This window comes from Aphis gossypii, chromosome 1 (genome assembly GCF_020184175.1).
Source record: "Aphis gossypii isolate Hap1 chromosome 1, ASM2018417v2, whole genome shotgun sequence".
NCBI classification, from domain to species: domain Eukaryota; kingdom Metazoa; phylum Arthropoda; class Insecta; order Hemiptera; family Aphididae; genus Aphis; species Aphis gossypii.
In genome coordinates, this window is record NC_065530.1 from 74,200,117 (window position 1) to 74,475,076 (window position 274,960).

General features: G+C 26.8%; 18 protein-coding genes across 30 annotated transcripts; 9 read left to right on the plus strand and 9 right to left on the minus strand.

Moving 5' to 3' along the window:
• The first annotated feature begins 5,920 nt into the window (after positions 1 to 5,920).
• LOC114119928 (octopamine receptor beta-1R-like) lies at positions 5,921 to 114,726 on the plus strand. Its single transcript, XM_050206849.1, has 4 exons — positions 5,921 to 6,396; positions 60,622 to 61,643; positions 108,561 to 108,797; positions 114,254 to 114,726. The coding sequence occupies exons 2-4, from the start codon at positions 60,796 to 60,798 to the stop codon at positions 114,636 to 114,638; spliced, it is 1,470 nt and encodes a 489-aa protein (XP_050062806.1). The 5' UTR covers positions 5,921 to 6,396; positions 60,622 to 60,795; the 3' UTR covers positions 114,639 to 114,726.
• Positions 114,727 to 126,161: 11,435 nt separating this feature from the next.
• Positions 126,162 to 128,916, minus strand: LOC114119946 (myeloblastin-like). 2 transcript variants are annotated; one of them, XM_050209633.1, is made up of 5 exons: positions 128,567 to 128,916; positions 128,331 to 128,447; positions 126,792 to 126,988; positions 126,600 to 126,723; positions 126,162 to 126,533 (listed from the first exon to the last, which is right to left on the minus strand). In XM_050209633.1, the coding sequence occupies exons 1-5, from the start codon at positions 128,819 to 128,821 to the stop codon at positions 126,198 to 126,200; spliced, it is 1,029 nt and encodes a 342-aa protein (XP_050065590.1). In that variant the 5' UTR covers positions 128,822 to 128,916; the 3' UTR covers positions 126,162 to 126,197. The 2 variants fall into 2 exon arrangements, with proteins under 2 accessions (XP_050065590.1, XP_027837494.2); XM_027981693.2 differs by having other exon boundaries at positions 126,162 to 126,723.
• Positions 128,917 to 129,048: 132 nt separating this feature from the next.
• LOC114119944 (3-oxoacyl-[acyl-carrier-protein] synthase, mitochondrial) lies at positions 129,049 to 131,457 on the plus strand. Its single transcript, XM_027981691.2, has 2 exons — positions 129,049 to 129,161; positions 129,900 to 131,457. Exon 2 carries the CDS (start codon positions 129,928 to 129,930, stop codon positions 131,176 to 131,178), a length of 1,251 nt encoding a protein of 416 aa, XP_027837492.2. The 5' UTR covers positions 129,049 to 129,161; positions 129,900 to 129,927; the 3' UTR covers positions 131,179 to 131,457.
• Positions 131,114 to 133,507, minus strand: LOC114119945 (target of rapamycin complex subunit lst8). Its single transcript, XM_027981692.2, has 7 exons — positions 133,143 to 133,507; positions 132,818 to 132,869; positions 132,593 to 132,755; positions 132,380 to 132,530; positions 132,119 to 132,309; positions 131,911 to 132,053; positions 131,114 to 131,298 (listed from the first exon to the last, which is right to left on the minus strand). Exons 1-7 carry the CDS (start codon positions 133,260 to 133,262, stop codon positions 131,183 to 131,185), a joined length of 936 nt encoding a protein of 311 aa, XP_027837493.1. The 5' UTR covers positions 133,263 to 133,507; the 3' UTR covers positions 131,114 to 131,182.
• A 198-nt stretch (positions 133,508 to 133,705) lies between these two features.
• LOC114119960 (mediator of RNA polymerase II transcription subunit 31) lies at positions 133,706 to 136,448 on the plus strand. Its single transcript, XM_027981710.2, has 4 exons — positions 133,706 to 133,937; positions 134,301 to 134,390; positions 134,458 to 134,554; positions 135,804 to 136,448. Exons 1-4 carry the CDS (start codon positions 133,925 to 133,927, stop codon positions 136,078 to 136,080), a joined length of 477 nt encoding a protein of 158 aa, XP_027837511.2. The 5' UTR covers positions 133,706 to 133,924; the 3' UTR covers positions 136,081 to 136,448.
• Positions 136,449 to 141,825: 5,377 nt separating this feature from the next.
• On the plus strand, positions 141,826 to 153,061 carry LOC114119935 (uncharacterized). Of its 2 annotated transcripts, XM_050198275.1 has the most exons (6): positions 141,826 to 142,094; positions 144,152 to 144,477; positions 146,844 to 147,258; positions 149,190 to 149,258; positions 150,091 to 150,180; positions 152,743 to 153,061. In XM_050198275.1, the coding sequence occupies exons 1-6, from the start codon at positions 141,954 to 141,956 to the stop codon at positions 152,818 to 152,820; spliced, it is 1,119 nt and encodes a 372-aa protein (XP_050054232.1). In that variant the 5' UTR covers positions 141,826 to 141,953; the 3' UTR covers positions 152,821 to 153,061. The 2 variants fall into 2 exon arrangements, with proteins under 2 accessions (XP_050054232.1, XP_027837480.2); XM_027981679.2 differs by lacking the exon at positions 152,743 to 153,061 and having other exon boundaries at positions 150,091 to 150,285.
• Positions 153,062 to 153,209: 148 nt separating this feature from the next.
• LOC114119933 (N-terminal kinase-like protein) lies at positions 153,210 to 155,835 on the plus strand. Its single transcript, XM_027981677.2, has 3 exons — positions 153,210 to 153,375; positions 153,946 to 154,295; positions 155,272 to 155,835. Exons 1-3 carry the CDS (start codon positions 153,361 to 153,363, stop codon positions 155,693 to 155,695), a joined length of 789 nt encoding a protein of 262 aa, XP_027837478.1. The 5' UTR covers positions 153,210 to 153,360; the 3' UTR covers positions 155,696 to 155,835.
• LOC114119936 (uncharacterized) lies at positions 155,820 to 156,742 on the minus strand. Of its 2 annotated transcripts, none has more exons than XM_027981680.2 (2): positions 156,600 to 156,742; positions 155,820 to 156,455 (listed from the first exon to the last, which is right to left on the minus strand). In XM_027981680.2, the coding sequence occupies exons 1-2, from the start codon at positions 156,612 to 156,614 to the stop codon at positions 156,087 to 156,089; spliced, it is 384 nt and encodes a 127-aa protein (XP_027837481.2). In that variant the 5' UTR covers positions 156,615 to 156,742; the 3' UTR covers positions 155,820 to 156,086. The 2 variants fall into 2 exon arrangements, with proteins under 2 accessions (XP_027837481.2, XP_050054233.1); XM_050198276.1 differs by having other exon boundaries at positions 156,567 to 156,721.
• A 2,508-nt stretch (positions 156,743 to 159,250) lies between these two features.
• LOC114119939 (kinectin) lies at positions 159,251 to 167,269 on the plus strand. 4 transcript variants are annotated; one of them, XM_050198274.1, is made up of 5 exons: positions 163,004 to 163,021; positions 163,095 to 163,147; positions 164,208 to 164,303; positions 165,342 to 165,576; positions 166,083 to 167,269. In XM_050198274.1, the coding sequence occupies exons 3-5, from the start codon at positions 164,215 to 164,217 to the stop codon at positions 167,214 to 167,216; spliced, it is 1,458 nt and encodes a 485-aa protein (XP_050054231.1). In that variant the 5' UTR covers positions 163,004 to 163,021; positions 163,095 to 163,147; positions 164,208 to 164,214; the 3' UTR covers positions 167,217 to 167,269. The 4 variants fall into 4 exon arrangements, with proteins under 4 accessions (XP_027837484.2, XP_027837485.2, XP_027837486.2 ...); XM_027981683.2 differs by lacking the exons at positions 163,004 to 163,021; positions 163,095 to 163,147 and adding an exon at positions 159,251 to 159,306; XM_027981684.2 differs by lacking the exon at positions 163,095 to 163,147 and having other exon boundaries at positions 162,984 to 163,021.
• Positions 167,270 to 169,792: 2,523 nt separating this feature from the next.
• On the minus strand, positions 169,793 to 187,341 carry LOC114119938 (sialin-like). Of its 3 annotated transcripts, none has more exons than XM_050198271.1 (11): positions 186,531 to 187,341; positions 180,081 to 180,183; positions 179,822 to 179,997; positions 173,413 to 173,682; positions 172,605 to 172,689; positions 171,464 to 171,687; positions 170,935 to 171,084; positions 170,706 to 170,838; positions 170,470 to 170,625; positions 170,300 to 170,385; positions 169,793 to 170,211 (listed from the first exon to the last, which is right to left on the minus strand). In XM_050198271.1, the coding sequence occupies exons 2-11, from the start codon at positions 180,133 to 180,135 to the stop codon at positions 170,014 to 170,016; spliced, it is 1,533 nt and encodes a 510-aa protein (XP_050054228.1). In that variant the 5' UTR covers positions 180,136 to 180,183; positions 186,531 to 187,341; the 3' UTR covers positions 169,793 to 170,013. The 3 variants fall into 3 exon arrangements, with proteins under 3 accessions (XP_050054228.1, XP_050054229.1, XP_050054230.1); XM_050198272.1 differs by lacking the exon at positions 186,531 to 187,341 and adding an exon at positions 186,259 to 186,277; XM_050198273.1 differs by lacking the exon at positions 186,531 to 187,341 and adding an exon at positions 182,959 to 183,029.
• A 14,565-nt stretch (positions 187,342 to 201,906) lies between these two features.
• Positions 201,907 to 204,999, minus strand: LOC114119958 (probable rRNA-processing protein EBP2). The gene is made up of 5 exons (XM_027981707.2): positions 204,833 to 204,999; positions 204,072 to 204,155; positions 203,777 to 203,884; positions 202,608 to 203,071; positions 201,907 to 202,099 (listed from the first exon to the last, which is right to left on the minus strand). Exons 1-5 carry the CDS (start codon positions 204,872 to 204,874, stop codon positions 201,928 to 201,930), a joined length of 870 nt encoding a protein of 289 aa, XP_027837508.1. The 5' UTR covers positions 204,875 to 204,999; the 3' UTR covers positions 201,907 to 201,927.
• Positions 205,000 to 206,363: 1,364 nt separating this feature from the next.
• LOC114119954 (eukaryotic translation initiation factor 3 subunit G-like) lies at positions 206,364 to 208,365 on the minus strand. The gene is given in 4 exon segments (XM_050202594.1): positions 206,364 to 206,652; positions 206,655 to 206,758; positions 207,078 to 207,591; positions 208,251 to 208,365. Coding segments are annotated over 3 exon segments (849 nt in total). The 5' UTR covers positions 207,584 to 207,591; positions 208,251 to 208,365; the 3' UTR covers positions 206,364 to 206,413.
• A 2,797-nt stretch (positions 208,366 to 211,162) lies between these two features.
• LOC114119943 (protein spaetzle 4) lies at positions 211,163 to 221,428 on the minus strand. Its single transcript, XM_027981690.2, has 5 exons — positions 221,195 to 221,428; positions 217,624 to 217,769; positions 213,606 to 214,136; positions 212,555 to 212,677; positions 211,163 to 211,585 (listed from the first exon to the last, which is right to left on the minus strand). The coding sequence occupies exons 1-5, from the start codon at positions 221,222 to 221,224 to the stop codon at positions 211,318 to 211,320; spliced, it is 1,098 nt and encodes a 365-aa protein (XP_027837491.2). The 5' UTR covers positions 221,225 to 221,428; the 3' UTR covers positions 211,163 to 211,317.
• Positions 221,429 to 229,155: 7,727 nt separating this feature from the next.
• LOC114119930 (disks large homolog 5) lies at positions 229,156 to 242,601 on the minus strand. 5 transcript variants are annotated; one of them, XM_050198359.1, is made up of 21 exons: positions 242,189 to 242,601; positions 241,731 to 241,892; positions 241,527 to 241,659; positions 241,291 to 241,459; positions 237,488 to 238,596; positions 237,288 to 237,420; positions 237,093 to 237,223; positions 236,337 to 236,613; positions 235,864 to 236,264; positions 234,520 to 234,732; positions 234,196 to 234,451; positions 233,946 to 234,115; positions 232,236 to 232,433; positions 231,868 to 232,172; positions 231,485 to 231,797; positions 231,295 to 231,419; positions 230,976 to 231,210; positions 230,677 to 230,903; positions 230,375 to 230,607; positions 230,083 to 230,302; positions 229,156 to 230,009 (listed from the first exon to the last, which is right to left on the minus strand). In XM_050198359.1, the coding sequence occupies exons 2-21, from the start codon at positions 241,768 to 241,770 to the stop codon at positions 229,900 to 229,902; spliced, it is 4,998 nt and encodes a 1,665-aa protein (XP_050054316.1). In that variant the 5' UTR covers positions 241,771 to 241,892; positions 242,189 to 242,601; the 3' UTR covers positions 229,156 to 229,899. The 5 variants fall into 5 exon arrangements, with proteins under 5 accessions (XP_050054316.1, XP_050054315.1, XP_050054314.1 ...); XM_050198358.1 differs by having other exon boundaries at positions 241,731 to 241,935; XM_050198357.1 differs by having other exon boundaries at positions 241,731 to 241,935; positions 242,012 to 242,601.
• A 108-nt stretch (positions 242,602 to 242,709) lies between these two features.
• Positions 242,710 to 247,279, plus strand: LOC114119948 (tRNA N6-adenosine threonylcarbamoyltransferase). The gene is made up of 8 exons (XM_050198361.1): positions 242,710 to 243,228; positions 243,302 to 243,476; positions 243,561 to 243,782; positions 243,856 to 244,075; positions 244,155 to 244,333; positions 245,421 to 245,553; positions 246,940 to 247,038; positions 247,121 to 247,279. Exons 2-8 carry the CDS (start codon positions 243,362 to 243,364, stop codon positions 247,158 to 247,160), a joined length of 1,008 nt encoding a protein of 335 aa, XP_050054318.1. The 5' UTR covers positions 242,710 to 243,228; positions 243,302 to 243,361; the 3' UTR covers positions 247,161 to 247,279.
• Positions 246,673 to 250,029, minus strand: LOC114119929 (threonylcarbamoyladenosine tRNA methylthiotransferase). Its single transcript, XM_027981670.2, has 9 exons — positions 249,552 to 250,029; positions 249,121 to 249,459; positions 248,834 to 249,064; positions 248,589 to 248,777; positions 248,319 to 248,521; positions 248,115 to 248,260; positions 247,871 to 248,051; positions 247,669 to 247,815; positions 246,673 to 247,418 (listed from the first exon to the last, which is right to left on the minus strand). Exons 2-9 carry the CDS (start codon positions 249,374 to 249,376, stop codon positions 247,209 to 247,211), a joined length of 1,563 nt encoding a protein of 520 aa, XP_027837471.2. The 5' UTR covers positions 249,377 to 249,459; positions 249,552 to 250,029; the 3' UTR covers positions 246,673 to 247,208.
• A 3,527-nt stretch (positions 250,030 to 253,556) lies between these two features.
• Positions 253,557 to 255,491, plus strand: LOC114119957 (elongin-C). The gene is made up of 3 exons (XM_027981706.2): positions 253,557 to 253,855; positions 254,392 to 254,585; positions 255,319 to 255,491. Exons 1-3 carry the CDS (start codon positions 253,826 to 253,828, stop codon positions 255,458 to 255,460), a joined length of 366 nt encoding a protein of 121 aa, XP_027837507.1. The 5' UTR covers positions 253,557 to 253,825; the 3' UTR covers positions 255,461 to 255,491.
• A 6,075-nt stretch (positions 255,492 to 261,566) lies between these two features.
• On the plus strand, positions 261,567 to 269,505 carry LOC114119952 (uncharacterized). Its single transcript, XM_050210103.1, has 9 exons — positions 261,567 to 261,937; positions 262,054 to 262,170; positions 262,979 to 263,175; positions 263,245 to 263,734; positions 265,182 to 265,277; positions 267,433 to 267,738; positions 267,841 to 267,957; positions 268,838 to 269,031; positions 269,095 to 269,505. The coding sequence occupies exons 1-9, from the start codon at positions 261,683 to 261,685 to the stop codon at positions 269,480 to 269,482; spliced, it is 2,160 nt and encodes a 719-aa protein (XP_050066060.1). The 5' UTR covers positions 261,567 to 261,682; the 3' UTR covers positions 269,483 to 269,505.
• The last annotated feature ends 5,455 nt before the right edge of the window (positions 269,506 to 274,960 follow it).

The window sequence follows — 274,960 nt, forward strand, 5'->3', positions numbered from 1 at the left end:
GAAGGAGTTCATAATAAGTATGCTTTTATCTGCACCGTGTCAGGTGTATAATATTATAAGTACATTTTTTTTTTCAAATAATTCACCTAACGATTTAAATATTATCACAAATTAATGATACTGTTTGATGTTTAGTCGTATACAATTATCGAGACCGCTACGTTTGGCCGGCTATTCCTGAGGTCTTTTCGTAGTATTTACAAGTATTTATAAACTATTGTGATCACTGTTCTAATAATAATAATAACGATGATGATGGATGTTTAGCGGACGAACCGCGTCCCGGTGGACATAAGCTGCTGATTAAATCCCGCGAGTACACAATGTCGATAATATTTTCTGCGTTAATTATTATTATTATTGTTAGGTTATAAGGTCACGTTAATATTTTACTATTATATAACACCTCAATGTATAATATAATAATGCCAATATACCATAAAGAACACTGAATAGATACTATAGCCGTGCAATTTACAATAACTCCATAATGGCAAATCACGCCCATAATATAAAAATAATAATAATATTCTATCGGTTTACTTTTGTTTAAAAATAAACATATTATATAGGTAAAGATAATTTATTTTTTGTAATTATAATATTTAGAGTTTAAATATTATCTTCATCATTAATGTTATGTATTAATAATTTCAATATCGTTTTAACGTAATATTTTTATAAAGGACGTGATCGGGAATATAATGTAATAATAATAGCGGTACGATTATCGTAAAATCGCTACATAAATATAACTCAGATTTTTTCAACAACCAGTGCCGAAAAATGATTTTCGAAATTATATTACATTAATTTAATATTCAATATATTTTTTTAAAGTATGTGAGATATCTCCGAGGAATGTCAAAAGTTCAAATTAATTTAAAGTATTGAAGCATAAAATACTTTTTTGGCACATTATAATAATATTAAGTTCTGAAACAATAAAAATAAGTATATTATAATTTTATAAAGGTAATTGCTTACCTAAATTAATAAATTGTTACAATTAAGTAAGTGTGAGACTATTTTTTACAATAATGTGATACAATTTGTTGTACGAATATATTTCTTATTCATTTGAAACCAAAATGCACTTAAAATATACACATAAGTATTTTAGACAAAAACGCAGTGCAAACATGATTGATATTGATAACTTTAATTGCATATTTTAGCTTTGTTAAGAGTTGTTTGATACCCTCAACCTAATCTCTCTACCATTTCTATGCCTTTAAACACGACGCATCAAATCAGGTTGTATATCCTTGAATTAGGTTTGTATATCAATAAAGTACAACATAATAATATTTTAATGTCATATCTATAAAACATGATGTTGCTATTCAGTCTTAATTTGCTTAAATATTTTTTTTAATCATTCTAATTATATAGAATACTAAAACAATAGAACTATATCAATTTTATTAAAAATATTAAAAATGTTTTAACGAGCAAAAATTATTTTGTTTATTTTGACTAAAAATGTTATTAAAATATAACAAGTAAGAAATATTATTTAAATTACTTTTTTACAGTTCTTAAAATGCATAAGAAAAAATAGAAGCAATAAAATTTAATTATTTATTATTTTAGAACAATTTATATATAATTATTAATGTATACAAAAAATATTTAATTACTTTTATTAGGTCCTTATTTATTATTTACAAGTCAGATTATCTTCAGACAATGTATTAAGCTACGTCTTAAATAATTAAAATTAAACATTTTAATACAAATATTTATTTATTCGAAAGAGTAGCTTAGTCCACATCAAGAAGTTAAATATTAATTACAATTTACAATAATAAAATACTTTTTTATCGATATTTTATACTAAAAAATAGCTTATGAGCTTTTTAAAGTATATATAAAAAAAATCAATAATATATTGGTTATCTTTAAATTCAATTTTTAAAAATCTTTATTTATTTTTTTACCATGTTGCTTTAATGTGAAATTTTTAAAAATAACATTAGATTTGTTAATGCTTACGCTATTATTTCAGTTCACTATTTTTAACGATGGAATTAAAAAGGAGCTTTTTAATTTATCACCAAGAAGGACGAAAATATTTTTGACCAATGTAAATTGAAAAAATATGATAAAATAAATTTTAGTACCATGCATATAAATAAAAATAAAAAATACTATATAATATAAAAATTATACTTAGGACAACATATAATGTTGTTCAATAAATATGAACAAAGTATATATTTTTGTATGTGCAATAGCGTGCTTTTAATATAATAAATTCAGTAGCATAACTTTGATTATCCTAAGAATTATCCATTTTTTTCATTTTAGTCAACGCGTTTTATAGATAGTATGATAATTATTAAATAAATAAATGTATAAATTAACTTAAAAACATTTTTTATTCTAGATTTAGTATTTGTGTTTGATGCAATAATTTTTAATTTACAATCATGATGTTTAAAATAACAATTTTCATCATTTAAATAAATTAATACATACAATATTTCTTTCTAACAATATTATACGTACTTAATGCATGTACATTTATTGGAATGATAAAAAAATCAAGCACCAATAAATATTATAAACTATTGTTTAATTTTTCTTTAAAAAATGATTTAATATTGTGATTAGTGGCATAGTATGTAACTCTCATTCTTTAGATTATATACAATTAATGGTAATCGATTAAAGGTTTTAGATATTTACTGACATAGAAAATTTAAATTAAAAGAACTAGAGAAGTCTCCCGCAATATAGTATAATTTGAGCGTACTTTGTTGAGTAGGTCACTGTAATGGATGTGTTAAATTTAAATTTAGTGATAAACCATTGCATATTCATAACAATTTTACGAGGAGATCGCCATATCGGACTCTATTTCTAAGAATATTGTATAATAATTTATTTATATTAATTTTGGCAATTTATTTTTAGTTATCTATATAAGATATTCCGAGCTAAATTTTGTATTAACATCGTATACATTATATTATTTATTATTATAAAATGTATAATCACATCATATATTTTTGTTATTTAATAATTATAAGTTAATTTAAGTTAATACCAAATTTACTAGAGAAGGGCACGTGGATAGGGCTGTGATATATAATGCTTAAAAGAGTAAGTATTTTAAAAATTTAATTACGTATAGGAAATTATAATTTAATATTAATAATTAATTTTTCAAGTGTTTAGGATTAATATATTTTAATAATAAATCAATATTTAATACACGTTTGCATATCCAATATTGTCATAATGTTAACTTCAATTATTTATAAAAAAATACGAGGAAGAATATATTCAACTTTTAAGCCATGCGTGTTAAAATTAAAAATTATATGAGTCTTAACAACAAAATAATCTACATTCTTCCCTTATGTTAATGAATTTCATAAATATTTTAACTTTCAATACTTATACACATATTGAAAAATTAAAACTTATATAAATAATACAAAAAAGCCAACATAGTATGAAAATCAAATTTATATGTTAAGCAAATGCTTATAAATATAATTATTATTTTATACAATATGTTTCAAATCATTTATTTTTAAATAACATCATAAAAACTTAATCAATTATGTAGAAAATTTGTTTTGCTTAAATATTTTTGTTTTTCCTTAAATTATTTGTTTTTTTTTATTTCCTGATTATTTTGAAAACTACTTTACATGTTTTACATGTTTTACCTGACAAAATATAAACTAAATTCAAATTTTATCAAAAATCACTCTCAATTTTCAATATTAAAGCATTTTTGTTTTTTTCTAAATGTAATGTAGCGTCAAACACAAAAAAACTATAATATACAACCAATACATTCGTCACTTCTTTTAGAATCTTAAATATTCTACATTTACTTTTGTAACAATAAATTTAATACGATGTTTTATGTCTGAAAACTCCTAAAAATCATATATTATCTTGAAATATAGATATGTCATTTTATTTCAACAAATGTGTCGTTTCCGAATAAAAATATCGTCAAATATTAGAAGCGACATTTCATTATAATTGTTCGATTTATATATGCGAATTTATGTCTTTTGAATTTTTTACACTTAAAAACTGAGATGATTCAGCAAATGCTATATAATTTAGAGTCAGTAAAATTTCAGTGTATAGCTTATACTATTTACAAACAATAATTACAAAGTTGCGTTTGTTTATATACGAATATTTTAAATTAAAAAATGTTTTAAAATTAAAATCTCTAATTACTATTTCAGTGTTACACTGAAAATATCTACTATAGTAGGTAAGTAGTTTAACAGTTATCAAAGCTTATATTTCACAAACCAATCACTGGATAACATTAAAAATAAAAATACTTAAAACTTTAGGTGTAGTATTCTCTCACAAAATGCATAAGAAATCTCAAGCGAATCTCTATATTATGCAAATAGATACATAACAGAAGTTTTTTTCAAATTAAATATTAAAAACTTTAAATAAATATACCTTTATGCCAACGCGCAAATGATCATCTATCTTAAGTTGCATTTAGATCTTTAATTATAATTTCCATTTACGATCATATGATTTCATTTCTAACGTAGTTTGTTGGTTTACGTTTGATTTTAAATAAGGAACTAAACAATATATGAGAATATTATATAACAACCAAACCACAAATAGGTTACGTTGACATTTGATAAATTTTGCCAAATATTTAAAATCTTTGTTGTATTATTATTACGGTGATAATATGTGACAATTGTAGAAATTGAAAATTGTCTTGAGTTCAAATTTAATTGTGTGTATGAAATTTTGTTCAATGTTCCTACAAGATGAAACGCATACAAATTGTCATAATTTGAATTCCAATCTTTGCAAACACATGTTACGACTTACGACTCTAATCTTGTCCGGACTTATATCAATGGCACTATACGTACGAGTGTCATGGTACTAACCAGAAAAATACGTATCCGTTCGATTCTAAATTTTTTACAAGTTTACCAATAATTGTTTAACATAACAGTTATAAAATACATGTTGTTTTTAAATAAATTATCGTATAATAGGCCGACGAGTTATACTTACTGATAATTTAGAGTGGATTGAACATCAATTGTTACTGTTCCGAAAATTATATATATATATATTGTAGGCATATTGTCTAATTATACATTTTAATAAAATAAATAAATATTAAAAAATAAATTCTTTGGCACAAATAGTCAAAAAATTTATTTCGTATACTATATATTCACTATTATCACTAATTGTTTTTCTTTTTTATATCATATAGCAACAAAAAAATAATGAATAGAAAATATAATTACATTTTTAAAACAATACAAAACGTTTTATTTTTATCATTTTCCTGACTTGAAACAGTCTAAGTAGATGGTGAAAAAGCATAAAAATCAAATTCTTTGACTATTTGCTTGGACACGTAGTAAAATTACTGATTCGATTGCGCGCCTACGACATGTATGATATGGTTTTAACTGAGGTTTTTGTCTTTTCGAGATCTGTGTAACACAATATAAATGTACATAACCACAACGCGGTGACGCCGATTGAAAAAGTCGTACCAAAAGTCGAAAGGGCCTAAGCGATTTACCGTAATCTTTCACGACCCGTCATCGACTGTCCGAACGCAGCAGTGACGCAAAGGGCCGCTCATCGTGGGCTGTGTTTGGGGGGGGGGGTCGCGAAAATCGTGTTATATACCTGAATAGAACATTATCATAATATAACATATTATTATAACGTTATTGTATCGGAATAACGAAATCGCTCGCGAGGACGCGAAAACGACGCGAGAGAAAAACGAAAAACCGAGTTTCCCGCGAAAACGCTTCGGCGGGACATCGGACGGATATGTCGCTCGGCGGTAGCCCTGGGCGTGCGCACGAACACCGGAGAAACCATTTCGCCAGGGGCTCAGCACTACTCCAGTCGATCACTGAGGTGGCGCGTGTGATCGTCGTGCGTTGCCCAAGAGTCGTACACTGCATTCGTATGTGCGTGTACATAATATTATATATATATGTAGGCATAAGATATCGTTCACACATACGACAAATATAATATAAATATATTATAGCCGTCGAGAGGCGATGCAGTGGTAACGGCGTCGCGAAAAAAAAAAAACACCAAGCTCGACAATTCAAAAATCCGTTTTTACGTCACCATATAATATATAACAGTTAAAAAAAAAGTTTTTGAAAAGTCACTCTTAAAGCGCGTATCGCGGTCGCCGTCTTAACAGGTACATAGTATCTGGTACCTGCGCGTAATAACGTCGTCGAGATCGTCGTATCGTAATATCATTATATTATATGCGGTCACAGGAAGGATTTATTCCCGTACCTACACATTGATATAGTCGTTCGTAACGCGTTTATTTACACTCGCCGGTTCTGCGATCGAGCTGATTTTTAATCTGTAAGTATATAAACATAATATATTACGTATACGTCGTGCACGCACAATATTAATATTATAACGATATTAATATCGTAGACATTTCAAGATTAATAATATTTATCACAACGGCAAACTCGCAGAACACATATTATTATACGAGTACGTAAGTAAGTGTACTTTGCGTGTATAATACAATAATACGCGTTTTATATTGTATAATTTAATATATCGTTTCTGCGTGCTCTGTATTAGTGGATTAACATTGCTGCATCGAGGGCGATATTTTTGTTTATTTTACTTTAATTAAATATGTTTCACCACGCAAATTTGTTAAGAACACTTATGATAAGTATTTCAAACATTACAACCAGCGACTGCAGTTGGAATACGCTCATTTAAGTATTTTCTTTCTGACTGTATTTCGACTGTAAAAATCCTTTATTTTGAAAAATAGTTTGTAAAAAAAACTTTTTCTTCTATGACATTTATTATTTAGCAAATAAATATTTGTCTTCCCCATCTTTTTATAGAGGTTAAATAAATTGTTGGTTAACAACTGATATTTTGTACAGAAAATGATTTTATGTTCAGATAAATTTTAAAAAGTTATATATGTATGAAATAATTTTTTTTTTTACAAAAAAATCGTAAAAAATTATAATACCATCAGAAGTATTAAGCATTTTAAACAATAAAATCAATAGCACTGTAAATATAATTTCTTAAAAATAATAAATAATAGATTTCTTAGGAAGTTTTTTTGAGTAATAGACCAATTTTATACTGTCGTATTATTTACTTAAGTTATATATTATGTTCAAATATGTACTTTAATATATATATAATATATACATAAAAGAACTATCGTATAGCTACGTATTATAAGTTATACATTTTAAAGTTATATTTATGTTAAGAAGTTCCATCGCTGGATGGATTCTTCGCTCAAGTCATCAGTCCCTTTTATTTTATTTTATTTTATTCTTATTCTATCAACACTTATGCTCATTGTAAAAATAATATATTTACAGATTGTATAATAAAACAAATTAAAAACAATATTTATGTTAAATATCAGTTAAGAGTTAAATATTAAAATATTAAAAAAAAAATATATATTTTGCAGTTAAAAATTTCAGTGATATTATATAAATATTATCACCATTATTTAAAAAAAAATAAAATGCATATCAAAGTCTAAATCAATCTGAAATAATACTAAGATTTTTGTGTACAAACGCGCTATTAATACAAATAATAAATATATATTATACAATTAGTGAAACATAAATTAATTATGTACAAAAATATAAGGTCAATTTAAAAATTTAGTTGATAAAATATAATTTTTGAGATTGTCATTAAGGATTGCACATGTTTCAATGATCCTTAAGAAACTATTCAATTGTACATCGTCATCAAAATACACTCTTGTCTAGTACTCAACTGTCTCGTTGCCCTTTATTCTCAAACACACTTTGGACCATGTATAAAAATGTGCTCTGTTACTTAATTTTCATTAAACTAGATTTTTAGAATAATATACCTACCTATTATTAACAAAATAGAACTAGGTCTGTTAGGTAACAACATAGAAATAATTGTTTATAACATATGTATTTTAATACACAATCATAATGGAAAATAATTTAATAAAATAACTAAATAAATGTAAAATAATATCAAACAAAAATAAAAATATTAATTTATTCTTTAAATTATAAATTTAATTAGGAATATCAATGCAGTTGTTTAGAATAAGTAGTTGTTATGAACATTGTAAAACGATAATATTTAAAAATGAGTGAAAACTTGAATGTAATTTACGGCAAAGCCATTAGTTTTAACTAAATTTATTTTGGTTATTTCGTTGTAATTTGGGTATAAAAAATGCATGACACTTGACATTTTAACGAATTATTTAAATAAGTATGGTATTGACGTGATATAATTTTTAAACAAAATGTTCAATTATTAAAATGCCAAAATTGTTTTATTTTCTCAGTACTTATTTTATAAAATTTGCAATTTAAATTTTAAATAACATGATCTATAATGACTATAATGTGTCAGTATAAAAATATTTATTAAACAAATCATTATTCAACATTATTAAACGTACCTATCTAAAGTTTAAAAATGCCCTACTAAATGTATACAGTTCAAAGTATAAATAGAAGAAAAACTACAATAAAAATCGATAAGTTTTACACTGTATAATATATTATTATACATTGTAAAATAAACATCATTCGAAACCAAAATATTATTGCATTTATTATAGTGTCTATTTATTTTTTTGATGGAAATATTGAACAATTTGTCAATTATTTTCAAATTTGAATGTTGGTTTTATCAAAATAAATAATTTAGGCCTAAAATTCAATTGCATTTAAATAAAAAGTCAAAATTATAAATAAAACAATAATTAGTAAAACACAAAAAGAAGTAAATCTAAAGATATTTTAAACCAGAAAAAATTATTTATTTACGATTAAATACACTGATAAAAAAAACTACCGCAGATTTGGTCTACATCATAATATTAAGAAAAAAAGTAAAGTAACGCAATTTATTTTCACGGTAATAGAAAAATAACAAAATATTATTTTAGGATACCGATTTGTGATTTATATTATGACATTGTTTTATAACTGTATTATAACTTATTCTCTCCTTCAATAACTTACTACTTCCGTGTATTTATTAGAAATTTTTATTTATTTTTATACTTTGACATTATGATAATAATACGTTAGTGCGTTTTTCATTTTCTTAACTTGATTTATATTATATACACATATATTTGTATAATGTCTAAATTTTGACCAATTCATCAGCTAAATAGTAGCGCACCAAAATGTCATTTCAGCAAAACGTCCACGCTAAATCGTCCACCCTGAACGTTCTAGATACTTATGATACTATTGGTTATGACACAGTGAAGATTAAATATAAAATAATAATAAATCATTAGGGTTAAACGCAATCATTCCGGCGGTGACCGCCACCACGAAATATGTTAAAAGCTAGGTATTAAATTTTGTTTTAATACAAACCTACTATAAAAAAAAAAAAACATTTTAACGTTTTGCCTACCCCTATCGTTAGTATACATATAATACTATATATAATAAAATATTGATCGGGGCTACGTCATGGCATTGTATTATTAATTTTATTCCGGTAAATTAAATTCAATATTTTCAATTTTGGCGATTGGCAGCTAATATCCATCCAAATTTCAAATTCCATTCAAAAATAAAAAAGTAGAAATGTAAAATTATAGGTCAAGTTAATATTTTCAACAAATAACAAAAAGCCTATCTTTAACAGTTCTAGGAATGAATTACGTAGTAGGTGAATTCAATTATTAATTTTCATAATAGAATAGAATAATAATATAGTATATCAATAAACAAAATTGATTTGATTTAAAGCAAATACATATATTTATTTTTCAAAACTTCAAATGGTAAATTAATGTTTTTAGTAAAACATTTAAATATAAAAATGTATACTCAAAAGAAAATTAACTTAATCAAATTAAAGAAATATCAAAATAATCGACTGATTTTAAAATTTAATGAGTAAAACGTAAGAGTGTTGATGTAATAACTATATTATAAGTATAGTTCATTAAATATTAATTAAAAAAATATCATTTAGGTAAATGGCTGAGTGAGCTAGAATTTATATTTGAAGTAATTGGAGAGAGTACAATTGTAATTATTATCATCCGAAATTGACCATGCAATTATTGTTATAAATATATAACTATTAATAAATATAGTCACTGTTTTTTTTCTATTACTTTAGCTTTAATTACTTATAAATATTATAATAATACTAAATTGTATTTATTTTAATGAAGAAGAAATTAAGAAGTTTCTATAAATTCTATACAAATCTATTTAATAATATATTTTTTTTATTCTTAAGCAAGTGTCATCCGATGATCTAATTTTATATTTAATAATGCTTAGTATTTTAATATATAGGTAATACGTTATTTTGTAACTCTAAACGTAAAACAAAAAGAAAAAAAAATTATAAAGATTGGTATGTTCAAATAATGTCATTAAAATTTTTATTTTCAGTGATGAATAATTTTTTCATGTATTTAGAATTTTTATCCAATGATGTTTGAGTCGACGCAAAACTAAATCGTTTACAACACATTAATATTCGTTGTGGATACCTACTACACTGTATACGTTATAGATTATTATGGCGTACAACAGCTCGTACAAGTATAAACGTTTTTATAATAATTTATGTCTGCTTATTTTTTGGAAAAATAAAATGTCTTACTTGATGTATTAACGAACTGAGTAATAATATTTCCGTTTAGATCTCAGCGTTGCTAATATCAGTCATCACTATATTATGTGGGATGATCAATTTAAAAATAATTTCATAACATTGTTATGCGAATGAATAATAGATGACCATTTGCCGGAATATGTTTATGCTCTTACAAAAATCGCATCCAATTTGCAAGCGATTCGTACTGTATTATTGATATTCCGGCCGCGTTCGCCCGTAGCTATTTGTTTTCCATTTTCGGTTGATATCTTTCACTAAATCCTCTCTACGTGCAGGACAATATTCAAAACGGTCTCTGTCCGAGCTATTATTGCATTTAGAATATAATATAACATTATAGGCGTATTAAATTAATATGTGAATGGGTCTATTATAATACGACGTGAACTACCGATGTAATACTGTGTTAAAACAAAGCATGCCGAATGTGTTTTGTCCTAGTATTTTTCAACATCCTGCTGCTCCGAAATCTTTTCTTTTTAATAAACGGGATGATTCAGGTGAACATTATACCCCTTTATTTTTTTTCTTAAGATTATAGTTTTTGACTTTTTTAAATCTATACTTAAAATCTATGTTTTCAGTTATTTTGATTCTTAAGGATCCTTAAAGAATGTTTGATAGTGATACAAGCTTCTTTTTTACGATGATGACTTACAAATTTTACTGTAAGTTATTAAGTTCATGTTCTTATATAAAGTTATTTAAAAGTATATTTTATCGTTAAAAACGTTAATCAAGAAATCAATGTCAGCAGTCAATAACGATATTTCCGATCAAATTTGGCAGTATAAAATGTTGACTAGGAAATAAAATAATGAAATCTCAATGAAAAAAAATTTTGATGAATTTGCTTATTTAATTAGAAACCCAAACAGGGCTTATGCAGTAAAATCAGGTAATTGTAAATTTTCGTTCCATTTTAAATACTTAATTAGATTATGCAAATTATGAACTAAATATTATTTACTTATTCGTAAACTGTATCGTGGATTTTTTTTGAAAAATCAATAATTTACTTCCATTTTTCAGGCTTAAGAGTTAGGAATTAAAATATAATTATATTAATATTTATATGGTTAAAAATATTGATATTATTGTTTACAGTTAAGAAATGTATTATTAAAAATAAGTAATTAAGCATTATAGCTGGTAATAGTTTGAATAAATCTACGATAATTTCTTCACATTATCTAAACAAAAAAAAAAAAAACAAATTATAAACAAATTATATTATATTTAATATAATCGTTTTTGTTTAAAATTCGTTCATTTTTTTTTCTTTTCTGTAATAATATTTGTTACAGTTGTATTTGTCGTTTTTGAACGATATATATATATAGAATTAAATTCAATTTCTTGAATGAAGCACACAAGGTTGTAGGATTTTGACACTTTTGTACAAAATATTTATTTTTTTCTTATCTCGTTTTGACGCACATGTCTTCCACCGGAATACATCTCTATAGTCGCTACTAAATAACAATATAAATCATGATAACATACAGCGTATTTGTTATAACATTTTATATAAGCCTGCGTACTATCACATTACATAACATGTATTTATAGTTGACCGGTTTTTTTGTGAACCGTGAATTATTATAATATTCATCCAAATTGGAATATTTTTTTTAACAACATTGAAAATTGTCATCATTTTTATTAGTCATAATTTAAAAAATATATTAATAAAATTATGTTTGATTTTTAAAACATTGCCTATATTATCTGCTATAATATCTGAGCATTGAAAATATGATATAATGTTGGTCTTTAATGACATTGACTAAGCATTAAATATTTAACCTAAATAAACATAACTGACAGTACCCTATAAACTAAATGGTAATATTCCTTAAGAAAAAGGTTTACAAAATTATAATTATAGATATAATGTTTAATTTATCCTCAGTCATTTTAACAAATTTTAGAATGATGAATGATTAATAATTAATATTAATAAATATTGCTATTCTAGTTTTAGAACCCTCATAGCCACATATAATTTTCAAACGTATTATCTATAAACTTATATTATGCATAATGTTAAATAACTCCAAAACTACTTATTCAAATTTCAATTTAGATAAGTATATAAATATTTTTTAAAATATCAAATATTAGGTTGAAAAAAAGGTTTGTATCGGTATCATGCTCCTCGAACAGTAGAAAAATCCAAATATTACGAAATAATTAATATAAATACATTACTAAAAAAAAAAAAAAGGGATGAACATACTTGTTGATTTACTCTTTTTACGCGTAATATATATCCTAGGTAAAAATATATGAACATTTTACATAATATATGGATCGCAGTCCAACGCCACCGCGGCTTGGGCCACCCTGTAGTATTTGAGATTATCTTAGAACATTCCGAGTTTTTATAAAAGTAGCTAACGGGATATGTTACAAAAGGCAAAGAACGTTTTCATCGCAACATCCACAAGTGCAATATGTCAAGGGCGCACGTAATAAATGTAGTACAGCTTATTTCGTGAAAAATATCAAAACATATCTCACATATATGTGTACAATTTATATTTTATTTCTTCTTGTTTATTGCGCAAACTGTTATGTACAACAACGAATATAATAATATTATGTTGTTATACATGTGTTCTACATTCTATTTTCAACGAAACATTGAACGTATGCATGGCATAGGTGTTCATTAAATGGTTAAATTATAGGTTAAGCGCATGATAGTGACGGATAGTATATGGGGTAAAAAGGGGCGAGGGGTTGAGAAACAATAAATTTAATGATCAAAACTAATTAAATTTTGCGTATATTAAGTCTAGGGTGCATTATAACCATTTGTACATATTGATTTTTCATAAGTGCCGATGAAATCATTTAAAACACAGTATGGTTTCAGTATATGCGGATATAATTACTTGAAAACACTGACGACGAGATGGCCTTTCGCCGTGACTCTGAACCGAGATTAATCTAAAACCAATTAATATAGGTACGGCATAGTTTAATATAATCTTAAATATTAATTTTAGTGTTTACCGTTCTGTGTTTATACTCAAGCAAACATTGAGGACTTGAATTTAAAAAAAAAAAAAATAAGAAAAAAGAACATAGTTTTGAGATGTAATTCGTATAAAAACACTGTAAACTTTAGACATCCTATTAACACACGTGTCACCGCACTTTGTCTCATTTGTCAAGATTTTTTTTTTTTATCATCGCAAATATCTTCGATATTTTTCATCGCTTATCGACACATGTCTTAAATCCCACTGGAAAATAAAATAATAAATTGTCATACACATGAACAAAATATCATATTTTAAACATTAAAAAGGTCTAACTATTGCAAATTATGTTACAATCATTTACATGTCATAAGGTGATTCGCAATAATTATGTATTATATTAAATTGAAAATTTAATCTTTTCAAAAAATAAATATAATGTTTATATTATATACATAATATATACTATAAATATATATATATTATTTATGATATTCTGAGCTTTTAAAAATATGTTTAATTATTACTATTATGTTATTCTGTTGCATTCGCAAAATAAATGTCAATTGCATACAATGAAATTCGTAAAAACAATGTGATCTACCTATAACAGGTTGCGAATTAAGCCTTTATCACCGAAAACCCTTTTACATAGTTGTGTTTAAATAAATAACTGTTAAATGAAATTTATGAAAATATCCACAAGTTTGGTAGTTGAGCTTAAAATTTAAATTCTAAACTTTATGGAAAATAAGATTTAAACATTGATAAAACTGTTAAAACAATTAATACTATAAATATATTTTCATGAGTTTTAGATGATTTTATACATAGAATTAAATCAATCTAGTATAAAAAATATTTTTATGAAGTGATTAATTTTTAGAAAATTTGAAAAAGTTCAAAACTATTTAATTTTATTAAAATTCAAACTAGTTTATGTACATTTTTTTTTTTTTTTTTTTTGAATTAATATAATTGTTCATCATTAAATACCACTAAAGCATTCGAAAAATAATATTAATTAATAGCACACAATTACTAAGAGTGATGCAAATAATTTGTATCAATTATAATTATTATAATCGAATGCAATCATCATGGCGTTAACCGACTGCAATTTTATTACAAAATTTAAAACGGATATGTCCGTTAGCAAACAGGTCCATTGGCGAATCCTGTATGGTTGATGTAGTAAATAAAACAATATGAAGTAAAATGATAATTATTTGTATCAATGGAAAAGTAGACGCAACGATAGAATAACGATTAAAACATAACCGTTCGATTAAACACTTTTCGCGTTAGTATCGATCGGTCGACGGATACAGAAGGTTGAATACACGATAAAAACGCCTTACTAACAGACGTATAATATCGTATGATAATAATCGGGTACCATGCCTACCTCTTGGCAACGGTTATTAAAATGTAATCATCGACGAAAAGCTCGTCTGTTGCGATGGCGTGGCAATTTTGACCGCGTTGTGGTTTATAAATACGTCGGGCGGATATGTGTGCGCGACGATGGTGATTTATAGTTTGTCAGAGCTATTCGTGACTCCGAATTAAGAAGTGTATTGTCCACGGCAGAGGGAAATAAAAGATTAAAGAAAAAAGAGATACAAGATAAAAGATAAAAAAAAAATCAAAAAGAACGTCTAAAGGACAAAAAAAAAAAAAAAAATTAAAAAAAGACTGTATAGTCGGTAAAAAAATCCTATTGTTTCGCGCACGCAAACGATACACGAGAAATAGATTTATGTCGGTCGCCGTCGATTGGCGAGGCACATGAATAGATGGGTAGGTGGAGAAGGGTGAGTTTGAGATGCGAAAGACTCGAGAGCGGTCTTTTACGTCGGCACAATAGGAGTGCGGCGTGTAAATACTGCGTAAAACTTTTTCGTCACCTCTTTAAAAACGATCTCGACAGTATTACAAATATGTAATCCCTTTTGATTGCACCACAGGTACCTATATATTATACGAAGGAGAAAACAAACCGAATATAAAAGTGAAATTCGCACGGGGCTTACAGTGTGTGCTCGTATTTTATTGCGACACAATCGCTGTGCGTTGACTCAAATACACAGAAAAATAATTAAGGCTAAGAATATAATGCGCTAAAATATTCCATTAAAATGTTTTTATACCTTAGAAAAGTGCACGTATAAAGCGCACAAGCATTTTTTATTAAACAATTTTTGAATCAAAAAATGTTTTTTATCTAACTTGAAACGAGTTCTAAGTGATTATACGATGATTTCAAGTCTTATACGTGTACTTTTAATTTGAAAAAAAATATTTTCATTTAAATTGCTGTGTCCACTTGTTATCTCAGTTTTACGTCATTAAGATTGAAGAATTATGATTTATTTTATTCAAAAAGCTAAAAACCTTAATATAACTTTATACAATTTGTTTTAGTATATATTTTAGTGTGAATTACCTTAAAAAAACTAAAATAATCTAAAAAAAAAAAAATATTATCAAAAATACATACATTAGGTATATAATTATATGAGTATAGTGTAACTAGCTTTAGAAAACTGCAAAATGCGTCGAAATTCCAATTTTAGTAGTAATATTTTTAATGTCGTCTTGGAAATTTATAGTTTAATATACTAAATATACGTAAAATCTTGAAAAATAGTCAATACATTTATGTCATTTCATCACGTCATTGTATCTCCGATTTGGAATATAAATCCTTAATTCCAATAAATTATATGAAAATGAAAATTTAATTTCAATTTATTTTTTTACGAGTAATTTTAAGTATTAATATTTCAAAGAATAAACGTACTTGTATAAACAAAAAGGGCATAATCAAAAACAAAAAAGTAATGCTACAATCCAACTTGCATTCTTGATATAATTACGTATTTGAGGGGGCACAGTGAAGAATTTTTAAGAAATATTTAAAAACAAAGTAGAACGAGACGTTTCAAAATACGGGTTCAAACAAATGTACGTACCTGTAGAATTTAATATGTGATACCGAAGCTTTTATATTTCCAACAGCTTGACGATATAGATACGTGATTATATTTATATAGCTCATCCAAATACATATTTGAAAAACTTTGAATGCCAACGTGAGTTCCTTCGTTTTAATAATATTCGAATCGAATGTTTTATCAACGTTATTTAAATGAAAAAAAAATAGCGGATGATCCAAAATCTCAAAACACAGAAATAAAATTCTTAAGAAGTCCGAACCAACATATATTATTATATGAACAAGTTTTAGATTGAGTTTCAGTGAACTACGTATAGTGCATTTCTATACGACAATAATCGAGGCCAGCGAGGTGTATACATGAATATTATATTAAATTATCGTATCGGACGTTCGCGAACGACTTTATTTTCCGGGAGAATTTCGTTATATCGTTACGGCCTTTCAATATCCAACAATACAGCTGAAGTATTGATAGTTATGGGACTTTTTTTCTACAATACCAAATCAAATTACACCACTTCACGAACTGACCATTTACAATAATATTCTATCTTCATTTTTTTCCTACCATCATTTCATAATATTAAGATTAATAAACGTCAGTTACGTACGTATTATGCACTTATTGCAATGATAATATTACATGTGCATTCGTCAAAGGTACGGAGTTCATATCTAACAATAATAATTTAATACTACGTAGTGCACAATATAATGATGAGCATAAAAACTGATCTTAAATTCTATAACTTATACCTTATAAATCGGCACACGAGATAACCATAATATAATATGTTTTTATACCGTTTTTTAAAGGAATTCGGTACCAAATTGTTTTAAAGAGTTCAGTATAGACAATTTTTTAAGTTCTTTACAAAATTGTATGTGAACATGTGCTGAGTAACATCTAGTTATCTATTATTAGAGTGTGTGTAACTGTGTGTTAAATATGTACCGGGGTGCTGCCACATAAATGTCACCAATATGTGTCTACAAAATAATATTATTTAGGTACTAAAACCATGCAATTTTTGTCCATTTTGTCTACAAAATTATTAGAAATTTGGAAAAAAATATTTGGTATACAATTTATATGACATCGATCGTTCAAATTATTTGATTTTTTTTTCATAATAATGTTGTTTGTAATTTCTACATTTTAAAATCAAATAATTAATTAATTGAAAGATAAGAGTTTAAATCTAAAGAGAGTGGTATTTTCGATATCAATACCCTTCATTAGGATGTAATTTTTAAAATTTCTATCGCAGACAATTATTATAGTTTTTCGAAAACCGAACGATATCGAATATCTTTTAAAAAACATTTCAAACAGTAAAATATATTTACGGCTCGAAGGGTCTTATAGATTTACAAGACTGCAGAAAGTACCATATTGTGTTTCCTACGTCTCACAAGCTAGTCAATGGCACTTTGTCACTCGGCGTACGTTTTATGTAAGTGTTAAAAATATTTTGAATACGGTGTAGGTGACGTTTAATCACAGTCAATATTTCTTTTTATTTGTTACAGTTAATACAATAATATAGCTGTGCGATTCGAAAATAGTGGTGTTTTGGGGTTGAACTTAAAAGTACATTGTGACATTAATATTTTACTGTCCATCATTAATATCTATTTATACATAAATGACATGTAATTTAATAGATAATTTGGTTTATATTATACAAAACGGTAAATACTGTATCCATTATGCTGCGTTGGACGCTATATAGTCTCTGTTAAATAGTTATAATATTGTAATACATTATTATTATTATTATTATTATTATATAATACAGCCATTGCAGCGTAGTTTCCGAGAATGATAATATCGTAACCGACAGCCACTCTAAACCATACCGCATAATATTATACAAAACGATTCAGTCAGTGCGTATGACAATATTAAATATTTGGTTCCGGTGTTTTATGTCGTTTAAAACGGTTATTGTTTTTACGGCAAAATCATTTATTATATGATGCTAAAAAAATATAGCTTTTGTGTTTAGAATTGAATATAAATCATTTTGAAATATAACGTGTGCAAATGGTTCTAATTTGATTTATTTAATTTATTTATTTTTTTTTTTTTTGGTTAACAAATCATACTGACCAGATTGTGTGTGTAATAATTTAACAATTATAATATGTTAACGAAACTTTTTTTATCGTCAAACATCTGTAAAATGCATACAAAACAATAATTATCATGCATGTCTGTAATACGCATATGCCATACGATATATGCATATGCATATACGATGACTATTTTAAATGTAAGTAATTATTTCTTTAAAAAGTATTTATGTTTTGGAAACAATTATTTAATATAATTTGAAGTCATAATAAAACAACATTTTTTATAAAAACGAAAATGTTTATTTGGGATGACTTAAAATTTATACTTTTCGATAATATTAATGTATCTTTAAAATAATTATCTAGTATGATAATACAACCTACTTCATAGTTTATTGAGTTTATAGTGTATAAAGTCACATGAATGAAAATGTATTAAAATTAATTTACATGAATTCTACGAATAAAACATATACGGAAGTCAGTCAAATAACTTGATTGAATGTTTATTTATATTTTAAATTTTTGAGTTTAAAAGTATCTTACAATAAATTATTAGATAGACGCGCGAAGAAAAAACGATACCAACCGAAGGCTTACATTGCTCAATAGTTTTTTTTTTTTTTATCGCTATTTGTATACACTCTCATTGCTTGAAAATTAAAATTATGAGTTTGATACAACTTTTGAAGTACGATATGCGTACAGTTTCCAATCTAGTGAAGTGGGGCCGTATGGAACTTTTTGTACATTTTTTTTTTTATTATTGAAGTGTACAAAAAACGAAACGTATCATTGTAAAGCTGCAATATCAGCTATCCGGCACCACTCGGTATCTAAAATATAATATATTATACAATGGATTTTATTGAGAATTTGATCATACAATAAAATATTAAAATCAGCTGACTGAAAATATGATTGAATGTGATTGGATACAATAATATACGAATCGCAAACTGGAACGGATTCTATGAAATATTAAAATGGCGATGAGAGAGGGATATAGAGCATCTTTGGTGTGATATGAAACGGACAATCAATGAGAAGAAACGGAAAATGTCATAGATATTGACTTAGTGTAGCGTGGATGTAGAATAAATATAAGAATTGGCCGGTCATAATTTGAAAGAAAAAGAGGAAAGTAGAGTGTGCTATTGCACCGGGGACGTGAAGTTATTGTTTTCCTACAAAGTTTTATAACGTTGAACGAAGGTTAAGACGGTATGGATGGTGCACGCGATATACCTATCTCTATATAGCAGGTGACAGGTTCTTCCAATAATCGAATCACATTTTGCCAGCGGGGTAGAAATTGGATCGAGAAATGTATTAGATTAAAAGAGGTATAGCGCAAATAGAAATAATGGAGGCTAATAGCAGGTCCGATTCTAGGCGTTTGCGTAAGGCGGAATGATTTTATAGGCACGAAATAAGAAAGTGAAATGCATCAAGTAAAAGTGGAATAGTTATTGAAGATTGATGATACTCAAGACCATTCTTAGGGTGTCTGGTTAGTCTTAGCTACTCGTTATTTTTACATATATTTAAGTCCTCGTGTTAAACAAAAAAAAAAAAAAAAAACAGAAAAGAAAATTGGCAAAATAATATTATTTCACAGTATTCAAAATTGAAGGTATCATAGTATGGAAGTAACGAAGGAATTTCTTATGAATAAAGTAGCAATATATGTTTAAAATGTAGTGTAAGTAAATAATTTCGGTAGTCAAATATAATGATAAAATATGTTAAGACAAAAGTACAAAACTAAGTTGCGTATGTACAGTGTACACTAATACATTCAGAAGACCTAAATTGTTCCAAGTCCTGTTCATAGTCGTTATTTTATTATCCGTATCATAGTTGTTATGAAATGTTCGGTAAAATACAAAGGTAACACAATTTATTACATTTCCAAAATACTTATATCTATCATAATTATAGACAATATTCTTCTGAAATCAGCTGATTTTGAATAGAAAAAAAAAAGTAGGTGTTTCAATGACACTTGTGAGTAGACATTTATGTCAAGGTTCACAATAATGGCAAAGGCCAACTACTAAAATAATAACTATTTTCACACTCGGCCTCACAATTATTATTTTTGTCCTGGATATCGCAAATCTTAAGGACGGCCTTTTATATAATTCACGTAGAGATAACCACGGCGTGGTGTGTTGTGTACCGCGAGTTATGTTCTACAGAATTTATAGAACGCGTAAGATTGTTCAATGATTAAACGTTGGGCAATAATAAAAAGGAATGAACCTCATTAGTCATCGTCACAGATCATAATATTATTACTGTTATTTATGAAATACGTAAGACGCGGTTTTAGCGATACGTTTCCGACGGATTTGTTAAAACAGTGGCTGGCTGCAATTACAAAGTTATAATTAAAGTCGTTAGAAATTCGTGGAGACACAGTCGCGTATAACTGCGTACGTATATACACGCATATACGACCATAATTAAGCTTATCACTTAATTAAGTCCACATATTTTCTGGCTTGTGTTAAATAAATAAACGCATAACACACTTCTAAAACGTCTAAAAATGTTAATTAAACCACAGGCGTTGTTATTACTTGTACATTATTTTGGTTCCGAACGAAAATGCCCTTTCTGTGTAAGTACGTTACGTCGCTAAATGCAGAATGCTGTCCGCTACGGTACAGAGTTTATGTCCCCGGTGGCCTCACGGGTCTGATAATATTCGCGACCTGATAATATCGTTATGTTCACCGTACACCTGTGTCCCGCCACTTGCACGAAGAAAACGCCGCCCGCCGTTCTCGATTAAGTCTGCTCCGAACGGTTTACGAATCACGTAGCGTTCACATTATACACATACATATAATATATATATATATATATATATATATGATGTTATGCCTACGAAATGGAATGCGATCGTGCGCGTCATTATTATGTACAATATTAATTGTAAAATGACATGACCTATCAAATTAACTCTGTGGGGTGGGGGTTTTCCATTCTCCAAAAACCATCGCGTGTTTCGAGTCCTGTCGTTTTCAAAGGATATACTATTACGTTATACAGGGTCTTGCGAATTGACCAAATTGACTGTGAAAACAACAATCGCGGGGATCGCGTGAGAACTTAATATAACCCCCTCGCACCGTTCTTGTCATACCGAATTTTTGAAGACCCGGTAGATACCCTATACATGTATAACATTCTTGGGTACGTCAACTATATACATTTATACATAATATTATATTGTGATATGTTCGCATTTGTTTCATGTTTGTATAATATATATGTTTAGTGTGCGGGTGTATGTGACAAGGGTGAACGAAAAGCTTTCAGCCTATGTTACATCCTACGCTGAGTTTATTATGTGAGTGGTACAAGAAAAACACAAAAGTCGAGTACCAGAAAACGTAAGCTATATATAGCGTTATACACAATAGTCAAGATATTAATTGTAATAATACTGCACAGCGCTGTTCTGTATAATTAATTGTATTTTTTTTTTCGCATGTTTACTTAAAGTGTAGCCATAAATCCAGATGTCCATGTTTCGTGTAGTTATATTTGATATTACCATTGCTTTGTATCATGTATTCCTTACAGAGTAAAAAAAAATAATAATAATATATATTATAAAAGAAATTTTACTATAAAGGACCGAGTATAACTACAGTTATTTATTTATGTGGTTTTCATACCGTAAACGTGTACCTATTTGTATTAAACATAGTAAAATTACACCGTGTGTTTAACGTTGTTTTATAACTCGAGCTTGTCGTTTTCTACCTTTCGATATTTTATTATCGACTAATGATTAATATTATTATATATTAGGCATTAGTGACTATCGCTACTAAAAATAGTAAAAGTATTTTATTGGTTTTTATTCAAATACTCATACAAGTACACAATTATAGCTTGATCGTTTTTCCGAAGTAATGTACTTCCGTCTTTAATATATTTTTATAGTAAGTACTTATTGGTCAGATACGACAAACAAAATAAGTCGTAGGTTGAAGTCGGAAGGTTGTCGCTTCCGAAAACATAATCCGGAAAAAACAAACCTATTGACTTTACCACTGCAATATTTCAACACAAAGCGATTCGAATGATGCAGCTGCAGAAAATGCTTTTGTCCGATTTTGTGTAATTTACATGATTATATTCTATTTATTGTATGCAACAGAGTGACATCAGATCGGTACACGTGTGCGACTGCCCGTGGCTTGTAATATTATGTGTTTACGTCGTGTGTAAAAGGTCACGAGTATCAATTTTCGAAGTTTAAACTTTGAACGTTTCAATAAAACGATCAGTTGTGAAATATTTGTGTAAGGGGAAATACGTTTTATACTGTGCTTTGAATTTCTTCTCGCTGAATTAAAAATATTAAGCGTTACTGGAAAACGAAAAAAAATGTAAAATATTTGCGTCAGAAAAGACAAACATCCGAGTTCGAGCATATTTTGTGTGTTATAATTTATCATATTTCTGTAACCTGCCGTACTCGCCTTCGTACGATTTCCATATTTTTCTCGAGAAACACGTGCTGCTACATGCGTACACGGAATATTGTGCATTCCTATCTGATTTATGATATACCAAACAAACGAATAACCTACCAATAATTTAGTCAGTTGTGACTTGTGATGTTAGTAAACAATTTCTGAGGGTAAAAGATTTCTCAAAAATATTATACATTTTTTTGAAAATCTTTATTAAAAATATAATACGTTTGGATGGACTGGAAAACTTGTAATGTTAATAAATACGCTAGGCCATCGATATAAAATACATGCCCAATACATGGACATATTTGTAAATGTGTGTATTTCGTTCAGTAGTGATCAGAATTAGCGAACAAATACTGAAGATTAACGAGTTACGTGAATGAAGTTATGTTATATGTGTAGTTATACTTTAAGTATAATATTATGTTTAAAAACAAAAAAAAAACAATGAAAATAAAGGTTTTTTGCAAAAATGAACAATATTTTTAATGCAATCAAAAGAAATAATACAATTATTTACAAAAAGAATAATAACCCTTAGCAGTTAACATTAACAATAAGTATATAAAAACATAATACAAAACTTATTTTCTAGCTCATCGCCAATATAATAAAAAACAATAAGAAATAAAAATGTAATGTTGCATTCGAGATCCGTCAGCTAATAAGCTAAACTAATAACTAATAGTAATAAGTAATTATGAATATTTATTTTTACATAATTAATATTCAAACACTTGTTGAGACACTGATTTAATTTCTCATGCTTATTGTTTACAATATTAATTTTCATATAATATTCGTTTTATTGAAAATTGAAAAGGTTTTATTTTTAAAAGACTTTATGGAATAATTTAATATATATTATTATATCATTCATATTATGATATTTTCATTCATTTTTTTTTATTTTATCATTTTATTTATTTATTAAACCAGTAGTAAACAACTATGATAATTTATTTACCGGCCCACAAAAGTATTTAAATAAAAGTATAAAAAAAATAAAAATTACTTTAAACTTTAAAAATTGAAAAAACAATGAATTTAAATTTACTTAAAATATAACGTTTGTAAAATTTAATATAAATGAATATTTACCTAGCTTTTAATGTAAAAATGTTGGTAAATATTCGGTATTTTTCTAATATATTTAGGTACCTAACTGAGTGATGTATCGCCAATAAATTATATCGGGTCATCGGGATGTGAATAAATCAATAAACTATTAAAGCACTTAACAGACACTCAAGTTTTCAGCCATATGAACCTTAAGTACTGACCCAATTGCAGATCTACGTGCATAAAATAATTTTATTATGTAGGTGTTTATTACATAAAATAACATACTTTATGATATTGTATAACATAAGAATACATTTGATTCAAAATTGATTTTTGATGCAATGTTCACTTGTATCAAACAAGTTTTAAAATGCAATTGAAAAAAGGAATAAAAAGGAAAAAAGTTCTTGGGGGTCAAGAATTGGGTTACAAATTATTACGAATTAATTACTAATTTTTGAGTATGGTTTGACTTCAAAATTTTTAATTTGGGGTAGCCAGGTTGACAGACCTAGCTTATTGGGCTAATTTAGCAATAATTACTTATAATAATGGCACAGTTTATTTAAATTAATAACAATATAACAGCTCACAATAATAGTATGCCAGTGCGTAGATTGGCCAGTCTTATATTAGTTCATATTACAATAAAACTAATATTGTAAGCTATTGGAGCTAACACAATAAAATACTTAATTTTAATAGCGTCTAAGTAATAACCATAATATAACACATACATTTTGATTATTTTACAATAATAATATATTGAGGATCCTTAGAGACATAATTTAACAAAATTAAACAAATCTACGGTTCGGATTTCGTAACAATACTAAACAACGAATACAATTTAATCTTATTTGCCATTACGTTATCTTTATTATTTTTGACCTTAGTTACTTAAGTTAATCCTATACGTAAACAACGATGTTACTTTATAATATCTTGTATTTACACACTATGTATGATTTTGTAAAAAGCCGAATGGCATTAAATCTAATAAATAAATAAAATAATAATAATTACAATTCGTACCATGAAAGATCTAATAATAAAAAAAAAAACAAAACAAAAATATGAAAACTAGATAATGTTGAATAGACGTGTGTTCGTAATTCGTATGCAGATCGACAAATCGATAGCATTATAATATTATTATAAATCGATGATACGAAATAATTATGTGGACATGTAGTTCAAGGAACGTTATACATACAAATAAACGAGTATATATATATATATATATATATAAGCCATATATAGTAAGCTATTTTCAAGTTAAGACCAATAATACATAACAGTTTTTAAATTTTTTGGGGGGTATTTATATTGCTTTGGGTACGCGGGCGGAATAAAAACGTATTTAGACCCACGTACCCACGTACAACAACAGATACAAAATATACTTCGATCGATGTACTACTTTGCAGCAGGTAAAAACCTATAATACCGGTAATAGCAAACGGTTCATTAAGTACCTTAAATTATTGGATCGCCGCACAACTGCAAATTCGGCATTACAAAGGAATATATAATAACTGCGTTGTATTCGTAATAATAATTGTTTTGTGTACCGGCCAGACACGGTGTGTACCCACCTACGTACAATGATTTACAATGCACGCATAATATTATAATAGCTTACCGTAATGGTATAATACGCAGGTAAGCTTTCGGAACAAATTATATTTATTTTTATTTGAACAGCGTATTTTCCTCTTTTAAATTATACAATAATTACCGAATTGTATAATACCCACGCATTATAATAGAGAAATATAGAAAGGTACGCAAATAACTCGATTCGGCCTCATGCCCAGTAGTTAATATTACGAACGATGGTAGGCAATAACAATGCGTCCTATTAGTTATTAATAAAACTTACCGGAGAAAAAACGGCACCCGAAAAACTGTTAAATTCGACCTACCGTCTGACGATAACCTAATTTCGCGGTATAAATAAAAAGCACTTATTTGTGGGATGAGAAGTATTTAACCTTTGTACAGCGTACGTTTTATTCAAATTGATCCGCAGTATTAACTCCGAGACACGAACTAAATAGGAAAATGTCTTAAAATTTGAGGACACATACCCGTCGACATAACCACGTACGACATAATATCATCGCTATCATTACATCACCGAGTTTATTTTGGTCGATAGACGTTTCGAAAGTTTTTATTCCAAATATTTTATATAGGACTATGATCATGAACCACTTGTTTTCGAGGCCAAAATAGTATTTATAAGTATGTAAGTGTAAGTAATTTTGTTAACAAAATATTATAAATCTACGGTTTACGGTTGGATTTACTTAATGTTGATGAATTAACGATGAGAATAAATTAATGATGAAGCATTGATTATTTGGTTTAATTATTGAAAAGTCTTTAGTCGAAGGAAAAAATCTCTGACTAAATAAAACCGTAGAGCTACAAAAACAAACATGACTCATTTCGAGCACAGTGATAACGTTTTACTGCTTGCATAATTCCCATAGTATTCAGATATTAAATTTTATGACAAAAGCGCAGTGAGTGTAAAAGTTTTTCTGGAAATTATAAGCATATTAATTTCCATATTTTTACACCAATGTTATTATTATTTATTATTAAATTATAATATAATGTAATACCTTTTTACTTATATTTATGGAAAACTTGAACATTTTAATGAATCCTAGAACCTAAATCAAAAACTCGAAAGTTATTTAATAATGTGTACAGGCACTATTTAAATAATTAATTAAACGTAAAGATAAGATTTAAACAAAGATGCTAATAATAAAATAAAATAAACGAGTATATTCAATTTCGATCTAGTTCTGAACAAAATACAACTAATTCAAATAAAGAACTTAATACATTTGCGAATTCTCAAAAATATAATAATTTATGATGGTTTGTTCTTGCAACGATTTCTAAATAATCAAATTAAATTATATTAAAACATCGATTCGTATTTAATCCAATCACTTACTTATTAATTATACGAATTGTGGTGTAATCAATTTGACAGAATCTAATTTTTAAATTGTATAGCATGCAATGCTTAGAATTATATTAAAACTCGTCTCCTAATTCACATAAAAATATATGAATCTTAATTATACAGTTTTTTAAATATTTTAAAATTTTCTTTTTAATTATAAGCAATTTATTTTTTTTGTAATCTAATTGTATTTTAGTGTTTGACTAAGTCAGATACTACATTATTATTCTATATCAATGTAAAATACGCAATTATTGTTAAATTGTAAATTAGGATACTTAATAAAAATTAAAAACTAATATTTTCATAAGATCAATATTAAATGTAGACAATTTATTGAAATATCGTTTAAATTTAAATGATGTAAAATTATTTTTACTAACAATAAATTAAAAAGTTCTATGATAACTTATTTTATTTTTATTTTAACCAGTTAATGTTTCTGTATGTAGTTTTTTCTGATAGAAGGAGTGCTTCAAAAGTTTCATATAGACCTCTCTATAAATTATAAATTGGACATGAATGGTACTTTAAAACGTCAATTTTTCCAATTAGTTTTACAGAGTTGTCAAAAAAAGAAAAAAACATTGAAAAACCTCGACATAACTTAGAAATGTACAGTATGTTTTTACCTAACAAAATCGGTTTTTGACATTTTTCCTATGCAAATCAGAATAAATTTGTTTAATTTATAATTGTATTTTATAGATTTTGTAAATATAATTATTAAAATAACACATATTGAAGCTCCCATATAATGAACTTTTGTTTAACGAAGTTTTCTATATTATTTTTGAGAGCCATGACTTCCATTGTTAATTATGAATTAGTTCTATTTAACGAATTCCTCTATTATACGAAATTTATTTGTTCCCCGTGAGACTTCGTTAAATAGATGTTTTACTGTATTTATTAAATAAAAATTGTAATATTATTTATTATTTATAAGTAATTTTGTATTGTTTCGTGATATAAAATAAGTATTATAATAAAAAAATAATAATTTGTAATATGCTTTGAATTGCAATACACAAAGTAACAGCCGTACTAAAATGCAATTTATTAGTATTGAAAGAATACATACATTAACTTACGGTTAAAATGATAAATTAACTGACCAAAATTCTTTCCATTGATATATTAGTTTTACTTTTCAGATTCTATAATGGAAATATAATAAATGTATTCGTATTAGCTTTACCATGATGTGTATAATATGTGATTTTTCGATTTTTTAATGGATTTTTTCTCGAAATATTGTAGAGTGATGATCGATGAAAATTTTTATAATAATTTAATATTATATAGATGAGCAATTGAGAATAGTGGATATTTTGAATATGCCTTATAAAAAAAAATATAAATATATATACAAAGAAGTGTAGTGTTTTTCACGCTATATACACCTTGACTACGGTTGTGCAAATCGAGCTCCACTCAGAATCATTTTTCAAGCGCATCGACGTACCATCGCCTTTAAATAAAAAAGAACTTGCTCCGGTGACTCGTCCAATTCAAATATCAACACTTTAAGAAAAAATATATATTGAACTTCGTTAATGCCACTTTGATTATTATTGTGAGACTCTATAGAGCTATGGATAATTGAATGACTCGAAAACCCTGCAGCGCGCTTGTAGCCAATCGTTAATGGACACATCCAATCAATTGGTGTTGTATTATAATAGGATGAAACTAACCAATTTATCAGAGATATTATAATATAATATTAATACCTGAGGTCAAAATCTATAGAAATATGACAAAAGGCAGTTTAGTTAATTATCGAGCAGTGTCTAGATTGATTTATTACTTTAGTATATGCCGATTTTTTGTCACAATAACTAAAAATAATAACTATTGTTTATTCAAAAAAAAAACTAAAATTTAATGTACAATTATTAATTATATTTAATATATTAGGTTAAAAAATGAGTTAAATAAGTTGATTATGTTAACAAGTTAAAAATATATAAAAGAACTATTAAGAATCATAAGATAAATAACTAAAAACTAATTTAATTAAAATTATATAATATGCATTCAATCAAGTTGAATAAAATATATCTTTAAAAGTTTCATTTTGTTATAATTACGTCTTGTAATAAAAAAATTAAAAACTATAAGAAACAGAGTATAGTATATTATTGTTATAATGGCATTGGTATATCTTTAAAAGCTACAGGTATTATGAAAATAAAAATAAAATATAATTATTTGAGTATATAAAAATAATATTATCTAGATTTTAGATAAACAATTTTATTAATCATACTCGAATTATATACTCTATATAAGTGTGTTTACTGTCTGTAGAATTCTGAAATCTTCTTATTCTTAGAACACAGACATCAGCATAGTTTATATATTTACAATAAAAATACTTTATCACCTATAGTTTTATGAAAAAACAAATATACATATTTACAATGTAACTTACAAGTAACACAAACAATACACGTATACCATAATATAGGCTCATGTATGTAAAATATATTTAATTTAAAATTATTTTCATCAGAGTTTAAAAAATGTTTCAAATGTATGATGTACTGTAGAATATTTAAATTTTCACAACAAGTATTTAATTATTACTTGTAAATTATACAACAAAATAATTACTTGAAGTTAAAAGTACACTAAGCATTTATTATTATTATAACATTGTTAACATAAAAAAAAATGCATAATAAATGCAATATATTGCGTTGAGTCAGCGTAGTATTCAATATTATGGTTAATGGTTAAGTTAATAGTTTAATATTGTTATTTTTTTTTCAATAAATGTTTCTTAATTTATTTATAATATTGTTTAACATGACAGTTCAAATAATAAAATTTTAAATTGGAATTTTTTTATAGTGATAGGATAAATTATATGTATTCAATAGGAAAAATATTTTTTATATAAGAAAAAATCGGTCTTGATAACTTTTTGTTCATACTATTTTAATTCATGTTTTTATACAACAACTAAAAACATATTAAATTACATGACATCAAAAAAACAATGTTGTAAAATTTACTTAATCTATTTTAATTCATGAAGTTTTATGTAAACGTGGGTGGTTGATAAAAAAGTTTTATAGAAGTTACATTAATGTGGTACCTACGTTAGGTAAAAAAAATTAAATCGTTCAATGACATTATTTTTTAGCACTACAAAGTATGATCATCTAAAAACAAAACGTTCGTGTACAATATGGACTTAAAATAAAATAATTACATAAATCGTATTACACTATAATAACAACAATATTATGAAGTTTCTAAATTATTTCGGAACTAAATACACGAAATCAGACAAATAATAAACTAGTTTGATGTCACTAATCTTATGACTCGTAAGAATTAGTCATCCAAGTTGAAATAAAGTTAAATACAAAGTATACTTCTGTGATTTAAAATGCCCAGAAACTAAATAAATACGTTATTTGGAAATTCGACTTGTTACTATTCTTTCGACGTGCTAGATCAGTGGACTCTTTTGACATGCCTCTGAAACGATCTGTGTTACCTTTCGTACGTTTTCCATGGTTTCCCGGATTGTCGTCGATTTAGTATTACTTGCATCATATTTTGTTTAGTGTCACAGTGCACTATCATGATCGATGAGATTTACAGCGGAGAATAGTTTGCGGAAACGAAAATGAAACCATGAACGTTCCCAGGTATCGTAGTACTACTTAATACGTTATTATAACAAACAGAATAAGGCCAGGCCATATCCGATTTGTTAAAACAGACAGACGAAACAAAAAGTTACTTTCGGCATCGCGGTTAGTTAATTAATCATCGCCCGGCAGACGCAGCGGGAAATAATATTAGCAGGCAACTGTTCATTCGTCATTGTTCCTCGTACAGCCACGAATTCTTCTCCTCTCCCCCCCCCCTTACTCCTCACAATCCATGTCACTATCGCCGCCACCCCCAAACCCTGATGAGAGTGTTATATTTTACGTATATTGTAGGTGTCTCGTCTCCCCTAGTTGGCAATTAATAATTATTCTCGAATATATAATAAAATAATTTCATAATATTTATTTGCAGTTCGATTTATTCACAGTTGCGGCAATTAATTATAATAATTTATATATAATAATTTTAAATACCAAAATATTTTGAGACAATTTTTGTAAATTATCATATTATTATTGAATTTACATAAATGAAATTATTGTTGTATTAAATTTCTTCCTGTTTTATTGTATAAAATAAATATTTACTTCTTTATCAATAAAATAGTTTATTCTATACTAATTTATTAATGAAATTTAATTGACTTAAATTTATAAGAGTACAATTATTATTATTTCTATTATAATTTTTCAATGAATAACCTAAATGAATTGTTAATAAATCTACCTTCACATATTATGTCAACCAAGTAGTTTTTTGTAAATGTGGTAAGGAATTGGTCTAAGTTAACAAGTTGAGAATTGATGGAATACCTATTTATAAATTAAAATTATAATTTAATTCAGTATAAATTAACAAGTGTGATATCATGTAAGAATATTCAAAAGAATTTTCATATTTCCGTACCGTCAAATACTAATTTTTCTGAATAATTACTTTCCTAACCCATCAGTTTTAGAAACATAACAAAATATTGTAAGGCAATTTTGTAATAGCATTACTTTAAAATAGTCACTATTAATTTTATTTTTCATTTAATTTCTTAATATTTTTTGAGAAATGTTCAAAGCTACTCATTATAATTATTATTTGTATAGAAATATCAAATTCCAATAAATGAAGAAACTTCTGCAGTTTACGGGTTATTGGATACTCATAATATATGATATTTTTGAAATTTTAGCTGTTAGCGTCAACTTTATGACGTTGTTTTAGTTACATACATATACTTATACTAGTATCATAAAAATGAAGTGGGGAGCAATATTTTCATATTTAGAGAGATAAAAATAGTATAGTGAAAACAGTACTTGTAAATAACATAAAGAAAAAAAGAAGACCACAAGGTCGACCAAAGCAACGGTGTTTAGATTAAATAAAAAGAGATAATAAAGATCTGAAAATAATGAGAAATAGATATATATCATATTATGTATAACAAGGAAGAGTATAAGAAGTTATTATTTATTGCAAAGTTCCTATATGATATTTTTTAAAAAAAAATTATACTTAATATACAGTATAGTATTATTTTAGCAGAAGTCCAACAAGTTTTAATTTTTTGCCCATTTATGTACAAAAACTAACCATCGATTTCGTTTAAATAGGTTTGTGAAATATCTTTGCATATATATGTGGTACGATTGATACGTAGATAAGTTTAAAAACAGCTATTATTGTTTCACTTACAAATAATAAATTATGATCTATTGATTCTATTGTAAACATTATTTTTCTCTTAGTTTTGTGTAGCTAAATTGCCTAACCAAGACGCCGTGTAACTTTAATTTGATTATTGAAATAAATAAAAAAATAAAACTTAACGACATTATTATAATGGGATACTGGTAAAAATGCCACTCTTTTAGTTAGAAATCGTCCCCAATAAATTATGTCTTAAAAAGAATAAAAAACAAAAGATTATATTATATAATTTATAATAAAGTATGTATTCATAAAATATATTGTACCTATTCAGTATATTAATATTATTACTTATGTCTTATACTGTATTTAATACTCTTAAAAAATAATATTTATTTTATTTTTGAAACACATACCTAGTTGTTCTATAGGCACTATAGTCAACATTTATCCACAAAGGAAATTCAAAATGATGTAACAGTTCAGTATTATGATCACATTTAGTCTTGTACGTTAATATCTACCTACATTATGTTACACGTACAACGATAGCGCTTCTTCCGGTACCTGTACACGAGCGATTTACGCCCTGAAAATGGTAATCACATGGCATTTCCTAATACACGCAAATAGCACACATAGGTACGTACACTGTGGAAAATCCATTAAAACTATCTTCGGATTTCAATACAAATATTTGAAGAAATACCTAAATAATTGCTGCCGGCATAACGCATTCCAAGACATTTTTAGCGAAGAGGGTTGAAAAATATCGCCCAAAGCTATGGTGAACGTTATATAAATCAAAAACGATTCTAATATCATAATATCCATCATCATCGTCGTCGTCATAATCATTAGTGACTCGTTTACCGGTCTTACATGTTGTGCCTACTACTCATATGCATCTCTTGCATGTCAGTTACTTCCGCTTTGTCATTTTAAAATATGATGTTTTTATACAGACTCGAATGCGTACTGCCCACATAATATATAATATCATATCATTTTATTATTATGTATATTCGAACTGGATTTATTTTTCTGTACATTCAAGATGTGTACGAGAGATTTTTACTTCTTATAAAACGTAGAACGTAATATTATTATAATGCTCAATTCGGTTAGTTATTTTTGTCGATAACGCGCAGACACGCGTTACACACACGGCGCTTCCGGATATTAACCGTCAAAATGATTGATACATCGCCACCGACACAGCAGCGACGACGTATTTCGTTTGTTTCGTCCGATGATAATAACATTATTATACCGAGTTCATGTAGTAGATCTGAAATGGGCTCAAAGAGACTTAATGTCCACAAATATTTTCCAAGACGTCTCAACCCCCTCAAAAAAAAAAATATATATATTTATAAATATAAAATAATATAATAATATCTTTATAACAAATATCAATATTTTTATGACATAATAGCATAAATTATATTGAAACAACTATTCTTATTAATAATTTATAATACTATGACATACTATTTTATTTTGATCTACTTTTGTAGTAAATGGTTAACCAAAGTCTCATTTCATTTATGAAAATAAGTTATTTTATTAAAAGTATTCAATAAAATTCAATACATTGTTGATATTTCTCATTTAATCAAATTAACTTTGATCATTATAGTACATGTCTTATAATTTTATTGTACATGACGTATTTTATTTTTGTGTTTGATGATGATGATGCTAATCGAGTATGATAAAAAATTCAAATTAATTACGTATTTTATAAAATGCCATTGTTTTCTAGTTCTATATTTCTCACTAGTCTTTCGGTACAATAATAAAGTATAGACACACAATCTTTTAAATTGAATAATATAATTATTAACGTGTTTATACCTGACCAATAATAACCAGTATATTCGTCATAAAAATAAAATTATTCTTCTACAACGATGCTTTGTGAATAATGAATAATGCAGTGCATGTATATAATTGTAAACGAATGTAGGCCGTTTAGGTATGGTAAACGATATAATATAATACCGATCAGTTTTAAAAAATAATCGAACAAATAATTTCGTGGTTACCCCCCTCGCCCCTGTAAGTAGCACGTACGCGTAAAAACAATTTCGAACTTGGCTACTAATGGGCCTTGTCGCAGTGGAAATAATGATAATGATACGACGACGACTTGGCCAATAGTTTTCTCGTCGGCCTGTTGAAGATAATTATAACGGTGGCGCGCCTGCTGGGAACGTTACTGCACCGATCGTAAAAACTACGATGACGTGACGTCTATATTTTTTTTTTTCATAGTCTTTCCTCCTCCAAAGCGACCGTCCAACGGCTATTTTTCCGACATTCGGATTCCCGAGCGTACTCTACGAAGAAAATTACTGGAAAACTACCGTGTACGGCGCAATATACGCTCATTTTTCATGAAATCGATTTCGGTTTCTTTCACGCGTCACTGTCGTAATACTAGCAAGATGATAATAATAATACTAATCCTTCGGAGATTGTTGTTGAAACGTTCACCCATTACTTATTTGCCGGTCATATAGCGCATACAATATTCAGACGTCTGCGGTCGATCGACCGACTATTACTGTTGTATATTAATTGAGTATAGAAAACATATGTTTATTTGTTACGGTGTTTGTCCTGCGAGATTTATGACATTACCTACATCTGCAAAAAACGATTTACAAACTTATTGAAATATCGTGTAGTTATAAGAATAAAATTAAAAATATCGAATACCGTTAAAGGCACGACTTTTTACTGCTCTTAATGTTTGAATTGTGGAACTCCGTTGGGTATTATTTATTTTTTTTAATACAAATGACAACCACTGGTATAGAAATTGAAATTGAAATATAAATGTAAGGTTACTCAATAATATCGTAGCCTGTAGGAATATAATACTAGTGGTACTCAACCAATGTATATGGGTTTTTTAAATATTTAAAACTTCATAGGTCTAAACACTTCAGCTTTTGAAATCCTTTTTAGCTGTTATTCTGGATTTCATTATTTTGTTTTAAAATTTTCTTTTTAAAATTAAGTTTTTAATCAAACGGAACTTTTATTTTTCCATATTAAAATAATATCATGCTTATGTGAATAAAAATATATTAAAATCTACATGTCTGATATTAACTTGAAGCTTATAATATTATTATGTGTATATTTAATATTTATTCAAACTATTGTAAACATAATATCGAGTGAATGTACAAAACTATATACAAATATTTTATTTTCTATTCTATAATTTCTACTCGTACGTTCAGAAATAACGATTACATTGATTTTGTTTTCGAAACTTCATAACAGGTCTGGTCTAGAAAACGTGTGTTCAATAAAATCATTTATTTACACACCACAACATAATATCGTTTATTTATATAACCCGTCAACATTTAAAGGTAATAATAGTATACAATTCTCGATGAAGAAAATGAAATTTTAATTAAAAAAATATATATATTTATTTTTTTTTTTTTTTGTTAGAGTTGACAAAATTGTTAAATTTACATAATATACTTGCTCAGATTAAATTAATTGATAGTACGTCAAAAAAAATGACCCAAAAATCGTATGGTATTTAAAATGCCAAAACATGTCAATTTAATAACTATGATTGATAAAACATTAAATTTAGTGTACTACGTTGCCGTCATTGTTAGGTATTACATCAAATTAAATTATTGAATAATTATTTTTATTTGAGACTTTGAGAGATAGGTGTTCCATTATTTAAATACTAGCTACTGTTAAACATTTTTCACATATCAATTATTTTGTGTAAACATATTAAACCCAGTGGCTTATTCATTAATCAATTATTATTTTTAATTCTTCAAAATCTAAATTTACTAGCATACCAAAATAACCAAACACAACGTTTTTTATTTTTTTTATGATGTGTCAACTAAAATTATGTTCACAATATTTAGTTCTTCATATTTTTGTTTTAATAACTTACATGATATAGTTTTGAAGTCTAAACTTGCAATATAAATAAAGAGTTATATTTTAAATAATTATACATATTATTCCAAATTAATTGTTTCTCTGAAATTGAAATAAATAATGTAGATAATTTAATCAATCAAAAATTATGACACATGTTCATTTGGAGGAAAATAATTATAATGGAGTCGTAATAAATTATCCCAAGAAAATTAATTGAATTTAAAGTGGAACTATAAATTTCAACAAAATTAATTTTCTTACAATAAATTGACCAATTTGTAATAAAAAATTAAAATTTAAAGTGTTTAATTAATTCTATGTTGTAGCACTTACTTAACTTCGTAAAAAAAATATATATATATATCTAATGTAAATCACTTTCCAGTTTGTGGTAACGTCTACAAATTACAACAACAATTAATTAATATTTTAGTAAGATATTTACTGATGACCTGCACAATGCAAACGGTATAACATATACTATAAACTTATAGTATTTATAAATATTAATTTATTTATTAACTATACTGTATAAATGTCAATTCTACTATTATATTAAATAAAATACATTTATATTAGATATTTTATAACATTATAATATTAAATGCTTCCCTAAGTAAAATCATATTATTGTAAAAAAGACAATACTCAATCATACTTATCATCAGATTTATAAGGCACAAATTTATCATTTAGGCATAATATAAAGATAACTTTTGTACAGAAAATAATATCTGTCCAGTTTCTTTTTATAATATGTACTCAAATATATATGATTCATTTGAACCGCGATGGTTTTTTTAAGTGTTTTAATTTTAAACATACATTTTTAAGTACATCAATGTGTTAAATTCAATCTCTTTTTTTTAAATTTTTCTAGAAAAAAAAAAATCATTTTTAATCCTAATTAATCATTATATTGCATATAATCATATTATTAGATTTCTATGGAAGTCGATCCTCAAAGGTAAAGTATATTTTTAGTAGATTGTGACCAAAAAAAGTTTGGCCACCTCTTTATTATATAATATAATATAAAATCCATGATAGTTAGTTACTTTTGTAAATTGTTATAGCAACTTAAACTTTAAATCATTTTTCTGAACAATTTATCAAAATATCACTTATAAGATAATAATATGTGCGTTATTCCATCGAAATATAAAACTATAAAATTTATTTTAACTTAAGATTAAAATTATATTATACATTAAAAAATAATTAAAAATAATCAAGTAGCATTGGTTGTATAAATAAACCAAAAATCAGTAGTCTTCATTAAAAATAAAACGAATACAAATTGTAATAAGCGACTTAAACAGTTAAAATGTTTACATTAGTCACAATGGTTATCTGATATACAATAACTATAATGTCGAAAAATTACTAATATATACCAAAAATTAAACTATAAATAATTGAACAATTTTTAATATAATAACCACTTATATTAAATAACTAAGAGGCATAAAATAGATCTAAAAGAAAAAAATGTATAATTTATTCATATTTACTATATTATATATAATATGTATTATAATGTATTTATTAATTTTTATTGTACTCCATCGTATTACCTATTATCCTTTTTGGTTTTAAACCGTATGAAACTAAATTACTTGAATAAACTGTCTACTTATCTTACTAGACGTCTTTAACTGAAACGTGGGGCTCGATAGACTTGGCAAGATACCAAATACTCAAGTGACAAATCTTTTAACAATAATCCAGAAAATGTCCCCGTGGTACAACTGTCTAAATATAAAAATGAAAAATTACTAGAACCTTATCTCGACTCGATAGAGCCGTAAGACTTATTATCTTTTGGTAAATGACTATAAAAAGATTAAAGGATTAACAAATCAACGTGTCAAACTAAATTCCTCCTTGAGTATTTACATTTTGGCGAAAGTTCGATTATATTAGATCTTGAGATAATTGCAAAAATCTTTGGACATCTTCTACATGATACCAAAATCAAATGATTATCACGGGATTTCGTAAACACTAAATACAGTTTTGTAACCGATACCAGTTTAACAAATTATTGCTAATAGCAATACTCAGAAGTTTAATCTATAGTTTTTAGAATCAAAACGTCAATAATAATATCATCAAAATAATTGTATACTACTCGATAATAATATGCACTTCCAGCTTTTTGGTGAGACATTACGGACATGTTTTGTTATAATTTATTGGTTAGATTATGTAATTTTATGTAAAAATTTTACCGGATAAGAAGTAATTTAAATTCCACCGTGACAAGGTGTCGTAAATACATAATATATAATATTCAATAAATATGATTATAATAATAATAAAAAATAAAAAAATAGATGAATTTACAAAAAAAAAAAAATCCAGATTAATGCGGTTTAGTGACGTGAATATTATGCAGATCAACACGATTAACAGTGAATAATGCGCTTTCTTTCTTCGTTTTATTTATTTCGTTCCAGCTATAAACACTCGAGTGGGAATCCAATAACGTCTCCAGAATTATTATGAAAAAAAAAATAAATAAATAAATAAACAGAAAAATCCATTACTGTTTGTCAACGTTATTGCATTATTCAAATGAGTCATTAGAAGCGCGAAAACGCAAGCGCGCGCCAAAAACTTCATTTGTATTCTATGGCCACGTGAAGATGAATTATTGTCGTAATGATTTTTTTTTTTTTTTAAAACTCAAAAAATTATTACAGAAATTATAAAGCGCGCGTAAACTTGACAGAGAAAAAAGCCGGGAGAACACGATATTTTTTCTAATCGATTTGGCGGCAGAGCGTAGACCGGCTGCTTTCGCCGAACGAGCTATACCATAATAATAGGTGAGAATAATGCGAACGGCCGCGCGAGCGTTTACACCACAAAACAATACGTACGACTACGGTTGTAGGTGTCGGCGATAATGGCAGCGTTTTGTTAAACGTTCTTTGTTGTTGTTATATGTATATATATATTTATTATTATTGTTATTCCATAATAAAAAATGACAAAACAAAACAAAAACGCGAACATTTAAAACGAAATGCTTTGCCATGCATGTTGTCATTTTTTTTTTTTGTTTATTTTGACTTTTCTCTTAATCTACTTTGAATATCGCGTTGTTTGTATATAAATATTCAATATTTGCCTACGTATTTCACATCTGCTGACATTGATATCGTTGTCGCGTTATTCGTTATTACGAGGTTGGTTGACGAAATAGAACGAAGAAAAACAACCGAATCAAATCGAATATCAAACTAAACGCGAGGCAAACACAGTGTACAGTGTACACGCAAAAATTGTGATATTATATTTATTTTCAAATTCCCGATAAACGGATTCGTTTATTATCATTATTATTTATATTTTGTCATGTCATAGTATAAGAAACTAAACATAAACTAAGACTGTGGATAAAATATTGTCATGCTTATCACTATCATAAGCAAAATATAATTTGGATTATTTAATTAAATTAAAATAAGACTGGCTAATTAAGATTAAATGTCTACACAACAAACAAATAAAAACAGTTGTGTGGTGGCATTTTATACATGGATGTTATGATATGATCAATTGTGTATTTTTATATTATTATAATTAACCTGTATTTTGATTGACTTTTAAATTTTTACAGAAGTTAGTGATTTATATATTATGAATATTTCTCAACAGTTATTTATATAATATTTCTTTTGTTGTATGAGCGGTTCTACTAATAATAATACGTATATTAATAAATCCAAGGTTATATAGTATTTGAATTTCATGTTAGATCATTTATATTAAATTGCTATATCACCATCCAATCGTTAATAGTCGAACTCCTCTAAAATTTCGAATACCAAATAAAGCATAATAATAAATAATAATTTAATATAATTTAGGTAACTCGAATAAAACAAAAAAAAATATATTAAGTTATTGTATATTATACATATAGGCGTATTAAATGTAAAATAAAATAATTAAAATTTAACTACACTTATACCTATCTAGGTGATTCGATTTAAAAATTGTATTAAGTATCAAACAATCACTCGATAAAACGGTTAAATTGTTACGATTTATCAGTAATATTATACTATAGTAATAAAATAAAATAAAATACTTTTATTATATTTATTTTAATTCTTCATTACTATTACTATTTGGCGACATAAATAAAATCGGATTACACGAAAACCGGTGATTTATAAGAATTTAAATCTGAGTCTCTCTCGTGCAGGCTCTAAAGTCTATTACTTTAAGACACTTAAATTTTATGCTAAATCGTATCGTATGGTACAATAAATTATGAATATTATATCAGATGCATGTTCCTGTATTATGATTCAATCGTTTTATGATACGGTAAGGATCTGGGACAACATAATATTTTACGTGCATTGTATTTCGTTATGTTTTGCACAGAAATCCATATTTCGATGATCACCATATAATTCACAGTCCACGAAAAGAGTTTTTTTCGTTATTAGAAAGAATACACACACATATATATATAGGCGTGTGCGGTATTCTTCTACGAGTCTTAAAAACACTCAAATGGTATTTTTAAGGCATTTCAGCGTGGAGGCTGAACATGTATTGTGTTGGTTATAATTTAATCGAGTCTACTCTCGAGAGACATCCATTGGTTTTTCAATTATCTTCAACATATATACGTATAGTTTGGATAGTTCCAAGTCGATAGCGAATCAAGATAAAGACAATAATATCGTGGCGGGAAGTATAAAAATCTTATCTACACACTATTTTCCCATTTTATAGAAGAGATTGTGGCTTCAAATAAGAATAAAATATATTATTATCTTACAACTTCGAGATAATATTATTTTAGCACTGGAAAATTTCACGTGATACATTATTTTATTAATACCATTTTTTTTTTTCATTTATTTATTTATAATATCACAACCGAACAATAATAATAAGTACATTATTAAATTGTTCATATTTTCAATTTTCAAAAATGGTCTGCCTAAGCTAGGTACGTTAAAGAATGTATAAAAACAAATTATAGTCGATCAATGTAAATTATAACCGATCGATGACTATTCTAACTATTTAATTTAAATACCCCGATAATATTTTATCCAGAATAATTTAATATGTCTCAAGGGAATACAAACATAGTTAATTAATCATAAAATATTATTGTGGGAAGAATAACAAATGGCAATATCAAATATCTATTATACTTAGGTGGTTAAACATTTTCAACTCGATATGTGATATGCTAGAACGCAGACCACTCAAATAACTAATAGTTTTAAAATATCAAAAATTTACCTAGAAATAGTAGTAATAGAATTATGAAATAGGTATTGAATTGTTATTGAATAAAATAATTTATCTGTAATAATATTAAACCTATTAGGTACAGAGTATTAATATATTATACGGTTGAAAATTAAAATCATATTAGATTAATGTTTTATAAATTAATATAATAAAATAATATTATTAATAAGAACATTAGCACAAACTAAAAACACATAGTTATAAAAATGTGTTTCTGCAGACTATCGTTCCAAAGAAAATATTTTTTATTTCTATTTAATTAAAAAAATATTTGTCGGTATATTAGTAAATTGATTAAAATAAAATTTACAAAGAGTGTTTGATTTTTTAATTCATTGTATGGCACCTGTATCTAATTATTGTATTTTATCATTATTATTACTGATAGGTTCGTAATATTATAATTTAATTCTCAATAATTACATAACAATATAGCATATTTATTATACTCAAATTTTGGATATAAATGATAACGACATTTGGTGGCATCTAAATATTTAATGAATTAGGTTAAATTTATTAATTTAGCGTCAATATTAAAATGATTTAAAGTGTCTAACAAACTTAAGATAAAAAAATAAAATACATTATCTTTAAATTAATACTTTTACTTAACATTGCAAAACACTAGGTAAGATGTTAAATCATCTTCTTTGTTAATAATACACATCGCATACAAAAGAAACTAACAATCAACAATAGATATAATAAAGGTTATTACTTACAAGTGATGATATTACGTTTCATTAACACAGATTTAACCTTTAATAACGCCACACCGAAGATTAATGCCATAAATGGTATTAAAACGGGAAAACTCGGATATCATGTAAAGATTTTAAACCTATCACTTACAGTCTTGGCGATTATCCGTTGTATAGAATTGCTATTACTGAATAATTGTAAAATGATACTATAGTATACTATAACACTTTAATATATAAAATAATATTAAAAAAATAATTATTATTAGATTCGATAAAAATGTTAAAACATTTAAAATATCGTTCAATGAACGTAATATACGAACTATTGGTACTCGCGTTTGAGATTTAAACGAATGATATGAAATTGAAAATGACTGACAGCACTTCCGCGAGACTATCTAAACAGACAGTTATGATAGTTTATTGTACAATTCCTCTCAAAGTGATGTTTTCGATCGTGATATTTGTGAGTAATATAGATGAAAAGGAATCAAATCTTATCATATTTAGAAAGTTACAAAACATATTATTAACCCGAGTGTTCCTTCTATTGGCCATATTGTGAATGATGCAACAAAGGTTATAGTAATATCAAAGGCCACAGGAAACGGTTTTAAAGACCCTTTAACCTTATTATATACTCTCAATGATCCTTTATTCAAATGGTCCAGACGTAAATATCTTTACACCACTGCAGACGCTCCGAGATCGGTAGTATTGCACTAATAGAACACGAAATGTTCAATACATATAATCTAGGTACACATTAATAAAACACGAGTATAGAACAAAATAATTAACAGAAATGTATATTAGTGATCAGATTTTGTTGATTGGTTTCAATAAATACCTACTGGAAATTATGATTCCTCGAAGATCAAAATATGGCCACATCATTATTAGGCATTACAAGGCATTATTAGCCTTATTGAGCATAATTGTTATATCAATTACTTTTTCAAAACTAAATACATATATACATTTTATAAGTTATTGATTTTATGTTAGACCATTATTGATAAAATCAATCGACAATAAATTATACCAGTCTGTTCCTATTTTTTTTTTTTATTGTATAATTATTAATAATATTTTTAATCCATATAAGTGATATTATGCATTTTTTATTATTTTATAATTGTTCGTGAGCAAAAATAGAATTACATACATTATTATGTTATAAGTATGTTGTTTTCTACGTAAACTTAAAACGATGTGCTAGTCAGTACTCTATCTACTCGAGTGTAGGTACTCATTATGTAGGCACTCTGCATAATAATGAAATGCATGAGAATGATATACATTATTTGTGAATAATACATCTCCGAAAAATTCAATAGCGCTGTATGAATTAAATGCTCAAAACCTCAATAAAACTGAATAAAAATCATAATGAAATAAAATTAAGCCAACCGTTTTTAAAATTATTATTATTGTTGTTTGAAAATTGAATTAAAAAATTATTCTGTGAGAGACAGAATTTTTGATTTTTTTCTTACTATACATATTATACAACAATAGTATAGTCAATTTTTGCAATATATTAATAATTCATATGTATTAAACACAATGGAAATATTAATACTATCACATGTGGAGAAATTAATCCTCATTAATATACTGAAATAATTTATTTAATTTTCTCGTATTAAATTGCAAGAATAGGTATTCTATTTAAATACGTATATTATTACGTTTTCAATATTCCTCAAGTGGGTGGCTGTTTAATTAGCTCTAAACTATAATTAATCAACTTTCCTCAACAATGTACGTCTAATGGTATTTTGCTCCCTGTGAATAATTTTCTCATTTCTGCAACTGATCTTTGAGCGTTGTCAATTGACGATTAGATAAACAGTCCATTCAAACGTTCGAACACAAACCATTAGATTGTTTAAACTGTCATAATATTGTGTCGTCTTTGAAAAGCGTTAACCGTCAAACGCCTTTAGGGAAAAATCGTTTTCATCAAACGATACTGTTGTTGTACACGCATTTGTTATTTTCGAACCATAATGCACTAAGACAAAACTATTTTCTTATAGCTCCACAAAATCCAGTTAATGAATTTAAAAATAAAAACGTTTAACATAAGTAAAAATTGATGATAAATAAAATATTGTTCGGCAATCCAATTGCGTGCTACGCACCCAGTTTAATGGATTTTACCATTATAAAAAAATTTTTACTGGCAGGAAAAACGAAATCAACCACTTATGTGCAAGTGATTCAGAAAGGAAACGTTTATGTCTAGATACTAAACTGCTAGCTACAATAATAATAATTAAAATTATAATATTGTGAGTAGTCGTTTATGGCACATAATCTTTTATTATAATTATTAATCCTGAAAATCAGCATGACCGAAGAAAATAATTAACAAAATTATAGAGTAATTAAGATAATGTGTTCTTATTTTTATTACCTATATAAATTACAAAAATATTATAACGTTGAGTGGTACAAAACGTCTATAGGTTAAAATGTCAATAGAAGTAATATTTAAAATTACAAAATATCGACCATCGTTTCTATTTGTATGCATATCTTTATAGGTGGTTATTATATTTTCCAAAAAAAAAATAAAAATTATGTATTTCAGTAAATAATTACATAATGTGTAGTAACAAATTAAAACAATAATTCATAAATAGGTAGTAAATAACATAACTTTAATAATAATAATTTTGATTGTATCATGGTGTTTAAGGGAAAAAAATTATCCATGTTTTTATAAATATTTTTAATTTCAATAATTTTAATAAACGATTATTTTTACCATAAAAATTAGGCACAATACATTTTAATTTGTTAACATTTTCTTTGGTAATAATAAACTTTAGTTTGTCGATATTTTGTTTTTCTCGATGTTCTTACAATTGGCATTTCAATCTGTCGATATTTCGTACTTTTCCATATTTGACTGTCAGCATTTTCCTGAATTCCGTACAACTTATTTATTTAAATATTATATTCAAAGCTGGGCACTATTTAGTTAGAAAGTTAAAGTTAAGTACTTAACTTATATATTTTACAACCTAACTAGTTTGTTTTATTACAAAATAACTTTATAACTTGACGATTTTAATTTATGTGTAAATCAATCCTAATCTAACTCATGAATAGCCAAAATAACTTATTATTATTGTAGTTTTTTTTTCATTAACTAAAAAACGTTCCGTAATCTAGAAATTGTATTTATTATGAATTTTTTTTCTTTATATCAGTTAAAATATTATTTATACACAATAACACATGGATTGGATACCATGATTTTAGCCTGTAGACTCTGTAGAGTAGATATTTTATTATTATTTACCTACTTGGAGCATTTGATTTAATTATCAGTTGTTTAACATTATTTTTCAAACATCATCAATAAAATAAATTATTATTTACATTTGTGCAAGCAAATTTTTAAATCTGTATTTTAAATTATAAAAAAAAATAACTATTAACTTCTACTCTAAATTAAGTTATTAAGTTACTATTTTAAACCCACTAGCTTCTAACTAACTAAGTTAGAAATTTGGGAAATTTCAGAAAATAACTTATATTATAATTTATTAGTTATTGAATTAAAGTAACTTAACTTGAACTAGTTGAAAAATATAATTAACTTACCCAGCTTTGAATATATAATTATATCTATAATAAGTGCTAGTAATAAATCTTAAAAGTTAACATCATAAATATTTGCTCACAACGATGTGGAGACTAGTGGGGTAGGTACGTTCATCTCACTGAATTCGTCTTAGATATTTACGGTGTATATTTCATCGCCGTATTTTGTATAAACCGTAATGTACCATACAGTTGATAATATTCATCTACTTCACCAAGTGGCCGGAGGTTATTACATGAGGTTATATATAACTGGTGAAATCGTTTTACCAGAGCAATATTATTTAATTTGTTTTTTGGCAAATAACAAGAAAATCCTTAACACGAACCGGCAAAATGATGTTTTGACCATAGTTATATATGTACCCGAATTCGACCAACTGCCGAAACCATGCGAGTCGTTTAAACGCGCTGAAACACGGTGGTCGACAGTCTTGATATCGTTTACGGTACCCTATTTGCTTTGTGCTTGAAAATAAAGGTAGTCACGTGAAAAAAAAATACTCCCGGATGAACGGTTATTATATCTCGTTAGTTCTGAGCAAAACAGTGGTAAAAACGCTTTGATTTATACAACACGGTAAAACCATACAAACAGCATACATTTAGGTATATAACTGTCAGTACGCATGCGTTCGCGTGCGATCGTGTGTGTGTCCGTGAGTGTACCTCTTGTTATAACATATATATATATTTATTATATATTATATATACGTTTAAAAACAATTTTTCCTCTAATTTTACCCGGTCGCGCGGATACGTGTTTTTTTTCATATTCAAAATAAATAATAACGATAATATTCGCGAGTCCTGCGTTTGATTTATTAATATTTTAGTCGTTTTTGAACCGATATACATAATTTATAGCGGCCATTCTGGCCATATTATTCTAGTCGGTATAGGTTGTAGTATTTTGCCTATATATAACGACATGCCGGTTATAGACGTATCACAATGACAGTCCGTAGCAGTGCCGTAATTTCAAAATTTGGGGCCAATATTTTCAATGTTCCCCCTCATCCAGGCATTATATAGTAAGGTTTGATAGGGAGGTGTATTCGTGTTATTGAAATTATTTTATACATATTTTAAACACATAATATATGATTTTAAATTTTATAATTTAAAATGTTAAAATAATTTTAGTAATACCAAAAAAAAAAAAAAATTAGTTCTTTATTAAACATTATTAAAAAAAAAACACATCGTTTTACCTCGAGTATTTTAAGCGAATGCACCCGAACCTTCTGATCCTTCTTAGTTACGCCACTGGTCCATATAGGCATAATCTGTACCTTTGAAACAAATCACGAATACGTGCGACATGTACTTTGATTTAATTAGTGATGAATTTAATGTGTGTAATGTACGTTGCCGAGAGCATTCGAGAATACTGTTGTCTTTAACCACCGGTTATCCTCGACACAAGGCACGTTCCTCACCTCAAACATACGGTTTCTAAACTCGGCTACAGTAGGATCCGCTAAAGCGATATACGAAAACTCGAAACCCTCTACGTTTAAATTCGTTGATATGTGTATATCTTCAAGTTCGAATATTATTTTTATTCACAATAGACGTTCATGGTACAATTATTTCCCAACGATTATATAACAAAAAGCTTGTATAGCTATAAAACCACCCACACTGCCCAGAAACATTGCTGAAGGTCGAAACAAATATCGTTTTGTCGAAGATTGTTATTTTAATGTGTATAATTTATTACGAGAACGTAAGTTAAACCGTAACAATTAAATTCGTGGTAAAAATATATATATTTTATGTAATTTCCAAAACATTTACAAAAGACGATTATAAATTTTGCAAGTGCAATTTATATGATTGTCGGGGAGTACAACAGTTGGCCGGGACCGACTTCACATTCTATATAAATAGACAATACCAATCGATTGAAATAACATCGACCTTTATTGTTTGTTCGTCCTCACGAGAAGACCCATTTCACTGTTTATAAAATAGGTCACTATAACCTTATACTGTCTTCACAAATATTTATAACTGAATTACCAAGTTCCACACACAAAGATGAGATAGGTTTTTTTTTAATATCATCAACCCAAGAAAATATTTTTTTCTTCGTAATGTTTCGTAATTTCTAAACGTAATAAAGAAACAGTTTTCTGTATTTTAACGCCTTTTTTATGCTATCAAATATCCTCAAACCATTGAAATTGAACGTTGTCATTTTATTGGTTTTAGTACATATAAAAGCATTATCAACTTATTTTTTTCTTCTATGACTCATATTTTTTCACTCTTTATATCAATATAGTTTTCACATTCGTGAATCGTCGAAATAAATGATATTCTATATTATCATTACACTCGGGTGAATAATATTTCGATTTAAAATATATATTATAATGTCTTATATATTAAAATTTATCGTATTATTCTACATGCTAAACGATTTAATAGTTTTCCGTATTCAACATTCGTATTTGAACTCTAAACATTCATCACTATAGATCTCGTACTTCCGACTTATTCGTCCCACTTGTTCGACAAAGAACTTCCTAAAACAAGAATTATGTATACTGTATGCGAATTTTACTTTAAATATTGTATGATCTCAAAACATACACCGATACGGTCACCACGTGTTTTTTACATTTTGACGTTGAGATTTATTTTATCGTACATTTACTTTTTAAAAGTTGTGTTTTAAAGTTTTTTTTTTTTTAAGGCGTTTGGCAAAGATATTTAACAGAGGTATAAAAACAAAATCCAACTATTCCATGTTTTTGAAAAATAAAAGATGTAAACATCCAACATACAATACATTACTCTCTCTTAATTCTTGGTAAATAGGTATGGTATTTGTTAGGAAAAAATGTATTTTTTTTCTAAAAATGTTTACACTTTTATCAAACATTAATGCTAATTTCACATACGAGTACTAGCATTTAATAAATCATTGCAGTATCTCCATGACACATTGCAGCAAACTGCGTTAAAAATTAGTGCATTCTACACGAGTAACCCAACAGGAGAATTTCAAATAATTCGTCTTTACCCTTTACGCTACATTACAAGAATAAATAATTTCCTTTCGTTGAATTACTACCTGTCAATTGTTAAAAAAAAAAAATGTTTGTTTTTTTTTTAATCTGATACCGAATTTCCAAAATGTCGATAATTTTTCCAAATAATATAACCTTAAAAAATAAAATTATATCGTCAAGTTATTATTATTTCGGTGTTTCTTATGAATGTATAAAATACGTTTGTTATTTCAATTTTTAACTTTCACGTTATTGGTCACTTTTAGTGTTCTTCATACTATCTTTGAATAATTTTTAAATTATTAAAAAAATTATTGTGTAATTTTTGATCTTGATTTTATTTCCACGAGAGTATATTTTATTATAGAACTACTTAAATTAAAATATTTATAAGTGCTGTTTTCTTGTTGAGATTGTATAAAATAAGAATATTGCAATTCAATTCCGTTTTCATTTTTTAATTTTAATAAATTAAATTACCTAACTAACTAACCTTCCTATATTAAACAATAATATTCAATATCACTTCATTAAAAAAATCAAAAGCATTTATTTATTTTTTTAATTAACAAAAATACATATTTTGTAAATTTCTAGTAGAAACAATTAATTTACACACTTTATTTTAATAATTATAAATCAATAAATATGAAACAATTATTATCGTACGTGATGTTGAATTTAAATAAACGATGAACCTAGAGTGATACCGTAAACATATTATTATTGTATAGCTCATGTATTCATGTGATTGACTGAACTACATGACTTCAAAATATCATTATTTAATCACTGATAATGTCATAATTTCTGCAACGGAAATTAAATTGCTTTATTTCAGTATACTTTTATTTAGGATGTATTTATTTTGTTATGAAATCAGATAAATTATGCATTTTTTTTTTTTTTTCTTTTTTAAAAATAACTGAAAATTGATGGTTTAATCTAAGAAATAAATTCATATATATTCTATATAACGTATTTATACTTATGTATCGCATATATAATTTCTTCGAGTACGATAAAGTATTAATGGGTACGAAACTTCTTACTGGTATTACAACAATTGTTTTATTTAGTTTCTAAACTCTGTATCCGTATCGAGAAACTGATTTATCAGCTATTTCACAATGAGATTTGAAGGCATAAAATCCAAACGCTTTTCTCTGGCGTTTAATTCATTGCATTGATATATATATATAAATATACACAAATAAAAACAACAAAAATATTATCTCGAAGTGCATTTAAACAATACGGAGTAGCTATAGGATTTCAATCACGTAGGTTAGGTTACTCTGCAACTTAACTTACTTTAACGTCAATGAAAGATAATTTTAATTCGCAATTCAAACAATAGATTTTTATAAAATCGAAGTAAAATGTAAAATTATTAAAATATATTATATACTATATATTAAAATATATATATATATATATTCACCGTCAATAATTATATTATATAGTGTAAAACAATATATTTTTTTTAATTAAAAACATCTAGATATAGGATAAATTGCCGTTTAAAAATTGGTCCATTCATTAGTTTTCTAATATATAGATATATGACAAGATGCGCGATTGGATTTCACATAACAGATTTTTACATATGTATTATTCCACGAAAATGTACCATTTAAATCGCTTCTACAGGTACCTACATTTATTTAATCAAATGTATATGACTACTTAATACGTTTATGTTCGAATAATATATTATAATACACGTAGATAAATATGCCTACACGTTATACGAACATTATATTACCTATGTTAATTTATTTTTATAATACAGCATTTAGCAATTTAGGCATTATAATTATCTCATGTTAACTTTAGTGAAAACTGCAACGGTCAACATAAATATTACTCAGTTCGTACATCATAATCATATAATGTACGAAAAATGCTTTGTACACGTTAAAAATGATTTAGGATATAATTCCTTAATACTTTAATGTTCGTAAAACTATTGGGTTATCATTTGTTTATTGGGGTGAAATGCTGGTAAGGTGAGGTCATCAACAAAATTATTTCGATTCAGAAATTAAATATTTAGCTAACAAATTAGAATTTCACTTATCAGTAATTTTAAATATTAACTTATTGTGTTTATTTGTTTATTTTTTTTTTTAATTAATTAAATAAACAGTATAGCAAGTTTTTTTCGTACTCTCGGGACATTTGTCCGATTAGTCAAAAACTGTCAGACATTTTTTATTCTTTATCAAACTTGTCAACTGTTAAATTATTTATTTATTCGATGTATTTTTAATAAAAAATCTTCAATATATTGTATACACGATTGAACTATTGTAACATAATTTGTTAAATGATTAAAGTTTAACCAAGTCGATTATGCTGGTGACGAACCTGAATATAATTGGACAGAGTAATACAATTATTGTATGGGATATAATTGAGTGATTTGAGTTTCGAAAATTTATCATTTAGATTGAATGCTGGTAATCTTGAAGTTGAAAATGTGGTCATCCTATTATTTCTCTAGAAAGCTTATTCTGTTGTAGTGGTCATACAATTAATAACGTGTCAAGATTATTGTTGTGCTTCGAGTGAAATAATACAATACGTACAACGTGTTTTATTCTCATTTGATTCTAACAAATTTTGTACCAACCATCCTAACCATCCAAATAAATTACACAAAAATATTGTTAAAAAAAACCTACGTCAAACCAATTTGCTATTCAAAGTTACGGAAGAAAATAAAAAATATAGTATTAACTATATTTAGATACTATGAGTATACAATCTCATTGATCAAATTTAATACTATTGAGTTGTATATTACTAATTAAATTTATCATTACCCATTAGTTCATAATACTTATAAATTATATATATTTACAAATTTTATAATAATTATATACAAAAACTAATTAATATGTATTATTTTATTTTTAAGACTTGAAATACAAATCAATATTGATGGGAAAGAATAACAAAAAATTATAAAATATACAAACGCATTTATATTTTTTATTTTAATCAAATTTAGATTAAACGATCTTGACCGAAATGCATCGATAAATATATAATAAAAAATATATTATATGATAGATATTAATAATATTTTTAAACTAGACATTTTATCCTAAAAATAAACACACACAATATGTACTAAAAGTAATTTTTAATTATTTCACTTAATTTAGTTACGTTATCAATTCTTAATTACCTGTAAATGCTATACACTTAAGTGCAAAATGTGGTTTTTATTGTATATTCAAATATTGGAGATGTTTAAAACAAAACTCTCTAATATCGTTTATTTCCCCGTAAGATGCGATGCTGTCGAAATATTAAATTATTATGCAATAACATCTACCTATCTATTATAATGACTACATCTGTGATTACGGTTTACACGCATTAGTACTTAGTACAAATTAATAATAATTATAACACACCTACGTTATGAACTATATTAAATACAATTATACCTGTCATCGGTCGACCCAACAACAAGATGTTCGATATTGTTGCGACACTAATGCAAAGCAAAAGATGGATAGTGCCATAATTAAAACAGTTAACTGTGATATATATAGCTCGTAATATTATTATTGAACACTATACATATTATGTATGATACCAAGTAAAATTTAATCAAGTCTCAAAGTGAATTTAACAATTTGAAATATGTAATTAAAAAAAAAAAAAACATTTTAATGTTCATAATTGATGTGTGGAAAGGGGTTTTACAAACAAATTCTCTGTAATTGCCAACGCAGTTGATTTTATTATAACTCATAAACGTCGATGGTCGAAATGGTATTCCCGATATTATTATATTTGCAGTGTTCGTTAAAATCTATTAACAAACAACGTATAGTTGAAAACTATTCATACAAATCTAATAACGAAAGTTATAAATCGTTAATTCATCACTGCATCTTATAATTCATAAATATTATACTTAGAATGACTACATATTATAACAAATATATAGGTACCATCCATTTGATTGTATTACAATAATTTTTAAATATATAAATAAATATAATGGATTTAAAAATTTCATTTCTTTTTTTTAAGGTTAGAATATTCAAATAAATATAATAATGATATACATAATATGTTTTTGATGACATTTGTTTTAAAAACAACTTTACAATTTAAAAATAAAGTAAATTTCATGAATTTAAGTATGATCAGAAAAAAAATTATTATGCCATAAATGAAAAATTATGCTACTACTGTGATACAGCTACATTGCCTATCCAGAAAGCCGTATTTTTGTAATGTAATCATTTAAATTATGAAAAACATATATAAATTGCTACTGGGAAAATAGATCAGATGACTGAGAATATTGTGTTAATGCGTCTTTTTATTATAACAAAAAAATATATTAATTTACGAGTCTTACAAAACTACTTGAACTAGTTTTAGTAAGTATTATTACATTGGACACAAAAATAATGAAAAACACAGTTTATCTTAAACATTTTAAAAATGTTGCATATTTATTTATGTATAAAATAAACAAACAACCGTGTTTTTTTTTTTTTTTAAAAAAAAGCATGTCTTTTTCATCTCTTCAAACTAACCTAACTAAAACTACATATTCTACAAAAAGAAATCCAAACAAATATATTGTCATAAAAATTAAAAACTTATTCAAACATGTACCCTTATAAAAAAAGTTTGACAAACGATGCATAATATTTTTATTTAAAGGAAAAAACATTTAATAATGGGTAACTTTGTTGGGAACTTTCAATTTATTTAAAAATAAAATTGCAAATATTTAAATAACTATACATTATATTTTTCAGAAAAACTTTGATGTTTTCAAAAACTATTTTCATTTATAAAATATTGTCTTAAACAACTTATAATAATTAAAAGTATCGATGAGCATTATTATTGTTTTTCATTTAATCGTAATAAATAAGTTACTTAGTTATCGATATCGATTTATTTGATAATGGGTATGCCGTAAATTTCACAAATGGTTCATAATACTTTAGTTTCAAAGTTTTATTCATTATCTTAAATAGCATAAACTAATAATAATATCAAAAGATCAAATTCAGATTAAAACTATGAATTTTTATTTAATATTTTGCTACACTTTTAAATAGTTTATTTATATTGAAATGTTATCAATGTGTTACTGCAAACCTAAATATTACATTTAGTTAAATTATTCAACATAAGATATAAAATATAAATAAAGTAAATGAGACCTATCTCACCTACCCGCATTATGACTAAATATAAAAAATAATGTCAGTCTTCACTGAGGGTAACTGTAGGTATTATTGTACACTATTTATTTTAATAAACGATGTTGCGTTGGGGGAGGATAAATACTCACCCTGTTTTTCTTTATTCAACGGCTTAAAATCGAAAAAATAAAGATATAAATAAATTGCAATTTTTTTTACAGCATAGTGATTATAGTGACAATATAGTATCTTGGACTATAAATTAAAATATTACTGTTTCATATTAATTGTCTATTCTAACATTGGTTCACTTTTTTGATATTCTTTGCATATTATATTTATAATACATTTCAACAACAATAATATTTCAATCATTTAGTTTGACCTAAACCTACTTAAATGTAGTAAATCGTATATTTTTTTCTCGCTAGTTTTGAAAAAAATGTCTTAAACTCGTAATATTTTGTTAATTTTAAAAAATATATTTCAAAGAATATTCTGTCGTTCTAAATATATTTCATGTTCTTGGGAATTATTGTAAACCAATAAACAATAATAATAATCACTCGATATATGTTTTAAAAAGTTTCACTAATTTTCAATACTACAATACCAATTTTTCATATAATGTTACTCTCAGAAAGATTATAGGTACACATACCACACTAATTGTACAAAGAAATAACTAAATTAAGAAATGGATGAAACAAAGTATGGTTTTATGTAAAAATGTACACAAATAAATTTACACGTATAGGTGAAGAATAATAGTTTATTTATAATTATTTGTTTTAAAGTTCATAAATATAGATTATATTTTTATCGTAAAATATTAAAGAAATTGTGTTTGTACCTCGCGGTAAACCGTTAAAATCATCTATTAAACTTTTGTTTTTAAACTCGTTATTAGTTTGTCTTTATACTATTACCTTTAATTTCACAATTAAATAACATAAGATTTTATGAGTATTCATATGTCAGAGGGAGGGTATCATATGGTTATTATAACAACAAATAAAAATTTAAGTTTAAAGTGAAATTTTGAAATTTTAAAGAAAAAAAAATCGTAGGTATACGATTTTTATAATTGTGTGGCAAGTGAAATTAGTAAATATTCAATTTTTATAATTTTAGTAAAATATTCAAGTACTTATAAATACCAAACCATAGACTCAATATTGTATTCTATAATTCTATTTTTTCAGAAAAATATCACGCCCCAAGATATTGTAAAAAAAAAATAACTTAATAAAGTATTTATTTTATGCTGTGATATTTATTTTTAAAACAATGATGAATCGTCTAAAGTAAAAAAATATCTAGAGTTCGGTTTGAGACTCGCGAGTTGAAATTTGTTTGTTGATTTCGTCGAATGTGAGAATAAATACTTTGTAAGAAAAAAATCGATACCCTCGAGGCTTCAAAGTATCAACAACACTCTCGTGGTTTCCAATTGATGTATTAGGCCACTCGATATTATTTTTTTACCAACACTCATCCCGTCCACACAAAAAAAAGCGTTTGCAGACAAAGATAATATAAAAAGCGTTTTAAGTGGGAACACTTATTAGATAATACAAAAACATTTAACTTATCAAAACCTCGAGACAAAAACTAAACGAGAGACTAAATAAATGACGACGATGCTCAACGTTTAAGAAATTCGCATCGCGCACCGTTTACATCGCCTACCGTATTGCGACTACCAGAGTAGGTTCCGTAATAATCGTATTATTATAATATCGCATTCGGCTGGTTAAATTTCGAAGTCGCAGACGGTGCACACGACAAACGCAATAATAATGATATTACAATTTATATAGATATCGTGTACGTATAATATATATCGTATCAGTGCGTCGTATTCGCAGTCGAATTTTGGCGAACCGTGTATAATAATACGGTCCTATTACGACATCGATGATGATTACGATGACGATGATAACGACGACAACGACAACAACAACAACAACAACAATAATAATAATTACAATCGCGATCGACATTATTCCGGAGAAGAGTTGCAGAAAGTCTGCGTGCGAGTCCTTCGAAATATTATCATAATATACAATATGTTTGAATATACTTTGTACGTATATACATATATATAGTTACAGCAGCTGTAAGGCGTTTCGAACGTGGTCTTGACAGTTTGTCGAGTCGGCACAACACAATACACATGGGGCCGAAGGGCTGAAGTCTTGGACTCGGGTCGAAGGATGGGTGTGGTGGTGGTTTGTAGCGTGTGTGCGAGTTGAGTGTATGGTGGGTGGATGGGATAGGGGTAGTGTAGTTGTGGGTTATTGCTTATACGATATAGGCGATGTCTTGGGCAGGACGACCGCGCGTCATATTGTGGCCGTGAAATACGAAATGTCGATTTATATTAATTTCGGGCCGTCGCCGTCATTGTATACGCGATTTCCATACACGTTCCGAAAACTCACCCTCGACCACCCTCGGCCCTAAAGGGGGGGGGGGAGGGCGACTGGGCGAGTAGTCGAATTGTCTCGGCGAAAACGATGCGACCGTATTATATGCGCCCGCAATGCCGGCGGCGGCGCAAGACGAGAAGACAAATTTGAATGAACGATGTGGTGCGTGTCACGACGGCCGACAGTGCGCATATACGGAGGGTGACTGTTTAATCAGAATGACCACAACAACGATGTTGTGGTCACATAGGTGTAGGTAATAACAAAAGGCATATATTACGAGTGGCGTAGGTAACCATTTGGAATTGCCAATACTCGTTAGTGGCGAAATATTCCGATGGGCCATTTAGTTCTTAAAATCAATCTAGGTGTTTTTTTTTTTTTTTAACACAAAAAAAACTACAAAAACCATATTGTCTTAACCGTGTTACCGACAAATTTACAAAATTTTAAGTTAACAAGTTAATATTGAAAACATTTTTAATACAATGACAACCACTGTAGATTTAATATTGTTTCGTCCCTATTCAAGACAATTTTATTTCAATTCACACATTCAGGAGAAATTTCAAAAAAATAAATAAATAATGTTTGTAATAATATGAAAAATTACTAAATGATGAATTCGTAATAAATTGACGTTTGCTAACAAAAGTTTGTTAACTAATGAAAATGGAAGTTGTAAATAATGGTTTAAAATATATTTTATTTTTGTTTCGACGAGTTATTGTTGGTTTTTAAATATACTTAAAACTTGTGTATAACAATTACAATATTACATACATAATATTATTTTGTGATTCTTATTATTTTTTAATTTTTTAATGATATTCGACTATACATACATAGGTTAGATAGTTAAAGTATTAATTAAACGTTTTTTTTTTTGTGTGTGTACCTATAAAAAGGGATAACGTTTGAAAGTTGATAGGGACCTACTTTCAAGAGTCTTGGAAAACATTTTCGTTATTTTTTATTGTACGTCGGGTTTTTTTCTTTGTAAGCTACACATTATATTAATATTATCTCAACTGTGAATAGGCTTATCTTTATTTTTTTTCTATGTCAATGCAACTCCTGTTCTTCCTGTGACGTTATATTTGTACAAAGTCAAAAACATTATCGATCAATTCATGACGATATCTTACAGTTACACTACAAAAACAACATCGAGCATAGAAATAATAATTGTACAAAAAGATGTGTTTATCGCGCACACTACCAAAACCGACAACATGAAAGATGCAACGGTGATATGAAATTTACAGATTCTAAATTAAAATATATTATTTTACGATATTGATACAGTATGTTAAACATAAAATAACATAAACAAAACGAACGCAGACACAACATAAAAACGTTATTGTAATAATTAAGTTGCATAAATGTATATGAAATAATATTGTTACAATAATAGTTATGTGAGCAAAGGCAAATAAAATACGATTCACGTCAGAGTCGAATGAATGACGGCAAAACGTCAGAGCAGGTAAAAATATATCAAGCAAAGGGGCAGATGGGACAAAGGGTTTAAAATAGTATAATAATATGATGGCCATGCTCGTGACAGTGTTATTGACTTTCGATTTTCGTACCTAAGTCAACCTATAGGTAATCGTAAATATTAGAATATTTTAACCATCGTTTCTTTTTCTTTTTTCTTTTTAAAAATATCAACTTGAACGAGAACAACATAATCGATAGTAAATATTATAACTATTCAAAGTGCATAGATCAAATGAAAAGCAGTAAATGATGAGTATTTGATCATTTGAAACATTAGATTTTTAAACCCAGTCCAGAGTGCTTATGCAAAGATATCAACGATTTCAGAAACAGTTTTTATTAAAAAATTTAAAAATAAAAACGATTAGGTTAATATTTAAGTCAATACAATTTTATTAAATCAAACAAAATAGTGAAATAAACTTTAAGGTAGAATACAAAAAAGGAACAAACGGGGGATATCATCCTATATCCATTGATACATTACAACCGTAACACCCTGTATTTTGTTTATGTGTGTGTTCATAGTATACAATACACATATGGATAACTTAATACGATTTTTTAATTTTTTTATGTTCCAGTCGCAGAGAGTGTATAATAATAAAATATAGGTATGTGTGCATGTATGGATAATCGATAGAACCATGAATTATTAATTTTAATCAGTTTTTTGTTAACAAATAAAGTTTGATAAGTAAGGCATTTTGACGAAGGTATAATTATATAAAAAAAAAAAAAAACATAAATCACATACATTTGTATTTTATGTGTATAATATAATAATTCATCTATCTTCCTCAACCTCCATATTTACGCTATCTCTCTTTCTCTTTCACTCTCATTCATACACACACATACATTCTTTCAGTATCCTGTGCTAGCAATTTAGAAAATTTAATAAAACATTGAGTCAACCGTAAAAAAAAAAAAAACACTAAAACCAAGGACCGTTCAAACTTCAAGCTACGGTCAACGAGCACGATGTTAGGTCGAATCTTATAAATAATTCCTTGCAACATTATCAACTTTAGCAGATTTATGGTGCATAATACAATATTAATATATCGTTTTCTTTATTCATCATCGATTTATGGCGTAAGTTATTAACAATTATTGTTTATTGATCCGTCTACGTCCTACTTTGATATTATTGTATTAATCACAGTGTTTAACGATCCATAAAATTAAAAACACTGTTATTATTAACATAATATTGAGGATAATTGGTATCCAGAATAAGACCGTTGTTGTAGTATTATAATGAAAACGTCCCAAATCGTTATTATAAATAAATTATTATTTATATCACAGTTAGGTGCCTTTTATAAGTTAACCTTTTTCAACCCTTACGTCCGATTTATATTGACTTATAATATTAATTGATTTTCGTTTTATACGTAACAACATTAAAATTGATACTTTTTTCATTTGTTCAAAGGGTTTTAATTTTATTTAACACTTTTGAGTGGCGAAGCGGAACACGAATAATATTACTATATTGATTTGCACATCTTTTCTCTCCATCTCACAGTGTATATGTATAATATGCGTATAATAAGATTCCCTAGTGTAGTAACCATGTAAACAACTAGGAAGCAAAAATTATTTATTCACCAAAATTGAAACCAAAATCTACGCTTGTTTGTTTTTATACAAGTCTTAAAACTCATTTTATGGCTTAGAAGCAAATCATAGATACCCGATAACAAGGGATTATTAAAAAAAGGTACCTACCTACTATAACTTGCTTAAAAAAAAAAAAAAAATCATGTGATGATAATCCTGTAATTCATAAAATAAAATTATTTTTGTATCCCAGATAATACGATAATGTTAAAAGTATATCAATATATTAATTTTTCATACACCAGGAGAACGAGTAAAAACATATTTTATGCAATCGTTTGAGGAAAGGCGTTATTATCTTGTAAATGTATATGTTAAATGCGGTCATTATTCATTTTAAAGATTTCTATTGATGGCATATCTGAGAGATGAGGACAAAGCGATACTGGTACCTACATATTTTTATGTCATCCGAACACAAACATTGGAAAAATCGTCAAAAAAAAAAAAAAAAATTCGTCGGGTGAATATGACTTTGGCAAAGGGGAGAGGGAAGAAAGGACGTGAAAAACAGTGCTACTGGTTAGATTCTTGCCAAGACGCGATGACACGGTCGTTCGAATAGACGCCGGGGGCGGGCGCGACCATATTAATAATAAATCGATCGAATTTTAAAATTACGAAATAATTTCTGACCCCGACTTTGGTTTTTCAGACGATCGTCGACATGCCGCCAGGGGCACACTGTCGGGGCGGCAGTGGCGGTGACGTCAGCCGTCCGCGCGGCGGCCAGAACGGAAACGATCGGACGACGTAGAAAAGAAGAAGTGCTTTACGAGAGCGACGGCCAAAAGGAGCAGGAGAAGGAACGGCAAAGGCCTTAGCGACGATGTTCGCGGCGGCCACGGCGGCGGCGGCAGCGGCCACGGGCGCGGTAAACGGGACGGCCGAGGCGACCACAGCGGCGATGGCCGCGACCACCATCGCCGCGGCGTCGACCACGGCCTCGGCGGCGACCACGGCCTCGGGCGCTCTGGCCACGGCGGTGGCCGGGACGGGCGCGACCGCCATTTCGGGCGGCGCCGTGGACGCGCTGCTGGACGAGCTGGCCGACCAGGCGCGGTTCTGCGGTTACGTGGCCAAGTGCGCGGCCATGTGCTTCATAGTGGTGGCCGCGCTGTTCGGCAACCTGTTGGTCATGGTGAGCGTGATGCGGCACCGCAAGCTGCGGGTGATCACCAACTACTTCGTCGTGTCGCTGGCCCTGGCCGACATGCTGGTGGCCATATTCGCCATGTGCTTCAACGCCAGCTTCGAGCTGACCGGCCGCTGGATGTTCGGCCGGTTCATGTGCGACGTGTGGAACTCGATGGACGTGTACTTCTCCACCGTGTCCATACTGCACCTGTGCTGCATCAGCGTGGACAGGTACTACGCCATCGTCCAGCCGCTCGACTATCCGCTGATCATGACCAAGGCCCGGACGGTGGTCATGCTGGCCTCGGTGTGGGTGTCGCCCGTGCTCATATCGTTCGCGCCGATATTCGCCGGCTGGTACACGACGGCCGCGCACGACCACGAACGGCTCCGTCACCCGGACGTGTGCGCGTTCGTCGTCAACAAGCAGTACGCCGTCGTGTCGTCCAGCGTGTCGTTCTGGGTGCCGGGCGTCATCATGCTGTTCACGTACTACCGCATCTACCAGGAGGCCGACCGACAGGAGCGCATGCTCTACAGGTGCGTACCAAACCCTCTCTCTCTCTCTCTCTCTCGTACGTGTCCTGCAGTAGTAATTAATAGAAATAGTAATAATAATAATAATGTTATTATCCTTACCGCGGCGTGTACCCATTACGTCACGGGAGGATGGCCGACGTAAACGCGTTTTTGCGAGCCACGAAAATTCGAAAAAATTTTAATAAACGCTTAAAATTAAAATTTATAACAATAACGAGTACGTTTCGATCTTGTAAATAAGAAGTCACGTCTGACTATGACTAGAGCCGCTATATTATAATGTGTCCGCCAACGCGGCGGGCGATAACAACTGTGCGTAAACTGGTTCTATGATAACTATGTATAATAATATTGTTATCGTCATTGACGAAAAGTTCGTTGCGCGACTACAACCGACCGTTTTCGGGTGTTCGTAAGTCATAATATATAATAATATTTTTGAAATTTTAGGTGCTCGTAATTAAGAAAAAAATATTTATTCCCCCTCCCCCACCATTTTTTATAATACATGAAATATTGCGATTTCGTATTTATAGATTCCGAAAAGATACCCTATAATATGAATTCCCGTATAGTTTCTGTTTCCGATCAATTAGAAACATATTAATAAACAAAACTAAACGACACTAAATGTGGTCCTGAAAAGCTTCTGCTGACAAGCTAGTGCGGTTGGCGTTGTAGTATTTTGTATTAATTTCATTAGAATGTACTCTCTTTATGTATTTGTATTTTCATTCTATCGTTCGACTACCTGTTTGAAATACATTTCAAAAAATTTTTTAACAAGTATGGTACTATATATTTTGATTATAATAATACGTAATATAATATTGTGTAATTAATATTTGAGAATTGTTGTCGAATATTGTAAATTTTATGTAAAATTTTATGAGTAAATAACAATAGTTGTATTATGTAATTGCGTTTTTAGATACATTTTTATAGTTTTTTCGGATAAACAGTGTTTTGACAAACAATATAGGTACCTATAACGTACTACATTATTCACGAATACAATATTATATATTACATTTACGAATTTTATAACATGTCTTTTAATTGTTTACATAATATTATATAATTTTTTAATTTTTTCATGAATTCAAAAATAATTACATTTTTTTTTTTTTTTTGATGTTGTATCTGTAAATAAGTGCACGTAATTAATACGTTAAAGCGAAAAGTGAGTAGTAGTGATGTTTGCTGAGCCCAATAAGCTTTTAGGGAGAGAACTGTAAGTGTACAGTATATTCAAAGCATACAGTAGGTACTCATTAGACACTATATACATACGATACTAAGATATATCATCATGTTTCTAATATTATGTCCAATTTTCAAAATTGTTCATACATTATAAAATACATAGTAATGTACCTTTATTAATATACATTATGTATATGGTTAATAATATCAAATGTTTTAACTTCCGCACACACTGTTGATTCGAAAACACAAAATCGATCCGACGTGTTTATATTACATTATTTATTTATTTACATATACATTAAAGTAAAAGTACAGAGTTTATTGATTTCAAATAATACTAGTTTAACTAAATTATATAATTTTAGAATTTAAAATTCTACATCGCATTTAATGCAATTATATTATACCCAGACGATATCTGATGTAATTAACATTAACAGGAAATAGAGTCGTTAAATTAAAAAACAAAAATGTAATATTAAACAAAATATTTTAATTTAATTAAATGGTAAATTTGTTTAAACCGTTTTTGTGTAAGTTCACATACAAACAACACATACAATTTTGAATTGTATAATCACAATAAACTACAAATTTAGTCAATGCTAAACACATTTTTATGTCGATTTTGGATAAAACCTCAAGACTGTTGTTTTAACATGATGTATTAAATTTATTATTATTTATTTCTTCAGCTATTGAGGAAGTAGATTTATTATAAATAATATTGATAATAATATGCTGTTTTCTTCGACCTTCCCTCCCAGTTTAAATGCTTGAAGTTTTGATACATAATAATCTAATAGGTATTTACGAAAAGTTTTATACATGTATGACATTATACATACATTTATGATGCAAATGAATTATAAAAATAAAATTTTACTAAAAATTAATACTAATTGATAAATTTAATTTAATTCAATAAAATCATATAATCGTAACTGATAAATCGGATTTTAGTATCGTTGCGCAACAAATACGAAATAATATGGAGATTCCTTGAGGTTATATCTATATACAATTCATTAACATGGAATGAAACGCTTTTACGAATTACGATTAACGAAAGAAGTTTAAAAGATAAAAAAATTCAAACTAAAATGACTTTATTAATTAAAAGTAGACGAAAATGTTTCAATACAAAAGTTTCTTATAGTTTTTTTTTTTTTTAATTTAACAATAAAGTTGCATACATATACCTCATTGATTAAAAGTTAATCCGATCCAATTTCTAAATTAATTAAATAAATGATTATTTTCAAATATTATACCGATAATTGGTATTAAATCTAACATATTTTAAATTGAAAATATCTCAAATCTAACAAAAGTATAAAATATAAATTATTATACGTATCAATATATTTAATATTAGTGTGGTAAACATATAAACATACAGTGATACGGAAATATTTATGGTCAACATTGGTAATATTTGAACATTATGATGTTTAAAATGATTTAGACAAAAGACTACACAAATATACCTGAAAAAAAAATTGTACTTCAAATGACATAGAATCTAAAGATATTATAGTATCTAAATAGGTAATTAGACATATTAGAAAAAATACATTAATAATCTTTCATAAAATTACATATTATAAATTTAGAAAACACTATAGTTTAATAGACATTTTTAAAACACCTTGTACTTTATTATACTTAAATAATTCTATAAAAATGATTAAAAAATAAAAAACTGAGTGTATACTTTTAAAGTAAGGATTATTTTAACCAATATATCCAAAAGATTTCTTTCAGAGTCTTATATTATGTCTTACAATATGAGTGCAGTACAATAAAAAAGGATCTTTTCAATAAGCTTTAAAATACAGGTATAATATTTAACACAACAAGTTATAACGTAAGTAGTGAACTCTGTCTAACAGAAAATGGTTTATTACAACTAAAAACACGATTTCCAACTATACTGTCATAGTATGAATAATATTTAAATTTATATTTTGCAATTCAAAAACATACTTAGATTAAGATATCACAATAGAATTTTTACATTTCATACCTATTTTATGTTTTACAAAAAATGATATCTCGTTGTTTTTATCCATAAAAACTTATTAAAACAAAATAATATAAGAAATAAAATCATTTTTCTCAACAAAATGAGAGAGATTTATTAAAAATAACCATTAAAACTTTCATAAAAGTTTTTTTAATTTAAATTATTTCACATAAATATTAATATATAACATTATATTTTTTTTAAGTATAAAAATAGCCATTTCATGTACTATTATAAACATTTAAATGTAAAGCATATTACATGCATTATAATATTATTATCTACCGATTTAATTAATTTGGAAAAAAAGTGATGTCATCACATGATAATATTACATACCTATTATTTAACAGTCTTTTCACGTTTAAAATTTAATTTATAATATACCTATTAACTAAAATTATGGTATATATTTTATTGATATTCAACATAATAATATATTTTTAAATCTTCCAAAACATTTTTTTTTACCGAATTTATCGAAAAATATACAAAATTATGGTGATCAGCAGATAAGATGAACTTGTGACTAATTCTGAAACAATACATTTTCTCATATTATAATCACAAGATCGAAAGTATAATAGAATGGGTTATTATTATTGTAGGAACACGTAGATATGTTTTGTTTTAACACCAAATAGTGTAATACAAATACCATTTTTCTAAAAATATTTAAAATATAATTTTCTAAAAATGTTGATTTATTGATTAGCGTAATAGTTTTATTTAAAAAGAATAGTTATTCAGCGATTCAAAAATAGTTAATTTATATATAAATCAACTATTTTTTAAATATAATTTTCAAAACATTATAACTCCTGTAAATTCCAAACCTGAACTAATTTTTAGTAAAAAAAGTTAAGTAACTCAAAAACTGAATTTTTATTTTAATGCAACAATAGTTTTGAAAAAAAGATAAGGCAGCATGTTTTCTGAATTATATATTTTCCATGTATAATATATATTATAAATAAATATATTACTCAACCAATAATTTACAAGAACAATTATATTCAAACCTCCTCAAGATGTTTATATTTTATTAAATAAACTGTTGTCTTAGAGTCTAGAAACAATGTCCAGGTGCATTGAAATTGAATATTATATTCTACTAAATAAGACCCTTCATTAACGAAAATTTACCCAAAACATCAACATAAAGGTTGGGTACTAATGTTATCTCAGATCTTGAGTTAATCAACTATATTGCTGAATTCATTAATTATCTTTAGATGATTTCCATTATTAAGAACATATTGTATTTATAAATCGACTGTTTCTTATTTTTTTTATTTTTATGTTTATTAAAAGTAAAAAAAACATACTTGTTGCAATTAAAAAAATCGTGTTTATTTTACATTTCGACATTATTGAGAGTTGTGATACTATTTTTATTATTACATAAAATCGAACATCCAATTCAAATCAGAAAACATTATTATTTAAAAAACAAACCACTTATACGGTGATTCATTAATTTAATGTTGAGAGTAATTATTATAATAAACATAAATTTAATAATATTTTAATGAACTCTCAGAATTTGTATAATATTGGTAAAAGATTAATAATTTATTATTATTAATAGCACAGAATTGTAATTTTTTTATTTACTTCGCCTTCTAGCTAATCGGTAAAATTATATTTTCCTGAATTTGGATAGGTAGTTATTATTTTTATAATATTATTAAGATCATAAATCGAGTGTCAGTGATTTTGTTTATTTACTGTTAATTTTACAAGTACTTATCATATTTTAACATTAATAGTAAAAGTACATTTTTTTTATTTCACGTGTATTGTTTTTAGACAACCTTTTTACATTTTTATGGCATATAAAAGTAAAATTATTACCATAAAGATAGCCATCGCCTCTAAGGTCTTTAAAGCACCTATTACGTACAATATAAAAATAATTACACGGATCCGAGTTTCATCTACAAAAGTTATTAGTTAGGCAAATTTATAATCAAATGTATTATATAAAAATCGTCTGCAGTCGGTGAAATTATTAACGCTTCGAAGAGACGAATACAAATTATCTTCCGTATTTTAATAAAATAAACGCATACTTACCTATTTATGTATATATAATGTACAAAAAAATAAAAACCTTATCTCAAGTAATTTCATCATAAATATAACCTGTTAAAAAAAGTCGATTGAATATAAAAAAAAAAAAAAAAAGAGTGCCTAACAAATTAGATTACAAATTTTCTTAATTTATTGCCCCTACTCATCCCTTCTCGTCACACAAAATTAAACCACCTCACAACTACGCCACCCTCCAATGATTCGTAATAATTAATATGTCCTATTATTTTTTATGTCGCCTTGAAGAAAAAAAAACAGAAACTATTTCTTAACCCAGTTCAAATGATTATTGTTGCCACTTCTGCTATATTATGATTATTGTTCGTTCATACCATCCACACTGTCGACATCATTCGATGAGAGATTAGTTGTTCATTGATGGCTGTGGAACTTATGCGTACCCTGTGCAGTGGACTTAATCTCGAATCCTGGACAGGAGAGACTATGAACACCGTTTACGAATTTTACCGTATCCGGAAAACACAGTGTAATTAACGAGCAGATTAATCACCTAGCGATTTCGACGGAAGCAGATAGATCCATTAAATTACTGTACGACTGTTATATAGGCCCGGCGAGCTATGAGTAAGCACGGTAGGATGGAAGTGTGGAAACAACACCCAAGCACCTCTGGAGATGCGTTGGCGCCGGAGACGTTGATTTCCTTGAATTTCCCTCTCGACCCTCACAAAACTACTCTATACCCTCTATATACCTACTCAAGGATATTAAAGTGCGACAATATTCTTAACGAAACGGTGGTAGGTACTTCAACTCGTTCAATAAATATTAAACGTATTGAGAAGGTATCTGTGCTTGTGTGTACGTTGAAGTTTCGAATTCGTAATGGAAATTAACTGTAAGTTATAACACGACATATTATTGCAGTGGGTACACTGAATCGAAAGTATTTATTTTGGTAAATAATCGAACACATATGACTTTCGTGTGATGGCCATCTTGTTTGTAAGAAATAACGATCGATATGTTTTACCTCCTTATTTAAATTAATTATTAATACATCTGTACAGTCGATTATAAATTAAATACATTTATATAATAATACACATATATAATACAAATTGGAAACTTTACAACATTTTATATCTAATGAATAATATTATAATTATTACATTTTGTACTAGTTATGATAGTTTCGTTCAACTATTACAGTATTTATGGGTTTAAATTTGTAAACCTCACTATTATATACTCCTACTCCAATTTTTTATTGATAAAATCATAATATGATTAGAATATTGCCATTGGAGCACTTTTTAAGATTCTCTTTTTTTCAACAATTCCTGATAATTATATAAAGTATGTAAGTTTTATTTTGATTTTACTATACATGTAATACCATTTAACATACAGGGTAATCAAAAATTTACTTTTGTTATTGTATTCAAAATTATAGACTATATAAACACAATAACCTAATATTGTAAACACTCTGTATGTAGTAGGAAAAAATTAAATTTTTAAAACATTTTTCTCCCTAAAAAAATATACCCACGTCATTGTTAATCTAAAATGATAAGAATGACAAACACTAAAAATGGTAGGTAATTAAAATGTTTTATGTGTAAATCCATTATACTACAAAACTAAATTCATGTTTCGCTTTTTTTGACCTCGTCAGATTATATTTAATATTCGTTAACTGAGAAAACTTGTGTTGAGGTAACACAAAAATATTTGTGGAATTTATCCAAAATTCCACTTGCACATCACACACACACATACACACATACACACACTATATTACTATGTAATGGTTTAACCCTACACGGAGATTAGTTCATGTCCTGAACATTAATTATGCCGAACACGAATATAAATATAATTTTCTGTATTATTTAATGATGCAAGTATCAAAGTATAATGTACTCTAATAGTCATATTAAAAATAAATTCAACAATTATTATAATTTCATAATACCATCAAAGTTTGTTTTAAAATTCAAAATCAAATAAATTACCAGTTATTCCGATATGCGTTTGATAAAATAATTGTATACGTTTTTATTATTTTGCTTAAAAAATGTCTGTGTATTTTATTGAAATAATTTTAAGTTCGAATTGATGGCGTGAAGTTAACGTGTGTTTTTATAACTATGCTGTAATGTGTACTGTGCACTCATTAAAATGTTACCGTCACAAAAATGGCGGTGATTACAAGGAAAATTAATGTATAATTTTAACCATTTTTGTAACTTACAAATTTAAATAACTCTGACGAAAGTCGTTAACAAATGTTTCGTTTTATATTGTATCTCTTAATAGTGTAAGTATTTTATTATACATACAATTATAATGGTGGATATTAATTATAACAAATAAAATATAAAGTTTAATAAAAAATTAACTTAGAATTTTTGGAAGAAATTATCATAAGAAAAAAAGATTATATAAATAAAATCAAAATTGAATCATATTTAATTTATTATTTACACAATATAAATATGATAAATCATTTATTTTTTCATATTTTTACATTGATTGTTTTTATTTTTTATTTTTGCCCTTTAAGTGTTCATATTAAAAAGTTAGATTCTATACGTCTTGTATGGGATATTAATAATTTATTATGTTTGTAATAAAAATGTAGTTATGCAATATTTATTTATTATTATAATTTATTCTAAATCTTTTAAAAAAATTCTTAACGATTTTTTATATTTTAAATGTATAGATATTTTTGATTTTAATTAATTAAATTTCCATACTAAATAATTCTTCTCGTTGAAATTCTATTTTAAACAATAGCAGTATTATAAAATACAATATTATATAATCTTAAATAATATTTACTAGTTTTATTTTTTATTTTTATAACTCAAGGTTAATGGAATAACCTTGTTTAAAAATATACTTTAAAATCCTCAAGTCTTATCAGGTAGTATTTTTGTATACGAGTGTACTATAGATTTACTCTGTTTGTTTTAAGCGAATAAGTTTCACAAATGAATAAACTTTTGTTTATCTCTTACCTATCACACCGCGATGAGTGACCCAACGGAAAACGCTTAAGTACTTCGTTTTCGTGGCAATTAAATTGTGGTCGATTACTTTCAACAAAATTATCGTCATCAAATTACGTATAATAATAGATTTAATAGGATATTAACTAATGTATTTGATAAATTAATCATAAAAAGGATACATTTAAAAATAAAATGCAAAAAAAATCTATATTATACTGCAATTATTGATTGTATTTAATCGTTTGACTCAATTTGAATAATTTTAACAACTCCCCCATCTTGATAATATAGAAAAATACATATTTATTCTATTTTCTCATTTTAAATTTAATATCATTAATATAAAATTTCATAATAACATTATCATAAAAGTGACACATTTATCAATTTTTTGTATAAAAAAATAAATGTATAACAATATTTATTTATTTTAGATACTATAAAATAAGTGAATTTAAAAAATATGTATTATATTTAAACTAATAAACTGCATTACTGCAAAGTACTCGTACAATTCGAATAGTTGGTTTTTAATACAAATTATAATGTTTTTTTTTCCAAGAACATTTTGTAGTTTAAGCGAGTATATACTTTTAAATTCATTATATCTGTATTTATTTTACTCGGCAAAGAGCATAGAAAATATCTAAGATTTCCAGTAATTGGTTTAAGTAATATAACCGGCAGACATTATAATGATTTTTATTTAAATGAACCTTATTTCTATGTAAACTTTTGAATTTTTTCTATGTCAAATGACCGTTAACGTATACAATTATATACGACAAAATTAATATAAATTAAATAACTTATTGTTTTAACATATATTATTACAGTAGCACGTAACTGTATTTTCAAATTTAATATAATTTGAATTACACAATAATCGATAAAATACCTTCTCTTACAAATTAGGTAGTAAACTCAAAACAAACTTTAACATTACTTACCTTTGAAAATTATTTATATTACAAACTTATTTAGTACCCATACACCCATAATATTATATATTATTAGGCGTAACATGTTGCCACCAAAAGTGTATCTTTTCCCTTCCATCAATAGCAGTTTTCAAGAAAAGTGCACCTCGCCCTTTTCTACCAAAATAATTGCTGTACTTTAAAATTGTTTATACAGTTTTATTTAAGTTACTATAAAATATTGAAAAACAATAGGTGTATTTATTAAAATGTTTTTAGTAAAATGTGTGTATAATTATAAGTATGTATATTATAAAAATAAATAATAATTAAACAATGATCATAACATTTATAACTTTGTACCCGAACCGACGTAAATGGTATATTAAAAAAAGAAAAGAAAAGAAAATATTATACAGGAATTTTATAGTTGTAGGATAATATATTTTTTACAAAATTGTACCTGAAATGTAAAATGATTCAAATCATATAAATAGTTATTTAATATATTATTATCTATTTATCTTTTTATCTTTTATTATATTTCTGTAATTTTATGTTCGATCAGTTTTCTTTAAAATGTAATGATACCATGTAAGTGAACAACCAACTCAAGCCTTCAATACAATTAAAATTGTTATAAAAATGTATAATACACTATTATTTTCAGTGTATTATAATATTATAATTAAACTTCCTATGTAACAGGTTTTAATAGTATAGAACTAAAGATCATTATATTACGTATATTACCAATATAATTATTTATATTTAATTCTATAAAGACAATATCATAGTAATAAATAAATAACAAATGATTGTAAGAAAAATTCAGAACACTTATTATTATAATAATAAATTTTTAATAATTGTATAATAATAATTTTGATATAATACGTAAGTAATATAAAAAAGATCGTTTTAATATGATATTTCATTACCTCCTACATTCCATCGAAGTGTCTTCTACACTAAAAATTACATAAAAAGTACAAAGTACATATTGTACCCAAAACTTCGATGATATCAAAATCCCACCCATACTGATCACCACTTTTATTTGACCATATCTTAGATGATATTTTAATACATACTCGACATTCTATTGCAACCTTCTCATCTCGCGTGTTTTTATTTACTTGTCTCGAAAATAAACAATTTATGATGATCCTTTGAATCTTTGGCAACAAATTATTTTTTGCCAAGTTTGGTAACACAATTTATTTGAGTACTACAAATAATTTCAACTGGTGTATTGTTTAGCTTAGCTACTCATCCAAAACTTACTAACGTACGCTCTTCTTTGAATGTTAATTTTGATTTGTCAACTAACTTCGTTTGATTGTCGACTGACTAACCTTTATCCTCTGAACCCACAATTAATCGATCTCATCTAAAAGCGCACCGAATTTGCAGTCTTGCTTGCAACTTAAATTTGTTTAATGCTCTGATTAATTTCTATACATATAATTCTAGCAAATATTATTTCTATGAGTTAAAATTATTCAATTTAAATAAACTATTTTCTCCAAATTTTAAATGATAACGATTAAATTAGTTAATACAATTATACATCAAGACTTATAGCTCTTCCGGTTAATATGTAGTCGTCAATCAATTATAATATTATATTTTTTTAAATCACCATGTTATATAATTATAAATAAATAAATATTAACTTTGGTCCTTATAACCACATACTATTAATATAATTAATAATATAATATGTTAAATTATACTTTTAACTACCAGAAAAATGTTTTATTTTTCACCGTTACCAATCAGTTTTTTACATTTACAATAACATACTACTTAACGAGTATTTTACTTATATACTTCGAATCTTAGAATTTTAAGAATTAATCAAGTTAGAACTCAATATAAAAAATTATGCAATTATAATAACATGACAGTTGACTATTTACCAAAAATAAAATTTATTTATTAAAAAAAATCCTCATTGAAAAGTATAATTAAGTAACTCTACGTTAATCGAGTTCAAATGAATTATGCCAAATCATACCAAGGATCATATATTACAAAAAAACATACTAACTACTACATTTCTTTGGTTTATAAAAAGCATTATAGATTAAATAAATCAACAACATTATCGTTAATTTATTCGGTCAGTGAGCAATAAAAGCCGACACAACGAGAATATCGAATTGAAATCGATAGACATAATGACTATTGACTACTGGTTAGGAATTTTACCGATGGTTCTTTATAGCGGGGAAAAATCATATTTTTATTGAACTTTATCGAACAAATCGTAGAACGGAACGAGTGAATATATTCGTTAGACGGAATTCCACGGGGCATACAAGAATGTACACGTCTGTTGGGAGTGCCGTATAATTTCGCGACGGCATCCTATAACCAACCAGTAAAAGAATAAGAAAATGGAGATTGCCCAAGTTCTGGTAGACGGCTTATCTCGTGAAATTATAGACGTGCCGTAATGGAAAATGTCAATAATTCTATACGTCTATCTGTCCGTCTCCGTTTCTATATTTTGCGCGTTTCCCAATTTTTATTTTTGACTTTTAATGCATCAAGTATTGAATGCCATGGAACTTTTCAAAAAAAAAAAAAAAATTCACGAAATAATGACATTATATTATATGATATTATTATGGTGAGATGTAATAATAATAATATAACGTAATGATTTATTTTTATAGCCGTATTATCATGTCCGACATAAGACCGTATAATGATATAACATCGTATATTTTTTCTCTGCAGCGCAGATTTGACTAAATAACATTGTTATTACTGTATATATTATTAGGTAAAATATATATTTCACTGTATATAACTACGCATTCACAGTTGATATCGTTCTGATACTTTGAGAAGGGGGGGGGGGTCGATAAGAATCATAATATTTATATAACATACAACGAATACTATTTAAACTGATGTATTCGTAGGATATCTTATTTATTTATTATTTTTATTTTTTTGATATCCTGAGAACATTTAATAGTTTAAAGTAGATTCAGATCAGATCGTTCAGAATAACACTTGTAAAATTATGTACCATCACTACAATTATTATTGAAAAAAAAAAATTATCAGAATATATTTTGTTATTTATTATTACTCACACACGGAGGCACCACTGACTATTACAAAATAATTATTATATTTTTTTTACTTTGAAACCACCACGTGGGTTTTTAGAACAATCATAGGTTACCAAAAGGTGCTTTCGCAAAATATAAATCGTTCAGTAGAGACATTTTAAATTTCTAGCTGTGTTATTTTTTTTTTTTTTTTTGTAATGATTGATTTTAAATTATTGTTAAATTAAAAAATTAAAAAGCTTTATGTTAAGTCTTGAAATTTGTTTTTTTGTATAAAAACTTAAAGTAAAAAAAAAAACAATAGCATAAAAATTTTCAGTTAAGAACCAGAAAGTTTCATAGATATAACTTTTGGTCATTAATATATATTTTTTTTTTCGTTCTAAGTATTCGAAACGATAATAAAATTATTTTTTTTTACATCTATAAATTTACGCGTACCAACAATAATTTATTATATTTTGTTTATTGTATAATTGACACAAAAAATATGAAGTAATAATTTTTGGTTACTATTATAATCACTAAATAATTGTATCATATATATTATGTATATATGCAACCTGTAACCTTTTAAGTACTAGGCAATGTTGATACTAAATACATATGTATTAACAAAATATATATTTTCAAAAACATCGAATAAAACCTTTTTGATTCCGAGACCACTTATTGTCATGATAGTTATTCTTAATCGATGTAGGAAACTTCACGAGTTAAATGTTTTTATTGTATTTAACTTTTAAGATCTTAAATCAAAAAAAAAAAAAAAATTACAAAAAACTTATAATTATAAAATCTATAAATATGTACTTGTAGATATGTTATACCATCGTATTAATTATAAATCTAATAGGTATTTAAGGAAATTGGAAAGTAATTTTTTATCGTATCGTGTAATGAAACTATCATAAAATACAAGACTTTGGTATCGTCTTACTCTTATTCAAGCTTAATCTCACATTAAGTTATAACCTCTGTATAAGCAGATTGTCTAATTTCAAGTGAGGATCATTAGAGTTTATACATTTCGAATACTTTAAATATGTAAATACTCTTAAAACATTCTAAGCTCTGAGTATGTTTCAAAAGCTTCACCTTGTTGCTCGGATCATAGTCTTAACATTACCGTAACAAATAAATCATAATTTATAAACATTCCCGATATGAAGAACGGCTTAAATTCCAAACCAAGTACTACAATTTTGAAATACATAAGATGTAAATGTAAATACTTAACATTTTGATTATATTTAACTTATTTGGATAATAAGTGTACGGTTTATTTTGTGAGCATGTAAAATATGTACTTATTTCAAAAATATTGAAAGCGTTTTGTTTTAAGTGTTATTTTTATTTTATGATGGCAATTCAATTTTATATTGAATGCATAAAAACATAAATGATTTCATCAAATATAAGGATATTAAAATATTAAATGAACATTTTTGTATTATGTTCACAATTTGAGGGAACATAAAAATGAAAATGATATTCTTGACTGCGTTTGACATTAAAATAAAATAATTTATCTACTACAAGATAATCAATAATGATGGTGTAATCGTTGAAAATTATTATAGTAGCTGCTTAAAATTTATATCATATCAATATCTTTATTATTCGTTATCGTAACTGAAAATCTAGATACGACGAGCTACTGTGTGTATGTGTATGGGGAGAGTGAATTAGAGGCTCTTTCCTTTTATTAAATAGAACTCGGAGACAAAAAATAATATTGAAAGTTTAATTTATTTCAAATTTAATTTTATGACTATAAAAGAGACCTACGAGTATATATCGCATATTATCGTATCCGATCATAATAAATAAAAACAATAACTATAACTCTCAGATTCAAATGAAATTAAAAACAAAAACAATTTTTTCAAGTAATTCTCTAACGGATACACCAGCTATGACGTGTTTTTATGTATTTTTGGTAATAACCACAATTATTACGACTGACTATGTTATTATAATTTAATTTTAATCAATCGTTCATTAAAATTTCATATCGACATTATATTAAATAGTAGGAGTGTAGCTGAAAATTGAATTACATAATTAAATTACTAATTTAGTAATTTAATACAACACTGAATTCAAAAATCATTTAAAAAAATAAATAATATGAAAATAAAATAAATGAAACACTTAAATTTAGGTACTTCTAAAATTCAGAGACCTCTTAAATAACTAGCTAGGTAATTACCTAAATATTTAAAAATAATATAATAACATACAAAGATAAAATTTGCAAGATATAGTTTTATAAAAGTTGTCTAGAAGTAAACGTATTAGATTTCACCAAGAATATTGTGACACGTATATTGTGAAAATATTATCAAAATTTTGAAATAAAACAATGACATTAGGGAATACGAGTATACTCGATCTAGATAATTTTGCTCCAGGACACCAAAGAATACGAATGATTTCGATCATTCCAACCATTTTCCCCGGAGTAAACTAAACATAAAATGACATTCGTGATTTCAGATATTTATTATGATGATGACGAAAGCTAACACAATATTTCTTTTAAAGGAGAAAAAATTATAAATTCAATACTTAAAACAGGAATCCGAAGCATAAGTACTACTTGACATTTTTGCGCCAATGGGCGTTTATAATAAACCAAAGACACCAACTTTTATTCCATTCATATTATCTTACGGTAAAAACTACAAAGCAAAGGATCCATTCAAATATGCCTTTCGGTTTCGATGATAATAAAACTGAGGTTTATATCAAGTTGAATTCTATTCGTTTGTAAATATTAATAACTCACAATATTTTGCAAGTCACTACAACACTAATTTATATTTTATTTTAAATATTGAAGTTGAAAAGCATTTTTCTCGACGTCAGTAATTAATATATTGCTTAATAATAAAATTGGTGATGAAAAAAAATATAAAAATAAGTACACCTACATTAAAACGTTTAATTAAGACACTAAATGTATGGTTTTATTTATGTTTTTCTTAATTTGATATTGTAATTTGAAAGTTCTGTCACTGTAGTTGTGGTATGCAAAAAATTTAAAAAAAATAATACAAATATTAAATTTTTAATATACACAAAAATGGAAAAAAATATATTTATATAACGTTTTTATTTTACTTAAATATAACTAAAAACGTATTTGCTAAAAATATGCGATGAATTTTATTAATTTATTTTCTGCGTGTATCATAATGTTATACTCGTAGTTGTAAGCATAACGATGTATAAGTAAACTATAATTTTTTTATATAATTAAATTAAATGTATAATGTAAATATATAGTATATAAAAAATGTACGCAACTGATTCACTTATTAAATTTTGGTTTAACCTAAATCGTTTTTAAACAATAAATTCAATTTTATCATACACTATATTCTGTACTTACTACTATGGCCAATTCTTTTATACGAAAACGTGAGTAGAATTCTATTGATACGTGTTTTCAGTTTTTTTTTTTCATCTATCGATGAAATCATTTCAGTAGGAATAATTATTATTATCAAATCAAACAGTTAAGACTAGATGTGTAGGTATACAAAAAATAGAATACATTATGAACTTAATTAATATTATCTAGTCTATCGCATACTCAGAGTTTGGTAAACTTATTTGGAGGGACTGAAACCCCAGCTCAATTTTTTGATAAACTTTATTAATACTGTTTGGAAGTAATATTATGCATCAATATGACCATGATTTAAACAAAAAAATATTGACGATGTTGATAAAATTGTAAAACTGCTGAAGTACTAACCAGATTACGTATATTCAAAATAATTAGAGTTCAAAATGTTCACCAGAGTTATTTAGACGTGACAAAACATTATTGACCTGGAATAATAACCTGAGGCAGTAATATGTACGTTTTAATGAACAGTACACATTTTCCATAAAATCATTTCAATTTAATTATTAATTAATAATTGAATTATTTTATACATAAAAAAAAAAAAAAAAATGTTCAAGATAAGTACAATACGAGTAATGAGTTTTTTAGAAGAGAGGTGGAAGTTATTGGGGGTTATTTCATTGTTTAGAAGTGCTACCCCTTCCTAGATCCTTCAACGGGTCTTCGGTATTATATTATATTCGTAAAGTTTCAATACATATTATACGTACAAGCTATACGTATACGTAATTATTTATAACTGTGTGATCGGAGCTTTATATAATAACTTACGCATATGGGCGCTTACGCTCTTTATAGAACTGTACTCGCATTAATAAACGATACATTTTTCAACGTAACCGAAAACCCTATATGTATTTTATGAATGTACTTTTTCTATATAACATTAATGCCAAAAAGTCAATGAGTAAAAAATAAAAATTACGACAGCTTGATAAATAGATGAAGGAAACCCCATTCCTTATGTCTTACAGAATAATATAGTGGATATCAGAATCGCATTAAGAATACAAAAAGCCAAAGAGGTTATGTGACGTTAGTATAATATTATTTTATTTTGCATTACTCGTAGATGAGTATTGTACAGGACACCTTGATAAGAGTAATGGAATCCTATATTATATATATATTGTTTTAAAATTATGAAATCCGTCTTTACCATTGAAATTTAAACTTTCCGAGTTGGATTTAATTTCTTTGTGCTGTTTCTATAACAATAATAATAATCTGAAATCCCCGGCAAATAACTTTCTGAAGATTAAATTATTTAAATACTAATTTTGCCCATGAGCTTAAATGCGTACAAGGTATTCCTAACAAATGATGCAAGACAACTTTAACTTTAAAGTTTCTGACTGTTGTCATAAAAATTTTATAAATTGAATTTCTATTAATGTGTTTAAATATTTTAGATTGAGTTTAGATTTATTAAACAAAGTTTAAATAAGAAAAAATATGAATGTACTTATAATCTATAAAATTGGAAAAAAACACATTTATATTTAATTAATTTAAAAATGCTGAAAAATTATTTCTTCGAGATTTTCGAAGAAAACTACTTCAATCACACGTTCACTACAATAATCAAATTTAAATCACTTAATGTAATGAAAATAATATTAGACAGTTAGGTATAATTGAAAATTTTTACAGTAGCGATTTTGTACTATATATTTAACGTGTATTATGTGTACTCGATTAGTATACTAAAAGGATTCTTAAAAATTGTTCAACCTACCGTAATACTATTAAAGTAAAATAAATTACTATAATAGCTATATCACGAAATATACTTTGTGATACAGGCTAACAAATTGTCTCCACTCAGAACCGTTTTTCGTGTACAATGGTATATCATCGAAATCAAATTTAACACACCCTTTATAGTGACCCATTCGACACCAGTAGAGCGGTATTTCCGTGCCTATATTTATTTTACTTTATACCTATAACAAATTATTATAAATGTGCACACCAGTTTCAAATTGCATGCTATAAATTACCAACACAATACGCATAAATATATGCGTATAATAACCATACATCTTTATTTATTTATTTGTTTGTTAATTAACTATTGCTAATTAATGCAATAACTTTTTATTCAAATGTGAATATAATACTACTGTAGTAAATAACAATTCTAAAACTGATACATTTACATTAGTAAACTCGGTGCACATATGACGTCATAGATCCATCATTTATGTACATCTATCTAATAAAGTGATGTATTAGGGAGAGTATTATTGGATGAACATTCATTATATAGAACACGGTGTGCTCGTACAACGTACTGTGTCCATTATGGTATTCGAATATAATATTCAATAATTTATGTATTCCTATTAAGTATGATAAATTTAAATTTAATCTTTATTTAATAAACGAATAAAAACAATAAAATTATGATTGACAAGCGTTAGATTTCGTCGTAAAACAAAATATTATTGTTGATAAATAAATCTAATCAATTCGTTGATGATGATATTTTAGTTATATTGTTATATTATTATTATTATTATATTTTATTAATTATGTTATATAATATCACGACAAAACAATTATATAAATAGTCACATTTTATATTTTGATTGGATTGAGTGATGACAATTATTTTCTGTGATTATATATTTTTGGTAGAAGCAGTATCTACACTGAAAGACTTGTGTGAGAAATAAATGTATACCACACAAAGACGGCACAACAGAGTAGAATTTATTTTTTGATTTTTGAATAACTCATTCGATAGCGTAAATATTATTACTTAGGTAATAGCGAAAATATTTCTAAAACACGTCCATTGTTTGAATCGGGTTGATTTCAAAATGTATCATCGCACTATACAGTCAGAAAGTGAGTGGAGCGTGACCAGTAGCCAACATTGGATCTCGTATCATGTCCACCATTTTGTTTATCATTAATAACCGTAAATCAAACAGAACACCTGCTATGATATATATACAATTATATAATGCTGATAGTTTTTTTTTAATCAAAGTTTGAATGTTTAATAAAACAATTACACAAATTAAATTTATGCACAAACAACAACAACAACAACAACAACAACCTTTTCGTATAAAATTCGAACTTGCTACCTATAATTGAAATATACATTTTTTAAATACTATGGAATGTGATTGTTTATATATTATGTGTAGTGTGTACAATATACAGAAATACCTACATAATATCACATAATATGCAATATACAATGCTTACGATGGATTTTGATCAACAGCGCTGAAAAATTATAATATTTTTATTCATATACCTAGACCGAATTCTTAACATATCTATATATATAAGGAGAAATCTAAAATAAATTAACTCAGAATTTTTATTTATGGATCAACCACTCAACAATAAAAACCATAAACGAAACGCTAATAAATTTACTACAATAAATACACTTATTTATGGATTGATTATGTTCACACGTTCGTGTTCAATTAATTGTACTTACATAGAATGTTATGTTGATGAAGTCTAAACACGATTTTGCTGTGTAGGCACATATACGTATTTTATAACGACGGAAAATTTCTATGAAAATTAATTCGGTACCAAGGTAATACACGTGAGTTAGTTTAACCACTGCTGGTGTGAGTATGTTACATTAATGTTTGTAATACGATGGATTTGAAAATCATTGCGTTTGTTTAATATTTGAGTTTTAAGCCCTGATCGAATTGCACACGCTCTAATTTTTCGCAAAATTTTTGTAGTATTATGTTTAACATAAAAAAAATAAATAAAAGGAAATCGTTAAGTTTTACCTATAATTAGAATTCCAACTAAAAAGTACTTACTTTTTATCATTCAAACTATTATTCAATATCCATTAGGTACTAGAAAAAAACTTTGAACACAGAATTTGTAGTACACCAAATTGCATTGTTTGATTTGTTTAGAATTAAGATACCCATATGTACATTTTTTAAATTTGTTTCTAAGTTCACAATAGAATTAACTATCACCACAAATATAACAAATTAACAATGAGAAACTTTAAACATTTTGATTACATCGTGGAGAAATATTTCAATGTAATAATTAGTACAAAGGAATGGATAATAAACGTTTCAGATATTTGCAATAACCGAAGCATACGTTTTGAACCAAATTTTACTTTCAAGTGCAAACTTTAAGTTCATATTTTTCAAAGCTTACTGATAGAGTTTTAGTTAGTGATTTTGTTTAGAGAGTTGGACAGCTTAAAGACAATATTTCTGTACTATATGCAATATGTATATGGAGTTAAGACTTTAACTTTTACGATACATATTAATACACTTGTTTGTGTGTATGTGTGAACGGTTATAAATTATACACATTGAAATATAATCAAACGATAATAACAAAAATAATTTGAAAACCATTTTTGTATTCAAAAGTCACTATGTTAAATTATATTTTGATCTTAATTTTATCTTGTATTGTCGTATATTACTATATTAATATAGTTTTAAATAATTGATAATATTATGTTATTCAGTCTCTTGTAAATTAAATTATTATGTATAATATTTGGACAGAATAATACTAAATTTTACGAAAGCAGTATTTACAACCACTAAATTCTAGTACAAAGCACAACATGTATGTCCTTAACGACTTAACTGAATTTAAATTCTGGTAAAAAAAAAAATATATATATATATATAATAGAAGTGAACCTATTATGTATAATACATATATGATATTATGTCGTCATTTTGTATAATACAACGCGCGCGCACACCTGTGTGTCATATAATTAAAAAACTTTCCAACCAAAGAATGTTCAAACAATTAAGGTGTTATTACTTAGTAAGAATTAATGGTACATGAGAATACCATTCAAGGAAATATAAAAAAATAAATAAACGTGAAGTGCAGTTAAGAATATAAAAACCAAAAATAGGATAAAAAGTCTTTATTTAATACAAAACAATTTTGAATACAAATGAATACTTAAAGACTAATAGAACGTATAACATGTAAACGATAATATTATTTAAAAATCTTAATTAAAAACAAATTACTATATATGAATGTATAATTAATTATAATTCTTAAAGAAGATGATATATATATATATAATATAATTATCATAATTGCATTAAAATGATTACTTTTAACAAATAATAATATGTAATTTTTTTTTTTAATTTTTCATTTAATCGAAGTAATATATTACTATTTAAGTAATACCCATCATTCGTGTACCTACTATATGTTTGAAATAAGCATGCATGTTACATAATATAATATTATGCATAAACAGTAAAAATATACTACTAAATAGATTCGAAAAGATTAAAGACTATTTAAGTTATAAATATATTTATATAGATCACTTGATTTTTCTAGAAATATTGTTTTAAGTTGAAAACTTGAAACGTCGTTGTTCTTTCTATTTTCCTGATATAAAGACACTAATAATATAAAGTATTCTTAATTGACGCATTTCGTATCTTTCACTGAACGAGACTGTTTAATAAATTCTTGTATAGCCAGATAATATTTAAATAATTATTTTATGAATATCACTTTCTTCTATTTTAGCTAATCCGAAAACTTTTATCCATTAGCATGATATGCAAATAAAAGTTTTCCAAATTTGCTATATGGTATCTTTCAACTGATTTATTTGTACGTGGATTTTAGTTGAGTATTTGAACATAAATTAAATAGAAATAAATAAACATTCTGTGTTCTTTTGGACATCAGGGAGTAATGCACTATCGTCATATTTGAGTTTGAGATTTCTGAAGCAAATTTGAATAAGTACACTTTAATCAATTAAAAACCAATTCAATTATTTGTTTTTTATTTTCAAACTATTTAATCGTACTTTTTTTCGCAAACTTTAAAACACAATTAAAGTTAAACATCATAAACAGCTAAAAGAATTAAAACTCTTATACTGTTTATAACATAGAAGCACATGCAAATAATAAATAAATAATATATTACCATGAGCCTAAAGGTAGGTACAAAATATAAAATATGAAATGATCGAAATATTAAACGCCAACAAGTTTATTTTAGTTTAGTTTATTAAGTTATTTTATATTTACTTCAATAAAATATATTTTACTGTGAACGTAGGTAATAGTTAATAAATCTATTAGAAAATTTTTTCATATATTTCAGAATTTATTTGGTAGGTAAATTTAATCATATATCTAAAAATTTCAGACTTCAATGTTTTAAAATAATTAAGAAGTTTACTTCTAAAACAATTTTAAATCAATTACTCGCTATTAAAAGACGAAGCAACGTAATTAATTCTTTGAGAAAACTAATATTGCTTTCTGAACTTTTGAATTGTACATGACATACCTACAAACGTATATTAATTTAATAAACTATGAACTATGACAAGCACTGCTTTATAATTTATTAAGGTAACAGACAAATGTATTAAATTAATTATTAAATATATACATGTTGTGAAGTTTTAAAACCTGTGTTTTGACAGCCAAGAACAATTAGCCATTTCTTTGGATCCTAAGGTCGTATAGCACGTGCTCTGAAATTCCATGCTAACCGTTGTGGTTATCAATTATCACGAACACGATTTCCGTGTGTCTTATATAGTCGTTTGAAATCTTGTCGTAGTATTAAATTAAGCTTTTAAAGTTTAACTAAAAACTAATTTCGCTGACATTCACATCTTGTGGGAGTGGCATAGGTATGGCTGGGAGAAAATGCAATACAATAAATAAAAATACAGTAGGCAGCTATAATTTATAGTTCAAAAAGTAAACAATGACAGTGCAATACTTAATTTAAATTATAGAATATAAGTGGATATGACAAATGCACATGCGTTGTCCGTACAACTGATATTTTTCTGGATCGTTTTGATCACTCTCTCGATAAGTAGGTAGCGTAATAAAAGATAATCTTCGGAGTGCAAAGCAAATAGTTTAAACCGTAATGTATTTTATTAAGCAAAGTGATAAAATATCGTTAAATACTTTTGTATTTAAGTTTCAAAAAATTTAATTAATACATAAATATCAACAACAACGTGTTTACAACTGACTCAGTGAATATTAAAATAATACAATTTTATATTATACACATGTGGGTATATCAAGTGTCTTATTCGAGTATAATTTACAGATTTTTATTCATTTGCATTGGAATGGTTATGAACATTTAAGTAAACACTTGTGATAAACGCTTATACAAAATATTTATTCTAATGTTTTTATACGAGAATATTGTCTATAATAGACAATAGTGCACTGGTATACTTATTGATCGTTGCCTACATTTTGAATATCAGTCTTTCATCCATAAAATATTTTTTTCTTTTTAAATTATTTTAGTTTTTTCTGCTAACTCAGAATATTTATTATATATTATATTGTATTTCAATATTATTTAAAATATTAATTCAGAATTTGAACTACCGTGTTACGAAACCACGTTGCCTATATACTTCAGAAAGCTAAAATTAATCAATTTAATTAATATAAATTAGTAACGAATTTTGTTTAATTTAAAAAATAAATTACCTAGTGAAACATTATTTGACAAGAATTAAATTACAAAATTAACCAAAAATAAAAAAACAAGCTGAAAACTGTCAAGTTTAAATTAACTTTTTGCATTTTAGACATTGTTATAAATAGGAAAATTATATTAATTTAATTATTGATTACTTATTAATTTTAGAACATCAAATCTGATCTCATCAAAATTAAATTATTCAACGATTCTCATGTATTAAAACAACTATGTATATCAGTACTATTTTATTTAAGTAATTGAACTCATTGCATAAATTATTTTTAAGTACTTTTCTGTGCAAATTCGTTTATAAAATAGGACGTCAATATTCAAAATAATCTACACATACTTAATAATATATTTAAAATAATTTTTAATAAAGACAAACCTTTATAGGCATTTTAATTAATCATATTGTTTAAGCACTTTCTAGTAAATTAATAATTTAATTGACTTATGAAAAACAAATAATCACATCATTTACACGTCTATTTATATTTATATCACATAACACATACATCCAAATTTTATGTTATTAATTCTATTGTCATTTAAAAATAACCTTAATTTTAGTGTATGGTACGTTTCTTAATGAATTAAATATTATAATACAAAGTTTATCAGGATGATTCATATAATTTTTTTTTCAGTATTTTTTTCAGTTCATAAGTCAAAACAAATAATTTCATGAATTTAAACAACTGCATCAATGTTTACAGACAAATAACCAGTCTGATATTAATGCATTACTTTAATTGAAATACATAACTATTTGATAACTTCCTATATAATGATAGTTTTTACACATATTTGATAAAAGTTATATTATTTATTTTTATTGAATCTAAACATTTAGAAGATACTTAATCATACATTTTAATTAACGCCTAATTATTTTCTTTTATGGATTTATAATCAGTGTCTTAAACTCTCGTCCAAACTTAATGAAATAATTAAAACTAAATATCAAAATTATTCTATAAACACTAGTGTCTGAAAAAATATTTTAAAATTAAAATGAAAACAAAAATATTACTGCAGTTTCTATCGAAAGAATAATTCTTTAAAAATACTTAAGTCATTCCAATTAGCAAATCCTTTTAAGACATTATATAATGTATAGATGAAATTTTACACAAATTATAAATGTATATAATTTGATTATTTTCACTTTTTACGTAAAAATATTTATTTGATGTCACTTAGTAATAAAGGGCACATACCAACATTGAGTTTATGAATTGGATATCTTAGTGACTTCTTCTAAATTAGTGCGGAATTTCCAAATTCTCTAATTATGTATTTTAAAGCATTAAACTGTTATGTTTTTCAATTATAAAGTTTATATTGAAAATATATTTAAATTGAATACCTATTCTCATAAATCTATTACCTATCAATTATATTTTTAAAATATCAACATTATTGTTATTAAATATATTCAATTATAGAAATAATGCATAAATATTATGTGTAGGTACAATAGTTTTTTAAGAATAAAATATAATATAATTACTATATGCTTTGTGTATATTTTAATATGAAAAAATTTTGTAACATAATTAAAATTTTTTTTTTTTTTGATAAAAAAATTATATTTAATTCGAATAATATAATGTAGTTTTTAATATTTTATTTTCATTATAATTGACCTCTTTTTAAATATTGATTGGTTAGTTTCATTTATAACCTTGATTCAGTAATCCAATTGCATTATTTGAGTACAAAATGACAACGTTTTATTAACAGTGGTTATTTCCTTTTTTTATTTGAAAATCTGTAATGTCAGAATATGAGAAAAAATATAATAAAACTTATTTTCTTTGTTGTAATTTAAAAATTAAAATGAGCATTTTTTTTTTTTTTTTTTATTATACGTATAATTGTAATAATTTTATAATAAAATCAATATTACTTTTAATTGAATAAAATAATTCATTCATATTAAATAATTTAAGGTATATAATACACAAGACTTAAACATATTTTAATTGTCGGTTCAGTTTCAACATAATATCATTATCATCGAATAATAACACCCAGTAAACACATTCTTATATTGAATTAGTTCTTATAATTCATCACTATCGAAACCAACTGCTACATACTATTTTAAACTATTAAAATTCAATTAAGTCTTTCAAGCACGATTTTTTGGTTTTGGTTTTATTCTTATTCGTAATTTGGTAGTCAAAACGCATGTCGCAAACTTCGTTAAAACCAATTACTTTACGATTGTATACTCAGCTAAATAAACGAGTTTTACGTTGTAGATCAATTAAACATCTCAAATTACAGTTAAAATTAATAATTATTATAATTAAACGTTCATCTTTCAACAAACAATAAAATCATATTAAACTACACACGTCCACCTAATTCGTTGAATGTATGTTGATTTTTTGTATAAAAATAAATTTAAAACTTTAAAATACACACCGTAAATTATAAAGCCATTTGATATATATGTTTGATCCAAAATAATTTTTTTAATATTGAAATGATTAATGTAATATGTCTTCTATGTACTGGCATTAATAATTAAAAATAATCTCTGATAGTATTTATTAGTAAATGTTTTAACAATTAATTATAAATATTTAATAAAATTAAATAATAGAAAACAAAAAAAAATGTTTGTAGCACAAAAAAAACAATACAAACATAAATTAGCAATGTATAATAATGAAACATAATGTGATATTTACACTATACAAATAACATTGGTCGTTGGTAGTGTTACATTCCAGGATTATATTATAATATACAAGTATTATGTATTATGCTTATTGTGTTGTTAATGGGATTTTTTAGTTTATTTTTTCTATACTGAAAATGTCAGCAGTTAAAGTAGCCGTGTTGCGCTAATACGTACTTACCCGTACTTACCTATAATAAGTAAAGGGATGTATTCAACACACATAATTTTTGTTTTACATTTTCCTTAAAATTCCTATTACAGATTCCGCATAAAACATTTTGAGCTTTTTTATTCGAGGACTAGTTAAAAATCATATTGTTTAGGTGAATATATTAAACATAAAATTAAATCTTTGAGAATACTAGGTACATAATATTTTGAATGAATCATTTCATAAAAAAAAAAATATTATTGTTGGATATTTAGTATATAAGCAATCGGTTTATTTTAAATAATACTATATTATCATAATATTAATAACCCTAATACCCAATAAAAAATTAAAGTACTATTTTGGATTATCAAAAAAAAAATTCTCCATCAATTAGAATAGTATTACGTTGCAATGTTGTTATAATATTATCCTTTTATTCATAGCCTTTCAAAGTCTATAGTAACACGCAGAGTTTAGCATTATTATTATTATTATGACCTGATACTATACGTACACATTGTCTAGATATACTGAAACTCAGAAACCCCGTCATCGACGTAAATGATTAACCGTCGTCAAACGGGTAAGCGCAGCGAGTTTCAGCTAATGAGTCTAAAACTGAACACGAAACGATTTTTTCCCCTCGGCCTAGGTTAACTTGGACAACAATAGAAGTTTTAGCGGTGTTGATAGTGAAAGAGTGGAAAAGGTCCGAAACAATTACTCAGAGTAGAAATCAGAACGAAAGAGAAGTAATAGCAACTATTTTCTTATTAAAAGTTATCGGCACGAAAAGGATTATACAGAATAGAAAATGATTTGGAAAGATCTTAGCTAAAATGAAATTTCCTTAGGTAAACTAATATAAAAATTACATTTTAATCGTTTTAAAATAGAATTTTTTTTTCACAAGAAATATTTATTTTATCTGTTTGTCCGTCTATGTGTTTTGGTTATTAACATAGTTATTATATTCTCTAATCGTTGGGTGTGCCAGAATTAATAGATACAAGCTTGTCTTTTGATATAATAACACTGTTAGGAAAATAAAATCATTTTAATAATTGTAAATTTCACCCTAATTTATGTAAATTTCAATGCTATTTAAACCACGATTTCAATGTTACTATAAAATGTTTCAGCAATAATTACATATTTTTAATTTACTTTACCTAATAAAAGAAAAAGAATTATGTTCATTAGAATTTAAAAATATATTAATGTGATCTGAGTAAAGGCACAACATATAATATTCATTAAATTATATTGAAATTAAACATAAGTATTGTAGTTTACTATCAAACAACAAATCGGTGGCTTATCATGATTATATTTAATATACATTACATATATGTCGCTGGTGAACGGAATCAAACTTTCATAAATTAGTATTGACTTTATGCAAATACAATCGCACATTTTTTAATGTTTACATTAATACCAACTAAAATCGATAATACCTATCTCTAAGGTTTATACAATATTGATATAACTATATAATAATATAGTAATATACATTTTCATTTACATCCAAAATTAAAACTATTGTAAATAGATATATCGATGTTATGTGACAGTTCTAAATGTACACATTTTTCCATATATTAAGAATAAATAAAATTAATAAAATGTTTTATCAATTTTTCTTCCCTTTAGTTTGAAAATAAATAATTACAAACCTAACACGCGTGTACCTTTGTAAAATTTAAACATTTTATGTATATTTGTAAAAGAAAAAAATAGTACCTAACTCAATTTAAATTATAAAATCTTCCTAACATCGAGGCCGTATCTCACTTAAATGTAGATTCCCTTGTTTTCAGTATTGTGTAAGAAAAAATTATTTCTCTGAACTACAAAAAAGTACCTTTAGTAATATTTTTCTGTGATTATGAATAAAATCCATTAAAAATGACCATAATGTTATGCAGACATTGCAGGATTCCATTATTTCTGAAAGCGGAAGGTGCACGAAACGTTAACAAATATGATAGACGCCTGTGTCAGGAATATATCCCAAATCGCATTCCGTTCTGCTGCACAATTAATATTTACTGTCAAGAAAATACACAGATTAATTACACTTTTTTTCATTAAATTAAAAATTTAATTATTAAAATTAAATATAATTATGTTTGTAATAGCCAACAGAGTTTTAGCGTTTTTTTCAGCTTGCATAACATATTTTCAGTAGCCAGTTGGCAGTTATCCTTTTTTTAAATAATTATATTTTATTAAATAATATTACAGATATTTGAATATTTACATTAATTTTATTTTTAAATGGTTTGAATAATCCCAATTATTTATAGGTAATTTAAGCATAACACATTTGTAGGTATATACCTTATACACGTTTATTATTTTTAAACTAAATCTATTTAACTTAGCTTTATTTTCAAAGTCATATTAAATAATAAATATGAAAATTCAAATAACCAAACTACACTATTGATTGAATAAGGGTGTGTTTTGTATTATATTTCCTACTAGTAGAAGATAACTGTTTATTAAAATGTATTTTTGTCTATTAACATTAATAATTGTGTTTACTGCATTAAATTTAAAATTTAAACACAAATAATTTACAGTAAAATGCATTTTATAAGCCAGATAATAAATATCTGGTATTTTATTTTAAAATAAAAATAACTTATTGATTATTTTGTAATATAATTAATAAACGCAAACATAAAATTACCATACACAGTACACACTTGCCTATATTAATAAAAACTATCGTCTAATTCGCATTATTAAAATTTCACTTGAAAATTAAAACAAATTATTTTATTAAAAACTATATAGAGAAGTTCAATAGATGAAGTGTACGTTTGATAAATTATTCAAGTACGTATAATAGATCGTACCAGGTACTATTATATACAATTTACAATACACTAATAATTTACTATATGTCTATATATGAAAATCGTTAAAACTTTACCATTTTTTATACAAAATCAATTTGTATTTGATCACCTTAATTAATTTTTTTAAGGGAAATTAAACTCTTCAAATCAGGATTCTTTTTTATTATCAGTGTTCATTAATGAATCTAAAGTTAAATACCTATATAACATATCATAGATACTTAAAAAAAAGTAAAGAAATAATCTATAGTTTATTCGATTTGTCATAATGAAATATTATAAAATTATTATTGTATTTTCTTAAATTACTGAGAATAGTTAGATATAGTAAAATTTTAATACTTTAGCAAAAATAGATTTTTGAAATACAAAATATTGAACACGTTAATGATAACCTTTACTAATAACATTACATGACGGTATATTCCCCAACATAAATCTATAATATTATACTTCGATGAACAACATCCCTTCAGTATTAATTGGTCTTGTAGAATATACCCCAGTGCCTGCTAATGAACCATAAGAAATTTAACTAAGATAATTAAGTTGCGATATATTAAATATTAATTTGACCAGATATTTTTTTAACTGTTACTTATTTAATGAAATTAAAAAAGACCTCAACTTCCCATTACCTAATTATTGTTCTTTGAAAAACTTGAAATTTCGCCAAGTTAATTAGGACTAAGTATAATAAAATCTATTCTTCTACTCATAAAAAACTTAAAAATAACCAAATAATATCTTGAAAGAATTTGTGGCGTTAAATTCATAAACAATTAACATGTAATATCCAGTATATTATACACGATTAATACGATGAATTATTTATAAAAATTATAATATTGAATAGAATTAGTATTGTATAATGGGTATAGATCATCTGTATGAAAGTCATGCGTTTGAATAAGTATCTTTCAATATTGTCATAAACTTTTAAGTCGGAAATAATGATTAATACGTCCTAAAATATAATAAAACCCATCCACATACAAATGAAAATAAAATTTTTAATTCTACCATTATTATAAACACTAGAAAAATTTAAACCCATGTAGGTATAAAATAAATAAATAAAAAAGCAAATGTTAATAAAGTTAAACTATGCAAACCATGATTCAGATGGTCAGCTACTGGCCACATTTCTGAAAAAAACATTAGTAGATTACACATGGTTTGTTTTATTGGATTCTCCCTCAAATGCATACTAGATTTTTCCAAACATACATTTCCTAGAAATTGTATGATAAATATTGTTCTGATTTGGTTAAACAAAGGTTTCAATCAAACCGACGCATCCACAATTTTAAGCAACGTAAGTTTTAATGCAAATCACAATTTAAAATAATTGCAAAATAATAATTACATACTAACTAAATAAGCTAATAAAATTTCCAAGGCAAGTATTTAATTTACTCATAAATTAAACTGCCAAATATGTTGCGAGAGGATACTTATCATTTAATGCATTAATTGCATCTTTTCCAAAATCAGTGACAATTTATAAATCTTTTCTTTATTATCACAGCAAAATTAAATTAAAAGTTTAAATATTTTTATATAAAGTTCTCCTGTTTTTGAAGTCATTAAAGTGTTAATAAGTGGAACAAAAATTATGTGATTTCCAAACTTAATTAAATTCTGCAAGTAAAAAATATTTAGACATACTTTGAAAGCTCCATCTGCTATTCGACAATTCGATTCTTGTAACAATGCACTATTTTCATTAGTTATAAGCAAGCAACAAAACTTTTTTGGTTTTTTTAAACTCATTTCTGATAACGTTACACACGTGGTAGGTCAGTTATATCTGCTGTTTGTGGTTCCAAATATTTAGTTTTTCATCATATTTAAGTACTTGTCAATTAACTTATTTTTTCACTTGACACTTGATTGTTTGAGACGTTTCTGAAATTGCTGAGTTGTATATTTTTATCGGTTTATTTTGATTTTATCGGTCATTTTTTAAAATTGTTTTTCTTGCCCCTTATTAGATCAACTCAGTGATAATTTTCAAAAAAAATACAATTTTTAACAACATGTTATTCATTGTTTTCATAAAAAATCTGAATTTTCACACCACAATGTGTTACACACAAGTCCAATAAAAAAACATGTTTATCGTCTATTTTTCTAATTCCATTTTTATTTTTATGTATATATAATTATTATTACCTATTTATTGCTTAAGACAACACTACCACGAATACTATTTAAACTATCAATGTTTATTTTTAAAAGAGCGTAATTCTCAGTAACATAATCAATTTCATACATCATACTATACAGGTTGCACCTACTACGAACATAGGTAGCTTATTTTAGATGAAAACATTTTCATTAAAAAATGTTAATACTGCCATATTATATGGTTTTATATTGCATGGGTTTTTGCAAAACGTATATTGTTGTAATTATCGATTACTTATTGATAACAATCAAACAATAACCAAATTATTTATCTATACATGAAAAACCTATTTTCTATGTAAGAAATCATATTATATCTGATCACATTCTAAATCTAATTAGTTTACCAGTTTTATTTTTAAGTTTTAACAGATAGCTTTTCAAAGATTTGGTTTTTTGGAGACATTAAATTTCGCATATAAATTTTCAGACACATGACCATTGAATAAGCGACCTATGCACCCTAATTATGTATATAATGTATAACGTACCTATTATAGTAATCAAAAAGCAATAATCTGCCATAAGATCAATTAAGTTTCATTACCTAACAATCATCCTTCAGAAATTGATGTTCATAATAATTCAAGTTACTACTTCCATAAAGATAGAAGTACTTCAGATGACAGATTTACTCAAATACTTTGTGGCTATAAAGTTATCATATTATTAATTTATATCGGTTACGGTTAAGTTTAAAATTGTTTTGATAAAAGTTATTGCGTGCTACGAGCCAAATAGCAAGTGTATTGATTTAAAGGTAAAATCCTAATGAATTCCTTTTTTGTTTCTCCACAAATAACATTATATGAAGAGGAAATTGAAGATTTTCAACGGCTAAAAAAATCGGATTCAAGATTTTTTTCCAAAATATATAACAACCGTTCAAAGCTATTAAAAAGAAAATCTAACAAAGGGACCTTAGGCACCAATCATTAAACGACGTCAAAGGTATTTTTCGTTTGTTTCGGACATTTTTACACTTAAAATGATTGTTCTCAACAAATTGAACTGAAAGCGCTTTAACGTGTCGAGTACCTATTAAAAAAAAAAAGTAAATTGATACCTCACAGAAAAAAAATATTAGAAGTATACACTTTAAGAAATAGTTAAGATATTGGTGATATATATTTCTCAAGAATGGAATAGTAAAATATTTTTAAATGATATAGGTAATAAATTAACTAGTTTTGTAAAACATAAAAAATATATTATAAGTACAATTAATTTAAATTATGCTTATTATTATTGTCATGAATATAGAATTTAATAATTTAAAATATATACTTTATTATAATTTCTTAAATATTTTTTATTTTGAAATTTAGAGTACATATCTTGCAGTGCAAGTTTTAAAAAACACATAGATACCATAACTCAATAATTATTATTAAAAGTTCATAATATTATAAAGTATAAATTTAAAATTTAACACATCTATGCATTACCATGATACTACCATGATAATACTACTAACTAGTATACAATTTCATTTTTTAATTAATTTTTTTCCTACATCATTTTCGTTGACTTGCTAGTTTAGTTTACATACAAAACTACGAGAGCCGTTATTATGTCCATTGTAATAATTGGACTCACCGGGTAAGTGCCAAAACTCCCTAAGAAATATATACATCGCGAACTAAGGTCCACTCGAAACGATGCATTTCACCTGTCATCTACTCACCTCCTCTGTTTCTTTTCCGAGATATTTATCATTTACACTGAGGGTCAATTAGTGAAGGTATGCATTTTTCATAAATATACTCTACCGCACAAGAAAAAACCTGTTATCATTTTATTTTGTCCGTCGCAAATGAGATACATTTTCCTCACAATCAACTGAAAATATATTTTATTATCTTTTAACAATGTAACAATGACAATATATTATTATAGAAATTGAATAATACGCGACAAAAGGGTTTTTTTTTCATTAATAACCAATAATTCGTTCATGACATATATCAAAAAAAAAATTTCACTGATCAATTATTTTATATTTTTAAAAATGATTTTTCTTTTGTATTCATGCGATATTTTTTAGTAAATTACATATATATTACTGAATATAATATTTTTATAATAATTGTTGTAGTAATAAGTCAAGCTCGTAAATGGTTAAAAATAATTGATATATAATATGCATCTATTAAAAAACATTCATTATTTATATTACGTTTTATATTCAATAAAAATAAAATTAATATTAAAATAATAACATAAAATTTGAAAAATATTTATTATTTACTATAGTTATTTGAATATTTTGAAAACCATTAAATATTTTAAAACGTATGTTGAACCATGACCATGATTGATAGTGCTAAATAGTGAAAATTAACACAAATGTTAATAATTTGCCTAGAAATAAAAATAGTAGGTAGTTATAAAATTATTTTGTAAGTACTTAAATACCTAATAAGAAAAGAAATATTAACCTCAAGACATTTTTAATCTTGTATAATCCAAAAAAAAAAAAAAATGAATGCATCGCTATCCATTGATTCCGATTGACAAAAATAAAACTGCGTACTTCATTATTTTAAACCAACATTGTTAATTTTATTATAGTTAAATTTGTTGGTGCATAAAATATATAACTGTAAAAAATAATACCTACTTGCAGCACATAATCTTTACACCTTTTTACACAGTCATTCACAGAAATATATTTATCAAAACACTTATTACAGTTTATTATACAACTTTAAATCTCTATCTAGCACAAACCATTTCAATAAAATCATTTTTAACAACTAAGCCGGTACCTATCGTTCATCATTAGTGGTCGGATCAATACTTCGAAAATTAATTTTCCTTATTTTATGTGTAGACAAGAGTGGCACGGTTATTATCGCGCTGTATTTTTTTCTTTTTTTTTTACGAAACGTTCGATTGATATATTTGCGGAATAAAGAATTCATTAGACTTGAAACAATCAATTTATAATTAAAACGTCAAAGGAAACAGAGAAACTCCGTAGCCATACGCGATTCGTCTAAATATGTTGCATAAATATGCCATATAAACCCCAACTGTTCACTAAAACATCACTCGTTTAAGAGAAGCAAAATAAAAAAAATACAAAACTGGCAGGTAGACGCTGTCGTTGTATGTATAAGCCAACAATATTGATTATGCACACCGCCGAATCACTACACGATTTGCAAAGGCCTTGTGCCAACGATGTGTTGCGATAGCGGACGGATCGAGTCGCGTTGTAATTGAATTTGCGGGCGATAAAACATATTATTATATCGGTGGTAAAAAACGATTTCGCGCAAAAATCTGTTCGTCGCAATACACAATACGACATGAAAACATAAAGTTACAATATATGCGCATGCTATTGTACTTACATGGCAATACGTATAAACATTAAGCAATATATTTCTAGGTTTTTCGAAAACAATAAGATCTAAATTCCGACAACCATTATACATAAAAGGGCTTAACCTTTAATCGTTATAACTATACCCTGGTCATTATGGCACGTATAAAGTACAAAGTTTAAACGTTTCAAATGGTTAATAATAGTATGCTGGAAAGTTTTGTACTTCTGTGCGACTAAAATTTGAGTTTTAACGAAATATTACACTTGAATACGTTTTTGTTTTACATTTTAATTTGGTATTAAAGATTTTTATAAATAAAATATATTTTTAAAAATCCAATTTTTACATGAATGAACAAATCAGATAAAAATGATCTACTATAATAAGCCGTTTATTGCTATCTATCCCATTAATATTATATCTTACAGAATGTCTATACAAAAATATATGAAAATGTTATATTTTGAATATATTCTGGTAAAATAAAAAATGGCACACTTAGAATGTTGGATAAAATGAATACTGTAATTTCACTACATCGTCTATTTTAAATCTTTAACTTTTAGTTTTCAGTAAAAGTTTTTGGGATGTACATAAACAGTAAACATTATATTATATATAAGTAAACAATTGTCAGCCAATGGCTCAGATGCCGCGGCTTATCTTAATAAAAAAAAAAGAAAGAAAAGTAGATGAAACTTTTACAAATTAAATCCTTCAAAACTATTTTCAGACAAATATCTAATAACAAACACGTGTATTATACTGTTTATTCATATAGAAGAATAATTAATGTAAATTAGGACCTTACTTTTATATCTTGTGGAGAAAAAAATAAATTGGGTAAAGTATTATAGCTTTTTTTAGTTTTAGTTTCTTAATGCTTCTAGTCAGAGTTAAAAATTATTTATTATAGTTTATTACAGCTAAAAAATTTAAAAATAAACCTACAATTTCAACAAAAATAATGATGAGTTATTATCCTTCACTCGATACTTTTTATTTATTTCGCAAATGTTATTTTTGTTACTTATAAAATAGTATTTAAACAACAAATTAATCAAAATATTAATTAATAAATTAAATTAATAGTATAAATTTATTATTAATTAAAATGTATCTATGTACAACTTTCAACATTCCAAGAAAAACTTTACTAATATAATACCTATATGAAACTACCTGTGGATTTTAATTGCAATAAATTTTCAATACACGTACCACGCCCGTTTCGTAACATCATTATTTGCTTCTTGGAAATTTAAAAACAATATAAATAATTTACTATTTTAAAATTCACTAAAATATAAATTAAAACAAAACCTGTTAAAATATTGTTTAAATATTGTTCAATACTCAACTTATATTTGCAACACAATAAAAAAAATCTTCTTCTTTATTAACTACCTATATTTAAAATTAAATACTATACAATAAAATGTTGTTTTAATTAATAATATTATTTTGGCATTATTGATAAAAGTTTATGGCATTTTAAATTAAATTATTAGTTGTTTTTTTCGTGAACGCTTAAAATACTTCTATTATTAATATTGCATTCTTATTAAATATCGACTGACTATATTTCATTTTATAACTCATTTTGATGACTGTAAAGTGTGGACCAAAAAATTTGTCATAAATTGTGATATTATGAAAATACCTAACATTTTATAATATATAATTATAAAGAATATGAACAAATATTCACAAAATATTTTAACTCATAAGCACATACTTAATAATATATAATATAATTTAATGAATGTGTTTTGCTAGTTACAGTTGTTTAACAATCATTATGTTAAGATAAACAACCTTTGTGTGGCCTTAAAGATAATAATATTAAACATAAACGTAGCTGTTTTTATTAAAATTATAACCTTAGCCAAAACAAACTACATTGATTAATTTTAAGCTAATATACCAAACATAAGGTTGTGTTACCATTGTATTCAAAAAAAAAAAAAATTTAAAGATCCCTAGAAATATTTATATTTCTAAATAATATTTGTTACTTTCAGACTAAACTTTTGACAATTAAAAATTATTTATAGGAAATATCAATTTGAAAAAATAAGTATTTCTTCATTTAAATAAATCATTAAAATAAGACGATATTTTGTTATATAAGTTATAATGACTAAATATATATTTTTAAATTGAAAAAAAAAACATTTTCGCGCTTCAATAAATAATATATTTGCATTTGTTTAACCAAAATAAAAATAGCATGAGATTATATCCAAACTATGATATATCTTATAATATGTACCTATACATAGTAGATTAGCAATAATTAGCTTATTATACTGATTAACATATTTAAGTATTACAACTTAATTATTTAACTTATATTAAATATATAAGTTACCACATTATATGATGAGAATCGTATGAAGAATCGTTTTGTATAAAATCGTTATGAAAATATCTGAAACCGTAAAATGAAAATCTAATCTAATATACGTGCCCTATATGATATAAGCTCCGTATTTCATTAAATTTAAACTTAACGGGTGTTAAATTATTTTCCGTGGATACTGTAGTGAAAGTATATGTAATTGCTGCTCGCTTAAACTGTCTGTTTGTATTTTATAGAGTTTCTTCCACAGTCTAGGCCATAGAATGAAGCTTATAAGTGTTCCCGACGTTTTATTTTGGGATTTAAAGTGTAAAATGGGGTAATTTATTTATTTTTTATTTATTTATTTATTTGATGAGCTATAAATCCCGGTGCGTGGTATAAATAAAACAAATTCTAACTCAATAATTCAAAAATAATGATAATACACAATTTTTCAAGTATAAAACAACTTCAACTGTTCAAAATATTGTACCTATATAAAAGCCATCACTCAAAAATTATAAAATAGGGCTACACGTTTTTATATGGCAGGTGAAAAATAACTCACCAGTAGAAATACATCACATAAATAAAAATATCCTTTCTAAATGTATCAATGCGTTGTGTTTTTCGTAAACATAATACTAAAAATCCAACAATAGATTTGAGTGCAACAAAACTAGCACAGTTAGTGTTTTACGTTGAAGACGATTGACCTAAAAAAAAATGTACAATACGTTAGTTATATACGTCATATTGTGTGAAGTATGTGTGAAAACCCACAGTTTTTGTTTATCGTGGGACCTAATTATCCCATACTTTCACGATAAACAGAAGAAGACCTTTTGATTTTCGAAGCATCAAGAGGGCGCGCAATCCCGAAGAGAGCGCCGATCAAGTGCCCGACAAGTGAAATCACTAACGTGCCAAAAAGGTTGACTTTGCTGATTGACGATAATCGAAATTCTAGTTGTACTTTTTCACGAAACAAGAATGAAAATAAAAGTAATTCGTGATGTATTCATAGGACCATGTATTTTAAAATGGAACGCTACATTTTAAGGAATAGAAATATGAAACTTAAACACCACTAAAAAAAAATACTCAATAAATAATAAAATTAATACTATTATTCAAGAATCTTTTACGTTCAACTATACGTGAATATAAAATAAAATTTGAAAAAAAACTTTTAATATTTCAAAATGGTATTAAGCAATTGATAATTACTATACTCAAATATATAACCTATTACTTAAATTCATATGAAAAAAGATGTACAAATCATAATTAACTTTTATGTATATATATAATATATATTATTATTATCTTTTTTAGACATTTTTTATTATGAAGTTTTAGTAAATTAATATATTATTTTTTTTTATACTAAACAATTTAAGTTTAATGGATTTATAATATTATATAATTATAATTATTATTAGTCATAAGGAATGTATTACTTACCATTTACTAGACAAAATTTTTGCAAACTAAGTACTTACTTGACTTAGGTTTTAATACATTTTGAAATACATTAAGTCAGGGCCGGATTTAAGGGAGAGCAACCGGAGCGACAGCCCCTGTGCCTTCACAAAAGAGGGGACTCCACAATAGTGACTTCGAAAAAAAAATCTTTCAAATTACAAATGTACTGTCACCCCGCCGTCCCGTCGAAAGTGACCAATAGGATTAAAATAAATTTAACACTGATTCCCAATGGGCGATTCCGTGAATTTTATGTAGCATGTTTGTATATAACCTTGAATTTACTTTGAAAAAAAATTGTTCATTTTATTTGGAAAATAATTTGGGACACGAAGGCCCCCACTCCTTTGATGCCCCTGGGCCTCCACTCCTCTAAATCCGGCCCTGCATTCAGTAATTACTATAGACGTTTATTTAGAATTCAAACCTATTTTATACACTATGTAAAAATATTATAAGTAAATAAAAGTATAAAACCTTTCTCATTTCTTAAATAAATTGTATCATAATAAATTCCCATGCATACATACTTTTACTTTTTCACACAATTTACAATAATAATAATAAATGTACTTCAATATTTTTAAATGTTTACCTACAAATCAACACGCCATTATAATTATTAACAAAAACAGTTAACTAAAAACAAATATACCATCACCAAACTTTGACTTGTGGGGTTCATTGACCATCCTGTCATCGCCAAAATACTGGTCTGGTAATTAATTATTCACTAGGAAACCGTGATTAATTCCTATTCAAAAAATATGATAATATTCAATAGCTCGTGTTTTACAGGGAACTGCGTAGTTCGTACTATAATATTACATCTATTTATTAAAATTTAGTGACTTCACTTGAAAAAACAACACCTGTTGTAGGTACTTTGTTAATTATTACTTAGATGCGCTTAATAAGTATTTGTATAGGTACTTATTTATTGTACACATAATTAACTATTTCTGAGATCTATAACACGGATATCTCGACAAATAGGAAGATATCTTATGACTCGCATCATGGAGTTATTACTTGATACGAGGAAGCATAAAACACTATAATAAGCACGTTATTAAAAACCGTTTTTGCCGGTTTTCTGGGTTTTCAGTCATATATTGAACGTGTTAATTTATTATAACGGTATGACATCAGTCTACATAGTCTACAAGTAAGCATCTTATCGTTATTTCCGTGTCGTTAAATCGTACGGATCGGTTTGTGTTGTGAATATAAACGATTTTTCTTCAGTCTGATAGGCGTTCAAATATCTGACACATGATTAGAATGGAAACTAAGCGGATTTTGCCATTTTTCAATTTACTTATGGTAATTTTGAATTCAAGTGGAACGAAAACATGTCACCGATAATAACATATAGTGCACTGTAAATAAACTGCCAGTGTAGTCGTCTTCTGAAATAAAAAGCGAGTTTGTAATATTTAATATACAAATACGAAATATATATGTACTTAGCCACATAGGTATAGTTCTATAAAGTAATGAATAATTTAACTGTGACGCGGTTTTTATACTTTCCTACCATATTACCTTCTCTGTCAGTACTCACATACGCCACTGATCTCGTTTATATACTGTTCAGTGTTCATGCATCCACTATAACAATACATCATTTATAGGTACCTACCTATATATTCATATTTATACGAGTAAAAAAGTAATAATCTAAACTTACCTATAATATTACATTACTAAAGTCGATCGTCAAAATACATAAATATTTAAATAAACTAATATATTATCAACGTAAAAAAACTAAGAATTTTTTATAATGAACTTAACCTATTATGTTTATTAATTTAACATTTTTGCGATATTTCATTACTTGAAAACCAATTTGATAAATTTGCTTTAATTACGGTTCGTTTCATATTTTCTCTTAGTAATTTTAAAAGGGGTTTGTTTTCAAAAATATAATTATACTCTACCATAATCAAAAACCCCGGGTTTTGCTGTCAAGTCACAGAATGAAAACGTACTTCAATTTTTAATAACCCTATTTTGTTGAATATTTATAAAATGCGACATTGCAGATTCTAGAATTAATTAGGTGTATATTTATAAGACCATCTATTTAAGCACTTGAAGGCTTAATTCTTAAAATAGCATTATTAGTTTGTTTAAATTCCATTATTATATTGTATATTTATGAAAAATTCAAAATGTAATAAAAGTAACAGACATTGTTTTATTCTTTTGAAAATATTATACACACAACAAACTAATAACATTCATGGTTTACAACTGATTTAATTTGTTTTATTCTTAACCTATTTTTCAGTTATATTCTACTCTTGATTATAGTCACTGTCGCGAAATTGTTGTTAACCAACTTTAACAAGGTACATTATATAGTAATCTTTTGAACAAATAAAAAAAGTAATTTATTTTTCTTTATATATTTTTAAAATAATTTTGCAGTGTTACCAGTATTATTTACGAAAGATAGATATGGTATCCTATCATACTATATTTATAGAAATGTATAGAACTAGGATGATTTTGCTGACCTATATAAGTAATTCAAATTCAATAAATTCTCAAAAAAATAATGGGTAACTATTTACGGTTAATCCATAATAAATTGTTAAATAAAATTTCGTTTTTTTCTAGCATTATACCTGATCAATAATTTATAACTCTATGCTAACAAGATTAATTTTCATTAATATTTTAAACATATAAATCGTCATTAAAAAAAAAAAAGGTATGCGTTTTTGACTTTAAAATTAAAACTTTAAATATACATTAATCATATTTAAGTTTTCATTTCATAAACTTTTAATATATATCATATCTAACAAAATTAAAATTATTATAAAATTTCAAATTTTGAGGACCAGAAAACTTAAAAAAAATTTATATCATTATAAAGAATCTAACAACAGTTATTTGTTTCATTAGATCTGTGTATATTATTATTATTATTTTTATCATTATTTTTTATTTTTTATTTTTGAGTTAAAGGGAAATTAAATTTGTATTGTAGGTAGAAATATAATTTATTACATTGATAAATAGAATGCATATTAAATATGAACATTTATCTTTATTTTATTTTAAATAATTTATATTAAACACACAAAATAATATAATTGAATAATAAATCAAAGCGAAACCTAAAAAGTACTATTTGGTCGTCACAAAAACTAATAAAGTACCCAATGTATCTAAAATATAGTTCTCTATTTTCTTATCACTTTAACAGCTATTTAAACCATTATAAAAGCTATATACTTAAATGTTAGTACTTGCCAATAATTTATCATTATCTTTTCATTTTAATTTTGATTTATAGTGCATGTCTGGGAATATAGATTCTTCTAGATAAACTATTAATACATTTTCCCATCTTTGAGTTTGAAAAGCATTGATGTGTTTACATTCTGTTTAGCTTAAATATTGACCGAATTAAGCAAAATCCACTTAAACTGTGTTTGGCTAATAAATTTGAAACTTTCTAAAAGTATTTTATTGCGTCCATAACTAATAAGCACACGTACCAACGGATACACGATATTTCAGCCTCTGCCATTATAATTTAAACAACTTATGTAATACTAAATGTGTATATTAATCAACTAATTAATTATTAAATTTAAAATAGTCTGATTCTTATTAAATAATAATATTTAATAAAATATTAATTGAGACATTGGAGATATTTTATCATTTAAATATTATACTGTCACTATTTATTGAAAATTATTTTGCTTCTGCAAGTAATAAAGACACATAAACAATAATTTACAAAATTATTTTAATCATTTTACTTGTACAAATCGTAGAGTATTAAAATTTGTGACTTGACATTCAGATTAAAGATTTATATATCATTAAGCTATATGTTATTATATAATATTTTGAATCTCATTAAAAATTCGTAGGCATTCAACCATATCATAACCTTATACATTAACTTTTTAAATTTATTGAGTTTTTTCTTTTATAAAATGGACACTTATTTATTGCCTCGGAATAATACTGTAAATAAATATCACAAATAATTCTTACAAATAGCTTTTATACTTACAAAATTATTAAATTTTATCAAAGAGTGTAATGCAATGTCTTAATATTTATTTAAGAATTATTTTATATTCGATATTAACTGTCTAAAAATTTTTATTTTTTATAATAACAATTTTGTATAATATAATAATCACAATTATTTTACATTAACTATAACTATAATTTACAGAGTTATAAATCACGTTAATAATTATTTATCATATCATTTATATTAATTTTTATCTGGAAATATAAACTACAATGCATTTTATATTACTTTAAATATATTTAATACTCTGTGTTCACTAATTTCTTTATACAAATGTATAAACCTATTTTAAATATCAATAAATAAAACTGTTTTAATTTAAATGTTATTAAAAAAATTCAAAGAAATTAATAATACATATTTAAAGGGCTTATGAAATAATTCTACACTAAATCTTTATTGTAATCATAATACTCCAAAAAAAAAAGAGTTATAATTCTACATTTATTATTTCTTAAATAATTACTCAAATGTATTTTAAATAGAATTAAAATCTCCATGATACATTAGTAACAAAAATCCTCACGAAAATCTCAAAATTCCTATTCTTTGTACTTGCTTCCACTTACTATAAAAAATTTTACTCGAACACTTTAACCCACCTAAATCCCCTAATATCAAATCTCTCTTCCTGGTAATTCTTCTCGTCGCTTAAAACGTAATTTGCCACGAGTTCTCTTAAACATATAATTGGAGAAAAAAATAGATAATAGAATAATAAATATTTTACAACTAAACAATCGTATGTGTATAATATACATTATATTTAATTCTGGTTTGTATTAAAACCCTATCGAAAAAATACTTCTTCATATTCTTTTTTCTCATAAATTATATTCTATATTAATAATTTAATCAACTTAAGGCAATTTTATATTTTATCGATTTGAGTCTTAACGGTCGATTACCTATGTCTTTCCGAAATAGGTATTAAATAATTAAAAAAAAAAATACAGTATTGGTATTCACCACAAATATTAGCTTGTAATATTTGAAAAAGTTTAAATCAAGATTAATTACTGCATAACTCTAAAATTACTGTGGAGTAACATAAAAATAAATGTATTGAATTTGTGTCATTCGCTTCAATTTTTATATGGTTAGGAAAAAAACTAAAAAAAATCTGTATTTTAATATTATTATTTATAGATAAGATTGATTACATTATATCGTTGTACCATTACTAGTTAGAACAATTATTTTATTAACAAAAGTTAAAAAAACTTAAAAATGTTAATTCGATCCGATATAAATGCTCTTAATCATATTTTTCCCCGGGTCAATATTTATTTATATTCAGCCTTGATTGGAAGCATTGTTGTTACAATAACCAATCTCCTTCTATATTTTATTATATATAGGTATTGGTATTTTTATTTAATTTTATATATGTTTGTAGAAAGATATTTTTCTCATGCATATAAATTGTAGTGGTGACTAATTTCATATACGTACCTACGCGTAGGTGCTTCTAAATATTTATATTTTCATAAATTGAATAATATTGTTTGACAAAAATATTATTTTTGTGAGCTATCTAGTCAATATTCAAAACTATATTTTAATGTTCAATATTTTTGTTTCAAAAATATTATCAAAAGTGTTTTTATAAAACGTGTTAAATTGTTTGTTCGCATAATTGAATTAAATATGCTTATATTTTTGAATTATAAAATTATTGAGAATCGATTACAGTCAAAATGTAGTCAAAAAATGTTTGGTTTAAACATTTACTTTATTCACTATTTTTCATAAATATTGAAATATACGTGTACTTTAAGATAAATTTTCTAATAATTTTAAAATATCTAGGAAAAATGTATTCTTTGTTATATTTGTATAAACATATTATTATAAAATATTTAATTGTTGATAAAAGTTATATAAATAAAGTTTGTTTTTCAAAAATTATTTTAATTTATATTTAATATGAGAAATAGCTTACAAAAGAAAAGCCAGAGGAGAGCATTGTACACGGGTCTATAAAAGGAAATAATGAATATTTAACAAAACCGTTTACAAATATATTTTTAAATTTTAAAAATCTATGATTACAATATGTATCATAGGTAGTTATTTTAAATTCTAATACATGCCAATCGTAATTTTATAAAGGTAATGACTGATAATAGTTATCTTAATAATAAAAATTGCAAAATTATTCATAGGTATGTATTCTTAGTAGAGAGACTGTCAGGATTTTTTTTCGCGTTGCTGTAGATTATTTGAAATTTTACTATTAATATTCATAATACTTTTTAAAAATATGTCTGCATCAAGTACAAGTTTACTGTACTCTTGTTTCACTCGAAAAAATAGAACAAAAGTAGACAGTGAAAATAATTTACACAGGATAAAATAATATAGATTTCTTTTTTTCCTCTTTCTTTTGAAGGACTAAAGTACAGAGTTTTTCCTCACAATAAAATTATGTTAGAAAAAAATATCTAACACAAAAGAAAACCATTTGTGTATTTTTCATAAATAACTATATCTTTTCTCAGTACTATACTAAACGGTATGTTTTAACATTCATGATATTTCCGGACAAATATAACATGTTTGTTTACAATTTATTTCAAACATATTTTCAACATTTATTTGATTTTTCATCATTATTTGGTTTGTTTTAATTAAAACAAACAATAATTACGTATAATATAATATGAACTAATGTTAATAATACACTCTTTTTCGTGTACATTAAACTAAATATGGATAAGATTATATTATAGTGTATTTTAGTAATTCAAATAATACAAATAATATCAATAAATACAGATTTTATATTTAAAAAGAATACAAAATCATAAATGAATGTTATAAGTAACATTATTAATAATGAATTATAATGGAATAAATAAACAAGTAGAGTCTTTTCGTAAATAGGAAAATATCATATTGATGCATTCCATCTATATAGAAGTTTCCGAGTAGTTAATCTTAAATAAACCTACTCTGCGTACGAAAACATAAAAACTAATTTTCATTATACTTCTTCCGTACCTGAAATTCAAAAAATTAACATTTTAAATAATTTACAATGTTTCTGATTTATTCGATCACAATGTTCACTTAAAATTATAATTAGTATATCTATCAGTGGGCGTCTTTACATTACTAGTACTTTTAATAATTAATTATTAATAAATAAAAATAAATTATTAGGTATATTATATATTTCAATGAGTTGAATTTCATTCATAAATTAATTACAAAATGTCTTATAATATTATGATATTAATGATTCATTTTACTGAGATAAGTTTTATCCATTCAGGTTAAAAAGGGTTCAAAATATATACTTTTAATTAAAGTAGGTATAGAAATATAATATAATATAATATGATATACGATGTATGAGTAGCGATATATAAGTAGCTGATGAATCAAAAAATATACAACGGAAGCTAATTTACAGTAGGTAGCTAATAATTTAAATCATTAAGCATTTAATACATTATTTGTTTTGAGTTCTTTGGTATATTTACATGGTATTAAATGTAAAAATGTGTATATTATTTTAGAATCTCTCTATCTTTTTAACATAAACCATAAATCAGACACTATTCGTGCGCCGGTACACAAATCAAGTAAAAGTACCTAAATGAAAAAAGGGAAAATTTAAACCCCTACAAACATAATATAATTTAACATTACCATTATGATCATCTGTAAAATGTTCGCTACCTACCCGTTTTAGATTAATATAATATAGCTAATCAAGAAGGTCTGCAAAATTAATGCGAACCTTTTCAATATAAAATCGTACACTGTGGCACTAACACTGAATATAATTTGTCCCCGTTACACTTAAGAACTCATTTTAACGTCATGGCAATTTATATCGAACGCCATGACGTCATCACGTTTCTATGTCGATATTTTGTTCAATCACTTTGACGAAACAGCCAACAGGCATAAAACAAATTTAATCTCCACTATATAATATCTTTTACAATTTTCTCTGCGAAACGGCAAACTGCACGGCTACGATTTTTGCGTGGTGAAGATAGTTTTATACTATCATAATAATATTGTGTTTTTCTATTGTTTACGCATCGATAACAATATTTATGTGAACCACACATTGTATCTGGACCCTGTGTATAGCAATATAATAGTGCAGTAAATGATACTGAAGGGACTGCAGCGTACATCCCTCCCCAAAATTCCAAGAAAATTTAAAAATACTTTCATAATTCTATAAACGTATTGCGTGAAAAGTAACGATTTGATAAAATTGGAATTTGCATGAAGATCTGAAAATTCTGAAACGTTCTATACTAGCGACATCAGTAGTTTTTATAGGTACTAAATGTATGAGTGATCTTAATCGAATTTTCTTTATACAACAACTTATCAGATTTTCACTATAAAAAAAGCGACTTCCTGACTATACCACGACCTATGATCCGAATACGTTAGTTTGTGTAATTTATGTTGTATTTTATTTTCTATGTTTTCAGGAGCAAAGTGGCCGCGGCACTACTAAACAAGCACCTACAGATCAACGGCATAAGCGCACTCGGGGCGCTGTCGAATTCAGATGCTGTGAAGGACGTCGATGTGGAAACGGATCCGGATTCGGGAGCTTTCCGACCAGCGGCCTCGAGTAACAAAATGAAACGGGAACGGAAAGCGGCCCGTACCTTGGGCATCATTATGTCCGCATTCTTGGCATGTTGGCTACCTTTTTTTACATGGTGAACATTATTATTTGATAATATGTACTATAATATATACATTTTTTTCACATAAAACGTTACCTCTTTAGCTTTGTTCTGGGTTTTTTTTTTTTTTAATAACTTGTACCGGTACCCGACGTATGGTGACGTACGTCCTTCGTGCTTTCAGGAACCATCGGGTACATCTGCGCTTTTTTTTACCATATTTGGAAAAAATATTTAATATTACAAGTCCAGGCAGGTGTTTCCGATATTGGCTGTATATTTCACACTGCGGGAGACGGTGATACACAGTTACGATGAAACTGTTTTCACTCATAAGCAACAACTAACAACAAAATCCATTGAACATCCGTAAAAAAAAACTGTTATATATTGGTGCGTGAACGAAATTAATGAAAAAAGTTGTGTAGGTACGCTAATATAGTATCGACCATACTGTATTTTCCATTATAATGGTTTTTTTTTATATACCAGCATTCTGACATAAATAATATTATTTACTAGACGTCATCTAATAATTACAAATATATAAAATTATAAAAATAGAGTTTTATCAGTATTCAAACCAGGACATGTATGTACTTCCTATATCATAATAGCTTAAAGTTGGGTAACGAAAACTTTTTGTTTTTAATTTAAAATATAAAATTTCATCTCGATTAGTTCAGAACACTCGAAGCACTTTTTATGCAAAAACTATTGAAATACAACATTTGAGTTTCGGATCCCGCATTAAAAAATATTATATCCTCCTTCACCACCTCTTAGAGCTATATTAAGTTGGCCACCCAACCCGTAACTCATCATACCGAACGTCATCGTACCTTACATGCCACTCCACATAATAGTATGTGATATTATCTGCATATTAATTTCGTTAAACCCTAGACATCATTTTTTAAGTCTACCTCGTCAAAAATATTATAAACGTACATGTATAAGTACAAAATCTTCAGATTCGTATTTTTAATAAAGTTTTTACTATTATAAAAAAAATATATTATATCATATATGTAAATAAGAAACAGTGAATAAAAATATCTAAGTATAGATGGATACATCAAAAAATTTATATATTTATATTTTCTAAACCACTTTTCAATACATTTATTAAAAAAAATTTTATTATTTTACGAAAAAATATTATATGAAGTTTTAAGAACCATTCGATAATCTCCAACAGTCTTCTAAAACTTAATCTATTTAAGCGTGACAATTCCATTTCTGTAACCATTGAATTGAATATTATAAACTTCGAAGCAATGATAAATCATTTAATCAAGAAATCATTTTGAATCGAGATAAGTTAACCCAAAAACAGTTATAAGTTTTTTTTTTTTTTTAATAACTTGTACCGGTACCCGACGTATGGTGACGTACGTCCTTCGTGCTTTCAGGAACCATCGGGTACATCTGCGCTTTTTTTTACCATATTTGGAAAAAATATTTAATATTACAAGTCCAGGCAGGTGTTTCCGATATTGGCTGTATATTTCACACTGCGGGAGACGGTGATACACAGTTACGATGAAACTGTTTTCACTCATAAGCAACAACTAACAACAAAATCCATTGAACATCCGTAAAAAAAAACTGTTATATATTGGTGCGTGAACGAAATTAATGAAAAAAGTTGTGTAGGTACGCTAATATAGTATCGACCATACTGTATTTTCCATTATAATGGTTTTTTTTTATATACCAGCATTCTGACATAAATAATATTATTTACTAGACGTCATCTAATAATTACAAATATATAAAATTATAAAAATAGAGTTTTATCAGTATTCAAACCAGGACATGTATGTACTTCCTATATCATAATAGCTTAAAGTTGGGTAACGAAAACTTTTTGTTTTTAATTTAAAATATAAAATTTCATCTCGATTAGTTCAGAACACTCGAAGCACTTTTTATGCAAAAACTATTGAAATACAACATTTGAGTTTCGGATCCCGCATTAAAAAATATTATATCCTCCTTCACCACCTCTTAGAGCTATATTAAGTTGGCCACCCAACCCGTAACTCATCATACCGAACGTCATCGTACCTTACATGCCACTCCACATAATAGTATGTGATATTATCTGCATATTAATTTCGTTAAACCCTAGACATCATTTTTTAAGTCTACCTCGTCAAAAATATTATAAACGTACATGTATAAGTACAAAATCTTCAGATTCGTATTTTTAATAAAGTTTTTACTATTATAAAAAAAATATATTATATCATATATGTAAATAAGAAACAGTGAATAAAAATATCTAAGTATAGATGGATACATCAAAAAATTTATATATTTATATTTTCTAAACCACTTTTCAATACATTTATTAAAAAAAATTTTATTATTTTACGAAAAAATATTATATGAAGTTTTAAGAACCATTCGATAATCTCCAACAGTCTTCTAAAACTTAATCTATTTAAGCGTGACAATTCCATTTCTGTAACCATTGAATTGAATATTATAAACTTCGAAGCAATGATAAATCATTTAATCAAGAAATCATTTTGAATCGAGATAAGTTAACCCAAAAACAGTTATAAGTTTTTTTTTTTTTTAATGAGGGTGTTTATTTTACAGTTTTTTGTCATTTCCATTACAACACGGAAACTTATGCAATCTTCAGCGGTCAATATTATTAACTTTATAGTTTTGAGGCTTGTACGTTTTTCAGCTAAAAATTAATTACCAACAAGAACCAGTGACACTAATTTTTCCCGTTAGATATCATAAAATCAATAACTACTCGCAGCCTACGTCACACGTAACTATTCAGTTATTTTAAAAATAAATGTTATCGATTTTTAGTGGTTTTTTTTTATTATTATTATTATTATTATTATTCACCTCTGCTATTTACCTTCATCACTGCACATCACTGCAAAAACGATTTCCCATGTTCAATGTTGATTCGTCGTTTCACATCAATGAACTTGGTATCGAATTTGTTTAACATCAATGCGCGTATATCCGTTCTTGACAACTTATTCTAGGCCAACATTGATAAAACTATACGAAAAAAAAACATCAACCAACACATAAAATGTACATAAAAGTAGAATCACATTTTTTTATAGTATCCTATTTTATTTACTCATGTTATATACATTTATAAGCAAAATATAATATAATATATATATATATATTAATATTTCTAAATAGTTTTCATTTTTTTCCAAGTCCATTTCTCAAAAGTTGAGCATTGAAAACGAAAATATAATGTGTTATATTTTGTATTATATACAACATAGCTTTCTCTAAATTCTTATCGATCACAAATGTAAACTTTAACTTCTAGTTAAAAGTTAAACAGCCGATTAGTAGTGTACCATTTATTTTATGTACCCTCTAGATAACACGCTTGACATTAACATTAATAACCTGACCCTTACGCAGCCAGTGCAGTTATCTATATGATTAAAGCAAGTAAACCAAATGAAAAATCTTTTCTTTGTTTTTTAAGTTTATTTATTTATTTATTTAGAGACTTGCTTTCTATTTCATATATATTATAATGTGTATACATAATACACAATATATTTGTATTACATATAAATTACTTGTAGTACTAATATTATTAAAAATAAGCTCATTTGATGGAAATATTTGAAAACGTCTAACGAAAACCGAGGAAATTTTAATTAAAAAAATGTAACAATAAAATGTCCAGGTGTTCGAAACCGTTTACATAAAAATACCCAGTACTTAATGAAGTATTGTACAAAGATTATTCCAACTGATTTCTGTTATTAACAATAAGTTTCGGTATCAGATATATCAGTCTTGTATGTAGGTATAAAAATTATTTATACATTCTACTTTTTCAAGAAATATTTAAAAAGCTATATGCCTACACAACACTACTCTAAAGTAATGTTTCCGCCGCATGGATAGAAACGGAATAAAAACATAGACATCATATTAATTATGCATCATTAATAATAATAATAATATTGTTCTAAAAGCTATCGCTGCCACGTTTTTCTTTGAAAATCCCCCTTCGCTGCAACACTTTACAAGATGTTTGGTTGCAAAGGTTTGAATATTATGATGATGAATAATAACTCACTTAAATAACGTCTTATATTCCATATACGTGACTTTTGATGTTCAGATACTATTATTGATCTCTTTTTACCAAATAATCCAGCGAAAAAATAAATGGAAAAAACGTCTATGACGCGATAATAATTTATCAAGCACCGCAATCATTATAGTGTGTGTGTGTGTGTGTGTGTGTGTGTGTGTGTGTGTGTGTGTGTGTGTGTGTGTTATTATATTTTTTTCATACTTTACAACTTGAGCGGAGCTTTTTGCATTCAAGTTACAGTCGCCCACGCTTTCACTTGTATTTTCTTCAATGGATCGCAACATCGTATCCTAATGGTAAAAAATTTTTTTTTCGTGGTTTGCGTAATGCGCAAAACAAGTTTCTAATAAAAAAACATATATTTCATGACTAACTCAATGACAAAAGAGTAAAAAAGAAAATCAATAATTTATATTCATTATTTTATCGATACTTATTTTCATCAAATAATTTATTTTTCTCCTTAAACTATGTTATTAGATTAATGTAATATTTCAGTTTACTTTCCATTTACTACGTAAACGTTTTAAAATACATTTGAATTGTTTTGCTTACTATAGGTAGTAAATATAAATAATACAAAGTACAAAACCGTTACCTACTGACGTTTCAAAAGTTCACTTGTTATAAATTATAATATTTCAAATAATCGCCTTTGAACGTTGAGTATATTTTTAAGATTAAATCGATTTACTCATTTCACAGTTTAAGTGATTTTGAAAGTCTTTCCCAATTACATTTGCTGTAGAAAAAACTTTCCATTTCTTCGGAATACAAATATTTAAATATTGTTAATACAATTTGGTACCTATTCCTTCATTTGATATTTATACACGTATAGACGTTTATCAAAATATACATGTCTTGAAAATGAATTCAGCAATGAATTTGAACTGTATTGCAATAACACAATAGTACAATACTATAAAGAACTAATGACGTGTATACAATAATATTAATAACCAAACTGTTAGTCTTATAAAAAAAAAACTCACACTTTAAGTTTTTTCATACATACATAGTATTAATATATACCAATGATGTTAACGTCCTGGTTAATAATTAAACATACGAAAAAAAATGACTTATTTTCAAGTTTTGCTCAGTCGTAGTCATTATAATATCACGGTAATAATATCGTTGGTTTTGACGTTTACGAGTTATCCAGTACCGTGTTTCGGGATCGCATGTTTTACACGGAAGCACGGTGTCGGTATAGACCACATTTTTCAAAATACTCTCCCGACCCTCGCTTTCTCGTATAACACAATATACAAATCATTTTTATTATAAAACTTATATATTATAATGCATTATTTGATATTACCGTCGATATCGTATATAATTCGTCAACTCGTGTACGCAGGTACATGATGAGCTCGCTGCTGGAAGCCGGCCCGTGGATGCCTCGGTGGGTGACGGTGCTCGTGTTCTGGGTGGGCTACTTCAACTCGGCCCTCAACCCGCTCATCTACGCGTACTTCAACCGGGAGTTCCGGGTGGCGTTCCAGAAGACGCTGCAGAGCTGCTGGCCCAGGTCGCCGCCGTGGTGTCCGCCTTGCCTGCGCCGCCGGTACGAGCAATCGCGCAACGACACGGCCACGCCGACCGCGGCTTTCGGCCAGCAGAACATGTACAACTACAGCAACGCTTCCGAAGTGCATTACATGAACCCGGCTACCATAGGTCTGCTCCAGAACAACGGCGGCAGTGGCGGAAACGGATGTCGTATCGAACAGAACGTCCTGTAGAAAGACACGCAAAAAATAAAAACAACGCAACACGTATGCGTACGTATAGCTAATTTTCCTCTCCACCCCTCACCCCCCCCCCCCCCCCCGAAGATCTACTCCACGACGATGTACACCCGAGCACACTAACGACAGAGGGGTTTTGTGGTGGGGGTGGGCTGTCTGCTTATACAATTAGAGCGGTTCAAAGGTGCGAACGCACGGACCTAGTCGGTTAGGGTTGAACGCAGACAACCTATATAAAATATTTAGTGAGAAATTCGTTCTTTTCGGTGAGCGCTGATGCAGGTGGTTTGACCTGCTGTGTCGTTTAAAAATGCGCTAAACCCTCCCAAGTCCTGACAAACACTAAAACTCCTGGCAGACCCCTAAACACTGCTGTGTGTGCGTCACTGGCGACTATTATTATTTGTTTACACATTATATTATGTCTACCTGCATAATATTATACGTACCCATTACACATAACATTAATACCGTACAGTCCCTAAGATAAAATAATAGTTATAATAGTGTCGATGAAACGTTTCACGTTATGACCGTAACGCGAATTCAAAACCGAAATACCGAAAATTGTGTACAGCGCCATAGCACAATCGAATAATATATTATTGGCGGTAGTGACTTTATATTATGTTTTTATTGATGACTCGGAGAAATATCGTGATTCTATCTTGTATTATTATTATATAATATCAGTCGACGATATTTCATTATTGGACTGTGCGAGATGACACATGCAGTGTATTTGTGACCTTAGCCCTAAATGATTAAACAAATCCCTGACTATTGTCGAATCTCCTCGTCGTCGCCAATCCAAATCGTTGTTTATAAAAATATTATAATAACATAATAATATTATAGTGCAGGATATACACACATTATAATTACAATTATTAATCCCATTTTTCACGCACAGCCCGATTGATATTCAGACTCGTTCACGTATTTCAGTCATAACTTAAAAGTACAGTATAATAATATGACCATAGAATCCAATAAAAACACAATTTAAAAAAAAAAAAAAGATTGCGTATAATATTAATGTAGGTAATCTTGTTATTAAAATAAAACCAAAGGTTATGATAACAGTTAAAATAAAAAATCCAAAAAAAAAAAAATGAAAACAAAAGAAAAACTATTTTTATTATTTTAAGTAACTTCTTATTGTCGTAAATAATTAATAAAGAAAAAGATCTACATTTACTAATTTGGCACTTGGTGACCTATTTTTCAAATTCAAAAAGTTTAGTATAAAATAATTAAATATTTAATCAGAGATACACTTGTTTCAACTTTACTCTTTTATAACGTAAAGTGGTTAAACAGCACAATAGTATATAGGTAGTTAATCTATATATCTACCTACAGACATTTTAAGTTTATAAAAATAAAAATAAATATTTTTATGAACTCTGATTTTATGTCAAAAGTCTTTTAAATAAATTACAATTATGACTTTAATTTATGTATGTATATTAAATCTGTTTACCTATATTTATATCAAATCATATATTCATATGACTTCTTTTAGTCAATGTTATTCACTTTACAATCATAATCGTCGAAGTTTTAAAAAATAGACACTATTGTTCACTCACAAATTATTTAATCAAATAATCAATAGATATTTATGTATGTATGCATTCAACTAAAAATAAATGTGTAAAATGAAAAAAAAATATAAAAGTTAATTTATCTATCAATACAAACAAAAAAAATATCAACTAATTATAATATTACCTACACACAATGGTGTATTATACTAGTGGTTAAGGGGGTTACAGCCCCCTCTCCTAAAATTTCTTCAAAATTAAAAAAAATTCTAAATGACTATTTTCTATATTATTGCCTACAACTGCACATTTTTTTTTTCAATAACCAGTTATTATTTTTTTTTACGCCACTAGCTACACAAACATTTTATTTAAATAAATTATAGGTATACATCTTTATTTTTATTTTACAAATTTAATTCAACTTATTTTTTTAAACATTTTGTAAAAAGTAACTTCAAACCCAAACCTTGTGTGGTTAATGTCGTATATTGTAATCGCATCTGAATGGCGAATAGTGAATATATTATCTTTTGTTTATCTATATAATATAGATAGGTATTTTACACATAATTAATTTACCTCTTTATATTAACTGGAATTAAATGCAGTTTAAATCATTTTTGACAAACCAAACAACTATAATTTTTAATAATTCCTAGGAGAATGCAATAAAATAGTTTATTATTCTGTGTCTGTTACCTGTCCATCTCATATTATCTATGTAACTATAAAAATGTCTTTCGAATTTTTAAATTGTGAATCTATAAATTAAAATAATTAATCTAAAAGTTTATACTATACCTAATTATAAAATAAATATTAATGTATATATATATATATATAAGTGCGTGTGTATATGAATTGTTATATTATGTTATGTTTATCCATTCGTTAACAAATATATTAAAATTAAAAGTTCTTATTTCACGTAATAATTTTACTATGTTTCGAAGTTCGAATATATGTTCATATTAATATATTATTAAGTATTTGAATGATTAGAAACATAGAAAAATAATTTTAACAATAATTTTTATGGAAAGTCAATTGTTTTCAGTTTTTAAGTTATTAAAGAAAAATATTTACTTTTTTTAATCTATAAGAGTAAATGTTTTAAATGTAGTATGTTAATATATACCAAACTCAAAATATCGATAAATACTTTTTATAATACATTAATCTATACTGCATGTGGAAATGTGCTCACGAATTTTGTTTTATGTAGGTATACGATTATATAATATCATAAATTCAAATGTAAAGGTATACATTATTTTTTATTTTTTATTATTATACAATACCTATGTCTTGTAGAATTTTAAAATTTTAAATAAAAAAATTGCTATTGAAACTCACAGCTTTTGATACTTAGTGAGAAAGGATAAACGATAGTAAATATCGCAAGTAAAAGTAAAATAATACTTAACAATGGAGTGATGATGCTTAGTTAAACCTGTACTCCAATTCAAACTATATCATTTTAGACCTAGAAAAACTTCAAGACATATAGATATTTTATAAATTACCTGATCAAATAATAATATGTTTATAAAGATTTTTTGTGAAATAAACCTAAGATAAGTCATAAAAAAATCGTCTGAAATTTCGTATAATATTACATTATGATGTAAAAAGTACTTCGTACAATATAACACAAGTGTGATTATCATCATATTATATCATAGTATGCTTGAAAGTCGGTAGTAATTAAACGCACTTAATAATTATATCTTTAATTTGATGTCTTATTGGCCATCATATCTCCATATTGGTTATAGTAGTGTGTGTTTTGTGTGTTTATAATGAATCTTTGTTATTCGGAAGCTGAATTTATGTTGGGTAAGGATGTTAGTTAATAATTATTTACTGTTTAGGGAAAAGCGTTTTGGTTTACCATGCGCTAGTACCATATTACATAATCGTTTGTCTATATGTGTTTCCGTATAATGTAGGTAGGCACTGCATCGCTTATACCGCTGGTGTGGGTGAGAGGTCCTATTTAAGAGAATCTGGAAAACGGAGAGTAAATGTTGTTTGTACAGATTTTGTTTCGTTAACTTAAATTCTCCAAGACAGAGTGAGTTACACCAATAAGAGGGCGCAAGTGGGTTAATGTGTTCCTGTACCTACCTACAGATTAGATGAAGTATTTAATGGATTTTCATCGTGAGGTACTGTACATATATATATTGCTCTTTCATCTGCCGAATCTGCTTAAATAATCTTATCATTGATGAGTTGATCTGCACATCTGCTGCAGGTACCATAATACATAACATGTGTGTACATTGATTGAGTATAATGTAAAGACGAGACTTCACGTTGTTGCAACGACAGCATTAGTATACATTATGTATACAACTGTAGTTGTAGTATCCAGTAAAGTTGAGTATGTAAATATTTTGTCAATAATTACATCGCGTACAAAACGAACCCTGATCGAAACATAGGTTTACATTTTAGTCGTCCGAAGATAACTTAACACACAATTATCAAAATTTATTAAAACACATAAAATGACATAAAATAATTAATTCATCATGGCAAATTCAAAGACAAAGTACAAAATATACCTAACATACAATAACATTCCGTCTTTTATTGTATCTTTTATTTTATATGTAATGTATAATCAAAAAAATATGGTTTATCAAATTTACAAAATATCATATTATATTATACTATCTGTTTAGCAATAAATCTGGTGTACAGTTTGATTGATGTAACATTGTTTTATCATATTATTACCTATACACTATAAAACATTGTATACTACTGAAATTATTAGAATATGTCCATAGTATAATATTATTATGTATTTAACCATTAAATAGTAATTCTAACAGACCATCTCGTGTTTATCAAATTGTACGATTGAAACGTGTTTATAGTTTTTAAGTTAATAATATTGTATAATACGCGACCGTCCTGTAGAATATGTGTATTTAGTATAATATTATTATAAAACATCTTACACAATACACATGTTATAACATCCTATACTAATGTAATTTGTATTTTTTATATAATTTTCCATATAAATACCTACCTATCTAATTATTACTTACTTTAAGCTTTCACTAGATATAGTTTTTTTTTTTGTATGTACCTACCTACCTATTAAAAATTAAAAAATATTATTAGTAATTCATAAATGTTAAATTATTATATGTGTTAAAAAAAACTAATTGGACCAAAGCAATATGTAACTAAATAAGTAATGTAATAAAAGTTCTTAACTTTTTACATTATAATTTTTCAAGAATAAATAATCGAAAAAAATCTAAAAAATATGTACAAATTATCATAAAGATATAATATTTTAAAATGTAAGGGTAATGTTTACATGTAAATTATAATATTATAATCTATTTACACATTCAATTCTTCGACAACTCATTACACATAAACTGAAATATGACTTCCGCATCTTGTTTATACGTTAATTTATTATTATAACAGTAAAATAAAAAGTGTATCGTCATACATTGATTGTATGTAATATACGTTACGATATATGGCTATAAATGTATTTGTTTTATAAATGTATTATGATTATAAATTTACATTTCGACATTTATTAGTAAGATACCTTATAAGTTATAAGTTTATAACCATTAGAATATTTATGTGTTTGTTATTTGTGTCACATTAATGGTTGTTATTAAATTTAATTAATATTTAAAAATATATATAATTCATGATGTGATACCTACTGATATTAACAATTTATTTAAAGTCAATCAACTATATGCAAAACTTTATGAAAGATATTATAATTATAATCAATTTGCTGAAAAGTAAAATTAAACTAGTTTATATACGTACCTTATCATATCGAGTAATCAAAAAATATGTAAACTATAAAAACATGGACACATCACATTCTCATTATGATTATTCTGTAAATTCTCCAACGCTTTTTATAGATTCTAATCGGAGCGATAAATGTATTGATTTTACAATGTGTGGGTTTTTTCTGTCTACTATCGCCTTTTGGGAGAGAGAAAATGATTCAATTTTCAAAAATAAGAGTGGTTTTTGATAGCAAAGTAAATCTATTTGCTTTAAAAGGGTCAAAGGAAAAAAATTACAAAATACTTTTTTTATAATCGAAAAACGAAAATAAAATTTATTAAAAACTGGAATTTTTACGCATAATATCCAATTTTTTTGACAAATTTTCATTTTTTTCATATTATGTATAAGTAGATAAGAAATTATTCACTAAGTAAAGGTTCTTAAAAATTGAATACTAGATCCCATATAAGGTTTTCTTGTCTCTATAAAAATGTTTAGGTAGGTACTATTATTTTATGCTCACATTTTAAGTTAAAATTTTGACGAAACTCATCAAAAACGCAAAAAATATTCTAACTATTTTGTAGTTAGAAATTCATAAAAACTTTTCTTTTTATAAACAACTTTTGAAATTTTAACTCAAGATTTCTCATAAGCATTTCATACTAAAACCATAAAATCTAAGAAATATATAAAGACAATTATTTTTTAACAAAAATAAGACATTCAAACTTACGACGAAATTACTCATTTGATTTTTACTAAGCATAACATTTTTTATTTATTTTAAGATATTATCTATTGACCCTATGAATCTATTTTTATCGTTTTACGGTATTTACAGAAAGGTGTTATTAAATTTATAAAAGTTGAATTTTTAGGTAAATTATAATAGTAGGTACTATTATATTATAATATTATTATATTATTATTATATTATTATACTATTATATTTATAATATAATAAATGCTATATTTTAAGAAAAAATCAAATTAGGTACCTACCATAGCATCAAAAGTAAAATACATGACTGTAAATAGCAATTTATCAAAAGACATGGTGAAATATTCCTATAGTTTTTGATACGGACTGACAGATCGTCTCTACTTAGAAATGTCTTTCGTATACAATGATAGATCATTGAATTTAAATTGTATGCACCCATAATAGTATATTAGTATCCCATCGACACCTAATGTACCTACAAGAAAGCAGTACCTACTGACCTACCTTTATGTAATATGAATTTGACCTGTCCACCTGTATAAGAACAAATAACAATAATAATATAATTGCAGCAACAATACGCAAGAAAAGTAATAATAAAGCACACAGTTCAAACCATAAAAAATAAATGCGTGAATTCGCAAAAAGTAATATCAAATTGCGTTATTTATATGTTATATCTAAACTAATATATAAAATATGTATTTATGTTTATGATCATAAAATACGCAGATTTATTAATATTGTTTTCAATGTTAAAATGTTTGACAAACATATGATTGTGTATACAATTTCTAATATTTAAATGGAATTTTCTATTTGCGTTCTAGTTTTTGTTATTTTCTGAGTATAAATTTCGTTAGACGTAAATTATTACTTTTGAAATGAATTTCTTTAAGTCAGTGGACGAGTTGAGAATAATATTTGTATTTATATTAATTGTGTAATATGTGTATTTTTCTATCGCATTCTCAAAAACGTGTATCACGTGAACTATATTAGTAAAATTATTATTCATTGAGAAACCTGATCAATAGTTACATTTTTACTTCAGTAGAGTATTAAAACCAAGTTTCAAAATTAAATTATTTATCAAAAGTTTATTTTTTCATCCATTCCATTTACAGTTTGATTAAAAGTAAATCAAAGAAGATTGTATTTCTTATAAACCCTAATCATAATTTAGAGGCAGTGGTTTTCAATATTTGTCCAACATAACATGCACTATGTGCATTTAGAGATGTTTTATTTAATTGTTGTTAATGTTTTAATTGTATATAATATATGATATATTTAAATATTTTTAGACCGAACTTGTGAATTTGTCAACAAGTCTATTTAAAATTTTAAGATTAATTTACTCACATTTTTTATAACTTCTTAAAAAAAATGAATTATGAAAATGTTTCAAGATCTACTATTTTAATATAGGTAACATTTTTAGAGTTTGTGTGGAACAGTTGGTAGCGTAGGTACATTTTTTTCAAAACAGTACCTAGAATAATATGTTTTGATGTAATTAATACAATATGAAATATTTTAATATTTGACACGCTTAGTTAAAGATATAATATTATACTTCAATATTTATGTCCTGACTGTGCGTGGAGTATTGTCTATGTATAATTTATATATTATTATCTCAAAAAATATGATCAAAACCTAAAAATATAAGTATGGTGAATTGTTAGATTAGCCTTAAAAGCCATTTGTTCATAATATACTAAACGATCCTTTAAAGGAATAATGTACAATGTGATCAAATTTGAAATAGAATTTTAAAAACTCATATCTCTAATAAATGTAAGAAAAACTTCACTAAATAGTATGTTAATGCCAAATACCGAAAAGATAATTATAAAATAGCAATGCTCATACCATTGTTTAATAATCGAATTACCCAGTTGTGTTCAAGCTTTGATAAATGACTAGAAATAATTATAACGCTAGAAGGATTTTTTGAGGGAGGATTAATTTGACACATTTTGATGACCTAACAATTTAAACTGTTGCTTCTGTTTATACTGAGAATGACTTTTTAATTAGTATGAATGTATAACTGTAAACGGGGTCATTCTTATAGAGAGAGCAATGGGAATTAAAATAAAATCTATACAGAATACTGCTATAGGAGCAATTGAACATTTCACAAAGCTTTTTCCAAATATAAAGAAGATTCTTCAACTATTTGCTAATCTTTCTGTAATTCCACCACTTTAGAATACACACAGACTACATTTTCTGTTCCAAAAAAACTAAAAATATATTAAAGAACTGCTATATGAATGAAGAAAAGTTGAATGGCTCAGCCCAGCTGCAATAAATAAATACATGTAATTTAGAATAAGGTTCCACGAATAAAAATATTGACCGCTTTTATAAAAAAAAAAATCTCATAGAAAAATGACAATTTTAAACCAATTTTAAACCTAACCTAGTTCTTTTTGATTTAAGTAATTTATCTGTAAATAAATCTATAAATCCTCTTGTTACCTGTGACATTTATCATCCGGGCTTATTAATTTCTTTTCCCATAGTTATTAAGTGAACCAATTTAATATAATTTATGCGTGTATAACTTTTTTAATTGTAATTACGCTAATATAACATTTAGCTTAGCATCGATATACTGGAATAAATTATTTAAAGGTCTTAGTATTAATGAAGCTAAGGACTTGTTCTATTTTACTATTTATGATATTATTGATATTTCTGTACCTAAAATTATTAAACGTCAGTCTTTCTATCTTCCGTGGTATAGTAAAAATTTAAAAGAAACAATATGAAAAAAAATGCTCATAAAGTGTTTAAGAGTTCAGGTTTAGTGAGTGATTACAATAATTTTTCAAATCTTCGTGCAAGATGTAAATTTCTTTCTAAAAAAAAGATTATCGAAATTATATAAATATAATTCAAACTAATTTAAAAATCAGTCCTAATAAACTTTGGAAATTCATTAACAGTAAACGAAAAAATAATATTTTACCTAATTTTATGCATTAAAACCCAGATGAATTTAATACTTCGAATGATATTATCAATACTTTTGCTTATTACTTCTCTAGTGTTTATGAAAACAACAATTATTTTAATGTTAATAACAAGCAGCAAAATCCAACCTAAGTTCTTTCTTCTTCACTTCACTCCTACTCAATTGATTTACTTGAGGTATTTGAATCACTTGGCTCATTAAGTTCCAATTCCAGTCCTGGTCCTGATTTAATTCCAAACATATTCATAAGAAAATGTAAATTTATCATTTACTCTCCTTTACATTACCTATTTAATTTATCACTCTCTTTCAGCATTTTTCCTGATAATTGGAAAACTAGTTTTTTTCGACCAATTCCTAAGTCTTCATCTAATCTATCCAACATTGCGAATTACCGTCCAATATCCTTGCGTTCTCTTATACCTAAAATATTTAAATCGATAGTTGTAAATAAGGTTTTATCTGTTTAAAATTATGTAATCATAGATGATCAGCATGGTTTTCGACGAAATAAAAGTACGATTACTATTTTACTCAACTTTCGAAATTTTATATCTGACGCCTTTTTTCGTTTATCGAATGTTGATGTCATATGCATTGACTTTACTAAGGCTTTCGATAAAATTAACTATCAAATCGTATTTACGAAATTGAAACAGATTGATGTTTGTGGTTTTTTTTTATCCTGGATTATCTCCTTTATTAAAGATCATCAGCAAATCGTAGCTAAAGAGCATTGGTCTATTCCAATAGGTACGTGTAACATCGGGGGTTTCTCGAGGGTCCCATTTAACACCAATATTATTCCTTATATTTATTAATGACATTAATTTTCATAATTGCACTAAATTATTGAATACTGATGATGTAAAGATTTTCGTATAGTTATAATACCTAATCAAAATGAGGGTGAGTTACTTCAGCTAGATTTAAATACTCTACAGTCTATATGAGTGGTGCACTGTCAATAATTTTATTCTTAATATTAAGAAATGCCAGATAATGACATTTTCCACAGCTCGATTAGTTACTTAATTTGATTACAAAGTCAATGGTGAACCACTTCTTCGGACTATGGGATCTATTAAAGACCTTGGTATTTATTTTGACCCGAAACTTAAATTTGACGGTCATACTACCAACATTGTTAATAAATCAAATAAAATACTCGGTTTTATCCGTCGAAATTGTACTGATTTTGATGATTCATTAGCTTTAAAGTTCATTTACTACAGCTTGGTTCGTTCTATTTGTGAATACAGCTCAATAATATGGTCTCCACATCAATTGAGTCATAAGCATATCATTGAAAAAATTCAACATAAGTTCTTACGTTTCCTCTCCTTTAAATGTTCTATAGTTAGAGAACCCCATTTTTCGTACACTCCACTCCTAACGATGCTTAACCTCGAAACATTAGAAAAACGTCGTTTGCGGTTAGATTTGTACTTTTCGTATAAACTCTTTACAGGAAATATTGACTGTCTTGAGTTCCTAATTATGTGAGCAATACTACCCATCATAGAATCATGAAAACTATAAATGAATAAAATATCGATATGTTCATATCACCAAACTTGAACTCATTCAAAAATTATTGTAATTTCTTACTTGTTAATTCATAGCTATAGTATATTATATTATAATTTATATTGTACACCATTGTTTTTTCTCTTTTATTTTTTTTCTTTTTGTATATTAATGTTAAGGCCGAATGTTGTTATTATTATGTATGTAATTAGGCCTGGCCCATTTAAAACGTAATAAATAAATAAATATAAATAAATAAAATTCCTTTTCATGTCCCTCTCATTTCAACTAATTGCATATCTAATGAGCCAATAAATCGCATAATTAAAGGACCCCCACTTCTTTAGTATATAAGTTAATTTAGTCGTATATTTTTTGTTTTAATATCCGCCAATAATAATTTTTTATATAGTATACAATATTGTTATGTAATATGTACCATTTTAACTGGCGCAAGTCCGTTTGTATATAAAAATAAAATAAAATAGGTATATATTATGAAAATACAATTCAGAATACATCATTTTTTACTTATATCTTTAATTCATTTTATCATAGTGGATATAATAATTTAATGACCACTTCAAATGTAAAATATTATAAAGAAATCATTTATTCTAATGCACTTCAATCTAGATCGGCTAAAAAAAAAAACTTGAAACGATTTTGTAGTTTGGACAATAAAAGTTGATGGACAAATAACAATATCAGATCAATATTATTTTTTAATAAATTATATCAGTGTAATGGTTGATAATCATAAAATGTTCCAAAATATAGCGATCGCTCATTACACAAGACTGATCAAAGAAAAACTCATAACATGGATTAAAAACACTAGTAACATGTATGTTATTCAATATTTATCGTACACATACAACCAAAAGACATTTAATCGTATTAGAATTATTAGATTATCAGTATTAAAATATATATTTTATAATTTTTATCTACCTATTTAAAATTTTAGTCAACATATAATACGGTAGTATTGTTAAAACTTTATAGAATATGTTATGTGGTTTAATTGAATTCCCGGAACTTTTCTTCTTCCGTTTTTTTTTTTTCTTTTTCTTTTTTTTCTCTTTATCTTCTTTCTCTTCATCTTTCTCTTTCTCTTTCTCTTTCTCTTTCTCTTTCTCTTTCTCTTTCTCTTTCTTTTTCTCATTCTCTTTCTCTTTCTCATCTTTATCTTTCTTTTTCTTCTTTTCCTCATTTTCGTCTTCTATTCCTTTCATTTTATCTTTTATCCAATCTCCAAAATAATTTGCGAACACGTGCACACTCTGCATATTAGTAACATTACATACAAGATTTTCGTTATTTACATAGTCGTAAGTAAAACTGCATACTCCATAAAGCAAGTTGTTGCAAATCATTGGACCACCGCTATCTCCTGGACATGTCGATTTTAAGAACTTTGGTGTCGTCGGTTCTGAACACAATAACTGTTGCCATATCTTTCTTATGAAATCACTATATAAATAAATCATAAATTCTATAAATATTAACTAAATATGATCTCATCTATATTTATCACTCACATGTTATAATCTCTACATGCAGTTCTACCATATCTAACATTAGTCATAATCATATATCCTTTATTGTCCATAAAAAAATCTTTATTCTGGACACCAAATCCAATTTCTATACATTTCAAGGCTTTGTTATTAGCAAAATCTGCAGGCTTGCCACCAATTCGTATAAATTTCTTTACGTTCGGAAATGGTCTTTCTATCTATATAAATATATAATTATAATTATGATTTTATATGTATTATTTTATTCTTTATAATAGAAAATTTCATAATTTTACTGTAAATAATAAATACTTACAAAAATACAAAAATAAAAATATAACACTTTCTTTAATTTATAACAATAACTCTATTACTGGAAATGAGGCATTCAAGAATTAGTGTGAGGGTGTAAACAGAAATTATCAAAAGATAGGAGGTTTACATGTCAAGTTTATGTAAATGTTAGTGATTACAACTGTTACTAGTACCACTGTAGCAATGGTCAAACAAACCAGAAAAAGACCAACCAAATTCAGCTATTGAAGCATACATTAAATGTAAGTTTGAATATTTCTAAACATATCTTTTCTTTTGAAACTATAAGTTACTTTGCCAGTCTCGACTTCTACACCAGAACGTACATTCTCAACTACGAAAAGATTGAAAAACTATTTACGCAACTCATAAGCCCAAGAACGACTTACAGGTTTAGCCCTTTTAAGTCTTCACGATCAAATTGATATAGATTCGGCTGAAGTAATCGATCATTTCGCCAAAGAAAAAAAACAACAACTAGATTTTGTGCTATTAAATACTCTTTAAATTAATAATTATATAATACAATATAAATTTACTTTAAAATATTTTAAAATAATTATGATGCATTAACAAAATAAAATGTGAGTTTTTTTTGTGTAAAAAAATAAGTTTAAAATAAATGTTATTTGTTTTTTTTTTCATGAACTAAAATGAAAATAATTGTAGATTCAACCCCCCCCTCTCCCCCGTAAATTTGTTACATCTACGACCTTGCTACTTCCTATATGAGTAATATATTTAATTTCCTATAAAATAATTATTATTATAAAACAAGGAGGAGGGGTTGTACTGATTATATAATAATCTAAAAGGTGAAATACATATAGCAGTATAAATTATAAAAAATTAATAAAGGTAGTGATAAACTATCATTCATAAAAGAGCACTAATTTATCCCTAAAGTAACAACGTCGGATCCTTATGTTCGCTTTAGATACTCATCATTCATAAAATAAGAAGTAATTTTAAATTAAATTATTCATAGAACAAAAAAGGAAATTAAAGGAAAAACACTAAGTGAATTAAAAACCGTGATTCTAAAATTAAATTTGTTTAAAAGAAAAAAGAGTTTATTCGACAATAAATGATCAAGTTCCATAGCTTTATAAAAAATGTTGTCTAAGTGAGCATTAAACTTAAAGCAGTTATCTAACATATTATAATATATGCGATATATATGTAAATGGCCAAGTAAAATTGAACAGTAATATTTAAAGTTCAACAAATGGAAAATTCTTTTACTTTTAACACAGTAAGGTCTCCTTGCATAATTCTTGATTCGGGATCAAAATCTTTGTGTATATGCATCTCAACACTACGTCGAAAATCTGTATTATTAATACTTGATCCTTGATATACCTTGAAATTTTAGTTATCAAGTATTTAAAGTGTTTTTTTTTTTTTTTTTTTTTGTAGCTGATATATCTAATACAGTCAATTACATTGGAAATACTCAAATACTTCATAAATATACTTACTTTAATAACTTTTATGTCTTTACCATAACAACAGTGAGCAGCGGTCAAAACATACAACTTGTGAAGTAATGAGCCAGTACATGTAGCATCCCCTATCTCTATATAAACTATGTATGGATATTTGGAAGCATCATACTCAGTACCATTAGCTACAAGTCTTTTATTGATGTTAATATTTGAATTAAGTTCAAATAATGCTTTTTTAACTGTCAGTAATAAAATGATTATAACTTTCATGATGTTTTCAACGAACATTGTTTGTATACCTACCAAGTACCAACACAATAGTATTATTAATATTATTGTTTAAAACTAATATTTTTATACAGATATTATGCACTATATACACTTTTATTATCATGACAACATTATTCTTTTTAATATACATAAATATAAATATATAATTATAATTATGATTGTATATGTATTATTTTATTATTATACAGTAAATAATAAATACTTACAAAAATATAACACTTTCCTTAATTTATAATAATAAGTCTATTACTGCAAATGAGGCATTCAAGAATTAGTGTGAGGGTGTAAACTGAAATTATCAAAAGATAGGAGGTTTACGTGTCAAGTTTATATAAATGTAAGTGATTACTACTGTTACAGGTATTACTGTAGCAGTGGTCTAACACAGTAGAGCGCAACCTTTTTTGATCCACGACCCCTAAAATTATTTATTTTGATAATACAACGCCCGCCCTTCTTACCAACTTTATGTAAGAGTATAATATAAGTATATTTACTTAATAATCCTAATGTATACAAACATTACAAACCTATTATTCATATAAATTAAATCATTAATTTTAATATTTCTTTAAATTAATTTATCCAAAACATGAAAAAAAATACAAGATAAGTTGTATAAAATATAAGATTAAAAAAAATATCCATAGTGTATAACTTTTTAATTTGGCATAAAATTATTGGCGTACCCCTAATAAAATTTCACGACACCATTAGGGGTCGAGACCCCCAGGTTGCGCACCACTGCCACTCCAACAAGGTTATTTCAACCATGGGTATAGCGGAGAGTAATGATAATATTCGTACCTGTTACTACCTGTCATAACGTATTGTCAATTGTCATATAATTATAATTAATTGGACTAATATTACTACTATAAATATTAAATACTATTATTAGGTACTATTCAATGTGGATATAATATATATATTTATCATATTATCTACAACCGAGTTCAAGATTAAACTGTTAACATTGATAACAATTATCATTTTTTCTTTTGAATTAGATAATAAATTTACAAATTCTGTACTATTATAATAGGTATTATATTATACTCAACAATAATTTCAGATTTATGGAGAGTCATTAGAATAAAATTATGAAGAAAAGAGTCGTAATAACTGGTATGGGTGTCGTTTGTCCAGCTGGTGCCAATAGACATATATCTTGGAAAAATATTTTGTTGGGAAAATCGTTTGTAAGAAAATTGGACAGTGACCTTTACAAAAACGTTCCTTCCAAAATCGCAGCGACTTTGGATGGACTTGAGGATCTACCAGATACAGTACCCAAGAGCAAAGTACGTACCATGGCTCCTTCGACTCGTCTAGCTTTAATTGCTGCCCAAGAAGCAGTCGACGATTCAAAAATATTTTTATCTACAGTTGATAAAGAAAATATTGGAGTCAGTGTAGGAGTAGGAATGGTGGACTTAGAGGATGTGTGTCAAACAGCCAAGGCTTTAGAAATTAGTTACAGTAAAGTTAGCCCATACTTTGTGCCACGCATTCTACTCAATATGGCTGCTGGCCAAATAAGCATGGCTTACGGTATACAAGGGCCCAATCATGCTGTGTCTACTGCTTGTGCAACCGGAGCCCATGCAATTGGTGATGGTTTTCGTTTTATTCAATATGGACAAGCAAAAGCAATGATTTGTGGTGCTGCCGAGTCATGTATAAGCCCATTATCACTAGCGTCTTTTTGTAGAATACGAGCACTATCTACTCAAAACGATAAACCAGAATTGGCATCAAGACCGTTTGATGTAAATCGAGATGGTTTTGTCATTGGTGAAGGGTCTGCTATGATTATACTAGAAGAATTAGAACATGCTATTAATAGAAATGCTCATATTTATGGAGAAGTTCTAGGTTATGGCCTATCTGGTGATGCTTCACACTTAACAGCACCACCAGAAAATGGCCAAGGAGCTTTACTAGCCATGACTAGAGCCATTCTGGATGCCAAGGTAGACAAGAACAAAATCACCTATGTAAATGCACATGCCACTTCAACTCCAGTAGGAGATGCAATTGAATTAACAGCAATTAAAAGACTTTTCGATGAGCATTGCAATAATGTACATGTTTCATCCACAAAAGGTAGTCATGGCCATTTACTTGGGTCTGCGGGTAATTTAGAAAGTATTTTTACAATTCTTGCTTGTCATGAAGGTATCATCCCACCAACAGCAAATCTAAACAATATTTGCAAAGAAGCTGAAAATTTAATTTGTGTTTCTAAAGGTCCAATAGAATGGAAACAAGAAAAAAGAATAGCAATAAAAAATGCATTTGGTTTTGGAGGTACAAATGCGAGCCTTTGTTTTTCCAATTTTATTTTCTAATTATTTAACTATATGGATCACAAAATGCTAAAGCTGTAAGTGCTTTTTGATGTCCTTCATATTCACGTTCTATATTGCCACTTTCCACGTTCCATAATCTTGCCACGAAATCTGATGAAGCTAAAAATAAGAAAAAATCATGAAGTATAATATCTAGTAATTTTACAAAATTGAGCAATGCCAAATAATGTAGGAAAAAAATTATGTATTTAAACCTGTAAATAAAATATAAAATGTATTATTTTACTAAAATAAATATCCATGTAGTTGAGTTGATACTTTACTAGTTAGCTGAATTAAAACATTAACCTAAATTAACTGTTAAATGTGTATTCTTACAAAAATTGAATTACAATTATCATATTAATTTAAAGAAAATAACTTAGTTGATGATTGCCAATGAGTAATGAGTTCACACAAAAATTACATTTGTAAATTTAAAAATTTAAGATTAAGTTATAGAGTAATAACTTTTGTCTTTTTCTTGAATAACATTCAAATTATGAAATTAATAATAAAATAAAATCTTTAATTATTGTATTGGTTTATACTGGAAAAAACCAATACCCTATAATTAAGTTACAACCAATAAAAAACTCAATGATATTAAATAACATCATTAATTAAATAATGATTGACTGGACACCTAACTTTAATTCAATTTTACAATACTGCATTATTGCCTACTAATATTAAGAGTAATTCTCAGTGATAAACTAATAACCAATTTACCTGTTAATAAATGTTCCGAATCATTACTAAATGCTGTATCCCATACCCATCTCTGCTTTTCATTTTTTAGTTCTTGTTTCAAAGAAAAATCGCTTGTTTTCCAAATTAAAGCGGTATGATCAGCCGAAGATGTTACCAACAATCTATTTAAATTAAAGATAATAATTAGATTAATATAATTATAAGTCAAAACTATTTTCATTCTTACGTCGAATCAGGGCTGAATTTACAATGAAGAGCATACTTCCTGTGAGCATTAATTTTATGCTCTGGACTTAGTTTAGTACCATTGCCGTTATATCTCCATAGGTAACAATTCCCTTTATTATTTACAGAAGCAACATAATTTGCACTAGAATCAATAGCCACACATTGTATAGAAGCATCAACTTCAGGTATCTAAACTTATAGAAAGTTAAAACAGGAAAACAGTTTAAACTAAAGAACTGCATTGATGTAGTACACTTACAAGTTGTTCATTATGATCAGTTTTCAAATCCCATATATGAAGCAAACCAGACTGATCACCCAATATTAACTCACATTGATTAGGATGAAGACATATACTAGTAATAGGTGCAGTTGTTTGAAATATACGCTGACATAGCAAGTTTCTAGACCTACATTTTAAAATCATTTAAACTTAATGTAATTGTGTGTAATTTAAAAACTTATTTTATACCTTAAGTCCCATACACGAGCACTACAGTCTTCACCACACGTAAACATCCATTTACCATCTTCGTGGAATCCAACACCAGTTATATTTTTTGAAATCCCTTCATAGTTTAAAATTGGGTTTGGATTGCTTGAATTTAAGTCATACATACGAATATGTTGAAACCCTATGTGTCACAATACCACAGTTAAATAGATAAGTATGAGATTTAATTACTACAAAAATTACCTGCAGCAGCCAAAAGTTGTCTGTCTGGTGTTATTTCTAATGCATTTACTTGCTAAATAATTTAGTCAAGGATTCTATTCACAAAAATAATTTGAAAATAAAAATAAAAATAATCATGATGGCACATACCTATTCCTAAAAAATTTTCACACATAAAACACTAATCAAATATACAGTATTTGCACAAAGAAACAACATAATTATGTGAAAAAGTATAAATAAAAAATAACAAGTATATTCCAAAATGTTTAGAAATCCAAGTAACTTTTACATTGATCAGATTTAAAACAAGATAAAATGTTTGTTATTACGCATTAAAGGATACAGAATCTAAATGTGTTAAACTTCTATTGCAAACTCCAGTGTTCGCATGCCATAACTTAATTGTATGATCATATCCTCCAGTAGCCAACAGTACCTTTTCAGTTAATGCGTTGTCTACCATTATTATTTAAAATCAATACATTGAAAGAGAAGCTGATCTGAATGAATAATTCAAAACTGTGATTTTCTTTATCGGCCAAACTAATCAATCGAATGTCAATAGAATATTTAGCTGTTCAAATAAATTTTTAACAATATGAAAATATAAAATATTAATGATATTCAATAATTGTAAATAATAATTTATTAATTGAAATATTGGAAATAGTTATCCAAATAAGAATTTATATTAGGTACCTATGTACTTATTTTTATTATTTTCATTCATATCTTATATTTTCATATTATTATTCTTATCAATTTAACAGTTTCTCAACTTACACAATAAAATAGACGCGCGTCAGGATGAAGCAACACTGAAAAATTCCTTTCTCTCTCACACTCATTGACGTACCGCAGACTGATAAGCGGAGCATAGGACGACTCTATTATTATGATTATATTTTATATTATATTTTAGTTAGTGATAGAGTCAAGTACTGGAGTAGACCTTCTCTATCGTTTTATCGTTTTATCGTTTTAATGCCATTTTTACATTTAGAGTTTATATGACTTTCGACTGATCGACGAGTGCCGACTGTGTGTCTGTCTGTGTTAACTCAAGTGTTTACATAAGTCGAAAATTGTCTTAAATAAATCTAATGAAGAATTAATTAAACCGAAATGGCTAACAAAGGTAAATGATAAATATAAACTAACTATACTTACATCTTGATCTTATAATTAGTGATTTATACTATTTTGTGTAAGTTGATACAGACGATATTGTGTTATTATCTAATTAATAAAAATATTTCTAGATACAATTTAGATATAAATTACATTTGGAGATATTTATTTTTAAATTAAAATTGTTACTCGTTGTATACATTTGTAGAAATAATATGTGTCTTAGTGATTAATGATTGATATTACTAAAAATAATAAATATTCATATAAATAGAATTTGATTTCTAGAATACTACTCATAGATTACCATCAGATGTTAAAGTTACTGTTAGTTGTTACTTATTTTATTAATTTAATTTTTCTTTTATAGGCGGTCCTGAAACGGAAGAACAAACCAGATTAAGGTTTCAAGTAGAACTAGAATTTGTTCAATGCTTAGCTAATCCAAATTATTTAAATTGTAAGTTTTTAATATTGTTAATTACAAACAATTTTACTAATGTATTTTTTATTTTTAAACTATTCAGTTTTAGCTCAACGTGGATACTTCAAGGATCAGTCTTTTATTAATTATTTAAAATATTTATTGTATTGGAAAGAACCAGATTATGCAAAGTTTATTAAGTAAGTATTAATTATACTTTATACTTTATTAGAGGTAAACATTATACCTCTAAATAGATTACTGATTAATTGAACATATCTATGAATAATTGATTTGTTAATAATATATAAGATTTATATTTATTAAAGTAGAACTCCTCTCGGCTGGTCAGCCATTCCGATCGTTCCAACCATGGTATTATTGATATGAATGCTTCTAAAATGTATTTGGATTTTTCAATTTATAGTTGATTATATAAATTATATTATATAAAGTTAGTTGCCAGTTAACTATGAAAAATACTTGAAATTAAAAAAGCTTTAATATCTGTTAGATAATGTACCATTAAATCACATTCATCTAAGGGATTAGTGAAAGGGGTCATAAAAGCTGTCTTCTTTCTAAAATTAATGTGCTATACAAAAACCTATAACTAACTGTTTTTGCTAAGTAATTTGTTACTACCTATATTTTTATACTTACATACATCTGTTTAATGCTGAGATTCAAATTTTTAATATTACTTATGTGATTACAACTTTTCTGTACATCCTGATAATCCAACCTTTTCTGCATTTCGACCATAACCCCAGTCTTACAAGTGACCGATTAGAGGGATATAATATTACTGTAGTTATAACTTATAATTTATTAGTTTTGTCACTTACCTAACTAATGTATTATGTAATTAAATCAATCTTGTATAAAATAACAAAATAATGGTTTATAAATTTCTTTAAATTTTTTACTTATATTTTGTTATTATATTATCATTTTATACTTTATATTTATAAATATTTATTATGACCTACAATCAAATAATAAGTTCTTCATACTTATTTAACAATTTAATATAGGTTAAAAGAAATTACGTTTAAATTAATTTATTCTAAAAAATATTGATATTTCAAGAGATTTTTTAGAATAAGCTACTTGGTTTAAATAAAATATGTTTCTAAAAATTAGATTAATAAATTGGCTGTTTTGAATTTTTCCCCAAAAATATGCAATCTAATTTTAAACTAAAAAATTTGAAAGACGTGTACATCATTTTTTAATTTCAAGAACTTAAGAGCATTAGTTTTGTAATATTATAGTACATTTTATTTATTTCTGTATGTAGTTAAATCATCAAACATTATAAAAATTGATTTAACGAAAAAAAAAATTTACTTAATATAAAATATAACTCGATGATATAAAATTAATATCTATAACAATTATTAAATTACTTAAGTATACTCATAAATATTTTTTTGATTTTTACAGGTATCCCATGTGTTTATATTTTTTAGATCTCTTACAACACGAACCATTTAGAAAAGAAATAGCTACTGCTATTTGTTCTAAATTTATTGATGATCAGTTATTATTGATTTGGCAACATTACACTAGACGGAGAACAAAATTGATTCATACTGCATATGAGCACAACATGAATATGATGAATAAATCTGGTGCATCAAACATTGGACAAGCACAAACTAATGGCACAAATGGAATCATGCCAGCTTCAATGCCCATTCCTAAAGTTATGCCTCCTTAACTTATAATCATTTATAATAATTTAAGATTATTTTATAAAACTTATAATTGTATGTTGTATCTTTCTACATATTAAATGTTCATTAACTTTGTACTTTAATAACACTGTGAAAATGTAATTATAAGTGGTTTATCTAAAATTAACTTAAGTATTATGTAAGAACTATTTGCAATTATATATTTTTACGTTACCCAAATTGATTTGATTTAAAAAAAAAAAAAAAAAAACAGACTTAAAACCATACAGTTGTGCAATTGATTGTATTTTAGAAAATAAAAAAAAAAATATTATGTTTGATAAAATAAAAAACATAATTTATTAAATTAAATTCTGATTGAAATTATAATAAAGGTGTTTCTAATAATTAATTTCATTATCATAGTTTTTAATTTTATATTTTTACACTTGCATAGTGAAATACAATATAAGAGATTCTAAAATGTTCTATTTGTGACTGTGAGTGAAGAACACGCACACCATTATTCAAATACAAGTCACTAAATAAATATCAAGTTAGTATTTAAGAATAAATATTGTAATGTTTCTCTTTTTACGATTATTTGTAACAATATTGATATTGGTTATATCCACTTGTTCTGTTCTGTTAACTATTAACGTTGTGACAAAACAAGTTATAACCTCAACATTTAAAAAAATTGAGAACAAATAGATTAAAAAGATGTGTTATTTTTTTTAATTTATTTATTTAAATGTATGTAATCACATTTTTGAGATTTAAAAATGGTTAGATTTTTATGTTTAAGGGTGGTTTTATGTAATTAGTTTCATTAAAGCAATCTGTACTTGGAAGAGTACAATGTAAAATTTCTCAGTACTTATTTTCAAAATAACAAGAATATAATCACATAAAAAAATATTTTCAAAAATTTTAATAGTTTTTGAAATAATAAATATTGTTTGATAAAATAATCACCAATAACATTTTTTATCTGCTAGTCAAAAATTTCGAAAATTGAATACACTTTCCTCATAAATTCATAAATAAAAATAACGAGTTTTGAGTTTTTGGCGTCCTCATATTTTAAAGATAATGGACATTGAGAAGTATAACAGCAATTTATTAAAATTTATTTATTCATATGCAGTGATTTATTACATCTTAATGAATATAGATATATTATAATCAGTAATCTGATCAATGAGCCACACCCGTAACTTAAACTGTACAACAGAGTGACTTCTTTTATATAAAAAAAATTTTTTTTATATAAATATATAAAACCTGTGAAATGGTGTTAAAGTCACCCTTATTTTCTCAATAAATTACGAAAGTGCCAATTTCCAATTTGAAGGCGTTGATCATCCCCCTAAAAGCCTAAACCATGCTTGAAATTTCGTATATGTATAAATTAAACGATATACAATTTATAATTATTTATTTATTATTAAAATAACGGCTATACATTGCCTATCCAAAACGCCGCCAAAGAGATTTAAAATATTATTAATTATTATTATGAAGTATTCGAATATCGAAAACGTAGATAGTGTAGACAACTGTTCGTTGATTGCCATACTTTTGATCATAGACCTATAAAAGAATTATAGGTCTATGCTTTTGATCTACTGATACTATTATCAGACAATTTCTGATAGAATTTCAAAAGCCGGCAACGCAGTTGCCCTTGTGAGGGAAAGCCGACGATAATATTTCATCCGAATTTGTGTAATTGTGTTATAGTTATAACTTATAAATCTCCATTCTAAAGAATATTAACCGTTATTTTTTTGATTTAAGATTGTCACATACCACCATAGGCCTTATACTAGTATTAGGTCTATGGATGCCACAAATAGAGGAAATTTTAAGTTTGAGATAAGACGAAGAGCAAATTTTTGAACTTGTTATATTATGGGAGTATATATAATACATATACTATACCTATAGGAGTATATAATACATTTATACAGACTCAGATAAAAGAACATTTGAAAATATTGCACACCTTAAATAATCTTTTAGAAAATCTTTTTAATTTAATTTAAATTTTAAGTCATGAAGTAGGTATGCAATGTAAAATAATTTCGTTTTGTTTTTTTTTTGCTAAACTATAATTATAATATTTTTTAAATTATATTTTTTTGAGACTATTACTATATGTTAGTACCTAATAGAGAAAGAGAATCACCACATTTGTTATTATATTTAATTTAATTGTAAGTATGCTCGTACTTACTCAACTTAAACCATCCAGCAGGGACACTAATTATTGTTATGAAAAATATTTGCATTTTTGTAATTTTATTATAATTTTTTTTTCACTTATCTTTAGTTGTTATCATATCGACGGTCATTAGTATTTCTCAAAAATAATCTACGCTTTAGACTATTTTTTGAGTAGTTAATGAATTTAAATAAAAACAATTTTGTGAACGTATTAATTTATTTGTTATTTATACTGCTTGTATAAATATGTATTTTTATTAGTAAATTCAAATAGATAAAACAATAAAACGTAATAATATTTTATAAATTTACGTTAATCACAACATATTAGGGCTGATGTAAAATGTACAACGCGCAACTTTTCCTTTAATAGACGATAGCGGGCCCACTGGAAAGTTAAATAAAAATAATTTAACTTCATTCGTTTTTAATGTAAATTATAGTCTTTTAATTTTTTTTAATTAATACTAATATTATACCAAATTTAAAATAATAACTTTATATTCAAGCGTATCAGTATAGACAAATAGTAACGATATTTTATACAAATAAACAGCTGGAAATGACAATTAACAACTTAACTATGTAATAACTTTAATACTTACCTTTTTTATAATTTATGGTTATTGATAATAATATATTATAGAAAAAAATATGTATAATATACTTAGATAAGGACCGAAGTTTTTGTGTATGTAGACATGTAGTTATATACCTAGGTATTTTAATTCCGTTTAACAACGATTTCTGAAGTTTTACCTAGTAATACTTTATACTAATTTCAACAGTATTATAATTCTAAATGATAATAACGAGAAGAGTTTTTAATTAATTTTTATTTCTCGAATGACGTATAATAATTGTGTACAATAATTGAACGCGCCCAAAATACAGATAATTTATAATATGTTATGCGATACGCTTATTAGACTAGTTTTGATTATGGCTACCTCATAATATAGTTTATAACGCACAATTATATAATATTGAATAAATTAATATCAAATCATGTGTTATAGAAATTATGGAATGAAGGTAAATTTCTCGACCTCGAGTTATCTTTAAAAATGTTTTAAAGGACGTATTTTATTAATCGGATCCCAAAGGTAAATGAATTGCAATAAATAATGGTGTTACATTATATATATATATAATGTATAATTGTATCTTATGGATTACATTCCAGGGTTATTGAAACAACTATCCGATTTCTGTTCGCCGTTGATTAAAATATATCTGTGGAGATTTAGTATTTTATTATACCTAATCAACATAATAATGCGTGTTAATACATATTATGGTACATCATAAATCATAACTCGTTAAAAGACAATTATTTTTACTTCGTTTATACATTACACGTATTATAATAATATTATCCAAACTCATATACCTATACAAATGTAATAATAATGTATAAGTGTTCAATGTTCATGTATAAGAACAAAACTAAGCCGGTATGCCTACATTTCAGGTATCTGTCTGTTGTCTGAATAAATCAAAATCAGAATTTCCCATAAAATAATTGTAAGTGAACGTTATGATTTCAAATCACACGCGAAAGTATAAACCAAATGCGATGTTTTGTCCACGAATATGACCACATTCAAGTTATATCAGAGCATTAGAGCTGAGCTAACTCCAAATCAGTAAAAATATTTTGAAACTGTTCAAAAATGCTAATTATAGTAGGTGGGTTGACACTTCGTGTAGTATTGGCTCTCAAAACCAGCGGATATCAATTATAAAATATTGGCACCGATATGGAATAGTCACAATAACTGGATGGAGCAAATTTTACAGATGTTGAGATAATATAATTATCTATCTACATTTATTCAATTCGCAAGAGTTTTAATGTTTTAAATGCTTTTATGCTAGGTGATCCGTTTATAGAACAACACTCTTTATTTCAACATCTATCAAAATGGTTGAAAATATACATTTTTAATTTCATACTAGAAGCAGAATATTTTTCCGAAGTATTTCGGTACACATGAATCGAAATTCTAACCAGTAGTTTATGAGTTATACACATTTAAATCTTATAGATTATAACGGAGTAGTAGATCAACATTTTGCAAGGTATCCCCGGACCACTTCACTCAGCTCTTATAAAATTAAAATACGTTAAAATATATAACTCATAAACTATTTGTCTACAATATATACATCAAACCATAATTGAATATACTATCACTGAAAATGTTATTTTAATATCTTATAAACAACTTCTCAGAAAAATATATTCTTTTTCGGAATGTAAAATTAATTATGTATGATATCATTTAAAAATTTAAATAATAATAAGTATATAGTTTTTGAAAAAAAATAACATATCTTAATGAATTTTCCGAATTGTGTAAAATAATTATTTTCAATAACATATAGGTATTAATAATTGTCTAGGTAATATTATAACGAGTGTGTTACTGTAAAAAACCACCATACGATTTATTATACATTTTAATTATAGGTATGGTGAGATGTGATTTAATTTTTCATTTTTGTAGATGTATCTATAAGAATTTGAATTAATTTCTAAAGCAAAAACTAAAATTTGATTTCTTATTTCAGGTGGGTGCCTACACTGAGGTCTGAGATTATAGTATAGGTTGTTTGTATTTTGTGCTATACTGCCCTAAAAAAATATAACTATATTATATAACTCAACAACACAATATTTCCTTACTCAATTTTTTCCTGTGAATTGTCATCCATTATTGACTACTGAATCAAGTTAACAAAGTGATAAAATAGAGCAATTTGCAGTACACAATACGCGCATAATAATCAAATATAATAAATATGAGAAAAAACATATTCTCGCCATGTCTTTATTATACACAAGCTATTTACATATGCCCTATAATATAAGTAATAAAAACACGGAATCGTATAGTGTACACAACACGAAAACTGTTTCGATAGAAACATAATAGACATGATAATTGATACATTAATTAAATTCGTTTTCATTATTCGAAGTTTGTTTATACGAAAAATGGAATATAATAATATGTAGGCCCGAGGCCACTGAGTAAATATAATTTGCTAAGCTGAAAAAATAAAATGCTAATTTGTCAGAACTGACGGAATAATCGAATCATTCTTCCAATTACTCTCTTGATAAAATATTTATTGACAAAATAAAGACAATCAAACTTAATAACTTGTATTTTTTCTCGTATATTATACCGAAGTAATAAATTCTCCAACAAAGTTACGCCTACATTAATAATATAGATAAATATGATTATTTCAATTATATATTTACATGGTCAATATTTTTATTGTTACAAAAATTACACATAAACATACCCGTATAGTGTGACACTGTGAGAAATAGTCATATACATTTACTATTCATGAAATTTAAATTAGAACCTTGCAAATGGTCAAAAAGATGAGATATTGACATATGAAATCTACACATATACATTTTTTTCTAATCAAAATGTATTATAAGCAAATTCTATTAATATTTTAAATTTAACATATGAATTTACGGGTCATGTCATTTTGTTTGGTCACAACAAATGGTTTTAATACTCCCATGGTAAAAGACCTATAAGTTTAAGCCGCATGACTGTAATATCATAAAATACCGAATATTTCAATTGAAACTTATGCATCTAATTCTTTTTATGACTACATCGTTCAGTATACTTATTTTTTATTAAAAATGTCGATCGCGACTAAAGATTTCTACGAAGATATAAGATCAACTTTGATGCTGTACAAAATTATGGGGCTAACGAGCCTCAAAAATGTATTTTATGGTCGAATAGACTTTCAATGGGGAATAAATCTTATATGGCCATTGGTATGTACTATAAAACACGTAACTAATAGGTATATCTTAGCTAATACTATTGTACGTATAATAATTATTAATTTAAAATATAACTATTAAATAAAAATTGTAAAATTATTAGAATCTCTGGAACCATTAAAAAGAGTAGGCATCAATATTTTGTATTAATTTTTTGTGTTAAAGGTTTCGATGTTTCTTAAATCCTAAAATAAATCTCATTAGAAACCTAATACTAATTAATAACTTTTATTATACTTATTATCATATAGTAGGTAACCTACCTTTACATCTCATTTAATATATACATAAAAACTAAATTGTTATTAAGTTAACCTTTACAATATACCTACTACTTAAATATTAAAATAAAATTATACAAACACATTCTTCCTCAACTATATTTACTTCTTATAATAAATTAAAAGTAATTAATATAAAATATAATCAATTCAAATGCTTGTTATTTTTATCTAACTAATTACAATTTAATTTAATTCTTTATTATTTTGTTTTAAGTTTTACCTATAATATAACATTTAATTAATTTCTTAAACATAGTTTCTAAATAATAGTTTGTAATACCTAATACCTAATTATTTATTGTAATCCTAATTCAAATAACTTTGAATTGTTCATAGTTGTTATTAATAGAAATTATGTAATTATAAATGGCATTTTTTCTTGTCAAGCAATATAAATTTTTTTGGACATTTTCAAGATTGGACTAGTAAATATTATTATAATTATTACTATCAATCATTCAATATACTTGCTTGTTTGTATATTATAGAGATATGTTTTTAATGTTTTATATATAAATATATAGTATATTTGTGCATTATATAATATTTTATCAAAAATATGTCATTTTAATTTTCTACATAAAGTTATAAGTGAAGAAAATCATTAATTATAAAAATTAAAAACATAAATAAACTAAATAAAAGTATCTTGTTGATACAAGTAAACAAAGGTGATGGACTAATTGGTCTTACTAGATTTGACCACTGTAGTAGATATCGAATGAATGAGTACTATTCAGTATTGTCATAATAACTTCTACAAATGCATATATAATGAAGTCATACAACAAGTTAATCTTTCATAGTGAACAGTAAATCAGTTAAATTAAACTATAAAGTTAAAGAACCACTGTGATGGTCCAATAAATGTCCCGACATAAAAAAATTCGAATATTATCAGTTCAAAATTTGTAATAAATTTATCTATATTTTAATTTTAGATTCTTAGCGGAGTGAATAACGTATTGATTTTATAATGTTTAATATGTTTGATATTTTTTTTAGTTTTGTGTCTTAACTCTAAATTCAGAATATTTTTTTCTAATAGAAAAAATATTCTAACCATCAAAATCTTTAGTAAAAAATTGGATCTAGTTGGTACTTCTTTTGGGTGATTAAAAATTGAAAATTCTCAGTACTTTTTAAAACAGCTAGGAGGGAGGAGTTACAAATGTTTGTTAGCATATTAGTATTAATATTAAAATAGTTATTATCAAATAACTTAACCTAATCTTAATTACCAAAATGTTCGACAGTTTTCGCTTAGATAATTTTTTCATCTTGTAGGTAGGTATAATGATTTATCATTGAATTCAAATTAGACTCATTTATAACAGAGTTTACTCAAAAACCAAGTAAACTTTAGTCTCGATATCTATACTGTACAGCAGAGCGATTACCAACAGTACAGCGTTTTATAATATTCATATTAGTATAGCATACAGTGGAACAATATTATATTAATCTTTAACGTGATAAATATATTAATTAATATTATTCTAATTTGATGACAAGCCGCTTATATGCTTATACTCACAATTTTTAATTTTATAATCAAATTAAAATTTACAAAACATCGTTATTTCTGATCTGAAATCCATAAGCCGAACAACTTAAAAATGTTTTCTAGCTTATTGAAAACCTAAAAAAGCAAACATCGCGATATTGTAAAGTCATAATAACATAATATTTCAACATGTATTTTTATGTTTGACTATGGATATTTTTTAATCTCACCGTGTTTCAACGTGTTTGTTAATCAAGATAATGTACGTAACGCCATGCTATTTGTTGATGTTGAAAGCCATAAGAAATCCGACGGCCACCCTATGGTTTTGGACGGTTAATTTTATATTGAGGGAATTTCTAAGCCAACTGACATCCATCTACGTCGACATACGTTTGCCAAAAATCATTGAGAACACAAATCGGTTCGACTCTAAATATGGTCGGCCCACGGAGCAAAGAACGGGTCCTCGTTACTACGTGATTGCCTATCTGGGATGTACGTTGACGTTGCTTACATGCGGTTGCATTGATATTTTGCTTAACAAAATGTCGGCAAAAGTGTTCTATGAGTCGATTTTGAGGTATTGCGTTTTAATCACTTAACGAATATAATATTAAATCTACTGTAAACTCACTCGCAGACGTGGGTCTAGAAATACGAGTTAATAAGTCTGAAAGAACGTTATACACGGTTTTGATTTTGAAAGACAAGTATACCTAGTTTTAGTGCCCAAATATTAGATAATTTAATTTTTTCATATAACTATAAGTTTGACAGTTACAAAAAATAAATGTAAGCCAATATATCGATCCGTCAATTTTTTTGATTACGGGAAAATTGCTATCTATATGTAAGCATTAAGCAGACAATAAATTTCTCCCCATAATTTATTATAATAAGCGTAATGTGTTTTCACATACAAATTTTTTTTTAAAATATTTTCTTAAAATTAAGTTGAGGAATCTTGTATTGCATTTTTAAGCTCGAGCTATTAAATTTAAACATTTTATGAATTTTGAATATCTTAATTTATTAGCGTTAGAACATGCTAATATAGACATTTTAAAACACCTTACGCTATACAGGGTGAAAAATGTCCTATTCTTCATGCAGCAATTAACCGAAACCAACAAAATGGACGTATAATTATAATTGAGAAATTAAATAGGTATTTATTTATCTTAAACACAATATTATTTAACACATTTAAAGGAGTCAGAAATATGGTCACTTATCCCCCTCCTCATTAGATCCACGCCTGCAGTTGCACACGTACGCATCGTACATGTTATTATCATCTGGGCACACAGCACTGTTGAAACAACAGTTTAGGTGTTAAGTCGAACACTTGTGTTTAAATAATATGCACTGCAACAGGTACATTCGTAATCACGTGTTTATGAACTGTAGTAAAGAAAGTGGTTTATATATTTTTTTTCGCACGTAGGGAAATTGACTAACAGAGACAATAATATAAGTACATAAGTGACGTGGGTGTATAGTATTTTCTTATAATTAACGTTATACACTATTGCATAACATCGTAACATTATTACAAATTCTATTCCATATATATTATTATACTCAACTACCTATTTGTTACAATATTATTTTTATTTCAATATATCAAAACATACTACAAAAGTAAATTGGTGCCGTACGGGTTGTATCAGTGCATTTAGATATGATACAATTTATAGTACCTACATACCTATATAATAACCAGTGATATGGTGAAAGGGATTTTATGACGCTTAGTCGATTATTCTTTCGGTAGATACATAGGTGGGTAGGTGGTTGTATACATTATGCTAACCAATAATATAACACAACAATTTATTTATTCAATCATAACAATCATATCTATTATATTAAAGAAATTTAGGGGAGTAAGGGTGTGCACTGGGTAGATACTAAAATATAATATATTGTGTATTATTGCTTATAATGCACGTTTACCATACAATTACTTATGACTAAACAAGAACAGGAAATGTAGATACGAAATAATGTATTAATTCTTAATAAAAACTATAACTTTTAAGTTATAACACATGACCTATTTTCACTGATGATACTGCGGCGGAGTAGATTCGTCAAGCGAAATGTCGTCGTCCGGTATTCCGCTTATCTATACAAACAAATAAAACGCAATAGTTAGTTTAAAATAATAATTCATCGAACGAATTTCGACGTATCTCCGTCAACCTACAACAAATATAATAATTATATTATTATATTGACTTTTGTTGGTGTTTTTTTTTTATTCATTTTAAATATTTTCCCATCGTTTAATAATTATTAAAATATGGCATACCTTTACTCGTTCTGAGACATACCTACAGCGTGTAAATTCGTCGGTAGAAATCAAACAATTATTCTGTAACCTACACTTACGAATCTCCTCTCCATTCAATCCTACAGATCTATACAATACCGACATCAAATATCGAATAAGATAAATGCCAAAGAGAATTTTAATTGATTTGGCGGCTGTGCGTTCCATGTATATGTTAGTGTATGATTTACTGAGATTAAGCATTTGCATTTTTTAAAAGTTTCAAATGCGTGCTTATACCTACATTCTGGTATAATACACGGAACCTATTATTTGCCGATGGTTGTTGATGATTAGTTGATAGATATGACCAGAATTGGTTAACTCGGCAGTCCTTACATCTATCGTATTATTGTCATTGCACATTATTCTAAATACGAACCATCCTGCATACAGTGTGTCACAAAACTAGTACAGTATCATTACTGTAATTACTGTATTTACGTAATTACTTGCGTGGAAAATCAATACACCTAAATGCACGGCTTTTCAACAATTTTTAATAATATCAGATTATTTTATTTCGCGAGTACGGCAATTTCGGTACTATATACCTACTGCTTAAACTGCTAAAATCAATGATGTCACTATTTACCACATCGATGCAGGTACATGACTTCGATATTTCCACTGCTGTACTTGCTGTTCTGCGACGAGATGTGCATCCGTTTCCGGTCGTTGAGGACGCGGTGGCGCATGGAGGTGGCCAAGGTGCTCGCGTCCATGCCGCGGACTACGTGTCAAGTACTGGAGTCAGAGCGGCTGGCGCACGCTCAGCTCTGCGATCTCGTCGAGGAGGTGCGCGTAGCGTTCGGACCCCGACTCACCACCTACCTGCTTTTCGTGTTCCTCGAACATCTGGCCCGGTTCTACTTTGACACGTACGTGATGCCCACTTACAGGTACAAGCACTCAGCGCTGGAGAACAAGGGCGTCAGTATGCTGGAATCATTAATGTTCCTGGGGCATGCTTGGATCGGTACATACCTGGTCGCCTATCTGTCAGATACGCTCACCGAATCTGTAATTAGACACATAATATTACGTAGTACGTTACTGCAGCCATTAGATACAATAACGGCAGAAATAGATAGTAGTGGACCATGAGAAAAAAAAGTCCTGAAAAATCTATTTTACCAACCCACGAAGTTGTTTTGTCTGTGATATTATATTTAGTGATTTTTTTAGAGTATAAATACATGCTTACTCCGAAGTTGCGTAGATTCTACACTGTAGAATATTTCCCCCTCAAATTATTCATTACTATACAAAGTAAATCATAGGTACTAAACATTTTTAAAAAGACCCGTAGATAATATTGAATTTAAAAAAAAAATACACAATTTCTTTGTAACTAATGAATTTACTTTATTTATAACAATTATAACAATAATTCCAATAAAATCTTCAACATAAATAATATTCATTATATTTTTTACTGCAGCAATATGAATAATGCCTTTAATTTTTATTTGTGTGAATTCTGATATCTCACAGGATATCTCTAGATAAAAATTCCCTACTGGAAATAGATAAAAATATAAGTATAGAACGATGATGAAAGTGAAAGGGATGTACACGGTCTAATAAACTCGAAGAACGACAAGTAAATAGAATGTATTGATTTCTTGAAATTATCGATTTTTATTACACCTTTCATGAAATAAAAAAATGCACTTTTTCAGAGTACGTTTGTTCACTCTATACAAATAAAAATAAAATTATAAAATATTATGTTGTATATTACTCAAAATTCTTATTTGTCCATTCACCGTACAACATCATTATCATTTAAACATTTTAAATATTATACACGAATGTGTTACAATTATAAATATTTTAACACAAACAGAATTTATAAAATATACCTTTTACGGTTTATCATCCATTCACCATTATTATGGAATATTTGCTCGTCATGACACGCACAATTACATAACAAATAATTGTGATTGTACTTGTAACTATACAGGGCACATGCCGTATTAAAGTTGTTTGATAGGTAGGTACCTATTATATTCGAAATAATAATAAATTGTTGGTTTTTTTTAGGTGTTTCATATAATATGTTTTATATAATCTCTGTATAGTTATATTATTTACGATGATATTAAACATGACTCGACACTGATATTTAAAAAAAAATGTATTCAAAGCATATAAAAAGATCACGATATCATAAAAGAATTCTAAGCATTTATATTTAGTGCAAAAACCTCTTTTTTAATCAAAATATGCATCTATCATTGTCCAGTTCGCAAAAAAGGCATAACCTAACCTGCACGTACTATATGAATTGTTTTACAGTCAACGACGATTGTGGAACTTATTTAAATTTTGAGTTGTTGTGAGGACGTGAGGTTTTGGGTAAAGACAGTTTGATAATTAATGTTCACAAGACAACAAATGTGTTCAATATTTTATAAATCGTGACATACACTTTAGTGGAAACAAATAAATTATTTTCTAAATCAGTATTTTCTAACCACGAGAAGAGAAACGCTTTACAGTGTAGGTGCTCTGCATTTTTGTGAGTGTTGCAAATCTAAAAATGAAATATATTATAGTAAAAAAAATAGTTGGAAATCCTTGGTCCAATCCGATTCTATGGTAATTCTAGATCACCGATACTATAATATACATAATGTGTACCTATAGTATATACCACCACAATCACGTTGTACACACATGTTTGATGGTCATTGTTGTTTGATATCATATTACCCATCATGCTATAGAAATATTTTCATCTCGGCCAAACACGGAAATTATTTAAGATGTTAACAACTCTGGTATTGGAGACAAAATTTAATTTTATCATGCGTAGGTACCTTCCCAAAGCTATCTTCTTACTAAATAATATAACTAGCCTAACGGAGTTTTTATAAATTTAACTATAATTACCTTAAAAATCATAATGATATTAAAATAATAGAATATACTTTTTTCTATAGAGCAAAGAAATAATAACAGACTTAAGAAATATACCGATATGGAAATTACCTCAAGACTGCTCTGAACAGGTATATAATTATTAGTTTTGAATTTATTTTAATTTTAAATATTATCTGCTTAATTTAAATCTAAAACAATATGAGTTATGTTATAGATATAATTTAAAAAATAGAAATCTAAATAATAATATAATAATATTTATGTGATATATAATCTATATTATAGAATCGTATTTAAAATTGCAATCATAACAGGTATACAATTTTTTTTTCTAGCTTCCGAGTGACGTTGAAAATATAAAAATAAATATTTTTTTTTGAGTATATGTAAAAAACCTCTTTTATTTAAATTTCAAATGTATTTCATATACCTAAATTGACATTTTCATTTATTTTGACCATCTAATAATTTAATATTTATCTATTGGAATTCCAAATATCTACAGCCTACAGGTTAAATATGTAAAATATTATCAATCAGATTAATTCCAGATGATTATTCAACTTTCTAGAAATTTCTGATATCAATGGATATTTTCATACACTATAACTCAACAAAAAATGTAAAAAATTATTTTAGTCTTGTGATTCATGATGAAAAAATATTGTCTTTCACTTTAATGAAAGATAAAATAATATGTTTACGTCGCTCACATTAAAATGAATTATTGAAATAATATATAACAACATATTATTTTTTTATTCAATACATAAAATAACTGTTGTCCATCTGTGTTTAACATTAAATATTTCACAATTAGAACGTCTATACTTAAATGAATATTTATATTTATATCGAACACGCATAATATATTATATTATTTTGGATTTTTTTAAGTTATTGTAGTATGTATATAAAACGTAAGTACGTATTTTAATGAATGTATTGAACACTTTGCAGGTTACTTTCTTCATGTCTCAAGTACAAAATTCCCAAACCGTTATAACAGCTTCTGGTCTATTCACGGTCAATAAAACTATTCTATCATCTGTAAGTGTAATAGTAGCAAAACATCATAATTCGTTTAATGGTGTTTATAAAATACTAGTTAAATTTATTTTAGAATTGTATTGGTGCAGCAAATAAATTGCATCTGACTCTATTCAGTGTTTAATAATCATTTGTATTAATGAATAATATTACACAAAAGTATATTATGCTAAAATGTATACCAAGCCAAATATTATTTTAAAAAACATTCAAATAAAAATGAAATACACATACCTATCTTATTATTCCAAAAATAAATAAATTATCAATACTGTGCTATAATAAATAATATTTTTTTCTATTTCTCTATTTTGGTTGATAATTACTTAAAAATTTAAAATCCATCGCAATAATAAAATTAGTGTTGCGTGTACTGCAGATCATATATCTTACTATAGAAAAAAAAATATAATATATAAACAACATGAACTTGAAGTCTTGTTCATCGTAAGTGATAAATAAATTCTAAGAATATATGAACATACTATTAAGTATTAGGACGAATGGACGTGTAGTAGTCCACTCCACGCTTTGAATAAACTACTATAGGGAGAAGTGTTATATTATAGACACGTTTTATTACAGTATACTTATAATAATATATAAAACGAGCCATTATTATCGCGCTTAAACAACAATATAGAATATTCTGAAGGGAGATGTTTTTTTTATATTCGATTTTTAGAATTCTTTGAAATGCAAAGTACATATTCGTGTACTATACAATACAACACTTAAACTTATACTTATACACAACGCTTTTATATTACTTATTGGTACCTACTATAAAAAGTGTTTTTCTAGACAGTATTACATATAAAACATCGCTATAAATCCAATAGCTGCGAATATAAAAATAAGCATCAGTAATTATGATATGGCTGTTTTTTTTTTTCAACCATAGAAAAGCGAATGTTGTCAGCATACGTTTTAGTATATCAATAGAGATAGGTACTTTATATATAAACTTTAAATAGTTAAATGTGTTAACAATCGTAAATAACGCCTACGCGGTTGTGAATACTTTGCGTGGCATTATTATAGTACTTATACAACAATGGTTATTTATACCAACGTCTAGGTACATACCTATTATTATTAAATTATTTGATTATTATACAAGTTTTATTATTTTATAATGACATATAATATTATATTGTCATATAATACATATAATAGTATATTAAATAACAATTAAACAAACGAATCCAAATATTTTTTTGCTTACCATCTATGTAACCTATTTGTAAGATGATAAAATACTTAATATAAAATTTGTAAAATATTATTATTTAATATGTGATATTTACTCGTAGATATTATATGTACCTATCATTATTTATTACTTATTAGTATTATTAATATAATATAATACTAATACATATAACTACCCATATTATTTAACGCTCTGTAATTTATTCTCGTCTAATTATATTATCAAGGTCCGTTCAAATTATACTAATACATTTAGAATGCAAACATATTTTTTGACATTCTAATATATAATAGTGATAAAATATTAAAATTAATACTAAAAAATAAAACCTCCTAAATTATTGGTATACGTCATATTATTCTGTATTGTAAATGTTTGTATCTTTATGATATTATACACCGCCAATATTTAGAGATATCATTACATCAGTAAACTTTTTCATAATTTAATACTATGAATTTCAAGTTCCCAAGTCTGGTAAATTAAATTATTGGCACATTCTTATTTATTGGAATTAAATAAAATGATATAATGATGGTGGATTATTGTTAAATAATAACCATTAAAAAAAATATACCCGTATGAGTCGTATGACATATAAAAATATAAAATCGTATAAATAAAATTATAGTTAATACCTATTATATACAACCAACAAAATATTATTATATAGCTTATGTTAAATTTTTTTTGTGAATAAATTAATACACTCAACTATCGATAATTTTTTAAATATTTTAAGAACTTTTTTTTTGGCGAAGTCTTATTGTTAAGAATAGTATAAAATAAATATATATTACTACCTAATTGTTAATATTTTTAGCTTTTTTTGAAGTTAATTTAATGTAAAGGTTTACGAATCCACAAAATTATAAAATAAGTACATGTTATATGATCATTATAATATACTATATAGTTAACCTAACATGTATAATTAAAAACGAACACGATAATATTGAAATAGTTTAAAAAGTTCTAAGTCATCGTAATTATACTTATCTATAAATAAACGTAAGCACAATTTGCGATGTTAATAAAAGTATTTTTAATTAGCCGTAAATAAATTGGAACAATAAAACTTTTACAGTTTACGATTATAAAGTTGATTTACTGCATTTACTTGTATACAAATAAACAATAAGTTGTACAATTTCAAATCTATAGTAATAACTATTAATATAAGTAATAATTTACTTAAAATTTTTAAACTTTCACTGTCATTGAATCGTAAATAGCTTATATTTATTTTTTATTTAATTTTATATTTGTATAGGAATTATCGTAGATGTATAGATATTTAAGATAAAATCATTTTACATTTTTGTGTTTTTTTGTTGTTTATTTAGATAATTATATCATTGGCTACGTACATTATTGTACTCATTCAATTGGCGCCGGACTTAGGACGCGTATTTATCGAATAAATTATAAAATATCAATACCTAATAATAATCATAAGTTACGAATACATTTAGAAATGTAATTTTACTAAACAATAACACACTCGCTTACTTCCCACGCACACGGTGGCAACTCAGCCGATGCACTCTTTGGGGCACGCCCATGAAATAATGAAAAATAAAAACACGTCTCGAGGAATTTTTCGTACACTTCAGGCATTCATTGCCCTTCAGAAAATTCATATTAACAATCACCATCACATATTTATCCGTTTGGATTGATCTCGTTTTGGTCAGGTTAAGCATAATTTCGCCCAGGAAGTCTAACACTACGTAAATGGAACGATAGGATTTTTTTTATATGATTATTATTATTTAATTTTACATCGATACTGTTTCCCTCCATTATCTTCGGTTCCTTAGGGCGTATCCATTAACCTTGCTCGCAATGCAAGGCAATCAGGACTCGGGCGACGATCTTTTATAAATACGCTATCCACAGACACCAAGCAGTACAGTTCTCGTTTACTAGTTGCCGTAGCACAAGACAATATTGAAGAAATCATGAGCCGATTTGTCGTAAGTACACTTTATAACACAATAATACTTTACTATATACTATTATACATTATATACACTCGCGCGGTGTCTGTATATAATAGATACGTTTGTAGAGAGACTTTGTTAGATCGATAAAACTGTTAAGTTATATTTTACGGTGCAAGGCGTTTAAGTTGTTGTAAAAATATTCTAAGTTTAATTTTGAAAACGACCGATCGTATTTTAACTATAATTTAATTCACCTGACGTATGCGTTCATTTTTATATAAGTACAAATTATTCTCGTTTTCTATGGTTTAAGCACATGAAATCTAGTTTAAAAAGTTTGAACGTTGTGTTAAAATATATCTTAAGGTTTCACACGAAACACAACTAATCCGAAACAATTTTTTTTTTTTGCATACGATAAGCTATTAAATTAATAAACTGTATTCGATTTCATGGTGGTGCGCATTTTTAAAGTTTCGACTCAGGTTTTAAATATTTTTTCGTTGAAGTCTGATGTTTTAAAGACGTGGAAATCGATGTGGTCGCAGACCTTCAAAATATTTTGAAAGTATCTTACACCACATATTATGGCAATTTCAGGTATTTGTCTCGATGGCGTTGACGTCGGTGGCGTTGGCCGCCGCCCAGCAAAACGCTGCCATTCTGACTGACGCCAGATACTTGTCCAACAACGGTCAGTTTGGCGCCGCTTACACGCAGGGCGACGGTGTGCAGTTCAAGGAGGAAGCGGACGCTGAGGGTAACAGGCGCGGCTCGTACAGTTACGTAGACCCCAACGGCCAAAGGCGCACAGTCAGCTACACCGCCGGCAAGGACGGTTTCAAGGCCACCGGCGACCACTTGCCGGTAGCCCCGACTCCGGTTCCGGTACCCGCTGCCCACGCCGTACCCGCACCTGCACCTAAGTCGGCTCCATGGCAAGACCAATGGTGAGTACACCCAAAGTATTAATACTTATAAATATATAGACTGCGCATCCCTATATACTCCTAATTTGGTCTAGACAAGGGTCGCAGTAGACATTTACGTAGTTTTTTTTTTAATTCGAAACACATAGAGGGCTGCATTTGCAAACTACCGATTTTAATTTAATTTTTATACCATGCTTTGGGTCGTGTCGATCAATTATGAGCGACGTCTATCTTGGCCCGACAATCGACCTCACCACGAGTCGATCGCGGCACAGCTCCAAAAAGTACCTATATAATATCGACGACGTTCGTACGCGAGATCGTTAAAATCGGATACGTATGTATTTGGGTATACATTTCGGTGATATAATAATACTGGTGATACTTGGGAAGGATGTATTTTTTGAAAAAAAAAAACTATACAATATCGGTTCAAAGAAATGTTAAATAACACAATATTATAACATATATTCCACATTCACTTTTATTCGCGCTTTTCGTTCGTTATGATTGCGACGCGCGCGTTCAAATACCTTTATTATATATAATGATTGTCAACCACATAGGTACGATTTTCAATTAATTTGCAACCGGATATAAAACAATATAATACTATGTTATAATTATGACTGAACGCGGTATGTGTTATAATACTTTTTTACTTCACTAAATACTGTTTTAGTATTTATAACAGTAAACGATGATCTTGACATATATTATATGAATATTATGCTAAACGAAGGACTCAATTTGGTTGTTGGAAATTAATTATCAATTGTTCGCCACAATTATAATGTTTTAAGCTGTAGGTCCTCGTTTTATATATAGGCTGTGTCCTATGAACAATGACAACCACATAGGTTTTTAATGTTCGTTTTTCATTATATTTTCGTATTATTTTACCTATATTATGCTGTCCTACTATTAGTAAACAAGTAAACAATAAGCCAAAACTTGATTTCCTGTTTTTAAACTTATTACGATTATATTTTAGGTCTCAACCACCAGCGGTCCCGAACCAATGGAACCAATGGAACTCAGCGCCCACACCTAAGTATGACGATGGTCAATGGAACCAATGGGCCTCAGATGACGGATCGAAGTCTGATGATGGTCAATGGAACCAATGGAGCTCAGAAGGTGCATCATCGAAATCCGATGATGGCCAATGGAACCAATGGAGCTCAGAATCATCTAACGACGGTCAATGGAACCAATGGAACTCCGCTCCATCAACTGTGGCTCCAAGACACAGTCAATGGAACCAATGGAACTCCATTCCAACCACTGCCAAATGGAATCAATGGAACTCTGCCCCGACACCACCACCCACGTCATACAACGTCAACCATGCTTCCGGCAAATTCAACTTGAACAGATCTCCAGACGGTTTCAGCTACACGTTCAGTCAAAACTGATGCGCACCTATAGCTAAGCCTCAAGCAAACCACTAAATGTAAAATATTGTTCTTCAATCGATTTGTTTTTATATTGTATTAAAGACTAGTCCACGTTAAAAAAAAAATAAATAAAATAACTATATAAAATATATAACAAAGTTTAATTATTTCTGTCGTTCCAACTACATACATATAATAATATTTATTGCACATAGAATATGTTTTTCGGTAAAAATCGTCATAAAGTCAAATTTAATTACCACGCACGACAAATGGTTTCCGATTGAGCATTTTTGGAACAGTTTTCGACGTCGATTTTGACAAGTAATGCTCCGAAACATAAAAAATATTCTATGTTAAGATAGAAAAAAAAACACGAAATATAACCCAACGACAATATATCGAATTTTCATTTGGCATCAACGTACGCCGCAAGCGATGAAGAAGGACCAGCAACGTACACGATGGTAACAGAACGGCCTGCCTTGTCCGTGTACACGTAGTGTCCTTTGGTAGTGTCGTCCTGTCCGGCGATCCGTTCGATATAAGCCACTAAATTTTTCAAAGTTATGTCGCTCTGGGTCGCGTCAGTAATATTATCTGCATGGTAATACCAAGTATAATCATCCGTTTCCTCGTCCGATTCGGTCGGAGTAGTTGTATACGACTCATCATCGGTCTCGGTGAGTTCTGGAAGATATTGATCGATAGTACCTAGTCTTCCTGGAGCACAGCTCGATATCGTAAATAGTAGAAAATATAGTACGACGAGTTTCATCTATAAACGATAGTGATGTAATATAATTAATACTATCTAATGAAATAGTTCATATAATATTATGTCACGTGCATTTTACGAACAATCGTATTAACAATATAAAATACATACAATCAATTTGCTCTTTTGACAGTTGATACTTACGAACAAAAATTTCATGGTAACAGCGAGTGCGAGGAATATAATTTGAGCTTGAAATCAGTTGCCTCCGGGCTTTTATATGAGAACGAATAAAACAAACAACAAGAGCGCTCCAGATCACGTTCAATGTCAACTGGTCCATATGTATCTAAATAATTGACATTGGGCGTATTCGTTGTTGTTTATATATTTTAATATTTTATTCACAGTAAATAAGTGCTTTGGCTTCATTGGCTTTTAAACATTTTATGATTATTTTATGTTACATAATAATATTAATTTTTTTTCATTTTTAAAATTCTAATCCTGCAAGATCAAAAAACTATTATTACATACATAATGACTTATAATTATTCAAATATTAAGTTAACACGTATAGCTATTGCCATTTAGGTGTATTACACGTCTTATATTTCAGTATAGTTTAATATGTAATTTATTATGTATTTCCATTTGTATTATTTCATTGATCTTATTTTAAAACAACCAAGTTACATAAGTAATCACAATTCAATATTTTTAATATTCGTTTTATTTCTCCCATACTAAAATAATACAGTCGCTAGCTACGTTTCATTTTAATTTAAAACTACTGTTCAACTATTTATTACAGTTTAAACGTCCTACTAAGCTAAATAAAAATACTATGAGTGAGATCTTAAAAACAATAATTTATGACAATGTTATTGAAAACACAAACATTTTTATACTATAAAAATTATCTTCATAAAAATGTGCTCAATATATTATATCAAACTGTATATACCTAATGCTTTTGTTTACTTATAATACAAAAATAGTTTTGCAGTTAATTTAACACCGACTAATAATTTTTTAATACTTAACTATAACTAATAATTATATTTTCAAAAACTTTTATCAAAACTTATATTTAAAATAATATTCTTACAACTCACAAATGGTAAATTTAAAACATTTCGAATACTTCTTTATTTCTTGTATATTTTATCAATTTTGTAAGAGATGGAGCTGAAAAATAAATTAAGATCTTATACGTATAATAGTATAAGAACTATAAAGTTAATTTGTAAACAACGCGATTTACATTTTTACCACATAAATATACATAGTTATGTCTTGATACGAATATTTATTTTTATAACTTAACATATATTATATTAATTTACATTAGCAATAATATTAACACATTAATGTCAAACCAATATATTTTTTTAAACATATGACATACATAAACGACATACGTAGGTATCAATATACAATTTCTTATTTTGTTGTATTTAATAACTTTACCTACAAGTGTTTGCAATAACTACTACTTTAGCATTCAGAAAAGAAAATGGCATTCACAGTATCCACCTTTTTAAATATTTGTATTATTATTATGTATATGAAATCCGTACATGCTTAAGCAAAGAAAAGTTTTTAGTTTAATGTTATGTTTATAAAAATAACTAAAGTAATGAATAAATCATATTTTTTGTAACACTGTACAAACAAATAAGAACCCACAACTGCTCTCTCATTGAAATATAAGTAATTAATCGACTTTAATAAATAATTTTTTGATAAACAAAAATAATATTGGTGGATTAAATATTTCTCGTATTGATATAATATAGTAAATTACACATAGGTGTATCCGAAGTGTATAAAAACAATATATAATAGTTAAAAAATAATAAAAACAAAAATTATTTATTATAATAAATGAATAATAATATATTAAAAACTTAGTAATTGTATTTGAAGATGTATATTTAATCATTATACATTGGAAATTAAGAAACAACAATTCGGCTAACGAATCATAATTAATTTCTAAGATCAACTGATAGCCTATAGTCGGTAACAAGTTTGAAAGGAAAAAAATCGAAATAATTATAACACAAAAATAAAATCAAAATTAGCCTATTTTAGTCATACAACTAAAACTAACATACAAATCAGTAAAACTAAACCATTTTACTAAATAACAACGATCGTATAATTTATAATTATTTTAACTAAGATTTTAATGTCTTAAAAAATTCCCATATCCTAGATTTTTTAATACAACAAAATATTTAAATCTATTTTGACTAAAACAAGTTTGACATACATTATATTTCCAATTACTTTTGTTAGTTTTTCGATATGGAATGACTGATGAGTGATGAAAGAACACAAAACACCTAAAACACACACATACGTCTCTATATTAAACCAATACGTTCCTCGCTCTACTCAGCAATCAGAATCTAACATATTGTGAGATAATCATAAATAAATAAATGTAAAAAATAACGAATTTCATAAAAAAAAAAAATTTTTTTTTTCTCTTTAATGTTTTGGTGAAAAAATCACCTTGCATACAACAAGTTTGTTAGGTACATTTTTTCGTGGTAGAGTATACAGACATTGGCCTTTGCTCCTTCTTATAATTCAATTTTACTTTAGCTTATTTATTGGTTTATGATATGAAATATAATTTATTAATATTTAAGTTATTTGTATCTACTGACTACAATTCTCGTTTATTGTACGCGATTGATTATTATGTTTATGGTATAGAGATGTTCGTAAAATTTTGATAATCGAGAAGTACTATCGTATAAATATTAATTTTAACATATTAAATCAATGTATTAACTATAAGTACAACTGATGAATCGACAAAAATTAAATTAACACGCTATGGTTCTAATAAAATGCATAGACTTATCAATAATCTAATGTTTTTTATACACAGGTAACCTTATAAAATATACATTAATAATATGTATTATAAAAATATTAATTTAATTATTTATTTATTTATTTTTGAATTTTCTTCATACCATAATAAACTATTTTTGAGAACTCAATTTATAAAATTTAAACAATACATTTGGTAACCTACACTCTTGTTTCAAATACTCAACTTAATTTTTTTTTTCTTTAATTCGAGTATGACATCATGCAGCACATTATTTTAAGTGTTTTGTTTAAAAATATTTAAGAAAATATTATGTTGTATTTTTTAATATAGTTTATATTATTATCTGTATGCGAGTAACTATATTATGCTCACAAACCACCAAAAATATTTCAGACTCCAGTGAGTATTTAAATTAAATTATTTTCACTTGGATAGGTATACACTTTACATGATCCAATAACCGTAAATCCAATTGGGATGTAAGCCAATTTATATTTATATCATTACACATTTTTTACATTCCAGATTACAGTTTAAATTTTATATGTATATAATAAACAGGAAAAATATCGTTAATTTCTTGCAGAAATATTACCAATATTACACAACATCGTATACATATCTATTTGTTATTACACGTTTTTACTTTAAAATTTAAATGCTATTTTAATTCCATAAACACACATCGATGATCAAATATACTTAAGTTTGTTGCGTATAGAATCATGAATGTTATGTTTAGCAGTTCAAACAATTGTACATAAATAAAATAATATAACACAAACATATTGATTTCATTATAATTTGTAAACCGAGTAAATTGTTTAGTTCAAGACATTCATACTTTATAGTCCTGATAATAATTATAAACGTTTATTTGATTATTATCATAATTAGTGTACTTAAAATATTATACATGCAACATTGAATACTTCAACACCAACTCAAACTTTATTCTTATACAGTGTACACTAATGATACATAAACCATACAGCTTAAAAACGGAATATTCATTTTCTAATTTTATCTATAAGTATATTTTTTTATAACCAGTATAATTTCCATGTTGTATAATAGGTGTCAATCGTTAAGTAAGCCATTATAATGGATGTGTCAAATTTGAATTGAATAGTAAACTACTGTACATGAAAAATTATTAAGAATATTTTGTAGTGTGAGTAAATACAAATAATATAAATTATTTGCCAACAAACCCTTAACCCAATCTTGCACGCTCAATAAAATATTCACAAGATTGAGTAAATCGCTGTAATGTTCTGAACTATTCGATGGCGAGAGGTACATACATTCGAAACTTATAATGTACAGCAAAGCGAGTTCCTCTGTTCCTCAAGAGGGATTATTTTATTTTATTTGAAATATCCATGCATATTATAATTAATATAAGTACTTACTTACTAGAAACATATTATAATCATAATATATATTGACTATAACAATTGAATTGAAGATGTTTGGACAGTCGTCATTTCATTTATTAGATAATTTATCTACCAATCAAATCCTAATATGATGACTGTCTCTTAAATAAGCTAAAACGGTGAGTGTCCTTATAATCGGAATTATTCTTGTTTATTCGTAAATACTAATCAAATATTACGAAGCATCGCCAATCAGTATAATGTCTAAAAGTATACCTGCAATATACTATAAGCTCATTATTAAATAATATTATTTCCTAATACGTATAATGTTTATTTTATTGAACATGAAATATATATAATCAATTTAACACGAGCTTAGATATTACATATATCCAGCCTATACAAATTATCAATTCGCCGCCATTGTAGTACAATATTGAACATTTTTTAGTAATAACATTTATTATTAATGTACTTGTAATGTTTTCTAATATTTTCTGTACCCACGATAAAATAACAATGTGCCAAAATCATTGAATCAAATATTATTTGGCAAAATATCTACAACACATACATAGGTATGCCAAATAATGTAATGGACTTATGAATAAATATTATAAATAATTTAAATAATCTAGTTGCGTAAAATCTATTCGTACAAATGCTAATATTTGACCTAATTTATTTTAATTTGTTCCATATCATTTTGCTTTAAACTTTGAAATGTATTTCATAAGATATGGTTTTTAAAATACATACAATTATAATACAGTTTACGCTTATTTAACTTAATTGAATAACAATATTTCTTTTTGGACGTTTAAAATTCAATAACGACAGTACGACACATTGAACTAAAGTGAGTAATTATTGTATCGAAGAATATTATTTTTTTTCAAAATCTATTAACGATTTTAGAAAAATTTTTTACATAATTTCGAGTTAAATAAAACAACATTTAAAAAAAACATATTTATTTTTAAGTTTTTTAAACTACAACATACATTTCCAATTTTATATTTTGAAACAAAATATTTTTCGTAGTATTTCGATACATAAAAATTATAATTCGAGCAGAAAGTTTATGAGTTATAAGTATACAGAGTTTAAGTTAACGGTGTAATGAAACAGAATATTGGTCTACTACTCCATATATCTAAACTTTGAATATGTATAACTTATAAATCATAACTCATATACTACTGATCAAGATTTCAATTTTTATGTATTAAAATATTCTGAATAGTAATTTACTTCTAAGTATGAAAATGAAAATGTATATATTGCCATTCAAAAAAGTAAAAACCTTGAAAAATGATGATATAAAAATTAAAAAATATAATTCATGTTATTTTAATTCAACTTTAAATTATACATTTTTTTCTAAAATGTTAATAGATTTTGAAATAAGTAATATTATTTTATAGAAGAGTCTCTCTGTATATAGAAGCATAATATTTAATAATACGATATAACAAAATATTAAAATATTCTAAACTTATTAAATTTATTTTTAACACTTTTTTGGAAATATTTTATCATTTTCTAGACAATTTTACCTAATTTTTTTTTATTAATACTATTGAAATTTATTAAATATATGTTTATTATGTAAATTCTATCTTAAAAATGAGATATTAAACAACGATAAATTAACATGTTTTTTTATTATTAACAAAGAAAAATATAATAATTTATAACCTACAATAAATTAACTACTTTTGCAACTGTGTTTTCAATACAACAGATAATATTTAAGTTTCCTAGTTGAAAACACAGCTATATATTGTTGAAAACAATAATCTGATATTTGTTATTAGTATAGCTTATAAAAGGTATTCATATTCAAATAAATGTTAATGTTTCAAAATTAAAACATTGTTAGTTTAAAAATTATATGTCCAAATAAAAAAATTGTATTTTAATTATTTTATGATTGAAATTTGTTTACTTTAAAAAAATGTTATACCTACAAAATATTAATTATAAATCAATGTTATATTATAATCTTTATACATATATATAACATATGTGTGTTTACTTTATTTTAATATTTTAATTTTTTAATACAACTTAGTAGTTTGACCTTGCACTTTGTATCCGAATAAATGGCTTTTTTAAACATTAACATCATTCAAATCGTTTAATAGTCTATTATATTATATATTAGAATACGTAAAATAGGCCTGAAGAAACGTAAATATATTAATTATTTACCTTACCTTAAACAGTGCATGTTTTGTAACATAGCGGCATTAGCGATCGCAACTACATAGTTATCAATTAATGATATAAATTCTTGAAATCGATTGTCATACGTATGATAACAATTACATTTTACATTTTACTGTACTGGTAATGCATGAGGACGTTGGTTTTATGTAAGTAACATTGAATCCTCAAATTAACGGTTTATTTTTAACAAATTAAAAAACACTTCTGCTTATACGTTAGTGTATTGCACATGGTTACATTTTTCAACATTTGTGGACATTTAAAAAAAAACCGTAAGTATAATATTTAAGTCTTAAAAAATAGCAGTAAAAATATGAAACGATTGTAAGGAAATTTACAAATAATATATTATCATTTTTTTTTTTAGTAAAAATATTAATTTTATTCAGATTATTTATACAGGTACAATAATGTATTTGGTACATGTTATGTAACTCATATAAAATATTTTGATAGATGAAATTTTAATTTAATTATGTAATATTTGTCATTCTAATAATTTATTATTAGACTTTAACTTTATAATCAATAACTTAAATGTGCAGTTTGTGTTCATTGGAAATGAACATTACAGGACAATGAACTTTTTATTTTTATTTAATATAAACATACTAAAAATGTTGATATATTTTCTAAAGTTTCCAGGGATAAGCTATTAAATCTTAAATCAATCACCCAAGTTAGCTTTTTAAGGTAGGATGCTACTATTAATTTCTATTAAATATGCTAGTACAATCGTAATGACAAATTATTCAATAATTCACGTAATTTGTTTATTAGCCTTATTTATGGTAGCAGATGAAATGAAAAAATCTTCCAGAAAATAACTCAAAACTCAAAACCCACCTATTATGAAACTTCATACGATTAATGAATGAAGTCCGTAACACAACAATGCGACTGGTTAGGTATATATATTCTTTACAACACATTATGACACTGTCAAAACCGTAGTAAATACATTTTCAATTTCGATTTTATTCCGAATATTGTGATAACCTTATATAGTTACTTATACTTTAATGGCTCTATATGTTAATCGTATTTCCATTTTTTTATCGGTCGCGCGTCGCCGCTATCATCAACGTTTCCGCTGTACAACGGAACAAAACGGATCGTGGGTTTTTATCACAAACCGTGTACAAATAATATTGATTTACAAACATTTAACATACACATATTATATTATTTGTATTTCATTCCGAGGGGCAATGGAAACCAGCTCGTTTATTCTGAGATAAAACGTACCTAACGTTTTAGTCGCTCACAGACCGTACCGAAATATTGTCACCGGCACTGCATTAGGATATATTATTATTATTATTATTACAGTGACACGATGTGGTCGAAAACCGTCACTTTTACTGCATTTCTATGGCTGCTGGCCTTCGCAGATTTTCAATTAGCGTCCGCCGCCCAAGATGCCACGTGAGTATTGATTTCGATGCTTTTCAATATTTTCAACCGTTGAAATCGCGAAGAATATATTTTAATATATTAAAATGAAAGTGGAAAGGCCTAACCTAACCTAACAGAATAGGTATTTTTACTGATAAAACCGATCAAGACATAACTATTAATACACAATTTTCCCGATTAACGTAATCCTCAAATCATTTATTTGGTTAAAAATGTACCACGTCTTAACTCATTTTTTTACAAAATCATAGTCGCTCCTGAAACAATTAATGTTTGTAAATTACTTGGCCATTTCAACGTCGATAATATAAATAAATCATCAATGAGACGTCTATACTGCCCTGCTAAGCAAAAGTGCCGTAAAACTCAATTTCTTATTTTTGAGAAAAATGAATGTTTGTTTTTTTAATTTTATTATAACTTTATTATTTGTTATCCCAATTAATTTAGTATAATACATATTCACCTTTATAGTTTTTTTGACGAGGAATGCAATGAAATAATAAAATAAAACTTTTATCCATATGTTACATGAATAAAAGTTATTTTGATGTTATTACTTAGAGCCATAAGCCGTAAATATACCACTATTTACTAAATAAAAATGCCGTAAGTCAATTTTACGGCATTATTGCTTAATAATTATAATTGTCTATAGATATAATTACTTGAACTAATGGCCGTAAATAATTTTATATTTATAATGATAGATATTATATCTTGGTTAGTAGATACTATTACTTGGGTAGAACATAGAAATATTAAGCAAAAATGCCGTATCTATCAAAATATTTACGGCGTTTATGCTTAGTAAATGTATGATACGGCGTTCTTACTTAGTAGTTCTAATTTTCTTCGTTACTTACGGCGTTTCTAAATAACGTTTTATGTGTTTGTAGCCTATTTAATGTGATTTTGGGGGTATTTTTTCTACAGAGAATGTGTAAAATGTGTTTACCGATCAGATGCCGTATCTATCTAATTTTTTTTTTTTTTCGAGTTACGGCACTTTTGCTTAATACCTATATAAATATTTAACATGTATAGGCACGAAGATATAAGAACGGCAATATATTCATTCGCGCACTCGTTGCGTGATAATGTGGACAAATTGGAGCGACACGAACGGCGAGAGAAACAATCGGGTGATCAAATGCAAAATATGCTGTTGACGATCGTGAATAAGCAGAGAGAGCAAAATGCAGAAAGCAAAGGACTCGAGATGGCTATCAAAGGACTAGAAGAAAGTATGAGTGCATTGACGAACGCAGAAACAGAAGAGGTAAGACAATTTAACGAAAAAACTCATAGAATATTATACTCTATCAATATTTTTGACCAAAAAGTTTATGAAATATAAATATATAATAAATAATATATATATATATCTATATGTGTATAATATTATTTGTTTTGTTACAAAAACAGTTGAGGAAAAAAATAATTTCAATTATTAAGACGCATGCAGTGAATAATTTTAAATAAAAATCAATTATGAAATAAAAGTAAAAAGTTAAGTTTAATTTACACACTGTTTTAAGGCTTTTATTTTATTTTTTTGTTTATTAAATTAAAATATTGGAAATTTTTTTACTTAGATAGGTGAGTCTCGTTGGAAAATTATAAACCATAATCTCGAGATTTTTCGAACTGGGAGTGAAACGTTATTTGAACAGAAAACCCTAAACAAAATAACTATTTCTGTTAAAATATATGTTCATACATTTTGAAATATAAATTAAAGAATTCGATTCGTCACATATTGAAAATTTTCAATTTTATTTTCAGACTGCCGATAGAAAAGACACGAAACTTATGTTAGACAACTTGGATAGGCGCATCGCTTCTGCTGACTCCGAGTTTAAGTCTATTTTAAAAGCAGAACAGCAGTCTTCGAACCAGCTGTACCAGTCGTTCGACGACAAGCTGACCGCCATGTCGGAACAAATCAATGGGCTACAGTCCCGATTCGATTCTCTGGAACGAGCTCCCAAGTCCACCGTGACAAACGATGTCATCTTTGAACTACTGAACAAAATGATGATCGACCAGAGCTCACAGAACCACGTCACGGTGTCGGAGCCATCGAACGCCACGGCTCAGTTGGTACAGGAGACCAGGCACGTGATCTTGGAGGCGGTCAAGTCACTGTCGGACAGAATGGACGATAGCGACCGGAAACAAGCGGCGTCGGATGCAAAACTGACGGAAGTGGCTAAATCGGCTGCCGCGTTCCAGGACGACGTGCAGAACAGCTTCCGGTTGATGTCGAACGAGGTGAAGACGCTGTCAGACGTGGAGAAAGTGCTCGTGCAAACAGCCGACAACGTGCTGGACACTAAGCGGAGGATCGAGTACGGCACGCACCAAATACTGATGGAAGTGACGGCGGTGATCAACGACCGGTCGAAGGAGCTGAACAACTCGGTAAATGCCGGCCTGGAACTGGCGGTGAAGACCGTGCTGGACGCCCAGTCCGTGGGCATGGCCAACTTGAGCGTGAAAATCGAAACGGAAATCAGTCAGGTGTGGAGGCAGATCGGTATCATGTACCAGACGCTCACGGACTCGGCGTCCACGTTGGCTACGCTCCAGCAGCAAACGGATATGTTCGTCAACAGCACGGCCACTTCGGTGGACGGCATGAACGGCAAAGTGTCGGCGATCGCCGGCCGCATGACCGAGGTGGACGAGAATCTCAACTACTTGCTCGGACGACTTTCGCTGGTCACGCAGGAGTTCAAAGAGATCAAAGTCGGGCTAGGTGAGGCGCTGGAGAGCATCAGGGTCGGACTGCAAGCAGTCCAAGGCAACAAGGAGGCAGTGGACTTGGGACCTGGTCCAAACCCCATCGACGAAGAACTCCAGTCGGAAAATCTCAATCCGAACGTATTGTCGAAAACCGTTTACACGGTCACATAGACCCATTCAATCGCAATTAATAATATTATTATTATTATAATATTACAATATTATTTCATTTTTTTTTTTTTTTTTAAATACTTTTGGTAAGTCCAGCGTCAATTATTACTATGGATTTATTGATCACAACGATTAAAAAATCCTTTGAAATGTTATGACAATTAATATAAAAAAAATAGGTACCTATACATATATTATAATCGATTACTTTGCTTTAATGGTCTAGAGGTGTTGACGAACATAAATTATAAGTAATTATTTAGTTTTTTTAAGATTATTGTAAATTGTAATAATCTTTCGTTAAGCTATAAGGATACAGCGAATACCAAATAATTAGTATAAGTATTATAACAGTACATTGAATTACGATAAAAGATCTAAAAAAATTATATTATGCCTTCCAGTAATACGCAATAATGTTAAAACTTTTATAGAAAGAACTTTTTACTTATTATTAAAATTAAGTAGTTTTAACAATTGTATTGTACAAATTAGAAATTTAACTTTCAGTCTTCTGCATTTATATATCAAAATGTATTAAAAAAAATACTGTTTAAAAAGTTACAAAACTAATAGCTATCAATTTTAAAATTATCATGATAATTATATTTAATATAAAATAATATTATATTCGATGTTCTTCGATTCCTAGATATTTATACTGGTCATGATAATTTTAATTATTATTCAAGTTGAATCTATATATTTTTTTTCAATTTATTTGTTTCTAATGTTTTTAAAATACGTAAGTTAAAATTAGTAATGAGCCGATTTGAATTTTTTTCCGATACCCGATAAACCGATACTCGTAACAATTATTAAATCTATAACCGATGTTTGAAAATCATTGTTCGATAATTAAAATAAATGATATATCGGTGGAAAACCTGTTACCCGATACTATTTTATTAATATCTCAGAACATATAGTTTTTAAGAAATGTGTTAACCATACCACAATTTATTTAGGAATTATTAATATTAATTACTAATTAAAGATAACTATTAAATACACAATATTATTTTAAATTTTAGAAAATAGTTTAATAATAAACTAAGTTAGAAACGGTTTCTTTTTATTCCAAAAATAATAAATGTTTTTTCTCCTAGAATATCGGATCAATATCGCTAACGACGCTAAAGCCGATACTCACCTCCAATTAATTGTGCTTTTAGTCTAATATAGGTACCTACTCACATAATGTCATAACCGAACTAAAAAAACTCAGCAGAGTTTTAAACAGAATAAATCCATCATTAAACTTGCCACAGGTAACAACGTTCAGAAACAAATATAATTAATAAATATATCTACTATATAAATTATAAATCAAAGGTCTAAAACAAATGACCCTTATTCAAATCCAACGGATTTAATCCACAGTTTTTGACTGATTTGCATAAGCTTTGCTGTTTGTCAATAAATTCAGTATAATCTGTACAGTGTCATAAGCTACGCTTTACTTTTCAACACATAAATGTTGAATAAAGTTATATTCATGAAAAACTTTAATTATTTTATACATATTGTTGTCATTGGTTACAATAAGTAAAATAGTTATTACGATTGTAACTTTATATTATAATTTTAGACCTGTATAGTGTACATTATATATTTTTCAACCCAAATAACTGTGTTAAAAACTTGTACTAGCTGTTACATTTAATGGAATTTAAGAATGGGTAAATTATCGGGCATTTAATGTAACAGGCAATCCGACAATGTCATAAGTACTAACTTTAAAAAGGTAAAATATCAAAATGTGTTACTTTTTGACTTAAATAATTAAATATCACACCTACTTATAAGTACTTACTGATTTATTGAGTAGATAATCTTAAAACAATTACATAATAGATCACTGAAATATGAAAACTACATAATAGCATTTTCAACTGGTAAATTAAATATCTAAAAATAACAAATACATCATACATACATTTCGATAATACGATTGCAGAAGATAATATTCCACGCTATATAGGTAATTTATAACTCTCTTAAAATTGATTTATACATTTAAAATATGGACGTCAATTTTATCAACTATAAATAATGATTTTTAAAACATAGGTAATTAATCAACACCCGAACCAGGTACGTAGAGACACTTAGTCCTTACTCTGCTTTGCAACCAAAAAAGATTATGAATGTAACTTTTACTCATTACCATTTATTTATAACCATTTTATATAATTCGTACAAATTTTAAATTAAATTTATAATTATAGACTGTAATTTATTCTCCATTGTTACAATTTTATGTGCTTCAAATATTATAATATTAAATTAATAAATAGAATCAAAAATTAGCATACCTACAGCTAATCAGTGGCAGCGGGATATAGGACAATTTCAAGTGATTGCTTCATGTTTAATATAGGTGGGTAGTATAATTGTAATACCTCAATACTATAACTATCATAACAAGTATTATAATCAATCTAATCTATTATTATATTATTATTTTGGTTTAATGGTTGAATGGTTAATGGTAAAAATATTAAAAAATATACAATTTGCTTCAAAGAATCAAACTGTTCGCGCCACTACTGCAGTTAATTAAATACACAATATTAAAAAAAAAAAATGTTTCGTTTATTAGTCTCTTCATCAATGTGAATAATTTTATAATATTCCACTTGATATCCTGTGTTAGATATTAAGATTTATATAATAAATACTAACGTCAACGTATGTACATTGTTTAAAAATAAAAATTGTAATCTGTACATTAATAAACAGTGGTCATTTTATATTATTTTGTCTTTGTTCCAAAAAATCTTTCTTCATTAAATCATTGAGAATTTGATGAAGTTTTCAATGGCTTCATCGCTTCCATTTCGTTTGAATGAACACCATTTGATTCTTCTGCATTGGGTCCGGAATTCCACGATAACGTTTTCGCTGTTCCGAATATTAAAAATACCATAGCGCCACACATATATGTCGCAGCCAAAATCCAAAATACAATGCACCATTGCTCAAATGTTTGCTGCAAGTATATATAAAATTATACATATAACAATGATTAGTATTTAAATGTTAAATCAAAGTTTGGTGTTTAACATGTTTATACTAACATTGTTATTCGTTAGTTTTCCCACTATGTATGATGACAAGGACCCTCCAAACGAAGACAGTGTGTTTGCCATACCAAATATTGTGCCTGAAATATAGTCATTGCACATCCACGTCGTTACATAATTATTTTACAAGCTATTATAGTAAGTAGTTAATATTTAATACTGACCAGAAAAATTTGGAGCTATGTCCAAACCATTTCCAAGATAACCACCCGTCACAGCTCCGTTCATTGTCAATGCAATAGTAAATATTATTACCGACCACACTTGATTATCTCCAAGATACACTTGTAAGATCATCAAAAGTCCTGGCGTAAATACACCTGTAAATTAAAATTTTGTTTTATTACTCGAATTCACTATGAAACAAATTTTATAACAAAATCATTTGAAGAGAAATTACCGATAAAAGTAAAGATTTTTCTAGTCATTGTCTTTGATATTTTTTCAGAATTTAGTAAACGATCAGCAACTATTCCAGCAAACAACGCCATTACATATTTACCCAAATAAGGAAGACTAGATAGAAAACCATTCTGAAATTATGAACTTTATTAATATAACAAATTAAAAATAAACAGGAATACATGATGAATAAAACATAATAGTCATATTTAATTATATATGTATACCGATTTAATGTCATAATGAAGTAAATATTTCATGTAAGTAGGTAACTGATTGACAATAGTAAAATAACCAAAGACACTAGCTCCGTGTGTAATAACTATGGCCCATACCGGTAATGACGTAAGTATTTTTATCCATGGCAGTTTTTTTGGCTATAAATAAAAAAAAATAATAATAAAATCTTATAAATTACAATAATTGTAATTTAAACTTTTTTTAGTGTGTTTAATCGAAAATTAAATGAATATTATGTATAAGATATACAGAATATTATTCTTATCCGTTCTAATTTTGTATGACACAACTACACAAGTATAATCTATGCTATACAAATTTCAAGTATTCTTTTGTCTATAAAATAGTAAATGGGCTTGGTATGTAAATCTAACTGTATCAATATAATACAAAATGTATAGTATTATTATATTTTAATGTTATCATAAAATACTTGATATTAATTAACGTGATCAATCGTTAATTTTGTATTATTTCATATATACTAGAATAAATATTATTAAGACTCATTATTACCTTTGTACCAGGTTTGCTTTGCTTAGCTATTTCTGTTTCAATATAATTTCTTTCGAATTCGCTTATTCTAGGATGAACAGCAGGTGTTTCAAAAACCAAATTAAACCATAACGCGGACCACGCAAGACCTACTAGTCCCGTAATATAGAATGCCGATTCCCATCCCCATGCAGAAATTAGTATACCACAGACCGGTAATGTAATAGCTGCGCCTAAAGTAGAAGCTAGAAATTCCAATACGATTACAAATTAGATAATTATTAATAACAATTAAATAGATAGCTTAAATATAGTTAAGAATAATTTAAATGGTTTTTTTTTAATTTTTTTTTATATCGATTGAATAATTATTTTATACACTTAAGTGACATTGCCTAACATACAGAAAATGTATGAACATTGATGATAATTATAGGGTTCAAATTGTTTTTTTTGTATTATGGTATAATTTTTATAAAAATTAATAAATTTGTGACAAAATATCATTTATATCAAATATTTAGAAACAAAATACAATAATTCCATAATACATATTAGGTATATCATATACATAATTTATACATTTTACCTTTGATTATCATCAATGATTTTACAAACGACAATATTTTTTTATTATCTATAATCAGCTTGTTATTCAACTATTATCTGCGTATATATAAACATAGGTATAATGAATAATGACTAATTCACTACATATTTGTTTTTTAAATAATCATTACACGATTTAATTTTTATGCTTGATGTATAAAAATATTAAAATTCTTCCCACATCAATGTATAGTTTTGTAACGAATTTGAATTAATCAAGAAACGAGACTGTATAATTGGCAAATTAATTTTAGTGTCAGTATATTAAGCTAAATTTTTCTACATATACGATACTAAGTGCTTTATAATTAATTGTCAAGAACTTAATTTTTTTATGGCAGTTTAATAAACGAATAAACCTCATTCCTTTTAAAAATATGTAACGATAAACACTAAACAGCATGTTATAAGAACTACTACTAAGTAATTTCTCTCTATATATAGTTAAAAATGAAGAGGTATAAATAATGAATGATCATTAATAAAAAAAAAATATTTAAAAAATGGTATTATATATAAAAGCCATAAAATGTAAAGTTAAATGACATAATACCCATCATGTTGGACATGAACTTGCTACGTTCATTTGGTGGAATCCAATTGGCAGCAAGTGGTAATATAGCCGGCCATGTTACTCCCTGAAATACGATAAACAAGTAGAAGTTTCATGATAATATTATAATTTTATTATCATATTATAACAGATACTTTTTTTAACAAATTATAGAATAAAGTAATTAAGGAATTTTAAATCTACTGTTATACTTCAAAATTAATTCAAATCAAATAATAATGTAAAAATGTAAATTATAAATAATTTAATCAATCGTCTAGTTTTTCAAAACATATAATAAATAGCATAATTAAGCTCAAAAAACATTAAACTAATTTCCGTTTTATAAATAACTAGCTACCTATATTACACATCTTTGCCCAAGAAAAACCAACAAAACAATTAAAATATGGCAGTGTATCGGTGTATATGATATATATACCTACTTACTCATTAAGTTTTCTTGACATATGTAAGCATAATCTTTGAAACTTATGTCAAAATTCGTAAATAAAATGCACGTGAGAATTACTCTATACCAACCTATAAGTGTTGAAAAACAAAGCAAAGAACACTCCCTGAATACTTAGGTATAATTATACCTACAACAACTAGAAATTTTGTATGGTTTTTAATTAATTATATGAATATGTTTGGTAAAGAAAATTTTTTTCTTGTGTTAAATGTGTAACATATGTATACCTAAAATTAAAACAACCCGCTTCATATATACAGTTATTTATAATTAATATGTATCAATATTTTTTTTAATTTGTTTAATGTAATAAATATATTGAAAAACACTCACTAAAGTAAATCCCAAAAACACCCGACAAAAAATTAGGCAATATATGCTAATTTTTGCGGCCATAGGTGTTAATAAGGTAACCATTGATGCTAGCAACATAGAGTAGCCGAAAACGGGTCGAGCTCCAATCATTTCCGATAAACGACCACCCGGCAATTCCGTAAGAACATAGCCCCAAAAGAAACTGCCCAATATCATATTTTGTTCATACTCAGACCAATTAAACTTTACAGAGCCAGGTGGACTTGAATGAGTCCGAATTACGGTGGCCTGAAAAAAATTGAAACATTAATTACTCATGGATAATAAATACTAAAAAAAAAAAAAAATTGTTATCTTCCCTAACATACCTGATAGTTTTTTTAATTTATACTATAAATAGAATTGTTTATATTCAAAACTCACTTTTCAATCATTTATAAAAACATATAACTGATTTACTAGTATGTATGAACTGCATTTTAAGAGACGAAAACCAAACATTGGTGTGACATCGTCATGATAGTAAATTGTCAATTTATCAATTTTAAATTAAAATCTAATTGTTTTTAACTGGGTCTCGTAAATTTTTAATTAAATTAGTGTCATGCATCAGTGGCAGTTTCGGTCATGGCCATCTGTTATTACTATTATAGGCGTATGTATATAGTCAAATACTATCGAGGAACTGTTAAAAATCCAAGTAATTATTACTATACAAATTCTTGAAAGGCTCTATTTCACACTCCTTTATATCCCTTTTTCTACACCGAACAACAATAGTTACTAATAATTATAATTTTTCACGATTGAATATTACCTATATTAGTACAAATTAACCAAATATCATAACGCGTAATATTCCGAGAAATATTATATTACATCAAAATAATATTATAATTTAAATTATATTTTGTAATAAATTCATAAAAATAAAGTTTAAGAAATTAGCATGGTAGTAATGTTTTCTTTTCCTATTTTATTTATGATGAAATAATTTAAATGCCATATACTAATATGTTTTTTTTCCGAAACCGTAATGAACAACAAAAAACTGTGTAAACTGTATGTCCCAGTAATCTTTGTAATATTTTGCAAGATCAACAATGATTTTAGTAACCATGGTAATGCATGTCAATATGTCATGACAGATGAATGGGCACAATAATATTTAAAATATAATTTACATAATTTTAGTATAGCATGATGTAATTATTTATAATGTATGTATATGAAAGCAATATATTAAATTAAATTTTACAATTCATTTAGAAAATCAAACATATTAACTCTGAATAAAATAGAAAATAACGGTATTTATTATAATATACATATGTATATATAAAAAAACCTGATCCTTAAAATATATATTACATAATTCACTTGCATATTCTCGAAGTATCGGGTGTTATGATAATTTATAGAACATATTTGCACTAGACGGACGAAAAAAATCTGGTTTTAAAATTCTACGTAAGAGAATATAGAGTGAAACAAAATAAAAAGTCACTAGTTTAGGTTTCATAAAAATGTATGCTGTTATACTTTATAGCTATGGTTTTACTTTTACCAAAACAATGAAATAAGTGGTAAATACCAAATAATATAAACTATATATCCCCATCCTACTTTATTTATTTAAAGTAAGATGTTTGAAGATTAATATGTAAATAAAAAAGAAATTTTTATAGCTATAAAGTCCCAAAATTAATTATAAACAATATTTTAATTACGCGTAACATCTTGTTTAATTTTAAAATATGTATGAAAATAAAATGAGTTCTAATCCATTTTTCACATTAGTAGGTAATTGTTTGGTAGTTACAGTTGTATTCTTCTATAGTTATACAATTTAAATGCATTTTGCTTAATATGTATAATAATAAACAATTTACCTGATAAAATAGTAAATAAATTATGACATTTTCAATACAAAATATGAAATAAACATAAATTATACTTATTCAGTATATCTGCAGTAAAAAAACTCTTGAAGACATTGTTAACATGTACCTAGGATTATTTAATAAAGAATAATGCAATATTTAATTATTGCATATGAAATTTTAATTTCTATAACCATTGTTCTAAATTAAGTAATTTTATGATTTTATTTTTGTTTTTTGTGCGATCATTACAATATTTAAAAAGTTACATTTTAAGTAAAATTGATCATCAAGTTGTAGAAAAGTAATATAATTGTATCAATAAATGTCCCAAATGAGAGAAATTAGAAAAACTGTATGAAATTATAAAAAAAAATATATTATTCCAGGCTTTAAGTATACAATTAGAAAACATTTAACATATCATTATAATAGTTTAAGATTGAAAAACATAACATAGAATACCTATCTCAACATAATATTATTGATCATTAAGTAATAATTAATTAATGTACTAGGTAACGTAATTATTAAAAGATATTGTAGACTATAAATGTAATTTATACCGATATCAAAACATCGAAGGTCATAATATTGGTTACAATCGGAAAAAAACCTATTAAATCAGTTGTAGGTATTATGGTTATTAAATAACTTAAACTATATCATGATCTGATGCCCTAAATTATTATTGATAAATTATAAGCTATATTTTCACTACCTCGAGGGACTTAACCTAGTAATTATAAAACATAACAAATTTATATTAGCCGTAAATAATTGTATTAATCATTTAATATAAACAGTTAAATATATACAAAATATACCAGAAAATTAAAAACATTTAATTATTTACCCTAAATATTATATATTCAACGATAAAAAATTCACCTATCTACTTATCATTACGTTGAGCGTCCTCGTAATGAATTCATAACAGCATAATTTTTGTTGTACAAATTCGTACATCGTCAATGGCAGATTCTAATATATAATATTATTATCTTATATATTATAGCAATATAGTATTCACTAATTATATTACGGTTATTTTGTATTGTACGATTCATTTATGTATGATAATTATGTAACATCATAAACATATATTGATTAATGAATATGAATATAAATAAAAATAATAAATACATGTATAAATACTTATATAAATCTAGACTTCAAATTTAAGATTTACTGGGAACTGAATGGTAAAAAAAGAAATTAACTTAAGAAAACGATATTTTAAAAATTCATCAATTATTATTCAAATTGTTTACATTAATCAATTCATTCAAAACAAAGAAATTTTTATACCTCAATAACTATAATTAATAGATATTTTATGACGTATTCTTATAGTGTAAGGAATGTATTTTTTAGATTTTTGATAAATGAAAAATGTTTATAAAAATATTTTAATTCTTTGGAATTTTCTACTTTTTTTAGTTTTTTTTCGATTAATGTACAAATCATTTAGTTATGACTGTTATGAGTAAAAAATCTTAATAGTTCAATATACAAGATTTACCAGTTTTTTTACACTAATAAAAAACATCGAAAATACAATTTTATTTAAGCATTGCCATTTGTATGCAAATTTTGACAAAAATTGTCAAATCCTGAAAACTCGCATATTTTTATTTAACCTAACTGAGTTTTTAAAAATTTTCCATACAATAAATAAAATTAAAAGTGTTTTTAGAGCAACATTGATTTTTTTATGAGCGTTTGAATTTCAAATTCAAAAACATAAAAGACTTATTATATTATACTTATTTTTGAAAAATTAAATTTATTAAATTTTTTCTACACATGCACGGTAAAAATTAAAATCATTATCAAAGTATTAAAATATATTTTTATAAGATTCATTTTAATTTTAAAATATTTGCATGAAGAAAAATAATCGAATAATATAGATTATATTTTAGGCATAAATGATGTACTGATATATTTGTTATTTAAAATAAATTATTTATATCAAGCAATTTAAAATATGCATTTATAATATACATATTTAATATTTATATATACCTATATGCGTGTGTATATTAATTTATATTTTTAGCATACCTAATTATTTAAGAACCAAATTGTACTTTGATCTTAATATATATCAAATCTTTGATTTATCTTCAAAACATTCTCCAAATTACTACGACGTAATTTAATACGACTTACACAATTATACATAGTTTGGTTGTTTTATACTTGGTATAATTTAATAACTAACAATAGATAATATAACATAACCATTTCCTGTATCAACTTTTTATTGCATAGCTTGATTTGGTTTTGGATTATTTTAATCTAAATTAAAACTCTAAATATAGAGCACAAAGATGCTAAATATTTTTAAATTTATCTAATTTTTAGCCTTGCGAAATCAAAAAATTAAAATATTACAGCTTTATGTCAGTAAATACCTGTTGAACAAGGAAAAGTATCAAGTTGCCATTTCAATAAAAGAAGGCTAGGTTAGGTTAGGCTATTTTTTATAATAAGAATTTTGACGTGTGTGACGTAGAAAAAATAAAACCTTATAGATATCATATAGCATTTTACTGGTACCTATGCTCCAAAGGTCTATCCATTTTAATTACCATCATTAATTGAACGCTGAGTAGTTAGTCCGTAAAATGTATTATAAATTACTTCATTGCAAAGTGCAAAGGAAATTGTCCTATTGTTATATTTTCATCCTTGAAACAATCCGATATTCTAAGAATTTATAATATCACATGTTATAATAGTTGTTGATTTAATGTTATTCAACAAATCTTAATAAATATTCGTAATTTTTTTTTCCAAATAGGACAATAACTACTGATTATAATAAATAATCAACTTACCAAATTCAATAATGAACATAACATACCTATTAGTTATTTATTAATGATTACAAATGGACAATACTCCAGTATTTAAAATAATATATTAATATTATTTTAAATATATAATAAATTAAACTTGTGATTTAACGAAAATCTCGGTAATTCTATAACTTTTCCGTAACTATCGTTCCTTTGAAAATATCGTAATAATATATATATAATATACATACATAATACAAATATGGAAGTAACGAACCTCGATTTAACAAACTTTTTTTTTAGTCTCTTGAAATCCATTATATCGCGAGTTATTTTAAGATATTTTAAAATATTTTATGTACAGTTCTATGGAAATAAAACTAACCTCATAAATCTATAGCTCCAAACACAAATAGATTTGAATTTAAAATATATTTCGGAATCCCATCACGAAGACTTGCTTTCCACGAATTTGTTGCATGTTTTAATTATCATAGCACTTCCAAGATTTTTTTTATCTCAAGAAGATACAAAATTGAAAACCCAATAAAAATTATTTAAATATTAAATAATTAATATTTATAATCTTAGATCATAATGCTATACATTTAGATCAAAAATACATATTATATACTCTATCCTACGTTTTATAAGCTATTTGCTAGTAAATATGATGAATAATACGATACAGTGTATAAAGTATAAAGTTGTTATAAACTTATAACAATATTCGTATGAATAGTAAATGCTTTTAAGTTAAACACAAAATTTCTAAAAATCTCGATATGACAATTACCAATTATCATATGTATAAACATATGATACATTGATATAATATATTAATAATAATATAGTTATTTTCTTTCAATATTTTTAAATACAATTTTGTAGAATCAATAACTGTAAATAATTATCTGAAAATAATCACTAATCAGTACATGTATTTATTTTAATGTTATTGCACTTTATTTAAGTAAATACAAAGTAAGTTGAAAGTAAATACAAAAATTACCCATACTAAAAATTATTTCACTACAAATTTAGTTAAAAGCTATATTTATTTTATAATAGTTTATTATTTTAACTTAGAGTCAAATTTTATTTTCTTAATAAATAAACGATTTTTATAAACAATGTATTATTTTGTTAATAAATTAATTGAATTTGCAACGTTTCTCATGTTTTCACAGGGACTGCAAAAATAGATTCAGACTTTAATAATACCGTCATAGAAAACCAATGTTTTTACTTTGGTGCGCTTCCAAAAACTTTTAGATTTGGTGCCAATGATGTAAAATAACTGACCAACAATATGTTGTCATAAAGTAGTGAAATTAAATTCAAGGGCAGTGTTTCTCGTAATAAACGATATTTCAAAGCAGTATTATTTAAAAATACTAATTTTTTTTTTTTTAATTGATTTTTAACTTCGGCGATAAGAGCCATTAGCTTTACACATTATATTTTTCTTATATTTTATTTATTTATAGATTTATGGTTACAGTTTGATTACAACAATACAGGTGGACTTTAAAACTTATAACTATTTGTTTGTTTTTCTATTAAATGTATTTCTCCATTTCCTACACCTAAAATCATATCAATATAAAATATTGAATACGAAATTAGTTTGGTACTTCACTATAATAGGTAATATTGACAAGACTTTCAATCGATTCTACGTGAATCAGTATAATTTAATTAACCCATGAAAATAATAATAAGTGTACTTACATTGGTATCATTTAATGGTGAAATTGAAAAATTAGTAGCTTGTTCTATCGAGACATTTTGCTTATGGTTAGGTACCATGTCTACAATAGCTATTGTGAAGTTTACTCGTAACATATAATTGACCATAAATCCAACTAAAACCATGAGATTTAATATTCTTGAACAGCTCATTGACCCTATATAAAATTAAAATTTGTCAACACAAGCTGTACATACGTAGGTATAAGGAGTATCGTACTATAACATCTAAAATACTTACGATTTTGTTTAATGACCAATCCGGTCTCCACGTTGACTGGTTCTTCTTTTTTCATATTTTTAAAGTTACCAACTTTTAGTGTAAAAAAATGATCACCTTAATCCTAAAAGTATTAAATATTTTTTATAATTACAAATTATATTAATAAAATTAATAAATTATATGTTTAATATTTAAATGTATAAGACAAATAATAAAATTGTGTAAATATACAAATACGAATTTAAGATTGATATCGCTTAATTCAATTTAAAAATATATTCATAGATATTTTTGCTAAGCCTAACATTTTAATGCATCTTATAAGTATATTGTTTATATTTCAAATGTTGAACTTTGAATGATCTAAAAAAGTTTATTTTTATTTTTTTACTAAACATACCGAACTATAATATGAATCACGATCACGCAGTATCATAAATACGTTATAATTAAATAACAACATTTTAATATTACACAAGTAACGTAATGATATTATAATATCAATGAAAGTTATACTAGAAGTTAAAATAAAAATAAATACAATAAAGACAAATTATATTAATAAGACATCATGAATGACCTTGTACATATACGTACTATAATGTACCTACTTAACTGAAGTTAACCCTTTTATTTTTAAAAATTTCTAGCACGAAAGTACTAGACATGCAATATAAAAACTTAAGATTTATTTTATCAATAAAAAATAAATTAACATTAAAAAATTTAACGAAATCATTAGAACAGAATCCAGTTAAAATGACCAATATCTTCTCAAGATTTTTCATTTTTTAATAAAAATTATGTTTGTATAGATAAACCTTATTAATATAGTAATACTAACTTTAAATCTTATCTTAGTATTAAATTGTTAAATTATATTCAAGAAACAAATATTTATTTTAAATTAATTTTAAAAGGAATTTTTTCATGGATTAAAAAACAGTTTTTATTTAGAATATTTTAACCAACGAAAAAAATAGTCTACTATCAATTGTATTACCTGCACAATTTATACAATATTTACATACAAGTCATATATTGTATAATATATATGTATTCATTATTTGCTAATTTAAGCTATACGAGTATATCAATCGATAAAAGAATTTAAAAAATTCAGAATCAAACTAGGTATTTAGTATGAAAGAAACATCGGTAACATGAACATCATTCACTATTTCAAGTTCATTGTTGAAAGTCGATACGTCTCGGTAGTACGAAAAAGCTAGGTCAACATACACTATACTCATTATTTCTATAAGTGTGTTACAAATTTAATCAATACAAATTTAATCTAATAGAATGTATCACAAAGTAATCAAAAAATTTAAATAAAATACATAGCTCTATAATATTGTGATGATATATTAACTACATACATCTTTTACACTTTTTGAGATTCTGAAAAATAAATTGAAATTACATTTTTTTATTAATACAATTTCTAAAATGTCTATTAGGGTATTTTCTCTTTTAAAATTTTATTTTAATTAATTGAAGCCACAAACCATCGCTAGTTTCATCCGTCATCATAATAAGAAAGTTACTACAGTTTTTACATCAATTTGAAAAGAAAATCCATGAATAAATCAAAAATGTAATGAAACATAATATTGTTTACCAAAAAATATTAAAACATAAAATAGTTCATTGGATTTTCAACTAAATTCTAAAAATTTTATTTCATGCATTAAACGTTATATTAATAGCTATATATATATATATTTATAATAATTAATAACATTTATATTAACAAAATATGTATATTTTATAATAAATAATATTATTCGTGTAATATATTGTATCTTTAAATTGTTAGCAAATAAATAATATAATTTTAGTAAGTTATTAAAAAAAAAAAAAAAAACAAATTAATAATCATATTATACATAGGTAGCTAGTGCTCTAAAATTGATCAGAAAAAAAACTATCAAAATAGTTTAATTAAATTATATATATATTAGATTGAATGTATATAAAAATTAATATATTTAAGCTTAACTTTAGTACTTACAAGTGCGTGTTACTAGACTGTATTATGCGAAAATCTATATTGTCGCGTATAATAACAGTGTAGGTAAACTACTCTTTAGTACTGTATGATGTTTATAAATATTTATAATATTATTTATATATCTTGATGACAAGTGTATTCAAAATTCAAATTATTAAAATATTTTATTGAATATTAACTTGAGTAAAAATCACTGTTTAAAAAATATATACATTTGATTACCTAATTTATTAGTGATCGAATTTCGAATAACCGGTAACACAATGCAAATTAATGATGAATAATAACTAGCACAACTGTACGTAAAAAGGTAATATACACCTAAATATTAAATCAATATAATATCGTAAATTATCCATATTCTAATAGGTATATAGATTTAAGAAATAATTGTTCTCTTTAATATTAGTACCTATAATACTTTAATACATAAAGAAATATAAGCTGCAGAAATCATAATATTGTATCGATATAGGCATATTAGGTACCTATTAATACAATTATTTCCTTAAGTAGAAAAAGAGAAAGGAACAATAATAATTGATCTCATCTCTGTAAAAAAAAATCAACTTTTATTTACGAAATGTCAAGTAAATTTATTTTATAAAGAAATTAATTTCAAATAAAAAGAAAATGTTGTCCTCATATTTTAGTTTTGGAGCTAATATTATTATGTAATACTTTCAAAATAATAAACAGCTTATTTGTACATATACAAATATAATGATTGTAATTTTTAGCATAGACATACAATTTAAAATTGTTATCTGTTGTTTTGTAGATAAATTTAAAATAAAAAATAATATTCATTATTATTTATAAATTAAGCACCATAGTATATAAACTATAGAATATATTATAAAAAAACATTATCTGTACCAAATTATGAAGCATCCGCGATGGACTATGGTAGACTATTCAAGTGATAACATCGATATAAAAATATGAACTGTATGATTAATATTTAATTCTCACAATATTATTTACTATATTATTCAACTATAAACAATTTACTGTTATTATAGGTACTCAAAACAATATGATAAACATCTGACAATAAATAAGCTAATTTTACGATTTTCATTATTTTAAATAAACATTAAATTATATAATTCATAAAAGTATTAAACTACAAAAAGTAACATAGTAATAACAAAAATAATTTATTTAAAAAGTTTGACAATATCTAATAAAATAAAATATTATACTATCCTCAAAAAATCTGCTTTTTATGTCAAAAATAAATTTTTTTTGCCTTTTTACGATTTTCCTTGTATAATTTCCTTGTAATAATAATATAATTATGACTATTGTATCCGCATATATGTATATATTTTTTTTAAATCTATATGTACACTTATTTTATATTTTATGTGTGATTTTAACATAATATAATTTCCTAAAAAATAAAAATTAACGCAATATTGTATTTTGTAAAAACTTCAATTCAACTTTAACGTATATTAAAATATAGGCAACAACTATAATCAAATTTTATTTGTAAATGGAATATAACAACCATATTTTTTCCTTGACTAATCTGTGTAAATATCACTTCCAATATAGAAAAATGCCAAATTTGAGAACCACCTGCACATACTTGATTTTAGACAATTTTTCACGACATTGAAGACAACATTTTCCGTAACTTATTATTTAATATATATTTACATAGTTGTGCATATTTAACCAATTAAAAATAATTCAATGCATAAATTATATAACATTTTGTTTATACAATCTTAAGTATATTTGAGTAGTTTGATTAGATAAGAAACATAAACTGTATCTTTTAATGCCGTGATACAGATAGCAAAAATATAATTTATAAAATAAGGTACCTAACTAAAATTTCCAAGTTCTTGATTTCATGATCAAATACACTAGCTATACACCCAATACACAAAACCTATAAGATTAATTCCATTAGAATAAACATTATTACCAATAGTAACACTTACACTTCATATTAAAAACATTCTGGTAATGGATAACTGATAACTTTTATGAATTAAAAAATTATAATAAGAAACATTAAACTAAACAATTATTTAAATATTTAATTCAAAAATAATTCAGTAAATAAAATATTTAATATAACATTAAAAAAAACACTGTAAATATGTATTTAATATAAATTAATAATAAATTAAAAATTATACTTTGAACTTAAATTGTATAGGTTGGTATCTTTTATAATGTAGATTGTACATCAATCTATAAATATTTTTCATTTTTAATTTAGTTCTACTAAAGCTATACCTCCAATTATTATTGGATTTATTTAATTATTATACTTATAAAAATGAATAAAATTTTTTTTTTAATTAATTTAAATTAAAAAAAGAATATTATTTATCATGTATTCCCCTAGATTTGCAGTAGTGAAACTGACTATTGCCCGAAAAAAATATTTTTATACATAGAAAACAAACTCTCTACAGCCACTGAAGTGATCGGTGCATACTGCATATTTCATAACAGAGGTTTCAAATTACAACACTAGATCTTAAATTTTAAAACGATCGATATCGATGTTATAGGCATACTGACCGTATAGGTACTGCAAGATTTATTATGTAAATCGATAATCATAGTCTATATACGTTTAATATATTAAATGAACAAGCCGATAACGAAAACAATAATAATACAATAAAACCATTTAGTCCGCATTGACATTCTGGGTTTTTACATTTCCTATTAATTGATTTCTTTTTATTACAATAGCATAATAAACATATAAAAAATCCACAGTTGGAATTATTTTAAAAAAAGCAAAAAAAAAATGGTTAATTTGGAATCAGAATGCGACGTAAAACGAATTTATGAATAAAAATTAGATCTCTATCTTATATATAAAAGAAGAAGCATATGCTTTAAAAACCAAGCCCTAGTTGTCACCATTGACTTATACTGTCTAAAATCACGTGTACACACCTGCACACGTTTATTAATCCATTTATATTCGATTTTAGAAATACCTAATTGTGTATTTTTTATTGATTTTAAAGAAATATTTACTTAAAGTTTTAACATTAGACATAAGCATCTATATTGTATGTATATTATTGTAGGTAGCATCAAATATTTTTATAATAGGTAGTATTTCACAATAACAATTGATTCCCCGACCAAATTCTAAGGTAAAAAATATATATCTGCATCATTTTGTATACATGGTATATTGATAAGAATGTATATAATATAATACATTAATACATACATATATAGCTGCATAAGATATGTTAAAAAAATAAACCTTTAGAATCATAATCATATAAATTTCCAAACTTAATCTAAACTTGATATTATAATAATAAATACATGCAAAATTACCCACAATAGTATTTTTATAACTTTTTTTTAATAATCCGTGACTACGATAATTATTTATTCAAATTTATAAATAAAAAATATAAAATAAAAACTTTAAAATAATAAAATGACTATAAATACTGTTAATAATGTATTGTATAAGGTAATATAGTAATAATATGTAGGTTAGATGTTTTTTAATATTATTACGACAGTTATTATTATAAGGATTAACGGTAGTATCAAAAACATTGGTCACCTCCGAATAGGTACAAATAATTTCTTCTCATCCACAAGAAAGAGAGAAAACGAAAGTAGGTAACTAGGTATATAAATGTATGTAGAAAATACTTGAAAAAATAGCTTTTCAGAAATTTATTATAGCGGTATCTATAAATATATTATACAACACAATAACTGCAACGATATTAATCCCGTTTATATTTGAATTTATTTAAAAACTGAATAAACTATTTACTATACCTACTATATAACTACAAAATAAGTATTTTATTACTACAAAATATATTTCAATATTTGTATATATTAAACCAAATACAAATGTTGCGTTTGAAATTGACATAGTTAACAAAAATCCGTTACACATTAAAAAAATATTATTTTTAAGTAGGTATTTACTTAATTACCTTTTAGTAAGTACAAAATGTCAAAATATCAAATAAAAGTACGTATAGTTTAATTAAACAATAATAATATACCGAGGTATCTACTTCATGTTTGGTATTTTCCCCGCTTATTTACATTAAAAACCCAATGTCCTAGTGAATATGATAGCTCTGAGAAAACGCAAAAAACGATTGGTGTTGTACACTTGTATTATGTATATACTATACAGCTTACCTCTACGCTATTAGTCGACTCACACGTGTTGCGCGTTTTTATTATTAATTTTTTTTAATTTCCCGTATTTTATATTTACAAGACGTATTTACGGAGATATTACGTTTATAATCGGCGGTCTACGCGAGTATATACGCTATTATTAAACACGCCACGGAGAAAAAAAATACTACATATATATATATATAATACCTACGTATGTATCATATAATAATATTGTACTGATAGATTTACTCAAATCAAATCAAATCAAATCAAAATATAAGACTCACGGTTTGTGTAACTTGGACCCCGATCGACAGTGGATGAGATTGAATATAAATATAAATATATAATATTATAAATAAGAAAAAAAAACTTTAAAAAAAAAAAATTAAAAAATATTATCACAGACGGACGGACGACTACACGCGCGCATACACGTGTGTTCCACGCAGCGACGTACGAACGTAATGTGTAGGATTCGCGTCGGTAAAGACGGGAGGTTACAATGTGTATATATATATATGATTATTATTATTATTGAAATGGACGACGACGACGACGACGACGACAGCGGCGGCAGAGACGATATTAGTAGTACAAAAGTGGTCGGCAAAAACCACTGGGGAACACACGCGCACACTGTAGCGACAGCCGTCCTGCACTCTGCTACAGGTGCGTGGCGCGAACACTACTCTGAATAATAAATTTTCTCGACGGTCGTTACATCGTCGAATGTCGGACGGGTCGAGAGAAGACGACGACGACGACGACCGCGACGGTAGCGCGGCAAAAAAAACAAATGGTAAAAAAAATTTTTTTACAAAACGCCTCGACGTCGGCGTCGACCGTAAATAGGAATAACGATAAACTGTTATATCGTTGTTATTGTGTATCTTTTGTAATTTTTTACGATATTATAATATCGTAGGTACTCGTAAAACGGCGCAGGGTCGAGATATTATATTATATTATTACTATCGTGTATCGCGTGCGGAACAAACGGAACGAGCGAACCTCAGCAAACACCGCACGTGAAACCGGCATTAGGTAAACTGCCGGAGTCGCGCGCGCGCTCTCGACGAACAAAAAATAAAATACGATAAAAATGAAATAACGAAATAATAATACGGTCGCGCGTAACCTAGTCGCGCGCGTGTCTTCGGCGGCGTCCTCGGCACTCGAATCGTCGGCGGTGCTCGCGCCTCGTGTTTTCCGCGACCCAGAGACCTTGTTTTCAACGATTGCACCGTCGTCGGATCTCGGTCCGACTGTTATTTTTCCTTTTCGATTTCCTGTACACGTATTTTCGTGTTCTGCGATACGGAATCTAATTATATTGTTGTCAGAAAACTGTGGTATATACGAATATTATATGCGTATAATGTATAATGTATTACCTATGAGTTGATGATTTTTTTTTATTCTACGGCATAATATTATGATATTTTTATAGATCGTACTCAGACGTACTACAGTTATTATCTTATGATTAGTGGGTTAGTGCACTATACCTATATATAGTGTAATACGCATATAATAAACGTACAACGATAATTGTGTTTACACGTTCTGTGTATTGCGATACAAAAGTCAATAAGGCATATTTTAGGAGGGCGACCGCTCAAGCGCTCAACGCTAGTCCAACAGTTGAACAGTGCGCGTAATATCTAACTAATAGGTATAAAAAAATAGGCTTTGTCTGTTCTTCCCCACGGCGACGACTGAGCGCAAAAGGTGTTTTTAATATTTTCGATGGTTACGTAGATATACATAAATATTCTTCGCTGCTCGTTGAGACCAGAGCATTTCCTCCCGTTTATCGAATGGTTCGATAAGACGAAAAGTCCGAGGATAAAAATGATACAATCATTAATATACTATACACATTGTAGTAGAAAATTGCAATTTAGTCGTATACTATAATAGTCAATAAATATTCATTGTTATATTATGTAGTTAAAATGTAAGATCGTCATTCATAAGGAAAAGATACACGTGTGTTTTGATAATGATAAAAATAGAATTAATTTAATTTTGTTTCGTGATCATTTCAAACTATGCAATAAAAATATTTTTAATAACTTTCGTAATCTTTATTCTTTGGTGTAATACGTGCGATAAAATTAGTAAAAAGAATTAGAAAATCATAAATACGCCCTAAAAATACACACTAACGGTTGGTGACTAACTCCATTAAACGGCAGTGTGGTGAATCCGATAAAAATATCGTTTCCTACATTTTGTTGGTACGCGTATAATATACCGACACCAACCTGTGTGTGAGTCCAACAGGTGAATAAACGACGACTATTAATAATAATTGTACAACGCCGATCGATTTCTACCAAAGGTTTCGTGCGTAACGATTAATAAATCGCTTCTATAAAGATACCAAAATATGATATTATATACGATGTATTTTGTACGCGGGCGGTGAACTGCGATCGCACAAAAAAAAAAATACCGACAAACGATGAATTTCTGTCACGTGCAGACCGCGACTTGATGGGTCATTGAGACGGGTAGGGCGTTGGCGGCGGAAGAGGGAACGATAAGGTTCGAGTGATCTTGTAACTCGTAAGTACTGCCCGTGTGTATGTTTTGCTGTACGATATTTCGAGCTAAAATATTAAATATTTTTATATTTCACGTACATTATAATATGTTATCATCCATATACGTTATGCATCATATATTATATTCGTACTTATTACGTGTGTGTTCGTGTGTTCATTACTATAACGACACTGTCTAGAACGCCCACCGCGTTGTACGAGTGTTTACATATTATTATATTTAATATTTTTACACGTGCGTATTTATTCCATGTGTATGAGTAATGAGTGACAGTTTTTATGCTTTGGTTCCCCGAGGTTGGATTAATATGTGTACGTATTAAATACGTATTTCGTCTAAAAAAAGTACTACGTAATCGATTTATTTTCCTGCCCTGCAGTTTCTAGATGACTCCTATACGATTCCCCGAACTACGAAGCCTCTTATGTATTTTGCAAATAAAATTGTTATTTTTCAACAAATGTAGGTATACTGTGTTACATAATATTATAATAATAATATGATTGGTATGTATTTATAATTATTCATTACCTACTATTTTTTTCATCGTAATAACATACTATGTTAGTATGTAATGAGTAATGACTAATGAGTAACGAGTAATGACTAATAAGTAATAACTAATAACTAATACCTATATATACTAAATAGTATTCATAACTTATGGTCACTACTTACTTATACTTTTAATAAATTAAATAAATTATTTTAATCATTGCATGCACCCAAAGATCAAAAATTAAAAGTAGGTAGATAAACTTACTTACAATTTTTAAATAAATTATTTACTTTTGAATATTACCATGAAGGTATATATATACCACATAATTATTAAATTATGAGAGTCCGCCAACAGTTTTTCACTTCATGTGCAATTAGATAAACCATAAACATAAATGTGTTGCAAAGTATTTAAATTATCGTGATGTCTTTCTTTCTCATTCAAATAATATAATATTATTATCGTTGAAAAAATTCTACGTACCTAAGCCTTTTCCGGATAATTCAGACGCCTAAAACAAGTAAAACGAGAATAGTACACAATGCAATATCATATTAATGTTATTATTTCACCCTTAATTTAACACTCATTTTCAGGAATTTCTAATGTGAAACTTCTCAATATTTTCTATTTTAATCGCCTTAATATTATACTACGCTAATTTATTTTTGTACGAACTTGTATAAACGTATAGATTGTAAATTTTCATTAAATAAACAAATTTTTTTTTTAAAAAAAAACTTTTTCCAGGTTAGTAACTTATTTCGACTTCTGAAATGTCAAATCTTTAAATTATTTATTATTCATATTTCATATTTTTGTTGATTAATTTTTATTATAAAATAATATCATATTACACTTAGATTAGGAGGTAAATAAAGAATTGAATAATACGCGTGAAAATTATATTAATTATATTAACAATTAAGTCATAAAATTATACAAAAATAATTATATACAGTTCAATCCCCGAACATATTACTGTTATACCTTTCACCTATACATCAAAAAAATAAAATCTCTAAACTATCTATTAAATAGAATATATAATTTATTTTAATAAATATAGTAATATATTTGATTTGTAATTTTAAACGTGTTATAAGCCTCTAAGGCAATAGTGCGATACCTATATACATATAATATTAAATCTATAAACCTATCCTATAAAACCACTGATTCCAATCCACAACATAAAAATATTTACACTAAATTGTTGTAGTCTTTAAGCGATAACTGGGAAGGATCGTTTTCTGTGCACACCATAATTGGCTATTTACTTCAATTATGATTATGCTTACGATTAAAATTCCTGCAGAATATCATGAAAATAATTTTGTATTATGAGTTATGACCAATGAAGAAGAGGATTATGAATAAGGGTTTTTATATGGGCATACTTATTTTATAATTAAATACAATTTACCTAAATTAAAGACTACAGTTCATTATAAAAATTATTTGACCACGTGATCCGAACTTACTTATAACTTATAAAATATAAATATATAATAATATTTTACTGTCTTTTACACGCGTTCAAATTGAACATTGAATTTTTATACACTTTATTACTTTTAATATTACTTTTATTTTTTTTATACTTTCCATATTCCAATTTGATTGCTATACATGCAAATTTAATTAATTAATTTTTTTTAAATATATTTTTCCTATTTTATTTTATTTTATTTTATTATAAAATAAGTATAGATTTACGATTAACGTTCATTACATTACTGCGATTAATATAGGTACCTAATGTGTTATTTTACATATGTCGCATCCACTTGATGAAATTATCCATTTAATGAAAAGTTATACAGTTCATGAAATGGAAACCGTTTTTTTTTTACTTAGTGAAATGATTAAAAATTTCATTAAGTGAATTATATTTATTTTGAAGTATGGTTTATAGTTTGTTCATATAATAATACAATATACAACCAATGATAGTACCTATTATATTAAATATACATCACATTTTGTTTCACCTATTGCCCATTGGAATGGCCATTTGATGAAAAACATTGCACAATATCAAATTTTAGTATCCATTTCGAAAAAAGATATCCACTTAATGAAATTTTTAGTTATTTCACTTAGCAAAAAAAAACGGTTTCCATTTCATGAACTGTATAACTTTTCATGATGAAATGGCCGATTTCATCAAGTGGATGCAATACTTATACACTTGCATAAATGGTTTTATTTGCTCAAAAATCATTTAAACTCGGACGGCACAGCGCAACTGGTGCATAGAAAACTAACCGCTTGTACATAAAATAATGTTAGAGTTGCCTGCTCGCGAATAGATCTACCACACGTCCGCATGTACACCAAAAATTACCGTTTAATATTTTTGAAACGTCACTTTAGAAATTCGAAAAGTTTTCAGAGACCTTCAAATATACATGTGTGTATGTATTTACACAAATACATATTTATCCAAAGAAAATTTAGGCAAAATCAAAAAATATAGTATATGTAAAACTCATTTAATTACCAATCAAAAAATTTAATGACCAAATTAAGTTTTTCCACAGGCTAAATATGGTTTACTCGTAAACAGATAATCATGATATTATTTTGTGTTGGACAGTCTTGGGAAAAACTATAGCAGCTATCGTTTTCTCAGCATCCATCACGCTGTCCGATTCTCGATCAAACCGTTTTTGGCGTTCCCGATAAGATAGGTATAAAGTCTTATACAATAAGACATTCTAGCGAACTACTTAATCTGTTTCCCGGGAATTTCGTCAAGGTAAGATGCACATCAATCGTCAATATATATTCACAGGTTTCTCGTACGAGTCGTACTATACAGTTGCATTGAGACGCCGCCACTACTACCGTTATTTAGGATTTATTATAGTTGCACTATGCCTCAGCCTTGATCTAAAAGTCACATGATCGTGCCAAAAGAGAAATAGAAAACACAATCTTGTACTTTTAATTGTTTTAAAAACATTTAAATTAAAGTATTGTAAATAACATTTAATATAACTTTTATTACCTATACTAACAAAAATATTTTAATGAACAAAATATAATCAACAGAGTAAATAATTATTAGGAAAATTGCATCATGATGACTAACCATTTTTATTTTTATTATTAAAAATGTATTTACTATCTACTTTATTCAATACAATTAGTATAATGAGTACAATGAGTATATTTGAAAAATGGTTATTGGCAATTGGTAGAAGAATTTTTATTTTTTAGGCAGGCACTCAACAGTCAGCAGTGCCACCCGACTGGATACTTTTAGGTATTATTATTTCCTTTGTTCTTTTCTTTTTATCTTAGTATAGGTCTCTAGGCCACTGTTTTTTAAGTCTTCTGCGTACAATATCAGGAAGTAAGATGGAGAATAGTTGTTTGGTTAATGAGTGAGAGTTAAAATGGTGTGATATTTTGTGTAATAAAATTTTGCTAATTAATTAAGATTAGGAATTTTTAGATCTTTGTGAAGATTATTGTTTGTAAAATGCCAAGGAGAAGACGTAACTTGTCATAAACAAATGGAATGAAACGCTTGGAGCATTTTAGTCGTTTTGATATTAAATGGCTTTGCAGAATTCAATAACTGAATACCTGACGTCCAAACTGGTCCAATTATTTACTCGTATTATTGACTATCTAATTATTATTAAACAATAATAATTTATTATAGTATACAAACTGTAAACTTTCAGGTCAAATAAAAAACTATTTTATTTTAAAAGTGTTAAGTGTATTAAATTAAAAGATGTAAAAGCGCCAATAACAACTTTAAAGTGCGACGAACACGCCTCTGTTGTTAATATCTATCATTAGTCATAATTATTATTTAATATTACAGCCTATAGGCTATTGGTAAGTTATAAATATAAATTAAGATTACTGTTGTACCTACCTAAATACTAAATGCATGACTGAATGCTCGATAAGACTTGTTTTACTAATATGCAAAGAAAGTAACTGGTTCTAATAATTTAAAAATGAATGTAGTTCCTCTTAACTTAATTGCCTATAAATAATTGCAACATACGATATCGATCAATAATTCTGGGAAATTTTCGTGACTTATTTAAATTTATTTTACCTATCTATAGTTATACTATGTTACACTTATGCACAATGCAGGTAATATCTATTTCACCATCTACATAACTACTTATGTTTACAATTACCTACTTTTAAATGGATTTCTATAATCATAATTCATAACTATATCCAGATAACCAGTATCTATAAGTACTAGCTATAAAATTATCAAAACAATAATTATAATCAACCTAATTTTTTAACGGGTAGATCGAGTGTATAGTGATTAGTGGTATACGTACGTCGTACATGTTTATCACTTTAATGAATTTAGTTTTACTAAGTTATGAAAAATAAAATAACTATACTTCTGCGTTTAATTATTTTTATAAATTTTAAAATTAGCTGAAAAATGGTACTAAAAATAATATTTTTTGCAAAACTAAAAACAATAATAAATTGTCTTTTCGTAGAAAGTAAATAAAATTGGAAAGTATTCTACCTTCCCTTCGCATTAACCTAATAAAATACCCTTTCATTACGAAAATAATAATTATTCTGTTGTTTTATTTAGTCATGTTAACATTTATGTAGGACAGTAGATATTAAATGAATCAACTATATACGTCTATACCTTATACCTAAGTATATAAAATACATATTATACAATATATATTAAAAATTAAAAGCTTCATAAAATTTTTTTTTTTTTTTTTTGTAAACACGTTTCTTGTAAACCATTGTAAAACTTTGAAAAATCAACTTATATCACGTTCTTAACCTAAGTGCAAAACTGCAAATATTTTATTGATCCTACATGTTTATATAATATATAATTTAAGTAAATAAGTATTTATGTTTTAAAGATCTTATTTGAATTCTTACTATTTGCCTAACTTTAGTGGATATATTTATATTACTAAATTAATTTTATAATCAATACAAAAGTAAAATGTATGTACCTAATCCATTTTACAGGGAAATAACATAAAAATATTTTCTGTATAAATATTATCAAGCATACAGATATTGTCTATTCAAATAAATATTTATCTTGTGTAAACTACTGATTTTTTCAAACTTTTTATAAAAACTGAAATAATTATTTCAAGTAATAAAATACACGAATTGTGAAAATAATTTATAATTAATTTATAATATTTATTAAATATAAATCATGTATTGTATTTTTAAGTTGTAAAAACAATAGATTGTATTAATAAAATATTTTATTTACACAATTTTATTTATCTTCTTTTATCACTTAAAATAATAGTTTTATTATTTAACAAAAGTTTACACAACATAAATATTTTATGTAAAAACAATATTTGTAATAATATTATGTACCTATACCGGCTATACCTACAGTAAATATTTTTGTTTGAAGAAGAATTGACGGTCAAAGTCTGTGAGATCTCCTTATAAAAATAGGCTGAGAGACATTTCTTAAGTAGTTAAATTTTTTATTTCCATTTAATATTCAAAAATGATAATGTGAATTTTGAAGTTTTAATATTTAGACAACGACGAAGTTAATAGAAAAGATAAACAAGATGAAACACTAAGTCAATCTATATACATATACCTAAATATATAATTTATTTATATATATAATATATATAGACATATAGTTTATATTTAAAGTCCCCCAAAAAATTTTAAAATTAAATTCAAAAAATCATAAATGAATATTTTCAGAGAACAAACGACTTCGATATAGTCGACTTCACAGTCATGTTTAGACGAAACAAAAATAGTTTATATAAATATATATTTTTTTTTTTTTTTTGAATAAATAAACGATAGAACACGGAAACAATTACTAAATAATTGTTCTAAACTACGCACGCGTCTTATGTAAAAACCTAACTTAGATTAAATAATATAGAGCGGCGGTCATTCGGATAACCAAACGGTAAACTACCTATTAGTTACATTAATATAAATTATAAAAAGCAACCATATAGGCAAGGCTGGGCATTAACGAGTTAATAAGTTAAAGTTAAGTTACTTTTAACTAAGATAATTAACGAGTTACTTTTTTTTTTAGAAGTAACTTCTAACTTAACGAGTTATATTTTTTCCGAAGTTATTCAGTAACTAGCGAGTTAATTAATTTTATTGGTACGGTAAGTTAATTTTTTTCCTAAACCACAGATTTAAAAGAAATTCAATTTTGTACAAATTAATTTTATAAAAAAAAATCTGAAATTTTAAATATATTAATTAATAATTATTAGACAATAATTTATAAAAATAATTATCATATGACATAATATTGCATATTCACAGAAAATATTATATAACTATAAAGTTAATTATAAACGGAAATTTTATAGGGGTAACCTCTTCATTAATATGTTATTTGTTAGCTTAAAAAAAGGTAGGCAGGTATAATTATTAATTTTATACTAAAAAAAAAAGTAACTTATTTTTAACTAAGTTAAGTTACTTTTATTTTCTAATTAACTTGTAACTTTTGCAAGTTAAAAAAAAATAGAAGTAACTTTTAACTTTAAACTTAACTTACTTTTTTCTATATTAACTTAACTTAATGAGTTAAAAAAAATAGTTAACTTGCCCAGCCTTGCATATAGGTAGCTAAAAAAATAGTATTGTATGAATTATAATCGAAACATTTCAAATTTTATGCCGTTAAATCGAAATTGTTCATCATAATTATAGTAATTAATAGTATATGCCGATCAGTGGCGTATTTAGGGGGGAGGGGTAATATGGATGTTAGACAACCCCCATCGGCTGTATGTATTATTTTTGTTGTAGTATTGTTGTCTTAGTATTATTATTATTTATTTTATGTGGTTTAAAATAAAAAGTATTATATAACTAACACATATAGGTACTTATTATAATGATAATTTATATCAATATATGATTTTTGTTAATGTATTATAGGAGATGAGGGTTCCTTCCCCACCTTCCATGACACTATTAAAATATGTTGAAACACCCCCGTAAAATGAATTTTAGATGCCGAAACTTTAATGTTTCTTGTATAGCATAACTAAGAATATGAACATATTTTTTGGAAGCAGGGGTCTATTACATGGTTAGTCAAAACTCAAATTTAATCAATAATCAACCATTGGCTATTATGACCACGGACATGGACTTAAATTATTTTTTCATTTAAGACTTTAAGGACCTTTTATTAAAAATTGATGACATACAAGCGTTTTTGTTGTTTTAGTGTGAGCAAATATGTGTTTTAACTGTATACACAATAGAGGCACTTAGATACCCAACAATGTAAATATTATTACTTATATTTTATTACGAATAATATTAACATTTAACGCTCGACCTATAAAGTTATAACTTATTAACTAGCTCAATTCACGCGGGAGATTATAAAAGCTTCTTTCAATTATTAGTTCACGATTTAAATGTATTCGTGTACTATTTTAATATATAGGTACATAACCACCAGAGTACCTACTAAACACTTTTTTTATTATATCTTATCGATTGATTGGTTATTAATTATTATTATACGGCCTAGATCTGTCCCTAATTATTATAGGTACCTACTTATATTAACTAGTGTTTCAGGTGCTTTTAATGATTATACAATTATTCTTCATTCTTGTTACATCTTACATTATGTCAAATTTAAAAAAATTTAACTGGACGTCACACTAAGATTTATTATCACCGTATTATAACCTAACGTCATCTTACATGTACTAGGTAACTAGTCTAAGTAGAAATTAAATCTATGTAAACGGTATAAGTACAGACAGTATTGTGTATTGTGCAAACTGTTCATTGCGAATAAATGTGTGTGTAATCGTGCGGTTTTTGATTTACTGTCGTTATTCTCTTAGACGTGGGGTCCGGCGTTTGTGTCTATAAATCAAATTAAAAAAGTTAATTTTTGTGATTTGAATATTTTTAAAAAAAACTATTAGGTATAACAGGACGCTGAACCCGCATTTATAAACTGCCATTGTTTTGTGTTACGCATTATATAATAAACTCACGTTCAAACAATGTCCTTCAAATTTGGTTTAAACGAAAAATTCAAGGCTACATAAGCACCTATTTAACAATATTCGTGATGATTTTGACTATCAAGAAAACTATTTTAATGTAAGTAAATTACTAAGAAACATTTTACATAGGTAAACATTTAAAAATGGCTCTCTGGCCTCCAAACCTCATCTTCAACAGGAGTGTTAAGCAAAAATATCTCACCGGACGACGGTTACAGACATTAAACATAATTTTAGAAAACATAATTGTCTTATTACCTCTTGAGTAAAATTCAAAAGACACAGTGAGACACATTCCTTTCAGTTGCAAATGTTGAAATAAACGTTAGTTAACTTACTCATGTTCAAAAAAAAAAGACTGCAATAAATATGTAAATTCAGGTGTAGTATATTATAGCAAATCACGACACATACCAAAATAATAATTTATTGACGCTACAGTAGTAACGACAATATTATTAAAATTACAGTAAAATAATGTCGACTTTGTAAATTCGGTATACGTAAATATTATTTGGTTAAAATTTTTTAATTTATTGTAAAACTTGTCATAAATTCCAATACATTATTTTTTTTTCCTGTCCCATTTTATTATTATTTATTATGTATAAAAATAATAAAACCTTGATGTATACATAAAAAATACATTAATAAAAACATTAGTTACTCTTAATATTATATAGTAAAATATGTTTAATAAATATTGTGCGTGTAAATAATAAGCTTATATAATGTTTATATATTATACATAAATACATTTATACCATTGGCAGTATTATATTATGTCTGTAAATGTGTCTTTTGACAATTAAAAGAAGAGTAGGTAGGTTGGTACCAACCTACCTCATAAAATTTTAAACTCAGTTAGAATTATAATTTATAATATAATTCTATAATATGAGGTATAGTAGATAATAAGTAGGTACCTACCTGTTTACTTCATATTTACGATAAAAATTATATTAAATAATATAGGTATGTACCTATTTAGTAATTGTATATAATATTAAGTACCTACCTATGTAAGTAATGAAAAAAAAAATACAAAATAGAGTTAATGAGAGGCTATATTATATGAATCGATTTATTTCACTTATTTATCTACCTATTACTTGTAAGTACCTACTTATAAATTATAGTATGATATGCGATACAAGCTTACAATTTTAAATAAATTTAACAATGTCCATGCATATTGTACATAATTATATTATTTATAATATATCTAATATCTGTCATTTTTTTTTTTTTTTTTTTTTGAAATAATATTGTAGGTATTTAAAATTAAAAATCTAATTGATGAATGGACTCACAGTAATTTCGTAGCAATTAATATCGAAAATATAATGATGCGTCTTATTTATAAGGCGCCAAAAAATAAAAATCATTACAATAGTATGGATTGGTTAATAGCGATTACGCGACGTTGCGACGATTAACATAGCATTTTTATAAACAGCCGTGTGTAGGTGGATATAATATTGTAATTATTTAAGGTCCTAAAAATAATAATTAATAGTTAGCCATCTAGAACTAGTCACTTGCGTAGTCAGGATTGTTTTAATTTTATATTAAAATTTAACATGTCGAAACTCCTATTGGTATAGTTATAAATGTTATAATTGATTATAGAATAGACACATAGACTATAACGGGGTGGCCAAATTGCGACTCGCGAGCCGCGTGTGGCTGTCGTCATAGCCTGCAGATGTGGCTCGTGTCTTTTTTATAAAATCAAAGTTTACTTACTACAGTTATAATTTTAATTTTTTTTAGTAAGTGTTTATTAAAATTCATCAAGTTTTATAAAATGTATTTATAAACATTTTGGCTCTTGGTATAATTGTATTTGTCTATATGGCTCGCGAACGCCTCTAGAACAGTATATTCCACGACCTTGGAAGATATCTTCTAAAAGCGTGAATAATATCAAATATGAAATAAAATTCAAAACCCTATGATAATAAGTAGGTACCTATAGTTATGTTTTGTATAATCGATTGTTTTAACAGCCTGCAAAACAGTTAACCCCCTTCTGGTTACCCCACTGATATAGTAGGTACCTATATACTGTATGCGCATAAACATATTATATATTACTGCGATTTGTAGGTACTTTCTATTTTTATAGTTATTTATTTTTTACGCAATTATCAATAATCATCAACTTAGATTGTTTAAATTTATTTCAATAATTACATTTAAATTATCATTTAAAAGTTAATATTTAAAGTTTTGTTCATACTTTCATAGGTAGAGCTAAGTATATGTTTACAAGACACAAATAATATAGTAGGTAATCAATAAATGTACATACACCTTACACCTGCAAATGCTACTCATGTAAATATTATATTATTTAGGTTTGGTAGGTGTAACACATAAATAAACTCTACTGAATTTACTAACAAATATAAATAAATTATAAAAATCGATAATAAATATAATACAAATCTAAATCAAAAGAACTAACAAAAAATAATAATTATATATTATCACGTACCTAATTACAGTACACTGTACAATTTGGAATAAAAACGGATATAAATATTTAATTGTACCTATATCACAATTATTACAATCTATAGACTAAATTATGTAAAAATTAAAAAAAACATCTAACCAAATGAATATGATATGAGGTGATAATTAATAGTTAGATTGTAAGTACTTGAGCGCAACTAGATTCCTAATCATACGATACCTACACGCATTGCTCTGCTGGTGAAAAGTTCAAAAGTGTCTTATTGGTTGTTACGATGAATTTTAAATTTTAAGTGTTATTCGTGTTTGAAGTCTAATCCTACAATAAATACATGTGGTTTTAACAGATTATAAAAAGTGATATAATAGTTAATTAACCAATAATGAATTATATCTACTTTGTTTATTTGATGAATAAATTTCATTAGGTATATTAATTTTTCCGGACGTATTCTTAAATTAATTAAGTACCTATGTCTGGTTAGATTAATTATCAAATACTTTAGAGCAGTGTTTCTCAACCTTTTTAGTGTCGCGACCCCCAAAATAGGTATAAAATATGGTAAATCGCCCCCCATGTATATTAAGTACAAATTTAAACAATAAAAAATATCATAGGTATCATCAACCAATTAACCAAAGGAAATATACTATTTATAAATACCATGCATGCGTAGTACCCAATTTATACTTGTTACAGGTATAAGTATTTTTTTATTTGATAAGAAATGTTTAACAAAAATGTTTGTTTTGTAAATTATCGTTTTATTATTTTTGACCTACGTGACCCCAAGTTAAGATGATCGCGAACCCCAGGTTGAGAAACACTGCTTTAGAGAATTTAAAACTCTACAAAGCGTATTGTTTTGAATTACATGTTTATTATCCTATGATGTTACAGACAGTAGATTTGTGGTTAAGCAAAATAAATAAACTTACCAAAGATTTTAATTTAATGTTAACAAACGGATTACATTTTACTACCATATTATTATGTACGTTGTACGTGTATTAATTTTAAATAAACTCATTCTTATATATATTTATTTTATAATCTATAACATTACTACTAAACATCTATATTCTATACAATACTTCTTCTAATAGCATTATGATTTGGATATTTAATTATATTTAAATTTAAATTTAAATATTTAAAAAAAAAAAATTGTATCGACGAGTTTTTACCAAAATTACTTTAAATACTTTTTTTTTTTTTTATATAAATTATGATTAAAAAGGACCTTTCAACTTAATACAAAATACAAAAAATGTTATGTTCAAAATACCTATTAGTATTGTATTAAATAAATTATGGATACTACATAATATGCATTAACAGCCAAATAAACTTATTTTATCTACGCTGCGCATCATCGGCATAATATATTTTGTTATAATATAAGATGTTATAACACTATCTTGCTATATTAATTTTTTGTAGATATAGTTAATAATCCTATTTTATTTTGTATATAATGATAAGACATATTATACATTAATCGCAGGTACATATGTAATGTACTTGATGGTATAAACACAGAATAGATTAAATTTAATCTATTCTGTGGTATAAATACCTACCTTCTTGGTGTTTTATTTTTTTATAAAAACTCAATTATTATTTAAATAATGGATAAACTTATACATTTGTGTGATACAAATATATAGTAATATATTTTAGTTTATTTCATGATGATAATTAAATAAACTATACTCTGTTCAAGTAAAAAAAAAACACAACCAACCAACAGCCAATTAATATGCAAGGGCACAGCTATACAACATGGTAAGCAAATAAATGGTTGACTTAGTGGGGAGGACAAGCAGGTATTGCATGGCCGTCATCCGATGAAGATTGGTCGCTTCTTAATTATAAGAAAGACAGTTATTAATTATTCTTTATTTTTTCATACTACGAAAAAGAAAAATTAGAATTTATAATTTTGATTAAAGGTTTTGTATTAAAATGTCTTAATAGGAAATTAAACTTACTACAGGATTAAATAGTAGAAAAATTTCACAGGTAATACAATTATGTACATTCAAATTTTTAAAAAATTGGTTTATTTAATGTTTTGAAGACATTCTCTTCTTTTTAGCAATTCTACCCTTATTCTTTCCTTTCATATTTGATTTCCCACTACCACCAAATGTACTTTCTGTAGTGTTTCCTTTCATGCCTCGTTTTTTACCACCAAATCCATACTTTGTGTCTTTTCCTTTTCTTTTATGTTGTGATCTATAAAATAAGACAATATAAATTAACATATTTTTAAAATATATTATAACATCACAATCATACAAATAAATAGTAATTTTAAAATTTAACTATGATAAAGAAACATACTTAGATTACTTCTTTGACGCCCAAAAATGTATATTTAAATAGATTATGTAAAATTTAAGAGAGCCCAGGTCATCTGCTCACTTAAACTTTACCCTAAAAAAATCAAATTCATAACTTATATTGATCATAATTAGATCAATATAAATTAATTTGATTTTTATTATAATTTAATTGATAAAGAGTATCTTGATTAAATTAATAATGTATATATTCGAAAATACCTAAATACCCATTATAAAGATATTATTGTTTCGATTAAATATTCAATAAATCGGATAGAGTCCGGATTAGTGAGACTACTGTAATATATTATAAAAATGTAAAAAACATTTTTAATTAATTTCATAATCCAAGTTATTTGCATAATTTAATGTTAAATAATAATTTAAATTTTAAATACCTTGTAAGATTTTTTTTCTTGTCACCGCCATCATCTTTTTTTTTATTTTTCTTTCCACTATCCGTTTCCAAAAAGTCTAAATCATTTCTTAAACCTTTTCTAAACTTCTTAATATTTTCATTAAGTTCACGTTTTTGTTTGTGTTTTTCTTGTATAGCTGCTACTTGTTTCTCTTTAGCTAATTTTTTTTCTTGCCTAATACGTCGCACTTTTTCTGTTTGTTCTAGAGCAGTCTTTCTTTGTAAGAGTGCATGTCGGACCTTTTGCATATGTTCATCAGATTTAAACATTTCTGCAAAATAATCTTCAGGCCGATGTGTAGGTATATTATGTTTTCGTAACAATTCTATGCCACGCATAACAGCTGATTGGGCTTGACGATGGAACATGGTTTCTCGTTTAAAATCATTTAATGCAACTTCATCAATTTTACCAGCTTTAAGAAATTGTTGTTGTTCAGTAATCTGAAATAATAAGAAAATATTGTAATTTGTGATAAAGATAAGTAATTTAAAGACACTAGATTTTTATTTGAGTAATCCATGCACGGTTAATACGGAAACATTAATTTAAATAATACATTTAACAAATAATACAATTTCATTTAAATGTTTTAAAATGTGCATACAACAAAAAAGCATGAATAATTTAAGGTTTTACACAAATTAGATTTGTTAACACTAATTGAAATACAGTTGAAATAATCTATCTTTATTTATTAAGTTTTATTATATTAATAACATAATTATTAATTAATAGGTTCTAACTGTTGCAACAGTAAATAATATTTCTTTAAAATTAAAAATAACAACATATCATCCTACACCAGGGTTGTAATAAAAACAGAACAAGAACATACATACATGGTATACATTTGTTACACATAAGATGGGTTATGACTTATGATTGATTATGTGAGTACTTGAGCATGGTGTATAGTGTGCATGCTTAGTACCTATACTAGTGATATTGACTTGATGCAGAAAGAGGAAATGGTTTAGGTTTTTATTCTTATTATGCCATTGATTAGGTAATTAATAAAAAAAAGTAAGTTGTAGTAATATAAATTAATTTTCGAAATCAAATTTACATGTATAATTTGTTACTTTAAATTTATTTATGAAATTTAAGATATTTAGGTATAAAAAATATAACAATTAAATACATACTTCCATTGAAAGCTCAGGAGCTAATGGAGCAGCTTCAGCCACAATATCAAGTCGTTCACTCCATGGTAAGCTACTTTGAAATGAAGCAATAGCTTCTTTTATTCCATTCTAAAAGAAAAATAAGCAATGAGTAATTTTTCCAAATATTTCATTTCATAAAAACAATTATGTTTAAAAAATATTTCTTCGTCTTTATCCCACACAATTGGGATGTACTACCCTTGACTCTAAAACATTCCTATAAGACATAATATTCTCCTTAATTAATTAGTTATATAATAATAATATTACTTACAACATTGTTAATGAATACTTTATTTTCTTCTACGGGTATATTCAAACCAGGTTTTAATTTACCAGATGCATACAATTCCAACAACTAAAAACAATTTGCAAAATTCAATGAATAAAATATGAATTAGTTAATAATAAATAGATATGATAATTGTATAGTATAAACTAATATAGAGAGAACATTTTACATAAACCAATTAAAAATTAAATAGTACCTATATACCAAGTACAATCAACTCAAATTTATAGTCAAGTTAAAAAAAAACTATTTTTATCAATTAAATTATTAATTGATTTCATAACTAATTAAGAAACAGGTGATATTTTTATTGTTTATTAGTTAATATATAAAAAAAAATGACAAATTGATTCAAAATTAAACAACACTTGGTATCTTAGGTTTAATTTTGAAATATATTTCATTCCATAAATAAACGAGTTCATCAATGATTATGACTAATAACCATTATAACATTAAAAAATAATAATAATCTTAAATATTTTGAATCCAAACATTCCAAACATATTGTCTTTAAGCTGTCTGGTTCCTAAGTTAAACAGTAATTTCAATTTTCTTCAAACATTTTAAAACAATTCAATTTCACTTAATTTAATTATTAAAAAAATTATAATTTTCAACTCTGCGTGTTGAATTCTTGAATCACGTATATTATTGAACATTTATATTTTATACTATACATCATGGTATACGAGGAAATTTAGAAAAAATTATAATTATAATTTATTTATTTAATAACTTACCTCTTCCTCAGAATCGACATCCGAAGACATAACGATAGGCATTATAATATTATAATTAATGGAGAAAAAACAAATAAAAAGAGATTGCGTTAAGTGTAAAAATTGAATACTAAAATATATTGAACAAAACAACTAACAACTAACAAGCAATTCAAACATGTGCGTCGTATCACTTGTATTTGAAATTTTAATTATCAATTTCAAGATAGCTCATATCAATTAACAATAAAACCATGGTTTAAAACATGAAGTACCATGTTACAACTATGGAACACAAAATGATTAGCGTCATGGAAATAAAAAAAAAATCTTTATTAACAAAAAAAAAAAAAACTGGGAAATATAAATGTCATACTTACGTCCAAAATAAAACATTTTTCAGTTATTTTTTTTCATTATTATTATTTTGATTTCTAAATGATTTGTGATCAAATATAAAAACAGCAAAATAATATAGTTATCAGTAGTTTTTATTTTTATTTTATGTAAATTAATTTTTCTATGAAGCGGGTACGACGCGACTAGTATATTACTATAATAGATATTTTATAGCAGCTTTATAAAAAAACAATATACTTTTTCCCGGCGAATTCTCTTGCGGCATGGTTTATTTTAATTCTTACTGTAAATCTAATAAATATCGGAAATCAAATTTCGTAGCGAAAATGCGATTACAGATTAAACATACCAATGTTCATTTACTTTTCACACATTGACATCGCCAAAATGTAAAATTAATATTATGAAATGCCTGAATACTACTCCTTAAAACATAGTATACTTCAGCCCCCATAAGTAAAAGCATATTTTAATAACACACGAGTAATAAAAAATAGTCATTAGTTTAGATAACAAATTTAAAATTTCTTAAAATCGATGATCATGCCTACCACTTACCTTATGATGTGTACTTGTTTTAGTATAGTACTGATACACAAATACCAATGTAAAATAACAAGTATTTTATTATTTCTACATAATTGCATTGAATAACTATTTTAAATTTTGAGTTAAGCAATGGATGCAATTAGTTTTTCAAAAACAGTGTTCATTTATGTATGTGATACAATATGTAAACCAGTCTTTTTCCAGAAAAATGTTACAATGTTAAGGATAGTTTCTGATAGAAAACAACACATACGTGAAATTATTTTTTTCAAACGATTAAATCAAACAAAACTGTTCATACAGAATCTACTCGTAAAATATTATAACTATATGAATATAATAAGACACTGTTTTCAAATTTTAATATCGATATTTTTGATAATACTTAGTTAAATAACTTTGCACAGGATCTAAATAAAAAATAATCCACACCCAGCGTTATTTTTAAGTTACAAAAATAAGATTCAATATTCTTTTTAAGTCCATTTTTTATTATTTTTAACCCAACTATACTGAATTAAAAGCTCAGAAAAAAAATACATATTTATATTTAAATTATATTATAATAGTATAAAAATTATTGTGCTTTATATATTTATATTAACTAATATTGACTGAAAATAGGTACAAAATAAGATATCCATAGAATAATGAAACAATTATTATTGTTATTTCCAAGAAATTTCCATCAAATTAGTAAGTACTCTTACTATAGTTATTGGTCGACCAACCAACATTTAATATTAAATGATCATATCCATATCCGTGTAATCCTTTAATAGCTCGTTCGGCATCCATTTTAGATTTGAAATTAACAAATGCATATCCTTTACAAGCACCAGTGACCTTATTAGATGCCAAGAAAATTCGAGCAACTTGACCAAATTTGTTCACTAATTCGCTTAAATCAGCTTCAGATGTACTTTCAGAAGATTTTCTATACGGATAGCAGGTACTTCGTCATAACCACGTGAATATGGATCTCGTTTTCCGGCTGTATTTGTGGCTCCTTCTCTTGCTGACGGGGGAATATATGGTCTAAAACAAAACAAACGATTAAGAATACTACCTCGAATACTATTTTGTACATGTTACCTAACAATATACTAGAATAATTTTAAGAGAGTTCAAGAATCAAGTTATTATTTATCTTGAATACATGTAATACAATTTATCTTTGTTCCTCAAAAAAAATAAATATAAAAAAAAAAACCTAATATGACATAAACTGATACTATTTACTATAGATACAATACATAATATATTACATATTGTGCAGAAGACGGATATGAGTATTAATTGATTATGTCCTCATACAATTAACATTTTAGTAAATGAAAAGACATTGTATATATACCTGTTGGTACTGGTATTTTTCTCAGGCTCTGGTACCTTTTCTTGGACCAGTTTTTTATCTTCAATGACCAAACCAGTACCTTTGAGATGACATGAAAATGACCAATGCTCTCCGCCACAATTTCGGCACTTAATGTTCATGTTCACATTCTTTAATTTATCCAATGGGTTTTCTTCAACCTTATCACCATCCTTACCGGATAAGAATTGCATCTGTATTTCTTCGGCAGGAATCGTAGTAGAAGTATTTGGTCCGGGTTTATCATTACGAGAATCACCAAATTTACTCCATGTCTTTCGCTCAGCAATAGTTTTAGACACTAATCGTTTTTCAATTTTATATGTACGAACTACCTTTTCTTTTTTATCATCCTTGTTCCAACGATATTCAGTAATAATTTTGGTATTGCCGTGTGTATCAACTTTTGGTGGTGGCAAAGTGGTTTTCTCCAAATGATCTTCAACCTCATCTGCCCAACTGGATTTGATCAAATCTTTAGTATGCATCCTTGAATCTATACAATTAGTAAGTAACTATAACAAATTTACATCATGATATTATATTGATAATCAAATGTTACCTACCTACTTAGATGAATACTTATTATAATGGGAAGCCCTTATTAAATGTAGAAATCCAAATGAAATCGATGAGTCTAGTGACGCTATTAACTCGTAGTATAAGTTAATAGTTATTCAAGTCGTAAACTCGTAACTCGACGTAAGAACTAAAGAGTGAGCTTCCTATCAGTGTATCACAATTAAGAGCTAAGTTGGCAAGTAAGTTGTGGTGTGAAGAGAGGTTAGTTAACAATGATAACACAATATCACGCGACACGATAAAAATATTTAAAGGTTATAGGGCCGGTTGCACAAAGCTATATTGGTTCAAATATGGTTCGATATTTTTCAATCATAAAAGTTATAAACAAAAATGTTGTTATTTTTGTACAAACCCGTAAACTGAATGCGTGAAATTTAATACTTCAATAATGTTATAAAATTTAAAGTCAAGATCACGAAATGTGAACTATTATAATTTATTCAAGATAACGAGAGTACATTGTATAGCCTACTACGACGCCGTGCAATATAATATTAATGTATTAAAAAAAAGTTTCAATTTCATAAGGTTAATATAATACAACACTTAAAACCATTCACATAATATTACTTTGTACGTTTCATAATTTTGATTTCATATTTTTATCCATATCATCAAATTCAATATATTTTTATTATCTTGATTTTATCCAATGTTCTTATTTCTTAATAGTTTAATACTTTAATACTCTTAATTTATTGTATTGTTGTATATTTTAACAATACTAATAAATTGTACAATATAAATATAAAAATTATATTTTTTGAAAAATAGCAAATTATTGCTCTCATACTATATAATATTGGTATTTATTGTAACAGATTTCCACAAAGGTACCTAGTTGTTGATAATTTTAAGTGCTTACATGGTAACATAAATTGTTGTAAATGTTGTCATACCTACCTATAAAATTCACATTATATCGTTAATATCAAACAGTAATTTCCCAATGTCCTCAATCGTTATAAAAAGAATAATAATTAGACATTTGTCCGCAATTAGTATCTTATATTTGTGTCCGCAATTCGTGTGTTATCTTGTTTTTTCGATGTTCTCTTGCATTGTTCTGTCGACATAATTACGAATCTTCGCTTTAAAGTTGAGCGCGTATACGTAATTATAAATACAAAATACAACTCTTTTTGGTCCCACAATATAATACCTAGTAATATTTTTTTATTTTGCTTATTTAAAATGCTGGCCTGGTAACCTATGGTACAAGATTGACATTTACAATAATAAACAATAATAATAAAACTCTGAGAAAAACAAGGCTCAATATTAGAGAGAGAGAGAGAAGGGTCAATATTGGCAGTGCGCATAAAACGGATGATCAGTGAGTTAAGATAGTAATTAGAGGAAGAGAAGGGTATGTGGAACAGAACAGATGATCGTGTGCGGCAGCAAGGGACATTAAACGAAACATGAAATAGTGATTCGTGATTGTCAGTTTTAGAGGAACGAAGATTAAATAGAAATTATATATTTGTTGGATGGCGACGGTCAGTGAGACTTACTAGGTAAAAGAGGCGTTGGATTGGTTTGTAATCGTGAGGTGAACAGGGTACATTTAATTTGAAGGCAGTGTGACGGAGGAATTTTCTTTGAACTTTTTTAATCATACTCCGTGCAGAGGCGGTGGACGGGTCCCAGAGTATCGCTCCATACTCAAGGAGGGGACGAACTAAGGAACAGAAGAGAGCTTTTAATGGAGTGAGTAGGTGAAAATCTGTAAAGACACGATTTATGAAGCCAAGTAGCTTAAAAGGACGTTCTAGTACCCAAAATTCGACCCTGAAAACATGATTTTTTCACCAAAATAATCCTGAGAAGTTCTTCTAGGTAACTGCATGCCAGATTTTTAATTTTTTTTTTTCAAATTTTTGAAAAATTATATAAAATAGACAAAAATATATATCAAAAAACTGGCACGCAAGAAAAAAGAATATTATAATCGTCATGGGTTGAACAATATGAACAATATCGAATTCATTACTTATCTCCTGGTCTTTATAACTGATAAGTATTATTATGACCAGTGCCGCAAACACCTTCAGTGGGGTGATCTGCGCGAACCCTACTAAATGGGCATTATAAAATACATTTAGGGGTATAACTTACTACGTTACAGTAGGTACTTACTGAATTGATCTGAAAAATGTAATATCTTTTACCCTAGGGCATACAAATTCTAATTTTTGCGGTAGGTATAACACATTTACACACAAACACATCCCAAAACACCCCTACTTTGAGGAGTTATATCTCGTCAACGGATAAACGAAAAATAAAAATTTAAACGTGATAATTCATAAGAAAAAAAACCTTACTAAATTATGAAAATTTTAGTATGGGTGGTCATTTGAAAATCAAAAGTTGATGGTGGTTTACCTAATAAACATAAGGGTGAAAGTATTAAATAATTATATAGTTCTAGAACAGCGTAGATTTAAAATTTTGAAAAAAAAAAAGAAATTGAAGAAAGTGAATGCTTTTTGAGATAATGAGTGTTTTACGCTTAATCAACCATCCTGTATATGAATATAATATATGTATATTAAAATATCAACAACAATGTAACATTATTTTCATACATAAACGATATACTTTGCTGTTTTAAATCATGAATCCGTAATAATTTATAGTATATATATGTATAAATATGGACACGAGAATACACCACAAGTATGCACTTATAATTTATCATTGTATCAATGAATAAGTTTAAAATATAAATAAATAATAGTAGTAATTAATTAAATGTATCACAAGATAGAAACACCTTAACACTATATAAAAATATTATATATATACACTAAAGTTTATGTACAACATATATATTATATTGAAAATTGATGACACCTACGCGTTATGTTTGATAAACATTTAAAAACAAAAAAAATATTATAAACCTATGGCTGGCTTCTATAATTATATAGATCTAAACATCTGTATATTATACACGGCAGTATAAGGTAAAAAAAAAAAAATAATAATAATAATAATAATAGAAGCAACAATTTTACGACTGACTGACTGACTGAAAACACTCGTTTAATTTATAAGTTTGTGAATAAAATATGATAATATTTAAAAAAATATATATTATATATGGTTAATAAAAACAAAACTCGACGAAATCAATATTGCATGGTTGACAATGATTGTTTTCACGTATTAATCGTGAAGTTTGATTGATTTCTCCTATAATATTATGTACCTACTCGATTATACGTAGGTAATTATATTTTCGCATTATTATAATCGAGATTTATCAGTTAATGCGATAGTGTTATTATAGTACGCCGTGTAAATTCTTTAGTTAACCGACAAAAAATTCTACGAACGTACCTCTGTTTTTAACGAAATCATATGGTTTTAAATCGATCGCTAAATTATAATATATAAATGGAAATTACTGTGTTTAATATGATCTTTCAAATAACTCGCCGATCTGCAAGAATAGCACAAATGATTTTAAGTTTTTATTATTATTTTTTTTTTTTTTTTTTGCCCTACCTATAAAATGATGATGCGCGGACATAAACAATATTATCGAAGGAGAGAGATAGGGAAAAGACACAAAACACGTCTATGTTATAACAACAATACAATATCGTGAAAAGAAAAGTAAAAGTTAAGAGTTCAACGGATTTTGGAACCACGTGTCGAGGTCGTTGCTGTTGCCGTTGCCGTCGTCTCCGTCGGTGCGGGGACTGCGGGACGTGATCCTCAGGTCGTTTGGTAGATCGTAGCAACGGCACACGCAGCACGACGGGAACCTGAACCAGTCGGAGAATATCCCACGACAGTCGTTGGACGGGTCGTAGGCGAGCAGCCTGTGCAGGCGGTACTGCTGCTCGCACCGGCATCCCTGACGACAGAACATCTGCTTGTTCTCGAACCTGCGCAACACAAAATCATATCGGTATTATGGGTTGGACGTGTGAAACTATACGTTTATTTTATTTTTATAATACACAAGTTTATAATAATTATTATTATTCGACGACCGCGCAAAAAGAACCCAAGTGATGTGAATATTTGTGATATCCATACCGTCAACGGTTGGAAATCACTACCTAAGTCCTTCAAGGTATCGACCAGTAACTATACCTAACTGCTAGTGCGTAAAAAAAAGTGATCGTTGTGGTGATCACTATACGGCTATATATATATATATTATATATTAAATATTTATACACATTTATGTAAAGTATTAAAAAATTAGCTTTTTTAAAAAGACGAGGACGCTCCTTTTTTCGACTTAAAAATAGTAAATATATTTTTTACAACCAGTCGAATAAAATGTAATTTATTTTTTGTTTAAATATAAGTAGATACCAACGTTCCCAACAAAATATAAAGGAAGTAAACTCATTGAATTATTTTGCTACACACGTCACACTAAAATAAAAAAATTATTTAATTTTGCTAAGAGCTAAGAGTGGCCAAATGTGTACATTTTCTTATAAAAAATGGCGTGTAATTGTACTAAAATAAAGTAAAACAGAACTTTAGGTAAAAGTATTACTACAAAAAAGTAGCACTACTCCCTAAATAAGATACTCCCATAATCCATGATACTCCCATGTTTTTTTTAACATTCGATTATGTCCTTTAGCAAGGTATTAAGCAGTAAACTATTACGATATTCTCCATCATATAGGTAGGTAGCAAATTTTGTATAAAAATGTAATCTTCATTAAAATTTAGATTTTAATCAAGTGCTTCAAACTATATAGCTAGTACCTACCTAATTACATTGATTTTGATAAACATACAAATTTGACCAAAAGTATCTCCATTATCTGCCGTAAATTACTATCACCCTGCATATATATTATATAAAATTAACTATACGCAATACTCACGTGCATCGTTCCCAGTGGACATACTGCTCGAACGGATAGAGATTAAGCAGTGCGAGCACTTCACCACGAGTGTTATTTGCCCAAAACGGAGCGACCACTTCTTCCTTTACAGGGCAAGCATTACTGCAAACAAAAACACAATATGGTTCCACATAATCGAAAAAGAGATATTATAGGTAGGTATTAATGTATTATTAATTATTATTATTCTACTATTATTCAAAGGTAAATAATATGTGTTCAGTAGGAGCAGTAAACGCTCAGCTTTGTTCGTTATTGTCTGCATTTTTTGTTTTAGAACAATTAATCAAATGTCATACTATTATAGCGACTCACGGGCGTAGGTAAGGGGGGGAGTAGTTCAAACACTCCCCGAAATTAAAGATAAAAGTATTTTAAAATAAATATTGTGAATTGAACTTAATGTATATCTAGACAAATACCCCCTCCGAAAATATTTCCTATCTACGCTCATGTATAGCATAGTCGTATTATGTACACTACTATTAGACATTTTTTACTATAAAATAACTCTTAGATATTTATTGAATCATAAAATTCCAAAAAAATTCCAAACTTATAGAAATAAAAAATATGTTGTGGAAATATTCCAGATAAATTACCGAATATTTGTATATTTCATTTTTTTATAGAAATATTCCCAATGCATATCACTAAAATCAACATCATACTACTACGACAGCTAAGTAAGTACATAGTAAGGTACACTTTCTAAATCTGCTATATTATATTTTCCAAAACGAATCTACTTGTTTATACAATAATATATTTAGTATGTTTTTTTGGATTTAACGGAGGATTAGAATTCGAAGTGAAAAGTCGAGAAATAATACCTATTACAATTGCAGTTGATCAACCATTCCACCATCAAAATATTATGTATACACCATTATAATTTTAAACTTTTAAAAAACATAAAATCATGACGTGAAAGAATGTACTTATTACTCGTTTTGCATGTTATTATGTTTGTAATAAATTATAATTTTTTTTTAACCGTAGACATGATATATATATATAGGGTACTCACATGCCTTTTGATTTCTGAGTGTTGTCCGTGGCACCGCTGGTCGACTCCTGGAAGAATCCCGGTTGCTCCTGCACCTGGTCGGTGCGCTGAGTTGACGCTATCGGATCGGTGGTGGTTTCGAACAGCAATTGGTCGTCAACGGTAACGTCTTCCGCAGTGCCCTCTTCCACGTCTTCGGCGACGACCGTCGTCGTGGGCGGCACGGTGTCGGCCACGGGAGCGGCGGTAACGTTGAACGGTCGGGCGGTGGAGGTCGTAGTCGCGGTCGCGGTGGTCGCCGTCGTGGTGGTAGTGCTGGTACTGTTATTGCTAGTCGAAGCGGTGCCGGCGGAGGTCCTTGGAGTTGGCGCCGGCGGCGACGGTTGTGAGTCGTAGCGGTTCAACGACGACTCCTCCCGGCGACGGTTCCAGACGCCTCCTTCGATGTCGTTGGTGTCCATGTCGGCTCGTAACACCGATATGTGTCGCTGTTCGCCGTACATGCGTTTCATCAAACCGTGATTCTCGAAAACGAACCGTCGGACTGCGTGCCTGTACATAAATATACGAAATTTAACTTAAGGAATTTAAATCAATTTTAAGATAAACCAATTTCATGTTCACCCATTATAATATATCTATTATACATTTATACCTATAATATATATATATAGTCTCTTATAAATTGTGAATTTCAATTCTTTTTCATACAACGTCCATGAATTTTATGGTTTATAGTATTACTAAGTATATAATATTATAATATTACAATTTATAATGTATAAGCTATAGCGTATAGTTATATCCGTCAAAATAGTATTTATTAGTAAATTTTTAGTAATTCAAAAACTAATTGTAGGTGATTTTATTGTCATCGGGATAAAAATATATGCGAGGAAACTCTGCAGGGAGTAATATTTGCGCATTTTAAATAATTATAATATTATATTTAAGTAAACATTACAGAACTTAAAAGTCAAAATATGATCAAGCCCTATAGTTTTAAATCTTATTTTTTAAATTGTTGAAAACATAAATAAAAACAATTATTGATAGATAATGGATCTTAAAAATGTTGACCCTTAATTACTATTTTAATGCTTTTTTTCAAGGTCAAGCGTAACGTCACGTATATAGTTTTAAACACAGCAGCTTTGCTACAATAGTCAATAACGATTAACGGCCCATTGTTCGGATTACGATAACCGGATAAAACGTGATTAAGATAAAGAAATAAACTATACTGGCAATCGTCTGTCGCAAATCGATGACTGAAATCATAAAGTGTGTCGATAGTTTAACAACCATCCCCAGGCTATGATATTGTAAATTCGTAAAATACTAAAATGTAATGTTATGTTTAATATTCTCTTAATTATAATATAATGTACGAATATAAGTAATAATTTAAATGGTACATGCAATATGCAATATTATAGTTTTTTTATTAAGTGTACGGTGTATACCTGAGCCCTGTGGTAATACATATTTTAAATTCTGACGGTACATAGTTTTTTCAATAATGTAATGTGTTTTTTCAACATTACTGTTTCTATTGTGCAGTTAATCTTCAACTGTCAACGAGTGTCAAGGTGGTTTCTGGTAATCTAGTTGGTACTTTAGATTTTAGAGAATTTAAAAAATAAAATTCTGTGTTTTTGATAATAATCGAAAAATTAACCCAAGCAAATCAACAAAACAAGAATATGTAAGCAAAACCAGTTTTCAACAGAATTGATGTTTTTTTTTGTAATTAAAAATTGAATATAACTGTTTAAGTTTAAATGGTTAAGATTCGGACATTAAATTCAAGATTCCTCATAAGTTAACATATTATTGAACCCTAAAAGTCTCAAAAATACATTTGTATAATTTTTTTATAGACATTTCAAGTTCACATTTTGACAAAATTGGATATTTTCCCGGAAAAGTTATAACGATTTTAGAAACAACGAATCGAATTTACCATTCTATAGTATTGATATAAAAGTTACTTGATATATTATATATTATATAATAATTATATTAATTACTGATGGCAATGTGAATATATAATAAAATATCCTTAATAATACAGACTATTTCCGTTCAGAATTATTTTTTATCTGATATCCAAGTATTATTGAATTATTCAGACTACATCAGATTACATTCAGATACCTCTATTACAGCGATCTACTTTGACTAGGTACACTTTATACTTACTGTACAGCAGACCCAGTAATTCAGGTTTTTTTACGATAATTTAAATCTAACAACAATATATAATATTTATGATATATGTATATGATATACTTAGATAGCCATATAATACATAAAGTAGCACATCAATAAGTCACATTCATAATTTTATCTTGTAGATTGAGCGAAACGATGAATACATTAAATTAACAATGTGTTTTATTTACGTCTGTCATCACTTTTTGGATGTAGTAAAAATATTTAAATTTTCAATTTTGAAGGTGGTTTCTGGTATAAATAAATTGAATCTAAATAGTGCTTGTGGAGGAGGGGGTCAAAACCAAAATATTTCTAGTATTTTTCCAAATAACCAAGAAAAATAAATAAAAGTTTAAGGATAATGAGAAATTTTACGCAAAACCGGGTTTTGACAAAATTGACTTTTTTTTTGGTGTAGTTAAATGAAAAAAAATAACCATAGATGCTTGGAATTTTCTACAAATAATGTAAAACATGATATCCGTTTAAGAAAATACTCGTATGTTTGGCGTCTGCAGCTTCTATTTCTAAGAATATTTTATAATTAATTTATGAATTTAATAAAAAATATTTAATTTCATTAAAATTAAACTTTAAATGCCTACAAAAAAAATTGTGGCTGTGTATTTATTTACGATATTTTTTTAATATTGTAAGACTTGGAACCAACGAAGAACCTTATTGAATTAAATTTGTTAATTTTAGCTATAAAAATTAAAAATTTAAAGAATAATTCTTAATTTAAAAATAATTTGTAAATTTTCGTAGTTTTGACTAATTTATTTTTGATATTTTTAAATTACCTACTATATCTTAATGTTATATAAATAATTTTGTATTACACATCTTTAAGATTTTTAACCAAACATCAACATTTATAGAAAAAAAGCCAAACTTTTAAAATGTCTATACTATACTCTATACATTTTTATAGTTCAAAAACGAATTAAAATAATTTGAAAAGGATATACCTATATGTAGGTATATTGTATATAAATGTCATTATGTGGTTTTAAAATAACATAAGCTAATGATTTATCCTGATGAATGGGTCATCATCACACGACCATCTGTCAATTGCATATGTACATTTTTATAAATTAATTCAACTTGAGATAACCTGTTTATTAGATAATAACTCATCAGTCATCACTGATGTTTAAGGATTTGTTTATAGTTTTCAGGTTTTAATAAACTATATATATAAATATAAGGCATTAAAAATCTGCGTTGACTCAAGAGTTATAACATAAAATGGTCACTGATCAATCATTTTTTATAGACATAATATAATAAACTATGTACAATATATATATAAGGTAAATTAACCTAAAAACTATCGAATTGAATTGATGCGATGATAAATTATAACCTCCTTTAGTGGTATTATATTTACAAATAACAACATAAATAAATTGACCTTGACCTAAAGAAAAATCCAGAAATGTTTGTGATAGATACATGAAAATACTCTAGTTTTCCTTGAAAAGGCTTAAATTATAAATACTATAGAGTATACTTTCACCGTGTCCCTAGAATATACGTCTTATCAGATCCCAAACATATACAAATAACATCACCGTTTAAATCTAGAACTTTCACTCGCTCGTGTCATATTAGACATACTTTCACCTACATTTATGCGTGTGTTACATAAATCATGACAAACAATATAATGGGCAATTTTTTTTTCATTCACAACAAATAACCTACGTTTATCCTACGTATATTTTTGGGTAACAATGGGGTTTTTGCTTTCTAATTATTTAGTCATTGAGATTTTGGTGTCTCGGATAATATTATAATAATTATGTATTACCACGGGTACGTCGATCCAGGTACCATGCACCATGATTGAGAGTTAAAATCGCACGGCAAATCCGGAAATTTAGCTCTAGCATTGCGATACGGTTTTGTACAGGTGCTATAACCGTCGTAACCGTAACCATTGAGCTCCAACGGCAGCTGAAACAATAACAATATATTATGTCAATTATATAATTGTTTTGTAAGTACAATTCATAAATAATGACGTATTTAACATTTTCTTAGGAAAATTTCTACGCAATATTGAAATTTGAGAAAAGTATGACCTGCTTTATGTGTTATATAGGAGCGGCGTATGTCGGGCAGAAGAAAGGAGCCGTGAAAGTTATAAGCGTTGGCATTGGAAACTGTGCCATGTGGCGGCTGACGGTGATTTTTATTGTGCACACAATGTCAAGGTGCCTCAACATTGCAAGGATGAATTACGATTTTTTTTTCGTCTAGTGAAACATAATGTATACACTAAACAACTATATAATACGCGTATATCATACATTATGTGGACAATGGCTATCAAATATTTTAGTTACGGTTCCCCGGTGTCGAAAATAAAACGATTGAATTTCCAATTAACGTCTTCGGCAAAAATTGTATATATGCAAAGGTACGCAAAAACGACACCGACAATTTTCGTATACATAAATATTCAATTTGTATAATATTATTATAACCACTCGCGAAACAGTCAAAGACCTCCTCCGGTGGTGTCTTTATCTCACAAGGACGAATGAATTATTAATTCATGTACAGGTGCAGTACATCGCTCGTTCGCGCAATATAGTGTGTTGTGCAGCAAGTGTAATAATAATACATGAAAACAATATTGTAATATAGGTACAAGCCGCTAGTTTCGCAATAAATTCGCGGATTCGACGACCTCTGCGCGGGCAATGATGAACGTTATTTTTTTTTTACCACCAATCTGGTCTGACCACTTTAAACGCATTCTACGTCACGTTTTACGTATATACCTATATATGCATACGATTCTTTCGGGTTTTGCTCGTGAAGATCGCATTCAATATGGGACCGCGATGGTTGTGACTTTAAGTCTTTTTATTTTGCTAGGTAATTACTATTTTAATACATTTTTACTAATGTATATTATTACAACTTTACTTATGTAAAGAAATTTATACAGACGACGTTATACAGCATTACTTAATATTTGTATTAAGGCATATCCGTTGGTCTGAAATCATTAAACTAATGAAATATAATAGTCTATAATGAGTAATGACTAATGGCCAAATAGTTCCGCCACTCGATTTGTTGCTACAAATGACGATTAGTATATTATAAGTATATAGCTAACATGATAAATACACCGGAAGGGCAGCAAGAACATTATATGATATATTTAAGAGTTAAATCATAACACGGAATCCTGCAAAATAGACAATAATATGATAATATATCGAAAATCGCCAACAGGGTGGCTACTGGCTTCAGAAACTTTTCAAACATAGAGTAGGTGTATATAACAATATTATTATTACATAATAATTGGGGCATTATAGGCACATGTATCTGTACATGCAATTGTGTGTAATAATCCTACAAAAGACAGTTTTGATAATTATTTAAGCATTATTATTAGTTTATTATGATAAACAACAGAACAAACAATTTTGCTGGCGTATGAAAAATATGAAAAGTATTACAATTACAAATAATAAATGTAAATGGTACGTAATTGTAAAATATGTATCTTGGCTATACAAATAAATGAGAAGGTGTGCTGAATATGGGATATCTTTTTGTTTTTGCTTCTTTGCACAATTTATGGCAATAAAATTATAATCAACTAAATCAATTATAATTTTTGAATTAATTACACGAATTTTAATTCATAGTATTAACGTATTACTAAAATACAAAAAAAAATGTAATGTATTTTATATTAGGTATATATTATGTATAATACATTATACATTAGTCATATACGAGTGTATAACTAATATCGTTTATTTCAAAAAAAAAAAATTTAAAAATTCAATTCCGGATACAGTAATCATACAAAATTAAAAAATCATTATTATTTTAGTACCTAATGATTATCCTAATACCTAATCATTTCTCTATAATATTAAATACATTATATAAGTTAGTATACCATAATAAAATCACCGTAGTTAAGTACTTTTAATTCTATACAATAATAATTATTCAATGTTGTCGGCAATTTTAAAAAGTTGATTTTAAAATTTTTACATTTGTGCCATAATATATTACGCTGGAAAACCCTTAATAAAATAAAATGTACATAACTTAAATATTTGTGTTGTTACGAAAATTAAAAATAATATTTAACAACACGTGGCACAATGATTACAGTATCTTATACCTATCATATTATTATGTTTGATAAAATAATGGTACCATATATTCAACAGATAGTTCAACACACACATTTTACGGAACAGGCTATACCTAATATTCTATATTCAGCTCAACTTTACTCCTTTAAGATTTAAATGTAGTAATACGGTTGTTTACGAAACATAATATACAAGTGAATTAGATTCGTTTTCGGATAGTTAATTTATTTTTTATTTTTATTGGATAGCATATTGCGGTTTTTCTCGATATATAGAGTAATAAATGTAAAACATAATAATATATTTATTATATTAACCGTAAATATCAAATCAATGAATCTTTGAGAATAAGATAATATTGACTCGGTAGAGGGCATTGGTCCAGTTTAGTATAGGTACACTCGACCGCACTGGAAAGGTGAAGCTCCGACCTTCACCCTGCCTTGCCGATAGCTCTTCCTCTTCCTGCTACCGAGCACGCGCTTTGTTAAAACCTCGTTTTATAAATCGTTTGCGCGCATTCGGTTTACTACCTTCCGGCTCACACACATATGCATACAATGACGGCTAAAAATTATTTTATTGAGGCATGCAACGATCGCGAAGAAAAAGTCTTGTTTTATTTTATATCCAAAATCAGAGTGGTTAACAGGTGCAGCATAGAATATTTTCAGGACGGAAAAAAACGCGAAGAATTCTAGTTCGCTAGTAAAGTGATTATCGCCAAATCGCATCCCCGAAACTCGTTTATTTTATTAGGTATCGCGGAGCGTCGAACTCGAGTGAGTGTGTCCAACGGGACGGGTAAAAAATACAATTTTGTTTTAATCCTTTACCATAGCACATAATATTATGTTATACTAGCTACCTACGCGTTTAACAACGCGTCAATTGTATTTATTGCACCATATATTCATATCGTTCGACTTAAAAATATTCGCTATTAAATTGTCGATGGAAGTTTGTCTCATAATTAATGTTGTTCTCGTCGTTCCAAAACGCATCTCACGAGCATTATAACGATTTACGAAAAGCGTAAAACAAAAGATTGAATCGCGAAGGGTTGTTAAATTATTTATATAAATAAGGTAATGTACTCAATAACGTTTGATATAATATATTTAGGTATACCTACACTCGTCATCGCCATCATCAACACGTTTCCATCGACATCACAATATATTAATATATATTATTATTACATCATCAATATATAATATAATAGTATAATAGAGTACTTACTGCCCAAAGGAATAGTATCTTTAAGTACATGAGTCGTCCACATGCAGTACACTGTAGGGGCGCGCGAGACCACGCACATGGGTTTGACTGAGCTCGGCCGGGTGTCGCACGCGAGACTGACTGACTGGCCGGACGACGGCGGCGGCGGCGGCGATCGGAAAACTGGGTCAGCAGCAGCTCTCCGCATATACCGTTACGTTTAGCCTACTCGGACGGCGCGGCGGCGGTGAAGTGAGCGAGTAGAAGAAGAAGAAGACCGTACAAGACGAAGAATGAGTCGAAGATCGGTGCGGTTCCCACGCGCGCGCACCGCCGCCATCGCGTCGACAGCGCCCGCGCACGTAACACCCGATCGCGTCGCTCACTTTCACCGGCCGCCGCGTGTGTAGATATTATTATTTATTTTATGACGTGCCTATGCACGGCGCATAAACTATATACATACTATACTATACATATAATAAACCGTATAATGATAATAAATATATAATTCGAACGCGCGTGAGTCATTATACATGTTTTACATTGTTATTGTTATTATTATATTATTAGGTACCTATAGGTATTTAAAAAACGACGACGATGCGCCGAAGACGAAATTCGCGGCGGATATCCCGGCGCGATCGAACGCATTTCCCTTTTTTTCGTTCTTATATTGTTCATTATTTATTTCATTTATCCGCGACTCTTCCCTCCTCCCGTCCACACACACAACAATTACGGTAGACGGCGACGCAGTCTGTTGGTTTTCGGCGCACGTGCGTATAAAAATCGAATTTGACCGATCTCGGTCAAAACGCGCCGTCGACACGGTCGTTTGATTATGTTTTAGGTATACATTAATGAGTATAATATTAGTATACTCGACGTATATATACCTATACATAATACGATATATATTATCATGTTAAGATACGCATTAACATTATAAAATTCTACAAACGTCGTTCTGTACACTGCAGTGGCTCAATTATTATTATTTTTTTTTTTAATTTTTGTTCAGCTTAACTAAATAAACTGCAAGTGTGATCTCGATACAACGATATCGGATATATTTATATATATATATATAAATCGAGAATATTGGCGATTAAATGAGTTGGAACCCACGTTAAAATCTAGTTAAGAAACCTCGGGTATACCCGGGGTACCTGTATTCATCATTGAGCACTATTGGTTTTCCACGGATACACTCACGGATGCTTTAAATTTATAATGCGTACCCATTCAACTGCTTATGTCACGTTTAAGTCTCCGACCACGAACGCTCGACTTGGCCGAATTGGCATTCGTTCAAATTCGTATATAATTTCATACGATCAATTGCGCTTTAGAAAATAGAATCGCTTTACGTTATATTAACTAATATATAAAACATAATATGATCCATAAAAATATTACGACAAAACAAATATAAGTACAAACTACAACGTATATGAAATCTATAGTATAAAGGTATATTGGTATACATAATACATAATACCATATAGCCCATATTATAATATTATAGTAAATCGTATAAAAAGTTTTTGGTGTTAATAAAAACATAATATCTGTTGAAATGCAAGATTTATTAACATATTTTCTATGCGATATTATTGTGAGTCTCAAAACGACGTTGTGGAAGCACGAGAAACATATACTTTTCAATTGCCCAACAAATAACTATATATAATTTTAAAAAAACTATTTACTAACAAATACTCAACTAATATTATATATAATTGGTTTAAAACAGTTGTATTTTTTAAAAAAAATTATTGAATATAAAATATAATATATATATATATATATATATATATATATATATATATATATTTGTCAATTTTATAAAAATGCCTGTTGTGTGTTTTTCATGTTATATAGGTACAAACATTATAAACAATACAAACAATTATTGTTGTTTGTATTGGGATAATATTATAATTATACAATATTAACATTATAACATATATAATAATAATAATAATGGTTTCACTAGGTAGATATAGATACTTATTTTATAAATGAAAATAAAACTAAAATAATCATATTAAATTTTATTGGATTATAAAAAATAACCTTTATTAAAATCAGATTTTTATACAAATAATTCAAATAATAATAAATCGAAAGAGAAAAACACAACTCAAGATTATACGACAGAATTTAGACTTAGAAACACGAATAATCTGTAAAAAATAATAAATATAATGATAAAAATTCTAAACTCTGTAGGGAGGCAGTTAAGAAGTATTCTAAGAAAAATCCCAATGGTCATATTGTAAAAGTATATGAAAAATACAGTGAAAAAAAACCAAGAAGTTAACAGAGAAGTAGTTAAAAGATACAACAACAAAAATTCTGATTTAAACAGGACTTCTATTTCCAGATATGCCATATGCATAAAACAATGTCATAATCTATCAAATTGATACTTGTAGATAAAATTAAAAAATAGTTTTAATTTCAGAAAAACATATCAGATCTTAAAATATTATACTATCTATACCTAGTACCTACTTACATCAGTTGGTTGTCCAAAAGAAACAAATTTGTCATTACTCATTACAGTAGCATGTAGTGCTGTCATGTTCATGTATTAATAATAATATACATAAATAATTCAAAAAATAGAATTCATACGCTTTTTAAAAATTGAAAGAAAAAAAAACAATTTTTTATCACAAAGTATTTTTTTATCGTCCGACCGTATAATTAGCAATTTGTAACTGGAAGTATTTATCTATGTGAGTATGTATAAGACTACAAAGATTCACTATCTATTCTAATGTCACTTTAAGAATAATATATAATATTTTTTAACTAACTTCTATAATTAGACCTATCTAGTCAACTAAAGGAAAATTTGTTCTCGGTTAAGTCTCGTAGAATTCCGGTTTATGACCTCAGAAGGGCAACGAACGTTTGGACAAAAAAAAACAAATTTAACTGTATCTACAAATGCATGAGCCATGAATAAGCTTGTCCGACATAAATGTTTATATTATTACATCATAATATTCATAATAATAATATGTAGGTAGGTACCTAACAATATAAACATTATTATTTTGTTACTCAATTATATACGTTCATATTTATATCTATTTTAATGTTTATTGATTTATTCCTATATGTATTTACTTACCTATGTGATGATGTGGTATTGTGATTGTTGATTCACTATAAATTATAATATACTATTATTAGCTATAGATTATAGTAATTATACCTATCCATCAATAGATAATGTTTATTTTTAGTATTATGTACTATATGTAGGTACATTATAATACTATATAAATATCTATTACCTATATTACTTTTATGTTGTTATTTTTCTAAATTAATTTTAATCTTTTTTAAAAAATAACTTGAATATATATAAACAATGAGATTAATGGGACCACATTATACTACTTACATAAGAAATTCAAATTAAACTTAAGAAAATATCATCCACGAACAAAAGAAACTTTCAATATCATATAACTATTAATTTCATACAAAGGTTGAGTGTGTTATATCACTTATATCCTCCCGTTTGACTTATTTTTGTGTTTTGTCCAATGATTTTTCATAATGTATTGTTAAAATAAAATCTGTTTTAACGTTTTTGCTGTGTGATTTTTTAATTTTTATTTAATTTAAGTTGGTTAATGTTTGGTAACAATAAATATAATATGGTTAATTTAAAAAATATATACTTAGGTACAAGGTACACCATCGTAATTTATTCCCAGATGTTACCATTGATCTACATTGTACATACATACTAATTACTATTCTATAATCAATGATGTTATTAATAAGTATACCAAATGAATAATAATATACATTATACATGTTAGATAAATTTCCCTTGTACACATTAAATTATATATTATTGTAATAAACTATAATACCTGCAGGTAAATACAAGAATATATTTTATGTTCTGAACTATAGGTGCATAAACTATAAAAAAAAAATATAAAAACGATCTTACATATACCTACTATATTATAGTTTATAGTGTTATATTATATTATACTAATCATTATGAATTTTGTAACATACTATTTTAAAAATAAATAAAAAATTTATAATTTTTAAGGATCTCACGTCTAATTTACCCGGGTCACCCTTCCATGTCTGGATAATGAATATTGGATACGATTGTTTATCCGCATTTCCACATCAATCAATACTAAAAGATGACTAATGAAACGAAACGACGAATGAAGATGGCAGTTGCAGCAGTTAATGTCATGGCCCAGATGACACAGTTAAATACACAATATTTGGTACACAGTTAATTGGTCACATTTCATATAATCAAATAATTATCAGCGACTTATCTTCAATCATAAGAGAATTTCGCTAAATTCATGTTCTCTTTATCTGAACCGCGCACAACTAAACATATTCAAGTGAAATCATTTTTTTATGTTTTTGAGTAATCCTAAAATAAAATAGCTAATTAAAAAAATTGTAGAGATTAGCCTATCCCATCCCTCTATTAAAGCAATTTGTTTAGTCCGAAATTTGCTACTCTAGGCCTGGACCACATGGGTCTAGAGCAAAATCTGGGCCTGTTGAGACTTTGAGAGTATGACGTATCGGTTTGTCTAAATATTGTTTCAAAAACAATAATAATTTTTTTTTTTTTTTTTTGAAAAATATACAATTTGTAAAGGTATTTTTTTTAAAAGCATATGTTATGTAGTAGGTACTAAGTATATATATTTTATACATGAATAACTCGATTTTAAGAAATTACTAATTTCAATATTTATGACGTGAATTTGTTTTTTATTTTATTCGCATTTTATTTATAAGTTTTTAATTGTTAGAAAATAAAAGGTATCTACACTAAATTATCTTTAACCTTCTTGGTGGGTTCCCAGGGATGTTGAGAGAGTCAATGAAAAGAGTCAAAGGGTTTGGATGGTTTGCTAGGCGGAAGCGAAATAATTTGAAGGACGTTTTTGCTACCTACCTCTGAGACTGATTATAAGTTAAAATCGTAGTGGAGAATGTAGTTTGATACGTAGAAGGGCGCGTTTGTATTCACACTATACGTTATGTTACCTATAGATTACAATTTGTATTATTTTAATGTTTGTATTCTTAGCAGCATCCAATAATTGGATTCTATAAAACCACATTGGTTTTAGTAATGTTTTATTTCAAGTGGAATTTGTTTTTAGGTTAATTTTGGACTTAGTTGTTCTTCCTAAGAAGCATAGAAAAGATATTTACGTCTGGTGTTTAATAATTTGATATGTATTATTATTATTATTATTTATTGTTTAAATATACAGACATTCTTTTTAATATTGAAATCGAATAATAATAAAACATAAAACTGATAAATCGTATATTAAAAAATGTTATCCTTTGAAATTTTTGTAATAGATTATTTTACTATAAGATAACTCAACAACCATAAAAATAACGATTTTACGATGTTTACGTAAATATTATAACTTATAAGCTTCGTATAATTATTGCGCGTGGGAAAACAAATAAGTTTACTGATATCCTTCGGACGCCATACTCACTTATACCTACCCACATATTATATGTTATTCCGTCTTATAAACGTTCGACATAAGTAACTATTTGGAAGTTCCAATTTCCTGTGATAAGTATAATACACTAATACAATAAATATAATTGACCTAATATAAGTACCAAACTAAAGGTACGTATAAGAACATTACCTTGGCGCGGCTATGCAGGTTTCTCGTCTGTATTTTTACAATATTTTAATTTTTAAGTAATAGTTATAACAATTTTTAAATTGTAATATTTAACATAATATTATGGGTATAATTATAAGTACAACTCATAAATTTCTTAAATATTAATGTGGTATCACAAAATTACAAAAACCTATTTGAAATGTTGAAAAAATATTAATATAATATGGCGTTATGGATTATGGTATATGTTATACTCAATATCAGGTACCGGTACGGTATAAGGTTAATTTAAAAGTCGCGGGGACGCCGGGGACGACCACGTTTGAGCTTACTGATAGATCTCGATGTAGTTTTTGATTCATCATAATCTGAAGTATGTCGTATGTGTGCAGCATTGGCCATTGACCTTATAATAGGTCTATGGTGTGCATTACTGCAGTGCACCATTTCCAACAAACCGTGGAGAATTTTAAATCACACGAAGGGTTTTAATTTGCAAGACTTATATTTTATTTATGTGAGTTTTAGCACATTGACCTCAGACCGAGAAAACAATATTATTATAGTAGTAGAGTACTAATAATTTGTTTAGGATAATAAGTAATAACGCAATGATTACATATCGACTAAACAATATTATTATTAAATACATTTAAAAAAAAAATTCTCTCTATTATTAAAAGTTAGCTATTACACAAAATAGAAAGTGGAACTGCAAAACATAAATTTGTTATGTTGTACTTTCGTAAGACGGAGGACAAATACTGAAACGCGGATGTGGTGTCCTCATAAATAAGAATAACTACTAATTATTGTAAGTACCTAATATATTATATAGGTAGGTACCCTATATGGGTTTAAAGTAAACTAGTAGATACCCAAACCTAATTATTATTAGATATACATTGTGATTATCAGATCATTTTTTTAGTAGAAAAATGCTTTAATCTTAAACTTTTAAAATGTTTTGTGGTAGCAAATCGGGTTTAGTAAATGTTTTGTGGGTGAGAGGGGGGGGGGAGAAGGGATTACTTTCAAAAGTTAAAAATTCTCGGTGCTTTTCAAACTAATCTGGAAACACCGGGGTTGTTATGTAATGTTATTGCATACAGAAAATGTTACAAATTAGGCACTACGATTAGCTAGTATTTTAAATCACATTAAAAATATTATTTTGTGAATTAAATAATGTCAATGTTTGAATATTAATTACTCATAAAAATATGAGCCAAATTCTCAACGCTTAACCTTTTTAAATTCCATTAAAAATGTATGTAGAATCTTGTATTGCACTTTCAATTCTCAGGAAATATTTTTGAATTTTTAACTAAAAAATTATTTATTTATTAATAATACATTTTCTTAATTTTGACTACCGTAGTTATTAAATTCCATACAAATTTAAACACTAACATTTGTTAGTAAAAATAATGCGACAATATATTTTTGATATATAGTGAGTTCCGCTTAATATGATCACTTTGGTGCAGGTAATTTTGATTCTACAGTGAGTTCCGCTTAATGTGATCACTAGTTTATAGAATCAACCGTTTATTAGAATTAAAAATTAAAATCCCAAACCAAATTGTATATGTAATGTTGTAAATGCTTTATAGAATCAAACAGTTAATAGAATCAAAATTACCTGCACCAAAGTGATCATATTAAGCGGAACTCACTGTATTAACTGTTTGATTCTATAAAGCATTTACATTACATACACAATTTGGTTTGGGATTTTAATTTTTGATTCTAATAAACGGTTGATTCTATAAACTAGTGATCACATTAAGTGGAACTCACTGTAGTTTTCTTTAGGGTAATTAATATTTATGAGCTTTGTTTTAAAATTTTAATATTTTTTACTCGCCAGCAAAAATATCATAAAACATACACCGAAAAAACAAAAAACTAGTCAACAATTTTAATTGCCCATAAATATAATAAAAAGAGGTGCTACTTCTATGAACTTTAGGCTTCAATCTATTTTTAATAAAACATATAGACTACAGAGTTTACTATTTAGTAATTTTACTATACTTAGTTCAAATAATAATTTGTTTATTTTCAATTCTTATACCTATTGTACCTATTCAGTTATTCACTTATAACCACGAATAGAGATATACGAGTACCTTAACTAACTTCCATAATATAGTTTTTGTAATTTAATATTCATTGTTATAAAATATTATTTCAAAACGTCATAAAAATAACAGTTAACTTTGTGTCAAAAAATTTTAAAATAAAAATTAATAAAAATAATTTAAAATAATAAAATAAATAATATAATCAATTGGAAAACAATAACCAATGTTTAATTCGTATAATTGCATAATATCAATAAAAGTATTTCATAATTCATCATGAAGTGATAATTGTTAACTAGTAGTTTACAATAGAAATAATTATCATTTTGTTCATGTTCAATAGAAAAAAAAATAGGTACATGTTTTTTTAATTAAATGAATATAAAAATAAGCAAATCACAATATGTAATTGGTAGCTACAATTTAGCACCTGTGTTAACATAATAATTTTATGTCATTAAACTATAAAGAAATTTTTATTCTTCTTCACTTAGATGTAGCTACATGAATTGTTCTTATATTTGAGAATTTGAGATGTATTTATCTCTAAAATGTGTTTCCTGCCAAAGGCTAAAGCCGCTTTAATACTTAGCCACTCCACCTCCACCTAATTACTCATTAAATATATTTATAATAGGATTATTTAGGTCTTATAAAATAAAATAACTTAAGATAATGTGTATAATATTATTGATACTCTTTATGATATGTTACGCTGTTAAGTATTTAATATGTTATAAGCAGTAAAAATTTTAAATACAAAATTATTATATTATAAAAAATCCAACAACCAACAATAGTTTAAAACACATTTTACAATATAAAACTCAAAGGGAGTCCCCAAATTAGTATAATAGCCTTTAATAGCCATAATAATAATAATAATAATAATAATTAAGCTAAATTGTTTTGGACGGAACAATGATTAATAAGACACATGTTATCAAAGTGGTGTTGGAGAAGGAACCCAAAGTGTTTTGCTTTGTTCTAAATCGACAGCAGCTTTAATTTGTGTACACATGTATGCTACATTAACTCCTGCTGGTATGACGGCTAAAATATAACATTTAATATTTATAGTTTAATTTATTATGAAAAAATACACATACTTTTAATAAAATCATACCTGAAATATAATGTCGATATTCAGATTCAAGTTTCAATGCGTGTTCATACATTTCTTTTGCAGCTTTAGCAGAAATTTTATCATGAGATGATCGAGAGTCTTTAGCTTCTTTTACTTGCTTAGTAGATTTAAACTTAATTAGCAAAACAATAGGATATATATGATGACGATGAAGTCTTTCAACGCTAGTAAGACCAATATCAATTATACAATGACAATTCTATAAAATAAATATCGTCAAGTTTAGTAAGTAATGGTTTTAATATGTTTAAGAAATTTTAAAAACAATTACTTTGCTACAGGCTTCTTTAAGTCCTGCGACAGAAACACATTCATAAACAGATCCTTTTTTGCGATAGTCTATATACAAACTATCAGCAACTCCTTTTTCCATAGATGCTTGAGAACAATGTTTTGCTTCTGGTATATACCGCATAAATAAATCAGGAAAATCTACTATTAATTTATCGGTTACGCAATCAGCCAGAGGTCCAACAACCATTACAGGACGAATACTTGGTTCAGCTAGAATAAGTATAACAGATATTATGTAATACAATACACTGTTATTTTTGTTCATAAAATTATACTTACAATTTAACCGGATTACTCTTTGGTAAGAAGCAATAACAATAGCATCATCATGTAAAGTACCAGAGTCACTACTATACCATCCCAAGTTTATATTTGAAAAACTAGCCAATTCTTTAGAACTGCTGCGTTGATGCTTTTTACGTCTAAAGAAACTCCGTCTTGTTGCACGTCTTGCATCACCTTCTAATTCACCCCCACTACGTCTAATTACAAGTTCTTCTTCAACTCTAATCATATAAAAATTAAACTCAACAATAATAATGCAGTTCAAAAATATTTTTATATTTAAATATAATTACTTGTATTTGCTAGGTATAATGCCAACTTGTTGCTTATAACCATTGTGGTCAACCAACCATGCTCGCCAATTACCCGGAACACCATTATACATTGTGTTATCTACATACAGAACATCATCTTTACGAAATTGTAGCTGTGAAGAATTACTACCAGCATCATTTAATTCAATTGTACGATCAAAGAGTGCTCGTATGAAAAAACTATCACCAGGTTTATCCTTTATTTCGTTGTATTCTATTATAATAAACAAATAATTAAATAAATATTTTAGTTTTTAGTAACATTTGATAATAATTTTTAAATAATATTACTACTTACTATCAATTAAATATTGTGCGAGGACGGTGACTTTTTCAGCTGGCTTGGCTAATTCATAAGCTGCTTCCTCAGCAGTTGCTTCTCTTAAATCTGTTCCATTATATTCAAGTATACGGTCACCAGTTCTACAAAAAAAGAATAAATTTATAGTTAAGATTAATTAAAATAGATAAATTTTAAGTATCCTTACCGTAAACCTGCATTATAGGCCAATGAATTTAAGTTTACACTGTGTACAAATATCCCAACAGCATTCCCACCAACTAGACTTATTCCTAAGTTACTACACTTCCTTGTCTCCATGATAAAATATCGCGGCTCATATGCTCTTAAACTTCTGCTGTCTGTATTTCGATCACTCTTCCGACGAGTTAATGTAGCCATGCCATGAGTTATAACTGAAGCACCTGTGGATTTTCTATTAACAGTAGGAGAATTGCACGGTGTTGGGGTTTCTGAACGACTGCTTGTTGAACTTTCAGCACCTTCTAGTTCTTGGTATTCTAAAAACACAATTCAGTCAAAATTGTATCTATATCAAATCATTAATTGACTAATTAAAACATGACATACTATCTGGGCTATATTGTACTAGCATGGTAATTGAGTTTCCACACTGCCGTAAAACATTTGCAGCTAACTGGTATGTTGCACTCCTCATATTAATTCCACAAACTTCTAGTAGCTGATCTCCAACTCGAAGACCTACTTTAGAAGCCACACTATGTTCACTAACAGTAGATACAAAAACTCCACCACTATCAACACAAGATATCTGAATTCCAAGAGGTTCAACTGATTTCTCTATACTGATCCATCTCAATTCACCAGTTAATGGACCACTTCCAACTCCTCTTAATAGTGGTTTTTTCAAATACCTGAAATATTTATTTTATTAGTAATTAGTGTTAAAATTATTAAATATTTAGTTTTATACTAACTTTGATGCCCAGCCATATTCAGGTAAAGATTGTCGCTTGTTGGCTGGCATAGCTATTTGTCCAGGATTAAGAACTTCTACTCTAAAGGTAGGCATTGGACTATCTCTTTCACTACTTACAGATCTATCAATACTCCCAGTTGATATACCAACTGCACCACCACTACTTTTACTAGCCACACTAGGGTTGGAAGGTATTCTAAGTAAAACAAGAAATACATTAAATCATATTTATTAATATATAATACATATAAATTATTATAATATATCCGTATATACATATATATTCAATTAATTAAATGTTGACCTATCATTTAGCAAAACAAGCCATTTTAATAAATATCCACTTGAACTGCAGAATTATTATTTTAAGAGTTTATAGAAAATAAAAATAAAAAATACTTTTTAATAAAATATTATTTAATAAAATTTCTTTATTATTGTAGTTTAATGTTAAAAAAGTAATTAAGCACATATAGTATATGACTATATGAGAATATTATACATAAATATTCTACAATTATTTTTATTAAGATAATAGGATATAATATATTATTTTAATTCTTTTATTACATTATATTAATAATTAATAAAAATGTCATACTGCATATTGTGTTCATGTATTGTATATCAAACAAACATTATTAAAAGCAATTTAATGTTGTTACCTTTAATAATATTATAATAAATTGACTCATTACCAAACTTAAAGGTAAAAAGAAATAACAATTTAAACTGTGTTAGTACATAGTTTTGATACAATTTTGTACTATCATAGTGTCATCTTTATTCCTTCACTGTCCCCTAAAGTCCATAATTTTCTTTGTCCATTAGGTGCTTACTTCAGTAATACATATTTGGAACAATATTGACCATATTATGTGCAAGGCAAATAAAGTATTAGGGTTTATAAAGAGAATTGTAGGAGAATTTAAACTATCAAGGTCTTTGAAGACGCTGGGCACTAGTGAGGCCTAATATTGAGTATGATTTCATGATGTCAAATCCTAGTTCAATGATATACTGCCATCAAATTGAACATGTTCAGCATAATTATTTCTCAGCTTCTAATGGTTCAAATTAAATATCATTCCGTATCATAATTATGACTCAATGTCCCAATGTTCCTAAGCTTGAATCTCTTATCTCGGGCCGATAGCTGTCTTACTCATGACTTAGCCTTTCTTCAGAATCTTATCTGTGATTAAACTGATTCTCTTTTTTTCCTTCAACATGTTAGTTTCAGAGTTTCCGTACACCCTACCCATAATATTGCTCCATTTAATATAATGTCATGTGCTATAGATTACCAAAATAATAAACCTTTCACTTACTGTATGAGATAAGTCAATCTAGATACCTTCTTCTCCTACTTTAATTAACTATATTATTAAAACTAAATTATAAATTTGTTTTTGTTTTTTATCCTATACAGAGTAAATTCATCTATATAAAAAAAAATGTAAATACAAAGCACCATGTTATATTTCAATTGGGCTTCTGTCCGTAAAATAAATTAAGTGAATAAAATAAAATAATTTTTTTTTTTTTTATATTTCAACTTAAAAACGCTTAAAATGTTACAACATACTAATCTTTCTTTGTTGTATATTTGTAAGAAAGGAAAACATATCATATAGATATAACATCTTTTTAATAATTTCTTAAAAATTAAAATCGTACAGCTAAAAAATAAATAATTTAAACATACCTAAATCTAGGAGTTTCTCTCTTTCTAGGAAATGTACCAACTTCATAACCATGATAAGATTCTGGCATATCTTCACCACGATAACCGATATTAGTCATAATTCGATGAGGTGATCTAGTTGTGTGTCTATTGTAGTGCATATCAACTGATGGAGAGTGACTGTGATGAAACTTTAGAAAGATAAATTATTTTATATTAATAATAAATACATTTATAAATAATATTTATTGCATATATGCATTTTTTTTACTTGAGAAACATGGCTATAAGGAGGTTCAAAACAGTACAACATTGATTCCCCACTATGAGATGGAGATGGCTGAGAATATCTACTATATTGAGGGGTGAAAAAGTGATGAGCATTAGTTGATGGTGGCCCGTACATATGGGATGATGGTCTTGTTGCAAGGCTATCTCCAGCATTACTTTCAGTATCACTATTTGTATATTTACCAGTTTTCTTTTTAACATAATAATCCATTACATCTTTACCAACTTTACCAGATCTATTTAAATAAAACATACAGATAATTTAACATATATATCAATATATAGAACAAAATGAAATATTTACCTGACAGAGAAATCTATAGATGAAGTATCAGTTTTTGAATTATTTTGTGAAGACCAAGACGGAGGATTATTTAAAAGTACAGACAATGGCAAACGTTCCTTATTTTTACGAGGATGAAGTATAGTACCAGTTCCATGTTCAATTACAGGACCACTTCTAGCTTTTGGCCAAGTACCGCCATTTTTGTCTAATTCTTTGGATTTTCTATGTCGACTGTAAAAAGTAAAAATCAAGACAGGTATATTTATCATATAATAATAAAATCAATACCCAACTACAAAAAAATAAAATATAATATAATTATGTAATTAATTAATTAATTCAGAACACCTATCTAAGAGTCTAGTTTAATTAAGAAGCTATTCATGATTTTGAATTTACCTAAAATAGTTTCTAAGGTATCTTATTATTTATTTGATTGTATTATATTAAATTTATATCTATAATCACGAGTATAATTTTTAGTATTATAGGGTATACACATACAGATCTAAATTTCAACTCATCATATTATGGTCTGCATTAAATTCCTATGGACCACAATGTGTCATATCAAATTTAGAATAATTTATTTGTAGAAATGAACTTTTTATCGTGAAAAATATTTTTTGTTTAAAAATGTTATCCATTATTATTTATTTCATACTCATATATTATCATAGGCGTAACTTGCGACTCTTTTCACGTGGGGGTAAAAATAATTTTTGTAGCAAATGAACATAATATTAGTTTGCTTTTTGGTACTAGTGTGCTATGCGCCTCAGAATAGCTTTCAATTAACTATAATATTATATTTTCACCCCCCCCCCCCCCAAGCTCCGCCTATATGTATTATGATTTTTACAGCTATTTCTTTCTTGTGTCTAATAAGAAGACATATATGGAAGGTAATCCGTTTCATTCATCATCAGTTAATTGACCTATGACTCAAACCAAAATAATAATTAATTTATTGTGTCTTATGACATAAAGCCATGAAAATAATAGTGATGAATAACTTTAGTTTTCATAAACGTAGGTTAATTAAAGTATGCCTGTTTTGAAATAATGTGTTTGTTTTTAATACAAGTAAGTTGACAGTGAAATAGACATTTTTTTTAATAGGCATTGGCTTTGAAACATGTACACATTATACTGGCACACTAATTTTAGCATGCTCTTAATTTTATGGACCTATTAAAGAAACTGAAATGATACAATTGTTTAAACTAATGTCTACCATAAAGCTGAAACTGGATGCTATAAAATATGAAAAAAATTGTGCATATTGAAGAAAAAAAATAATAACAGTAAATATTATGTTAAAAATAAGAAAGCTATATTAAACCATGAAAAAATAATTACCTAGAATGTTTAGCAGTAGTGGGGGGTGCAGGATGTGGTCTAAAAGCATCAATTACAGAATCTAATTCTGCAATAGCATCTTCTTGATCTCGTTCAGAGATAGAATTATTGACAGGTGAAGGATTTCTGTGAGGTTTTTCTGGTACATCAAGCATCACTCTTCTTGATTGAACATATTGAGGTTTTTGATAAGATTCTTGATATCTTGAATAACTAGATTTATCTGTTTGTGTTGTACTATTAGTATATTTTTTATAAATATCACGATTTGGCCCAGAACCACAATTTCCAGCACAATATGTTGATTTCATAGTTGTAATAGTTAATACATCACCAGGCTCATGCAATAATAACATGGCTTCTCTTGAATTTTTTATATTATCCACTGTTGTGTTGTTAATCTAAAAACAAAACAGAAATAAAACTATTTAGATAAATCATTTGTTTTTTTTTAAAATCTACATTCTACTTACACTTAATACTCTATCTCCAACATCTAAATTTCCATCTTTAGCAGCCAGAGATCCAGGTGTTATTTTATTAATATATATACCAGTTTCCAATGAGATTCCATGATCATAATTATTTACTTGAAGTTGAGTCGTAAAAAGACTCCTAGATGGTGAAGCAGGTTTTCTTCGTCTAACAACCAGAGTAGCACTGCTTAAAGATCTCATAGTTTCTAAAACTAATCGCTTACTAATTGATGTACAGTCAAGGCTATTCACTCTTAATATACAATCATTAACTCTAGAAAAAAAAAATTATTATTATTAAATAACAAAAAAAATATTTTAAGTTATTATTTAAATTTATAAAATAATTAAATAAAACTATTTAGACAAAACAACACATTATTATATTTCTCATCCAGACCCACACAAAACATAGTAAATTCGAAATTGATTAAAACTAGTCTTGTGTTGTTAGCTATAAAATATTAATACAAGTGAATTGATGTATCACATAAAAATTTAAGCTAAGAATATTATAATAATATTTTAAACAACAAGTGAATCAGAGAAAATAAATAGAGCAATGATATCATTTTCACTAATGAGTTATTATTTTTTTTTTATACAAGAAATGATATAGATTTGATACTGCATTGTTGAGATAAAAATGTACTAAAAAAATTACATTGACTATTTGACTTTTATAATATATACTATACAGACTAAATAATTATAGTATACATAAATAGATTTTAAAAATATAATATATTCAACCTTAATTTCCTTGCCGCCACACTTCCTTTATTGACAGATGATATATATATTGCATTATCATTGGGATACAAAGGATCATCTCTTCCGCCAAGTAAATCAATCCCTAAATCTTCATTTGGTCCTAAAACACCCTGAAAAAGTATACATTTACATTAAATCATACGTAAATTGTTTAATATTTTAAATAATACTTACTAAGTCAATATTTAATATTTCAGTATCCCAATCTTGAAGATCAGTATCTATTGCAGAATCTTGACTATAACGACCAGTAGCCTGTAGTTGTAGTAAACGAGCTTCTTTTTCTAATTGAGCTTCCATTTTTTCCCTATAATGTAAGAAAACATATTATTTACATAAGAAAAAAATTAGATTCTTAATTATTATAATCATACTTAAAATCATTGAGTTCTTTAGCTGTATCACTTTTTTGTTTCATTATATCATCACAGTCTCTCATAGCACGCGCCAACTTGCTCACAGCATCATCGCGCTGTTTTCTTAAACTATCACAGAGAGTTCGTATACTTTCACGTTCTAATACAATTTTATCTCGTTCACTAAAAGCCCAATCACGGCGTCTTTTAGATACTTCTGCTTCTTCTAAAGACTCATCTAATTCATTACGATATTTATCTGCTAATTTCCGTAAACGTTCAATTTCTTGGTTAGCTTGATCTAGATTATCCATACGTTCTTTTTGACAAGAGTTAAATAAATCTAAAGAAGCTACTTGTTCTCGTGAATCATTACGATTTTCTCTTTCTCTACTAAAGCCATAATCTAAATGACTCTTAAATTCTCTTTGAGATTCATTTTTGGCTGTTATTTCTCCAAATCTTTCTTGATAGTCATTACATTCTTTAAGTGCTTTATCACGATCATGTAATGCTGATGATATTTCACGTTTTAATGATTCAATGTGCAATTGTAGAGTTTTTTTTTCATCCCTACAAGATTTTATTTCATTTTCCAATGATTTATTTTTATTGTATGCTTGAGATAAATCTTCAGAGAGCTTTTCAAGTTCATTATGAACACTGTCTCGCTCACTCATAATGAGTCTATATTCTTTAACAGCAGCATCATGAGCTTTATTCAAGTCTTTAAGTTCCTTACTACTTTTTACACTATAAGCAACAGCAGCTTTCATTTCTTGGACTGCTTCTTCATGCTGTTGTTGAACTTTTTGTATAGCTTCTTGAAGATCATTACGTTCTCGAAGTGTTAAATCCCATTGGCGTATAGCAGCTGTACACTGTTGCTTTAAACCATCTCTTTCTCGGAAAGCTATATCCCGTTCTTTAAATAATTCATTACATTGTTTTTTTAATTGATTAATTTCATCTTTCATCATGTCCATTTTATCAACAGCAGCTGAATGTGTAGTGCGCAAGTCTTCATATCCTTTTCTTAAAGCTTCATAATCTTCTAACCTTGAATCGTATGGCATGAAGTGATCATTAAGTGAATCACCACTTGCTGTATCATCTTCAGGAATATCCTGAAAAACATTTTTATAATGTCAAAGTACAATTTTAAAATTCAAAATTCAATTATTTAATACTTTATACATGCTTACATTATAGACAAAAGTGCAAATAAATAAATTCCGTTTTGTTATTTTAAATATATCTAAGTTGTGTGATTATTGAATCAAAGGTGATTGAAATATAATTTTGTCAATTTGATTAATTCCTCGTATAAGCTATTTTAATTTATAACAATGTATATCAAGGGGTGGGCAACTAGTGGCCCCGCAAGCATTTTTAATCTGGCTCGTCCTACATTTCAAAATTACATCATACAATTTTAAAGTTTATCGTCTATTATTCTATAATCTATATGACTATATATATATATAGTCTATCTTGTCAATATACAATAATTGTTATCTGGCATTGAACATCATAAAATGTATAAATATCATAATATAGTATATATAATATATATACACACCTATATAGTATGTATAACTTTTAACTATAGCTGTTTGTAGTTTTGTACATTCATATTCACACTGCTGTTGAAAATTTATCGTTTTCATGTTTTTGAGGTAAGTACTTAAGAATGTCCGCAAAAAAATAAAATTGATGATGAAAATAGAAATTTTAACACCTCATGGTAGATTGACTATCTATTTATTTATTATTAATAAAATAAATGCTAGTTAAAATGTATATTTTTGAATGACCTTTTTTTTTTTTTGCTTTCTATGCTCTGGCCGCTAGATTTTAATTTTCTAAAAATTAGCTCTCTAGTAACTTACAGTTGCCCATTCCTGATGTATATGATAAAATGTATAATATTACAAAACCTGTCAAACTTGAATAAATTATTAGCGAACAAATAAACTATAAAGTATATAAATATAACTAAAAACCAACCTTTAATACAAAAAAATGGAAAAAATTAAATTTTTATCTTTATCACTTGGAAGAACTTTTAATTGCTTTCATTTATTGAAAACATATGGTTATAGTATTTTTTTGCAATTTTAATCAAGTGGTGACAATAAATCATACAACTGTTATGTAATTATAAATGGAATTAATTTTGTTAAACTGTGTCCAAAATCAGCAAAATCAACTGAATTATTATAAAAACATAAACAATTTATCTTGCTATGTCTTACATCATAAAATAAAAATAAATTATGATGCAAATAAAGCTTATCAAAATGAATTGAGTTTATAAATAGTCATACATGTCTGATAAACAGGATATAGATTTAAAAATATCTTTAAATTCAACTGAGCATTAAAAGAAATGTTATAACTACCTTTAACATACATCAAAATATAGTTAAAAACTTTTGAGTTATACAATAATATTGTGTTTGAATTTATCAAAAATTTAATAAATATTAATCTACTTTTGTGTGGAAAATACGCTCCAATGACTATGTTTATATTTTTGTTTCTTTCTTTACTAAAAGCATTAAACATAAATGTTTTAAAAATTATTTGCACTTTTTTAAATTTAATATAATACTAAAAAATATTTTTAATTAAATTCACCATAGCTTTAATAAGTTTCAAAAAACTACTTTTTTCAATTACATGTTCTTTGTGTTGAATTTGGTAAAACCTAAATATTACCTAACTATATTATTACTCTGCACTTTTATGTATTCTGAACTTCAAAACATTGAAATATTGTTAGCAATTAGATTTATACTTTCAATATAAACTTTTTGTCAAAAATATTAACTGTTCTAAATTCTTAATTTTTTGTTTCCTTCTATACTATCAGTGGTGTAGCCAGGATTTTTTTTGGGGGAGGCTATCAATTTTTTCACAGCGATGGTTTACCTATAGGTTCTTACTTCTTCCATAAGTATAAAATGCAGATACCGAAGAATTATTAATATATAAAAAATAAAAAAAGCTATGACAATTTAAAATCAGTAAAATACAATTTAAGACTTTTGTAGCGTTTTTCATAAACCATTAAAATAGTTTTTCAATTTCCTTAAAATTTCGGGGAGCCCCTTTCCAATCTAACCAGCCTCATCAGCCCCTCCTCAGGCTACGCCACTGTATACTAGTAGTACTCGATCTAATAGTATTTTACATTTTTTCTAAACAATGAAATAACTAATTATACAAGTAATATCTTTGCAATAGAATGAAGACAACTATATATAAAAAAAAATCAATTTGTTCTTTGTTCATCTTTCAAAAGTTTTACTCATTTAAAATGTATTGTAATTTTATAATAGGTAATCATATTTATAAACACCTATTTGTTATTATTTTTTTATTATTGTATAGTAAATTAATTAAGAATAAAATAGACCCGGGAGTTGAATAACAATATTATACAGAAGGTTAGTATATTTAAGTCAATGGAAATGTTCAACTTGCAAAATGCAATGTTATAAAAGTAAAACTTAAATATAAATATAAAGTATGGTGGTCTAAATCTGTTGGTTATTAATTTTCATAAATTTAATATCCTGATTAAAAAGTTTTTAGGGGATTTTATTGAATCTACTGACTAGGTAGCAGTATTTTAGAAAAATGAACAAAATCTTAATACTTATTAAGTACTAATATAAAACCACTTATAATAAATTATTTTAATAATGCCTATATATTAAAAAGAAATGTTATTATTGGTTACAACATTAATATCTTGTAAAATCAATTCTGTTCCTCTTTCAAATATTTAATAAGCAGTAAAAAATATGTACCTGTTCAGATCTATTCAAAATTTGCTTTTCCGCAGCTAATTTAGCACGTAATGAAGATGATTCTTGAGCAGCCTGTTCAATTTGGTTGATCATTACTTGATTTTGACCACGATAATATTCTAATTCTTTTCTTGTTTGATCATATCTTCTTACTGTTTCTCCATGTTGTCTACATAAATAAAACAAAATATTTGATTTACATTATTTTCAAATTTGATATAAAAACAATTACATACCTTCTCAGCATCATCAACTCATGCATCGCTTTATCACATTGTTGTTTTAATCCATCATAATCACGTTCACGGTTACTATTAGCATCTCGATTTCGATCATTACTTCGATCTGAATAACTTCGAGTAAGCATATCTATCATAGGATAAAAAAAATAAAATGAAAATATACCTACTCAAACATCCCTATTAAATGATTTTACAAACCAGTATTTTTAGAATTTTCAATAGTGTTGTTTGACGACATCTTAATATTATATTTGGTCCAAAGCACAAAATTGTTTTCAATTTTTTTGCATTAACAATTTCATGTTAATTCTGTTACAAGTTTAAAACATTTATAACGGGATGTGCTGAATTTATCCATGACTAATAACACAATCAATTAATGTGAGAAGATTTAAAGCAAATGCTAAATTAAAACGAAAAAAAATTAATTTGGAGAGACAATCGCCCAAGTAGAAAAAATAATATAGTATAATATTTACCTAATATTCAAGTAACGAAAACTATAAATGATTATAAACTGTTTAACTAGTTTCAGTAATAAATAGTAATTTGTATTATTATTTTATGAAAATATACAGAACAATATTGTAGATAAAAATATAAAATAAATGAAAAACATATGTTAAATTTAGGTTACAGAAGGTATAAATATTTACAGTTTACTCGTAACCGTGGTCCAACAGTTTTCATTCAAACAACGAAACAATCTTTTGTGTGGTACCGTTTCGTGTCTTTAAACCACTCTTCACTGCAGAGAGTACAACTAAAAACTAAAAGAGGGAGACGTTGAGTTCGTAGACACCATAATAGACTAGAGACTAGAGAGCACTGTGAGCACTAGACGGTGTCAATGTGTCATTGTCGGACGTCAGTTTGTCACTTTTGACTTGTCAGTAAATATTGTTGAGACTGTTGAGTGTTGACGTTGTTGCGTACTAGAATCTAAATTTAAGATAATATAATATTAAAAAAAAATCACGGACAACGACGGTCTTTGGACAAAAGATAGTCCGTCTATTATCAGAGAATTATTAATGAACCGTCTTAAACCGTGCAACAGCTATTGTTCAGCTGTTGCTGTGGTAGTACTACGTTATCACTGTGATAATGGCTATCACCGTCCTGTGATAAATATTATAAAATATAAGGTCGTGTTGCGTAGGGTGCGTTCCGGTTGCACTGGTTGCAGGACCTTTACGCGCTCTTAAGTTATAGCATAGACATATTATTATGTCTATGAGTTATAGTGCTCAGCGCTCAAATTCACGCGACTACTCATGTCTTGTGCTTAAGAACCGTTCCACTACTGTAAATAGCCGTATACGATCGCTTTGCTTACGCGACGGTATGTCATAAACTCTTATGCTACACTATACCAATAATTTCGTCGTGAGCGCGGAACGATGACGTCGAGTTGAGATCTGGTGACGTCACGGTTGTAACGTGAGCGCCTTTATATGTGCCGACTGCCGAGTGGAACGCTGCGAGCGCTTGAAGCGTACAACCAGAACGCACTCGTGGTAGATTTTTTTAAAAGCATGTTGCCATGCGGGGCCGGTATTACAATGTTCCTATAACTGATAAGCTATTTGACTATCGTGAACTGTTCAAGTTGTTCAACTGTTTACTGTTTGAGATTATTTTAAAATTAAAAATAATAAATACTCGTATTCATATTCAACATTCATTATAAATAGTAATATCAATTAGTACTCATTAGTTATTAGAATTTGAAATTTCAAATGACCAACACTGAATCACTATTATAGAACACGACAAAGTTACAAACACAGACAAAAGTACATTTAAATACACTTTACTTCAAAACAATGGTTATTAGCATAGGATTTGAAGGTAGTGCAAATAAACTAGCAATTGGAATTGTTAAAGATGGTGAAGTGCTGGCGAATTGTAGAAGAACATACATAACTCCACCTGGTGAAGGTTAATATTTTTCTTTTTTTTTATTGTTACTTACCTACCTATATTTCAAAATAAAAAAAATATGATTGTACCTACTGCTTTTAGGATTTTTACCCCGAGAAACAGCGACACATCACCAAAATAATATTGTATCATTATTAGAAGAAACAATCAGAACATCTGGCATACAGCCGGAACAGATTGATATTGTATGTTTTACAAAAGGTCCTGGAATTGGTGCTCCTTTGGTTAGTGTTGCTGCTGTGGCACGCACTATTGCTCAACTTTGGAACAAACCTTTAATACCTGTTAACCATTGTATTGCACGTATCCTTTAAAAGCATTATATATTTTTATTTAATACAAATTATTAGCTTTCAACCTTAATGATCTTGACTAGACATAGAAATGGGACGCTTAATAACTGGAAGTGACAACCCTACTGTTTTATATGTTAGTGGAGGAAATACTCAAGTCATAGCTTATTCCGGGAATTGTTATAGAATATTTGGTGAAACAATTGATATTGCTGTTGGAAATTGTTTAGACCGATTTGCAAGAGTTTTAAAATTATCCAATGATCCTAGTCCTGGATACAATATTGAACAAATGGCTAAAAAGTATTATAACACAATATACATATATATATATATATAAAAATTATAAATTTGTATTAAATAATTATATAATATTTTTCAGTGGTAAAAAATATCTTAAATTACCTTATGTGGTAAAAGGTATGGATGTTTCATTCTCTGGTATATTATCTTATATAGAAGAAAAAGCACAAACATTGTTGTCATCTGGTGAATATACTCCTGAAGATTTGTGTTTTTCACTTCAAGAAACTCTTTTTGCAATGTTAATAGAAACAACAGGTAAACACAAATAAAATTATCTTTATAGTAATTTGTTAGAAAAATGATAATTGTAACCCATAAGTACCTACGAATACAAACATGGTAAATTGTATGTTATAAATAATCTATTTAATTTGTGATTAAATTGTGTGAATCGACTTATTATCTAAAATATTACATTTAAGAATAGTATCTAGTGAATCGCATTGGTTTTTTAGGTTTTTATATTTTAAATACAGCTTTAAAGTTTTAAAACTTGCTTTAAAATTAAAACAAAAAAAATAAATAATTAACGAGATTAAATATATATTATCCTTAAAATTTAATTTAATAGTTGGAAAAGTTACTATAATATTAATCATAAAAGAGTTAAACAAATTATTCAGAGCGTACAATTTGATATGTTAAGGTTTTGTAAGATAAAGACAATACATGCAAGAGTACCTTTATCTTAACAATTTTAATACTACTAAAGCATTAAAAATCATTAGATGTATTATATATATTTTAAATTTTACACTTGAAATTTTTTATTAATATATTGCATTAACTTTGGCTCTATAATATCAACATTCTTTTCAAATTAATATAATACAGATCTGAAGTCTTACAAATTGTATAACTATGAAATTACAAATTGATAAAAATTAATTATTTATCAATTTAAAATACCCAAATTTGTGGTAGACATACATTGCTTTACTCCAGCAATTGAAAATATTCCTCATCACATTTTTTTTTTTTTTTTTTGATAAAAAACACTTATTACACAAATTACTATCACAGTTCATAATACTGATTTAGATTTAAAAAATTTAAACATAACTAACACTTAAATAAAATAATGAGTGATGTATTTATTTTTATGAGTATGACAAAATTTATACCATACTAAATGGCCTAATGTAACCTCTGGCCAATGTTACTCTCAATAAAATAAAAAATTATTATTCCAAGAAATTTTCATATCTAGCTGAATAATATTCTTAGATAAATAATCAAACTTTTAATTATTTCATTATATTTGAAAAGCACAAAAAAAGTTGTTAACAGTATCAGATAGGATACCCTAAATTTCAAAATTTATTTACATATTTTTTTTCAGAAAGAGCAATGTCTCACTGCCAGTCAAAAGAAGTACTAATAGTTGGAGGTGTTGGTTGTAATGAAAGATTACAAGAAATGATGAAAATTATGTGTGATGAAAGGAATGCAATATTATATGCTACTGATGAAAGGTTAGATTATAAAGAACAATTAATTCTTTTAAAGTATAATATTTTCTAACATTTATATTTTAGAAATAAAAATGGTTTTTTTAAATATTTTATAAATTATAAATCCTCACAAGATATTTGAAAATTTAGATAATATTTAGATACTTTAGATACTTATTTTAATTCATCTCATGTTTAAATTTTCAAGTTGAAGGCATAGATGAGTTGCACAACTAATTTAAAAGGACTTGTGTATTTGTATGTATTATTATTTATTTCCCCCTTATGAATGGATAACATAACAAATTTGCATTCATTGTTATTTACTGTAAATTTAGAGTTGTTGTCCTTAATATGAGTGAATTATTGACCTAATTTCTAACTTAAAGACAGTGATGTATAAAATATTAAAAATTTTAACTAAACTATAAGCTATCAGACAATCCAATTTTTAGTCATTAAATATTTAAAGACTTGACTTCGACAATATTAGTATTGTGAATTTTTCTGTTTTTATAATTATTTTTCTAACTCATAATTTTTGTTTAAATTTAACTGTTTAAAGTAGATATGTTTATTGTAAGTACACCAATGTTCTTAATTATAACAATATAAATAAATAATGACTGTTAGGTTAAATAAAATACACAAATTTAAACATTTCTGATAAATAATTACAACTCTTTGCTATTATTATTTTTCATGTTTTTATTTCTTTGAATAATAATGTACTTTACATTTTTATTTCATTTTTCGGAGTATTGAAAAATTGAATTTTAATGGAATAGTTAATTAGTTTAACTAGGATTGTAAATTTTTTGAAAAATACATTTTGTAAGCTAAAACATAACATTATTAACATAAAGTCCTATAATTAGATACTAATGAATTAAATTTTCAAATCAAAAAAATTCAAAGGTTTTAATTATTTTTTCATTCAATTTTCAGTCCTAGTTATTACTTATAACTCAGTCATAAAAATTTAAAATTTATGATAATAATGGACCAACATTTTGTGGTATATCCCAATCACTCAACTCTGCTTTTATACATTTTAAATACTTAAAATTTATTTAATTACTCATTCGTAATTTGATGTTATGTATCAAAGAACTGCCTGCATCGAAAAATATTCAATAATATTAAATATAATATAATATATTATAATTTTAATATGAAATCAAAAATATGTTCATTAAAAAATAAATAATATATAAAGATAAAACAGTTGTAAAAAAATATATTTACAAACAAATTAAAATAATGAGTATCGTTATTGAAATAGATCACTTTGTATGTGTAATAAATAAAAATAAAAAGAACATAATAGATCAATAAATTATTTTTCTTCATTTAAAATCTAAAAATAAACATTGATATATTGTTTTAAATATTTGTTTATAATAGATTTTGTATAGACAATGGAGTAATGATAGCTCATACAGGAACTTTAATGCATAATAGTGGATATAAGACTACATGGGAAGATACATTTTGCACGCAAAGGTATCATTTATTTTAACTATTAAATAAATAAAATAAATAATGCTATAATAGTCTTAATTTAATCATAAATAATTTTTCTTAGGTTTAGGACAGATGAAGTTGAAGTTACATGGAGGTCATGAAAATGTGTTAAAGCTTTTTTTTATATATACACTACACGATATCTTATGTTACACCAATAACCAAAGTATTCTTGCTAAAACACAAACCAATAAAGCAAATACAGGCCAAATTGAGTACATATCGTTGATTTTTTGGAGGTTATTTTTAATAATTCTTGGTTTATCCACCATTTCAGCTATTAGACAATGTTTTTTTGCAGACTTAACAATTACTTTAATGCACTTGCCCATTAATTCTGGTTCTTTTCTTACTAAAACCTAAAACACAAAAAATTATAATTTAAAGTTAATCCTCAATTTATATTAGTGCCTATATTATTAAAGTTATGCCACACAATTATCTGATCTATAAATGTATATTGATTACTTAAGATATTATAAAATAAGGTAGATTCTTCTGAAAATCCTTCATTTACTTGTACAATTAATTATTTAATAAAATATGTAGATTAGGATGTTAAAAATATTCTACATTTAGGATTTTAAATGATTACTTTTTGTAACTAACCTGCTCATAAAATTTATTATGTCCAATTAACTCTATACCATTTTTGGCTTCTTCAGTTATCAAAATCTCTTGTACTTCCCCAATTCTATGGTCATAAGTGGTATAAGAATGAAATAATTCAGTTAGACGTTTAGTTCGTTGTTTAACCTTTAAATAAAATTTGATTGTAATTTCAGAAAAACAAGTTATCATTATTGATTACCATGTCTGTGGGGATTTTGGGCATTCTTGCAGCTGGTGTACCTTTACGTGGGTAAAATTGGTTAATAAATAAACTAGGAAATTTATATTTTTCACAAACTCTCATAGTTTCAGAAAAATCTTCTTCTGTTTCAGTTGGAAAACCACAAATAATATCTGTAGCAATAGAAACACCGGGTACCCTGTTTAAAGAAATTTAAAGTATTAATAATATAATTTAAATGGCTTAAATAATTTTAATTTACCTTTGTCTCAAAAAAGTAACAACAGTTTCAAATTCTTCGATAGAGTATTCACGTTTCATGTCTGCTAGTACTTGATTACTTCCCGATTGTACAGGCACATGCAAAAATGCATACACTCTAGGATGAGATAAAATCTTGGCTATTTCCTATTTAAAAAAACAATTAAATAGCCATTCCCTAACTTCAAGTGTGGTTTTACTAAACCTCTAGATGATTGAGTATGTATGGTGGATTAGTCATACCGATACGCATCATACAACCTTCAGGTATGATAGCAACTAAACGCCAAAGAAGTTCTGGTAAATTTGTTTGTATATCTAAACCGTATGCACCAGTATCTTCACTTGTTAACCATAATTCAACAGCACCTTCATTAAATGATTCTATGGCTCTTTGTACAATTTCATCTAGAATATATTATATTATAATAAGAATTTACAACTTTCAATGAATTTCACAACATTATTAAGTTACCTGGAGGATAACTACCAAGGTTGCCCCTTGCATGTTTCGTTTTACAATAGGTACATTGATTTAAACATCCAGTGCTAATAGCAATAATTTCAATTAATTTATTTTTGCGCATCTTTGGTAACTGTAATCTGGCACCGCCATCTTTTTTTCCGTTTATTTTCTTTTGACCCAACAAACGAATAGTATGTCCTATTGAAAATATGTAAAAATATTATTTCATGCAAAATACATTTTATTTAACAAACCTTTTAATGTTTCTTCTACTACTTCTACTACCCTGTCTATTTGCTGAACGCCAATAACACTTAGATTCTGGATAAAAGAAGACTTTTTATCCCCTTGAGGTACGCAACCAGCCACTACCACAAATTTTCCTGATTTTTTTCCAGCAGAAATTTCATTTCTAAAATGATCTTCAGCTGGATTTTTAACTGTACAGCTATTTAGTATCCACAGATCAGCAATAGCTTTGTCCTCTAAAAACAAATATTTTTTATACCGAAAAATAATTATTAAGGTTTTTTATTCTTACCAGTTATTTCATATCCATAATTTGATAGAAGCCCTGCCATGTATTCCCCATCCGAGCTGTTGTGTGAACATCCCCAAGTTTTAATAAATATTGTTTGAGTGCCAGGCACTTGAGATGATGGTTGATGAATTTCCCTTAGTGGTTTGTCCTTAACTTTGGGACGCAGAGATACAATATTCCTAGGTTTGACTCTACCAATTTCAGCAACATCAACAATGGATGATATCAAGTCTTCGATGTCACCAACATCTTCCATTATTATTTAATTTAAAAAAGTCCCAACTTAGTGGTTCAGTTTACAACTTTGTATGGGTATTAGTAGGCGTCTAATGCCTATACCTATATAGAGTAAACAAATCATTTTTGAACACGTTAGGTAAACAATTTGTACATAGATTTAGGTAGCATAATAATCTACTACAACGGTATACCTAATTTTTTTTTATGATAATTCATCACGCATAACAATTGATAACGGTTAGTAAAAAGTAGAATCATTATGGTCTAAAGCTCTAGAACTTATTCAAATCATATAACTTGATCACCGCGTATGGATGAGTGAAATACTGGGTTGTGGATAAATCTATCAATTCACTCATGTCTCATACATATGATTTAAATTAATTATTTCTTCTTGTTCGACATAGATTCATTAGATGTCATTCGTCTTGTCTCTTGCTTTCGTCAACTAAGCTTTACGACGGCAAATACAGTTTCAAAATGTTTTCCTACAATCACGAAATGGCAATTTTCATTTCTCGGCCGTTCACGAAATAAAACAGAATATGCATATTATTATATCGAACACGTAATCGTCAATAATATACCACCACAAAGTAAATAATAATATTAAATTAAATCACACTCAAGTCGTAATGGTAACTACTGTTGTATTATATACATTCATACGTACGATTTAAATATATATATACCTTTTGTTATTATAAATCGTTCAACCGCCTATCGAAATATCTTTTCTATTTCTACATCGTGCTGTCTATTAATAATCAATAATATTAATAGATTACGTATATATACATAAGTATAATATACGCAATTACGTAATATCACATAAGTTTGTTACTACATTATAGGTAATAATAAAGAATAATAATAATAGTAATAATATGTAACTTGTAATTGTATGTATCTGTGATATGGATAACGCGATGCCGCTTCGTAATCTCTACTCAGTGGGCAAAACAATAATATTATTGATATTTGGTGCCGAACAGTATAGCGATTCAATAGTTTTCCGAATTGGTAGATAGATGTCGCCACTGATTGTTGCGTACAGTTTTATTATTTAAAAGTTTTATCGAACCCATAACTCGGTTATTGCGGAAAAAAAATACGTATGCTAGCAAATACTATTATACATTTATACGTCGTATATAGTATTTGATGCTAGGCAGTTGTAGGGCCCAGTAGGCTGCATCAATAATAATCATTAAACATATTATAAATAAATCTCGCGTGAAAACTCGGTTTGTAGAAGTTTACACTTTACCTTATCGAGTGTTTTATATGATCCTGGTAAATCCAATACTCAAAGGTAAAGTATAAAGTCTATGTTTTTATTGATCGTGTCATCGTATTGACGATAAAGTCGATAAACGACGATTTCGTTATTATTGATTATCAACTAGAAATTGGGAAAAAATCTATTTATTATCGTAATTTATAATATCGCAAAATCTATTGTTAAATCGAAAAAATAATATCTGGGCTTAGGACTTCTTATAAATATACCACAAAGAAACCCTAAAAACAAAAAAAAAATTCTACTACCTGACCAATATTATAGTGGGACGCAAAAATATTCGTTTATATCATATTTACGAGACGCAACTAAATTGCCCCATGATGAAAAAGATGCTAAAATTAATTAAAGCATTTATCACACTGTATTTATAGATTATACATTTCAATTGTCAATTAAAAATACATAGGTACCTATTCTATAATAAATTATACAGGTGGTCAAAAATCTGCCATGTCCTACGGCATTTTATGAAACGGATTGCGTCCGTTTAATTTACTCCGTCACATAAACTCTACTAAAAAAGAACCTAGGAGATTTTTTTTTGAGTCCCTCTTCGTTTCTTGTTACTCCATTTATCACTTACTGAGCTATAATTATTAATAAAAGCTAAATAAAAAAAAATATCCTCAAATCCTCTAACATTCTATGTGTTAGCTCTATTGTGTTAGCTCTACTTAATAGGATTTACAAAATTATATGAACTGTGATTTACTACTGAGTGATTGTAAACTGTAAAGGCCGGTTTATTGAATATTATTGTATAGTCTCGCACTCTCGTCAGGAATTAGATAAAATGGTTGATTCAATTCGTATGCGTTCACAAATTATTGGCAATAACGTATTTTCCGACCGATCACGGCAAAGCACTTATCGTTCTCACAACATAATATGCCAATACCCATTGCTGCGGCAGTAATGCAGTAACTCGACATTTCGACTTGCATTATTTTACGTCTGACTCATAAATAGTCAATACTCATCGATCTCAATAACAATGCAACTAACGCCTTCTGGCTTCTATTTTTAAATCACCCTGAAAAAGTTTCCATTCACATACTTCTCTAATAAAATTATTAGTAGATTTGTTCATACCAAATTCGGTTTTACAAAAGTCCACTGATGTTAATTTATGAACCCAACCATTAATAAAGTGAACAATATATTATATTTTGGTTACTTCACTCTATTAGCACTTTGTATTCAATTATTGGTCTCAACACCTTTTTCTATTCGTCATGATTTTAAACGGGGAACAGAAAAAAAAGTCTCAGGGAAAAATAAGTAAAAATTAGAATATTTTAAATAAAACATAATATTATATCTTATTACTCTGTATGATATCAGGGGCGTCATTTCAATTTTTTTTTTTTTTTTTGGTATGCATAAATATTGAGCAGGCCACTATTTATTTTTTCTTGACATATTTGACATTTAATAGTAGTAGTATAATAATAATTATAAACACAACTAAAATAAAGTAAAATTACATAATACAAGCAGTAAGCAGTGAAAAACCTATAAATATCTAAATTTAATACAAATTGAAACTTCAACAGTCAAATTAAATAAAAACAATTAACAATATAAAGCAACACAATAGATGTGTACAAAATAAATCAGTAAAATTTGTGGTTACTACTTACTAGTAGGTAATAATCATACAACGGTTGTATTGTGATTATAAAGACGTGATCAAGCAATCAATTTTCAACCATTATAATATTTACATATTAATTTATTATTTTAATATAATAATATAAATATTATTTTTATTTTTTTGTGATGTGGCCGAGCGGGCCGTGTGCATGTAACTTGCGGGCCAAAAATTACAATTTAGAATTTTAGGTACGCAAATGTATACCCTGCGTACCGCAAATGACGCCCCTGCATGATATGTTATGAATTATGATTTAAACGTTATAAAAATAAATTTAAAATCTCAAAAAATTAAGTTAAAGCAATAATTTAAGTATTTTATTATTTTACTTTTTTATTATAATTTATTTTTGTAACGTTTAAATCATAATTCATAACATATCATACAGAGTGATTATGTACATGTGTTATTTAAAATATTCCAATTTGTACTTTTTTCCCCCGAGACTTTTTCCTACCATCTTAAATGACATCGTCACCAACTCCTGCGTACATTTACTGTTTTTAATGTTTTGAATTGTAAAAATAGTACCCTAAAATGTATTTAGCTCAATGCCTACATGAGGTGGCGTTGCATATAGTAAGTCGACGGATATTTTCGATTCGCGGAGCGGAGCGACGGCGCGAAGGTGCGTAGTGAGTAGTGACGAGTGCCGATACACGCGCATAACTTAAAAACTAATTATTTCCGCCAATTTATTTTAGCACCATAATTCTTAACTCGTTAAAACAACCCTTTTCGAAAAAAAAAATTTTTAAAAATAAAGTCGCCCAGTAAAGTAGTTCGTCTTATTCAAAGCCAAAAATTACCATTTTAGTTTTTAATCATAGAAGACTGAAGAATAATATATCATAAATCATATTAATCATAATATTCATAGAGTAGGTATACCTACGTATATCATTCATAATTCATAATATTTATAGACTATATACTATATAGTCATATAGAGTAGGTATATATCATGGCTAAATATATGTATATTCTATATATATCTCAGTGGTCATGGTATATAATATATATTATCTACATAATATTGATAATATGAAAATGACAGCTGATCGAGTTTTTGTTTACTCATGATCTGAAGTTTGAACCACGAACTTAACTAAAATAGTTATACTAATGTCGAGCGTGGTTCATACTTCAGCTGATATTATCTATAGTCATAGTGAGCTGTAGAATATTATGTTTGATGAAGCCACTGCGACCCGTGACACATCGAAGTAGCGAATATGGCACCCCTGGCAGTCTGGCCTCTTGTAAGAACACTAACACTACAACATTGACAGTGCATATACACTACAGACCGCCGCCGTCATAACAAATTTGGGGAATATTGAAGGCTGATAATATCAAATCACAAGACTTTTTCGTCTGCGTTAGCGTGTTTGTCTGAGCTCAACAGACAACAACCGAACTGTTCAATTCATCGTTCGTCTCCTGCCTACCCGTGAGCGCGGATTATTCTTGTCGTTATTGTTCACACATCGTGCGACAAGATGAGCGTCGACATGGTGGAAGACGGTCAAGTATGTTAATCGATTATGTCTAACTAAATTACTGTCATCTGTTCCGTAGTAATAATTATTAAAACCTTGTTTATCTCGATTCTCGGGTGCCTACGGTTCATCAATGGCAGATCAATTCTAAACGGAGGAATATGAGAAGCTTTTAATACTAGACGAACTGTTGAAACATAATAGATACTTATAACCGAGAATAATTTTTTTAATATTATATTGAAATACAGTACTAGTATTATATATTATTTTACTTTACCGATGATCTGGTAGAAATACACGGGGAAAACGATTAAATAAGACTAGGTCAGAACACATAATTAGTAGGCTATATTATTATTATTATTTGTATATTTTTTAAATAATCAAAAATCGTTATATCTGTATGATGGGGCTTTGATAATACAATATGACTTATAGGTACATCTGGAATACAACATATATAAGTGTTATGTATATATATACCTTATAATATTGTATAATTTCAACTCTGTGATGGCTTGACAATGTTCAATTTATATGTAATGATTCTTGCTTGTGTTTAGGATGAAGAAAACCCAGGATATGGTGGATGCGAAGGTCCGGATGCTATGTATGTCAAGCTGATATCGAGTGACGGACATGAGTTTATTGTCAAGCGAGAGCATGCATTGATGTCAGGCACAATAAAAGCTATGTTAAGTGGTCCCGGCCAGTTTTCAGAAAATGAAACTAATGAAATCCATTTCAGGGAGATACCGTAAGTAGCAGTGATGATGGTTATCATTAGGGTCTGGATTTATAAGTTGTTAAATATTGTTACTGAGTATGTGCAGTCTTATGAGAGTAAAATTTGTGGACGATTTATTGAACACCAAGTTCATAGGAAAACATTTTTTTTCGCATGTTTGAGAATATTTCAATGGTGATAGAATATTTAGTCCGTTTGAGAAAAAAAATAACAATTCCTTATAACTTCAATAAAAAGGTACCTGAAAAAAATTGTTTGGATCATTTACAGCAAATTGATTTAATTTTTCTTGTATCATTTTGAAAAAAAAAAAACACGCAATGATAATACTTTTATGTAGCCATGCTGTTCATTAAACATGGTGGCTTAACTGTAATGCTGGCTGTTATTTATCCTTACTAATAAGTACAAAATATTTATATATCAATTATGTAAACATTTTTTTATGTTTTGATACAATAAATGTTTTAATTATATTGTTTATCTATTATATTTCTATAGTGCAATGAATTCATTAAAAAAGTGTATACCTCAATTGAGTATAATTAGATATTTAACAAATAGTGTAAAAATACACATTTTTTTAAGAAACTTTAATCAGAATATTTGCAGTTTCTTTAGAAAATTTGAGTATTGTATTTCATAAATATTAAGAGAATAAAAATCTGGATCCTAGTTATCGTATTAATATATAGTACAAATCTAAACAGGAGTCTTAAAGATATTCTTTTTTTTTTTATAGCTCTCACGTTTTACAGAAGGTCTGTATGTACTTCACATACAAAGCTCGTTACACAAACAGCTCAACTGAGATTCCTGAGTTCCCTATTCCACCACAAATTGCATTGGAACTTCTTATGGCAGCTAACTTTTTGGATTGTTAATGTTGAGTAATAAAAACTAATATTTACAAACTATTATGATTACAGAATTCAAACAATCTAAGCTTTTAAAACATTCTTTTTTTGATAATTAATAGACTGGTAAATAATAATTTGTATTGAATATTATTTATTGTTACTATAAATTATAATGTGGTTATAGATTTACAAAAAATAATGATTTTCAATTAATTTATTTGTATTCATGATTATTATACTTATTTTGTATTATATATATACAACATACATATATAACATATAAAAACAATCAAATATAGTTATATAATTTAACTATATTTGTACTTTTTTTTTTTTAAACATAATTTCTACATAATTGTCTACATTTTATAAAATCTTAAACATTGTAAATTTTATTCACTGAAAAATTAATTTAACATTTGTTATTTATGCAAATAGTTCAGATAATAATAAAAAAATAATTCAATCAATAGAAAAAACAACACACACATTATATTTAATTTTATTAATAGCTATTTAAAACAAAATATATTTTACAAAATTTTTTAATAAATAAAATATTTGAATACTTAATACTTCTAATATCTATTGCGTTATAATATACTGTAACTTATATTCAATTAAGTTGTTGAAATATGTATCGTGTAATTCAAAATTTTTATAGTACACATGTTAATTGGTTTAAAATTGTACATGTACATGTAATGTGTTATGGTTATGATATTGCAATCAGGAAAAGTATGAACAATTTCGATATTTGAATATTAATGAAAAAACTGGTTACTACTATTAAATCTATTTGATGGCACTTTAAATCATGATAAATTAATGTAAAGTTGATTTTATTTTATATGTTGCACTGAAATAGATAAGAATATACTGGAGCGTGGACTGTGATGTAATAACGGGGCGACGTATTTTTCATTATCCCCATTTCTGTATGGCAAGAAATTGAACTTCCATACCAATAACATTGAAAGACTACATATTTTAACTTGACATAACTCTGGGATAAATGGTCGTGTATTACGTTAACTTTGGTATCAAAATTTTTGTTTTTATGTATATTTAAAACTTACATTTACAAAACAAAAAATTCTAAATAACATTTTTAATAAAAATAAAATTTCCTACGCTGTAGTATAAATAGTATACTCGTCACGCGATACCATATTATAAATTATATTGTTTATAATGAATCTTGGAAAAAAAATCCCCATACCAACTAAATCCTTTTTTTAAAATTTTATAATGTACCTTTATATCAATTTAATTATGTAACACTTTTTTTTACATAGGTATCTATAATATATATTATATAAAATATTCGTTTAATAATTTGTATATACTTTTATATCATAATAATATTTAATAAAATAATACACCAAATATTTTAAACTATAGGTATAAAATATACGTTTGAAGTATCTAAGAGATTAATCATAATAATATAAAAACATAAAATAGATGTCATTCGTATATAATTTTAAAAAATGTTTAAGGGTGATAAAAAATTTAAAATAATTGAAATAAATAAAAATAATTATCTTAATAAAGGCATTGTTTTCTAATGTTGTGGCAAAATATTAGAAATATTAGACTATTATTAGAAAATCAAATATGCTTATCTCATGCATAGTATTCACTATTTTTGTTTTGTGTATTCACTAATAACATTTTATTAATTATATAGAGTAATTGGGACTTAAAGTTCATTTCCATATAAAAATGGTTTTGTCATGTTCGGCTTTAAGATGTACAAACAGGTGGAACAAGGAAAGTAAATTAAAATCTATTCAATTCCATAGGTGAATATATTTTTAATTTTTTAATTTAAAATCATGCTGTTTATTGCAATTAATAGGTTCTATAACTGTTGTAATAAAATATAAATTAGTATCCAATTGAAACCCTAATTTTAATATCTACTATCTAGATTCCCCACTCAAAAAACCCGAGTTATTACAAAAATGGGTGAACATGATCAAAAGAAAAAATTTTATTCCTACAAAATACACTTTTATATGTAGTGAGCACTTTATACCTGATAATTATTAAATTCGCCCTGGAGCAAATGTAAGACTATTGAAAGATGATGCTTATCCTACGGTATTTAATGGTTTTCCTAAGTATTTACAAAAAAAAAAAATGCCTGTAAAACGCAGTCTATTAACCAGAAATAATGTAAGCGTTTACGAACAAATTGATTTTTTTTTTTTTAATTATTATAGTTTTAAATATCCTATTTACTGCTTAGTTAACTGAAAATCACAATTTAAATAGTAATACACTGGCATGTAGCTCTACATTAAAGGAAAACAAAGAAGACATTGTTGATAATTTTCCACCAGAGGTTGAGGTGTGTCCTTTATTAATTACTTTTTACTGTTCTTACAATTATATTATAAACTATAGTTATTATACATAATTATTACAATGCTCGTTTAAATTGTTTTGTAGAATTTTGCTGATAAAAGTGTACAATGTGTAATAACTTCTCCAACAAAACAAAAATTAAGACAAAAAATCAAATCTTTGCAACAACGTTTAAAGCGACAAAATTTAAAAAGTCTTATTAATAATACAAAAAACACATTCCTTCATCTGATGAGATAGTCTCACAATTAGATGATAGATTTAATGGGTACCCATTACACATATTATTGCATGAACGCAAATGCAAAACGCTTGGTAAAAATGCTGTACGCTATTCCAAAATTATGAGACTTTTCAAAAACATTATTCTTTTATTCACCTAAAGCTAATGCTTATGTAAAAACATTGTTTATATTACCACACCCTTCTACTATTCATAGTTGGATGAGCTCTACACACTGCGAGCCAGGTTTTTTAAATGAAGTTTTTAATTATTTAAAAGAAGAAATGAAAAAATTTGATTGGCTACAAGATTGTTGCTTGATATTTGATTCAATGGCAATAAAGAAACAACTTATCTGGGAATCAAGAAAAGGAAAGTTTTTAGGAAGTATTGAATTTGGTGATGGATCAGAAAATTCAGAATTGGCTACCGAAGCATTGGTTTTTCTTGTTGTTAGTTTAACAAAACGTTTTAAATGCCCTATAGCTTGTATTTTTGTAAACAAAATTAACAGTAGTGTTTTAAGTACACTAATTACTTCAGCTATTTCAAAGCTTTATGACATCGACATACGACTATGGAGTGTTACTTGCGATGGGGCATCATCAAATGTACAGTGTTTTAAAAAGTTGGGGTGCAATTTTAATGTTAATGAAAATGATTTTAATTGTAAATTTACTGTTGGTGGTAAGTTAGAATGTAATGCTATGTTTGATACATGCCATGTGTTAAAGCTAGTTAGAAACTCTTTGGCTGATAAGAAGCTCTTTAAACATAGTGATCATGATGGCATTGTACAGTGAAAATTTATAGTTGCTTTAAATAATTTTCAAAATGATATTGGGTTAAAATTTGCAAACATTAACATCACAGCATGTATATTACAGAAACAGCATCATGAAGTGAAATTAGCAGTCCTTAAGCAGTGGTGTGGCAGATGCGATTGAATATCTACAACAAAAAGGTGAAATATCATTTCAAAAAAGTGAATCAACTGTTTACTTTGAAACAACTAGAACAGCAACTAGTGAGCAATACAATATAACAAATGCAATATTATGCACGTATAAGTGTGCATATAAAATATATATAAATATATTAGGAGACGGGGATCACCGCTCTGGACACCTGGCTGTCGGTGGAAGGCTGATCTGCTGAAGACTGGAACTGGAACCACGTGGATTGCACGTACCGCGGCGATGAATAATCCGCGATTACTGGAACGTATGGTAAATAAGCCACGTAATATAAAATATTACAGTTCAGCAATGAATGAGACCGAAATAATAGTCGAGTTAAAAGAGCTAAAATAACTTTTGGATGAGCACAAAAACGTATACAAAAATGGCGATCACCACGGGGCACGGAGCAGCCGTAAAAACACGTGTCACGTATAATGCACAAGTTGAGCAGACAAAACGTGAAAAAGGAATAACGAATTAACGAACGTCCGAAAAAACAAGTTAACGGCATCGTGAGCGTCATTGCCCGGAACCCCAGAACATGGCGGCAGGCGAGTCAGTGTCGCCACCATTGCGGGTGACCAAGTGTGGTCACCGAAAAAATGTCCTAAACCCGGGAACGATTTGTACGTGCAAAAAGGTCGAACAGTATAACAATAAATTAAAACAATAAATTTACAATTAAATTTACTTATATACTCTAAAAGTAGTGGTCCTTTTATTACGCGATTTATTGGCTCATTAGATATGTAATTAGTTGAAATGAGAGCAAGGGATTTCCAAAGAGTAACTTGCATTGTTGAGGAATTTTCTTTGGACGTCTTTAAGTTGGCGACACAAATCACTATGGGGATTATAATATTATCAAACACTATTAAATAAACGATAAACAAAACTTCATTCAACTTAACTGTGTAAAATGTTTTTCAAGGAAATAGAAAGAATTACAATAAATACCGAGAAATAGCACTTTAAAATGTAGGTAGTGTACAAAATATTAAGTAATTATTGTATTTTATCAAAGACAAAAGAAGCAGTTGAATGTGTAATTCGAGAATATTAAAGTGGTTTTAGAACATGTAGATCAACAATTTATCAAATATTTATCTTTGAACAACTTATACAAAAAATATGAGAATTCAAAAAGACAATCCATGGTTTTTTTTATTAGTTTCGAAAAAGCTTATGAAAGTATACACCGAGAAAAACTAATTAATATTTTTGTTGAGTTTCACTTCCCACATAAATTTATGACAATTCGATCTCCGATGACAAGCAGATCGAACGTCATGTGGTCGTCTTTTGTAATCGTAAGGTCGTCAACCACTAGCCGAGACCCAATAGGCCAGAGAGACGTGGATTTGATGTCACATACACATATAGATATTTCCCACGTTCGGGCAGAATATAAGAATAATGATAATAATGAATAATAATACTAAAGTTTGATTGGAAAAAATTGATTTTATTTAATGTAGTGCCGAGAAAACCGATAGGCACAAAATTCGGTCAAATAGGTAATAAAAAAATATGAGGAATCATAGACAATAATGTGCACGTATACAAAAATATAGATAAAGGTGCGAATAATAACGTTGTATACCTCCCACTGGCTCCTCTGAGCGGTTACCGGGAGTATAAAATCATAAATATAATAATAATAAAAAAACCGTCGCAAAATGCTGACGGCTATGATTATGATCATTATATGGTTACAATAATAATAATAATAATAATAATAATAATATGTAAAAAACCTAACAGAATATCGGCCACGGTGGTTTTCAAAATGTATGTACCTATATAAAAATGTACCATACCACTTGGTGTGCCCCAATGTCGCCCGCAGGCGAAACGATAAATTCGCTACTCCTCCATGCTGCTATGCGTGAGATGGGTCAGGGGAAAGTGAAAGAAAATATAATAATATATCGGCCGGTATTCTATATGCGAGAGATGTCGTGCGTGGCCGTATCTTAGAGATGTTAGAGAGAGGCGTTTATGCTACATCGGTCGCACCGGCAAATGCTGTCGTCGATCGGCGGATTTGGATCCATGTGACAAAAGTCGCCACGGCACGCACACGCTATCATAGTGGTCACTTATCTGTATCTATATATTTATCAGGTCATTCACCTTGTGTCATCACAAATTAGTATCTCTGATAAACACAAGTATTATGAATACGTAAAAGTTAGAATTGGAACTATAGAAACCAAACTAATACCAGTAAGTATATGACTGAGGTAAAGACACCCGTTTTCAAATCTTATAACAAAGTTATAAGAAAAATGGAAATGGGATAGCACAAAGATAAATAATTGAAAAATCCGATATAAAGTGAGCGAAAATGTTAAGATTTCTAAAGAATCTTTATATATTCGTTCATCATTTACAATAGGATAGTATATTATATAGTATACATAATTTAATACTTAGAGACAAACAATAATAAAATAATTTTTATATAAAGAATAGCCTATGTACTGGCCACTAGGTAGTCATTACTATTTATAATATATATTTCATATTATGTACATCAATATATATATATATATATTAAAAAGAATAATGTTGTCATGATAATAAAAGTGTATATAGTGCATAATATCTGTAAAAAAATATTAGTTTTAAACAATAATATTAATAATACTATTGTGTTGGTACTTGGTAGGTATACAAACAATGTTCGTTGAAAACATCATAAGAGTTATAATCATTTTATTACTGACAGTTAAAAAAGCATTATTTGAACTTAATTCAAATAATGACACCAATAAAAGACTTATAGGTAATGGTACTGAATATGATCCTTCCAAATATCCATACATAGTGTCTATAGATTTAAGGAAGGGTTCATGTACTGGCTCATTAATTAACCAGTTGTATGTTTTGACCGCTGCTCACTGTTGTTATGGAGTAGACATGAATGTTGTTAAAGTAAGTATATTTATGAAGTATTTGAGTATTTCCAATGTAATTGACTGTATTAGATATATCAGCTACAAAAAAAAAAAAAAAAAACACTTTAAATACTTGATAACTAAAATTTCAAGGTATATCAAGGGTCAATGCTTCATAATCGAGATTATCGACATTGTGTTGAGATGCACGTACACAAAGATTATGATCCCGAATCAGGAATTATGCAAGGAGACCTTACTGTGTTAAAAGTAAAAAAATTTTCCATTTGTTGAACTTTAAATATTGCTGTTAAATGTTACTTGGTCATTTACATATATATCGCATGTATTATAATATGTTTGATAACTGTTTTAAGTTTAATGCTCACTTAGACAACATTTTTTGTAAAGCTATGGAACTTGATAATTGATGGTTGAATAAACTCGCTTGTCTTTTTAAACAAATTTAATTTTAGAATCACGGTTTTTAATTCACTTATCGTTTTTCCTTTAAATTCCTTTTTTGTTCTATGAATAATTTAAAATTACTTTTTATTTTATGAATGATGAGTTCCTATAGCGAACAAGGATCCGTCGTTGTTACTTTGGGGATAAATCAGTGCTCTTTTATGAATGATAGTTTATCACTACCTTTATTAATTTTTTATAATTTATAATTTATACTGCTATATGTACTTCACCTTTTAGAAAAGATATGTTGGGAAATATTCAAACTTACATTTAATGTATACTTTAATAGCTGAATTTGGTTGGTCTTTTTCTGGTTTGTTAGACCACTGCTACAGTGGTACTAGTAACAGTTGTAATCACTAACATTTATATAAACTTGACACGTAAATCTCCTATCTTTTGATAATTTCTGTTTACACCCTCACACTAATTCTTGAATGCCTCATTTGCAGTTATAGAGTTATTGTTATAAATTAAGGAAAGTATTATATTTTTATTTTTGTATTTTTGTAAGTATTTATTATGTACAGTATAATTATAAAATTTTCTATTATAAATAATAAAGTAATACATATAAAATCATAATTATAATTATATATTTATATAGATAGAAAGACCATTCCCGAACGTAAAGAAATATATACGAATTGGTGGCAAGCCTGCAGATTTTGCTAATAACAAAGCCTTGAAATGTATAGAAATTGGATTTGGTGTCCAGAATAATGATAATTTTATAGACAAGAAAGGATATATGATTACGACTAATGTTAGACATGGTAGAACTGCATGTAGAAGTTATAATGTGTGGGTGATAAATAAAAATTATTATAATATTTAGTTAATATTTATAGAATTTATGATTTTTTCATATAGTGATTTCATAAAGGCCACATGGCAACAATTATTGTGTTCAGAACCGACGACACCAAAGTTCTTAAAATCGACATGTCCAGGAGATAGCGGTGGTCCAATGATTTGCAACAACTTGCTTTATGGAGTATGCAGTTTTAGTTACAACCATGAAGCACCCGAAAAGCTTATATGTAATGTTAGTAATTTGCAGACTGCGCACGTGTTCGTAAATTATTTTGAAGGTTGGGTAAAAGATAAATTGAAAGGAGTAGAAGACATATTTGAGGAAAAGAAGAAAGAGGAAGATAAAGATGAGAAAGAGAAAGAGGAAGAGAAAAAGAAAGAGAAAGAGAAAGAGAAAGATAAAGATAAAGACAAAGACAAAGAAGATAAAGACAAAAAAAAGAAAAAGAAAAAGAAAAAAAAAAAACGGAAGAAAAGTTCCGGGAATTCAATTAAACCACATAACATATTCAATAAAGTTTTAACAATACTACTGTACCTATTGTATGTTGACTAAAATTTGAAATAAATAAAAGTTATAAAATATATATTTTAATGCTGATAATCTAATAATTTTAATACGATTTAATATCTTTTGGTTCTAAGTGTACGATAAAGATTGAATACATACATGCTACTAGTGTTTTTAATCCACGTTATGAGTTTTTCTTTGATCAGTTTTGTGTTATGTGAGCTCGCTATATTTTGGAACATTGTATGATTATCAACCATTACACTGTTATAATTTATTAAAAATTAATAGTGATCTGATATTGTTCATCTATTTATCTTATTTTCCAAACTACAAAATCGTTTCAAGTTTTTTTATAGTTGATCTAGATCGAAGCGCATTAGAATAAATGTTTTCTTTATAATATTTTATATTTGAAGTGGTCATTAAATTATTATATCCTCTATGATAAAATGAATTAAAGATCTAAGTAAAAAAGATATATTCTGTTGATCAATGTAACTTCGGATATTACTGTTTCGTCCACTGGAGAGTTAGATGATTTAGTACTAGACAATTGATTTTCTAGTTGGGTGACTCTATTTTCGAGCACTGAAGTACGAGACCCCCTAAGTCCCGGCAGTTGAACAGAAACATTGTCGAGCTTCTTATTGTGTGACTAAAAAAAGGATTCATGTTTAGAAACCAATTTTTTAATATCATTTACTGTCGAAAGTATATTATTAATTTTAGATATGTAATCAGTATCTAAAACTGGTTGCGTAACCGGAGATTTTCTAACTCCAAGTTTTGCACACTCACAAACGGTGCACAGCCACGGAGTACAACGGATTTTAAGATTATTGCCGGTTAAACCAGAGATAGGCGAACAAGCAATATGGAATGGCTTAGAGCAAACAGAACATTTAACACAGTCGGTATCGGCCAACACACAATTGCGCTTCGAACAATTCATGCTATAAAGTATAGATAACGGAATGGACAAAAACTGTAAACGACTAGATTAAACGAATGTCAGATTACAACTATCAACTGTAACTTTCATAATTGAGGAATTTCCTTAGCTCCATTAAATAATATTATTTAAAAAAAAAAATAGTGTCATATAAGTATACCAATTAAAAATTAGCAGACGTAGTGATAAAGAAATTTATTAACTATTTATGGTATTTTAATGACGAATGTACTATATTATTTTCATTATTTGATGAACGAACTAAAATAAAAAAAATAAGAAAAGTTGTGGAAATTTTAAAAGAAAAAAATAATGATGATACAGATTCTCAAAAAAAGTTGTTATTAAAGCCAGAAAAAAATAACAGATTTTTTAAATCGTGATTTACCAACAGACTTGTTTACACCACATACATTCAGTACATTTTCTCAGTTCAATATTTTTACTGATCTTTTATAACTAGATCCACTTGTATGGCCCAATAATGATAACTATAAAAAATCTCAAAGTATATTAATTTCGTTAAAGGTAGTTAACGACACTGCGGAAAGAAATGTAAAATTGATGGAAGAATTTGATCAAAAAGCTACAAAAAATGAAAACCAAAAGCAATACTTATTACAAGTTTGTACCCATAAATTTTAGTTTTTACTATAATACTGAATAGTTAAAAATATTATATAACACAATAAAACATTTCAGGTTGTTCAAAAATACAGAAAAATATACCCATCATTTAGCCGATAATGCCTATCAAATGTAGAATAAAAATGTGTTAAATATTTTAGAATAAAAGTAAAAAAGTCGGCAAGTGCGTACCGCTCTGCTGTACATTAGGGGGTGGGGTGGACCTCAAACTATAGGGTAGATTAAATTTGAATGCAATGATAAGTATCATTGTATACGAAAAACGATTCTGAACGGAGATGATTTGTCAGTCTATAGTATATTATAATTAAATATTGTCATATATTCTATTTTGAAACAAATATTCCGATTTCATAAAAATTTAAAACTCAAACGCTCAAAACATTTTTCCTATAATGACTCTTAAAATTTTCTCTATAGCTTTTTGAAGCAAAACTTATGGAAAACTTAGTGTTGAATTTTTTAACGTTAGATATAAATACAAACAATTTTATGAATTTTAAACTACAAAATAATTTGCAAATATTCATGATTTTGACGAATTTTTGTCAAAATTTGAACTTCAAATGCTAATAAAAAAAAATTGTGCCTATGTATTCTTATAATTTTTTAATCGCTATAAGAATAACATATGAGGAACTTTGTATAAAATTTACAAGTATTTTGATAGGGCCAAAAAAATTTTATCGACACTTCAAAAAAATTTCTCAAAAAAATCGAAAATTTCAGTGGTCTATAAATAACTCAAAAAAAGTCAAAATTTTTTGAAAATTTAACTATATACAGATACCATTAACATTAACATTTGGTGAAAATTTCAAGTATTTTCAGTGATTAGTTTTTGAATTACAACCATAAAAAAAATCGATTTGGTCGAAAACTGGTTTTGCGTAAAAATTGCCGTTTTTCCGTCATTTTTTTTTTGTTTTTCTCGATCTTTTTGAAAACTGTTTTTAAAATATTAACTTTTTACCTGTATAATGCACCAAAGATATTCACTTTTACATCGGAAACCACCCCCATAGTTTGAAATTGGAGCATTATTTTGACTAGTTATGCTGTACACAGACACAAAAAAAAAAAAAAAAAATAAAAAAACACACATCATTGTAAAATCAATACATTTATCACTTCGTTCAGAATCTAAAAAAATTTCCAATGTCTAAAAACATATTTTATATTATTTATTCTACATATATAAAATAATGGATTAAATAAAAATTATATTATAATATTTTTTGTAGACGGAATATTTCTCAATAATTTATGATTTAAAATTTTTTTTTCAAAAGTTTTAGTTTTTGAAATAATTAAAAATAACTGAAAAAACCCTTTGGGCCATAACTTAACCCTATTGTGGCAAGGTCAAGGGTTGAGTTATCAAGTTTAAATTTTTCACAATTATTATTTCTTATCACTTAAAAAAATGGGGGGAGGGGTACTCATTTAAAATTTTTTAAATCTGTATTTTTGGACCATCCTAATGTACACAACTTTTGAAAAAACAAGTTAAAATAAGATTTAAAAAAAAACTTAAAAATCAATTGGAAATTATATAAACATAAAAAATACACATTATGAATAATGAATATGTATAAATAGCTTATTTAATTATAATAAAGATTAGGATGATAATATGTTATCTATGATATGTATAATGTATTTATTTATAACAAATACAAATCATATTACGTAACAATCCGTCTTAAACTGGTTAGGTGTACTTATTTTACTGGTCAGAATGATAATTTTAGTCGTTTTAAATCTTCTTCGGATGACGTTGCCCATTTTGTAAATACTATTCATGAATCAACCTAAAAGTATTCCACAGTATACACAAGACAGAGAGGAAGGTATATTTGTTTATATAATATGAATGATATAACTATATAAGATAGATTTTTTAACATTACAGTCTGTTTAACCCAGTGATTCATTAAAACTACTCAATAAAATTACCTACCTATTTATTACTAAGTCTTGCTACTATAATATAGTATGTAATCGTATGTACAAAGTTTTATATATGTTTTCATAGGAATTATGTTGTCATGATAATAAAAGTATGTAGTATTTATAATATATATTTATAATATTATTTATTTAATTTATTAATAGTTAATACTAATAATCCTATTATACGTTGGTAGGTATACAAACAATTTTCGTTAAAAATATCATGAAAGTTATGATCATTTTATTATTGACAATTAAAAAAGCATTATTTGAACTTAATTCAACTAATAATATCAACAAAAGACTTATAGCTGATGGTACTGAATATGATGCTTCCAAATATCCATTCGTAGTGTGTATAAAAATATTTACTGATAAAAACATGGAAACCAATTCAATTTGCACCGGCTCACTGATTCATAAGTTGTATGTTTTGACTGCTGCTCACTGTGTTTATGGTGAAGACAAAAGTCTTCTACAAGTAAATATATATTTATGAATTATTTCCAATGTAATTGATTGTATATTGTATCAGTCATAAAAAAAGTTTTAAATATGTGCAACTAATATTTCAATGTATTAGGTTTATCTAGGATCAGCTGTAAATAATAATGATTTTCGAGAAGTTGTTGAACTTTACGTACATAAAGACTTTGACCCAGAATCAAGTATTATACAAGGAGACGTTAGTTTGTTTAAAGTAAGCGAAATTTTCTTTTCGTCGAACTTGGAAAATTGATTATAATTTTTACTTGGTTATTCATATAAGTACCGCATTTATTATTATAATATGTTCGCTCACTTATACAAAATTTCTTTTAAAGTTTTGAAAATTGATCATTGGTGGTCGAATAAACTTGCTTGGCCTTTTTAAAAAATTTAATTTTAGAATCATGGCTTTTGATTCACTTAGCGTTTTTCCTTTAATTTTCTTTTTTGTTCTGTGAATAATTTAAAATTACTTCTTATTTTATGAATGATGAGTATAGCGAACGAGAATGCTTTGTTTTTTCTGATGGACTAAACCAGTTATCTTTTATGAATTGTTTATCATCACCTATATTGATGTTTTTATAACAAATTTGTACTGTTATGTACTTAAGCTTTAAGTATAGTATTTAAATTTGTGTAGGTTTCGTCTCGTTTTATAATGATAAATATTATATTAGAAATTAATTTCATTACTTTTATAAGCAGCAGCATGAGTATCAACCATTCACAATTTATTATAATTTGTTTTTTAATATAAATGTTTATTAAAATAGCTCAATAACATTGACTCATTAGTGTGTACACTGTGTTTATATTAACTTAACATGTAAACCTTGCATCTTCCGATAATTTCTGTTTATACTAATTTTCGCATGCTTCATTTGGAGTAATAGATTTATTATTATAGGTCACAGATGTTAAGGAATGTGTTGAATTTTTGAAAAAAATTATTTATAATTTATCTCTTTTGTGTTATTATACTAATAATTTATTATTTACTGTATAATAATGAAATTTCCTATTATAAATTTATTATACCGTAATAGTCGTAATACATATAAAACCATTATTATAATATTTTTATAAAGCTAAACAGCGCATTTCCAAACTCAACACCTATAAAAATTGGTGGCAATCCTAATGATTTTTCCAATAACAAAGCCTTGGAATGTATAAATATTGGATTTGGTACTATGGATACAAAAAATACAGTGGGCAGAAAAGGATATATGATAAAGACTAATGTTAGAAATGGTGAAACTGCATGTAAAGAATACGACATGTAGGCATTAAACACAAATATAATATTTTTTATAACATACCTATATATGATTTGTTGATATAGTGATCTACAAAAAGATGCATGGAAACAATATTTGTGTTCACAACCGACAACACCAAGTTTTAAGAAAATGACATGTCCAGGAGACAGTGGTGGTCCTATGATTTGCAACAACTTGCTTTATGGAGTATGCAGTTATTATTACAACTTCAAAGGAGAAAAAAATGAGTGTGGTGTGCCTGACATGCAGACCGTGCATGTGTTCATACATTATCATAAAAAATGGATAAATGATAAAATGAAAGGAGACATAGACGAAAATGAGAAAAAGAAGAAAGAGAAAAAAAAAAAAAAACGGAAGAAGAAAAGTTCCGGGAATTCGATTAAACCAAATAATATATTCCAGAAAGTTTTAACAATATTACTTTATTGTATGTTGAATAAAATTTGAAATTATAAAAATTATAAAATATATATTTCAATATGGTTAATTGTATTAGATTAAGTATTGATTGCATGTGTCTGATGAAGGTTGAAGAACACTCATGAACTGAATTTATACTTTTTTATATTTAATTCTTAGATAATAGTATTGTAATAAATAATAAATTAAATGAAAATTTAATTAACCTACCATGTTACTAAAAGTGAAATAAATTACTTGAATAGCTATTATCTTTCAGTAGTAGGGAAGTGGAATATAAAAACCTTGCTTCTATAATGACTAAAACATTGCTTTTTTTTTTGGAACGCATTTATATACATTAGTACAATAATAAACAAAATATAAAAATCACCATTATATTTTGACAACATTTTTGTTCAAAGTAGAAAAATAAAATTCCATATTTTATAATTATATATGATATTAGATTCTGAACGAAGTGATGAATGTATTGATTTTACAATGATGTGTGTATGTGTGTGTGTCTATGTACAACACAACTTGTCGAAATAATGTTTCAATTTCAAACGTTGAGGGTGGTTTCGGATGGAAAAGTGAATATCCTTGGTGCATTATATAGGTCAAAAGTAATTATTTTCCAATAATTTTCAAAAAACTGACGGAAAAATGGGAATTTTTTCACAAAACCAGTTTAAAACCAAATCGATTTTTTTTATATGGTTGTAAACTTGTAACTCTAAAACTAATCACTGTAAATACTTGAAATTTTCACCGAATGTTTATATTAGTGTTATATATACACTGTTAAATTTTCAAAATATTTTGGTTTGTTTGGTTTGAGATATTTTTAGACAACTGAAATTTTTGAATTTTCTGAGTATTTTTTTTTGAAGTGTCGATAAAAAAATTTTGAGTGCCTAAAAAAACTTTAATACAAGGTTTCTAATTAGTAGTACTTATCGTAGTAAAAATTGTTGGTCACAATTTTTTTTTATAAGCGTTTAAAGATTACATTTTTATGAAATATGTCAAAACCACGAAAATGTACAATTTATTTTGTAGTTGAAAATGTATAAAAATTTTGTACTTATCTCTAAGATTAAAAAGTTCAACACTAATTTTTCCATAAGTTTTCTTTCAAAATATAGTTACAGAGAAAACTCGAAGCGTCAATATAGGAAAAATGATAAGAGCGTTTGAATTTTAAATGTTTACGAAATCGCGTATCTAACGATAACGAATTACCCACAAACGATTTTAAGTATTTGTTATTATTAAAAAGTGTAAGTCGTAGATACATGAAAAGTTCTTCAGTTATTTAGATTAGAATTTTCTTTAAATAATTTAATTTTCAAAATATTTTGCTCTTTTTAATGCTATTTATAAGCATTTGAAAAATTCGTTTTTGTTTAGTTTTTTTTATAAATATCGATAAACGTTTTTTGGCTGAGTCAAAATATTTGAAAATTTAATGGAAAATTTCTCATAAGTTATTCTTATAGTGATTCAAAATTTATAAGAATACATTGGGCACATTTTTTTTTATTAGCGTTTGAATTCAAATATTGACAAAAATTTGTCAAAAAAAGTATATTTACAAATTATTTTGTAGTTAAGATTTAAACAATTTTTTTTGTAAGTAGCTAAGAGTTAAAAATTTCATTCAAGATTCTCCATAAGTGTGGCTTACTCTTACAATAATTATAATTTTATATATTATTACATATTTTTAATAGTTACTATAAAATGTATATGTAATTTACTAGGCTCTATAGTACCTATATTACATCCATTTTATATTTTTGTAAAACCATTTAAAAAACTTTTACTTCGTAGTTAAAGTATAAACTAGTACATTTTAATAGTTTAGAAACTACTTATTAACATTTTGGTTTAGGTTTAAAATTTCCCAACAAAATTATCTGCAGCTTAACATTTACAGTGAAAATATTTTTATCACTTCGAAAAATTATAAAAAACGAAATAACTGAAAATATGGTTTTTAAAATAATATCCAAAAATAGGAACTCAAATCAACTCATTAAAAATGGAAAAAATGATATTGAACATGCTTTGGTGTATCACTCTGTACTCGTACTATGTTATGTACATTTTAACTATTATATTATATATTTGTACATATAATATTGTATACCTCCATTGCATACTTATTTACATAGTATGTATGTCGTAATTCGTAAATACGCACCTTTAGTAGGTACATGTTCACACTACAATACTACTTAATATTATATACTACCTTAGGTATAGGTTTATTAATCACAGTGTCAAAACCTCGTGTCGTTCAGAACGATTTTTGTAAACGTTGTTAGCTATAATATTGTTGCGGGTAACTCGAATATTATTGTTTTCACATTCGGCGTTACTGGCATACTAGCATGTTATTATTATTTATTATTATTATTAACCTATTCAAATTTCAAACAATATAGCATTACTCATGTAGTTATGTGTATTGTACATGCTCGGCATTTATAACGACGGACGAAATTGTGTCTGTATTGGCAACGACCGCCTAGGCCGATTGTCTTCTAAAAGCCTAAAACGGCTATTTTTGTACGCATAGTAATTAGAAACGTATTATACTTTCAACAGCCAAGGTAGTATGATTGTGTAAATAATTATAACATCATACAATATAATATATCTATATAGAGTCCAATTATTCTTGGTATATAATATATATTGCGCTTAGCGGTTGAGTATACATAACTTTTGTATTGGTGGAGGGGGGGGTCAGACCTGTAGAAAAATAACTAATCTATTCTATGTACCTACTAAAAATTTAATTACTGTTTCTGTAAAATCACTAAGCTGTATTACAATTTATCATAAACCTCAAAGAATAAAACTGAATACAATACATATGTTGTGTAAAAAAACTTGACAAAACAAAATTATACGATAACGTGTTTATGATTATGCATTTATTAAACATCTTAAAATTGTCGAAAAATAAAGACAACTTTAAAAGTTCAAGTCAGTCTCATAGTAGGGTTGTAAAATGAAAAAGAAAAAACACAAGTATTAGCCAATTCAACTAAAGTTTTACAATATTGATAATAATCTTTTTAAGTTGATTTTAATTATATGTTACCTACTTTTTCAAATTTTGATTTATATAGTAATATATTTAAAAAGTTATATTATAATTTCATTACAAACATATTTAAAATGTTCTATAAAAAATAATAATAATTATTATGTGATCACTTTTGCAATGAGAAACTCCAATTAGTATTTTTAAACATGTAAACAAATTGAATTCATCTTATTCAATAAATTTATCAAAATACGAAGTTGGGTGACAATAAATCCAATTTCATCGATTATTGGATGAAAAATACCAAGAATATCAGACATAATATAAATGAGAAAATTGAGAATGATCGTAATCGGATTGGTTATATTAAAATGAATACTATGGAACACGTAATATTACTATCATTTATTTATATTTATTTTAAATTTTAGATTTAGTGTTTTTATTAGGTATGATAAAATATCCTTACAAAAAATAGAAAAAATCAATTAAGTAGGTATTTACATAATTTTTGATTTATTATACTTCTTCTTCTTCTTGGCTTAATGACTTTCCAGCGAATCAAAAATCTTTGCCGCCACTGTCAAAGTTTTTCATCTTTCCCTATTTGAATAGTTTTCCTTCAATCTTAAATAATATTTCAATTCTAATTTAAACTATCGCGTTATTTATTAAAGAATAAAATGTTTGAAATGTTGTAGGTTAAGAGGAGTAGGTAAGTATACTTGTTGAATCACTCAGTATGATAATTTTTTTTTAACAATGTTGTGATAATAGTATTATTTTTTAAATTAAATATTATTCAATCGTTAAAACGCTAGAAAGTATTTTGAAGTGATTATGTTTTTATTTTTAGTTGTACTTTTGTTTGCTTCCACAAGATATTAAAATATTATAATTATAACGCTATATATATATTTTCATAAAATATAATCCATTGGTCAGGTACCTACATCCGAAAGTCACTGTTGTTGAACGTATCCCTTGCGGCGTGAGGAGCAATAAGTAATATTACGGTCGCGTGAATACGGCGTGAACTTAGTACCCTATAAACAAGAGATCAAACTGTAACGCTCAGTCGTGAAGCTTATGCTATCTTATTGTGTATCATGCAGTATATATATATTTATTGTATATGAAATTTAGATTATTCGCGGGATATCAGTGATAATCTATATGTAATCATCTACAAGAAATTAACACAATCCACATATTTATGCTTTGGTCCAATAATTTACAACCAACTATTGTAAGAAATCAAATAGGTAGGTAGTAATTAATTTAAAATTCTTAAAAAAGGTTACACTTTGGCTACTGTCTACTTCAAGAAAACAAAATATAGTTATATAACAGGAGTACACTGTACAACATTACTGAATTACTGTACCTAATAAATATTACGATTTTAGTAATTATTAACAGTTGTACTACTTTATATTTATACTGTATTCTTTTACTGCGTTATTTTATATACTATATTATATTATTATCATACATAATGAATAATATTTTAGTTGTATGAAAAAAATTCATCGTAATTTAATTTTATTAATTGTACCTACTATCTATTACATTTATATTTTAAAATATGAGATCATGGGCCCTATACGAACACGTTTAGAAGGGCCCTTTATCTTTATAAAGATCAAAAAAAAAATAAATAAAATATAAAAAAATTTAGTATTGAGGAACATGTTATAAAGGAATACAAAATGAATTGGTTATTAATTTTTTTTTTTTTGAACCTAAATTCGCGAGGTCCGGGTAGTCCCCACTTATCTAAACGTATTCCGTGTTAATACGCTATACGGTCTTATAATGATATTATAATATTGTACTACCTATATAGTGGAGTTATTTATAGGTACTATACACTATACAGTATACCTTTAATATATCAAACTATTACACGTAAAACTGTTCTAAAATAATATAAAAAAGTACGACCATAAACTATAATATTCGGGTCGAACGTGTTTCCCTGAGGCTCTCGTATACATATACATATACATATACATATACGTTATGATATTGCTATCGTGAACACAGTCGGCTGTGTGTCGACTTGGTTATTTTGAATAAAATTTTAAAAACGTTTACTATATCGTTTCGGTTATCAGGAAAACGATGACTTCTATCGGTGATATAGTCATACGCAAGGATGGTGAGCCTCGATTAATAACCGTGTAGCGTTAATACGTGGGATCTACCAGGATTGACTTAATGGTTTTTTTTTTGGTTTTATAAGGACGTCATATCTACACATGTTATCTCCGTCTCACATACTTACGACAGTGTAAACTTTGGTTCTCCAGTTTCAATAGCACGCTTTTAGTTTTGATATTAGGTATGATAAATTGACCTACTATCAAACTTTTTGGTATAAGAAGTAAGAACAGTGTCTGTGTTCTTTCTTTGGTTTATTACGAATTTTATGTAAAATATTAAATATTTTAAAA

What these genes read in the sequence shown, in the direction of transcription:
- LOC114119928 (XM_050206849.1), top strand. Translation starts at nt 60,796, where the DNA reads ATGTTCGCGGCGGCCACGGCGGCGGCGGCAGCGGCCACGGGCGCGGTA. An exon ending in CAGGAGCGCATGCTCTACAG is followed by an intron (nt 61,644 to 108,560) that starts GTGCGTACCAAA and finishes CTATGTTTTCAG; the next exon opens with GAGCAAAGTGGCCGCGGCAC. An exon ending in TGGCTACCTTTTTTTACATG is followed by an intron (nt 108,798 to 114,253) that starts GTGAACATTATT and finishes TCGTGTACGCAG; the next exon opens with GTACATGATGAGCTCGCTGC.
- LOC114119946 (XM_027981693.2), bottom strand. Translation starts at nt 128,821, where the DNA reads ATGTTCGTTGAAAACATCATGAAAGTTATAATCATTTTATTACTGACA. An exon ending in AAGACATAAAAGTTATTAAA is followed by an intron (nt 128,448 to 128,566) that starts GTAAGTATATTT and finishes TAAAATTTCAAG; the next exon opens with GTATATCAAGGATCAAGTAT. An exon ending in GAGACCTTACTGTGTTAAAA is followed by an intron (nt 126,989 to 128,330) that starts GTAAAAGAATTT and finishes ATATTTATATAG; the next exon opens with ATAGAAAGACCATTTCCGAA.
- LOC114119944 (XM_027981691.2), top strand. Translation starts at nt 129,928, where the DNA reads ATGAAGAAAAGAGTCGTAATAACTGGTATGGGTGTCGTTTGTCCAGCT.
- LOC114119945 (XM_027981692.2), bottom strand. Translation starts at nt 133,262, where the DNA reads ATGGTAGACAACGCATTAACTGAAAAGGTACTGTTGGCTACTGGAGGA. An exon ending in ACAACTTTTGGCTGCTGCAG is followed by an intron (nt 132,756 to 132,817) that starts GTAATTTTTGTA and finishes TGTGACACATAG; the next exon opens with GGTTTCAACATATTCGTATG. An exon ending in CTGATCATAATGAACAACTT is followed by an intron (nt 132,310 to 132,379) that starts GTAAGTGTACTA and finishes CTATAAGTTTAG; the next exon opens with ATACCTGAAGTTGATGCTTC.
- LOC114119960 (XM_027981710.2), top strand. An exon ending in TAATCCAAATTATTTAAATT is followed by an intron (nt 134,391 to 134,457) that starts GTAAGTTTTTAA and finishes TAAACTATTCAG; the next exon opens with TTTTAGCTCAACGTGGATAC. An exon ending in GATTATGCAAAGTTTATTAA is followed by an intron (nt 134,555 to 135,803) that starts GTAAGTATTAAT and finishes TGATTTTTACAG; the next exon opens with GTATCCCATGTGTTTATATT.
- LOC114119935 (XM_027981679.2), top strand. Translation starts at nt 141,954, where the DNA reads ATGTCGATCGCGACTAAAGATTTCTACGAAGATATAAGATCAACTTTG. An exon ending in TAAATCTTATATGGCCATTG is followed by an intron (nt 142,095 to 144,151) that starts GTATGTACTATA and finishes TTGTTAATCAAG; the next exon opens with ATAATGTACGTAACGCCATG. An exon ending in CTCAAGACTGCTCTGAACAG is followed by an intron (nt 149,259 to 150,090) that starts GTATATAATTAT and finishes AACACTTTGCAG; the next exon opens with GTTACTTTCTTCATGTCTCA.
- LOC114119933 (XM_027981677.2), top strand. An exon ending in GCTCCATGGCAAGACCAATG is followed by an intron (nt 154,296 to 155,271) that starts GTGAGTACACCC and finishes ATTATATTTTAG; the next exon opens with GTCTCAACCACCAGCGGTCC.
- LOC114119936 (XM_050198276.1), bottom strand. Translation starts at nt 156,614, where the DNA reads ATGAAATTTTTGTTCGTAAGTATCAACTGTCAAAAGAGCAAATTGATT. An exon ending in GTCAAAAGAGCAAATTGATT is followed by an intron (nt 156,456 to 156,566) that starts GTATGTATTTTA and finishes TATCGTTTATAG; the next exon opens with ATGAAACTCGTCGTACTATA.
- LOC114119939 (XM_027981683.2), top strand. Translation starts at nt 159,266, where the DNA reads ATGCATAGACTTATCAATAATCTAATGTTTTTTATACACAG. An exon ending in CTAATGTTTTTTATACACAG is followed by an intron (nt 159,307 to 164,207) that starts GTAACCTTATAA and finishes TTATTATTACAG; the next exon opens with TGACACGATGTGGTCGAAAA. An exon ending in TCCGCCGCCCAAGATGCCAC is followed by an intron (nt 164,304 to 165,341) that starts GTGAGTATTGAT and finishes TAACATGTATAG; the next exon opens with GCACGAAGATATAAGAACGG.
- LOC114119938 (XM_050198271.1), bottom strand. Translation starts at nt 180,135, where the DNA reads ATGAAAAAAGAAGAACCAGTCAACGTGGAGACCGGATTGGTCATTAAA. An exon ending in CACCATTAAATGATACCAAT is followed by an intron (nt 173,683 to 179,821) that starts GTAAGTACACTT and finishes AATTTTTTTCAG; the next exon opens with GCCACCGTAATTCGGACTCA. An exon ending in AAAGCAAACCTGGTACAAAG is followed by an intron (nt 171,085 to 171,463) that starts GTAATAATGAGT and finishes TTTTATTTATAG; the next exon opens with CCAAAAAAACTGCCATGGAT.
- LOC114119958 (XM_027981707.2), bottom strand. Translation starts at nt 204,874, where the DNA reads ATGCCTATCGTTATGTCTTCGGATGTCGATTCTGAGGAAGAG. An exon ending in AAGTATTCATTAACAATGTT is followed by an intron (nt 203,885 to 204,071) that starts GTAAGTAATATT and finishes TTTTTCTTTTAG; the next exon opens with AATGGAATAAAAGAAGCTAT. An exon ending in CTCCTGAGCTTTCAATGGAA is followed by an intron (nt 203,072 to 203,776) that starts GTATGTATTTAA and finishes TTATTATTTCAG; the next exon opens with ATTACTGAACAACAACAATT.
- LOC114119943 (XM_027981690.2), bottom strand. Translation starts at nt 221,224, where the DNA reads ATGTACTTAAAGATACTATTCCTTTGGGCA. An exon ending in AGATACTATTCCTTTGGGCA is followed by an intron (nt 217,770 to 221,194) that starts GTAAGTACTCTA and finishes TTATTGTTTCAG; the next exon opens with CTGCCGTTGGAGCTCAATGG. An exon ending in GTCCACTGGGAACGATGCAC is followed by an intron (nt 211,586 to 212,554) that starts GTGAGTATTGCG and finishes TGTGTTGCGCAG; the next exon opens with GTTCGAGAACAAGCAGATGT.
- LOC114119930 (XM_050198359.1), bottom strand. Translation starts at nt 241,770, where the DNA reads ATGTCGTCAAACAACACTATTGAAAATTCTAAAAATACTG. An exon ending in TTTTGAATAGATCTGAACAG is followed by an intron (nt 238,597 to 241,290) that starts GTACATATTTTT and finishes AATGTTTTTCAG; the next exon opens with GATATTCCTGAAGATGATAC. An exon ending in AAATATTAAATATTGACTTA is followed by an intron (nt 237,224 to 237,287) that starts GTAAGTATTATT and finishes ATACTTTTTCAG; the next exon opens with GGTGTTTTAGGACCAAATGA.
- LOC114119948 (XM_050198361.1), top strand. Translation starts at nt 243,362, where the DNA reads ATGGTTATTAGCATAGGATTTGAAGGTAGTGCAAATAAACTAGCAATT. An exon ending in CATAACTCCACCTGGTGAAG is followed by an intron (nt 243,477 to 243,560) that starts GTTAATATTTTT and finishes TACTGCTTTTAG; the next exon opens with GATTTTTACCCCGAGAAACA. An exon ending in AATGTTAATAGAAACAACAG is followed by an intron (nt 244,334 to 245,420) that starts GTAAACACAAAT and finishes ATTTTTTTTCAG; the next exon opens with AAAGAGCAATGTCTCACTGC.
- LOC114119929 (XM_027981670.2), bottom strand. Translation starts at nt 249,376, where the DNA reads ATGGAAGATGTTGGTGACATCGAAGACTTGATATCATCCATTGTTGAT. An exon ending in AGTAGAAGAAACATTAAAAG is followed by an intron (nt 248,778 to 248,833) that starts GTTTGTTAAATA and finishes TATTTTCAATAG; the next exon opens with GACATACTATTCGTTTGTTG. An exon ending in CCAAAATCCCCACAGACATG is followed by an intron (nt 247,816 to 247,870) that starts GTAATCAATAAT and finishes TTTTATTTAAAG; the next exon opens with GTTAAACAACGAACTAAACG.
- LOC114119957 (XM_027981706.2), top strand. Translation starts at nt 253,826, where the DNA reads ATGAGCGTCGACATGGTGGAAGACGGTCAA. An exon ending in ACATGGTGGAAGACGGTCAA is followed by an intron (nt 253,856 to 254,391) that starts GTATGTTAATCG and finishes GCTTGTGTTTAG; the next exon opens with GATGAAGAAAACCCAGGATA. An exon ending in ATCCATTTCAGGGAGATACC is followed by an intron (nt 254,586 to 255,318) that starts GTAAGTAGCAGT and finishes TTTTTTTTATAG; the next exon opens with CTCTCACGTTTTACAGAAGG.
- LOC114119952 (XM_050210103.1), top strand. Translation starts at nt 261,683, where the DNA reads ATGTTCGTTGAAAACATCATAAGAGTTATAATCATTTTATTACTGACA. An exon ending in TAGACATGAATGTTGTTAAA is followed by an intron (nt 261,938 to 262,053) that starts GTAAGTATATTT and finishes TAAAATTTCAAG; the next exon opens with GTATATCAAGGGTCAATGCT. An exon ending in GAGACCTTACTGTGTTAAAA is followed by an intron (nt 262,171 to 262,978) that starts GTAAAAAAATTT and finishes ATATTTATATAG; the next exon opens with ATAGAAAGACCATTCCCGAA.